The sequence below is a fragment of the Diabrotica virgifera genome, chromosome 8 (assembly GCF_917563875.1).
Source record: "Diabrotica virgifera virgifera chromosome 8, PGI_DIABVI_V3a".
Classification (NCBI taxonomy): Eukaryota; Metazoa; Arthropoda; class Insecta; order Coleoptera; family Chrysomelidae; genus Diabrotica; species Diabrotica virgifera.
In genome coordinates this window covers 139,398,295-139,660,257 of record NC_065450.1, presented here as the reverse complement: position 1 = coordinate 139,660,257, position 261,963 = coordinate 139,398,295, and the positions used below count along the sequence as shown (strand labels likewise).

Sequence of the window (261,963 nt, the reverse complement as noted above, 5' to 3'; positions counted from 1 at the left end):
TTAGAATGTACTACCTCACTTCTTTTCAGTATATACTAAGAAAATACTTTTTAGAACATTCCAAGGACGTGCTCTAAACCTTCTATTTAATACTTAGAACGTACTACGGGGTGAAAAATGCGTGTTAAAAACAAGCCCGGAAATGGATAAATTGACAGATTATAAGCAACTTTCGTTCTATAAAGTTTTTTACGTAAGTTAATACTTTTTGAGTTATTCGCGATTGAAAATATTGATTTTTCGACAAAAAAACTACGTTTTCAGACAGTTTTTCGCCAATAACTCAAAAAGTATTGACTAACATAAAAAACTCTATAGAACAAAAAATGCTTAAAATCAGTCAATTTATCCATTTCCGGTCTTATCTTGAACCTATGGTTTTTTACCCCCGAGAAGGGGTGACTGTCACCCCTCCAAGTAAAAGCAACCAACGGCACAATTTCAACTTTGAAGTGGAGGGTAAGTAGAACCTAAATCCAAATTTTTATGCAATTAGGAGTTGCCCCTGAAAATTACATGGTCTCGCCGTATTTCCCGTTCATTTACTGGGCTACTATACATACATATTATTTTTAAGATATTTTAAAAGTATCTACTTATAAGTATGTGTTAAGAATGTACTTATAAGTATGTGCTAAGAATATTCGATAAAGGTATATTCTAAGAATAGTATCTACCCAAGTAGCAATTTTTCGACGCATTGGTTATCAGTACAAACAAATGCACTGTCTACAACGTTGCCAGAGAGCATTTTCAGTTGTTTCGGCCAACGTCCCCTACCCCGATTGGCATTACGATGTTACCTGTAGTTATACGGGCAACTAATTTATTACCATTTTGACAACTACATATCACACTTCAGTTTTTTCAACAATCGCAACGACTTAAAAATGTTATAATGCTAAACTAATTATTATATATTTTATTTTTATAGAAATTTTCGATTTATTTAACAACCTGTTTATTTGTTTTTTTAATAGCTGGTTTCCATTCCATTGTTTTATCAGTAGATTTGAGATTTGATCTTTGTATCTGCTTTGGTAGACAGGGTTGACAGGTCAGTTTTAACTCTTTCAGTAGTTTTGTTTTCACAAAATTAGTAGATTCTTTTTAGGCCATGTAAATATACAGTAATACAGTGATATGCACATCCGTCCTAAATGTCCCAAGAGCAATTCCACAAAATTGGAAACCTAATTATTCCAAACCACCAACTGGTAATTATCATTTTTTAGCTAAAATCTACTAAATCAAAAACTAAAATATACTTAAGTATTTTTGGGATATATTTGGGATTTTTTATAATAAAAACAACAGCTAACTTAAGGGGATAGGCGCAAAATGTCGTCTGTTAAAATGTTCAATGTATTTTAAATGTTTTCGTTTTTTGCGAATCCTTAGAAAACTAATAAGTATTTTTGAAAAATTTAACGCACAAAGAACGATTACGTTATTACCGAGGACCGAAAGTCCCTGAAAACTTCTATAATGTTTACTTTAATACGTTACAGGGGTGAAAAAAAGAAAAAATTTAGTGAGTTTTAATTCCAAATATCTCGTTCAAAAGAAACGTTTTGGTTTTTCTAAATAATGCAGTCTTTCATTCTGCGTTTAAATTTTTCAAAAATACTTATTATAGTTTCCTCATGATTCGAAAAAAATGGATCAAATTCTGTTGAAATATACCAAAAATCTACTAAAAAATATTGCCTACTAGAATTTTTTAAAAAATATCAAAAATCTACCAAAAAAGTAGAAATCTACTAAATGTGGCAACGCTGTTAATGAGAAAGATACACTTTTGACACTGGTCACATGACCTCTGTCACCCAATAAGAGGGTGCGTTCTAAAATGGTTTTGATAGTCGGCGCTGCCGGGTTTGGTTGGCGATTGGACTTCTAAGTTGTCTTATCCGTCTAAGGTTGGTAATTAGGTATTTTTTTAGTAATATTGGTAATATTGTTTAATGCGCCATTTTGGTTTTACTTGAGATTTTTGGGATGTAAAGAAACTGAAAACACAGAATATAAAAAATGCAGGCATTTTCTGATAACTTTAAAAGCACCATCAATACATTAAATTTATACAGAACATCTTTAACATAAATTTTGACTTTTATATTAAAATTTGATTTTTTAAATTTGCATATTTTTTGTCAAAAATGTCATAAAAAAAGCAGCGCGTGTGTTTTTTAAAGGTGAAATATCCATATTTGACGGTTAGTCTAGGCGCCAGAGGGATCACCGTGTCATATTCAATTCTGATGGACAAACTCAACGGTTTCGTATGGATTTTTGGCTGCTGATTACGAATTTTGAGGGGGGATTTCGATCCGAGTGGTCAAAAAATTGTTATAAACAATTTAATTGTTTATAAATTGTTTATAAGGCTCTGGCTCATAAGCTAAAAGAGAAAAAAAATTGTTTCACATAAAATGTGTTCCTTGATAAAAAACGAAGAAAATACCGTTTACTAAACTTAAATCTAACAATTAGAACTCAAGATATTGTAAAATTAGTGCACAATGCAAATTGCAAAATAAGTATTTTTCGAAGCTTTATCGATCGTAACTCGGCTTCTACGCATGCAAATAAGTCTTAGAAGATGTCGTTTTAAAGCTTAATTAACAGGCTTAATTAACAAAGTTTGTTAAATTACTTCATCTTCATTTGTTTTAAAGTTATACCCGTTTGAATTACAATTTTCTTAAAAATATTGTACATTTATTTGTTTATAAGGGTTTCAAGCAAATTTGAGCTATAAACATTTATACTTTAATGAACAATAATGATAGAAAAATTCAAAAGGAACAATTTGAGGTTATGAAAATGTTCATAAGTTTATTTTTGGCCAAGATGTCGATATTTTAATGGCGCGCGCTATGAGGCGCAAGATCGGCTCACCGCGTAAAGGTTCACGCGCTAACTTCTCGATGCAAATTATAATTTCTATGTATACATACGTTATCTTCATTTTTCATTTTTGAAGATCCTAATGAAATTTTATCATATAATTCTTATAATTAAATCATCATACTTAACCTCGTATCACCTTTCATTATATTTACATTGTCTTCTATTTTTTGCACTAAATGAAAAAAAAACATTAAAAACTAATATTTCAGAAGTATAACTAAAAAGTAAGTTGATATTATTTATTAATACTATTTTTACAAACATTTTTTTTCATGCATCTGCAAATCTGCATAGAGATATACAGGGAATATCAGCTTTTTTACATCTGCATAAGTCCTTAGCGAAATTTTAACAGTTACATGGTGGTATTACAAGTCTGTTCTTGTAGGTAGTAAAACTAAAACTTTTTGAGTCTAGTTATCTATATGATATCCATATAAAGTGGATCTAGTTCTTTTGCAGCATCATCAAGGCCCGTCAATTGCGTGTATGCCGCCACATCATAAATGCTTGTTTTATATGCAATGATGATGCTGCAAAAGAACTCGATACATTTTTATATGGATATCACATATTGGCTCAGTTTCATGCGTAGAAGCCGAGTTACGATCGATAAAGCGTCGAAGAATACATATTTACTTGACTGTGAGCCAATCTTGCGCCTTATAGTGCGCCATTAAAATGTCGACATCTTAGCCAAAAATAAACTTACGAACATTTTCGTACGCTCAAATTGTTCCTTTTGAGTTGTTTTGTCATTATTGTTAATTAAAGTATAAATGTTTATAGCTTAAGTTTGCTTGAAACCTTTATAAACAAATTAATGTACAATTTTTTTAAGAAAATTATAACTTCAAACGGGTATAACTTCAAAACAATTGAATATCAAATAATTTAACGAACTTTGTTTGGAAACCTCTTAATTAAGCTTTAAAAGGACACCTTATAAGGCTCATTTGCATGCGCAGAAGCCGAGTTACGATCGGTAAAGCTTCGAAAGATACTTATTTTGCAATTTGCATTGTGCACTAATTTTACAATATCTTGAGTTCTAATTGTCGGATTTAAGTTTAGTAAACGGTTGTTTCCTCGTTTTTTATTAGGGAACAAATTTTGTTTGAAACATTTTTTTCATCTATTAGTTTATGAGCCAGAGATTTATAAACAATTTATAAACAATTAAATTGTTTATAACAATTTTTTGACCCCTCGGATCAAAATCCCCCCTCGATATTCGTAATCAGCAGCCCAAAATCTATAAGAAACCGTTGAGTTTGTCCATCAGAATTGAAAATGACACGGTGACTTCTATTTGGCGCCTAGACTAGGTAATCTGAGATGCGTTTATAAATTTCACGTCAGGTAATAAGTCCTTTATGTATTTATATCATATAAATTTAAATACCCAATACGATGTTAAAACAGTTTACTTTTTGGTTTTCGCATTCACCATACAGGTGTTAAAAATATAGGTAAAAAAACATAACTAGTCTGACTCCTTGAGCAACCATTGCACGCGCAGGTGCTTTTTATAGTCGCTTCAGTTGTCTTATGCAACGGTTACGAAACGATGTTGCTTAAACTGGAGGTTGCCTAGGCAACGTCAAGACAACTCAAAAATCGTCCATCAAATCAGTACAGAATAGGGTCGTCTTTTAGGCAATAACAACATTGTGAGAAAACGTTGCCACGCGGTAGACAACGTTGTCGCGTCGACAAATTGCTACTTGGGTACTTATAAGTATGTGTTAAGAATGTACTTGTAAGTATGTGCTAAGAATATTCGATAAAGGTATATTCTAAGAATAAACTTTTACGAATATTCCGAGTTACTACGTACACGAATGTACTCAGTATTTTCGGTACGAGAATATACTTTAAAGTATATGCAAAGAACATGAAATTTAGAATGTTTTTTAAGGTACATGCTATGCTTGTACTACGCATATACTAAAAAGAATATACTCCGACAAATGTTGGTAGTATATGCTTAGAACATGATACGAACATCATTGTTATGTGGGAACGGTGACGGATACATCACACCGAATTTACGTAAATCGTTACACGGGCATCGTTATCCCTGAGAGTTACCTTAACTTTAACTTACCTTAACTTTAACTCAAACGTTAAAGATAACTTCGGTCATCCATCACAGGGCTGAATATTTGCCGATGAAACCAAAATAAACTTGTTTGGATCCAATAGAAAAATATCAGTGTGGAGAAAGCCGAAGGAAGAACTAAAATTAAAAATATGAAAGCTACGGTAAAGCACGGTGGAGGTGGAGTGATGATGTGGGGATGTATGTTGTTTGCAGGAGTAGGTAACATGCATTTTATTGAGGGGAATATGAACCAATACTTGTATTTGGATATACTAAGGCAGCATCTCGCCGCTAGTGCTCAAAATTAGGTATCAATAACAATTACCGGTTTTATCAGGACAACGATCCAAAACACACGTCACATCTGAGGTTCGTACTTGGTTGCTTTATAATTGCCGAAATGTCATTAAAACACCAGCCCAGTCTAAAAAAAAATAAACAAACAAACAACTTATTACATTATGTTAATTCATAAATTGTAATAATAATTAAGGTCTAAATTTTTATATTATTTTGAATTTCTGCATTTTATAAAGAGTATATAAATGATAGTTTTTATATAAAATAGGGTTGTTGTTATCATTTTTATTATCCTTAAGGAATATAACCAACGACTTAACTCAACAATATGTATATTAAAGCAAGAATTGTAACCAAATTAAAAGATAACTGGGCACTATCGGAGGCAGCAAAACATTTTAACATAAGTAGAACCAGTTTTTCTATTAATAAAAAAAAATGGAGGGAACAAGAAACTCTCGAAAGAAAGCGAGGGTCTGGAAGACCAAAACTATACTAAATTTAGGTACCTATGTAAAAATAAAATTTATATTTTGTAAAATCTCCATCAGCAGTGATAACAGCTTGTAGTCTTCGGTCCATCTGCGTGAAAGGAACTATGAAATTGTCTTCTTCGGTGAGCTCTTCCCAAACCTTGCTTTCTTTTGAGAGTTTTTTGTTCTCTCCATCTTTTATTAATATTATAAACGGTTGTTCTGCTTACATTAAAATGGTTTGCTATGGCAGATAGTGACCAACCATCTTCTAATTTCGTTACAATTCTTAATTTTAGTTCTTTGCCAGCATGTGGAGCTAATTTTTGAAGTTGAACAGAATAAGTTATCTGATAAATTTTAAGATTTGGCAGTGACAGTTACAGTATGTAAATAATAAGTATTTATCCTTCAAAATACACTGCTCAATTTTCTACAAAATACGCTTTAAGAGTCGTATCAGTTTTTTTTGGAACCAGCTGTACTTCGCTTTTAGCAGCAAAGTAGGCGGATCCATATAGCCAATTTTAGGTCTCTGTTACATAATAATTTGGACATCCTTCTAAAAGCGGCTTTTATTCGGAGGGCTTTTATTAAATGTAGAAGGTGGTGATTTTATGACCTCATAACGCTAGGACAAATAATCCCGGACAAAAAATCCCCACAAATTATCCCTGGACAAAAAATCCCCAGACAAATATTCCTCGGACAAAAAATCCCCGGACAAATAATCTCCGGACAAAAAATCCCCACAAAAAATCCCGGGCAAATAATCTCCACTAATTATTTAGACAAAATATCCCCACAAAAAATTCCGGACAGAAAATCCTTAAGAAATATTTGCTGGCGATTAGTTCTCTAAAAGTTTTCCCGTGAATGCGATCGACTCAGATGCTTTCAGCCTCAGTATATAGAGTTATTTTGAATTCCAATTCCATATCAAAAATTTCAAAATTTTACGTAACAAAAAAGTGTGAGTTTTTTCAAAAATCGTGGAAGATATGGGGAATGAGGTAATATGCTGAGAGAATCATGTCCCAATATTATTTTCTTAAATCTTTTGCACACTCTGATTTGAATAACTATGTTCAAAAACATTGCCATTGTCCAAAAAAATTTGTGGAGATTATTGAACCCTCGCTAGGGCGTCTACAGAACGGCGCCGTATTTATTTTAATGCTTGCAAACGATATTAAAATATTAAATAACAATTTTATTCGCAAAAGAATAGCAACGAAAGCTCTAATAAGCCTCCAATAGGTTCACTCATAGGAGCTGTTTTTAGCTAAAAATAATTACTATAATACCACATATCAAACCAATACGAATCAGATGTTTCGCCCTTCCTTGGTCTCATCAACGTTGTACAGCCATATTAAGAAAACTTTAGATTACATACTACATGACAACAAACGGACAACTGATTCTGTTAATATTAATCAGTTGCCAAAATGAAATTATTGTACGCAAACAATATACCCATAAACACGTGATAATTTCATTTTAGAACCAATCTTATATTGTAAATGTATTGAATATAGGAAAATACAAACAAGCAAGTAAGCAAATTACTGTTACATTATTATAAGATTGATTTTTATGTTAAGTAAACTAAGGGTTAAACTTCGTTTTTTTGGTATTTTATTTTATGTTTTTTTATAAAAAGCTTGCTTATAAGAAAATAAATCATTATAAAAGAAAGCATGATTTCTAAATTTTTTTATTTATTTATTTAACTGGCATTGATAAATGCCACACAGCCAGTACCTATGACATTGATAAAATCTTCTAAACATAATCTAAACTTCTAAACTAATATAAAATTATATCTAAAACTACTTTACAAAACTACAATACAAGCGTCCATAGCAAATAAGGGAAGCAAGGTCAAGTAGTACCTAACTTCATAACTAAAAAAACACATGTTTGAAGCATGCCTCAAGGATGGATGAATTTCGTTCCCAGAATTGGTGGCACATTTTTCAAATTTTGCCGCTTTTACTGTCCGATTTTAAGAAATTGTAGTTTGCTAGACAAGGAGGTTTGAAGCAAGCCTCATCTGTAATGATTTGAGAAAGTTGGAATGAGATGCATGATGCATATAATACTGGCACGTGGAAGACGGATACAAAGATAAAGAGTCAGGGCTTTACCGATTTTAATTTTTTTCATAATAAAGTTATTTAGGAAATTTCAAAAAGCTAAATTATATTTAAAAAACTGATTATGAAATAACAAAATAACGTAAATAGTCGATTGATATACTGGTGAGGCGCTGCCTCACTTGCCTCATAGGACAAGCCGCCACTGCTATGAATACCAGGATTTGCCGAAAAACCGATATGGGGTGATAACTGACCCTCCAGCTCCAATTTACATCTTATTGGATTTGCTGTTACAACCATGCATTTTGTCTTTTTTGGGGAAATTAACATGTTAAATTTTCTGTTGGTTATGTTAAATTGGTGCAGCATACGTTGTAAATCATCTTCAGTTCGAGAGATTAGTATTGCATCGTCTGATTATCAGATTATTTTAAGTTGTTTTTCTCCCATTTGGTATCCTTTTTTAGTTCTTATTTTTTTTATTATTTCATCCATGATCAGGTTGAACAATAAGGGACTCAAGAAATCCCCCTGTCTTATCCCATTGCCAGCTTCAATTGGGTCAGTTAGTTCATCTTCTACCTTTACTTTTATTGTGTTGTTCTGGTAGATGTTTTCAATCGTTTTAATTATTCCTAGAGGTACCTCTCTTGAGTATAAAAAATGGATAACGTCCTTTAATTTGACCCTGTCAAATGCTTTCTTAAGGTACACGAAACATAAATATGTTGGTTTGTTGTATTCTAACGATTTCTCTTGAACTTGCCTCATAAATATAGCGTCAGTGTATGATCTTCTCGGCCTAAAACCTTGTTGTTCTTACGACATAGAGAGAAATACGATGTTATAGAGAAATATGACGAGAGAAAAAGAGAGCTACATTTAGACCTTGACAAGGCATACGACACAGCTCCTAGACAAGAGCTATGAAAATGTATGAAACAGAGACGGGTTTATGTAAAATACATAAGACTCGTGAAGAATATGTATGAGGGAGCGTAGGTACACTAAAGTAAGGAGTTGTATCGGATTTGGATTTTTTTCCAGTAAAGATTGGTTTTCATCAATAGGCCAAGAAATGAAGCATTTTGGCTCGCAATTTTTTCGTCCAGCATGGATTTACTTGAAATTTTCACAGAAGGTAGGGAATAGCTTAAGGATCATTTTCTATATCATGCCGCTCTACGCTAAAACCTTGGGGGTGGTTGCCACCCCATCTCGGGGGTGGGAATTTTTCGTTACATTTTAACCATGGAAATCAATGGAAAAGGTAATTCTAAGAAAGAAATGTTCTTTACTTTTTTTTCGTAAAACTAATATTCTTCGAGTTATTCGCGGTTGAAAGTAAGAGTTTTTCGACGAAAAAATCGACTTTTTTAAAGGGGTTTTTAGAGAATAACTCGAAAAATGTGCATTAAATCAGAAAACTGTAGATATTGAAATTGTATCTTTTAGAAACACAAACAAAATCCTTTTTTTACAATTTTTCTACGACCAACACAAACCGAGATACGACATGCTAAAGGTTAGCTTTTTTCGTCAAATGCATAATTTGAAATATTCAAAGCCAAATAACGGGAAACTTTGCATTTTTCGAAGAAAACTTAGACAATATTTTTCCAAGTATACAATTAGACGTTTAAAAAAACAGAAAAAAGCTTCTAGCGTAAAAATTAAACGTCTTATGATCGTCGGTACCTACTTTTTTCTATGAAAAAAATCAGTGAAAACAACCCCCTAACTATCCTCCTTATTAAAATTGATCTTCACCCTTCTGTAATTCTTTTTATATATTATCAATACACCCAAGAAGAGTGACCTATTTAAAAGGCCTAATTTTGGAAAAATTGGAGTTTAAAAATAAATTTATTTTTTGCAATTTCGTATTTTTTACTCTTTTCTTTAAAATATCTCCGAAAATACTGGAGATACGAAAAAAATTATAATGTATTAAATTGTAGCTTTTTTAATAACTAAAATTTCCCTGTACATGAATTTACTCTACGAAATACTCTACAGTAAACATTTAGCGTGGTATAGCTGTTTAAAACCTCTATTTGCGAGCAAACTTCCCCTTATTCGAGCACTTTAAACTCACCCCACTTAAAAACTAAGGGATCTTACGAAATGTAATTTACATAGTCTTATAGCTCTTTAAAAAACCCTACAAAATAATTTGTGGAAAACTTTTTAATCACCAAAAATGAAGGAGAGATATATGTTTATACAACGATTTTTTTTTCAAAAAATTCGAATAGCCCGAAAATTCGAAAGAAGACGAAGATGATACCGATGTCGATGAAGATGACTAAAAAACCATTTGTATTTGTATTTGTAAATTCGTATTTTTGTGTAAGTAAATGTTTTTGTTTATAGACGAACACGGCAACGAAAATGGACATTGAATATTGGTTTTTGGAATATACAAGGAATTAGAAATAAACAAAGAGAAATTCTTATGGAAGTAGAAAAAAGAAACTTGGACCTGATTATCCTCTCGGAAACAAAGAAATAGGGAAATGCCTGTGAAGATCTTAAGAATTATATATGTTACAGTTCAAGTTGATTCTCAGTTAGAGTTGACTCCAACTAGTTGGAGTCAACTCCAACTGAAACGAGCAGTAAAAGTTGATTTTAAAAATTTAAATCAACTTTTACTAGTTGGAGTTGACTCTTCCTGGATCGATTCAGTAAATGTTGATTATACGAGAATCTCAAGTGCATTTTTGATGAGTGTGCGTTTCTTTGTTTTGACCGTTTCAACTACTTAGTATAGTCTGTAACGTCGCCCCCGTTAGGTAAATTATTCTGATTCGATTTTTTACACAAACTTACTCAAAGAAATACATCCGTATAACAATCCTTATAACAAATACACAGGGTGTCTAGCGGTACCGCGGTCGAAAAGTTGTTTAACCAATTTTTGTTAACCAAATTCACAAAAATAATTTTTATCTACTCTATCTCATATTTTGTAAAGTATTGTAAAGGTTTTATTGTGTGAAAATTGTGAACATAGATAGCAGTACATGAAGGGTTTAAAGTGTGTCTGAAGTAACAATGTATTTTAAATCGGTTTTACTTTTTCGCACTGTTTTTAGCACACTTTCATATAATTAAACATCCTTAACTTTCGCCTTCGGGAGGAAATCAGACACGCTCTTGCAACGGCAACTGAAATGCTCACAAAACAGCGACCACGGAAGCAAAGATGGATGACAGAGGAAATATTGGATTTAATGGACGTCAACTAAAAAACAACAAATCTGTAGGAAAAGATGAAATACCAGCTGAGCTATTGAAGTTAATCAACGAGGAAAACTTAGACCTTCTTCTTGGACTATTTAATAATGTTTACAATACAGGGACTATCCCTAAAATATGGCTTGAATCAGTCTTCATACCACTGCCTAAAAAGAAGAATGCCAAATTATGCCAGGACTTCCGCCTTATAAGTCTATTAAATAACATTCTGAAGCTTTTCTTGCGTATAATACAGAACAGAATATATTATAAAAAATGTGATGAGGTCACCGGTCAAGAACAATTTGGCTTCAGGAAAGGTATGGGGACACGAGAAGCAATATTCTGTCTTCAAACTCTGGCACAAAGAGACAAAGATCAGCAAGCAGACCTTTTTATCTGTTTCATAGATTTTGAGAAAGCGTTCGATAGGGCGAAACACAAGACCTTGATAGAAAGATTGAACGACATCGGGGTCGACAAAAAAGATTCTAAAATTATAGAGGCTATTTATTGGAATCAGAGAGCAATCATAAAGACCAATGGTAATACGTCAAGGCCAATTGAAATACAACGAGGTGTTAGACAGGGTTGTGTGCTATCACTCATACTTTTAACGTCTACTCTGAGGTAATATTTGCGAACTCTTTATCGCACTCTTCTGAAGGAATTAGGATAAACGGGCAGAGAGTAAATAACATCCGGGATGCAGATGACACAGTATTAATGACTGATTCGGACCATAGTCTGAAGATACTGTTGGATAGGGGTACTCAGAGTTGTGAAAAAATGGGGATGAACAGTACCGGCGCTAGGGTATCAGGCGCCCGCCTGCAAAACTAGCATAGGCGCCCTTAAGTTTCTTTTAAATTAATATTTTGTATCACACCAGCACAGAAAAGCTCATTTTGGCGCCCGCCTGCAGTGCATCTCTTGCAGGCCCGTTATAGCCGGCCCTGGGGATGAAGATCAATACTGCGAAAATCAAAGTTATAAGAATATCAAGGAACAAAAATTTACCTCTTCCAATAAATATGTGAAACACCAACAGCTTGAATACGTAAGCCAGTACAAATATCTTGGTTGCTGGTTCAACAATCAACTTGATTATAAACAAGAAGTCAAGAGCGAGAATAGAGGTAGCCCGACAGGGGTTTATCAAAATGAAAAGCTTATTTTGTAACAGTAGCATTAATATCAGCCTTAGATGTCGTTTTCTGCATTGCTATGTGTGGTCAATACTTTTGTATGGAACGGAGGCCTGGACACAACACAACACTGATGAAGAAGTTGGACGCTTTTGAACTCTGGCTTTGTAGAAGAGACTTGAGAATATCTTGGACAACCCATACCACCAACGAATATGTTCTGAGGAGAATAGGTACAGATAGGGAACTGCTAAAAATCATTAAAGTCAGAAAAATTAGCTACCTGGGACACATAATGAGAAACAAAAAGTACCGCCTCACGCAACTGATAATCCAGGGTACGATTGAAGGAAAACGGGGTCCCGGTAGGCGCCAGACTTCATGGCTTACAAATATCAGAGACTGGACCGGCCTTGATTCAACATCTTTGTTTAGAGCCGCATTGGACAGAGACAGATTTGCCAGTGTAGTCGCTAACCTCCACTAAAGGAGAAATCACCACAAGAAGAAGAACTTTCGCCTTGTCATGGTGATGACATGTGAGCAATAAATTACAAAAAAAGTTTTGACAGTTTTGTGGTTTGACAGAAATTTGAATTTTTAAATGCCAAAATGGTGCAATGGTGCATCTCACTCGCACTCACATTGATAGCTACGTCAATACGCTCCTAGCACTCATTGTTAATAATTAAAAATAACCGCTTAGTAATAAAATAATAACAACAATTTCTTCAGTATCTTGTAGGGGGGTCGTTAAAACTCGTATGACAGTAATGACAGATGACTTTTGCATATTGTATACCTACCTAATTACTAAATCTGTAAAGTTTTGATTTATTTTGTATGAATATAATTGCGAAACACTACAGAATTTTACTTTTTGACATAAATTTTATTAGTAGTAAGATAAATTTTGTACAATATTTTTAATAATTAAAGTAAATAAATTTTAATTTCACTCAAATAAATAATCGATTGCTGCCATTGACCGCACTTACATTCAATCTCGGTTAATTTGATTAATAATCGCGGCAGATAAAGTAACATTCTTCTTTCAATACAATAAAGTGTTACTTTACTGCCGAAAATGAGGGCAAATGAGTACAATAATGGATGATTTTAGTGACGTTTGGCGATAAACAATGATTTTAAACAAATTCGCTAAAATAATTTTTTCACTTCGTACAATTTTTTTTAAATCCTTTGGGCCTTTTTCTCTAAAATTGACTGTTGTCGAGTTATTAGCGACTTAAATTTTGAAAAACGCCAAAATAACCATTTTTAAGGTTTAATAACTCGGTTAAAGATAATTATTGTGAAAGTCGAGCGAGCGGCCGTGGAGTAACGGCATAATTGCTGGCCTCATACGCCAGTATACGTGGGTTCGAGCCCTGCCAAAGACAAACCATTTTCATTTCCAATAATGGCACGAGCCGTCTCACCGTGCCTCGAAGAGCACGTTAAGCCGTCGGTCCCCCTGGGCTAGTGTACATCGACACTAGTTACTTACTTGAAACAGGGTTAAAGATGTAATTGGCGCCGGAACTGTCCGAAAGGCAAAAATGCCATACGATATTATATATTATGAAAGTCAGAAACTAAAAAAATCAAAGATTAAAGCTACCTCTATAAGATCCTGAAGAAATTTTTGTCATTATTTCATTAATAAGATATTATTTTTAATTATCAACAATGAGCGCTAAGCGTGTATTGAGGCGGCGAGTGAGATTCACCATTGGACGGCCGGAATGGTGCATATCTTTAGCACTCACCATTGACGGCTGCCTAATACGCACTTAGCGCTCATTGTTAATAATTAAAGATAAAGCTTAGTAATAAAATAGTGACAGAAATTTCTGCTGGATCTTGTAGAGGGGGCTATAAACTTTGGTTTGGTCACTTTCTGACTTTCATAATAATGGATTTTAACCGAGTTATTAAGCCTTCAAAATGGCTATTTTTAAATCGCGTATAACTCGACAACAATCAATTTGAGGGAAAAATCACAAAATACCTTTTTTTGCTCAGAATAACCCAAATGATCTAAAAAAATATTGTTCGAAGTGAAAAAATTATTTTTGTGAATTTGTCTAAACAAAATTGTTTAAACAATTTATCGATCAAGGTACTGCCTGGCACCCAGTAGATTTGTTATAAGGACCTCTTTTTGAGTAAGTTTGTGCAAAAAATTCGAATCGGAGTAATTTACCTAACGGGGGCGACGATACAGCTTAGACTAATTTGAACATTTTCAGTAACATTTAATTTCTAGAATCGGCTGTTTGTATGAATCAGAATCAACTTTTACTAAATGGCATTGGGAAGAGTATACTTTTCCTAGTTGGAGTCTACTTTTACTAGTAAATGTTGAATATAAATCTTCATTTTATATTTATAATCAACTTTTACTGAAACCAGCCGTTACAGTTGACTCTAACTAGTTGGAGTCAACTCCAACTGGATAATCAACTTGAACTCTGTAACATATACACTGCTACACGGGAGTATTAAAAAGTGAAAGAGCGAAAGCAGGGATATCAGTAATGATTAACAAACGATGGAAAAACCAAATACAATCATGGGAAGCTATAAACAAAAGAATAATAAAACTGACCCTCTCAATTAGAGGAAGAACGATTACAATCCAAGGCGTATATGCTCCCAATGACGATACCCAGATAGCAGTAAAAGCTAATTTTGAAGAAATATTAAAAGATCAAATAGAACAGGTTCCGAATACGCACGAATTGATTATAGCAGGAGATTTAAATGCCAGAGTAGGCAAACAAGACCACAGTAATGTAGTGGGAAAATATGAAGAAGAAAGAATTAACGACAATGGGATAAGGTTGATCAATCTATGCGAGGAGTATGAACTTAAAATATACAACACATTCTTTGAACATAAGGATATCCATAAATTTACTTGGTACCAACATACACGTGGACTTAAGTCAATCATTGACTATCTAATCTCGAGACAAAATGCAAAATTTATCATCCAGGATGTTAGAGCTTTCAGAGGGACTGATTGCGGATCAGACCACTGCTTAGTAATCGGTAAAATTTATGTTCCATTTATACGAAAACAAAATAACTCCGAAGAAAAAGAACACAAAAGGAATTCATATGATCCAGATATAGAAAAATATAATATTAACAGCTTACAATATGAAAGTACACAATATCTGTACCGTAACAGACTTGAACAGAAACTAAGTCAAGAACAAAGAACAACCGAAGAAGAATATAATCACATAAAACATGCATAAAACAAGCAGCACAAGAAGCACTAGGAAACTTAGAAAACGGAAAGAAACCAGAATGGTGGGATAAAGATATCGAGAAGAAAATAGAGAAGAAAAAACAACTTCACCTACAACGTCTACAAAATCAGGAAAACGTTGAGATTCAACAACAATACAAGGACCTAAATAGAGAAGTAAAAAGAGAAGTGATTAAAAGAAAAAACGCAACCTGGATCAAAAAATGTGAATACATAGATCAACAATTAGGAGGCACACAATTAAGAGTATATCTGATGCCGAGTGGGAACAACATTTTAAGGAATTATTGGTAGAAAAACGACCACAATACATAACAAGAATACAAGAAAAAGAGAATGATATACAGAGTGAACACGAAATAGAACTAGATAAAACCAAAGTGGAAGAAGCTATTAAAACTATGATATCCCGGAAAGCACCCGGAGCTGGAGGAATTAATCCTGAATTAATAAAATATGGACCACCCCAACTATGGGATATGCTTAAAAATCTTTTCGAAAGATACTTTTTTTTTGGATTGAGGTGGAACGCTCTTAGCAGACTAGGGAAGGTGTCCCTAGTACTGTTGGACTCGGACAGAAGAGGAGAACACGCTGGGCCCCACAGACCAGAGTATGGTTCATGCGCCCCGCGTGCCCCCATAACCAGCCGCCTACCAACTAAAACCACCCCCTCTTCCGACCCGGAACTTCGAAAGATACCTGAATGGAGAAAAAGTACCAGATGAATGGCTAACATCACATATTACTCCCATACATAAGAAGGGACCTAAAAATAACCCCAAAAACTATAGGGGAATCGCAGTCATCAGCACCATTGGAAGATTATACTCCAGGCTATTAAGAAATGAAATAGAACAAGAAATTCAAGGAAAGCAAGCTGAAGAACAAGCTGGCTTTCGTGCGGGACGTTCAACGGTAGACAATCTCTTCACTTTAAAAATAGCACTAGAAAAAACAATACAAAGAAATCAGGAAACCCACATCGCTCTTATCGACCTAGAAAAAGCCTATGATAGTGTCCCCATAATAGAACTATGGAATTCAATGAAAAACATCGGTATCGATGGAAAACTCATAAAAGCAACTAGAATGTTGTTTGAGACCACTAACACCAGAATCGAAAACATCAAAATTTCACTGAGGCATTTAATACTTCAAAAGGCCTCCGACAAGGATGTTGTCTATCTCCCACTCTCTTTAAAATATACCTTGACCAATCCTTACAGAGGTGGACAAAAGCAGTAAAACCGATGGAACTGAAAATGGGAGACGATTCCCTATTTACATTATACTTTGCGGACAACCAAGTTGTTATAGCCCAAGATCAAGATGACTTAAGCTATATGATACGGAAGCTAAATGAGCATTACCAACAGGCAGGATTAGTAATAAATATGGATAATAATCCGGTCAACTTAGACATCAAAATGCTTGGCAAATAACAAAAATTGCCGGAGAGCCAAATTTTGTTGGAGAGCTAGGGTATACCATAACAAATAAAGTTTAAAAAGTCCCCATCGATCCCATGTGTGCGTCAAAAGTTATTCGGGGTCAAAGGTCAAAATTTGAGATTTTTTGGATTTTTTTCGAAAACGGTAAGTTTTATCAAAAAAAAACCTCAAACCAAAGTTGTAGATCTTAACATTCTCTACAAAAATTGTCCTTACAATTTTTTTCCTAAGAGTTACCATTCCTGAGATATCGCGATTTTAAAAGTTACTTTATACATTATATGCACATATAAGCTACATATATACATATGTGGCCTTTAAGACAAGTATAAATGCCTATTTGTGTCTATTTTATATAGTATATTATACTATTCTGAAAATATTTCTTCAAAAGGTACCTAATCAGTCCCAAACTGAATTTCCTCTATCCACGTGGCCTTGAAAAACATTTGGCTATACCATTGTTTAAAAAAGAACAGATTGTCTATTATAGGCAATGGCTACAGTATTGTCCGTAGGTCTGGTTCATAATATTATCTGTTTCTTTTAGTGCTAAAGGCGGCTACAATGACTCGACAAAGAATATTAAAGCTGCAGAACAACGTCGTCGAACTACAAAAACATCATCGGGTTCCGAGATTATCTTTGATGAAAATATAACAGTTCCAGCGAATCAACAACAATTTTTCGCCAACATTAATAATAAATCTCGTTTCATTTCCATGTTAACTGACAAATTAACAGCTACGAATATTGAAGTGAAACAAGCTAAATATGACGCAGATGTCCTTATAATTGAGACAGCAACTGAAAAATTTAAGGCAACAAACACAACAATTGTAGTTGGTGAAGATGTTGATTTGTTGGTACTGATTACTGCAAGGACTCCAGTAGATAAAGTTATTTATTTTCTGAAACCTGGAAGGGCTCAACAGCGAACAGAGATATATTCTTCGAATAGTTTATCCGGCTTATCCCAAATGCTAAAAGTACATTTTCTTTTTACATGCGATAACCGGCTGCGACACTACGTCCGCAATGTACAGAAGGGGCAAAACTGCAAAACGTCAGTACTTAAATTATTCGAAAAAAAAAAAAGATTTGACTGACTGCTGTAAAGTTTTTACAGAACTTGATTCTACACCGCAAACAATAATTATGGAAGGAATTCGCTTTCTTCTTGCGGTTTATGGAGCTCCAAAAAAATTATTTGTCTTAATAAATACCGATACTTAACTTTTGTAAAAAATACGCGAAACAAGAAACAAGTACAACTATCATGTCTTCCTCCAACATCAGCATCTGCTTTTCAACATTTGTATCGAGTATATTATCAAGTTCAAACATGGCTAGACAATGAACTGAATCCAGAAGACTGGGGTTGGAAATTAATAGATAATACTCAAATACTCTGGAACCGATTAAAACTTTACTCCCACCTGCTCCAGAAACACTCCTTAACACTATTTTTTGCAATTGCAAAAAAGGTTGTAGTGCCAAATGTGGATGTAAAAAAGTCGGGTTGCTGTGTTTTCTAGTGTGTACCAACTGCCAAGGTCAGTCTTGCTCAAATGTCCAGTTTAGTACAACAGAGGAAGACTCCTGTGATTTTAATGAAGAGACCAATGACTCAGTCACATTTGAACAATTTTTGAACATCCAGCAAGAGGAAGAGGAAGAAGATGAAATCGAAGAAGACTTGACTGTTGAAGTAGACTTTCAAGAATATGAATCTGATTAAAATATCCAAAGAAATCAAAACAATAGTTAACCTAATAATCAATAGCAATATCAATAATCAATATCAATAATAAGGTAATATCTAGAACTTGACCGGTATTGTTTCCTTAAATTATCCTAAAATTGTCAAAACAGTTAGTGGAGTAGGCCTACAGGGGAAACCACGGTAAAAAAAACGCGCCGAGTACACTACCTCACAGGTGGTGTGGAAACGTGTGTTTTTGAATCGTGATATCTCAGGAATGGCAACTCTTAGGAAAAAAATAGTAAGGACTATTTTTGTAGAGAATTTTAAGATCTACAACTTTGGTTTAAGCTAAATTTTTGATAAAACTACCGTTTTCGAAAAAAATCCAAAAAAGCTCAAATTTTGACCTTTGACCCCGAATAACTTTTGACGCACACATGGGATCGATGGGGACTTTTTAAACTTTATTTGTTATGGTATACCCTAGCTCTCCACCAAAATTTGGCTCTCCGGTAATTTTTGTTATTTGAAATGTCTATATAGACCGGGTTATAAGTCAGAATACTTCATAGTGGGAAACGAAAACATTGAAAACCTACCATTGGAACAAGGACATATTGTTGGTGTGAAACAATGCAAATATTTGGGAGCTATATTTAACAAACGAAGAAATAGTGAAGATGAAATACAACACAGGATCAATAAAGGTAGAAGCATCACTAGATCCCTCAATTCAATTTTATGGGACAAAGATATCAGGAAGGAAACAAAGAGAAGAATATATGAAAGTATAATGAAGAGCGCTACAATCTACGGTGCAGAAGTTTGGGACATAAGTGCAAGAAATAAAAAGAAGCTACTTAGTACAGAAATGGAGTTTTTGAGGAGAAGTTGTCAGGTTTCGAGATTAGAACATGTAAGAAATGAAACAATTAGAGAACGTATGAAGGTGGAAAAAACTATAATAGACGATATTGAAAAGAGAGAGCTGACATGGTTCGGTCACGTTAAAAGAATGAATGAGACTCGCTGGTCAAGAAAAATATTAGAGTGGGTCCCACCGGAGAGAAGAAGAAGAGGACGACCACGGAGAAGCTGGAGGGACAATATTCAGGAGGCAATGGATTCGAGGCAATTAGATGAAGATATGTGTTACGATAGAAAAAATTGGAAGCTGGGTATGGAGAGGCGGCGACAGCCGTAGAAAATGCATTATATATATATATATATATATAGGGTGAGGCAGATAAAGGGCCTATTAGAAATATCTTGAGAACTAAAGGTAACTGAATTATGAAAATTGGAATAATGGGGTTTTGAAGACTGATCTATGTAATGAAAATATTTTCATCTACTTGGTACTTCCGGTTATACCGGAAGTTGCTTATAACTTCGTTTTTTTAAATGGGACACCCTGTATATTTTGACATTTTTGGTTTCTCCTCGATTTCTTCTTTCTTAAAATATAATGTTTTGTAACATTATACAGGGTAGGTTAAAAGATAATTACGTTTTCTTATTAATTTCGTAGCAATATTCACACCCTGTAGGATTGTAGTAGTTTGACATAATAAACTCTATTTATGTTCAAATGATTTTTAATATAGTCTAATATTGTTAACAATTATTAGTATAGCTAAATTTTTAATTTTAGTATACAGGGTGGGTCTAAACTCGAAATGAGCGTTTTCTGAGTTTTCTTAAATGGAACACCTTATATTTTAGTATTGTAAGGAAATGATATTTCATGGTACTGTTTTATTTCTTAAGCATTCCCTATACCTAAGTGCTTTAATTTGTGCTTAATTGTTAATCGCACCAACAATCTTAACTTCGATGGTATTTTGACAGTTCAACCATTATTGGCAATTTTAAGTATCAGTCTAGATTAATATGTATTTATTTCCAAAAAATTATTTGTGATTAAATATTTTCACGGCCAACCTAATACAATTTCACATATTTTGTGTTGCAATTAATGTTTTGCTTGAATCACCAATAACTCACAAATTAAAGCAGTTAGGTATAGGGAGTGCTTAAGTAATTAAAATGTACCATAAAACAACATTTCATTACAATACTAAAATACAGGGTGTTACATTTAAGAAAACTCAGAAAATACTGATTCCGAGTTTCGACCAACCCTGTATACTAAAACGAAAAATTTAACCATACCAATCATTCCTAACAATAGTAGACTATATTAAAAATCATTTGAACATAAATTGAGTTTATTATGTCAAACTACTACAAGCCTACAGGGTGTGAATATTGCTACGAAATTAATAAGAAAACGTAACTATCTTTTAACCTACCCTGTATAATATTGCAAAACCTTATATTTAAAGACCGAAGAAATCGAGGAGAATCCAAAAATGTAAAAATATACAGGGTGTCCCATTTAAAAAAACGAAGTTACAATCAACTTCCGGTATAACCGGAAGTAGCAAAGAGACCAAAATATTTTCATTAAATAGTTCACACCTCAAAACCCCTGTATAACAATTTTCATGATTTTCTTACCTTTAGTTCTCGAGATATTTCTAATAGGCCCTTTATCTGCCTCACCCTGTATATATAAATGTTTTTGTACGTAATTCTACGTTTTTCTGTATAGATCTATTAAATTATTTATAAAAATTGCAATGTTATTAAGGGTGGTTTTTAAGGGTTGAAATATTATGATATATCCTAAAGCATAAAACAATCATTTAACCAATCAAAACCAAATTTTACCCATACTAAGGTTTACAATGTTTTTATATAATTTTTGACAATAAGGGGTAGTTTACACCTCTAAAAATAATCAACGCCCTTAAGCATGATATAGAATATGAAGTACAGGGTGAAAGGATCCTAATCACAAGTTTTTATGCAAATCGATGCAAGTCGAAATCATTATTTTAGGATAGATAAATTCTTTATATATAGCTCCAACAAGGGTGGTTTTGAAGGTTGAAATATGATATTATATCCTAAATCATAAAACAATCATTATTTAACTAATAAAAACCAAAATGTTAACCATATTAAAGTTTAAAATGTTAAAATTAAATGTATACCATTTTTATTCAGTTGCAATGCGAAGGCAAAACAATCTTACTTTTCAATTAGAATACGGAGTGCAGTCCAGTCCCTTGAACCGCGATTTTCGGCTCTTATTGGAGCCTTTATCGGAAGGAACGTAGGCACTGTTCTCCATATGTTCTCCATAAATGTTACTTTATAATTTTTTACAATTAGGGGTAGTTTTCACCCTTAAAAAACCCAAAGAGTACAACGGATCAATATAGAAAATGAACTAGACGGTGAAATGAGCTTAATCCCAAATTTTTGTACAAATCGATGCTGGACGAAAAAATTGCGAGGTTTTGCCATTTTTTCAGCTTTATTTTCTGACTGATATCGTGTTGTAGAGGAGAGCAAATATATGTTGGAAGAAAAGATCTATTTTGCATAGTCTAGCAAGTATTGGCTGAATGTTTCCTAAATCTGGTTTCTTATTCAGGTTGTAAATAATAAAAAACAATCACATAAAAATGTTTTATATAAATAATTCTATATTTTACAAAAAGAAAAACATTAAACACCCTTATTAAATATTATTGTTATCACATCACTTAAAATTATCTTTTTTTTTACAATATTTTTTTTTGTGTTAAAGACTAAAGTTAAAATAATATTGTGCTTAAATTATTTCGAACAATTAATACAAAAATGCACAAGGCAACAAATTTGTATAGGTACAGGGGGCATTAGTGTGACAAAGTCCAATTACTCGTTTGTCGTAAGAGATACGAAAAAAATTATCTAGGATAAAAGTTAAGGCACGGATAGGACCATAATTTAAAAATATTTTAAAATATACAAGGCCACCCGTATTGACAGGGTGACACAAACTTATATTTTTTTAAATGGAATACCCTGTATAATTTTACATTTTTGGATTCTCCCCGATCTCTTCTTTCATAAAATATATGGTTTTGTAATATTGTACGAGGTAGTAGATAATTACGTTTTTTTTGTTAATTTCGTAGCAATATTCACACCCTGTAGAATTGTAGTGATTTAACATCAACATTTAGTCTACTATTGTTAAATATTATTAATATAGCGAAATGTTTAATTTTAGTATACAGTATTGGTCGAAACTCGGAATGAGTTTGAATTTTTTAAATGGAATACCCTGTATGTTAGTATCATTTAGTGAAATGATATTTTATGGTATTTTTATTTCTTAAGCATTCCCTATACCTAAGTGCTTTAATTTGTGAGTTATTCGTGATTCTTGAAGCCAAAAATTAATTGCAACAAAAATTACGTGAAATTTTATTAGGTGGCCGTGAAAATAATCTATCAAAAATAATTTTTCGAAAAAAAAATGCATATTAATCTAGACATGTAAAAATATACAGGGTAATCCATGTAAAAATATACAGGGTGTTCCATTTAAAAACATGCTTGTATCACCCTGTCAATACGAGTGGCCCTGTATATTTGAAAATATTTTTAAAATATGGTCCTATCTGTGTCCCAACCTTTACCTTTGTCACACTAATGCAACACCCTGTATTTATGGCAGAAGTTGATATTTCCGAATTTTGGAACATGAATGTTTTTACTGGATATACCATTTAGTGCCATTCTTTAAAGTTAGCAAAATTCTAGGTCAATTGATGATATAAAATCGTTAAAATAAATTTAATTTTGTTTTGAACTTTTCTTGATTATGTGGTACCTTTTATCTTTATTTAAAGTTTTCGTTCCAAAAACTTGCGCCAATGCATATCAACTTTTGCTATAAAACTACATAAATTAGGAATAGAGTGTATTTAATGAAAATATTGATCGTATATACATTCCTACCACGTTTACCATAAAAGTAAAATGTATTGTATCTTTCTTGTCCTTAATTATGTAAATATTTTTATGCCCTCTGTAGTTCAAAAGATATAACCAATCATCTTCAAGAAAAATATATTTTTATGTAGAAATCGTGGCATAAGCTCTAAAAAATCCTTTTGCAACAATTTTACATAAATATTATTAATTTAAAGATATTTCTTTCGTAGTTTCTTAAATAATACCTCTAGATCATATCGTTCTTTTTCAGAAGTTATTCTGAAGGCCATTCAACATAATAAACTCTCCAAGAAATTGTTTTTAATTAATATCATTTTTTGATGTATTTACGCAATACAAATAATTTATTAGTTGTACATAAAAGAAAATCATTAATAAACTCCATTAGAGATCTACCAAAACAACTTAAGTTACTCTTAGGTACTCTTCATTTATCTTCTTTTTCTCTTTTCCGCAATAAGTTCCTACTTGTTCCTACTTCAGCTACTTCAGTTGTCTCGGATGTAGAGATCCATGTGGTATCTATAGATTTTGAGAAGGCCTACGACACATATCCTAGGCAGTAGCTATGAAAATGTATGAGAGAGGAATGGGTTTCTGAGAAGTACGCAAGGCTGGTGAAGGATATGTATGAGGTAGTGTACACCAGTGGCGGTTCTAGCCCGGGGCAGGGGGCAGTCCCCCAATTTTTACAGGACTACATCCCCTCTCAATAATTGGGGTTTTTGAGAACCAAACGAAACCACCGGTCACTCAAAATCTATTGTGACTTGCCCTTCCCCCCAGTTTTTTTGGTCTAGAACCGCCACTGGCGTACACCAAAGTAAGGACATCTGTCTGATTGACTGAGAGTTTTCCAGTGACGATTGGCCTTCATCAAGGCTCTTCAGTGAGTTCCTACCTGTTTAATCTTGTAATGGATGTACTGGAGACGCCTTGATCAATGATCTTTGCTGATGAAAAGAAATGTTGGAGGATAAGTTAGAAGGTTGGAGAAGAGCATTTGAAGAGGGTGTACTTAAGATTAACAGATCGAAAATGAAGTACCTACATATAGAGGGTGTTTCATTAGTAATTGTCCATATAGTTACTTGAGAAACCTTATCACAAAATATGAAGATTTAACCTAAAACACTTAAATAAAATATTCTTCCTGGCCGAGATACAGAGTGTTTAATTACAAATATCCTAAAATGATTTTAGCCCATTGTTGTAACACCTTACAATATTTTTTGTTCAAACTTGACAAACGGTTTACACATGTTAGAATACTTTAACTAGTGTTAAAAGATAGTTTTCCGCTGTTACCAGAGGCGTGCTGTAGAGATATTACTTAATTTTGGCCCCTTTTCCCCCCTCACAATCTACTCCACTGTCGTAATAATCATTTCAGCATGTTTTTTTATTCTTTGTTACTTTTTACATAAATATCATCCTGTTGTCTCAATGCGGTAGAGTGAGTAGTTTTGAAGTTATTTGCGTTTAAAGGTAATGGATTCAATAAGATTATGTATTTTAAACATTAAATCAGATTATGTGTTTCCAAAAATGGGAAATCTCCAGGCCCTGACCAAGTACCATCAGACTGGCTCAAACTTCTGGATGACGACAATGTCTCACAACTAACAAACATTTATAACCATATATACGAGACTGGAATGATGCCACAGATATGGTTAGAGTCTACATTTATTCCACTCCCAAAAAAACCTAATACATCATCATGTAAAGACTTTAGACTAATTAGTCTCATGAGCCACTCTCTCAAGCTACTTCTTAAGATAATTCTTAATAGAATCAAGCAGAAATGTGAAGAGACAATGGGAAACAAACAATTCGGTTTCAGAGAAGGATTGGGAACAAGGGAAGCTTTGTCCTCAATGTTAACATTACTTCAACGATCATGGGAAGTACAGAAATCAATTTACGTCTTCTTTATAGATTTTGAGAAGGCGTTTGATAGAGTTCAACATGATAGGTTGTTTCAATATCTAGAAATGATTGGAATAGATGATAAAGATCTGAGACTTTTACAACATCTATATTGGAATCAAGAAGCTTCTATTCTGGTAGACGGCAAATAAACAGACAAAATTTGCATTCAAAGAGGTGTCAGACAGGGTTGTGTGTTATCCCCAACTTTGTTTAACGTATACTCAGAAATAATTTTTAATGAAGCCTTGGAAGGACAATGTGGAGTTCGAATCGGGGGTGAAACTATTAACAACATCAGATATGCAGACGACACCGCGATCATGGCTGAAAACATCGAAGTTCTTCAATTCCTTATAGATCGAGTCACTAGAGAATGCTCCAATAACGGACTTAACATAAATGCAACAAAGACAAAGTTACTTGTGGTTAGTAAACAAGACGTCGGCCCTATGCAACTAATTGTCAGTGATGAATCAATAACAAAAGTTAACCATTTTAAATACCTAGGATGTTGGATAAACGAGACACTAAATCCGGATGAAGAAATTAAAACTCGTATAGAAATTGCAAAAGGAGCATTTATGAAACTTAGATCTATTCTGAGCAACTCTCAGCTGAACTTACAACTAAGAATCAAGTTCCTAAAATGTTATGTGTATCCTGTATTACTATATGGATGTGAAACCTGGATCGTGAAGGTTAACATGATGAACAAATTAGAAGCCTTTGAGATGTGGTCATATCGTAGAATGCTCAGAATATCTTGGGTTCAACGCATTTCTAACAGAGAAGTCTTAAACAGAGTAGGTCAAGGCGAAGGTGACTTAATGAAGATGATAAAAAAGAGAAAACTTGAATATCTGGGGCATATAATGAGAGGTAGCAGATACAGGATGCTGCAGTTAATACTCAATGGAAAGATCGACGGAAAAAGAGGAATTGGTCGAAAGAAATATTCATGGCTCCGAAACCTTCGTCAATGGACTGGCTTGTCAGCAGATCAATTGTTACATGCCGCACAAGATCGAGAACGATATCGGCAAATTGTTATGGAAGCTACCCACGCCTAAAAATTTGGGCACGGTACTTAAAGAAGAAGAATGTGTTTAAAATACACACAATCTTATTGAATCCTTTACCTTTAAACGCAAATAACTTGAAAACTACTCACTCTATCGCATTGAGACAAGAAATCGCTGAAATGATTATTACGACATTGGCGTAGATTGTGAGGGGAAAAAGGGGCCAAAATTAAGTAATATCTCTACAGCACGCCTCTGGTAACAGCGGAAAACTATCTTTTAACACTAGTTAAAGTATTCTAACATGTGTAAACCGTTTGTCAAGTTTGAACAAAAAATATTGGAAGGTGTTAAAACAATGGGCTAAAATAATTTTAGGATGTTTGTAATAAAACACTCTGTATCTCGGTAACGAGGAATATTTTATTGGAGTGTTTTAGGTTAAATCTTCGTATTTTGTGCTAATGTTGAAATGAAACACCCTGTATACGGTTGACAAGAACAGGAATGGTTGGGTACATAGAATTGTTTGGAGAAAAACTAGGACGAGCAGGAGAATTTAAATACCTTGGCTCATATATAACGGAAAATGGGACACAAGATCGAGAAATTACCCACATGATACAGGCTGGGTTGTATAACTGTGCCCCAGGCAGGAAAGGAAATATATACAAGAGTGTGGTGATATAGTCGTTTCTCTAATCTGAGACACAACTGCCTAAACTAAAATCACAATAAAGATGCACTAGAAATAAACAAGCACGAGGAGCACTCGCAAATCATGATTTGGGAGTGCTCCTCGAACATTCAACGTGACTTGGTTTGTTTATTTCTATATGGTGCTTTTTTATTTTGATTGTAATGTAGACAGTTGTGTCTCAAGTGAAGTGTGGCCTATAAAGAAAATTTAGGAAAAGAAGAGAAGGTACCTAGCTGAAATGTAAATGTTACGGTGGGTGCTGAGTAAGACTAAAAGGGACAGGATCAGGAATGACTTGACTAGGGAAAGAGCTGGAAAAGCTGAGGAAGATGAAAATGCTCAAGCTATCGCTTGGGGGATTCCCGAGCTAATTTCTGATGTTACTTCATTCTTAGCTTTTATTCTGCTTTTGTTCTTTGTATTAATGTCTTTAATTATATTTATCATCTTATAGTCTAGTCTAGTTCCGTGGACACTTTTAGTTCCCCGCGATTTGATGGTGGTATCATAGGTTTTTTGGGTCGCTGAATCCACTGGAAGTGGTCTGGAAGCCCAAATGTGGTGCGTTTAATTGTTATTAACAAATTATGGTAAAATTAGGTGTTTTTCAGGAATTATTAGAAGCCCTGTAAATAAATTGATAGTGTTAAGGTCTTCTCTGGTGTATTTTTGGCCGCTGAATCGAATTCGACTAGTCGCAATTACTCAAAATGTGTTATCTTATCTTGTTAATAACAAAATAATTGTTTATTTGCCGAAAAGCTCGAAATGCGTTATCTACAGCAAGTTTGTAGTCTTTTTAATAGTATTTTTATACGCTAAATCGATTGTCACTAGTCGTGATAGCTTAAACCACTTTAAGAGCAAACAGTAGCGATTAACAGGTAGCAACAAACGCGTTACAAGATTGCGGCTCTAATTTTGAATATTTTGTCGAGATATTTGGCACACATATTCGTAATATAATAAAGAATGGCGGTACAGAGCCCAATTTCAGAAATATGTTAGTATGTGGAAATTACTCTATAACTAAATAAAATATTGAAAAAAGGAGCCTGTACCGCCATTAAGAAAGACAAAAAAATACACTTTTTTCAAATAAACTTTTTTATCCCGTGCCTAGATTTTGTGTCACATTGGAACTACTAAAAATCGATTTTTTTATAACAAGAAACTAACGTCACTGACTTGGCAACATTTCGCGCCTATGTGTACTTATAAAAATTATTGTTAGTTATAGTACGACAGTGTCGTTTATAGTATAAACGTCACTGTCAGTGTCGAATTACCGACGCACTGTTGCCTCACTTTTGAAAGTTCGCAGAACTTTCGCAATCTTGGACCGCGTTTGTTGCTACCTGTTGATCGCTACTGTGTGCTCTTAATAAATTATTGCAAAAATAACGGTTTATAGTGCGTTTACTCACGGTTTTTGCTCTAAATTAAAAAAAAACCACTTGGAATGACATGAAATTTAGCATTCACGTAGCTAATTGTCGAACAAAATAAGTGATATTGTGCCGATGTGTGCTTTTATCCTGGGGGTGAGTTTCTCCCCGTTTCGGGGGTGAAAGAAGAAACCTTTAAAATAAGTCCGGAATTGGATAAACTGATTATTTCTAAGTAACGTTTGTTTTATACAGTTTTTTCACTAAGTCAATACTTTTCGAGTTATTTGCGAGTGAATATGTTCATTTTCAACAAAAAAACCAAATAACTCGAAAAGTATTGACTTAGTGAAAAAACTGTATAGAACAAAAGTTGCTTAGAATTAATCAGTTTATCCACTTCCGGACTTATTTTAAAGGTTTCTTTTTTCACTCCCGAAAAGGGGTGACACTCACCCCCAAGGTAAAAGCAGACATCGGCACAATATCACTTGTTTTGTTTGACATGTTAGCTACGTGTATGGCAAATTTCATGTCAATCCAAGGGTTTTTAAAATGTAGAGCAAAAACCGTGAGTGAACGTACTATGAACCGTTATTTTTGCAATAATTTATTAATAACCAAGTCGGAACGTGGTTTAAGCTATCACGACTAACGGCGATCGATTTAGCGTTTAAACATACTATGAAAAAGACTACAAACTTGCTGTAGATAGCGCATTTCGAGCTTTTCGGCGAATAAACTATTATTTTGTTATTAACAAAATAAGAACAAATTTTGAGTAAACGCGACTAGTCGCATTCGATTCAGCGACCAAAAATACACTAGAGAAGACCTTAACACTATCAATTTATTTACAGGGCTTCTAATAATTCCTGAAAAACACCTAATTTTACCATAATTTGTTAATAACAATTAAACGCACTACATTTGGGCTTCCAGACCACTTCCATTTGATTCAGAGACCCAAAAAACCTATAATACCACCATCAAATCGCGGTGAACTAAAAGTGTCCACGGGACCCCCTATTTGCGACTAGACTATTATTGGGCTGATTTTTCCTTTAGTAATCCTAACAGTTCTTCTAATTTGACACAATGAAAGACTCTAGTCAAATCTATAAAGCACATATAGGCAGGTTCATTATATATAAATATTCCAATACTTTCTCGGCTATTTGTTTGGCTTGAATACGGCGTCTACAGATCTATTAAATAGAAATTTTAAATTTTTCATTCTGTAGGCCACCTTACATACAAGATTGTGCTTCTTTTCACAGTTTTAGGTTAAACTGCTTTATTATGTTAGGTGAAGTAAGGAAATAAAATACACTACATGGCATTAATTATTATTTACATTACTATTATTTAACATTTACTTTAAATCAAGAGGCGCCTTGCGTATATATCAATGACGCCAAATGTCATGTTAAACTTAAATTACACTATATAAATGCACTAAAAAAATATTATTTATTTCATAAATATGTCATGTAACCTAATTCTGTTAGAAATACCTTTCGATGTTTTATTAAAAAAAAAGTGATTTGTAATACATGCAAGTTGCTTTAGTTAAAATATTTCAAAAATGTACTTTTACATTTTTGTATAAGAAATTACATATTTTTGGTATTAAATGCTCCAAATTCTCGTCGTTATATTTTAAGAATTACATTTTACCCCCTTCTTTCCAACAATCAAATTTTCTTATTTTCCTGCTTATCACTGCAATCAAATAATATATATATACAATATGGCCTTAACCGCTTTATATTTTTTATAAAATGTGATAATTTTTTAACGTAGGTAATTTAAATATAATTTAAGGCCTGAATGTAGCATTTACAGGATGTAGCAAAAATGTAGGTCATAAATTAAATCACATCTTCTGGGACCAAAAATAGTTCGATTGAACCTAACTTACCCTAGTACAAAATGTGCACTTAAAAAAATTGTAGCCTTTTGAAGTTACAAAATAAAATTCGATTTTTTCCAATGTGTAGAAAAACAGATTTTATGTTGAAAATGGACATGTGGCCTTCTTATGGCAGGAACATCTTAAAACAAATTACATTGAAATTTGTACATCCCTTAAAAATTGTATGAAGATTTTGTTCCCTTAAACCCCCCAAATGTTTGTGTACGTTCCATTACCATTAGTTAAACGCAATGTTTTTAAAACTTTTACAGATATTCAAAATATCTCGATAAAAACTGGCTTATCGAAAAAGTACCTACTAAACGACAAAAAAGTTTTAAAAACATTGTGTTTAACTAATGGTACCAAAATAATAATTTAATTGGAACGCACACAAACATTTTGGAGGGTTTAAGGGAACAAAAATTTTTATGGGATGCACATATTTCACTGATATTTTTTTTAAAGATGTTCCTGACATAACAAATCCACGTGTTCATTTTAAATATAAATCCTCCAAAAGTGTTCAATATACTGGAAATATCGATTTTCATTTTATAACTTCAAAGGGTTCTAACTTTTTTTATGTGCACATTTGTACTAAGGTAAGTTAGATTCAATCGAACTACTTTTGGTCTCAGAATATGTGATTAATTGATGGCCAACCTCTTTGTACACCCTGTATACAATGTTTTTTATGTTGCGATTTTGCTTTATCGTTTGTAAGTTCCGAGATAGGCGCGACAATTGGGGCAGGTGTGTGAGACGTCTAAGCATTTATCTATGCAGCATGGGATCAGGCAGCAACCAAAGAAGCATCTGTAACAAAAAAATGTATTATAATTGGAAATAAAAAGATCGCATATTATGTAACTCATGTAAATATTTGTTGTTTTTTTGCGTGCGGATGTATATGGATCTTCAACCGTATGGATCTTCACTTCAACAAAACTCTGCATTAAATCTAGTTTTATTGTAAATTAAACAGTTTTTGGTATACCTTTTCGATAATATGAAGGAGGTGTCTTTTACTCGTCCAGTTTCCTAAAAGCGCTTTACAATTTTTTGTAACGTCGCCTTATAGATAGGAGAATGGTTTGAGAAAGTATCGTTGAACAAGTTATATACTTCACTATTAGATCTTTTTCTATCTCCAGGCCCCTCATCATTAAAACAATAATTCGCTCTTTTTCATTAAAAACCATCTTTATTGTAGAGCTTTTAAAAACACATAAAACAACTGACAGTTTTAGTTATTAATACAATTTATTTTTTCTACGAGCGTGCGAAAATGTCTACTTTCGCGCACGCGTTTTACTTTTCCGCAAGCGTTTTACTTTTCCGCACCCTTTTTACTTTTCCGCACGCGTGTAGATATTTTAATATGGCCTTAAAATAATTATAATACATAAACTAATATTTAGATATTATTTACTATTTTATTTCAAATGTACCTTATTGTGGTTCTGTTTTAATGAAATTAACGCGACAATTCGATGAAATAAAATTATTTTGACATAATATTCGAAAGTTAAATCGGTAGACAACAACAGTCGTTTTGAATCATCGTCATGGAAACCAAAATCGTCGTCATGCTAACTAATTATATTGAAAGTTTGGTTTTGACAACCTTGTCAAAGAATTAATTTGTGTATGTATTTTCAGTAGTAATTGCACAAGAGCTCTAAAATTATTGAATTTTTCCCGAGTGACACTTTGACAGTTTTAATTTCACGAGCCGAAGGCGAGTGAAATTATGTCTAAAGTGTCACGAGGGCAAAAATTCTATATTAATTTTAGAGATCGAGTGCAATTTGTTGCGATTATTTCATGAATAAAACTGTTCAAAACCAAAATTTTATTGTAATTTATTTATGTAAGTACAAATTAGTACAATTAAACAAACAGTTGTTATAAATATTAATTTGACGGTTGGAAGTCATCACTTTTATAATTTTTAAAACATTAATTGTCATTAATGTCACTGAATGTATTTTTTCATAGCAACGAAGGGCATCTGACGTAATATACTTGACGACGGGAAATTATCAAAAATTATCGATTTAATTTAGATTTCTGTAGCTTTCTATTGGTCAGAATCTCCTATGAATGAAATAATCATATTAATTAAATTAATTGATTAAGATTTGGTCAATTTTTAAAGACTCGTAGAAAAAATATTGTTCCTAACTCTTGCAGAAAGTCTCTTTTCCGCACTCGACTGCTTGCCAAACTCCCGCTTCGCGTCGTTCGGCAAACGTTGTTAGGAAAATAACTATTACAAAACTTTTTAATAAACGTCAAGCTATTGTTAGTTTTATGAATTAATGTCAAAATCACAGCATTCTATATTTACTGAATTACTTCAAAACTATTTGGCACTGAGACGTTTTGTTTATTTAATACCTTCGTAACTAGATTCTCCTAAACCTGTTGTCCGATTTTAGTGATTTTTTTTATATTTTATAGTCTTATTCTCTAAGAATATGGATGTAGTAATAGTGTTGCTGAACAGGTAAATGTCATTGTATACCGGGTGTAACAATAATACTGTGTTTTTTTCCTGAAAGTTCGTAACACCCTGTGAAATATTCTAGCATTTAAAAAATATTTAAATTAAAACTCAGTTGTAGCCCTAGCTTCTCTTAACATTCTGCTTTTTGACTCATTAACTTTTTGACTCAAAGTTAGGTACTTCGACAAGTAGCCATGTTCTTCATCAATATAGGGTGTTTCTAAATAAGTGCGACAAACTTTAAGGGGTAACTCTGCATGAAAAAATAATGACCGTTTGATTTATAAACATATGTCTGCAAATGCTTCGTTTCCGAGATACCGGGTGTTGAATTTTTTCTTACACACTGACGATTTATTTATTGCTCTAAAACCGGTTGAGATATGCAAATGAAATTTGGTGGGTTTTAAGAGGCAGTCATTGCGCATTTTTTGACGTACAACTATGTATTTTATATTCACCATTGGTGTGCATACGGGTCATATTACCTGTATGCACGCCAATGGCGAATATAAAATTTTTAAAATAAAAATGTATACCATTTTTATTCAGTTGCAATGCGAAGGCAAACAATCTTACTTTTCAATTAGAATACTAATTGAAACTACTTCGTCATAAAATTTTTAGTTGTATGTCAAAAAATGTGAAATAACTACCTCTTAAAACCTACCAAATTTCATTTGCATATCTCAACCGGTTTTAGAGCAATAAATAAATCGTCAGTTTGTAAGAAAAAATTCAACATCCCGTATCTCGGAAACGAAGCATTTGCGGACATATGTTTATAAAGCAAACTGTCATTATTTTTTCATGCAGAATTAACCCTTAAAGTTTGTCGCACTTATTTAGAAACACCCTGTATTGATGAAGAACATGGCTAGTTGTCAAAGTACCTAACTTTTTTATTATCCAACATAAGTGAATGAGTCAAAAAGCAGAATGGTAAGAAAGGCTAAGGCTATAATTGAGTTTTAATTTCAATATTTTTTAAATGCTAGAATATTCCACAGGGTGTTACGAACTTTCAGGAAAAAACACAGTATTATTGTTACACCCGGTATACATTGACATTTACATGTTCAGCAACACTATTACTACATCCATATTCTTAGAGAATAAGGCTATTAAAGAACATAATATTAAAAAAATCACTAAAATCGGACAACAGGTTTAGGAGATTCGAGACATCAAAAATGACCCATTTTTAAGGTGTCCCATTTTTTTTGGCTAGGAGTGTAATATACAGAGTGTTGTATTTGTTTTTAAAAAAACCAAAGTGACTAATAATATCAAAAAAATGTTACAGCTAAAAAACTACATTTTCGGAATTAAGCCTTTGTTTATAAAAAAATGAAAAACTAATAAAAATGAAAAAAATGTTTGTTAATCGAGACTTTCCTCTGGAGCTGAGGATAAGAGCCTTAAGACGCTACGTGTTCTCAACTTTGTTGTATAGAATGGAAAGCTGGACACTAAAAGTGGATAATATAGTAAAGTTGGAGGTATTTGAGATGTAGTGCTACAGAAGGATTTTGAAAATACCATGGATTCAACGAGTTACAAATGCAGAAGGGTTAAGAAGGAAAGGCCATAAAGAGCATCGAAACAAAGAAATCTGGAATATTATATTTAGTTTAACAGACAGCCTGTGGAGTTAAAGGAGACAGTAACAGCAATGGTTACCAGAATAACAAACGAGGAAGTGGCTCAAGCGCTTCAAAAAATAAAGAAAGGAAAAGCAGTCGGACCAGATGATATTCCTGGGGAAGTATGGAGAGCATTGAGAGAGACAGGAATAAGTTGGCTAGCAGGTCTATTTAATAGAATTATGGAAGTTAGACAAATGCCAGACGAATGGAGAAGCAGTATATTAGTCTCTCTCTCCTGTCGTTTCCCCATTACTGAGGATCGTGATTTCTTCCAATATTCCTAACAATGTTTCTCTATTGGTCTCTATCTTCAGTTGCTCTAAGAGCTTCGCAGAATGAGTTTCCAGCTGATTGCTTTATTTGGTCAGACCATCTAGTTGGTGATCGTCCTCTTGATCTTCTCCCCTGAACGTTTCCAGAAACAATTAATCTCTCCAAACTGTCGTCACCTCTGCGAACCACGTGACTAAAGAATTGCAGAATTCGTTGCAGACATATTGTGGACAGCCTTTTTTTTAATATTGAGTTGGTTTAAAATGAAAACGTTTGTCCTATGAGCTGTCCAAGGAGCAGCATTCTCCTCCAGCACTCCTCCATCTCAAAGGCATCAATTTTTTGGCGCTCGCATGCGCGAAGAGATCAAGTCTCTGCTCCGTATAGAAATATTGAGAATACAAGGGCATTCACCAGTCTCATCTTCATAGGCGTAACCAGGATGATCCTAAGGGGGGGTTATAACTACCTGAAAGGGGGGGTTACAACTACTGGAAGGTCTCTGAGGGCTATGGTGTTAAGCGTATAGAGCTCAAAGTACATCCCAATGGGGGGGGTTACAACCCCCAAAACCCCCCCTGGTTACGCCTATGCTCATCTTGATATTTTGAGAGGTAGATCTGTCTTTCCAAACTATAGTTAGGCGACTCATCGCATTTTTTGCCATACCAATACATCTCCGAACTTCTGCTTCACAGTTACCATCGTTAGTTATACTAGACCCGAGATAGACAAAGGTGTTTACTATCTGATATTCCTGTAATATGTTAGTCAGTTGAATAGTGTCAAATCTGTCGACCACCATTATTTTTGTCTTAGCTTTATTGATTTTCAGACCAACTCTATTGCTTTCGTACTCAACTCTTCGCAGAAGATCAAACATTTCTTGCTAATTTGTTGCTATAAGTGTAGTGTCATCAGCAAATCTTAAATGGAAATTTTCCTACTAGCTACTGTTACTCCACCGGCCCATCCTTCTAAAACCATCCTCATGACATGTTTACCATAAATGTTAAATAAGTCAGGTGACAACACGCATCCTTGTCTAACACCTCTCTCGGTCTTGAATTGGTTTGAAAACTTCTGATCTAGTCGTACTGTCGCTATATTAGACTGGTACAGATTTTTAATAAGTGTCACCAGGTGCATTGGTGCGCCCATTTCTATTAAAATTGACCACAGATTTATCCAGCTTAAGTAATCAAATGCCTTATGGTAGTCAACGAAGTATATTAGTACCTGTCTACAAAAACAATAGAGACATACAACAATGTACAAACTACAGGGCTATAAAACTACTTAGCCACACCATGAAAATATGGGAGAGAGTAATTGATAGACGGATACGTGAAGAAACCGAAATATCCGATAATTATTTTGGCTTTATGTAGGGCAGATCAACAACAGATGCCACTTTCGTTGTAAGGCAACTGATGGAAAAATACAGGAATAAAGAGACCAACGCTCATATGGTATTCATTGATCTTGAGAAAGCATATGATAGAGTTCCTCGAGAGATTCTGTGGTGGGCACTCAATAAGAAAGGAGTCCCTGGCGAATATGTAAAGATTGTGAGAGATATGTATGAGGGAGTAACGACTAGTGTTAGGACAGGTGTGGGAGAGACTGATAAATTTCAGGTGAAAGTAGGACTGCACCAAGGCTCGGTGCTTAGTCCTTATTTATTCTCATTAGTTTTGGACCAGATAACAGCGAAACTACAGGGTAGCATTCCATGGTGCCTAATGTATGCTGATGATGTAGTGTTAATAGGAAATAGTTAGAGACTTAGAACAAAAACTGGAACAGTGGAGACAAGCTCTGGAGGAAAAAGGTTTAAAACTTAGTAGGACAAAAACAGAGTAGGTATTTGGAATGTTCATTTAAAGATGGAGTTACGACAAATAAAATTGTGTCTTTGGATGGTGAAATGATTGTGAAAAGCAATAGTTTTAAGTACCTAGGATCGGTATTACAGAGTAATGGAGAAATATATGGAGATGCATGCAGTACAATTAGGGCTGGATGGATGAAGTGGAAAGAAGCGAGTGGTGTGTTGTGTGACAGAAAAATTCCAATGAAGCTGAAGGGAAAATTCTATAAAACAGCCATAAGACCGGCTATGATGTACGGAACTGAATGTTGGGCAGTGAAAAAGAAAGAGAAATAACGAATGCATGTGGCGGAAATGAGAATGCTTAGATGGATGAGTGGAGTGACAAAGAAGGATAAAATTAGAAATGGGTATATTAGGGGAAGTCTAGGTGTGGCACCAAATTGATGCCAAAATGAGAGAGCATAGGTTAAGATGGTTTGGTCATGTTCAACGTCGAAACATAGCTGAAGTGCAGATTCCTGGAAGGAGTAGGAGAGGAAGGCCAAAGAAGACCTGGGGGGGGAGACGATAAGGCAGGACATGTTGGTAAAGGGGATTAACAAATTAACATTGATATGACCCAAGATAGAATTGTGTGGAGAAATGCAAAGAGAATGATGATGATAACCAGAGGTGCGAAATATGAGATATTAAGGCTTATAATACAAGGTAAAATCAAGGGTAAAAGATCCATAAGAAGACGAAGAATTTCCTGGCTGAGAAATTTACGAGAGTGGTATAGTTGCAGCTAATTAGATCCTTTGAGAGCAGCCGCCAATAAGGTAGGGATAGCTGTGATTATAGCCAATCTCCGACAGAAGAAGGAACTACAAGAAGGAGAATAAAAAAAATAGAGCCGATTTGAGCATTTCGATAACTATTTCTCCTCCCCCCCTTTTTGAACTTACGACCATCAGATTCCTGTAATATTTTTTGTGTTTAAAACAAAATCTGCGTAAAAAAAAGTTTTATTAATTTGTTGTATCTCAAAAATTGGATCATTATTTACAAAAAACTTAAAATCAACATACTAAACCTAAATTCACATTCTAAAAATATACCCACACTTATTGATTCTCCGCTACCTGCCCACTGCGACAAGATAATCTTGGCACTGATGTCAAAATACGATATTACATCATTAGGTCATATGTATTTACACATTCAGAGTCTGTAGTCTCAGATTTATTTTCCATCGACAGGTATGGCTATACACCTATCTATTTCAATGTTTTGAAACCTACATTCAGCACTGTTTTATACACGGAGACTACCTACTGTTAATTTTTTAACAGGTGTTGTTTTGAACGTTATTAATCCGGAAAACAAAATCAGATTTTGTTTTTTATCAATGAAGAATTTTTTGTATTTTATAAAATTTGATGATTGAATAGAGATCGTAAACTTGTAGAATTTATTAAAAAACAGAAAACAACAACAGAACTATGTATTACAAAATAGTCTGGTCAATTGGCCATGGCCAGTGGCGGCTCGTGGCCTTAGAGACAGGGTCGGCAAGATTTTTTTGTCTCCTCATATAGGTATACCATCTAATTAAAAGGCTTAAATCATCATAGGAGAATTTATTGTTTTGTTTTTGTTTGGTTTACTTGACATTCTCTCTTGTGTCATAGTGTTTCGACAATACGTTTTGTTTATTTTGAGACAAGAGAAATCCCGTTTATTTGAGGCAGAAGTTAGTGGTAATAAGATAATTTATGAACAGTTTGTGGTAGTGAATTGCAGTACTTACTACATAAAATTATACATATTTGTAACTTATCCCACTTTCCGAAAATATTTGGATCAGCATAATTTTTAAGTAACTTGTAAATAAATATATTAGAAATTTTTTGGCAAAGGCAACTTTTAAATTTTGCATTATCAAAGAGGTCAAAAATTTGCAAATCTTCAAAATTCTAAAAACGAGTATCTATTTGCATAATAGCAGGTATCCAAAATTTCAAAATATACTCGTTTTTCGAGATATGTATCATGCCTTTGTCATTTTTGGGGTGGTTCAAAAATATCAACCGAATCCAAAACGTCACTGCGTATATATTGGAAACTTCTATCATTACGAAAATTTCTGAGATTTTGCACCAGCTTTCTTATTTTATTTTTGGAATAAATAATGATAATTGACTGATTTTGAACAACAATGAATATCAAATGGGTTTCGGCAAACACTTTCTTAAAAATATTTAAAAGAATATTAAAAGAGTAATCATTTAATAAAGTTTTCAAACCGATTGCTTCACGGATCGAGATATCACCGCTTTCAAAATCGTCGCTTTCGATAATAAAATAAAAAAACTTCCAAAAAGCTGTTCACGAAAATCTGCTACAGTGAAAACTAACCGAGATTTAAAATTTAATCGCGTCTGACAAACTGTTTGCATTTTTTTCGAAACAAAATGTTCTAAAACAGTAGTCCGTTTAGGCGAACTAAAATGGCAAGAAAAGACGATATTCTTTAATTTTTTTACACGTATCCTGCAAAACTATATTCATTATATGCGCATGACAGTGAGTAAATAAAGCTTGTGGTGCAATAGTTTTAACTTTTGCCTGGAGACCATTCAATTCACCGGACATCACGGCAGCGCCGTCGTAAATTTGCCTTACCAATTTATTTTTGATATCCAAAAATTTTAATCTGTCCTTTAAAACACCAAAAATAATATTTTGCCTTATTGCTTTTACTGACGTCTGTAAAACCTAAAAACCTCTCATAAATATTACCACGTAACGCCTATCGAACAACAATTGATAGTTGTGAATGACATGAGAATCAGAAGTTTCATCTACTTCTAGCGAAAAGCAAATGGTTTTCGGAATCTCAGATTCAATAACGTCATTAAAAATGTAACTAATTGATTATATTAGTTCATTCTGTACTGTTTTAGACACAGAAAACAGTCAGATGAATGGCTCGGATCATTCATTTTTTGAAAAGTCTCTTATGCGCAGGGATCACTTAACGCTCGGATTGAGCGAATCCTTTTACAAACCATGAATAAAATTCAGTTTGTATTATCTGACATATTTTTTTTTATTTCACAGATATAAATGACACCAACTCTGATTAAATTAAATATTAAAAAAAATCTATATCTATAAATGTGTGGGTCGGCACTGCCGACTCTGACCGGCCGCCACTGGCTATGGCTATTAAATACAAAAAAAAAACAACAGAACTAAATGATGGCAAAACAGCAGGCCCCGATAATGTACAAGCAGAACTACTCGGGTACCCGAACTACTCAAACTAATGTGCAACGAATCAATACCAATAATCACAAAGATACTAAATAATATGTTGCCACTCTGAAAAAATACCAAGAGAATGGCCGAAGTCTTAGTTTATTGCACTTCCAAAAACCAGGGGCCAAAAAAATACGAAGATTGCCGTACGATAAGCCTCATGAGTCATCTCTTGAAATTGTTCTTAAAGATAATCCATAAGAAAATTTACAAGCTGTGTGAAATTCAAATTTTCCCAGGCCACTTTGGTTTATAAATGCTGTTGGTACAAGAGAGGCGTTATTATCAATTCAAGTCTTATTCCAGAAATGCAGAGACGTCAATTGCGACGTAAAGTCTGTCTGGTTGTTACGAGAAAGCGTTTGATCGAGTACAACACGCTAAGATGACGCAAATAAATACTTAAATAAGCAGGAAACAGAGATCTGAAAATAATTAGAAACCTTTATTGGAAACAGACCTCAAATCTCAGAGTTAAAGATGACAGTGGCGTACTGAGCATGGTTCCGCGGAACCAGGGCCCGGGCCCCGCAGGGGCCCACTCTAACGCGCTGTTTGCTTCTTTTGTTTCTAATTTGTTTGGGACATTTTGAGCTTACCTTGTTTACCTTTGATGCTAGAAACTTAAAAAAAACATAAATTCAGCTTTTTTAAACGGTCTAAAAAAGGTATGATGAGTTAAAATATTCGATTTGGAATTTGACAAATAAGAACCTACTTTTCATTACCTACGACTTTGCTCCTACTGGGTCTACAGAGAACTTTTTGAGTTATTTCCGAAAAACCGTCTAGAAACGAAGTTTCTTTTTGTTGAAAAATGAACATTGCATTCCACATGTATTGACATAGTGCAAACAATATATGGAACTAAAGTTGCTTAGAATTAGTTAGTTTATCCAATTCCGGACTTATCTTGAACGTGTGTTTTTTCACCCCCGAGAAGGGGTGAAACTCACCGCCCGGACAAAATCACACATCGGCAAAATATCACTTTTATTCTTTGGCATGTTATCTATGTTTATGCCAAATTCCATATCAATCCAAACGGTTCTTTTAAACTTGGAGCAAAATCCGTGAGTAAAATGAGTAAATTAGCTTGAGTTTTTATAAAAAAATGTAGGATACATTTTATGATGTATGATGATTTATATTCAATGTTTATTAAAAACTTTTGATATACAATGTGTGGTTTTGTTGGGCAGGCGGGCCCGCATCCTAACTGGAACCAGGGCCCGCTGATATATCAGTACGCCACTGAAGATGAACACACCCAATATGCGAAGATCATGCGTGGAGTGAGGCTAAGCTGTATTTTGTCTCCTCATACTTCAATCTCTACTCTGAAAGAATATTTATCGAAGCTTTGCACGAAACTGAAAAAGGTATTTAGCCCAATAAATGACCGTTTTGGAGTGTAATTTCCAGGGGCAACTCCGAATTGCATGAAAATTTGGATTTAGGTTCTACTTACCCTCCACTTCAAAGTTGAATTTGTGCCGTTGGTTGCTTTGACTTGAGGGGTGACATTTACTCCTTCTCAGGGGTTGAAAAACGGGTCTTTAAAATAAGGCCGGAAATTGATAAATTGACTTATTTTAAGCACCTTTTGTTCTATAAAGTTTTTTACGTAAGTCAATACTTTTCGAGTTATTCGCGATTTAAAAAAATGTTGATTTTTCGACAAAAAAAACTACGTTTTTCCCAAATAACTCAAAAAGTAAATATTTTATCGAAAAAAATATGTTTAGCAAAAGTGTAGCCTATAAAAAAACTAAAAAAATTGTGTACCAGTAAAGTCTACAAATTAAGTAAAAGCAAAGTTGTAGCTCATAAAAAATACGTTCTTATTCGTCTAATTCCAAATCGAATAATTCAACGCAAAATCACCGAAGAAAGAGTTTTTCGGGAAAACCTTATTAACATTTTTAACGTATCGAAAATAAGCTTATTATTTGTTTTTTACAAAAGTTTACAGCATCAAAAATAGACGAGTTACACTGAAAAAAAAAGTTGGTCCCTTTTTTTTTGTAAAAAAAATCGTGAAAACCTCCACCTATTTAGCACCCTAAATGAAATTAATCGTTTGGCTTTACCATCTATTTTAACTGTATGTGTATTGTTTATATGATCTGTCAGTTTGATTGGTTTGAAGTGCTTATTTCTGAAAACATTTGGTTTTATAGTAAAAAAAAAATTTCTAAAAATTTTTGAAAAGTTTCATTTTTTCAAAATAACTTAAAAAGTGTTAGTGATAAGAAAAATCTTAAAGAGTAAAGAAATGTAGGTTTTGCTATTATAAATATGCTAGTTTCATTTTGGTTCTCCGTAAGACAAAAATTGGTTAAGATATGGCTGTTCAAAATTTGCATACACTCGTGATTAGTGACCCATTCAAGCTTTCTCAATTATAACCCTTTCAAAAATAAACACTTTAAACCGGTGAGACTGACAGATCACATAAAAAATACGAGTAGATAGGTAAGTAAATTGTTTGTAAAACGGTAGCGACTAATTTCATTTTGGGTAGCTAAACAAGGCGAGATTTTCATGATTTTTTACAAAAAAAAAAAGAGGGCCAACTTTATTTTGAGCGTAACTCACTTATTTTTAATGCTAAAACTTTTGTTAACAATTAAAACAAAGCTTTTTATAAACACTTTAAAAAAGTTTAAATGGGTTTTTCCGGGAAAATGCTTAATTTTTCGGTGATTTCACCTTGAAATATTCGATTTGGAATTAGACGAATAAGAACGTATTTTTCATGAGCTACAACTTTGTTTTTATTTGATTGATAGACTTTAATGATACACCATTTTTTTTGGGTTTTTTATAAGGTTCACTTTTGCTAAGGATATTTTTTTCGATAAAATATTTACTTTTTGAGTTATTTGCGAAAAACCGTCTGAAAACGTAGTTATTTTGCTGAAAAATCAACATTTTCAATGGCAAATAACTCGAAAAGTATTGACTTAGGTAAAAAACTGTATAGAACAAAAGTTGCTTAAAATCAATCAATTTATCTTAAACGTATGTTTTTTCACCCCCAAGAAGGGGTGACTGTCACCCCCCAAGTAAAAGCAACCAACGGCACAATTTCAAGTTTGAAGTGGAGGGTAAGTAGGAACTAAATCCAAATTTTCATGCAATTCGGAGTTGCCCCTGAAAATTACACGGTATCGCCGAATTTACCGTTCATTTACTGGGCTAATTCTACTAAATGGGTACCGGCCAAACAACATAAGATATGCAGACACCATAGTATTTGCCGACAATCCAGAAGACCTACAAGTCCTTATGAACAAAATCACGTATTGAAGTCAACAATATGGAGTCAACATAAAAAAAGGACAAGGTTTATGATCATTAGCAAAAAAATAACAGAATGTCAACTCTACGTCAACTAAATCCCTGTAGAAAAAGTGAAGCACTACAACTACCTCGGCACCATAATCAATGAAGAATGGGCCAACAACTAAAAGATAAGAGCGCGCATCGGAGGAAAAACTATTTAGATCCACCTGCAACCGGGACGGGGAGTTAAGAATGCTGCTATGCTACGTCTTCTCTGTCCTTTTTTATAGGGTTTAATCGTGGACCTTGAACGAACATATGTGCAGAAAATTGAGAGCATTTAAAATGTGGCTATATCAGAGATTACTTAAAATCCAGTAGACTGAACGAGTCACAAATAAGGAGGTCTACAGAAGGATAAAGAAAACCGAGAGGTACTGACCCCCATCAAATCTCGAAAGTTAAAATACTTCGGACACATTATGCGAAATGAATCCAGATTATAACCCTCCTACAAGCCATCCTGCAAGGAAAAATATTTGGACACCGGGGTTTACGAAGAAGAAGAACATCCTGGTTGAAGAACTTCAGAACCTGGATGAATAAAACATCTGTGCAACTTTTCCGCGCCGCTGCAGATAATATAAAGATTGACATGATAATCGCCAACATTCGTCTCGGATAGGCACATCAAGAAGAAGAAGAACTTTTTACAATTCGTTTATTTTTCTTTCTTCTTCTTGCAGTACCGTCTCCTATCGGAGGTTGGCTTCTATCACAGCAATCTTAACTTTGTTGGATGCAGCTCTGAACAGTTGTATTGAACTGCACCCGTACCACAGCTCCACACCACAGCTCCACAGCTCGAATGCCTCAATGTTTTTGATGCTTATTTTTTTAGTGTCCAAGCTTCCATGCCATACATCAGAACAGAGAAAACATAGCACCTTAACATTCTCGTTCTCAATTTCAGATTTATGTCTCGGCAGCATAGGAACTTTTTCTATTTGCCTCTTAATTTCTATTGTCTGGTCATTAGTATCAGTGAACCAAACCCCTAAATATTTGTAAGACGTAACTCTTTCAACTTGCTTATTATTTATGGTTAAATTCACATTGGTGTATAGTTTCTTTGTTACAATCATAAATTTAGTATTTTTGATGTTCAGTTTTAGATCATACTTGTTGGCATGAGTATTTATGTTTTCCTGCAAATACTGTAAAGCTAGGTTATCTGTGACTATTAGCGTGTCATCAGCGTATCATAATTAATTATCATAGTTAATTAATTCTCCGTTAAGGTTCATACCAATGTTTTGCTCTAGGAGCGCTTCCTGACATATTGTTTCGCTATATATATTGAATAGTAGTGGAGAAATTACACAAACCTGGAGCACACCTAGTCGAATCTTAATTTCTTCGGTTAACTCATGTTTTTGCTTCTTAGGATTTCATATAATTTTTTTGTCTGACTTTATAGAGGGCCTTCTCAAAATCTATGAAACCTACATAGAGGTCTTGGTTTACATCCAAACATCTCTGCATTAACACACTCAGACCAAACAAAGCTTTCCGTGTTCCCAATCTACTTCTGAATCCTAAACACTTATGTCCTCTTCGAATTTATTAAAAATATTCTTTTGTGAATTATTAAAAAAAAAAATACTTTCAATGTGTGGCTCATCAATGCTATAGTCCTGTGGTCTGAACACTCTCTGGCTTTATTCATCTTCGGGATTGTGACAAAAGTAGAGGAGAGCCATTTCTTTGGTATAATGCCTGTTCTATAAATTGTGTTAAAGAGGTTCACCATTATTTCAAGTGTGTCGTCTGTCGTCGTCTACAAGTTTCAATAATTCTACAGGAATTTCATCTGGTCCTGCAGTTTTACGCTCTTTAGTGTTCCTTATAGCATATTCTATCTCGCTTTTTAGGTTTTCAGGCCCTGTTGTGTCGTCTGTAATTCTCTTCAGTTTTTAATTTAAATCTGTAACTATTTTACCTTTTTTTGGTTTTACGATGGATGCTTGTTTCACTCTTACCTACCTGTTATTTCCTTGATTTTTTATGCATGTTAAAGCTATCGTACTTTATTTCATATTCTTCAATTTCCTTATAGTTTTTCAGAACCCACTTCTCTTTGGCTTATCTAATTTTTTTCTTTTCTAATTATTTCTCTTTACTCTGCGTTAATTTACGATGACAAACATAATTATATATTTTACTGCCACGAATGCCTTTAATTCTTAAGCAAAGGAATTAATTGAAAATTATTCGTACAGAAAATTATTTTTACAGAAAAAAGTTTAGCTACGACCACACACAAGCCACAAGCCTCCATAACACTATGTCATTTAATTTAACCTTCCATCAATCTTTATTAAAGTGTTAATTAACGCTTTTAGGGTTCTGTAACTTTTACAAATATTTACTAATTATCTCCTGTTTACAGTTGCTCGTTAGATGAGTTCATTATTTAATTAGTTTCCGTACTCTTACACTTCCCTCAACGTCGTATGTAATTGCCTGTTTTATTCATTAAAATATGTATGTGTGTTCAAACAATGCCATTGTTATTCAACAATAGGATTATGCATAAGAAGTTGTGAAATCATGCTTTTGCTTAATAACTGTTAAGTTTCGATCGTTTACAAAATGTTTAAAATTAGTCCACATGAGGAAAATAAAATTCCTGTAGCTGGCTGTATACCATAAATCACAAAATTACTAGATCCTTTGTAGAAAGTATATTTAAACGTCCCTAAATAAGGGTTACATTACATCGCAGAACGTTTTCGGATTAAAAAATACATCATCAGTGTTAAAAAAAACCAATAGTGCGCATGCCCGAGCCACCAAAATGTTTTAGGTAAAAACCCTATAAATGTTGAAAAATATTATAATTTACTACATATTGTAAATAAAATTTTGTGATGTTGCAAATATTCCTGGATATTACCCAGAGCAACACAGGTACTACCTAGGAATATTTGCAACATCACAAAATTATATTAACAATATAGTAAATTATAATATTTTTCAACATATAAAGGGTTTCATAAAGGTTTCAAAAATTTCAACCCAAAACATTTTGGTGACTTAGGCATGCACACTATTGTTTTTTTTTAACACTGATGATGGATTTTTAATTCGAAAACGTTCTGTGATGTAATGTAACCCTTATTTAGGGGCTTTTAAATATAAATTTTCATAGGGGTAATAGGGAAACATAGTTTGCATATAGACACAAATGAGAATGGTCAGTTTCTAATAGATTTCGCAGCTGGAAAGAATATGATTATCAGTTCGACATGCTTCCCACATCGGGACATACATAAGGGCACTTGGATATCACCTGACGGAAACACAATAAATCAAATATACCATATACTGACTGAAAAAAGAATGGCGACGAGTATATTAGATGTAAAAAGCAGACGTGGCGCAAGCTGTGACTCAGACCATCTACTAGTGCAGACACGGTTTAGATGCAAAATCAGTCGACAGGTAAAGGAAAAATATCCAAAACAAGAAAAACTAAACTTAGATAACCTAAAAGTCCTGAGGTACAAGAAAGATTTGAGAGAACAGTGGATGAAAAATTACTAGAAGAAAACAGAGCAGACTCCACAATAGAAAATCAATGGAACACCATAAGCAGTATCATACTAAACACAGCGAAAGAAGTCATAGGAACAAAGACACAACGGCGAGAAGAAACATGGTTCGATGAAGAATGCAAACAAGCTATACAGGAAAGAAATGAAGCACATAAGAATTACATACTCAGACGTACTAGAGAGAGAAAAACAGAATTTGAGAACAAAAGACGAAGAGCAGATAAACTGTGCAGGCAGAAAAAGAGAAAGTACGAAAACCAACGGATACTAAACATAGAGAGGGAGTTTAAGGAAAACGAAACACGTACTGCATACCAACTTATTAAACATTTAAGACAGGGATACAAACCGAAGACTAGCCTCTGCAAAAATAAGAAGGGTGAAATCATTAGCGATATGGACGAAATTAAGATAACCTGGATGACATATTTTAAGGAAGTATTAAACAAAGGGGCACAACCACCATTACAACAACAGAGGTAGCAGCAGGCACGGCAGGAGGTACAACAACAAGAGCTGGGGGAAGATGGAGAAGAAAATGAATTAACTAGACCCCCAACGCTAGAGGAGGTCCAAACGGCAATCCACATACAAAAAAGCCATAAAGCACCGGGAATAGATAAAATACCGGCAGAACTACTCAAGCAAGGAGGAAGGAATTTGACACAACAGATGTATCAGCTAATACGAGAGATATGGATAGAAGAAGAAATCCCCCAACAATGGAAGAAAAGTATAATCTGCCCTATTCATAAAAAAGGAGACAAACTGTTGTGTCACAATTATAGAGGCATCTCTTTACTTTGTTCGGGATACAAAATATTCACAAACATCCTTAATCGAAGACTTCAACCTCTCACGGAAAAAATCATCGGGGAATATCAAGCAGGGTTTAGGCAAAATAGATCTACCACTGACCAACTATTTACAGTTAAACAAATACTAGCCAAAGCATGGGAATATGACATGGACGTTTACAATCTCTTTGTAGATTTTAAACAAGCCTATGATTCAATAGATAGAACAATTCTACCTAATATATTGGAAGAATTTGGCATACCATCAAAATTAATACGACTAGTGCAAATGACAATGACAGAAACAGAAGCACAAGTATGTATTCAAGGACAGATCACTGATGCGTTTACGATAACGCAAGGACTGAAACAAGGCGACGGACTGGCTCCAACGCTTTTTAATCTTGTTCTTGAATATGTAATTAGACGGTTGACGGTAAGCGGAAATAACATACTTACAAACAAATCTACCCAATTAGCAGCATACGCGGATGATATAAACATAATGAGCAGAACAATGAATGCAGCGGAAGAAACCTACGTTGAGTTGAAACAGAGTGCAGAAGCAGTAGGGCTAGCAATAAACACAAATAAAACAAAACTACTCATACAAACCAGATCAAATAGACCGGCGTAACAACACTTTATTGACGATATAGAACATGTGAATAGATTCACGTACCTAGGAATGGATCTGGTTGCAAGCAATGAAGAAGAACCGGAAATAAATAGAAGGCTTGTGCTGGCAAATAAAGCCTATTTCGCGATGGGCCACATATTCAAATCGCGAGACGTACACCGGAAAACAAAACTCCGGGTATATAAAACAATAATCAGGCCCATAGTAAGTTATGGCTGCGAAACATGGGTGGTGATACAGAAATCTGCCAATGCATTAGATGTGTTTGAAAGAAAAGTATTACGTAGGATACTGGGCCCAATAAGTGAAAATAACAACTGGCGAATTAGGTATAATAGAGAAATATACGAGCAATATAACGAACCAACTCTAGCACAACACACTAAACTGCAGAGATTACGGTGGGCAGGGCACGTGGTCCGCATGCATGAGAATAGAATCCCCAGAAAATTGCTGAATGCAAGAATGCAGGGAACAAGACCTGTTGGAAGACCTAAAAAGAGATGGGAAGACGAAGTCGATGAGGATGCCAGGAACTTTCTGGGAACGCGTTCATGGAAAAGAACAGCGGTAAATCGAAATGATTGGAGAAGCTTATTGAAGGAGGCCAAGACTCGATTTGGGCTGTAGTGCCATTGGATGGATGGATGGAAATATAAATTTTACGAAAGATCTAGGGCCGGTTGTTCGAACGCTAATCAAGAAGTTGATTATAATCAAGTCCCCTTAACAACCATCAAATAACAAAATCCGTTGTTCGTACGCCAATCAGTTGATTGTAATCAATTATGTTAATTATCATTATGATCATTATCATTATGATAATTAACATAATTGATTGACTAATTAATTATTAATTATTAATTAACATAACCATTATTAACATAATTGATTAACTAATCAATTCATCTCAAAATTGAAATCAATTATGTTTTCAGCAACCCAATCAAAATTGACATTGACAGTTGGTGATAGTAATTAAATATTTGATAATGATCAGTTGATTCCATTTTTGATTAGCGTTCGAACAACCGGCCGCTAGTATTTTTTTTTAATTTTTCTTAATTAGATCAAAGGTGTAAAAACTAGTATGTACTGCATTAGTAAAAACTTTTTATGAATTTAATAAGTTCTTGTGCTATTTACACCACGATTCTTTTTTCGTGAATGTAATTTACATAATTCCCTGTCTCAATCCTAGGCCTGGATCCCGCGTACCAAAAAAATGTTTATTAATAGCAAGCTGAAAATTAGTTAATAGCTTAACAGTGTCTAATCGAACAAACTTTGATGTACGGGAACACTGGAACAGGGGAAGTTTTAATTGTAGAACAAGTTACAGGTTTCGAATCCGACGTTCTACTTGTCGGACTTTAAGTGTCGAGGATTAAAATGCTCAACATATCTGTCCAAACGGACAAACATTTTTTCATAAATATAAACTTACGTGCATACAAATCGGTCCACTTAAAACTTTGGTCATTTTTGATGTCTCATATTTCCTAAACCTGTTGGCCGATTTAAGTGATTTTTTGAACAGGTTATAGCCTGATTCTTTAACAATACTACCGTAATAATATTGTTGCTAAACAATTAAATTTTCATTGTATACCGGGTGTTCCAATCAAACTGTGTTTTTTTCTCAAAGTTCGCATCACCCTTTGGAATATTCTTTCATTTATAAAATACTGAAACTAGAACCCAACTATTAGTCCAGGGTCATAAGGTTTTTTCCATGACACTCGAGCAGCCAGGGTACTGAAGCGTTTTTTCGACAGGTAATACTAGTCCTGTCGCCAGGGGGGGTACAACGGCCTCGTTAATTCAGATGGACTTACCCAAGTTTTTTTTATGTATTTTGACCCGTAGAACACGAATTTTTTGGGTAACAGTTGATCCGGATGTCGATAAGATTGTTATAGACCAAGAACTTGAGGAATCAAATAACAGCGATTTTTGGCAAAACAAAACAATATTTTGTATTTTTTGGGTCATTTTAAGCAAAAAATATTTCTACAAGTTTTTTAGTAGGATGCACAGTTTTCGAGATAAACGCGGTTGAACTTTCAAAAAATCGAAAAACTGCAATTTTTAAACCCGAATAACTTTTGATTAAAAAATAAAATAGCAATTCTGCTTAGCGCCTTTGAAAGTTCAAGTCAAATTATGTCGGTTTTGATTATTTGCATTGCTAAAAATTTATTGTGTTATTGTTAAACAAAGCTACAAACAACTAGTGCGTGAGTGATGTTTCTATGATTTCTCATTTAAAATCGAACGAGTAGGTAGAATAGGTACTAGTGCAATCAAGACTATTTCTACGTTACATGCGGTAAAACGCATGTAAAAGCACGGGAAACCCTACGTGTTTATAGCTTTGTTAAACAATAAAAAAATAAATTTTTACCAATGCAAATAATCAAAACCGATATAATTTGACTTAAACTTTCAAATGCGGTAAGCAGACTTGCTATTTTATTTTTTAATCAAAAGTTATTCGGGTTCAGAAATTGCAATTTTTCGATTTTTTTAAAGTTCAACCGCGTTTATCTCGAAAACTGTGCATCCTACGAAAAAACTTGTAGAAATATTTTTTACTTAAAATGGCCCAAAAAATACAAAATATTGTTTTGTTTTGCCAAAAATCGCTGTTATTTGATTCCTCAAGTTCTTGGTCTATAACAATCTTATCGACATCCGGATCAACTGTTACCCAAAAAATTCGTGTTCTACGGGTCAAAATACATAAAAAAAACTTGAGTAAATCCATCTGAATTAACGAGGCCGTTGTACCCCCCCTGGCGACAGGACTATACCTGTAAGAGCAAATTGTAACTATTTCCTGCGTAGGATCTGGCGACCATTTTAATTTATAAACAATTAAGTGTCAAAAAATGGCATTTTCCTTTTGTTTTCAAATCAATGTAAAACAGTGAAACTTATGGTTTTTTTAGTACAAATATCTTTGAGATTATGGAAAAAGCTTTAAAATGACGTATTACAAAGTTTGATATACTCATTTATTGTTAATATAGTATAATTGCGAAAAAAGGTCAGAATTGCAAAAAAAAAATAATTTCGCAATATCTATTGTAAAAATTAGTGTACAACTTTGAAATTTTTGTCATATAAGGGTTATTTAGTGCTTAATATGTGATAAAAATTTCAAAGCGATTCATTCAATTGTTTAAATTTTATTCAAATTGTTTATCCCAGAGAGCATTTTTTTTGCAATAACATAAGTCAGAAAAAAATGACGTTAGAACCATTCCACAGGTGTCAAATGAAAGAGCATGAGCTATATTTTCAACTTGGTTTAAAAAAAGCGAATAAAAAATGCATTTATTAGTAATAAATAATTATGCAAAAGTATCGTAAATCTTTCCTTATAAACTTTTTATTTTGTTATATAAGAAATTATATATATTTATTACAATTTTTTATCAATTATGATATAAATAACATTACTTGGTAGTTGTGCACTTAAAACAGGGTAAAAAAGTTAATTTTTTTGGAAAAAGTTATTCACAAATTTTATAAGGAAAGATTTACGATACTTTTGCATAATTATTTATTATTAATAAATGTATTTTTTATTCGCTTTTTTTAAACCAAGTTGAAAACATAGCTCATGCTCTTCCATTTGACACCTGTGGAATGGTTTAATGTCATTTTTTTCTGACTTATGTTATTGCAAAAGAAATGCTCTCTGAGATAAACAATTCGAATGAAATTTAAACAATTGAATCAATCGCTTTGACATTTTTATCACATATTAAGCACCAAAGAACCCTCAATTCACAAAAATTTCAAATCAGTACACTAATTTTTACAACAGTTATTGCAAAAATAATTTGTTTGCAATTCCGACCTTTTTTCGCAATTATATTAACAATAAATTAGTATATCAAACTTTGTAATATGTCATTTTAAAGCTTTTTCCATAATCTCAAAGATATTTGTAATAAAAAAATCAGAAGTTTCACTGTTTTCCATTGATTTGAAAAAAAGGGAAAATGCCATTTTTTGACAGTTAATTGTTTATAAATAAAAATGGCCGCCAGATCCTACGTAGGAAATAGTTACAATTTGTTCCTATAGGTATTACTTGTCGAAGAAACGCCTCAGTACCCTGGCTGCTGAAGTGTCACGAACAGGGTATATTGTTGTCTTATTACCCTGGCCTAATAGCCTCAGGTTTTCTCAACATTCTGTTTTTTGAATCATTCGTTTATGTTGGATAATAAAAAAGTTAGGTACTTTAACTAGTAGAAAAAACCACAGAATATAATGTACCCTTACATATGGCATTTATTGACTTTCACAAGGCTTGCGATAGTATTGAAATCTGGTCCTTTTTGTCAGCCCTAAGGGATGCTCGAATAGACTCACGGTACACTACATTCATTAAAAACATTTATGAACAGGCCACATTCCACATCAAAATCAATGAAGACCAAAAAACCGAAAAAATACGCCTTGGTAAAGGTATTAAACAAGGTGATACTATTTCACCAAAACTTTTTACCTTAGCATTGGAAAATGTATTCAAACAGCTCGACTGGGAGGAAAAAGGTCTAAACATTGATGGTGTACGTTTAAGCCATTTGAGGTTTGCGGACGACATAGTATTATTCAGTGCAGATATCAAGGAACTGGAGCAAATGATGAAGGAACTAAACCAGCAGTCAAATAAAATAGGTCTCAAAATGAATCTTCAGAAAACAAAAATAATGAATAATGTACAAACTAATCTTGTTATTGACAACGTCAGTCTTGAAAATGTAGACCACTAATATATCTTGGACATACCATCAAAATCGGCAAAGAAAACCAAATAGCCGAAATAAAAAGACGCATACAATTGTCTTGGGTAGCTTTCGGCAAGTTAAGCTTTATCTTGAAGAATAAAGATATACCAATGTATCTAAAACGTAGAGTTTATGACAAATGTATCTTGCCTGTAACTACATATGGACTGGAGACCATGGCCTTTACAAAGAAAACTTTAAAGCAGCTCAGTACAACTCAAAGAGCGATGGAGAGGGCCATGCTAGGGATTAGTTTGAGAGACAAAATTCGAAATATCGACATTCGTGAAAGAACAAAGATTACTGATGTCGTAGAACGTATAGCAAGGCTCAAGTGGCAATGGGTCGGACATGTTGCCCGAGATAATCCCGAAAAATTGACACAGAGACTAACAAACTGGAGACCAAGAGAGAACAGGCGAGGAGTAGGCAGACCGCAGAAGAGGTGGGCAGATGATATCAAACAAGTCGCGGGCAAACAGTGGATGAGAATTGCCAAGAGTAGAAATCGATGAAGCAAATGGAAGAGGCCTATGTCCAGCAGTGGACGAACACAGGCCGAAGAAGAAGAAGAAGACTTTAACAACTAGACATGTTCTTCATCAATACACGGTGTTTCTAAATAAGGGATAATTCTGCATGAAAAAATAATGACAGTTGGCTTTATAAACGTATGTCCACAAATTTTTCGTTTCCGAGATACGGGATGTTGAATTTTTTCTTACAAACTGACGATTTATTTTATTGCTTTAAAACCGGTTGAGATATGCCAATGAAATTTGGTGGGTTTTAAGACGTAGTTATTGCACATTTTTTGACATACAATTAAGAATTTAATATTCACCATAAGTTCACCATAAGACCAAATTTTTAAGTGTGCCGATTTATATGCACGTAAGTTTATTATACATTATACAGTATGGTGCAAATGAAAGGAATAAATTCGTTATTTCGTAACCTGGCGACATTAGGGAAAAATCCCAAAACACGTCGATTTTTACTTTTAAATTCTGATATTTTGTCATATATGGCATAGTAGTGACGTCATCCATCTAGGCGTGATGACGTAATCGATGTCTTTTTGTGTCAATTAATTTAATATAAAAAAAATTGGACACCCTGTATAAATAATTATACTAATATTTATATTATTGAATAAAGAATTAAATTGCCTTTCAAATGAGCTAGCACACGACCCCTATTCTCCTTTAAAAAATCATCGACTACGTTCATCACGTCCAGACGGATGACGTCACTAGTATGATATATATGCCAAATATCATAAATTAAAATCAAAAGTCGACCTGTTTCGGTAATTTCTAATTATGTTGTTTATTTAGTTAATAATTAATTTATGCGATACTTTATGGACGCACTGTATACGAATAATTATATCTGTACCTATAAATAAATAAAAATAAAAAATATTTATTTCTTTTTTATTCAATGGCTTTTTTTATAATTTTTGTTTTATTTGTTTCTCGGGTTAGGGTAAAAAAACACATTCTTAAATATACTAGGTTTATTGCAGTTTAGACATTTCCATTAAAAATTTCGACATTTCTATAAAAAAAAAAATAAAAATAAAGCAACAAAATGTATCTATGTATCTATAAAAATAATATTGTAGTAGTTATGTTATGAAATAAGAAAATTACTATGAATCTGCAATCAATTACAAACAAGTCTGGCTAATTGGCTCTGCCAAAGATATTTTTCAGAAAAGAAAAGACATTTCTAATCCTGTTTTTCAAGCAATAAATTGAAATATAAATACGAACTGAGCCGAAAATCGCGATTCAAGGGACTGGACTGCACTCCGTATTCTAATTGAAAAGTAAGATTGCTTTGCCTTTGCATTGCAACTGAATAAAAATGGTATACATTTTTATTTTATAGTCGTATTACTCCGTAGAGTAACTAGGTGCATTTTTCCGTTGGAACTTTACCAGCTGCGGACGGGGGATGTGAGTTGCATAGTGTAGAATTCCTTCCCTCTCGTCTTCACTGCAACATCCATTTGACTTGCAAATTGTAGAAGTCTTGGAGGTGTCACCAGGAAAGTGTACCAATAAGTTTTCAATTTAAAAATCTTTTAGTAATATTTTTAATATTTTCAATATTAATAATTTACTATTAGGATTGGAAACTACTTCGTCTTTCAATGCCAGATGGCGCTAGCCACCTACTATCATCGCTTCAGTTGCAATGGGTGGGAAAACCTCTTGATGCGAATCAGTTAAAATATGGAGAACAGTGCCTACGTTCTTTCCGATGAAGGCTCCAATAAGAGCCGAAAATCGCGATTCAAGGGACTGGACTGCACTCCGTATTCTAATTGAAAAGTAAGACTGTTTTGCCTTCGCATTTCAACTGAATAAAAATGGTATACATTTTTATTTTATAGTCGTATTACTCCGTAGAGTAACTAGGTGCATTTTTCCGTTGGAACTTTACCAGCTGCGGACGGGGGATGTGAGTTGCATAGTGTAGAATTCCTTCCCTCTCGTCTTCACTGCAGCATCCATTTGACTTGCAAATTGTAGAAGTCTTGGATGTGTCACCAGGAAAGTGTACCAATAAGTTTTCAATTTAAAAATCTTTTAGTAATATTTTTAATATTTTCAATATTAATAATTTACTATTAGGATTGCAAACTACTTCGTCTTTCAATTCCAGATGGCGCTAGCCACCTACTATCATCGCTTCAGTTGCAATGGGTGGGAAAACCTCTCGATGCGAATCAGTTAAAATATGGAGAACAGTGCCTACGTTCTTTCCGATGAAGGCTCCAATAAGAGCCGAAAATCGCGATTCAAGGGACTGGACTGCACTCCGTATTCTAATTGAAAAGTAAGATTGTTTTGCCTTCGCATTGCAACTGAATAAAAATGGTATACATTTTTATTTGAAATATAAATATATACTTACAATAATATTAATTGCAATAAAAACTTAGACACCAAAATTTAATAGAAGTCTTATAATTTAATAGGTGCCGAAATCAATGACGGTTTGTAGCGTAATAGTGTATTTCAAAGGCTAACCGATTTCGGCACTCTGGTGCCGTAGTATAGGAGCATTTGTAAAAATATGCATCACGGTCATAGCCTACCATCATGACTAAAACTTATTCAAAATATCCAGTACCTCGCTTATTTTTCCAGATAGGTCCATCAAATTTAATATGGAAATGTTCGTTACAGAACGTTCTATTCAAATGTGTAACCATATACAGGGTGTTCCATTTAAATTAAAAAAGTTAACATCTGCGGCCATTTTGTTTGCACCTGCTTTGTTTTTCTACTATGATTTTCGAAAATTACATAAAAATCATGTAACTTTTGTATTCTACATTTTTTTCTAATTCTGTAAATAAATCAGTTTACAGGGGGGTAAAAATAGAGTGAATAACCCTGTACGTTGTAGAGCCAGTGATGATGATGAATTAAGTAGCAATTGTAATATGTATTTGTAATTAACACGTTGACGGACAGAACGTCTATAGACGTCTAATTTCCATTGATGGAATGTGACGCAACGTCTTTAGACGTTGCATTTTTCCCTGTTCTACTATGCAAAATACATATAGTGTCACAACACTTGCTTATACATTTGACACACTGTCCGTCAACGTGTTAAGTTGGTTAAACCACGTCGTGCTTCACCTAAACTCTGAACCCACAGAACAACATAACCATATAATTAATTTCCGTTTTATCTTTTTATTGTTATAATTAACAAATAATAAAATTAATATAACCTTGTTAATTTGTGAACACATTTCTACACCTTGTAGGTACCTATCCAATAAATTAACTAAACTGAGCTGTCCAATTCAATTAATTCCATAAAATAAAAAATGTAGAAATGCGATGAAGTGGATGGCATCAAAGAAGCCGCACAAAAAGCACTAGGTTTTTCATCTAAAGACGAAGTGTTGTGTTAAGTTATGGTAGAACGCAGAAACAGAAAACCTCATAAAAGAAAAAAAGAAAGCGTAGGTATGTCATATACCTAGGTAGGTAGTGAAAAAGTGAACACTACAGAGATAGAGATAAATATCTGGAGTTCAAAAGAAAAACAAGAACAACAAATTTATAAAAAAGATGTCATTTTTTAATTATTAATTAATTATAGTTAGAACAAGATAGTTAGAAAAAGATGTAATTGATAACATGCTAATGCTAAATTACATAATATCCAATAATTTTTAACCATTAAACAGATCGGTGCAAATCGACCGTATACCTATCGTATCTTAGACTACTTGGTATTTGTTGTTCTTGAATGTTAAGTGTGTGCGCATATTAATAAAATATTCGCATATTTAGCGCAAGGAGTCCTTGTAGTTTTGTATCATTGCTACATGTCAATTTTATAAAATATGAATGATGTATAACGCAAATATTTAATTTTTACGTCGATCATTTATGATTTTATCGTCTTTATTTAATGTCTCGGTTTTCAGATAGAAAAATTTGGACTATTTACTATTTGAAAATATTTGAACTTGCAGTGCAGGAATGTTTTATAAAGCAATAAAAACATGGAATTTAGGTCAGAACTTGACCTCCAGAAAATGGGAGAAAATATTCCAAGAATTTTAGATCAATATTAAAAGCCTCGTTCTTTTAGCTTTTATCGAATTAGACGCAACAACAAAACACAAACTTAAAACTTTAATTCAAGGTCGTAGAGATACCATGATTCAAATGCACTTTGGAATAATTTCTCTTTTTAAAATACCTACGCAGAGAGCCCTAATTAAAGAATTTTAATGGATAGCAAAACTCGATTTATAGTATCTAACCAAAATCCTACGTTGTAATAAGTAATAATAATTGAAGGAGAGAGTGAACCAATGTCTGAAAATGTCAGATATTTTTTAGGCAATAATCTGTAATATAATGAAGAAAATTCGTCAAGACCAATTCCAACCAAAACTCAAGTCTGCGCGTTCCACCTTCAGTCCCGACTGATCTAAAGGAAACTCAACATCACCTGGAATAACAGCTTGCTAGAGCACACCTAATGACCGATATACCTCGAAGTTACACTAGACCGCTCTTTAACATACAGGTTCCACTGTAAGAAACCCAAAAAAAGGTAGATGCGCGCATCAACTTTTTAAGGACACTTAGCAATAGTACATTGGGCGCCAAACCCACAGTATTAAGATCAACAGCGCAGGCGCTATGTTTCTCAACGGAGGAATACGAATGCCTGGTATGGAACAGATATATGCGCACGCGCAGAAAGTAAATGTCAGTCTGGGTCTGGATAACCCCTGTGGATAAACTGTATAAAGCTTCAGGCTTCTCGAACTGACTCCCTTTGAACGGCCCATGAGTTCACCGAAAGATTTAAAAAAACCTTCGACAACCACCACCTCCTTAACGAATCGTATCCTGGCAGACTGAAATCAAGAAAGCATTTTCTTAGCATCCTGCTAGTCTATATGAATCACCACACTATTATCCCCTAACAGAAACTCCACAAAGCGGGATTTAAAGCGACTGGTCAACGTGGCGCATGCTGAACCTTTTAGGAACCGGCGCAGCACTGACCAGAGACCAGACCAACTCAAACCTTATTAAATGGCAGAATGCTGTAGAGGACGAAAACGACGAACTCATAACGGGAAAAAGTCGAAGAAGATTTAGTTTTCATAGTGATAGAAGATATGCGACAAAATGTTATTGAATTTAAGCTGGTAAACCATGGACTATTGTACTTTAAAATATATAGCAAACCAAAAAATATATTAATAATTAATCTGTCTAATCCACCGAGTCTGATGATGACAAACTAAAAGTAAAGTAATTATTATTTTATGAAACACTGAAGGAAGATTTTAATGCACAAATTGAAAATCAGATAGCAGGATCACCCACAGTATACGAGGAAATAAATAAAAATGGTGACGAATTGGACATAAGTAGTAGCAGAAAAAAACATAAAAGTATATGGATGAAAATAAATATGAATGTGGACGAGGCGGCGCACAAGAAAATTGAATTCGGAACATCAAATCGGCGGAGCTCGAAAACATTTGTAATATCTCGGAGAAAAATAAATCAACTTCGATATATAAGTATTTTAAATCTGTGATATCACGAAAAAACAATAATAACTACGTGTGATGTTATCATATCATGATACCTATATATCTAAAAACAGTCTACCATGAGGGAAATACTGTAATCAAAGTATTCAGAGAAACAAAAAGGCTTAACCAAGACTGCTACTTATCACTCACATTGTTTAAAATATTTTTAAGCAAAAATTAGAACAATGGAAGAATAAATTCAGAAATATGAAGAATCAACTTAATCACTGCATCCTATATACCCAGTTTACAGACTACCAGGTAGTAACAGCACAGGATTATGGATAACCTGGAGTAGGAGAGAGTCGGCTAATTGTGCGCATCAATGTTTCTAATCTCCTATTTAATAAAATTGCAAAAACTATATTATCGGGCAATCTAGTAGCAACTGCCATATCTATCCGTTACAAACGAACGTCGGGAGATACTTTACCGGTTGGCAGTTATCGTTTACATGTTTTCGCTTGGTATGATATTGTTTGTGTGTCTGAGAAAATAAGCGATAACTTTTTTTCTTGACAGAAATATAGTTTAAATAGTACTTATATCCTTTATTTATTTACCATTTTACACACTGATACAGTTAGTTTTGCTCGATTCTTTTTTGTTTTTATCAAATTTTGTGTTATGTGGTGAAGTGTAACGTCGTCTAATGGTGCGCATTGCGCACCATTAGCCGGCAAGGTATATAAAGGCATTTTTTGCGTTTTGTAACTGCGCCATAAAACGTAAACAAGCCTTAAACAACCGTCAAAGTAGAGAAAGGGGCAAAGAGAAAACCACGAAATTGAAAAAAGGTACAAAATGGAAAATTTTTGAACACAACAGTTCCGATGTTATTTCAGAAAGTGAACTGTGCCATGATGACGAGTTGGACGATCTCCTGTCAGATCAAAATGACTTCTCTGTATTGCGGTGATGGTAGCAAAAAAGACGAGGTATGGTGCAAGTGTTCGATATATTGTCAATGGTCTGATGCCATGTGTATACGACAGGATAGTTCAGAAGGATATATTTGTGACTTCTACAATACTTCTACAATATTTGGTTTCTTATCGTTTTCCGTATATTTGTTTGTCCTATAGCGATACGCTTTAATTACTATTTCGCTAATTTTAATTTTAATATTTTTTCTCAAAAGCGAAACAACTTAGTCATTCGAAATTCACAGTAAATTAAATACAAAAATGCTAAGAGTGAAATGACTTTACTCTGTCAACATCTGTTTCCTCACCCACATAAATTAGTTATCATATCAGACCATTATGTCAACAAAGAATGCATCGAAATTGTTTTCTTAAGACTGCGAAAGTGTACGCCAGACCTAGTGATTTATTGACAGCTGGTCAAAGTAAAAGAAACACAAACATATTTATCGTTTGTGGTTTTTTTCTTTAGTCACTACACAGCATTCGAACGATTCACACACACACCGACTCGACCCTCTCCGAGAGACCTAAACGAAAACACATTTTCGTTACAACAATAAAATTACCGTTTGTTTTATTATATTCATTTTTAATTAAATTCCAGCAACTCACCCATCGGAATATTGGTGACCCCCGCGAGTATTTTAAACCGCCGCGAAAATTTTAAAAAAGTTAGTGTTAATAATATATTTTTGCCGGTTAATAATATACAGTGAACATCGAAAATGACGGACGGTAATACCAGTGCCAACACCAGTGCTTCAGTCGATCGGATTTCAGTTAAAATCCCACCTTTCTGGCCCAACGATCCTGAAATATGGTTCCTGCAAGTAGAAAACCAATTTACACTGGCAAATATAACAAGTTGTAACGATGAGTGATACTCATCGTCACTTTATAATATGCATTTCAAAATATTTATTAGGAAAAGCAACTCCCAATAAGTATGCAACCAAATATACGTCAACGTGTAGTAGGTATTGCCGAGATTTTTAATAAGTATTTGGATGATGTTGGTAACTTTTGGGGAATTCAGGGTCTATAAGTTGGTTCGCCTGGCGATGCCGACATCCGGCTGGCGTGTTTGTCATTTCGGCAACCGCAGCTGTTCGTCACTTAAATCTCGTCTTTTGTTGAGTCAACAAGTCTCCAGTGGCCATTGGAAGAATTTACCTTTTGGTTGAAATATTTTAGTAGAAGATTAGTTTATGTTGGAAGGAGTTATTTTGTTTTGGGTTTTGTGGAGTGTTTTGAGGAGAAGAGTTTTTGGTTTCCAATACTTTTTTGAAGAACAATGGGTATGTATTACAGAAATGTCTGGTAGCTATGTTTTTCCTTAAAAAATAGCCCTTTATTCATTTTCAATATCTTACATATATTATCTTTATATGAATTATTATTCTTCAATCATCATATTTGCAATACTTCAATACCGTCGCACTTATGTTTCTACAGAAAAAAAAATATTTCATTATATTTCCGGTTCAAAATAAGTTTGGAATCAATGATCATTTTCCTTTTCTCCTTTATATAACTCCATGTAGTAATCTTTGATTACAAGATCCACATTTACTTGTCCAAATACTTTCTTATATTCGTTTAAAAAGCTTTTTCCATTCAAGGATAATCAAGGTCATTGAACTTCAAGCATGTAGGTACATCAAACTTCATTTTTTACTTAGATTTTTTCTCTGTCAAGTTCTGATAAGGTGATACACCTTTTTTGTCGAGGCCCTATTTCTTGTATACTCAAGGACAATCAGCTGATCAAGGTTTTTTATTATTTTAGCCACTGGAGAAAAGAAGATTAAGTCACCTTTTTATTTTTTGGAAATGGAATAATCAATCATTTTGGGGTTTCTTTTGGTGGATCGGGATTATTTTCTGTTTGTTGTTTTGGAATCGACATTGATTTTTACCAGTACTTGTAAGCACCTCCTCGTCTGACATCCGCATTGTGGTCGAGTATCTCCCTAGGATTGGAAAACCGGAGGATACCTATCTGGCTCTCCCATCATCAACCTCTCCAGGAGTTTGGAGAAACCATAGTCCCTACTTTTGTAGAAGCGACAGGTTTTTTATAAAATTTACATTTTCAATTCTTTTAAATAATTTCTTGCAATTTTAATATTTTTTTTTCAGTAACTTATAATAACATTAATAATCATATAAATTCATTTTTCTAAAATCAACTAACTTTATAATATTCAATAATTTTTTTCCAACAAATTTTATCTTTTACTGTTCATATCATTCTTTTAAAATAGTCCGGGAGTTATAAGCTATATGTTAAGATGGTGTATACAATATCTAGGGTTATAATTCCTATTTAATAACCTTTATTTCAGTTAACAGGTATTGTACTCAGGTTTATCGCTTTAGGTCAGATACTGGATTGTCAGCCAATACTGTGATCAATATCAATATAATATTTTTGCTTAGGTAGATAACTTGTGATTCGAAATAACTGTCTTGGTATAATTAATTAAATTTTTGTTTTTATTCTTTTGTACTGTAAATCTAAGTGTCGATAAGAGCGTATCCTTCTAGTACGTCAGGAATTAGCTAGTTTGTATAAAATTGTATATAGGGGTTATAGGTATTTTTTTTCATTAAATTTGTTGGTTGTACATATATGTTTTATTATCCTACCATTTTAAGAGTATTAGTTAGGTACAGCAATATAGGTCACGTGGAGAAGAAAATATTCAATTCTTCCCTGGCGCCCTTATACGTTCTCAGTAATATCTTCTCGGTCAGTAGTTCCTTTTTTTTTCATTTCTTTCCTTATTTTAATTCAGTTTCTTAACACTCCAGTACTTCATTAGGTACCGTCTTATTTCGGGCGTGCAAATACGGCCTGATCCTCTCCTGAGTCCACTTGATACAGTCTCTTAAATATCCAGCTAGCCTAGTTTGAGGAAACTTCCATAAATAAGTAACTACCCTTTAAAGCTATATCTATTCTGCCACAACACAACCTCATTTTCGTTACAAAGTGACGCAACCAAATTCAACTATATAGTTGCCAATTTAGACACAGCCTACATATTAGAAGTTAGGGACATCATTGTTTCACCACCAGCCACAGAGAGGTATGCAAAATTAAAATCAGAATTAATTAAGAGACTTAGTGCATCACAGCAACAAAAGATTAAAAGACTACTCGAGCATGAAGAACTGGGCGATCGAAGACCTTCGCAGTTCTTACGACATTTACAGTCTTTAGCAGGCACAACGGTACCAGAAAATATTGTAAGGTCTCTGTGGTTAGGTAGACTGCCAGGGTCTACATAGGCTATTCTAGCTACTCAAGCTAAAGCTAGTTTGGACGCAGTTGCCGAGCTAGCTGACACAATATCTGAAGCGATAGCTCCTAGGGCCCAAATTTCAGAAGCTTCTAACGCTCTTGAAAGTACCATAGAAAAATTGACAGCCGAATTAGCTGAAATGAAAATCCAGCTATCCAGCTTGTCAAATGCTCAAGCACAAGCTAACACATACCCTCGAAACCGCAGCAACTCAAGACGAAGACCATATCCTAGAGACAGTAGCTACAGTAGGGAACATAATAGTGACATATTATGTTGGTATCACTACCGTTTTGGTGACCAAGCTCAAAAGTGCTCTCCTTCGTGCAAGCAGCAGGGAAACGTCGCGGGCAGTCGGTAAATGCGGCATCCGATCGAAGCCCAAAGTCTCGCCGCCTTTTCGTGACAGACTATGATACAAAAAAACAGTTTTTAATCGACACCGGAGCCGATCTGTGCGTTTTCCCGCGAAAATATGTACGGGGTGCACGCGAAAAGACTTCATACGAACTATACGCGGCCAATGACACTAAAATCGCGACGTACGGCTATGTGAACTTGACATTAAACATCGGACTACGGCGTGATTTTACGTGGCGATCCGTAGTGGCGGACATTTCAAAGCCCATTATCGGTGCTGATTTTCTTTCCCATTTCGCGCTCCTAGTGGACATTGCTAACCAGTGCTTAGTAGACAGTACGACAAGTCTTCGAACAAAGGGACTCGTTAAAGAGTGTTTCGACGGCAGCGTAAAGACTATCGCGGAAGCGTCGCGTTATCATGAACTGCTGCTACGATTTCCGGAAATCACGCGACCCGCCGGTATCGTGAAAGACATTCAACATCAAACCAAGCACCACATCGATACAACACCAGGTCCACCCGTTTTTTCGAAGCCTCGACGATTAGCACCTGACAAACTGCAATGGGCTAAAAAAGAGTTCGAAAATCTTCTACGACTAGGCATCATAAGACCATCGAAAAGTAACTGGTCTACTCCACTGCACATGGTCCCGAAGAAAGGTGAGGAATGGAGACCCTGCGGAGATTATCGACGTCTCAACCAAAAAACAGTTCCAGATCGATATCCAATTCCGCACATCGAAGATTTCGGTCAGGCGCTAGCTGGTAAGACAATTTTCTCTACAATAGATTTATTGAGAGCATACAACCAGATACCAGTAGCCACCGAAGACATACCAAAAACCGCCGTTACCACACCATTTGGGCTGTACGAATACTTATATATGCCTTTTGGTTTACGAAACGCAGGACAGACATTCCAGCGTTTCATAGACGAGATTTTACGTGGTCTAGATTTCGCCTACGCCTACATCGATGACATTCTCATTGCATCAGAATCCGAAGAGCAGCATATGTCGCATTTGGAAGAGATTTTCAAAAGGCTTAAGCAGTTTGGCGTTGTGATAAATCCAGCGAAGTGTCAATTCGGCAAAAACGAGATTACCTTTTTGGGATACACAGTATCAGATGGAGGACTCACACCTCCACAAGAAAAAGTAGCAGCTGTACAAAATTTCACTCAGCCAAAAACAGTGAAAGACCTACGCAGATTTTTCTAGGTATGTTAAACTTCTACCGAAGGTTCATACCCAATGCAGCTGAGCTACAAGCACCACTACATGATGCCCTAAAAGGTAATGTCAAAGGAAAAGCACCAATCGAATAAACACCACAGCGAATCCAAGCCTTTGACGACTGCAAAAACAGTTTAGCTAACGCTGCTTTACTGAGCCACCCTGTAAACGATGTTGATATCTCCATCACTTGTGACGCTTCTGATTTTTGTGCGGGAGCTGTACTACAACAAAAAACGGATACAGGTATGAAACCTTTAGCTTTCTTTTCTAAGAAATTCTTACCTAGCGAAAAGAAATATAGTGCATACGACAGAGAACTATTATTAGCTATATATCTAGCCATAAAACACTTCAGACATATGATCGAAGGCAAGGACATAACGATATACACAGACCAGAAACCAATCACCTTCGCCTTTACTCAGAAGCTAGATAAATGTAGTCCTAGACAGTTTAGATATTTAGACTATATAGGACAGTTTTGCACTAACATTCAGCACATTTCTGGTTTAACAAATATTGTGGCACACGCACTATCTAGAGTCGATAGCATCAAGAAAAATATCGACATCACTGACTTAGCTCTCGCACAAGAAACTGATCCAGAACTGCAAACTTTTTTAAGTGAGAAAACATCACTACAAATGAAGAAAATACGCTTTTCCGAACAAAACGTGAGTTTGTACTGTGACATATCAACATCTACAGCCAGACCATTTGTACCGAAACCACTTCGAATGGCAATTTTTCGCACCATGCATAACCTAGCACATCCCGGAATCAACAGTTCTGTGAAGATGATCACACAGCGATATGTTTGGCCATCCATTAAATCAGATGTGAGGAAATGGACTCGAGCGTGTCTACAGTGCCAAAAATCGAAAATATCGCGCCACATTGTTTCACCTACTGGAAGTTTTCTACCACCTTCCAGCCGATTCGAACATGTCCACATAGACATTATAGTGATGTCGGTTTCAGAAGGAAACAGATACTGTTTGACATGTGTCGATCGTTTCACACGTTGGCCAGAAGCCTTCCCGATGCCTAATCAAGAAGCAGACACAGTAGCCAGAACATTTTTTTCTGGTTGGATAGCTCGTGTCGGCTCTCCCAAGCGCATCACAACAGATCAAGGCCGACAATTCGAATCGCATCTCTTCAAATCAATATGCAAATTAACTGGAACTTCCCATTTAAGGACAACCGCCTATCATCCGCAAGCAAATGGTATGGTAGAAAGGTTTCATCGACAGTTAAAAGCAGCAATTCGATGTCATGAAAACATCCGATGGACCGAAAGCCTACCTTCAGTGTTACTGGGCATACGAGCAGCTTGGAGAGAAGATTTAGGTACTTCCGCCGCCGAACTCGTGTACGGAGAACCATTGTATTTGCCAGGTGAACTATTGTTTTCGTCACAAAGAAACACCGACGACAATGCTCACATTTATTTAAAAACGCTTCGAAACCATTTCGAAAACCTCCGTCCTACGCAACCGTCGCATCATGGATCCAAAAGTACCTTCATTTTCAAAGGCATAAAAAACACCTCTCACGTTTTCATCCGCCGTGATACAATCAAAAGCAGCTTAGAAAACCCATATCACGGGCCTTTTCCAGTTGTTAAGCGAGGTGACAAGACTTTTGTCGTCCGGGTAAATGGAAAACAATCAACAATTTCCATAGACAGATTGAAACCAGCGTACGAGCTTCACGACTCTATCCATCACGAAACAAAAGAAATGACAGTATTCAGCAAAATAGACAACAGACCGAGAAGAAGAGCCAGATTTACCGGAAACTACCAAGAGAGTGTCAGCTTACAGTGTATTAAGTGATTTTTCGTTCTCCTCGTATAAACTTTGCATTTTTTTTTCTATTTTCAATTTTCATTTTAATTTGTATATATTATGTATTATCTATCGTCTTAGTCTCTCGGAAGGGGGTGTATAGCGATACGCTTTAATTACTATTTCGCTAATTTTAATTTTAATATTTTTTCTCAAAAGCGAAACAACTTAGTCATTCGAAATTCACATTAAATTAAACACAAAAATGCTAAGAGTGAAATGGCTTTACTCTGTCAACATCTGTTTCCTCACCCACATAAATTAGTTATCATATCAGACCATTATGTCAACAAAGAATGCATCGAAACTGTTTTCTTAAAACTGCGAAAGTGTACGCCAGACCTAGTGATTTATTGACAGCTGGTCAAAGTAAAAGAAACACAAACATATTTATCTTTTGTGGTTTTTTCTTTAGTCACTACACAGCATTCGAACGATTCACACACACACCGACTCGACCCTCTCCGAGAGACCTAAACGAAAACACATTTTCGTTACAACAATAAAATTACCCTTTGTTTTATTATATTCATTTTTAATTAAATTCCAGCAACTCACCCATCGGAATAGTCCCTTTAATATTTATGTTCAATAAGCTACATTTTCGAAGGTCGTTTTTAAGTTATATTATTGCGCACAGTTATCCGACATATGCGCATCATATAGCCGAATAGGTCGGGTAATTGTGCGCAGTACACTAATTGGAAATTTCGCCTCTCACTCTTCTACTGTTCAATCATTCATTAAATGAGATCCCTACCAATATACCTAAGCCTTTGAAGTATATCTTCAAAAAATTTGGAAACTGAAATGTTACAAATTTGTGAAATATCCTGAATTAGCCTTAGGTGCGCACCAATAGCCGACTCTCCCCTATATGACAAACAAGATTGTAAAAAAATACAAAAAATGGAAGTTACAATTAAAAAGAGAGTATATGTGCATAGGAGGACATCAAAACAAGAAGGTAACCATAAACTAGATAATGTATGAAAATAATAAGTTGTAGAGAATATGAGTACCCGGAAATAAAACATACCTATAATGAAACACTATATGAAGCCGTTCATCATCATCATCAATGGGGTAAGTCAACTATTCGTGAGTCTTTGCCGAATTTACTATTGCCTTGCATGTTGGTCGGTCCTGTGCCACTATTTCCCATTGTCACACTCTCATCTTCTCCAGATCTTCTCTGACTGCATCTTTCACCTTTTTCTAAGCCGTCCTATAGATCTTCTCCCATCTGGCTTTTCTCAAAACTAATTGTTTATAAGGCGGTTGTCGTTACTACGTTTCACATGCCCTGCCCATCTGAGTCTATTGGCCTTTACATTTATTGGCCTTATCTGGATTTTTGCACCTCGTGAGAGAGGTTTTGACTTCATTAGATGTTACATTCCAAAGAAAGATCTGTTTCCTGCTATTATTCGAGTTTAAACTGCTCGATATATTTTGTTGACATTGGTGATTAATGGTCCTAGATATTTAAATTATTTAACCACTTCGAAGTTATGATCGTTTATAGTAATAGTTTGTCTTATTCGACGTCCTTCTTGTTTTGAGACGACATGTATTTTGTTTGGTCTTCATTTATTTTTAGACAGATATTTAATGCAGCTTCTTCAAAGCTCGAGAAAATATCCTTAACATGTATTGTGCTACTCCATCTACGTAATGGTAGGGGAGCCCAAGCGGGGACTTTTGCAGTTACTCGAGCGCGTCAGATTATCATATGGGGAGAAACTTGGTACCCTGCAGATGTACCTCTACCATATCGTCCCTGCCATTTCCAACTATCGAATGTGAAAAGTGGTACTTTTCAGGAGAGCAAAATAACTCTTTTTTAGAGACTCCCAAATCAGCGCATTGACAAATGGGAAAATTTTTATATTTTTTGTATGTAATGTTTAATCCTTGTTAGATTGATAACAAATTTGAACTGCTGCTTATCATTTTTTTCTTTCCAAAAAATCACATTCGTTATTTTGCTTTTTGTATTAATCAAATATTTGTCTCGGTCCGATGATTCAAAGTAGCGAATGTATAATAGCGAATAACTGTATAATCAAATAATGAAAATCCGTTAAAATAAAATCATAAACTGCCTCACAAGAATTTCTTGGAAGCGATACTGAAACAAAATTCGCACAAATTGTAAACACGTGCATTTTATTCTTCTCAGCAGTTTAGCATTTTCGATAGTTTACAGATTATAATTGAATAACTGTTGAACAAATTACAACACAAACTAACGAATGTGACACATTCGACATTTAGCGTTGTACAAATATACCTTTAGTTATATTTATAAAAAACAAAAGTATCGAATATGTATAACCATTTTCGTCAGTTTGCAGTCAACCAAATGAAAAAATGTTCATATTCGATGGTTTAAACAGCATATTTCCCTGGCTCCTAATCAAGCTACAATAACGAGAATTTGTCACAAGATGTATCACGTATAATGCAAGGGCAAGGTATCGAATCTGAAAAACCCGATTTTTCACATTCGATAGTTGGAAATAGTAGGGACGATATATTGGCTCTTAACACAGGGAATATCGTTAAAGGGGGCCCGAAAAAAAATCTATCATTAAAAATACTCGAAATTGTCAGATTAAGATAAGGTAAGTTAAGTACATGCAAAAGAGTGTATATTTAAAAAATCTGACGATTTGAGCGGGGTGTAAGAAAATGGGTGAGTCAAAAAGTTTCACAAAAAAAGCGAATATTTCGCGAAATGAACATCAGATTGAAAAACTAAAAAATACTTCTTCAATTTTTCAAAAATCTATCGAATGGTACTAAACATGACCCCCACGGAGAGGGATGGGGGGTAAATTTAAAATTTTAAAAACAAACCCCGCGATATTTTGCAAAATTAACGTCAGATCGAAAAACTCCAAAATAAACTTTCAAAATATTTTTAAAAAATCTATCGAATGGTACCAAACGCGACCCCCACGGTGGTGGGTTGGGGGTTACTTTAAAATCTTGAATGTGACCTCCACGATTGATAATGTGATTCTTTACGTAAAAATAAGTAACTTTTATTCGAGACATTTTTTCGAATTATGGATAGATTGCGCTATAATCGGAAAAAACGATTGTTGGAAAAGGAAAATTAAATTGAAAAATGGAAACACCCCACTAAAATGAAAACATTTAATTAACTTTTTTTGGCTTTAGGACCTAATAATCATAACCCAATAGGTCCCCATAACGCTCGAGTGACTGCAAATTTAGCATACTTTTGCTCCCCTACCATAATCGGCCAAGGCCAGTATCTACGATTTTTGTTCGCCGAGCAGCATTGATTAGTGAAAGTCCTCTAGTTCATACATGATTCCTTGTTTTCTTTCTTATGTTGGTACAATAATATCAAGCATTAAACAATAATCTGCACACTGCCACTGTTTTTGTGATTATGCCAAAGCTTTTGATTGTGTAAATCACGACATTTTGATAAAAAAAAACTAGATTTCTATGGAATTCGAGGTATTTCTTTGAACTGGTTTCAATCTTACTTGAATAATAGGAAACAACTGGTTAGAGCAAATGATACAGACTCTAGTCTCAAAAATGTTGTATGTGGGGTACCACAAGGTTCAGTATTGGGTCCTCTACTTTTCCTTATCTTTATTAATGACATCACTAGTTTAAAAATCGATGGAAAAGTTTTTCTTTTTGCTGACGATACCAGTATCACTTGGAGCAACTCAAATATCGCAACTCTTCATGCTACTATAACTTCTGATCTACTCACAATAAAATCCTGGTCCGATTCTAATTTACTCTCTTTTAACGTAGATAAAACAGTAGCATTATCCTACAAAGGAACTCTTCAACCCTTACCTCTTCATAACAGCCAGAGCAGTATCGTTGATTCTGTAAAGTTTCTTGGTATTTTTTTAGATAGCAACCTTAAATGGTCCTTTCATATCGATGTGTTAAGCAAGAAACTATCCTCAGCTTGCTTTGCAGATTTTATTCTGTTTCGATGGAAATGAATTTAGCCTCTTCCAAAATAACATATTTTTCTTTATTCGAGCCCCATCTTCGATATGGTCTTCCTTTTTGGGGTTCTGGTACAGCTACCCAATCCGATGTTATTTTTAAATTACAAAAAAGAGCAATAAGATATCTGTTTGGCCTCAGAAAAACAACATATTGCAGAAGCTACTTCAAAGATCACAGGATTCTAACACTACCTTCTTTATATATTTTAGAAACTGTTTGCTTAATTCGTAAACATCTACATGTCTTTCCAGCAAGACCAAGACATGACTATTCCACTAGAAATTCTACCTTTGACATCTATTTACCGATCCCGTCCAGTGAGTTAGTAAAGAAATCTACTTATATTATATTCTGCAAAAAAACTATACAACCACCTCCCTATACAACTTAAATCTGCAACATCTTTCCCCAAGTTCCGTAAAATGACAAAAGCCTATTTATCTGAAAGGCCATAGTATGCAATAGCAGAGTTTCTTAACCAATAACTAAGAAATTACAGTATTCTTATGTATAAGTAGAATCTTAATATATATTTGAGTGTCATATGCAGCAGCTTAACTTATTAAATTTCTTAAGGTAGATTACGCAATTTGCAATTTTTTTTGTTTGCAATAGATTGTTACTGATTTTTATTTCACTTTTTTATGTTTTATTTATATTGACGATTTTTATAATTTTAGTAAATTGTATTTGTTATTGTTTTTATTTATGATTCTTGTAAGCTTTGTCTATAAAATTGTTAAATTTTTCATGACAATAAAGCATATTTCTATTCTATTCTATTCTATACTACCACACCAATTTTTTCGACTTCGATATTATTTCTTGTTTCCAGTTATTTTGTATTAATATTGATAGATGAAGCCATTACATCAGTTAAATACCAGAAATGGACCTTTGAAGGAGAGCAATAGGCAGGTCATGGATGGAGAGGGCCAAAAAATACAAAAATCGGAGAGATTATGAAAGTAAGATACACAACAACCGATGAAATAAAACACAAACAATTAATCTGGTTTGGCCATGTATAAAGAATGTTCGTTAAAACACTTCCCAAACAAATTATGGTATGACAAGCAGGTGGAAGAAGAAAACGCGCGGAAGACCCCTATTGGACAAGTGGAGTAGACGAAGATCTGATAGATCAAGGCATAGAAGAATATGTCTAGAGGTGATTAGAAATCGGAAATCCGCAGATGTAAAACATTTCATACCGATGGTTATGTATAAATATTAATTTTTATCGTCAAGGATGAAAGAATTATTAAAGATGTAAATTAATACAACCCATTAATTGTTGCGATAAATTATCTACTAAACTATGTAATGGTAGGGGAGCCCAAGCGGGGATTTTTGCAGTTACTCGAGCGCGTCAGATTATCACATGGGGAGAAACCTTGTACCCTGTAAATGAACTTCTGCCATATATATTGACTCTTTATATACAGAGGAGTTCGTTAAGGGGGTCTGAAAAAAATATATCCTTAAAAAAACTCGAGATTGTCAGATTAAGATAAGGTAAATTAAGTACATGTAAAAGAGTGTATATTTCAAAAATCTGACGATTTGAGCGGAGCGTAAGGAAATGGGAGGGTCAAAAAGTTTCACAAAAAAAGCGAATATTTCGCGAAATGAACGTCATATCGAAAAACTAAAAAATATGTGTTTAATATTTTTCAAGAATCTATCAAATGATACCAAACACGACCCCCACACTCAAAAAAATTTAGTTCGTAATATTGATTAACAGTGATTATTGAATAGTATTTCGTTGTAAAAACAATTTAATTTTTTGTTTCAACGAACTTTTAGATACTGACGAATGTATTTGGTTATTGTCACCATGATTGAATAATAATTGTGAAAATAACTAGAGTACATTGATCAATAACACTCAATTTATTCAGCCAAATACTTAGTTTCGTATATTTAATAAATAATGTTAATTCTGGCAGCAACTCACTTTCTTGATTTCGTAGATGACAAGCAATTACCTTGGTTTATCGTGACAACGTACAGATTTCATTAAAACAATGTACAAATGTTATTAATATAGAGTAGTATATGATTATTGTATAGATGTAAACTGATTGTTGTGACAACGAATGCATTAATCAATCTACTACTGCGCTTAATAACCACAATCAAGGCATTCATGGTGAAAATAAACGTAGTTGTTGAGACAACAAATGTTTTCCTTGACCATTTGAAATGTAACGGCTTTTTCTTATCGTGCTACCCCTAGCTTCTCTGTGTTACCATTGTTTAAAAAAGAATTCTTTGATAAACAATGCTGTTACCTCTGCGGAAGTGCCGAATAATAATTTCATTTCGTTTCCAAGTGTAGTCCGTAGTAGAAGGAAGTTTTCGTGTGTCTATTATGTGAAATTTCGGTCGAATTCTTTTTAAATTTTTTTCGAATCCTGAGAAAACTAATTAGTATTTTTGAAAATTTAAACGCAGAATAAAATATTACAGTATTATCGAGGGTCTGAAGTCCCTGAGAACTTCTATAATGATTATTTTAATAAGTCACAGGGGTGAAAAGAGAAAATTTAGTATGCTTTTTAATTTCAAATATACCATTCAAAAGAAACTTTTTGTTTATTCTAAGGAACTTCGGTAATAATGTAATCTTTTATTCTGCGTTTAAATTTTTCAAAAATACTTATTAGTTTTCTCAGGATTAAAAAAAATGAATGCGTTTAAAAAGAATTCGATCGAAATTTTGCACTTGCGCTCTCAAAAAGGATTAAAGTGTTATACAATTTTGGAATCATTATTTCAAACGATTTTAAATGAGCTGTCACATGATGTACTTTCCCATTTAAAAAAATCAAAGTTATGCCTGTCACCTGAAGAGGGATCGTGTAAAGTTCGAAACATTGATGTTATAATATACTTTGATTACTGTCCGAGCTATCCGAGCGTTTTGCTTATGTGCTAAAAATAAATAAGTTAATAAAGGGGGGAGGATGTAACACTTATTCCAGCGCACTGTATAAGTGAAATCATCATACATCATATTATGAGAAATCACACAGTGTAAAGTCCATTAGGTTTAGGACAAAAAAGGGGGATTTAAAAAATTATTATTAATCAATATCATACATTGGGCTAATGCATTCAGTAATTATTAATATAAAATACGTTCATAGTAGGAATGAACGAAACTGATTGTAAGAATCAATAGAATTGCTTGTAAGAATAACCGTATTTATTGTGGGAATGAACGGAATTAATTGTAACAATAAACGGAAATAATTGTAGAAATAAACGAAATACGTTAGCAGAAATAACACTGTTATTGACACAACGAATAGTCTTCGTCGGTCAATTAAGGACGTTGTTGTTTCAATGAATAGTATTCGTTGACTCAATGAACAGAGTTCGTAATATCAATAAAGTGATATTATGGTATACATAATGAATGTTCATCCATTCAATAAACGTAATACATTGGCTCAACTAACGAAAATAATGAATTGATGAACATCGCTTTGTTGTTCCAATAAAACCAAGAATTGGACAACTTTTAAGTATTGCGTTTGTTGTCTGAATTAACATTTTTATTGATATTACGTACCTTTTTCGTTGAGTGCACGGAGAAAGGTGGGGGCAAATTTAAAATTTAAAATACGAATCCCTCGATATTTCGCGAAATGAACATCAGATCTAAAAACTGAAAAATACACGTATTTAATATTTTTGAAAAACCTATCGAATGGCATTAAACACGACCTCCCACGGAGGTGGGGCAAATCGGGAAAAACGATTGTTGGAAATTGAAAATTAAATTAAAAAATTGAAAGTCCCCCATTTTATGGAAAACTTTACTTAACTTGTTTTGGCTTTAGGCCCTAATCTTCACAACCCAATAGCTCCCCATAACGCTCGAGCAATAACTGCTAATTTAGCATACTTTCCTCCCCTACTATAAGCTTTAAAAAATAACAAGTCACATACGGTATACAAATCTATTTCAATCCCTATCAATAAACAGCTTTAGAATTTATGCAAGGAAGTCTGAATTTAGCTGCAAATAGTTAAGTAGTTATGTCAGACTCCTGTAATATTTACTACACAACACCTACGTAACACGGAATGGCATTTTTATTGTTGTAATGAGATTGTTATAAACAATGAGTTTATTGTTAATTGACGCAACATCGAAAGTTATTGAGGATCGACATAGATACAGGGAGACACAAATATAATTGGGCATTATCACTTAATATTTCAACGTATTTAATATATATAATAAAATTTATTTAAATTTAAGGAAATACTTAAGAGGCAACAGTAGCGCGCGGAAAACGCGTTCCAAGATTGCGGATTTAATTTTGAAGATTTTGTCGAGCTATTTAGCTTGGCACATTTATTTATAATGGGTCTACCCCAAAATCCCGACAGCCAAAATCCCGACAGCCACAATCCCGACGGCCAAAATCCCGACACGCCAGAATCCCGACAGGCCAAAATCCCGACAGGCCAGAAACCCGACAGGTTTGATAAGTTTCTTTTTAACGTATAATTACATTTATTTCTTGTTTTTTGTTTATGGCCATCTGCTTTTTATTTTTGTTACTAAACAAAAGTATTTTGTATTGAAAGTATTAAATAAACGTGAAAATTTTTACTTATGCGAGGATTGTTGCATGTCGGGATTTTGGCCTGTCGGGATTTTGGTGTGTCGGGATTCTGGCGGGTCGGTGTTTTGGCCGTCGGGATTTTGGCTGTCGGGATTTTGGGCGGCACCGATTCATAATATAATAAAGAATGGCGGTACAGAGCCCAATTTGAGAAATATGTTAGTATGTGGAAATCACTCTATAATTAAATAAATATATAATTCAAAATCACAAAAACGAGCCTGTACCGCCATTAACAAGAACAAAAAAAATTGAAGGCACTCGTGGGAGTGCCGACAGAAGTGAAAACTTCTTATAGTATATAAATTACGAGCTCAATGCTTTTTCCCCATCCAAAAAGAAGTGCTATACCTATATCATATACGAGATGCGTAAGTCCTATGCTATTTATGTATACAAACACATAATTTATATACGTACAAAATTTATTTCAGCGAAGTGATGACGGTCGCAAATTCAATACTTTTTCCCCATCCAAGAAGTGCACAACGTCCCTAAAGAAATTTTCAATTTAAAAATTTATTTCGTCGAAGCGATGACTGTCGCTAATTTAATACGTTTTCACCATCCAAAAAGTGCACAACGTCCCTCAAGAAGTTTTCACTTCAAATATTTATTTCGTCGAAGCGATGATGGTCGTGATGACGGTCGCTAATTTAATACCTTCTCCCATCCAAAAAGTGCACAACATCCTTAATGAAGTTTTCACTTCAAAAATTGATTTCGTCGAAGCGATGACGGTCGCGATGACGGTCGCGATGACGGTCCCTAATTCAATACTTTTACCCCATCCAAAAAGTGCACAACGTCCCTAAAGAAATTTTCACTTCAAAAATGTATTTCGTTGAAGCGATGACGGTCGCTAATTTAATATTTTTCCCCATCCAAAAAGTGCACAACGTTCCTCAAGAAGTTTTCACTTCAAATATTTATTTCGTCGAAGCGATGACGGTCGCTAATTTAATACTTTTTCCCATCCAAAAAATGCACATCGTCCCTAAAGAAGTTTTTACTTTAAAAATTCATTTCGTCGAAGCGATGACGGTCCCTAATTCAATACTTTTCCTCTATCCAAAAAGTGCACAATGTCCCTAAAGAAATTTTCACTTCAAAAATTTATTTCGTCGAAGCGATGACGGTCGCTAATTTAATACTTTTTCCCATCCAAAAAGTGCACAACGACCCTCAAGAAGTTTTCACTTCAAAAATTTATTTCTTCGAAGCAATGACGGTCGCGATGACTGTCACTAATTTAATACTTTTTCCCATCCAAAAAGTGCACAACGTCCCTAAAGAAGTTTTCACCTAAATACATATACGTACAAAATTTATTTCGCCGAAGAGATGACGGTCGAGATGACGGTTGCGAAATAAATCCTTTTTCCCCATCCAAAAATAGGTTTCACATTTATTTTAAATTTAAATAATTCTATACAATTTATATATAGATACACATAATATAGATACGTACAAAATTTATTTCGCCTAAGAGATGAGGGTCGCGAAATAAATCCTTTTCCCCATGTTAAAATAGGGTTTACATTTATTTTAAATTTAAATACTTTTATATAAATACAATTTATATATACATATACATACAAATAATATATAGCATAATGCATAAGCGATGACAGTCGAAATGATGGTCGCGAATTCAATGCTTTTTCCCCTATCCAAAAATCGCACAACGTCCCTAAAGAAGTTTTCACTTCAAAAATACACTTTCTTCAAATTAATTTTTTTATCCCATGCGTATATTTTGTGTCACATTGGAGTGACTAAAAGTCGACTGCCTAGGTATAGCAAGAAATCGAAGTTGACTAACTTGGCAACGTTTAGCGAGCCTAATATTAGGTTTGTTCTAGCATCAGTTTCAAACGGTTTGAAACCATCAGCGAATAATCGACCAGCGCGAGTAGAGGGGATAGCACTTTTGACTGTATTAAGTTCTCTCACTGACCAACTGTTTGCTGACGGTTTCTGACTAGTTTGACTGTTTGCTAGAACAAACCTAATAATTATTGTTATAGTTGTTCCATTTTATCTTTTCCCATGCGTCATGATTCATTTTCAAATAAGTTAAATCAAAGCTTAAAGTGAAACGTTAGGCTATTGATTATATATTTTAGAAAGGAACTACAACGTTAACGGTCTTTTATTGTTTCATATAGTCAATGGACCTCTTAGTATGAAAAAACCGCGGAGTGCTACCATTTAAAGGGGTGCGTTTTTAAGAAAAAGGGTGAATTAGTCCCTAGGCACATGGCGAATTAGGGTGAATTCTATGCACATTTGGTGCAAACCAGGGCGCGATGATATATATCACGATATATATCGTGATATATATCATGATATTTATATTATATATATCGTGATATATATCAGTACTTTATTTCGTACTAATTTTTACATAAAGAAGGTTAAAACCAACGACAATTGTTGTCGCCGTAGAAATTTGGATTCAACTGGAAAAAGATCTGAGTGATCAACCAATTCAAATTAAGAACTTTTATTACAAAAGGAGGAATATGGCTCTAGGTTTGCCTCTTTTTTTGTCAAACTTACTGGACCGTCGCCGTCAAACAGGCTTATGAATATTTTAATTCAACCAACACAGATTTTGTTCCGTTTGTAATGGCTCTAACTTCGAAGTCTAAACCTTTTCCGTCTTTCATGTATGGTCCAAATTTCAAAAACACATCTTCATTATTATGGCGGAAGTCTGTTCCAATCGCTGAATGTGCTTGGCCTGATAAAAACATATTTATCGAATGAATTAACCATTTACTTACAGCAGTAGCCTCAACGGCAGGCATTGAAAGGTGCTTTTCAAGCTTTGGACTTGTGCATTCCAAATTACGAAATAATTTAGGAACCGAAAAGGCTGCTAAACTTGTATTCATGTTTAAATATTTAAACAGTTCTTCATACCAAAAAACAATGACAATCTGGAGTGGATTTGGCCTGAACAAGAAACTGAAAGAAGGGAAAATGAAGAGGCAGAATTAAGTCTTGGGTGCTTTACTGGTTTTGATTCAGACACTTCCGATATTAAACCATCATTTTAATTAATTTTCTAAATTTTGATTTGATTTTTTAAATGTTCAGAATTTTAAGTTATTTTGGAAAAATAGAAATACCTATATGTTTAAATTAATGTTTTCAATATTTTTACTTAATTTAGTTGTTACTTGAATAGGTACTCGTATCATTTTGTTTTCCGTTTATGTAACATACTATTACCATACGTATGTTTATATTTTTGTATTTTTTATTTAAGTAAAAATATATCTTTTAAAAAAATTGGTAAAAATCCTTTGTAAAATTTTTACAAAGGATTTTTTCCAATTTTTGTGATTGATGGTATACAGCCAACTACAGAAAAAACATTTTCTTTTTCTTGTGGAGAGTCTTATTTTGGTTAATTTAGTTTCTCTATTGAAATGTTTTCCAAAATATCATAAATATCACATTTTAGATATATATCGGATATATATCATATATATCCGATATTTTGATATTTATATAAATATCATGGATATTTTGTGCCCTGGTGCAAACATTTGGAAGTTTTTTTCTGTGAAGAAATGCCTATACCTATATCTCCATTGAAAACAGTTTTGGGATAAAAATCAAAATTGCTATCTTTCGTGTTTTGAAGTGAAAACTTCTTTAGGGACGTTGTGCGATTTTTGGATAGGGGAAAAAGCATTGAATTCGCGACCGTCATTGCGACCGTCATCACGACCGTCATTGCGACCGTCATCGCTTATGCTATTTATATTATGTGTATGTATATATAAATTGTATAGAAGTATTTAAGTTTAAAATAAATGTAAAACCTATTTTAGGATGGGGAAAAAAAGATTTATTTCGCGACCGTCATAGCGACCGTCATCTCTTCGACGAAATAAATTTTGTACGTATCTATATTATGTCTATCTATACATAAATTGTATAGAAGTATTTAAATTTAAAATAAATGTAAAACCTATTTTTCGATAGGGAAAAAGGATTTATTTCGCGACCGTCATCTCTTCGGCGAAATAAATTTTGTACGTACATGTATTGAAGTGAAAACTTCTTTAGGGACGTTGTGCACTTTTTGGATGGGAAACAGTATTAAATTGGCGACCGTCATTGCGACCGTCATCGCTTCGAAGAAATAAATTTTTGAAGTGAAAACTTCTTGAGGGTCGTTGTGCACTTTTTGGATGGGGAAAAAGTATTAAATTAGCGACCGTCATCGTTTCGACGAAATACATTTTTGAAGTGAAAATTTCTTTAGGGACGTTGTGCACTTTTTAGATAGGGAAAAAGTATTGAATTAGCGAACGTCATCGTGACCGTTATCGCTTCGGCAAAATAAATTTTTAAAGTGAAAACTTCTTTTGGGGACGTTGTGCACTTTTTAGATGGGGAAGAAGTATTGAATTAGCGACCGTCATCGCTTCGGCGAAATAAATTTTTGAAGTGAAAGAAAACGTCTTTAGGGACGTTGTGCACTTTTTGGATGGGGAAAAATTATTATATTTGGATGGGGAGAAAGTAATACATAAGCGACCGTCATCGCTTCGACGAAATAAACATTTGAAGTAAAAACTTCTTTAGGGACGTTGTGCTCTTTTTGGATCGAAAAAAGTATTAAATTATCGACCGTCATCGCTTCGATGAAATAAATTCGTGAAGTGAAAACTTCTTGAGGGACGTTGTGCACTTTTTGGATGGGGAAAAATATAAATTAACGACCTTTATCGCTTCGACGAAATAAATTTTTGAAGTGAAAACTTCTTTAGGGGCGTTGTGCACTTTTTGGATGGGGAAAAATTATTAAATTAGCGACCGTCATCGCTTCGGCCAAATACATTTTTGAAGTGAAAACTTCGTTAGGAACGTTGTGCACTTTTTGGATGGGGGAAAAGTATTGAATTAGGGACCGTCATCGCTTCGACGAAATAAATATTTGAAGTGAAACTTATTATTTATGGACGTTGTGCACTTTTTCGATGTAAAAAAGTATTAAATTAGCGACCGTCATCGCTTCGATGAAATCAATTTTTGAAGTGGAAACTTCTTGAGGGACGTTGTGCACTTTTTGGATGGCGAAAATATTATATTAGCGAAACTTCATCGCTTCGACGAAATAGATTTTTGAAGAAAAAATTTCTTAAGGGACCTTGTGCACTTTTTGGATAAGAAAAAATTATTAAGTTAGCGACCGTAATCGCTTCGACGAAATAAATATTTGAAGTGAGACTTATTTAGGGACGTTGTGCACTTTTTCGATGTAAAAAAGTATTAAATTAGCGACCATCATCGCTTCGACGAAATAAATATTTGAAGTGAAAACTTCTTGAGGGACGTTGTGCACTTTTTGGATCGGGAAAAAGTAGTAAATTAGCGACCGTTATCGTTTCGACGAAATAAATTTTTGAATTGAAAATTTCTTTAGGGACATTGTGCACTTATTGGATGGGGAAAAAGTATTGAATTAGCGACCGTCATCACTTCGCTGAAATAAATTTTGTACATATATAAATTATTATGTGTATGTATACATAAATAGCATAGGGCATACGCATCGCGTATATCGTATATGATATAAGTATAGCACTTCTTTTAGGATGGGGTAAAAGCATTGAGCTCGTAATTTATATACTATAAGAAGTTTTCACTTCTGTCGGCACTCCCACGAGTGTCTTTAATTTTTTTTTCTTGCTTTTCTTTTGAATATATTTTTGTAAAAAAAATATTTTTGACTTTAAAATGTGATATTTCTATAGTAAATTTAACCTGAAACAATTTTCCTGTAGACGTGTTTGTACTAAATGTGCATAGAACTCACCCTGTGCCTAGGGACTAATTCACCCCTTTCTCAAAAACGCACCCATTTAAATGGTAGCACTCCGCGGTTTTTTTTAATTTAGAGGTCCATTGACCATAAATATGAGATAATAAAATCCCATTAACGTTGTAGTTCCTTTTAGCTATCTTATTTTGAACATAATCAATAGCCTACGATATCAATACCAATCAATAAATTCAAATACATATAATAGGGCTTTTCATTCACAGTCACTTGTTTCGAGCTTCTGTCATATGTCGTATACTCCGTGTATGTTAATATTATACACAGATTATACAACATATGACAGAAGCTCGAAACAAATGACAATCGATGAAAAGCCCTATAACCAACACATGCATTAATGACACTGTCACTTAAAATCACAAACGTCAAAAGTCATCTACAAAGTACAAAGTAAAACGAAAAGTGATATCAGAGACATGCCATGTTGTTTATCCTTGTTTAACTTATTGTGGTTTCTATGGACAAGCGGCTTAATTTTGCGACACTAGTTTCTCTGACTAAAAAGGGACCAAAAGTAATTCGTGAATAATTTCGCGCATAGGAAAAGTTATAGTGAAAGTACTATATCACAATATTGTGCCTCGGTTTTTGATAGTATTGTCCTTTTCATGATAATTTTTCAGTGCGTAACAAATGATAGGAAAATGGGTAAGTCCGTGATAATATACATTTATGACATTTATTCTAACATGACATTTTAGTTAAACCTGACAGTTGTCACATTTTATTTTCAATTTGGAATAAAAACAAATCAAATGTGTTTCTTGCATTTATAAAATGGTATTTTCTTTGATTTGTATAGTCTTATAAATTATACAGATTATATTTGTAATATTATTATCTAATAAAAAAATATTTTTTTATTATGGCGCCATCTATCGACAACTAGAATAACTAGAATAAATGTTATAACAATGTCACCGACGAAATGTAATCACCGAAGTGCCTTTTTTTCTGTCACATACAATTTAATGCGTTAGAAAGAAATCGAAAAACTGTGACGCACTGAAAGATGATCATGAGAAATACTGTATATAGTGTATGTATGTATAGTGCTACTGTTACTGTCTTACCTCCGATATACTGTTGCTGCACTGTTGAAAGCTCGCAGAACTTTGGAAAAAAATATTGATGACGAGCTGATGTAGCCTCTTAACCCTCAGAGCATCAAGCTTTTTTCTCGACGTTGTTAATTAAGCGGAATCCCAAAGGGACCCCAGTTTGTTTATCGACGTTTTTGTTTTTTTTTTTTACTTTAAGCCCTAAATAACATGTGCAAAATTCAATGTTAAAAGTTTTTATTTTCTTGTAAAAAAATAGTTTAAATGAGAAACTGAAGATTTCACTCAAAATAAACATGTGTGTTTTAAATTTGTGTTATTATTTATTTTATTTATAGATAATATATTTTACAACTGTCTTCTTCTCTTTGTGTTGACCACAAACAAATGAACTTGCTTTTTTGTCTTTAAAAGTAGAAAAACGTTTATTTTTTTCTTGCGTAATCTTTATTGTCCTAATTATTTTAACTGTACTAATATCCATCGACTAATTTACAATGATTAATGCGATGATAAAATATTTTATCTTTAAGCCGCTTCTGCAATTTCTTAAACATATTGAATTTCATATACCAAACATTGATATCGACACTTTGTTGCGCATCCTGACGAATTTCGGTTTCGACTATACTTCGACCGGAGTTAAATATCAGAGACAAAGTGTCAATGAAACCAGATAGGACTATTTACTACAAATTCTAAAGCCGAAGTTGAAAAAAAGAAAAGACAAAAGATTTGAAGTCGATAGAGTCATTAGAGCACTAAATTTATGTCTAACGTTAAACGCCAAGCGGGGTCCCAAAGAGACCCCAGCGCATATTTTATTGAATTAATAAATATAAAACAAATATTTTCGAAAAGTGTTATATTGATATTAAAAAAGGTTAAAATTATACATATTAAAAATATATGATACGACATGAACAATTAATGCATGTCCTGGAATCAAAGAAGCTGGACTACAATGACCTCAGGATTATATCGAATTTATTTTATAAGCAACGAGAAAAAGTACGTGTTAACGACCAGCTGTCAAAGGAAATTGATGAAATCAAACGTGGAGTGAGACAGGGATGCGTGTTGTCGCCAATTCTTTTTAATGCCTACTCGGAAGAGATCTTGAAAAAAGCTCTTGAGGGTGAAACAGCTGGAATAAAGGTAAATGGAGTTCCCATTAACAACATTAGATATCCGGATGACACTGTTATCTTAGCTGAAAATATTGGGGATCTTCAGAGGCTGGTGACCAGAATAGCAGAGTTTGGACAAGAATACGGGCTAAGAATGAAGGTCAAGAAGACAAAGTTTATGAGAATATCGAAAACTCAAAGAAATAACGAAAATCTCTTCATAAACGGATCCAATATCGAACGAGTCGACCAATAGGCATACCTTGGAACAATGATCAACTCCACAGGAGATTACTCACAAGAAATCAAAATCAGAATAGAAAAGGCTAGAACAAATTTTAACAAAATGAGAAAAGTGCTCTGCACAAGAGATTTGAAGTTGGAGCTAAGAGTTAGGTTGGCTAGGTGCTACGTTTTCTCGACTTTGTTTTATGGAATGGAAGCTTGGACCCTTGAATGCTGCATCAATGAAAAAACTAGAATCATTCGAGCTGTGGGTGTACAGAAGAATTCTGAAAATATCGTGGACAGAACACGTCACAAACAAAGAGGTTCTGAGAAAGATGAATAAAGAATTGGAAATCCTAAATACCATCAAAACAAAAAAATTGGAATATCTCGGACATATTACACGTGGAGAGAGATACAGCTTGCTCCAATTGATTATGCAGGGAAAGATTCAAGGAAAGAGAAGCATAGGGAGACGCAGAATATCGTGGCTGCGCAACCTGAGAGAGTGGTACGGATGTACATCAAATGAATTTTTCAGAGCAGCCGTCTCTAAAATACGAATAGCTATGATGATTGCCGACCTCCGCCGCGGAGATCGCACTTAAAGACGAAGAAATAAATATGATTAGTTAATTTTATATTTTGTTTCTTCCAAGTTTCATTGTTCACTTTTTCAACTAAGATAAGACGAACTTCACCTGAGTGACTGAGCTGGACGAAGCCTTAACAATCGGATTTTGTGCAGGCAAAAACAGAAGAGGAAGACCAAGAGCTTTGTGAACAGAGATTTAGTATGGGAAGAAGTACGAAATAAATACAAAACAAAAAACGTGGGGACAAATAAACATTAATAAACCACCTTGTAACTTTGTGCTACAAATAAGGCAAGCAATAATACGACACTTTTAAGGCGGGCCTTCCTATAAAAGGTAGAGCTTTCCGTTTTGGATATAAAGGTTAAAGAAATCATCAACGCTTACTATATTTATAGTTCGACCTAATTTGTTTTCTATGACGCAGTCTTGCAGATTGCATTCAGCCAAATCTAAGTAGTTAGGGCAGAAATCGGAAATCAATCTTATTTGTTGCCTTGAAAAATGGGAGTGTAGGTCAAAACTACGTCAGATTAGATAAATTGTATTCGGACTTTGGATTGACACATTTTTTTGTTACTTATTGTTTTTCTCATATTTATTTTTATCTATCCAAGTGTTTTATTTGTTCTTGATACTAGATTTTCGGTTTGGTTTTCCCCTGTTCATGATTGCGTTTTTTGTTTGTTCTTGTCCTTGATTACATTTTTTATTTGGAGCCGCAGAGAAAGTTCTGTTAAAACTTTAAAAAGGGTAAACCCTGTAGTTGCTGTATACCTTCGATAAGACAACGTAAAATGGAGTAAACACTGCTGTTGTATGTAGGTATATGAATTTATTAAAAAATTCCTTAAAATTTATCCACAAGTTAGTGAAAAATTACAATGCACAAAACGTTTTCCGTCAAAACTGACCATCATCAGTGTGAACCTGGAAATAAGTAAACCACTTAAATTTTAAAACAAAAGGGTGAAATTTTGACAATTGAAAAAATAGAAATTGTGGTTACTTACGTCCACTGTACAAGTATTTGAAACTAGCCACTTCATTAGGTGTAAAAACCTCTAAATTCTTCTCTCTTTTTTAAGTGCCGTGTCTGTATTCAGACGTTGGCCGTCATCATCTTTACAATTTTCTAAAACCTCTCTCTATCGGCTGCTGCGACAAATAATTATTCTACTGTCCAGCCACACTATTGTCTACTATTACGCAGCCATGAAAGTTTCTTTCGACCAATCCTCAATCCATCTCTTTCCCTTTACTTTTCCTTGTATTATAAGGCTCTAAATAACATTATTGATATATTTAACATTGTAAAGTAGTCGACATTAAGTCGATATATTAAGATTAATGGAATACGATGTGTCTAGCTGTATTCAGAGCCACATTTTTACCAAATAGTTACATTTTTTTAACTGTAAATTAGTTGTGTAAATTGAAGTAGATTTTTAAAAACTTTAATTTTATTTCATTTAATGTGGTTTTAGACTAAGCAAAACTTTTTTCCTCTTGAGCATCCCTCACCCCATCTGTGGATGTAGGTACCCATTTAAGTTTTCCAAAATTTTTCTTTCAGTTTTTTCACTACTTTTATTTTTTGCTTTTATTTTTTACCCTTTTTATTATATTTGCTTATATGCTTATCTTAATGCTTCAGCATATATTGAATCTTTATACTTTGACTTTTCTGTAACTTGTTATTTCCTTTTACACAATACGTACATAATTATTGTTGACGCTAATAATAATAAGAAAGTACGTCAAAGTTGGTATATTTTTTCCATAAAATCATAAATATTTATGAAAAATATGAATCGTCAATCTTTTTTACTGTAAATAGTCACATAAATCAAGAATTGTTATAAGATTAGAATTTACATAAATATAAATCACTAAATTATTAAAGCAAATTATTATTTAAGTATGACACATTGCCTTAATTACTGAAATGTTAAACAAAGTAGACAAATATGATTTTTTTACTTGTAGTTTTCTGTTAAGAGCATGGGCTCAAAATTTGCTTGCAAGGCTTTTTAAATGCATTCATTTTTTTCGAATCCTGAAAAAACTAATAAATATCTCTAAAAAGCTTAAACGCAGATTGAACGATTACATTATTACCAAGGGCCGAAAGTCCCTCAGAATAAACAAAAGGTTTCTTTTGAATAAGATATTTGAAATTCAAAGTTACACTCAATTTTTAAAAAGTACTAATTAGTTTTCTCAGGATTCGAAACAAATGAATGCATTTAAAAAGCATTGCAAGCAAATTTTGCGCCTACCCGCTTAACACACCTGTAACTACCAATATTCTGGTATAATGTATGCTGCTTTCACTTATAACTTTATTCACAGCACCTTATTAGGAATAGGTCTAAGTTTTGTCACTAGTTAGTAAAGACACTTCTCTTATCTTTTTATTTAATTTTTACCACCCGCTTACTTTTGCTTGTACCAAATTATATGTTTTTTATGAAACATCATTCTGAATATAGTTTTTAATTTTTAAAATACAGGAAACAGATCTGGAATATATTGTGACCAGCTTTTAACAGGCCGTGAACAGTTATTCATCTCCAAGACCTATTCAAAAACTGATCAGAGGCTGTTCAAATGGTCACCGTTACTGCTGTGAGTCAGAGGTCAAAGTATCCTCAAATGGCTACCGATCTATTATTGTCGATTATCCAGTCCATGTATAATCGACAATAAGTCCCTAGTAACAAATGTAGAAAAAAAAAATAATGTGTGTGTACTTTGTACGCACGTAAGAAGTTATAAGTACTTCTATTATATGATTTCTTAAAAATAAATATACTTTAAACAGTTTATTTTAATTTTTTTAAACACCAAACTAATTTTGTGCTTACCGCTTTCAAAAAAATAAAAAAAAGTATAGTATTGCTCCGGACTCGAACTCAAGACCTCTCGATCTCTGGCCGAATGCTATACCAAATACGCTACGAGGACTGTGTCTGTATCGGTTCGGACGTACCTAATGACAATTCATGGTAACAAACAGACTGGAAGGTGAACCATAATAAATATACAATAAAATGTTTTAATAATACTCATCTTACTCCTGAGGAAGACAAATCCAAAGACACAAAAATTATAATAAATATATTTACTAAAAACACTAATATATTCTTTTTATACCTTTTCTTGCACTGATATATTTATACATAACTTGAAAGATTCAGCAACTAAACGCCATACTGTCTGTAACTTACACTTAAAAAATGAAAAAATAATATTCCATTAAAATGTTACATTTAGGGTTGCATTTTTTAAAGGACCCAATTTTATTTTTTTTTATTTGTAGGGGGGCCAGTAGAAGCTTAAGTTCAAGTTTGTGGGGTCGCCACCCTTGTAGCCGTGCCCGTGACCCGTCAAAATGGCCCGGTCAAAACAGCCCCCTCAAAAAAGCCCCGTCAAGATAGCCCGGATACAAAATAGCCTCGACAAAATAGCCCCGACAAAATAGATTGCACCCAAAATATCCGCGGTCAAGACAGCCCCGGCTAAAACAGCCCCGGCGAAAACACCCCCAATAAAAAGTTTTACCTTTTAACGGAGTACCATTTATTTTAAATCACTATTCTAATTGGGAAATAAGCCACAATTTAACTTAAAAAAAAGATTTTATTAACGTTTCGACTCCACTTCGGACGTCGCGGTCAAAGACAAAATAATAAATTAAACAAAAATGTTGTTGCTTAGTAAAAAAAATTCTTCTAATAATTTCATTTAATCTAACTCATTCATATCGGCAATTCAGACATATATTTTACATTTTAAAGTAGAAGGCTTTAAAATAATATTGCCGATATTTATGAGTTGCGTTCCTGGGACGACTTTATTGAAAGATAGTTCATTCGATTGTGACAGTAAAATTCTCGTGTTAGTGAATCACGATAACAGCAAGATAAAGGGTTCGAGTTCTCTGAAAAGACCATTTTTATTTAATGTGGTTAAGATAAACATCTGAATAGAGGATAATTACCATTTCCGAAAAAATATATTTTTAAGGGATTATTTTTCATGATGAATTCTGAAGGGAGCTTTTTTGTCGGGACTATTTTGTCGGAGCTATTTTGTGAGAGACCTATTGTTCCGCGGCCATTTTGTCTGCAGGCTATTTTGTCGGAGCTTTTTCGACGGGACTATTTTGACGGGGTACCAGCCCTGCCGCCACCTTGGAAAAAGGCTTGCAAAGGGTTTTCGCGCTATATCTCGTAAACTAGCAACCCTACAGAAAATTTAGGGAAATTAGGCCTACTGTGGAAGCTGGGGATACCACACAAAAAAACGCTCAACCAGATTCTACCTCATAGGTGGCGGGGAAAAGGGTTAATAATATCATAGGAATGTTTAGACCATAATAAATTGTTTGAATAAAAAAATATATAGATAGAAAAGTAAGCCTAATGTTTTGTTTTTATTGTATTCCTGAGTATTCGGTATTCGAGAATCTGGTCAAGTTTGGAATGCTGTAAAACCTAGCTAAATAAATAAAATTAAACAACTTTATAGTGAAAAATGTTCGTTGAGAAATCCTCTACAAAATTGCTGTAATGTCATTTTATTGTAAAATGATCTAAAAAAAAGTTATAACCTCCAAAAGGAAACTTGTTACAAAATTTTCTCTTATATTTATGTTTATAACTTTTTTGTTGGTACTTGACGATAAACAGTTAATAGATATAAAATTGTAGAAAATTTAATTTGCTACATTTTATGTTTGATTAAATTTTCTGTAGGGTTTCTAGTTTACGAGATAAAGCGCTAAAACCCTTTACACCCCTTTTTTTAATATGGCGGCCGGTGGACCAGGGTGGCGACCCCACAAACTTGAACTTAAGCTTCTACTGACACCCACATATTAAAAAAATAAAATTGCGTTCTCTAACAAATTCAAGCTAAGGCCTAAAAAATGTAAAATTTTAATGGACTACAATCTTAATAAATCAAGCTGTTGGAATACTTCCAACACATATTTTCTTTTTATGTTACATTATTCTTTACTTGTTATAAATTATCGCCACGTTATTAAAACACGCATCTTTGCACGTTACCATGTTAATATTATTTAAAAAACAATTCTGACAATTCTAAAAAATTAACTTCACTTTATAGTCCATGTGGTGAGACCGCTCCCGTCTGAAAAAAATTTCTGATTCGGTTTCTTTGTGGATTCCTATTCAAAAATGTCCTCTTTAAACAAATCTGAAGGGTGCCGGGCGGAATTTTTGGGCAGAAATTTTTTTAAACAAATACAAAAGATTAAATTTTTTTGCCCTGGAACATGTATCTTTAGGTTTTTTGGGTCATTCTAAACAAGAAAGGTATCTTGTAATTTTTCTTAAAAATTGATAGTTTTCGAGTTATAGGCGATTTAAAATCTCAAAAATGCGAAAATACGCATTTTCGAGGCTTAAAAACTCATATTTAAATTAGTATTTTTGAGGTTGCCAGATACTTAAATTGAAGATTAAACATTCCGCTTCAAGATTCTGAAGAGTGATCGCGTTTAATCTCAATTTATATCGTTGTTTTTTAATTGTTAAATATGCGTGTTTATCCGATTTTTTTGCCGGTGCGGCGCGATGTATTTCAAAAATTTTCCTTCGAAATTTTCCTTCGAAAAATATTTTTCTAGATTCTTTGGGATATTCTAAAAAAAATAAGTTTCTTGACATTTTTCTCAAAAGTTAATAGTTTTAAAGTTATCAGCGATTTAAAATCCGAAAAATGCCAAAAAACGCATTTTCGGATTTTCGCATTTCAAAAAATGTGTAAAAAACAATTTCTGCCCAAAAATTCCGCCCGGCACCCTTCAGATTTGTTTAAAGGGGACATTTTTGAATAGGAATCCACAAAGAAACCGAATCAGAAATTTTTCCAGACGGGAGCGGTCTCACCACATGGACTAAAAACATAAAAAAATTACTCTCGATAAAAATATAATTTAGCGCTTGTTCAAGATTAAAAAAGAATATAAATATTGGTGTATTATATTTCAATACATATTTTCCAACTAACAGAACCACGAAATCGAAGGAAAAATTTGTACGTATTAGGAAATTATAATAAAGATTTAAATAAGACTCCCGTTACTTTAAACTAGCTACATCCCCATAGTAAGGAAGACGGTAGTAAGTATCCATCCCTTTACACAAGCTAATCAAAATACTTCATAATTTTTGAAAATCCGAAAAAGAATATAATTTTAAAATTCAATTTTTATCTTTGTACTAAAAGTAGATAAAGTTTCTATTTTTAATGACAATTCTTTTGTCACGTAGGTACAGTAGATTCATCTAATGGGGAATATTCCTCTGTGCAAAAGGAAAATTGTTGGTATTGTGCAATAATTTGTAGTTTATAACGGCTATTTCGGGAGGAAAATATAATATGTAGTTCTGTTAATGTAGCAATTTCCGGTCGGAAATCACAGAATTGGAACATACGCATTATTCATTTTTTTGTAACCTATCCATTTGACAGTTGATTAATCATTTATTTGTAGAACTACAAAAATAGAACATTTTCGTTAACGAATAGTATTCGTTATTTTTCTCTCTCTAAGTGATTCTGATGCTGCGTTAATTATGCTATCTTTGAGTTTTTGCCAGCTTTACTAGATGTTATCGTTTTCTAATATTTCATTCTCAGCCATCTTCTATGATATTCTTTATCTATTCCGTGGATTCCGTATTTAGTCCTTTGACTCTGATTTTTGTTTGATTTGATGCTGCTCTTTTGGGTGTGAAGTATTTCATTATGATTCCCATTTTACACAATACTAAGCTAATGCTATGGTCGCTATCTAGGTATGTACATCTGCCAGTTGAGGCATCTGACGACGATTATTTTTGATAGATGTACCTATTGTATATCTGTGTTGTTTACAACATAATCTATAATTTGTGTTGGTCTTTGTGGTCAAAAATGTGTTGTTTATTCCAAGTTCGTTATTCGTGCAGAACTTTATCATCAGTTTCCCATTTTCGTTTTTAACATTCTCATTATATTTTTGCTTAATTCCAGGTATTACTTGGTTGCCTATTCGAACGTTAAAATTCTACCAGAATTATCATATTACCTCTAACTTTATCTACTAGGTACTTGTTGCAATTCGTCATAAAAGATTTTCCATGTTGTTTGAGGCATATTTTTTGGGACGTATAATCCGATGATGTTCAGGTCTTCCTTCTCCATTGTAATTTTTGCTGTTATAATTCTATTTGATACATATTGACCCTCTTTCATGAAATTTTTGTATTTTTAGTGTACCTATTAGTAAGGCTACACCTTCTTTGACCCTGTTTTCTTTAGCTACTCCACTTTAGATTAGTATAATATATTCACCTAATTCTGATTGTCTTTTTCCTTCGTTTTTTGTTTCCTGTAGAGCACATTATATCTATTTGTTTCTCTTTCAATACTTGGATGAGTGTTGAGCGGTTGAGTGAAATAAGACAGAATTTACAACACAGTCATCAGACCAATAATGACAAACACGGCAGAAACACAGAGAGGACAGAAATATTGCTAGAGAGCAGAGATGAAAACTCACCGAAAAATCGATGGTAAGGCACAGAGATAGAAGTACAGATATACGACGGGGATGCAAGGTGGATAACATTAATAACTCGGTAAGAAACAGAATAGTAGAATGGAATGACCAGATAAGCTGAATGACAACAAAAAGAGTATAGTAAGGACGGCGAGAGACGGTTCCCCAATAGAAAGACGATCAGTGGGAAGACGACGAAGACGAAGGAACGACAACTTACTAGAAGCACATTGAAAAAACAGATAGGCATTCTATACAAAAAAACGAAGGAGAAGAACAAATCAAAGTAGACATTAAAATAGCAAGCAGGGAATTAAAATCAAATTTATCTGAATGGAGAAATATATCTGCAGGAGATCATTGGTCTTTTTCTTCCACCATATATTTCGTAAATTGTCTAATCTTCTTAACACGTTGACGGACAGAACGTCTATAGACGTCTAATTCCCATTGATGTAATGTGACAACGTCTATAGACGTTGGATTTTTCCCTATTCTACTTTTAGTATGATACAATTGATCCAAAAGATGGCATAACCCAGACATCCAAAGTGAAAGTTATCCTCCAACACCCAATTGTTATATAATATGGTCCACATAATGTTCAGAAAAAAGTCACACCATTTTGAGCGTCGGGTTTTGGGGGGGAGAGGGGGAGAAATCAGTAAATTCGTAGTTTTTTACGTTTTTCGTCAATACTTCTAAAACTATGCGATTTAACATGAACAACCTTCTATACAAAAATGTTCTACATTGAATTTTAAATAAAAAAAATCCTTCTAAAATGAACGGTTCCAAAGTTACGGAGGTAGTATAGTATAATTGGTCCAAAAAAGGCCTAACCCAGACATCCAAAGTAAAAATTTTCTTCCAACACCAAATTGTTCTATATGGTCCACATATTGTTCAGTAAAAAGTTACACCATTTTGAGCGTCCGGTTTGGGGGGAGATGGGGAAAAGTGGGTAAATTAGTAGTTTTTTTACGTTTTTCGTCAGTATTTCTAAAACTATGCTTTAGCGTAAATGTTCTATACAAAAATGTTCTACGTGAAATTTAAAACAAAAAAAGTCCTATACACAATTGTTATAAAATCAACGGTTCCAGAGTTACGGAGGGTGAAAAGTGGAGGTTTTCGATACTTTTTATATTTTATGGGCAATTGATGATGATTTTGGGTGGTGAGGTTGACGTTTCTTCAATGGCTTATCACTAACATACCATCGGCTACTGAAATAGCAAACTTTATTTACAAAACACAATCCTATTAAAGAAAATTTATTTCATCAGTAATATTATAAATTGCCCAATAAATATAAAAAGTATCGAAAACGTCCACTTTTCACCCTCCGTAACTCTGGAACCGTTGATTTTATAACAAGAACCTTTCTTGTTTTAAATTTTATCTAGAACATTTTTGTATAGAACATTGTTTACGCTAAAGCATAGTTTTAGAATTATTGACGAAAAAACGTAAAAAAAAACTACTAATTTACCGATTTCTCCCCCATCTCCCCCCCCCCCAAACCGGACGCTCAAAATGGTGTAACTTTTTACTGAACAATATGTGGATTATATAGAACAATTTGGTGTTGGAGGAAAACTTTTACTTTGGATGTCTGGGTTAGGCCTTTTTTTGGACCAATTATAACTATACTACATCCGTGACTTTGGAGCCGTTCATTTTATAAGGATTATGCATAGGGCCTTTCTTATTTTAAATTTAATGTAGAACATTTTTGTATAGAAGGTTGTTCATGCTAAACCGCATAGTTTTAGAAATATTGACGAAAAACGTAAAAAACTATGAATTTACCGATTTCTCCCCCCAAACCCGACGCTCAAAATGGTGTGACGTTTTTCTGAACATTATGTGGACCATATAGGACAATTTGGTGTTGTAGGATAACTTTCACTTTGGATGTCTGGGTTTGGGTCTAAGTTATACCATACTATTTGCAAAATACATACCTATAGTGTCACAACACTTCCCTATACATTTCAAGCACTGTCCGTCAACGTGTTAACTGATATTAACTGTGTATATAGATAGATATAGCGGACGTCCAATTCGTCCAATCCTTGTACAACCAATTGATTTTTTTTATTTTGTCTCAGTAACCTTCTTCTTCTTATTATTTTTCTTTTTCTTCTTCTTCTTCTTCTTCTTCTTCTTCTTCTTCTTCTTATATCCATTTGCCCTCTCAGGCGTCGGATTGGGATTCAGGTTCTTCCTTAGCCCATTTTTTCTATGCATTTCTGTTTTAGCCATCGTCTTTAATTCTTCAATACTTTTCTCTTTATTCCTTCCCATTTCTTTGATCTGATCTATCCATTACCTTCTGGGTCTTCCCCTTCTCATTTTCCATCCACTTCCGCATTCTAATATTTGCCTTGCAATTATTTCTGGTTTCATTTTATTATTCAGAATTCAGAACAGCTGCTTTTGTTTAATGTACTCAGTAACAGGTTTCTGCTTTGTCATTTGTTTGATATATTCATTTCTTATACTGTTCCATTTTATTTCCTGCACATTTTTCGCAAATGTTTTATTTTGATTGCGTTGATTATTTATTCATGTTTTTTATGAATTGGGGAACATCCATATACTACGTCGTTGAAAAGGGGGAGGGGGTCTTTGCTTATTACGACGATATACGACAGTGGGGAGGGGGCCATGAGTGCACATCCGACGTCGTTTGACGTTCACGAATATAAAAAATAATATACCCTATTGTAGGATTAAAAAGAATTAGTAGGTATAGGTATTACTTTTATCGCATACTTTTCATTTCGTTTTTATCACTCACAGCCTTAATAATATTGCTAGCAGTTTAATGCAGTTTAATAATATTGCTACAGAATAACAAACAATAAAACATTGTTCTATGTATTTAAACAAACGCTTCTATACAGAACAACGTCTGGAACAGTGGCGGCTCGTCAGAGGAGGCAAGGGAGGCTCAGCCTCCCCATAAATTTTTTACACACTCTATCTACACTGTTTTGTTTATCATGAATCGCGAAAACAATAAGCACTCTCACTATTATACAACGTGTAAATTCCATATTATCACTAATTATCCATACGTACGGAGCATTAGCATTAGAACGCATGATCGCGTCTCAGTTTTATTAAATATTATTGTAGGCTGGACCCTGGGTTATCCCGAGATGCATGGACGTAGCCGAGAAGCCCAGCAGTCTCCGTTGCTAATGCTCCGTGCAGCACAGCAGGCGTTTAAGGAGACCCGGTCTCCTAACAGTGGCATCTACGGCGCCATCACACGCTGCCCGGAGATATACCAAGGGAGGCAGAGTAGATTCTCGGCTCCGTTGCGTGGTTGCGTGCGTCTCGGGACAACGAATTTTAGGGTCCTGACTAAAAATAATGAAAAATCTAAAAGTGCGAATTTTGTTATGAAATTTGGTATGTGGGGTTATAATAATATTTGGAACAACTTGCTCAAATAACTTTTTCCGATAGCTCTAACTCAAAGCAAAATATCGGTAATTTATCGTGTTTTTGAATTCGCAGTAGGCCGCGTTTAGAATTAAAAAAATTCAGTTGAGTATCTTAAAAAATTTGAAGCTTCATTATGTATGGACTGCAAAACTTCAAATCTGTATTTATTTTGATATGCATAGGTATACAAATAGATGGAATTGTTAACAAATAAACGACATAAACTTTGGTATTAAACTTTTACAATTAGACTAACTATTTTTAAAATGATATGATATCATGAAATTATGAACTAGGATCATATTATGAAATGTAAATAAAAAATGGTCAAAAAATGGAGCATTAAATTATATTTTTTGGCGCATTTTTTTGCTAGTGCAAATTTGTCTAGATATTTTACAGTTAGGTATAGCCTCCTCTATTGTAAAAATCACGAGCCGCCACTGGTCTGGAAGCAATAAATATTAAACTGTTCATTTATTTACTGAATACTCTGTGTGAAACAATTATTCTACAAGAATGAATAGAAATAAAATATTCTATTTTATTTAGTTAGTACATTGTAATCATACTTAAAAGAAATGGTATTGAAATCAAAACAAAATAAGTATCAATATTTATATGATGCAGTTAAGAAAGCATAGGAACTCCGATAAAAGTATTGTCTTAAAGCTAATTAGTTGTACAGTGAATTGGGAGAAAAAAGTACGCGGATATTAATAAGCTACATAGTAATACTGATTTGGACACATTCGTCAATAAATTTTGATAGCTAACTTTAAAAAATCCAGAAATAACATGGCATTTAAAAAAAATCACTAAAAGGGGGGGGGATATGAGTTGCAATTGCGACGTCGATATGAGGCGGGGGGTCAACTGTAAACGACGCTTTACGGCGGAAGGGGAGGGGGGAGGGTATTAAAAAGTCCAAGATTTTTACGACGTAGTTTATGGATGTCCCCTTGGCACTGTCATCGTATTGTAAATTTTTCTCTTGACTTATTTATTTACATATTTGTGTCCTAGTATTAATTATTGTGCAGTATATGTAATCACGTAGGTTTATTTCCTTTATATGTTATTTCTGCATCTGTTTTTCCATCATTAGTCTCAATACTGCTCAGATATTTGCACGTTGTTATTTTGTCTAATATTGTTCCACTACATTTTAATCGCATTATTGTTTTGGTCTTGCTTTTGATTAACTCTCATCGTTTTTGTTTTATTTATATTTGCCTTCATTTACATTTTTAGTATTTCTTTAGTCCACGAATTCACAAGCGCAATAGTTTTTAGTGTTTTCATTTTATAACATTCTAACAAAGGGAAAAGTACCTATGCACTATATGTATGTACCTATGCACTATAATAGTCTAAGAGCTAGTGAACCCTCCGACTAACGGTCGTCCTGTAAGGCTAAAAATTTTTCTAGTGGTAATTCATAGCACACCAAGGCTAAAAACCATGACCTAGCAGGCCTCAGCGGTGCACGTGTATCTACCAGGTGAATCGAAAAGTGCAAATTTAGGGGGTAAAATAAACTTTCTCCTGAAAGGTTTAAATTTAAGTATGTGTTTGAGTAAGTTATTTAGAAGAAATGTGTACAATGACAGGCGATTCTGAAGAGCATAAGACCTTGCCAGGCGAGGGGAAAGATTAGGGGTTTTTCCTAAAAGTATTCTTTTTGCATCGAACAATTTTTTTTAGGTTTTTTGAATCATTTCAAATAGAAAACATCGTTAGTGATTTTTCTCTTAAGTTAATAGTTTTTGTTATATGAGCGATTGAAAATTTTGAAAATTGAGAAATCGGCGATTTTTAACCTTAAATCGGGCATTTATCTAAAAATTTCAATGTTGCCAAGGTACGTAGATATTCTTTAAACATTGATTGATGAAATCCCGAAGAGTTTTTTTCAATAAAATATCTAAAACCCCTTTGTTTTTTTAATTGCTAATCAAGCGTGTACGACACTGTAGTATAAGTGAGGACGTTTAGTCCGTTCTTTAACGGTAAAATATTGCAAAACCTCTAAATTTTAAAGAACCGCTTGGATTGACATGAAATTTGGCATACACATAGCTAATAAGTCAAAGAAAAAAAGTGATATTGTGCCGATATGTGCTTTTGCCCTGAGGGTGGTTTTCACCCCCTCTTGGGGGTGAAAAAATATTCGTCCAACGAAAGTCAGGAAATGGATAAACTGGCTAATTTTAAGTAACTTTTGTTCTATAGAGTTTTTTCACTAAGTCAATACCTTTTTGAGTTATTTGGCAATGAATATGTTCATTTTTTCAACAAAATAACCACGCTTTTAGACGGTTTTTCGCAAATAACTCAAATAGTAAGTATTTTGTCGAAAAAACATTCTTAGCAAAAATATAGCCTGTAAAAAATTTAAAAAAAATGGTGTATATATCACGTCTCTACACCTAGTAGAAGCAGAGTTATGGAAAAATAGGTTCATATTCGTCAAATTCCAAATGGAATACTTTAACGTGAAATAACCGAAAATGAAGCACATTTCGGGGAAAACTCATTAAAACTTATTTAAAGTGTTTAAAAAAAGCTTTATTTTTGTTTTATAAAAAAAAATTCTAGCATCAAAATTAAACAAGTTACGCTCAAAATAATGTTAGTCCCTTTTGGGTTTGGTAAAAAAATCGAGAAAATCACCCCATAATTAGTATCTTAAATGAACTTAATCGTTACGACTTCACAAGTTTCTTGACTCGTGTATATATTATTTATATGATCTGTAAGTTTCATCGGTTCAAAGTCCTTATGATTGAAAGGGCTGTAGTTAAAAGGGGTTGAACGAGTCACTGATCACGAATGTATGCAAATTTAGAAACACCAAATCCTAATCAATTTTTGTCTAACAGAAAAACAAAAAAATACATGGTATTCAGAAAAGCAAATCTGACTTTTTTTGTTTTTCGAGATTTTTGGCATCTCTAACAATTTTTAAGTTATTTTGAAAAAAAGCATATTTTTAAAAATTTTACTTTGAAACCAAATTTTTTCAAAAATAAGCACTTTGAATCGATGAAACTTACAGATCATATAAACACAACATAAGTAAAATAATTTGTGGAGCGGTAACGATTAATTTCATTTAAGTTGTTAATTGGGGGGGGGGGTCTTCCCGATTTTTTTTTGCAAAAAGAAAAGGGACCAACTTTATTTTGAGCGTAACTTGCTTAAATTTAATGCTAGAAACTTTTTGTAAAAACATAAATAAAGCTTTTTTAAACACTTTAAAAAAGTTATAATGGGGTTTCCCCAAAAAGTGCTTAATTTTGTGGATATTTCACGTCGAAATATTCTATTTGAAATTTGGTGAATCTGAATATATTTTTCATTGGCTATAACTCTGGTTCTACGAGATCCAGAGACGTAACGCGTACACCAATTTCTTTACTATTTTATAGGCTATATTTTTACTAAGAACGTTTTTTCGACAAAATACTTACTTTTTGAGTTATTTGCGAAAAACCCTCTAAAAATGTGGTTATTTTGTTGAAAAATGAACATATTCACTCGCAAATAACTCGAAAAGTGTTGACTTGGCGAAAAAGCTCTATAGAACAAAAGTTACTTAAAATTAGTCAGTTTATTCCGGACTTATTTTGGACATATATTTTTTCACCCCCAAAAGGTGGTGAAAGTCACCCCCAGGGCAAAAGCACACATCGGCACAATATCACTTTTTTTCTTTGACATGTAAGCTATACGTATGCTAAATTTTATGTCAATTCAAGCGGTTCTTTAAAATTTAGAGCAAAAACCGTCGAAGAATGGACTAGTTTGAGTTTGCATAAATTCATTATCTCGAGAATGGGCAAATTTCAAGAGAAATCCTCAAATAGGTCGATTTATATTTTTGAATTAGGACTTTTTGGCATATATATAATACTAGTGACATCATCCATCTGGGCGTGATGACGTAATCGATGACTTTTTTAAATAAGAGTAGGGGTTGTGTGATAGCTCATTTGAAAGGTTATTTAATTCTCTATTCAGTAATATAAACATTAACATAATTATTTATACAGGGTGTACAAAAAAATTTTTTTTTCTATTTGTCAAATTTAATCAAAGTTAATTTATTAAAAAAAATTTTTGTACACCCTGTATAAATAATTATGTTAATGTTTATATTATTGAATAGAAAATTCAAGAACCTTTCAAATGAGCTATCACACAACCCCTACTCTCATTTAAAAAAATCATCGAATACGTCATCACGCTCAGATGGATGACGTCACTGTATTATATATATATATATATATATATATATATATATATATATTTAAAAACATGAGATGTAGATCCTTGAAACACACTCAGTGATCAAAAGATCCAAGGTTAATGGTTTGACGACCACTCGTTCGTATATCCCAAGAAGTCCTAATTTAAAAATAAAAATCGACCTGTCTGAGGATTTCTCTTGAAATTTACCCATTCTCGAGATAATGAATTTATGCAAACTCAAACGTCCTCACTTAAACTACAGTGTCACACCTGCTTGATTAGCAATTAAAAAAACAAAGGGGTTTTCGATATTTTATTGCAAAAAACTCTTCGGGATTTCATCAATCAATGTTTAAAGAATATCTACGTACCTTGGCAACATTGAAATTTTTAGATAAATGTCCGATTTAGGGTTAAAAATGGCCGATTTCGCAATTTTCAAAATTTTCAATCGCTTATATAACAAAAACTATTAACTTAAGAGAAAAATCACTAAAGACGTTTTCTGTTTGGAATGATTCAAAAAACCTAAAAAAAAAATTGTTCGATGCAAAAATAATAATTTTAGGAAAAACCCCTAATCTTTCCCCTCGCCTGGCAAGGTCTTATGCTCTTCAGAATCGCCTGTCATTGTACACATTTCTTCTGAATGACTTACTCAAACACATACTTAAATTTAAACCTTACAGGAAGTTTATTTTACCCCCTAAATTTGCACTTTTCGATTCACCTGGTAGATACACGTGCACCACTGAGGCCTGCCAGGTCATGATTTTTAGCCTTGGTGTGCTATGAATTATCACTAGAAAAATTTCTAGCCTTACAGGACGACAGTTAGTCGGAGGGTTCACTAGCTCTTAGACTATAAGGCTCTACACTATTCTAACAGTTTTCACAAAGCGCTCTCACAGTTATACTCGAATCATTTATATTTGTCGGTAGATAAAAAAACAACCAAATAAGGACAAAGTCGTAGACATATCTCATTTTGATCTAACAACTTTCTCTTCGCGTGCTCTCAGTAATTCTCTCGGTAAAATTATCTCTTGATGTTATATCAGTAAGTACATTGCTGTTAATCAAATAATAACGGGATTCTAACAGTGTGTATACATAGAAAAACTCTGAGGAATTCTTTTCTTAAGAATTAAGAAAATAAGAAGAAAATATGTTTTTAAAACTATGAAAGTACCTACAAATCTCTTAGAAAAAGTGTTATATTTTTTAGATTAATTTTATTTAAATACCAATATATAGGGTGGAAGGCACTTATGGAATAAAATTATTTCTGTCCTTTTTTTAAATACAAAAAACGCTGAGACCCGTCCATTTTCATATACAGGGTGTCCAGAAACTACCGACAAACGAAGACAGGAGATTCCTCAGATAATTTTAAGACAATTTAACCAAATTCACCTAGTACGAAAATGCTTCCTAAAAAGGGAGCTAGAGCTTTTTGAAGATGACGTCATGTAATTAGTTTTTCTTAAATACCTCCAGAATGCTTCTATAGAAAAACGAAAATTGGTATGCTTATTTATATTCCAGAGATATACTGATTCAATCTATTGCGAATTTCTAATACCGGCCATAGGCGTTCGTTTTCGGTAGGGCAACGGATATTTTATCGCAAAACTTTTTTGTATTTAAGTTTTAAGCATTTTTTCTCTGGGTTATTGAATTGTGAGGTATTCTAGTACTAAAAGCTACTCTTGTTTGAAGTCGGTAGGATACACCGTTTTCTAGAAAAATCGATTTGAAAATTTTTCGTTTTTTGTATTTGAAAAAAAATTGAAAAAATTGAAAAAAACCGTTGTATTTTACCAACTTAAAGCAAGAATAACTTTTAGTACTAAAATACCTCATAATTTAATAATCTAGTGTCAAAAATGCTTAAAAATTAAATACAAAAAATTATGCGATAAAATAACCGTTGACCTACCCAAAACGGACGCCTATGACCGGTACTAGAAATTCGCAATTAATGAAATCGATTCATCTCTGAAATTATAAATAAACGTACCAGTTTTCGTTTTTCTAAACAGTTCTTTTTAATTTTTCTTTGAAATTCAAAAAACGAAAATTTTTCAAATCAACTTTTCTCTAAAACGGTGTATCCTATCGACTTAAGCCAAGAGGACCTTTTAGTACTAGAATACCTCATAATTTATTAATACAAAGTCAAAAATGCTTAATAATTCAAGACAAAAAGTTATGCAATAAAATAACCGTTGCCCTACCCAAAACGGACGCCTATGACCAGTACTAGAAACTCGCAATGAATGGAGTCGATTTACCTCTGGAAGATAAATAAGCGTAGTAATTTTCGTCTTTAATAAATTAAAGTGTTTCGGAGGTATTTAAGGAAAACTAATTACCAGAGACGCCATCTTCAAATAGCTCTAGCTCCCTTAAGAAGCATTTCCGGGCTAGGTATATTGGGTTAAATTATCTTGAAATTATCTGAGGAATCTTCTGTCTTCATTTGTCGGTAGAGTTTCTGGACACCTTGTATAAATGTGAGGATTTTAACCCTTAAATGCCCAATCGGGGTCACTATGGGACCCCAGACATACATTTTTGGTTATAATATCTTTATTTGAAACATTTGGCAACCGCGCAATCAGGTATTTGTGTGGACGTGTCTCCTCTACGTTTTCTGTTAGTATACCACGAACATTCGTGAGGTGCAGTGGTCTGTAAGAGAGATTTAGATAAGTGGGGTCTCGCTGTGACCCCGATTGGGCATTTAGAGGCACCAGAATATTTTTATTATTTTTAACATTTTTCGTCAGTTTACATTGAAAAATGGACCGTAAGAGAATGAAAATGACAATAAGCGACCAAGAACATGAAAAAATTATCCGAAATATAGAAGAAGGGATATCAGACTCCGATTTCGACTATGAGATTACCGACGAATCAGATAGCGAAGAGCAAGATGTTTTTGAGGAAAATGTTTCGGAAACTGAGGACAATTTAGAAGTCAACAGTGACGAGGAATCAGATGCAGAACCTACCGAAGTGGACGATAATATTAGTGAGGTTAGTGGTCCAACATATACATCCAAATCTGGAATGCAGTGGAATAGCCTACCTTTCGTGAGATCCAAGAGGCAACAAAAAAATATTATAAATGTACATCCAGGCTTAACAAACTATAGTAAAAATTCCAACACGTTTTTAGACTATTTCAATTTATTTTTGAACGCGAGATCGCCCAACTGGTTTGACAGAAGAACGAACCGAAATGGAAAACAACTTTGTGGCTATCTTGAGAAGAAAGAAAATACATATGCAATCGGACCAGTTGAACCAACACATTTCCAAGCAGAAATACCAACACACTTGGACATAGCAATTCTACATAATATTGGACAACAATATGAAATAACATCAGTAAACGAGGGCAATAGTAGTCACAATCCAATTATCCTGACCCTAGGTGCAATAGAACTTAATCACACACAACCTTACAAGAAAAAAAGGACAAACTGGCCTAACTTTAAAAGAGTCATCAGTGAGAACATCGGCGATATTCCGATCATCAATAATATAACGGATTTAGATGAAAGCGTGATTAAGTTAGAACAGACAATACAGAATGCTATTAAAGTCAGCACTAAAGAAGAAACAACAACAATTAAAAGAGGTAGGTTCAAAGATATATCAGAAGAACTAAAAGAATTAATCAGAGAAAAGAATAAAAGAAGGAGAAGAGCCTACAGAACAAGGGATCAGGAAGACAAAAGAATTGCAAATGAATTGGACAGAGAAGTCAAAAAACAACTGGAAGAACATAGAAATGAAAACTGGGACAAATATATCCAAGAACTAGATCCGAATAAATCTGGGTTCTGGAAAGTATCTAAAATATTAAGAAACGAAAGAAAACCAATACCAGCCCTACACGGAGCAAATGGAATAGTATACACAGAAAAAGAAAAGGCAGAAGTCATGAAAGATACCCTAGAACTGGGAAGCACAAAGAACTTTCATCAGGAAGAAGACCTAGACTTCACAATAGAAGTAGAAAACAACGCTAGAAGGTTAAGAAGAAGAAAGGGAAGAATAGCTCTAGAACACACGTCTCCTGAAGAAATTAAAGAACTACTAAAAATGGCAAACGCAAAAAAAGCGCCAGGGCCTGACAATATAACAAACAGGGCATTAAAAAACCTGCCAACAAAAATAATAGTTTACATCACGAACATTGTAAACAGTATACTAAGACTAAGATACTTCCCGGATAGATGGAAAGAGGCAAATGTTATTATGATAGGAAAACCGGGGAAAAATGGGAGCTTTCCACAAAATTACAGGCCAATAAGCTTACTACCAGCAATAAGCAAAATAGTGGAGAGAATAATTCTTAAAAGACTAAAACAAGAATCAGAAGCTCTAGGAATCATCCCAGAATCGCAGTTTGGTTTTAGATCAAGGCACTCATGTGAGCTACAAGTACTAAGACTAACGGAGTACATAACAAAAGGGTTCAATGAAAAGATGTACACAGCAACAGCCTTCCTCGACGTAAGTAAGGCCTTTGACAAAGTATGGCACGAAGGTCTGCTGCATAAAATGCATGAGAATGGATACAGCGAAGCGATGACATGCCTCCTTGCGTCATACCTTACAAACCGAAGGTTTAGAGTTCGAATAGGGGCCACCCTGTCCGAAGTCGGAACATTGGAAGCGGGAGTGCCTCAAGGAGCGGTACTATCTCCTTATCTGTACACCATCTTTACGGCAGACACACCTACAGATCCACGAACCCTACTAAGCCTATATGCGGATGATACGGCAATAGCAGCAAGTAGTAGAGACCCTAACCTAGCCAGAAATCACCTACAAAGAGCCCTAAACCAACTGCAGGAATGGTGCATACAATGGAAAATAGCACTAAACCTCGAGAAAACACAGGCTGTAGTGTTCCAACACAGATATGGTAGACCAGAAAGAGAACTAAGAATGGAAAACACAAACATAGAATGGAGTAGACAAGCGAAATACCTAGGGGTTACGCTTGACAAAAGGCTCACGTACACAGAACACGTGAAACAAACGGTCCACAAAGCCAAAGCCTTAAGAAGTCAACTCTCCTCGCTGATAGGGAAGAGAAGCAAATTAAGATTCAAAACAAAAATTAGAATGGCTAATAGTATAATCATACCAACTCTCACATATGCATCTGCGGCATGGGGACAAACATGCAAAACTAACAGAAAGAAAATCCAGGTAATCCAGAATAACATAATAAGAGATGCCCTAAATGTACCCAAATACGTACCAGTCAGATACCTGTATAACAAAGGCACGAAGCAGAAAAAGATCCTTAGAATGATGGATGAAAAAGCATATGAAATTTTTAATAACATAAGAGACCATCCAAACAGTAAACTGAGAGAGTTGACAGACTATGATGAAAACATACGTACTACACACAGAAGGCCTAAACATCAAATAACAGGATATAGGGAAGTCCCAGAATAATGACCTCAAGAAATTAAAGACAGTCGCACAGTCGTAGGAACATGCAAAGTAGTTGTGAAAAAAAAATAAATAAAAAAAAAAAACCGAGAAACTGCGTTGCTCTACGGAGTAGCGAAGTTGATTACTAAAAACAAGATACATGAAACCATCAGCTCAATAAATTTAGTACTGGTAAAATCAAGGTGTAAGTATGAAATGCAATAAAGACCCCTCTGGTCCTTTATACACAGCCACTTAAGCTGAAGGCCTTTCAGGCAGGTCAATGAGAGACCATAGCGCGTACCTGAGCATCGAGACCGTGTCCGGCAAGCACGAGCTTGATGGCCAGACCTTGCGGCTGCTCGGCTGACGAGGAGAGCAATACGCAAGTATTGTCAAATCGGCAGCTGAGTGACCGACACACACCAAAGTCCGAGCGGAGGGACACCAATCCAGGTTGGTGTCTCTCCGTTCGGAACACACATTTAGGGACTTCAGTCCAAAATCATGAAAAACATAAATAAACTCAGTAAAGTAATTAGGGAGAAAAGCTAAACAGCTACCCCTACAGATAGGTGGCCTAACCACAACCATGACAAGACGGAGGGTGTTACATTACCCAAATCACCCAAAGTAAAAGTTCAAAGCCTCCCCTTCGTATGTCACACGTTGGGGAGGGGTGGAGGAAAAAACCTGGGGGTCAGATAGGTACCGCTCCGGAATGATATTCTTCGGGAGCGAGACCGGTTTGATCTTCGGACATGTGGGTCCCGCTGACTAGCAGTGGTACACACATGTTCCTAGAGGTTGGGTTGAACGAGTGTGTGTGTGTGTGTATTTATTTTTGACCGAAGAGATGAAGAATGTCATATGCCTTCATACTAATGAAGAAGCTGTTAGGCGTTATCAAGAGTGGAACGAAAAACATCCGAATAACAAAAAAGAGTGGACGGTACTTACCAACAATGAACTGGATAGCTTTTTAGGAGCACTTATCAAAGCTGGTGCTTTAAGGTGTGGGAAAGAATCGACACGAGAGATATGGTCTACAGACACCTCAATACGCCGGTCATTTTTTACAGCCGCATTAGCTAGGAACCGATTTGAAGAATTATCGAGTTTCTTGAGGTTTGATGACAAAGTGACCAGGGTGGAGCGGAAGGAACAGGATAAGTTAGCGGCGATACGAGTAATTTGGGACATGTTCGTCTCTAACTGTGACAAAGCCTTTGAACCATACGAACATATAACCGTTGACGAACAGTTAGTGAGTTTTAGAGGAAAGTGTCCTTTTAGACAATATATAAAATCAAAACCTTGCCGCTATGGGATAAAAATTTGGGCTGCCGCGGATGTTAAAACATCTTATTTATCAAAACTTCAGGTGTACCTTGGAAAACTACCAGGTGGTACAATAGAGAAAAATCAGGGATTTCGTGTTGTGAAAGATCTGGTGGAACCATATCATGGCAGTTGGAGAGGAATTACAACTGACAACTTTTTTACCAGTGTTCCTCTTGCTCAATATCTTTTATCTAAAAACCTTACTTTACTTGGGACCGTCCGCAAAAATAAACCTGATACACCACCACAACTAAGTTTGACAAAAAGACCTGCGGAGTCGTCAATATTTGCTTTTACTAAAGAATTAGCTATGGTTTCGTACATACCTAAAATACACAGGATGGTACATCTTCTTTCAAGTCAACACGATAGTGATATAATTTGTCAAGACTCTCAAAACAAACCCTTGATGATTTTAGACTATAATAATACCAAGGGTGGTGTTGATAGTGCCGACAAACTGATTAGGGAATATTCCTGTAAAAGAAGAACTGCTCGTTGGCCATTCAGGCTCTTTATGAATATTATAGACATATGTGCACTAAATGCCTATATTTTATACATTGAAAAAAATCCTGATTGGAAGAAAAATAATTTTTCACGAAGACGTATTTTCCTGTTACAATTAGGGGCTGAGCTTGCTCGAAACAACATGGAAAAAAGAGCGAAATATATAAAACATAAAGCCTATGTAAAATCTGCTCTAAAAGATTGTGGCATACCAATGGTAAACCCAACTACCGAAGTTGCAACTCAATCCGTCCATTCAGCTAAGAAACGTGCTCGTTGTTACCAGTGTCCGCGAAACTGTGACAGAAAAGTGAATACCGTTTGCTCTTTTTGCAAAAAATTTATATGCCAGGTGCACAGAAAAGAAGAAAAAACTATTGTATGTAAAAATTGCAACTAAAAGTTATATGCTTATATTATTATTTAATTTTAATTTTGTTCGAATTGAAAATAATTTGTTTCTAGAAAAGCCGTTAATTTTGTATGAAAAATAAATAAAAATTATTCAAATATGCTTAAAATTATTTTTAACCGTGTTTTCCTTTTAGTCAGTGCTAAATGACGTTACTAAATTGAAAATTTTAGTGGGGTCCCTAGGAGACCCCACATGGGCATTTATGGTTATTTTCATATCACGGGCATTTAAGGGTTAAGCATATATTTAAATGTACAGGGTGACTCACGCAAGCCTAGCAGAATTCATAAGCTTTATTTTTAATGGAACACCCTGTATATTTTTATATTTTTAAAAGCTACTTAACAACCTGATTTCAACGAACTATATAATGTATGGGGCATTATGAATAATACAGGGTGAAAATTTGAAATTTTGATGTATGGAAACCAGTTATGGAATAAAATTGTTTGTGTCCTTATTTTAGAAAATTACAAAAAACGCTAGGATACGTGAACTTTTAAATTCAAATATGCACTGTCTAAGCACAAATTTAAATATACAAGGTGATTCACGCGAGTCTAGCATTCATGGTCCATGATCTTTATTTTTAATGAAATACCCTGTGTAAGTATTTTTATGTTTTTATTAAAAGCTACTTAACAAACTCATCTCAAAAAATTGTACAGTCGAACGCGCTTATTAGAATACCGATTAACCCTTTCGCTGCGTAAAGCGCACATGCGCGCCCTCCTATTTCTTTGTAAAATGCGTATGGCGCACATGAGCGGCCTATGTATATGGTGATTTCCATATACATTTAAAATTGACTCAGTTTCAGGAGATCAAGGAAACTTTGTCAGCATTTTATTAAAGGTCACTTCTATTCATAGGTGGCGTCGCGGCTCGGTGAATCATGTAGTTAGGTTTGCAGAGCTATTCATAGGTGGCGTCGCAGATCAGTTACTCACATAGTTAGGTTTTCAAAGGTGTTGTCGTTTCAAACGGTTTAGTGTGATTATAAGTTTAATTATTTGTATAATAATGGCTGATTTAAATAAAGCTGGACCTTCAGGCGTAAAAAGACGTAAGACCGTGAAAGTGAGAAATGAAAAAAATCTGAGTGTTGAGGAATTGATGCAGTTTTTATATAATTCAGACTCAGATGAAGATTATGAAGACTCTGATGTAGATAACTGTAAGTAAATAAATGTAATAATAAACTTGTGGTCTGAAATTAATATTTTTAGTTGAAATTGAAAATGTTTCGGAAGACTCTTCTGGAAGTGATACTGAGGATGATGTACTACAGAACGAGTTAAATAATACCGTTGCAGATAATCCTGACGTACAGATTACAGACAATGAATGGACCGAAACAACTAGCGGTATGAAACAAATTCCATTTACAAAAAGAAGTGGATTGTTAGTCGATAGTCCTGGTGATAGTGCGTACGATTGGTTTAGGCTGTTGTTTGACGATGAACTTTTAAATATGATTGTCTTACAAACTAACAGTTATGCAGTTGAAGTTCTTTCTACCAGCAAAGGATGTGACCGTTCAAGGATTTCCCTATGGAAGGAATTAACAATATCGGAATTGCTAATATTTATTGGATTAACCTTCCATACAGGAACAATCCAATTGCCTAGCATACAAGACTACTGGAAGAAAAATAGATTATTTTCGACTTGTTTTTCTTCATACATGAGTAGAGACCGCTATTTGCTTATAATGCGATGCCTTCATTTTGCCGAAAATGTAAAAGAAAATGAACCAGTTCCAGTAGATCGACTATATAAGGTAAGACCCTTGCTAGATCATTTTAATAACAAAATGAAGACGGTATACTATCCAGGAAAGTATTTATCTCTAGACGAATCTATGATCTTGTGGAAAGGAAAACTGGTATTCAAGCAATATCTCCCTAAGAAATGACATAAGTATGGAGTAAAGCTTTATATGCTGACAGAAGCCGATTCAACAATTTTGGATATCCATATATATGCTGGTGCAGGTGATGCAACTGCTGGTAAGTCTCATACAGAAAGAGTGGTGCTACACCTAATGCGTAATTTTTTCGACCATGGACATTCGCTTCATATGGACAACTATTACAATAGTTATAACTTGGCCAAATTACTACTGGATAAAAATAGTTTTTGTACAGGCACTCTGAGAAAAGATAGGAAAGGCTGTCCAAAAAACGTCATAGACGCAAAGTTCAAAAAAAGGCCAGACCAAAAGTATGTACCTCAACAACGTAATGGTTGGAAAATGGCGAGACAAAAGAGATATCATTTACATTTTAACTGAATATAAAAATGAGATGGTAACCGTAAGAAATAGACGAGGGGATGAGAAAATTAAACCACTGCCAATCATTCAATATAATAAATATATGGGCGGAGTAGATCTTCAAGACCAAATGTCTTCTTATTATCCGCCGACACGCAAAACTTTACGTTGGTACAAAAAAATTGGCATACATCTGTTTCAGCTATATTTGCAAAATGCTCATAGATTGTATAATAAGTACCACGGAAATAACAAAATGTCATATTATAAGTTTCGATTGTCAATACTTGAAAAGTTATTACCAGAAAAATGTCAAGGAACAGCAGTTGTAACGGCAGAAGTAGCAGTTACTTCGGGTGTAAACCACACACCTTCAAAAATTGAGTTACATAATGAACGTGGTAAAACTCTTAGAAAAAAATGTCGGACATGCAATAAAAATAAGATACGTAAGGATACTATTTATCATTGTCAAGAATGTCCCGATAAACCTGGCCTCTGCTTAGGCAAATGTTTCAGAGAATATCATGTATCAATATAGAAAGACATTAGGAAAAAATTAATATTTTGTATACTTTTATTTTACATTATATGTTATTTGTTTATTTTACATCCTGTTTGAATGAATAAAATTTTAGTTTAGATCAAAAAAGTCGATTTAATTTACTAAATACAAAAATTTGTATCAAGCGCACAAGTGCGTCCTCCGCATTTTTAAAAGAAATTCCTTGAAAACTGCGTACAGCGCACATGTGCGTCTTGCAAAAATTCAGAAGAAAAATTATAATAATCCGTTTTAACATATGTACAAAAAACAATTGTTGAAAAAATATCGCATTTAGTGTTAAAAAACTACTGCCGCACTGGTCAGCGATATGTATTTATTTGACGCAGCGAAAGGGTTAAACGAATATCCCGGTTTAAGGAATAGAAATTTGAGGTCCCAAAACGTTTTTACTAGGCTTATATGATCGGTTATTAGAATATCCCTGTTATAGGAATACTTTTTCTTGGCACGACGGCTATTCCAATAAGTGGGTTCGACTGTATTATGTTGGGTCTATTATGAATACTACAAGGTGAAATTTATATATACGAGTATGTATAATTTTCGTTAAGATATTAAATAAATAAAATTTTGAAATTCAAAGTTTTTCACACTTTAAATAAGGGTATTTTTTTAAATAAGCTTAAAACGGACATCAATTTCTAAACTTATCAGTATGTTGGGTTTTGTATTTAATATCTTGACGAAATTTAAAAAAAAATTTGAAATTTGACTTTGTATTATTCATAATAGACCCCACATAATAGGTACACTTTTTTGAGATCAGGTTGTTAAGCAGCTTCTAAGAACATAAAAATATACAGTATGATTCATTAAAACTCAAGATCATCGACTATGATAGACTTGCCTGAATCACCCTGTATATTTAAATTTATGTTTATAAAGCGCCCATTTGAATTTAAAAGTTTATGTGTTCCAGCATTTTTATAATTTTCCAAAAGTGGACAAACAATTTTTTGCAAGTGACTATATAATTTCAAAAATTCACAATGTATTATTCACAATACACCCTGCATGACATAGTTCTTGGAAATCAGGTTGTTAAGCAGCTTTTAAAAATATAAAAATATACAGGGTGTTCCATTAAAAATAAAGCTTATGGATCCTGTCAGGCTTACGTTAATCACCCTGTACATTTAAATGTATGTTTAAAATGTGCATATTTATATATAAAAATCTATGGGTCTCAGCGTTTTTATAATTTTTTGAAACAAGCACAGAAATAATTTTATTCCATAAGTGCCTTCCACACTGTATAATTTGTCAGTTTAATAAAGATCCAATAGACGAAGACGAAATACATCCAATCAGTGTGGACGAAATAAGTGGAGCCTTAAAGAAAATGAAAAACGGGAATCCACAAAACCTGGAAACATCCCTATTGAATTAATAAAACTCGGATCGTCAATACTAATAGAGTTGATTGTCTAAGATCCTTAATAAATGTCTAATAAAACAAGAAAATATTCCAGAAGATTGGAGTTTGGCGTGTATAAGCTCTATCCACAAAATAATAAGAATAAAATTTCAGACTCATTTAAGTCACAAAAGGCTTAAGACAAGGATGTTCTTTGTCCCCAACTCTATTCAAAATCTATTTAGGAAAAACAACTGGACTTAACAATGTTTTCCACCTACCTCTACCGAAAGTATACTTTTCCGGACCTGATTGTAGGGAGCAAAGTTGTACTTTTCCTCCCTAGGGAGGAAAAGTAAAAGTGACATCATGGTATTTCATTCATGAAATATAACTTATTGACGCCCTGTACAATATCTATTTTCTATCACGTAAGTATCTATACATTTTAACGTTTATTTAAATACACTCTGTATTTTGCAGAATGGTAAAAAACAGTAAATTGTTATTCTGATTTAACAATCTTTACATTAATAATTTGACTTATATTTGACAGTTGACAGTTATATTGTAGTACATACTTGTTAGTTTTAGTTCTAATAAATTTTGTTGGTTAGTTACATAAATAAATTAAGTAAATATGGAAAAATGACCTGTTATTTGTTGTTTGTTTGGGTTTATATGACTGCGGACACTAAATCCATTCGCCAATTTTACTATTTTTTATTTTATTAGTCATTTTTTCGTATCTTATCCTAAAACTAATACTAATATAATAAACAATTCTACTAATAAATAATTATTTTTGTATTTTTTTTTAATAATTTTTTATATAGGTATATATATTTTTATTAATTTTTTTCCAAATGATGTTCTCAGAGTTCCACAGTAAAAACTGCAACATTCTTCTTTAGCCCTCTACTTCATTCGAAAGCTATTTTACTATGGACTGTCCAAGTTCGTCATTCATTTTTATCTACATATTTTTTTTATATTTTTTTAATTATTATATTTTTTTTTCTATTTTTTTTTATAATATCTTTTTTTATATTTTTTCTTTCTTTTTTTTATTATTTTTTTATTTTTTTTTTTTAATTTTTATTTTATTATTTTTTTTTATATATTTCTTTTCTTTTTTTTTTCTTTTCTTTTCTTTTCTTTTTCTTTTAACATATAACAATTTACAAAAAATACTTACTCTATATTTTACAATTACAATTTAAGCTTAATATCTAAAATATGTTTATACAATAGTCGGTATACCAACTCATTATTTTCTAATGTTAATAAATAATTTAAATTAATGGGATGGTGGACATCAGTCAAAGAATACAGTGAATTTAAAAACATATTAACTTTATTAGAGATAAGAGAACAGGTCAAAATTTTGTGTTGTAGATTGCCCAACTGTCCACAAATACATTGTGGACTATCAGCTATATTAATTTTAAATAAATATGATGGAGTAAGACAGTGGTCAAATCTCATTCTGCATATGGTTCTTATCATATCTTTTGTCGACTCCATTTTAGAAAACCAAGGTTTATCCGTTATATAGTTTCTGATTGATCTGTAGTGGTTTCCTGTATTTACGTTTTCATCAATATACCTTTCTTTCCATTCTTTCTTAACCTCTTTGAATAAATTTGATTCAATATCTTTTGGCGTACAAAGATAATGGGTTAATACTCCTTGTGTCACCGCGTTTTTAGCCAATTCATCTACCATTTCATTTCCAGTTATTCCACAGTGGCTTTTAACCCATGCCAACTTAACAGACTTTCCTTGTTGCTGAAGTTCTTTAATTTTATTTATGATATATAAGTCAATGTAGTTCACTTTTGATTTAGGATTTATAGCACTAATTTTACTAAGAGAACTTTTACTGTCACTAAAAATTATAAACTTTGAATGATTTATATTAGATAAATATTTTAGTGCTTCCATTATCGCTATTAATTCAGCTGTATATATACTCATAATAGAATTTAGTTTAAACATTTTACTAATTTTATTACTGCTATCCCAATAGGCACATCCCACACCTTCAATATTTTTTGATGCATCTGTATATAGCATACAATAATCTTTGAACATTTGTGAACTGTCGGAGATAAACACTAATTTTCTTAAAGATATAGGCAACTTGCTATAGTCCCTTAAAAAGTATACCTGAACTTGTTCCATACTATTAAAGTCAATATTATAATTTGGGTTTATGTCATATTTATAAAGTTGTTTATCATATATTGTCATTTTTGAATATAAATCTACCATATTTAGAGTTTTCTTTTTTATCCAATATTTTTCTGTCAAGTCTGCTAAAAACAGTTGATGTATTTTGGAAATTAAACTTGCCTTTTTTTCATACAATCTAACTAAAAGGTTGATGCCAAGTTTTTTTCGTCTTATATCCATCGGCATTTCACAGCATTCAACTTGTAGATTATTTATCGGTGTACTTCTTAGGGCTCCTATACACAATCTAAGGGATTTATTAATGATTTTGTCTATTTTATTTAAATGACACTGTGATGCGTCACTGTATAATATTGATCCGTAGTCGAATATAGCTCTTATATTATTTTTAAATAACAACAAAGAAATATTTGGATCTGCTCCCCAACGTAAGTGTGATACGAATCGAAGAAGGTTTATTCCTTTTTCTGTTTTTTTAACTATATGGTCTATATGTTCTTTCCAGAGAAGCTGTCTATCCAGAGTAATACCCAAATATTTAACATAACTTTGTACAGGATAGGATATATTGTTTATTAAGATGTGATTGGGTATTTCTTTTCGTTTTCTTGTAAAAATACATAATTTGGTTTTGGAATCAGATATATTTAGTCCATGTAATTCACTCCATATTTTAATATGTTTGTCTCCTTCTTCAATGGATTTGACTGCATTTTCTATTTTAATGTTTTCTTGATAAATAACTATATCATCTGCAAATTGTAAAATTTTTGTTGAGTTTAAATTTTTTTCTATATCAGAAGTGTAAATTAAATATAACAAAGGGCTTAATATTCCTCCTTGAGGTAAACCACCCATCGCTAGTCTTGGACCAAATGTGTTATTATTTACCGATATATAAATTTTTCTACAGTCATACAATTTTATTATTTTTTGACAGAAGCATTCTGGCAGACCTATTTGTATCATTTTGTTATATAGTATATTTAAATTAACGTTGTCGTATGCTGCTTCAACATCTAATAAAAGAGCGATTACTGAAGAATTTTTCGTAAACGCTAAATTTATATCTGTTACCAAATGACTCACAGCTTCCACAGTAGAATGATTTTTTCGAAATCCAAATTGTGTTTGTGATAATTTATTGTTTTTTTCTAGCCAACTTTCGAGCCTAAGTTTTATCATTCTTTCCAGTGTTTTTGTTATGCAGGAGCTCAATGAAATACCTCTATAAGATTCTGCTGAATCAGGATTCCGATTTGTTTTGAGAATAGGAATCACCCGGTACTCTCTCCAGTTATCTGGAATATCTTCTGATAACCATATTTGATTAAAAAAATTTAATAGTGTTTCTTTCCCTTTTTGATGTAAATTGGCCAACATAATATAATGTACATTATCTATACCTGGAGAAGTATTTTTCTTATTCTTAAGGCTTATTTCTAATTCACAGAAACTAAATGGAATTGAAAGTGGATGCATAGAGTTTTTTCTTTCCATTACATTAATTTTTGAAAATATATTATCTGGACATAATTTTCTTAAAAACTCCTCAACCCATTCTCCTTCAGTCACTGGATTTACTTGTGGTTTAAAAATGTTTTGTAATCGTTTGGCTTGATTCCACATATCTTTAATTGGTGTATTTTTGTTTAAAGTTTTACAAAAATTTCTCCATGCATTACGCTTACTCTCTAATACAACTTTTTTGGTTTTCGCTACACATTTATTATAATTTATATAATTTTGTATATTAGACTGTAGTTTAAACTTGCGTAAAGCTAGTTTTTGTTCTTCTATTACCTTTTTACAATTGTCATTCCACCAAGTTTTTCTAAATCGTGGATTAGTCCCTGTTCTCTTCTCCGGTATACATATCTTACAATATTCGTTTAATTTATTTATAAATTGTTGGTAATTTAAATTATTATCTATTTCCATGAAATTATTAGTGATAGAAGAGAAAAGAGACCAATCCGCTTTATTTATGTTCCATTGGAATTTTGTATTTACACATTCCGCTTTATTAACATTAATATTTGACTTAATAATAATAGCAAAATGATTTGATCCTAATGTCTCGTCCACAACATCCCAATCGAAAAAATGACTAATATTTGCTGAGCATATTGTAAGATCTATTGCAGATTTATTATTGCTATTCGGTCTACGCATCAAAGTTTCTTTACCATTATTTAAAATTACAAGATTACAGTCCTCAATAGCTTCTAACAGATTTTTTCCTATAGTATCTACAGTACTACAACCCCAAACATAATTGTGGCTATTAAAATCACCACCAATTATAAAAGGCTTCTCTAGACTATTAAAAAACTTTTTCCATTCATTTAGAGTGATTTTAAGATTTGGTTTTACGTATATTGAATAAATGTTTAACTTTTTTCCGGATTGAATTTTAATTGATATGCTATTGCACATTATGTCATTAATTTGGTAAAAAGTAGGACTGTTGTAAAATTTTATTAATTTTTTCAAAAGGATGGCTACTCCACCATATCCATCATCTCTATCATTCCTAAAGACATTATAACCAGTAAAGTTAATAAAATTACTTTTTTTTTAACCAAGTTTCTGATATTAATCCTATATCTATTTTATTGTCATACAAGAATTTTTCTAAATAACCCTTATTTGTTTTAATTGATCTCGCATTCCATTGAAGAAATGAAACGTTAGCCATCACGAGGTAATAATAATTGTGAAATATTGTTTTTTAATAATTCCAACGTTTTTTGATCTAAATTGTGATTAATTTGATTTAATGTTGCTGAAATAAAGTTTACTATTATTTCTCCTATATTATTTTGATTATCGTTTTGTGTTTGTGTTGTGTTAGAATAAATGGGATTATTAAAATTATAACAAGGCTGACTTTGTATTCTTGGTGTTTGCAAAATTTTTCTGCGTGCTTCCATTGTTTCTTTATCTACACTACTAGAATCAATACTACTTGATCTTTTTCGTTTAGATATTGTATATTTATTTGAAGTATTTTCTTGGTCTTTACTTACTGTTGAATAACATTTTTTATATTTATTATTAGCTTCATAATATGTTATATTTTCATTATTCATAACTTTTTTAATATATTCCTGTTTTTGTCTTTCTGTACAATCTGCTCCCTTGTCAGTAGCGCTGTGTTTTCCTTTGCACAATACACAAAGTAAATTATTCGGATTGGAACAATTAGATTTGTTGTGTTCTTCGCCACATCTTTCACACCTATCTTTCCTCTACATTGGGCACTTATATGCCCAAATCTCAAACACTTTAAACATTGGATTATTCTGGGTGTATAATTTTCCACCTCGTATATCATTTTTTCTATTATTACATTTTTTGGTATAGACTGACCTTTAAAAGTGACAATTACGGTTCCTGTTTTTACATAATTAGTATTACCATTATCTTGAATCACTTTCCGCATAATTCTTTTTACATGTAATACTTCGAATTTAATTCCAAATCTAGGTTTAATTAATGATAATAAATCATTATCTTCTATCTCTTTATCTACCAATTTTATAACACCTTTCTTTTGAGTAAAAAACGTTGGAATATATGCCTCATACTCTTTGCTTTTAAGAATTTGAGAATCAATTAATTTATTAGCACTAGCAAAATTATTTAGTTCTACCTTGATTTTATTTCTACCAACTACTGTAATTTGTGTGATATTATTTTCAATTTCAGGTACTGCACTTAAAATCAAACGGGCCGTGCCGATCCTGTGTAATCGACCAATGTTACCGTTTTTATTTTCTATGTGTACTATATAAGGTGCATTATCTCCAAATTGATATCTATGTTTTAATCTTAAATTTATTACTTTATTTAAATTTTGCTTACCTGACTTATCTGTTTGATTTAAATTTGTCAAAGTTTCATCGTTATTGCAACTAAATTTGTTACTTACCTCAATAGTACTACTTGTTTGGTTTTGTTTGTTTGTTACCTTATTATTTACTCTATTGTTATTTTTATTTAATTCCTCATATTCCATCATCCCATCTCCTTCCATTTCTACATAAAATTTACCTTTATCTGGAGGTTCGGGTGGTATACCTTCCATATTATTTGTTTCCTGAAATTTAACTTCTAGGCGCTAAATTTCACACTTTCTTACAGATCACTGGTTTAGTACTTCTTTATACTACTCGTAATACTCAAAAAGTTAAGAAAAAACCTTAAAAATTAATAATTTTTAGGAGAACTTCTAAATAAACTGCCTTTCAATTTGACGTTTATTTGACATTGAAAGACCTGTTATTTGAGGAAGGTTGAAAAACCATATGTATAACATGGGAGTAAAGTGCCTTTTCCTCCCTTGAATGATTACTGCACCCTTCACCCTTGTTATACAAATAGCTATTTCTTCGCAGACGATCAAGTGATTATGGCAAACGATGAGAAGGAATGCATGGATAATAAATAATGCAAAAAATTTAAATACCTAGTCCGTCCTACCTTGATTTTACGGTATAGGGAACATAGGTAATGCAGTCCTAATGAGAGTTTTTAACGCGGTGATGCCGATTTTATCAAAAAGAATTTGTAATCGAACATTAGGGAGATTAAATTAAAACTGTTTTAGAAAGACAATCTACAATTTTAGGATTCGTATGCGTTTAAGTTTATTTGATATACTATAGTTATTACGCATATGAATCCTAAAATTGTAGATTGCCTTTCTAAAACAGTGTTAATTTAATCTCTCCAGTTCGATTACAAATTCTTTTTGATAAAATCGGCATCACCTCTCTAAAAACTCTCATAAGGACTGCATTGCCTATGTTCCCTATACTGTAAAGTCAAAGTGGGACGGACTAGGAACAGTGATAGCAAAGAAAGGAACATCAAAACGGGACATCCCACAGAAATTACAACAGGGCCGAGGGCCAAACTAATGAGTTTAGGCCAAACTAAACTCATTAGTTTGGCCTCCTAAAATTAGTTTAAGGTGATACAGTAGCGATCAACAGGTAGCTAAAACGCGTTCCAAGATTGCGGTTGTAATTTTGAATAATTTTTCGAGATATTTGGCACACGTATTCGTAATATAATAAAGAATGGCGGTAGAGAGACCAATTGGAAAAATATATTAATATGTAGAAATTACTCTGTAATTAAATACAATATTAAAAAAACGAGCCTGTACCGCCATTAAGAAGAACAAAAAAATACACTTTCTTCAAACAAACTTTTTTATCCGATGCCTAGATTTTGTGTCATTTTGGAAATACTAATGAAATAAAAAAATTTAGTAGTTCCAAAATGACACGAAATCTAGGAATTGGATAAAAAAGTTTATTTGAAGAAAGTGTATTTTTTGTTCTTCTTAATGGCGGTACAGACTCATTTTTTTAATATTGTATTTAATTGCAGAGTAATTTCCACATATTAATATATTTTTTAAATTGGGCTCTGTACCGTCATTCTTTATTTTATTAGGAATACGTGTGCCAAATATCTCAAAAAAATATTCAAAATTACAGCCGCAATCTTGGAACGCGTTTTCGCTACCTGTTGATCGCTACTGTTTCCTCTTAAGAATAAAAATGGCAATCTATAAGTCGGTTGTAGAACCAATTATGACGTACTGATCTGAATGATGGCAAATAACGATGAAAATGAAGAAAAAACTTGAAGTGATAGAAATGGATTATTTAAGAAGAGCGTGTCGGATATTCAGACTTGATCATAAACCAAATGAAGAAATAAGAAGAAGAACAGGAAGGATCTACAATACCGTAGATACAATAGAATTCATCTTTTATACAAGAATAACTTTTATGGTACGAGCATAGGAGCATGTAATGCGAATGAAAGATGAACGATGACCAAAACTATGTTCTATGGAACAGAAGAAGGAGAGGAAGGCCAGCATTAGAATGGAGAGAAGTAATCAGAGGAATAATAAGAGATAGAGTCATAAATGAGGAGGAAAAAGGTGGAGATCGAAATTCGGGATGCGACAGAGGCTGTAGGAACCCGGTAGATATATAAAGATCCGATAATATAATACTTCGGTAATGAGCTTCTACTCTTATTCACTTGCCATGATCCAATTTATCTTCAAACGTTTATATCTTGAGTGCTTCCTTCCCAATTATTTCATATGATCATCTCTTTGGTGGTATATCTTGTCTTCTTTTATCTTTTATGAGCCTATCTCATACGTTGTTGTCCAAACTTTTGCTGTACTTATCATTAAAATATCGTGTCATCATTGTTTTTGCTTATGTCTTTTCCTGTATTGTATATATTCTATTTATATTTTCATCGTTTTCTCTGTCACTATTATCTTAATTGCTGACCCTTGTGTTACGGTTAATATCTAATCAACATTTGTTAGATACTGTTTGTAGGTTTTTTAGATGTTTACTTTTTAGAAATAATATCGGAAGTTGTCTACCTACTCGTATTTGCGATTACCAATATGCTTTTAGATTTTGTACATATTTCCTTTTCCTATTCATATCTCAAGGCCCAGATATTTGTATTTGTAGAGTTGTTTGACCCCTTTCATCTATTATCGTGTCTTTATTTGGAATTATATTTGTAACACACTAAACTGATAACTTTTGTTTGGTATATTATTGGGCATATATTTTCATTTTTGTAAGTTTTGAGTAGGGAATTTCTTCTTCTTTCTTATATGTAAGCTTTAAAGCCTGTTTCTTCTTCAATATTAGCCTCCTAAATTGTTTAAATTATCGCACCATCTTTTTCTTGGTCTGCCAATACTTCTTAGTCCGTTTGGTGACTTATATCTCGTGCTATTCGTACTATCCTATCCTATGCCATTCTACTAATGTGTTTGTTCCACTTCTGTTTCCTTTTTGTCACCCATCCATTTATGTCTTTTACATTGCATGCTCTTCTTATCTTTTCGCTTCGCTCCCTATCTAACAGACTTTTACCTGATATTCGTCGAAGTATTTTCATCTCTATTGTTTCTAGTAGTCGTCTCGTTTTAGATGTGTCAGGTCTTGTCTCCGCCGTGTATGTCAATATAGGTCTAATTGCTGCTTTATAGATTCTTGCTTTTGTGTCTTTTCTAAGGTGTTTGTTCTTCCAGATTGTGTCATTAAGAGATCCCACCGCTTTACTTGCTTTTAAGCTTTGGCTTTGGAGATCGTTTTCTGTCTCGGCGATTAATGCGGCGTCGTCTGCATAACATAATATTTGGATTTATTTGTTCCCCATTCTGTAACCATGACCTTTACGTACTGCTTGTATTATTTCGTCCATTATTATATTGAAGAGCAGTGGGCTTAACAAGTCACCTTGTCTGACTCCGCTTTGTACTGGTATAAACTGTGTTAGTTTTCCATTTATCTTTGCCTGTATTCGATTATGGAAGTAGATATTTTCGATGGTTTGTAGGTATAATATTGATTGGTATGATTTTTCTATACAGTAGGCGTAAGACGTCTTCGACTTGGATGCGATCGAAAGCCTTTGTCAGGTCTATAAAACATAGATATGCTGGTTTATTGTACTCGATGGCCTTTTTGTATTGTAAATATACAAAAAGAGCAAAGAATACCACACAAAACGAGAACGAAAATAGCTTAAGATATCAATAGATAAACCTAAATAAGGGAGCCTAAGAGATAAATTTAAATAACCGAGCTTAAGAGATAAATCTACCCAATTCCTCTACAAGATAAGACTGGCTGCAAAGCTAGAAATTTTAGATGAAGTAGAAATAGGAGAAGAGAAGAGAAGAACCAGTTAGTAAAAGAAAGCATACACTAGGCAACAAGTGAGGCTTTGGCTTTTTTGGACAAAAGCAGAAAAGGAAGTCATTGGATCGTGGATGAGATAAAAGAAACAGCAAATCGAAAGAAAAAGGCATATATGACTTGGTTAAGAACAAACGATCCAGAAGATAGAAAAACATATGCATCACTCAACCGTGAAATCAAACGAATGTTGTTACAAAAGAAAAAATAAATTCTGGAGCGAGAATATGAAATTATAGAGATCTCCAGGAACCAGTAGAGTAACTCACGCCTGGAAATTTATTAAAAATGTACCAAATCAATAAACAGGTTACATGTTTCCTTTCTTCCTATATAATAAAAATAAAACATCTATCGCACATTTGGGGAAACATTGATCTTCTTTTTCTTCTTCTTTTTGTATAGACATGACTCTGTCTGTTTTTTCAATGTGTCTCTAGTAAGTTGTTTTTCCATTGTTTTCGTGGTCTTCCCACTGATCGTCTTCCTATTGGGGAACCGCGTGACCCGTCAAAATAGCCCGGTCAAAACAGCCCCGTCAAAAAAGCCCCGTCAAAATAGCCTCAACACAAAATAGCCTCGACAAAATAGCCCGCACACAAAATAGCCCCGACAAAATAGCCCGCACACAAAATAGCCCCGGTCAAAACAGCCCCGGCTAAAATAGCCCCGGCTAAAACAGCCTCTTATAAACAATTACATAATTATTTATACAAGGTGTCCAAAAACTTTTTTTTACTTTAAATTATTTGACAAAAAGGAAGAATGTATTTAATTTATTTAATTTAAAATGCATTTTACTGTTGCCCGAAAACAGAAAAAAATGTTTATATCATAAATTAACATTGATTTTTGCTTAACTTATTGTTCAAACTTCCAAGAGGCAGGAAAGACAGGACTCGAGTTCTCTGAAAAGACAATTTTTATTTAATGTGGTTAAGATAAACATCTGAATAGAGGATAATTACCATTTCCGAAAAAATGTATTTTTAAGGAATTATTTCATGAAGAATTCTGAAGGGAGCTTTTTTTTCGGGGCTATTTTGTCGGGGCTATTTTGTCGGGGCTATTTTGTCGGCGGGCTATTATTCCGCGGCGATTTTGTCTGCAGGCTATTTTGTCGGAGCTATTTTGTGTGCGGGATATTATGTCGGGGCTATTTTGTCGGAGCTTTTTTGACGGGGCTATTTTGACGGGGTACCGGGGAACCGTCTCTCGCTGTCCTGACTACCCTATATTCTTCTGTTTTTTACCCAGTTATTAATGTTATCCACCTTACATCTCCGTCGTATATCTGTACTTCTAGCTCTGTCCCATAGAGTCTTAACATCGATTTTTCGAAGGGTTTTCATCTCCGCTGTTTCGAGCAATCTTTTTGTTCTCTCTGTGTCGGGTCGTGTTTCTGCCGCGTATGTCATTATTGGTCTGATGACTGTTTTGTAAATTCTGCCTTTCATTTCTTATCCGATACTTTTATTTCTCCATATTGCGTCATTCAGGCAACCTGCGGCTCTGTTTGCTCTATTCACTTGATCTTCCACTTTTATTTAAACTCCATCACTTGTTCTATTAGCTGACCTTCCAGCTCCAATTTAAATCTTATTGGATCTGCTGTTGTAACCATGCATTTTGTCTTTTGTGAGGAAATTAACATGTTAAATTTTCTGGCGGTTATGTTAAATTGGTGCAGAATACATTGTAAATCATCTTCACTTTGAGATATTAGTATTGCATCGTCTGCATATTTTAAGTTCTTTTTCTCCCATTTGGTATACTTTTTTAGTTCTTACTTTTTTTATTATTTCGTCCATGATCAGATTGAACAATAAAGGACTAAGGACTCAAGGAAAAGGAAATGACTCAAAAGGGAAAACACTGATGTAAGTGCAAATTTGTTAATTGTTGAAAAAACGCATTTAAAGTTTTGAAAGTTAGTTAAGGCCAAACATGAGATGCAAATTACAAGAGAAAGTAGAAATTTATTGTCAACGGTTTTAATTATTACCGTATACTATAGGTACATAATATAATATAAAGGTTTTTTTAAGATTTTCTTAAACATCTCCTCTTAAAGCCGCCTAAAAGGGGAAAAATTAGCGAGTATGTCATTATTTCTCCAAAAAATGTCATAATTTAATCATTGCATACTAATGTTGTATCACGCACAACTGACAATCTGACTTTGTTGCATTGGTAGGGGAGCAAAGTATGCTAAATGTGCAGTCACTCGAGCGCTTTGGGGACCTATTAGGTTGTGAAGAGTAGGCACTAAAAGTTAAGTAAAGTTTTTCATTATAGTGTGGACTTTCTATTTTTAATTTAATTTTCCATTTCCAACAATCGTTTTTTTAGATTATACCGCCATCTATACATAATTCGCAAAAATGTCTCGAATAAAAGTTACTTATTTTTACGTAAGGAATCCAAATCTGCAATAAAGAATGGGGGCTCCCATTTAAGATTTTAAAGTAACCCCCACCCACCTCCGTGGGGGGTCGTGCTTGGTGCAATTCGATAGATTTTTCAAAAATATTGAATAAGTGTATTTTTCAGTTTTTCGATCTGATGTTCATTTCGGGAAATATTGCGGGATTCGTATTTAAAATATTAAATTTACCCCCACCAATCTCCGTGGGAAGCCGTGTTTGGTATCATTCGATAGATTTTTGAACAATATTGAGTACCTACGTATTTTTTAGTTTTTCGATCTGTCATTCATTTCGCGAAATATTCGCTTTTTTCTTGTGAAACTTTGGGACTCACCCATTTCCTTACGCTCCGCTGAAATCGTTAGATTTTTGAAATATACACTGTTCTGCATGTACTTAATTTACCTTATCTTACTCTGACGATTTCGAGTTTTTCTAATAATAGATTTTTTTTCGGACCCCCCTTAACGAACTCCCCTGTACTAAGATCCAATATATGGTAGGGGTACATTTACAGGGTACAAGGTTTCTCCCCATGTAATAATCTGACGCGCTCGAGTAACTGCAAAAATCCCCGCTTGGGCTCCCCTACCACATCAAGAGAGCATGTAAAAACGAAAATTCAACAACGACATACACGTCATCTAGCAAAATAGGGAAGAGTTACAATAATTCTGACTTTGTTTCGCCAGACAAATATGAGTATTAGGAATATCGTAGTGTTGATAACTCAATTTGTAAAAAATTTGCACTTGTGTCACTGTTTCTCCAAAGGTGCGATATGATCTGTGAACTGGATAAAAAAATGAAGATATAAGACTATGCCAATATACCAGATTTCCGCCATTTTGCTAAATGTTGATTTCTGTATCTTTTACCTTGCTATAATTATTTTTTTACCGTAAAATATACCGTTTGTTTATATAAATAATATGTTCAAGATATTTTTGGTCATTTTATACACAGATTCTTGTATAAGGTTCGTTCACATCTGTCTCTGAGCACAAACAAGTTTTTTTAGATGTAATTGTACAAATTTTAATTATTAGAAGTTAACGACCAATATATCCTGCTTGAGATATTCGAAGAAAACGTTACAAGAGCTACAGATACCGTTTGAGTGTTAATTGCGTAAATTGTTATTTCAAAACAGAGTAAAAAACATTTGACAAATATGGAATAAATTTAAAACAAATTAAGGAATTAGGGGAGTGCATATAGATTTTCACTTCGGAAAAAATCAAACAAGATAGAACTTTGTGTAATTTCATTAAGAAATGTTTAATAAACAACATATCAAAAAGTTCTACTCGAGAAGTGGGTGCTTCATTTTTTATTAAACAAATGAACTACGAAGTTTGATGTTTTTTTTAAATAACTCCAAAAATATAAATTTTAGAACAAAACTGACTTTTAGAACAAAATTCAGAAAATTTTACAAAAAAAAACCTTATATAAAGAATTTTCTAAAATTAAATCTGGATCTTCTATAATGTTTTATTTATAACGCTAAAGTCACCCTTCTCACAAACATTGGCGCACTGTAAACTAGCGTACGGCGAAGTGCACGGTTAAATTATTTTAATGTAATTCTTTAATTAATGGATCAGTTGAAATTTTACAAATTAAAACTAAAAGAAGAATAATTTAGCTAGCTTATGGTTATAATAAAAAGAAATAAAATGTTTGGACATAAGTACGGTGGGGGCGAAATGTGAGCCTTACATGAATTTTGTTTAAAAATGATTTAAAAATGTGTAACTAATACAATTTTTCTTATAAAACCCTCAATTTTGCACAACTTACCTTTCAAGCATCGTACTAAATTATGTTTCATTAAAAAAAATCTCAAAAATTTAATTCAAATGATATGACGTCTTAAAAAATGTAATTTTTGAAATCTTCGTAGTTTTATAGAATTACATACCACCACTTTAAGACGGTATTACTTATTACTCAAGTTTGAACAGATCTATTACAGTTTTATAAACGCTTTTTTAAAGCTTAGGATGTAATCTTTAAAATGCACTAAATTATTTTACTTTACAGATGAAATAGACTATTTCTTTTTGAGAAAATTAAAAAAGATAACAAAAATGTAATACAAAAACCGAAAATTACCAGCTAAAAAAATGTTTATATAAAGTGATCAAAACTTTTTTCTGTAAAAATTACCTAAAATACATTTAATAATAAACTTTAACAATAATAAATGTTCAGCAAAAAAATTTTTTTTAGCTCTTATACAGTATGTCTGCGTAACTTGGAACCTATTGATACCTAACGTATATAATCTAAGATGCAATCATTAAATATCAAATTTTAATGAATTTTATACGAGGTATGTCAAAAAATATGAATTTCACTCAAGAGTAAAGTATCGTTAAATTTCACAATATCGAAAATTGTTATTAAGAAAAGTTGTTTGGAATTAAAAAATTTGTTTTATTGTTCAATTACATCCTTCTAATTAAAATATTGTGAATAATAAAGGCACTTAACTCTTAAAGAAAATTCATATTTTTTACATACCTCGTATAAAATTAAAAAAGTTTAATATCTGATGGTTGTATCTTAGATTTTAGACCAGGGAGAGCATTTTATGAAGAATAACTTTTTTTCGTAAAAGTGATAATAAAATAGTTATCATAATTGTAATAACGTGATGATAAATATCCGTAATTTGAGAAAAAATTGAAAAAAAAAAATTTCGATTAAAATAATGAAATTGTATATTTAAACATAGTTTTTAATTTCAAATAACTTTTCATAATAGCATTTTTTGATATTCTGAAATATAAAGGTATTTTACTCTATAAAGAAATTCATATTTTTGACATAACTCGTATAAAATTGATAAAATTTGATATCTGTTGGTTGAGTTTTAGATTTTTGACTATCCAGAGCATTTTATGAAGAATAACTTTTTTCGTAAAATTGATAATAAAAAAGTTTTCCATGTGGTTCCTAGCTACGCAGACATACTGTATAAGAGCTTCTGTATAAGAATTTTCAAATTGCAATGCCATATTCGGATTCAGTATAATCAAAAACAAAATAGAAACATATTTGATCAAAGTAAAATGATGAATTTAACGATATTTTTAAAATCATTAATACAAAACAATTGTTATTTTAAACAATTAATAAACAATTAGCGGCCAAATCCGCGAATAGAACTTTTTACTTTAACATGTATATAAACTAACAAAAAAATTTTTAGAAAAATATGTATAAGCTTGTTTGAATTTTTCCGAAACAATGCATGTTTTCGTTCTAATTGCACTCCCCTAAATGCGGCAATGCTTTTGCCATCTTACAACATGAGAAGTATTTATACGAAATGGAAATGGAAAGAAGTGATACTCGAATAATAGGGAACTTGCATAAATTTTTAAATTTGAAAAAAATGTTATAAATCACTACAGAATATAATTTAAATCATGTATCAAAGATAAAAAAGTTTTGTAGGTCTTTCGTTTGGCCCCCAAAGGCGATAAAAAATTCAAATTAAAACAGGTGGTCTAAAACACGTCGTGACGTCACTCCGTTGTACATTTACATTTTTTCAACAAAGTAAACAGAATTTTAAATTAGACGTTATAAACGTCAGTAGAAAATACATTTATTTGACGTTACAAGTGTTTTGATCGTTTGAACTATTCATAGAAAACTGTACTTTTACAAAATGGTTTTATTTTCCGTAGTAAACCTTCTGTCCTTTCCTTCAATAACTATATCAAACTCCAATGTCAACAAACTGGTATATATTATTACAATGACATACGATAAATGTTAATAGAATATAAATATTTTTCCTTTATTCCGCGACGAGGTATACCAAAATAGGTGGAGGCCAATAAACTAAAAAAGAAGAAGAAGAATATACCTAATTATAACCATAAACGGAACCATATAGTTAAACTGAGTGACGTTACGGGCCGTTTGACCTATTTTCAGATACCGAAGACTTTAAAGTAGTGATTTGTAGTTAAACTTTATTATGAGTTTTTGAAGCGTGAAATTTTGGAAATCTAATTTTTATACAAAACTGAACATTATTATGCAATAAAAAAAATGTGCAAGTTTCCTATTGTATATTTGTGTCTAGACCAGGTTCTAAATATCTAAATATCTAGAGATATTCCGAAAATGATGAAATTACCTTTCCATCTTCTAAGTTAAGGGAAGTTTTCAACTCCTGCTATCCACTTGTATTTCGTTTTTTTTTTTTAATTAACATTTAGACCCCAATACAACCAATAACAACTGAAATACGAAAGGCCAAAGAAAATTGGTTAAAATCACAGCGTGAAGAGATAGAGTTGTTAGAACAAAAACGTTTAACATGCATAAAAAGGTGAAACAAGCAGCTGGTCTTCAGAAATTCAACACAGCTAGCTAATTGCGAGACCAACAGGGGAATATCATCACAGACAGAAATCAAGAAATCTGCATATGGACAAAATATATACAGAAACTCTTTGATGATAATAGATCCGAACAACCTCCATCCTACATATGTGATGACCACTTACCAATCACATCAGATGAAGTGGAAAGAGCAATATCACAACTAAAAGATGGCAAAGCTCCTGGACCTGACAAGGCATTATGCTGACTTAACGCCTAACCAAAATATTGACATATATTTAAGCGGAGTAATACGTAATACAAAGAACATGGCCGAATTCGACGTTTATTGCTCTCCCAATGAAAACAAAATCAGTATCCTGCAGTGATTTCCGAACCACCAGCTTAATGAGACATATTTTAAAATTATTTCTAAAACTTTACATCAAAGAATAATATAGACTGTGCGAAGAAAAAATCAGCCGTACACATTTGGTTTTCGGAATGCAATGGGTACAAGAGCAATAGCACTATTTAGTATACAAGTGCTATTTCAACGATGTGGATACGTAAATTGCGATATTTATGCATGTTTCATTGATTGCCATAAAGCGTTCAATACAGTAAAGCACGAAGAGCTGATGAAGATATTAACCAATATTGGAATAAACACCTATGGTTTAAGGATTATCAGCAATCTGTACTGGGGTATATCAAAATCAAACGTGGGCCCCGTCAGGTATGTATACTATAAACACTGCTGTTCAACATCTACTCTGAGGAAATCTTTCAAGAAGCAGTGGATGATGTTAAAGCCAGAATTCGAATATTAGCGGAGAATATATCAATAACATAAGACATGCAGACGACACGGTGATATTCACTGACAGTTCTGAGGCCCTCTAGGAGTTAATGAACAGAATCGCAAAAGCCAGTCAGAGATATGGACTTTCACTAAACACTAAGAAAACAAAATGTATGATGATCTCTAAGAAGGAACAGCAATTTGGACCAATCAGTGTGAACGGTCAACAAACAGAAAGAGTAAAAACATACACCTACCTTGGTACGAACGTCAATGAAAATTGGGACCATTCCATAGAAATTAAATGTAGGATAGAGAAAGCAAGATCTGCATGTCAAAAAATGGCTAAGTTATTCAAATGTCATGATTTGTCCATACCCATAAAAATCAGGTTACTACGATGTATATCTTTACTGTTACTGTACTGTACTGTTGTACGGAGTTGAGTTGTGGACTCTCACAGACACCATCTGCAAGAAAATTTAGGCTTTTGAAATGTGGCTTTATTGTTGAATCCTGAAGATATCTTATACCGACCACATTACTAATCAGGATGTTTTGCTGAGAATGCAAAAGGAAAAAGAGCTGTTAATCACAATAAAAATAGAAAAAATCGAATACCTCGGTCACATTATGAGGAACAGTGAAAGATATGGTCTGCAGCAACTAATCTTACAAGGAAAAGCAGAAGGAAAGCGAGGACCAGGAAGGCGAAGGATTTCCTGGCTGAAAAATCTACGTAAGTGGTTCAACACAACAACCACAAATCTTTTTAGAGCAGCAGCGTGCAAAGTACAGATTGCCATGATGGTCGCCAACATCCGAAACGATAGGCACTACAAGAAGAAGAAGACCCCAATCAAGAAAAGGGAGAGTGATTTACTTTGAAAAGAGATACAGATAGTTTTGAGTTTTGTTTTCTATTAATTTGATGAACTAATAAAATTTTCTTTTACTTAAGTAATCATTGACCTAATTTTACAATAAATATTGCATATCTAAATAATTTTTTAATTAAGTACGTAAATGTAATAACCAATTAACAAAGCCGACTTAAAATAAAGAAGATTTCTCTACAAATATTACAAGTGTTTCCTATTTCATAATAATATACAATATTTGAATTCGATAAACTCGTAATTGTGTCTAAAGTAATAAAAAGGTTTCAAAAAAATATGAACTATGAAGTTTATTTAAAATTATGAACTATGAAATTTAAATATACCCAGCAGATTCCTAGTTCAAATAGTAATTCTGTAAGGTATTTACAAGATTTATATATATTATATAATATGTATACAGAGAGGGGCAAAATTATGCAATAAATTTATTTTCTCCAAAATGGACGACTTTCGAGATAAATCCCGAAACAGGTCGATTTTTATTTTTAAATTATAATTTTCTGGCATCATCTGTGACGTCATTCATCTGGGCGTGATGACGTACCTAATCGACGATTTTTTTAAATGGGAATAGGGGTCGTGTAGTAGCTGAAAGGTTGTTCAATTCTCTATTCAGTAATATAAAAAATTTTTATTTGGCAAATAAACATTGCTTTTTGTTTAAATTAAATGTTCAAACTGTCAAGAGGCAGGTGGAAGGCTGTTTCGCATGCGAAAAACAATGTTTATTTGTGAAATAAACAATTTTGTCTATTTTCTGACAGCAGTAAAATGTATTTTGAGGTCAATAAATTACATACAATCTTATTTTTGCGTCAATTAATTTAATCAAAAAATTATTTTTTTGGGCAGCCTATATAAATAATGGTGTTTTATACATATTTCTGAATAGAGAATTGCACAACCTTTCAAATGAGCTATTACACGACCCCTATTCCCATTAAAAAAATCATCGATTACGTCATCACTAAATTTGATATAAGATGGCTGTTCGAGTGGTTCGAGCGAAAGGGCGGAAGTAAATTCCTCACCAACCATTAAAAACATATAATCCGACAGGTATTTTCCTCACCAAATTTAAAGGTTCCTATTAATCCGGTAGGTATTTTCCTCACCAACTCACTCAGGTAATAAAATAAAAATATAGGTTTAATTTAAGAATGTCTATTATGAAAGCATCCGAAATCCGAATACAAGACATTAATTTCCTTACATTATAATAATAGTGTATAATATAGATAATATGCAACACGTATAAATTATTATTTAATATTTACTATAATAATACAGACACTTACTAACTTTACAAAATCCATTCTAGTCATTTGATTAGACTGATATCATTAATAAATTTACTACATTTTTCAATTTCAGTTTAACTTGTTTATCTTTGATAGGTTTTGCAATATGCAAACTTTAAATTTTACCATACGTATCTAGCTGAAATTCTTTAATTTTTTCAAAGAAAATATATATGGATGAATGCGTATTACAAAACGATAAATTAAAATGCGAATGAAAAGATTCGCAAGCATTCGTAATACGAATAACAGAAGAATTTGCCTCTGTCCACAAATATATGGAGAATATGGCACTTTCGTCTATATAAGTTTCAACTAAATAATCAACATATCTATCTTAAATTTCATTTCCTGGTTTGCATGACATTAAATCAAACACAAAACAATCTGATACGTCTTCTGGTTTTATATGTAAGGCCAAAAGTATGTTTGAGCCACTTGCCTCTTTCAGAATCATTTTTATATTCTGATATTAAATCAAGATACCAAGACATTTCTATACCAAGCTTAGTGTAGGTGAAATTTACAACCATGTATTTCAGTGTTCGGACATATTTCAATGATTGCATTCCTTTTCAAAATCTTCAAAAATTTTACCAGCATTAAACTCAATTTTGAGAGCTTTAAAAATTTCTGATTTTAACAAATAAAAAATATTGTTGTAAATTTATGTTTTTTTGTTTTTCAGTAAACAGTATAATAAAGAAATATAATGCACATTAATTAGCCCATGAATAATGAATAATTGCAATGTGCCATCCATATAAAAAAATTCAATGTGGCTAAAAGTCTTATATTTGTTTCACAACTAAATACAATTATCCTACTTTTGACACAGTTTATAAAAAGAAAATTTTCCCTCTTGGTTGTTTTTTGAGCACACCCCGTCACAAATTCTTGAACCTCATCAATATTGGAAGGAAGTCGACCAGTCATCATTTTTCGTCGATAATTATATATTTTTTCTTATGTAACTGACAACAATCGTAGTAGGTCTGGATCCCGCGTATAAAAAAAAAGTCGATTAATAGCAAGCTGAAAATGTGTTAATAGCTTAAGGGTGTCTAGTCGGACAAACTTTGATATATGGGAACACTGAAACAGGGAAAGTTTTAATTGCGGAACAGGTTAAAAATTTGGAACGGTCAGACCACGAAAACGGCACATTTATTTTGTCCGACAGAACAGACTTAAACTCTCCGAACAGAGATTAAACTCGCATGCAAAAATCAGACTGCTATTTATAACCAAATGAGCGTTTTAATGAGTGGAACATGTAGAATATGTCAAATGACAGGAATTATGACAGGTGATAAATAGCAGTCTGATTTTTGCATGAGAGTTTAATCTCTGTTCGGAGAGTTTAAGTCTATTATGTCAGACAAAATATAAATGTGCCGTTTTCGTGGTCTGACCGTTCCAAATTTTTAACCTGTTCCACAATTAAAACAGCCCCTGTTCCAGTGTTCCCATATATCAAAGTTTATCCGACTATACACCCTTAAGCTATTAACAAATTTTCAGCTTGCTATTAATCAACTTTTTTTTTTCATACGCGAGATCCAGACCTATAGTAATTGTTTCAGACAAATTAGCTGCAAGTGCTTGGAATATAATTTTTGCTTGTTTTTCAATTCTCTTCGGCTTTACGTTTACAATAGTTAGAAACAATTTTTCGATCTAACTTCTGACAATCTGGTTCATGATTATGTTGTCGGCTACTTCTAGATATTGTAGAAGTTGCACCAATAGTAAAAAATTTCGCACTACAAGTTGTTTTATCCTCCAGAACACTTCTTCACTTCTTAAAATTTTCACTTTATAAAAAATAAAATTTTCAAATACCAATACCGCGTAAGGTTTACCGCGATCACTTTCTATTATACATGCCATTTTTGTCAAAATTCCAATTGTGATTGTGACTAAAAATAAAATACTATAATTAAGGTGATACAGTAGCGATCAACAGGTAGCCAAAACGCGTTCCAAGATTACGGCTGTAATTTTGAATATTTTTTCGAGATATTTGGCACACGTATTCGTAATATAATAAAGAATGGCGGTACAGAGCCCAATTTGAAAAATATATTAATATGTGGAAATTACTCTGTAATTAAATACAATATTAAAAAAACGAGCCTGTACCGCCATTAAGGAGAATAAAAAAATACACTTTCTTCAAATAAACTTTTTTATCCGATGCCTAGATTTTGTGTCATTTTGGAACTACTAATGAAATAAAAAATTTTAGTAGTTCCAAAATGACACAAAATCTAGGCATCGGATAAAAAAGTTTATTTGAAGAAAATGTATTTTTTTTTGTTCTTCTTAATGGCGGTACAGGCTCGTTTTTTTAATATTGTATTTAATTACAGAGTAATTTCCACATATTAATATATTTTTCAAATTGGGCTCTGCACCGCCATTCTTTATTATATTACAAATACGTGTGCCAAATATCTCGAAAAAATATTCAAAATTACAGCCGTAATCTTGGAACGCGTTTTGGCTACCTGTTGATCGCTACTGTTTCCTCTTAATTAATGAATTATGATAATTATAGGTACCTACTGTAATTTAATAGTAGATAAATAATTCATTTGAATACCTTTTAGTAAAATCTACCTGAAATAACTGAAATAACCATTTTGGTCTTGGTGAGGAAAATACCTGTGGGATTAAGACATACCCTTATAAACGCAGGTAAAAAATTATTTTGGTGAGGAAATTACACCCGCCGGAGCGAAAACCCGATAACTAACAAAACCATTGTTTAGAGATAATCGCGATTTTAGGAAGTCTGAAGAAGATTTAAAATCGTCATAGGAAGTTTTATCAAATATTTGTTATAGCCAAATGGTAGAGATAATATTTAGTTAGAATAATTTATTTTAATTAATTTATAAAAACGCCTTTAAAAAAAATAAAACGTGTAATTTATCGGGTTTTACCTCGTTGAATGAGTATAACATTTGACTTTATTGGTTTTTATTATGAATTTTTTTAATTATAAAATAAAAGTTAATTGTATATTATTCCAACAAAAATAAATTAATCTGCATTCTTTTTAGAAAATTAAAAGGTAAAATGCGTCTTCTTCCGATTCTTCTGATATCATTACGTCTGGAGTTCGATCTACGATATAATTACCGGTTTTTAAATTTGTTATTCAAGCATGCACCTCTTCTGGAAAATATTCTCTTGGCACATCTTTACCAAATCGGTTTTCTTTGCTTCACTTATTGGAAAGGTACTTTTATACAACTTTGGTAAATTGCCCGGAGTTGGTAAGTCTATGGTTGCTTTATGGGATGAAATTTGTTTTAGCCTTTTAGGGCGTAGAGTGGGAGTTTTTTTAATTCAAACCAATATCTTCTGATATTTTTATTAACTGGTTACCGTTTTCCGCTATTGTCCTCTTTAGAATATCATCCAGTAGAATCACTGTTAGCTACAGCATTTATTATATCATTTGAGAATATACACAGCGTTTTTTAAAAAACTTTTGACACACTGGAATTCATTCATGGTAAGCTAGTGGAAAGAAACATTTCTTACTAAATGTTCGTTCCTTTCTTTGAGAAGTTTTAGGGACAAGTCTAGTCCTAATTACTTTAACAGTTATATTGTACAAAATAAAAAAATTTCTAGACTAAACTACTAAGTACTACTAGACTCCAGTAATTTCTACAGAGTTTTAATAGTCTTCAGACAACTTTTCAGTACACTTAAATTTAAATTTACTACAATTGATTTGCTGTAGTACCTTGGAAGCTCTGAGTTTGTTTTTTATTATAAATATAGCCCCATTCTAACCGCTTTTTTGTGTTCGTAATATTCACTTGTCAATTTACGCTATCTTTTACTGGGTTTTCGCAGGAAAAAAGTGTGCTGAAATTTAATAAACTATCATAGTCTAAAATTCTTTATCGGATTTTCGCATGAATATATTTTGTCAAAATGAACAATTTTGTAATCTTCATCTCCGATAAAATGAATTATTACTTTTTAACTTAGAAATATTTCTAATAAAATTAGTAACTTTACACAGGAAAAAGAAGATAAATGATTCTACCGGATTCTCATATTATAAATATGTTTACAACAAAGTATTTTTATCAGTAAAGTTATATATCAGGTTGGTGTTATTTGAAAATATGAGTTAACTGTTTTTACCATGTTTGGTTTTTATTAGTTATTGTGCTTAAAAATGTTAATATCAAATAATAACATTTACCAGTGGTAGGAGACGTGTTTTTACTACAGCAAAAATAAAAATACCGGATTTCATAATTTTGGTATTTATCGGGTTTTCGCTCGAACCCCTCGGTATATTAGATTTAAGACCATGCAGACCATTGTATAAAGAATAACTTTTATTCGTAAAATTAATAATAAAAGAGTTACCATACTTGAAATATCTGAAAATAATGTTGGTTATCCATAATTTAAGAACAATTTTCAAATTTTTTTTTTAATTAGAAGGATGTATCTGCATATTAGAATATAGTTCTTAACTCCAAACAACTCTTAAAATTACCGATTTGTATTTATTGCCCTCATGACAAGTTGACATAATTTGTTTCCTCCCTTTCGGGTAGAGAAATTAAAGCTGTCAAAGTGTCACTCGGGATACAAATCAGTAATTTTAGAGCTCTTATGGAATTATAAGTAATTACTTCATTCATAGAGATTTTGATCAATAGAAACTTACAAAAATCAAAATTTCAGCGATTATTTCATTCATAGGAGATTCTGAGCAATAGAAAGCTACAGAAATAAAAATTAAACTGATTATTTTTGATAATATCCCGTCGTCAAGTATATTACGTCAGATGCCCTTCGTTGCTATGAAAAAATACATTCAGTGACATTAATGACAATTAATGTTTTAAAAATTATAAAAGTGATGACTTTCAACCGTCAAATATTTATAATAAATGTGTGTTTAATTGTACTAATATTTGTACTTACATAAATAAATTACAATAAAATTTTGGTTTTGAACAGTTTTATTTATGAAATAATCGCAACAAATTGCACTCGATCCCTAAAATTAATATAGAATTTTAGAGCTCTTGTGCAATTACTACTGATAATAATTTTTAATAATTACCCGATTAATTACCCGATGATAAAATTTAAAATTAAATAAACAGTTAATGTTTTACCATTTTTCAAAGTGAACACCATGAGCATTGTGTGTTTAATTCTACTAATTTTTACATAAATAAATTACAATAAACATTTTGTTTTGAACAGTTTTTTTTTATGAAATAATCTTACCGAATTACACTAGTTATGCAAAATGTTTGAAAAGTAAGTTGTGCTTTGAGAGTTATACAGTGAGCACGTAAAGGTTGGAATAAATTCATTTTCTCAAGAATGGACTATTTTGGAAAAAAATCCCAAAATAGGTCAATTTTTATTTTAAAATTACGACTTATTGGCATATATATCATACTAGTGACGTCACCCATCTGGGCGTGATGACGTCATCGATGATTTTTTTAAATAAGAATTGGGGTCGTGTGATAGCTCATTTGAAAGGTAATTAAATTATCTATTCAGTAATATAAACATTAACATAATTATTTATACAGGGTGGACAAAAAAATTTAATTAAATTTATTGACATAAAAAGAAGAATGTGTGTAATTTATTTAATTCAAAATACATTTTACTGCTATCAGAAAACAGTAAAAAATGTTTATTTGGCAAATAAATAATGTGTTTTGCTTAAATTCAATATTAAAGCCGCCACCCACCAGCCTCACGACAGTTTGAACATTTAATTTAAGCGAAAAGCAATGATTATTTTTCAAAATAAACATTTTTTTCAGTTTTCTAAGAGCAGTAAAATGTATTTTAAACTAAATAAATTACATACATTCTTCTTTTTATGTCAATACATTTAATCCAAATTTTTTTTGGACACTCTGTATAAATAATTATGTTAATGTTTATATTACTGAATAGAGAATTGAATTACCTTTCAAATGAGCTGTCACACGATCCCTATTCTCATTTAAAAAAATCATCGATGACGTCATCACGCCCAGATGGGTGACGTCACTAGTATGATATATATGCCAAAAAGTCGTAATTTAAAAACAAAAATTGCATAGTTTCGGGATTTTTTTCCAAAATCATTCATTCTCGAGAAAATTAATTTATTCCAACCTTTACGTGCTCACTGTATAAGTAACACTGTATTAGTTACACATTTTTAAATCATTTTTAAACAAAATTCATGTAAGTCTCACTTTCCGCTCACGCCGTACTTATGCCCATACATTTTATTTCTTTTGATTATAACTATAATATAGCTTAAATGTTCTTCTTTCACGTCCAATTTGTAAAATTTCATTTGATCCATTATTTAAAGAATTATTTTAAATTAACTCAACCGTGCGCTTCGCCGAACGCTAGTATACAGTACAGTGCGTCAATGTTTGTGAGAAGGATAACTTTAGCTAGTGCGGCAGATTCGTGCAAATATTATAAGAATTGTGCATTTAATGATAGAAGCACATAATTTGGCCCACATATACTACACACATAAAGGTTCAAATTTGGATACGAGGCCATCTCAGATATTGCCTTTTACAAAAATGGCGGGCATTCAAAATGGCGGCGATACATATGTGACTAATAGCACAATAACTTTAAAACGAAAAGCCCGACATCAACCAAATTTGGTATATGGTTTTTTTTTATGTATAAGATCGAGCTCCTGAACCGGAAGAATCGGTTTACCAAAAGTTGTGTTGTTTTTTTTTTAAATCTTTCACCCTGTATATATAAATTTTTCAAAAAGGTAATACCGGCATTGAGAAGAGCGTAATAATATGTTTTAGGAAATATATTGAACTTTTTAGTTACGTTAATTACCATGTAATAAATGCATAACTTATCTTCACATGTACCTATGTGTGGCAGATTCGTGCAAATATTATAAAAATTATCGCGCTTTTAATGGTAGAAGCATATAATTTGGACCACATATACTACACATATAAACGTTCAAATTTAGATGCGAGGCCATCTCAGATTTTGCCTTTTACAAAAAAAGGGGCATTCAAAATGGCGACTATATATATGTGACTAATAGCACGATAACTTTTGAACAAAAAGTCCGATTTCAACCAAATTTGGGATACAGGTTCTTTTTTGATGTATAAGATCGAGCTCTTGATCCGGAAGAGTCGGTTTACCAGAAGTTGTGTTTTCCTGATTTTTTTGTAAAAATATGTTGTTTATTTTTTCAATTCTTTCACCCTGTATATATTAACTTTTCAAAAAAGTAATTTAAAATTTCAAAGAGCGTAAAAATATTTTTTAGGAAATGTTTTGAAATCTTTAGTTATATTAATTACCATTTAATAAAAATGCATAACGTATCTTCACATGTAGGTACCTATGTGGGGCAGATTCGTGCAAATAATAATATAAGAATTATTGTGCATTTAATGGTAGAAGCATATAATTTGGAACACATATACTACAGATACAAAGATTCAAATTTAGATATGAGTACATCTTAGATTTTGTCTTTTACAAAAATGGCGGCCATTAAAAATGAATCTGTCGCCCATAGGTACATGTAAACATACGTTATGCACTTATTAAATGGTAATTAACATAACTAAAAAGTTCCAAATTTTTCCTAAAAAATTTTTTTACACTCTTTTCAATGGCGGTAATATCTTTTTGAAAAATTTATGTATATACAAGGTGAAAGATTTGAAAAGGAAACAACATATTTTTACATAAAGAAAACAGTAAAAACAAAACTTCTGGTAAACTGATTCTTCCGATTTAAGACCTCGATCTTACTCATCAAAAAAAGAACTTATATACCAAATTTGGTTGAAATTGACGTCTCGTTCAAAAGTTATGGTGCTATTAGTCACATATGTATAGTCGCCATTTTGAATGCCCGCCATTTTTGTAAAAGAAACAAAAACTGAGATGGCCTCATATCTAGATTTGAACCTTTATACGTGTAGTATATGTGGTCCAAATTATATGCTGCTACCATTAAATGCACAATAATTTTTTATAATATTTGCACGAATCTGTCGCACATAGGTACAGCTGGTTCCTAAAAAAACTGATACGACTCTTAGTAAGATTTGATCATTTTGAGCAGTGTATAATTGGTCTGACATTATATTATATTTATTATGACAGACAAATAATAAAATAAACAAACAAACAGCCATTTTTTGAGGTTGAAGTTATCTGACAAATTTTAAGATTTGGCAGTGACAGTGACAGTATGTAAATAGTAACTATTTATCCTTCAAAATATAATAAATTAAATATAATTAAACTCATATTCATTATATCACACCTCATCAAAAGCTTTTTACAAGAACATAGTCAGCGATTTTGAGATGGCTTAGAGCCAGACTACATCAAGGTCCCCTATAAATCGTGCTGGTAATTGCCTTGCAGCGAGACCAAAAACAAAAAGAAGAAGAAGAAGAAAGTACACTGCTCAATTTTCTACAAAATACGCTTTAAGAGTCGTATCAGTTTTTTTTAGAACCAGCTGTACATGTGAAGATACGTTATGCATTTATTAAATGGTAATTAACATAACTAAAAAATTCACAATATTTCCTAAAAACTATTTTTATGCTCTTTTCGTAAGTCTCACTTTCTGCCCATATCGTACTTATGCCCATATATTTTATTTCGTTTTATTATAACTATAAGATAGCTTTATTGTTCTTCTTTCATTTCCAATTTGTAAAATTTAATTTGATTAATTAGTTAAATAATTATATTAAAATAACTAAACCGTGCGCTTAGCCGAACGTTACTATTCAGTGCGCCAATGTTTTATGAGAAGGGTGACTTTAGCGTTATAAATAAAAAATTATAGAAGCGATAGATTTAATTTTAGAAAAATCTTTATATAAGGTTTTTTGTGTAAAATTTTCTGAATTTTTCAATGGTAGAGTCAGTTTTTTTGTTAGATTTATTTTCATAGGTATTTAAAAAACAAGTAATTTCGCAGTTCATTTGTTTAATAAAAAATGAAGCACCCACTTCTGGAGTAGAACTTTTTGATATGTTGTTTATTAAACATTTTTTAATCAAATTACAAAAGGTTCTGTCTTGTTTGATTTTTTCCGTAAGCAAAAACTCTATTGACTCCCCTATATTCACTACAAATCAATTATTATTTACTTTATCCGAAAAAGAAGAAATTACGTCTCTTTCTAAAAATATTCCTAGACTTTTCCAATGTGTGTAGGTTTCCCCATTAGTTTTGCAAGCGGAAACCTTTACCTTAGCTCCGGGACTAATACCTTTATTGTGAAACAAAAATTTTATAGTAATAGTAAACATGATTCATCCACTTTCTATTTTGATACATTAGGTAAGCTATAGCTATAATTAATTTGAAATAACTGATATAAAAATAAAGTTATTCCAGGAAATTATCCCCGTATTGCCACCATATAGTTGTCTCTTTACCGGATATTTTAAAACTTAGTTTATTTTAATCACGTGGGTTTAGTTCTGTTCAAAACATATGCGACTACTCACAGCCTATTAACATTCAAATAAAATAACTCAAGGTTAACAACTAGAATAATAAAAATATCAATAAATTTGTTGGCAAATGCAAATAAATTATTTTTAGAGCGAAATATTGAAACCAGAATCTTTCTAATCTATATAATCACCCGACAGAGTTGAGAACCATTGATGTATCCTTATGTAAATTTGCTTGAAATTGCCTTATGTAAATTTGAAATAAAAAAAAATGATAATCAAAATCTATAATGAATACTGATATGAGGTTATTGAACAAAAATGGATGAGCCCCGTCTACCTGAAATTAAGATGAGTCAAAATATTTAGATGGTCGAATTGAAACAGGGGCTAGTGACGGAAATAATTATGAATGACCACTTTTTTCCTTTTTTTTTATCATTTGAAGTGTCTTTAACACCGTTATTCAGTATGAATTTTAGTTCTGTCCATATGCTATTGTATAGGCCAGGGCTGGCCAAATTGTGGCTCGCGAGTAGTGTTGCCAGGTCCGATTTGTTTTTAATCGGTATATAAGCCAAAACAAATCGGGATTTAGGGTTGTAGATCGGGACAACCCTAACTCGGGTTTTAGGTTCTACTTACTGTTTACTTCAAAGATGAACTTGTACCGTTGGTTGCTTTTACTTGGGGGGTGACAGTTACAGTTACCCCTTCTCGGGGGTGAAAAAAAGGGCGTTTAAGGTAAGTCCCAAAATGGATCAACTGACTAACTCTAAAAAACTTTTGTTCTATAAAATTTTTAAACTAAGTCAATACTTTTCGAATAATTTTATCGAAAAAATATTCTTAGCAAAAATGTAGCTTTTAAAAAAGCAAAAAAATTGTATGTTCAGAAAGTCTATAAAACCAGTAAAAGCAAAGTTGCAGCTCATCAAAAATACGTTCTTATTCGTCAAATTCCAAATCGAATTTTTCAACTTGAAATAACCAAAAAGTTAAGCAATTTTCGGGCAAAACATATTAAAAGTTTTTAAAGTGTTTAAAAAAAATCTTTAATTTTGTTTTATATAAAAGTCTCTAACATTAAAACTAAGCGAGTTACGCTCAAAATAAAGTTGGCTCCTTTTTTTAGTAAAAAAATGGTGAAAATCTCCCCCTATTTAGCACCCTAAATAAAATTAATCCTTACCGCTTTACCATTTACTTTATATGTTAATAATTTATACGATCTGTAAGGTTTGCCTCTTGGGAGTGCTTAGTTTTGAAAAAAATTGGTTTTATATTAAAAAAAGAAATTCTAAAATATTTGAAATGCCCTTTTTTCAAAAATTACTTAAAAAGTATTAGGGATACTAAAAATCTCAAGGAGTAAAAAGTAGGTAGGTTTTCAAAAATTGGTTCAAATAGGGATGTTCATATTTTGCATGCACTCGTGATTAGTGACTCGTTCAGGCCCTTTTAATCATGTCAAAAAATACATAGGAAAAGTAAATTGTTTGTAAAGCGGTAACGATTAATTTCATTTGGGGTGCTAAGTAGAGGGAGATTTTTACAACTTTTTTACCAAAAAAAGAGTCAACTTGATTTTTAGCATAACTCACTTAGTTTTGATGCTAGAAACTTTTTTAAAACAATAAAATAAAGCTTGATTAAAAAAGTTTTAATTGGTTTTTCCCGAAAAGTGCTTCATTTCTTGGTTATTTCACGTTGAAATATTTGATTTGGAATTTGACGAATGGGAACGTATTTTTCATTAGCTACAAATTTGCTTTTGCTGGGTCTATAGACTTTACAAATACATTTTTGCTAAAAAATAGTTTTTTCGATAAAATACTTACTTTTTGAGTTATTTGTGAAAATCGACTGAAAACGTGATTTTTTTGTCGAAAAATAAACATTTTCAATCGTAAATAACTCGAAAAGTATTAACTAAGTTAAAATTCTATAGAACTAAAATTGCTTAGAATTTAGTAAATTTATGCATCTCCGGACTTATTTTAAACGCGCGGTTTTTCACCCCCAGTAAGGGTGACTGTCACCCCCCGAGTAAAAGCAACCAACGGCACAAGCCGTCCAAATTTTCATACAATTCGGAGTTGATCCTGAAAATTACACGGTATCGCCGTATTTCCCGTTCATTTACTGGACTACAAGGTGTTTCTATAATCTGTATTTAATCCTACATAATAATAATAATCAGACGAAATTACAAAAAAAAAATCGTAGATTAAGTAAATTATTTATTTTTTATTAAAATTATATTTTTCATTCGATTTTACCGCTTTTAGGAGTGCCTTGTTTTTATAACATAGTTATAAAATTCACTGCAAGTCCTCCTGAAATTGGTTTTCGTGGGTGAAAATCGGGACATTTAGTGTCCCAATCAGGTACAAATCGGTACGCGTCCCCAGACCCCTGAAAATCGGGACGTCCCGCGCAAATCGGGACACCTGTTAACGCTACTCGCGAGGCACATGTGGCTCTTTGAAGGATTATTTGTGGCTCGCAATAAATGTACCTGATTTACTTTTAATTTTTTTTTTGTTGCAAAATGTCTTAAATTACTTACAACACATATAAAAGACTAAGTGTAAGATCAGGACAGACAAGGAGAACCCTTATGATTGTTCCCTATTCAATTTGGCCTCAGAATATGTAATAAGTCAAATACCATCTGAGCTGACAGGAGGATTTGCGAATCCAGGATCAAAACTATTGTTGGCCTTTGCTGATGATATAGGTGCAGTCGCTCATTCTACAAGAGACGTGAGAGAGGTGTGTTCACAACTCGAGGAAGAAACAGGTAGTCTGAGCTTTCGAATAAATGAAGAGAAGACGAAATACATGCTAGTAACCAAAAATCAAAGACCAAGAGTTAGGCAGAACATACCTATTAATGACCACAACTTCGAAGTAGTAAAAGAGTTTAAATATCTAGGGGCGGTAATCACAGATGACAAGCACATATAAAAAAGTCTCAGCAAGAATAGCTGCGTGGAATAGAGCATTGTATTCCCTATCGTCATTATTAAGACCTAAGCTGTTAAAAAGATAATCTAAATTACGACTGTACAGCCAATTATTCGCCCTATTTTACTCTACATCAGCGGGAAATAAATAAGTTGCTGGTATTTGAAAGCGAAGTTCTTAGAATGATATTTGGCCATCAAAGAGATGAATTGACAGAAGAGTAGAGAATGTGCCGCGCAGCTGAATTGGTGACTGTATGTGGTACTAAAAACATCGTCAGACATATACATAAACGCTAAACGCTAAGATCAAATGGGCAGGTCATGTGGTAGATCAGAGGAAGACAGAGTGTTAAAGACAGTGTTTTTGAGAGACGATAGAAGATCAGTAGGCCGTCCCAGAAAAAAATGGAAGGATAATGAAGAATCGAACTATCCCTATCCTGAATTAGTAAAGGCTGCTTGAAGAATTATTTGCATATTTGAAACAACGATGTGAACCATTTTATTTCACTTTAAAAATCGGGAAATCCAAACAGCAGCGAGAGAAAAATTTAATACCTTTTCTACACTTCTAGATAATTGTTTAATTGCGGCTTGCGAAAAATTTCAAATTTTAAAAATGGCTCGGACTATCAAGGAGCTTGGCCACCTCTGATATAGGCGATTGTTGTAATCTTTTAAATTGTTTGAGTTTGTACAATTTCGGTGTCACAGCTTTTATGAATACTTATGTCGTTGTTTTTCAAACGCTACTTAGTTCTGACTGACCTTTCTACAACTACAGTTACATTATCTAATAAATCATTATAGCCGTGAGCACGTATGTTTGAGGCATTTACGTATTTTTGTATAATTTGCAATCATAGTAATTAATAAACTGCTTTTTCTAGTAATTTCGTAATCCATTATGTAATAAATAATATTGGCAATATACATATAATACGCAACTGGTTAAAACCAAATTCGATCTCACGGAAAATAGACTCAATAAGGCTTTTCATTCACAGTCATTTGTTTCGAGCTTCTGTCATATCTCGTATAATCCGTGTATATTAATATTATACACAGATTGTATACAACGTATGACAGAAGCTGGAAACAAATGATAATCGATGAAAAGCCCTATAGAAACGAAACGGCGCGAAGTCGGTTTAAAAGTCTGCTACAAGACGTTGTTTTAGAATGACAGATATGTGCAATTTAAAAAATATTTGTTTTTTAATCTGTTAACAAATAGAAGAACCTCTACCGGTTTCGAAACTTGAGATGCTTGCTGCACTCTCTGATTGAACTAGAATATAGTGCGGCCGTAGTTTCGTGTTGCAACGAAATTGAAAATGGTTATTCATTTTTGATTTAGATGTTTACTCTGATTGGAGTACGAAGGGAATCATTCTCGTTGGAACATTACCGCGCTGAGCAGATGGGACGTTAATTATAAATTGTACCATTCCCTCATCTTCTTTAGTCTCAGCATCCGTTATCGCTTGCAAATTTTAGAAGCCTCGGAGGTGTAACCAGAGAAGGTTCCGATTGTTTTCAATCTGGTGGGATGTAGAGTAATATTTTTAATGGTATTTTATGTGCTATTAGATTGAAAACTTAGTCTTCTGCTGTAAGTTAACTTTAATGGGTAAAATTTAAAGGAGAAACTCCATTTTTTACACCTTGTTCCCAATTATTGCTACTTTTTAAACAATAAACATTAAATTTTCAAAATATATAAACATTTTCAATTTCTTTGCAACACGAAAATGCAGCAGCTGCATAATACTCTGGTTAAATCGGAGAGTGCAGGAAGAGTCTATACCGGTTTCTGAGGTTTTTTCCTCCTCATCAGTAGTCCCATATCCTCTTCTCTCCAATTTCTCCAGGTATAATACTTTGGGCCCTTCCGAATTGCAAAGAACGAAATGTCACGGATGTACTAGAGCCATCTACCGAAAACAAAGTAAGTTATCAATCGAAGAAGCACAGAAAACAACAATAAATATCGTTCCCATACCACCAGATTGACAACAGGTGGAATACTTTCTTTGGTTACAACCTCCTGAGATTTTCAAAAATTATAAATCATACAGGATGCCGAGGAAATTAAGATGAGAGAATTTTAAATTATTCACAACCCATCTGCTCAGCGTGGTAAAAGTTCCAACAAGAAAGATTCCTTAGTACTTAACAAAAGAGTAAATGAATTAAAATGTATAAATATTTTCAATTTCTTTGCAACACGAAAATGCAGCGGCTGCATAATACTCTGGTTAAATCTGAGAGTGCAGGAAGAGTCTATATCGGTTTCGGAGGTTTTTCCTCCTCATCGGTAGTCCCATATCCTTTTCTCTACGATTTCCCCAGGTAGCATACTTTGGGCCCTTCCGAATTGCAAAGAACGAAATGTCACGGATGTACTAGAGCCATCTATCAAAAAACAAAGTAAGTTATCAATCGAAGTAGCACAGAAAACGACAATAAATATCGTTCCCATACCACCAGATTGACAACAGGTGGAATACTTTCTTTGGTTACAACCTCCTGAGATTTTTAAAAATTATAAATCATACAGGATGCCGAGGAAATTGGGATGCGAGAATTTTAAATAATTCACAACCCATCTGCTTAGCATGGTAAAAGTTCCAACAAGAAAGATTTCTTAGTACTCGACAAAAGAGTAAATGAATTAAAATGTATAAACATTCTCAATTTCTTTGCAACACGAAAATGCAGCAGCTGCATAATACTCTGGTTAAATCGGAGAGTGCAGTAAGAGTCTATACCAGTTTCGGAGGTTTTTCCTCCTCATCAGTAGTCCCATATCCTCTTCTCTCCGATTTCCCCAGGTATCATACTTTGGGCCCTTCCGAATTGCAAAGAACGAAATGTCACGGATGTACTAGAGCCATCTATCGAAAAACAAAGTAAGTTATCAATCGAAGTAGCACAGAAAACGACAATAAATATCGTTCCCATACCACCAGATTGACAACAGGTGGAATACTTTCTTTGGTTACAACCTCCCAAGATTTTCAAAATTTATAAATCATACATGATGCCGAGGAAATTAAGATGAGAGAATTTTAAAATAATTCACAACCCATCTGCTCAGCGTGGTAAAAGTTCCAACAAGAAAGATTCCTTAGTACTCAACAAAAGTGTAAATGAATTAAAATGTATAAACATTCTCAATTTCTTTGCAACACGAAAATGCAGCAGCTGCATAATACTCTGGTTAAATCTGAGAGTGCAGGAAGAGTCTATATCGGTTTCGGAGGTTTTTCCTCCTCATCGGTAGTCCCATATCCTCTTCTCTACGATTTCCCCAGGTATCATACTTTGGGCCCTTCCGAATTGCAAAGAACGAAATGTCACGGATGTACTAGAGCCATTTACTGAAAAACAAAATAAGTTATCAATCGAAGTAGCACAGAAAACGACAATAAATATCGTTCCCATACCACCAGATTGACAACAGGTGAAATACTTTCTTTGGTTACAACCTCCTGAGATTTTTAAAAATTATAAATCATACAGGATGCCGAGGAAATTAGGATGCGAGAATTTTAAATAATTCACAACCCATCTGCTTAGCATGGTAAAAGTTCCAACAAGAAAGATTTCTTAGTACTCGACAAAAGAGTAAATGAATTAAAATGTATAAACATTCTCAATTTCTTTGCAACACGAAAATGCAGCCGCTGCATAATACTCTGGTTAAATCGGAGAGTGCAGTAAGAGTCTATACCGGTTTCGGAGGTTTTCCTCCTCATCAGTAGTCCCATATCCTCTTCTCTCCGATTTCCCCAGGTATCATACTTTGGGCCCTTCCGAATTGCAAAGAACGAAATGTCACGGATGTACTAGAGCCATCTATCGAAAAACAAAGTAAGTTATCAATCGAAGTAGCACAGAAGAGACAATAAATATCGTTCCCATACCACCAGATTGACAACAGGTGGAATACTTTCTTTGGTTACAACCTCCCAAGATTTTCAAAATTTATAAATCATACATGATGCCGAGGAAATTAAGATGAGAGAATTTTAAAATAATTCACAACCCATCTGCTCAGCGTGGTAAAAGTTTCAAAAAGAAAAATTCCTTAGTATTCAACAAAAGAGTAAATGAATTAAAATGTATAAACATTTTCAATTTCTTTCCAACACGAAAATGCAGCAGCTGCATAATACTCTCGTTAAATCGGAGAGAACAGGAAAAGTCTATACCGGTTTCGGAGGTTTTTTCTCCTCATCAGTAGTCCCATATCCTCTTCTCTCCGATTTCCCCAGGTATCATACTTTGGGCCCTTCCGAATTGCAAAGAATGAAATATCACGGATGTACTAGAGCCATCTATCAAAAAACAAAGTAAGTTATCAATCGAAGTAGCACAGAAAACGACAATAAATATCGTTCCCATAGCACGAGATTGACAACAGGTGGAATACTTTCTTTGGTTACAACCTCCCGAGATTTTCAAAAATTATAAATCATATATGATGCGGAGGAAATTAAGATGAGAAAATTTTAAAATAATTCACAACTCATCTGCTCAGCGTGGTAAAAGTTCCAACAAGTACCACGCTGAGCAGATGGGTTTTGTATTATTTAAAATTCTCTCATCTTAATTTCCTCGGCATCCTGTATGATCTATAATTTTTGAAAATCTCAGGAGGTGTAACCAAAGAAAGTATTCCACCTGTTGTCAATCTGGTGGTATGGGAACGATATTTATTGTCGTTTTCTGTGCTATTTCGATTGATAACTTACTTTATTAAATTTTCAATTTGTGGCTAATCAGATATTATGTAAAATTGAAAAACGAAATTTTTACCTTGTAATTTTTTTTTTTTGTAGGGGCCATAATATCTTTGGGTCGAAACGTACATCTATACGCATATCTATACGCGTATATATCTATACGCGAATATATCTATACGCGATATATCCATGCGGCATATATCTATACGCGAAAATATGGGCGCAAAAGGCAAACATTTTCGATTTTTTCAGATTTTGTTAAATAAAAAAAGCACAAGGATTGCGACTGGCGCATATCGTGATTATTAATACAAAGTACAGCCTGAAGTGATTTCAGCAAAAAAATTGACTCCTATGGAAATTGTCCATTTCAAAACAGATTCCGCCTGGACCATATTTCTTGTTTATTATTGCACGTATATAAATATTAAATGCTTACCCTATTAAACAAAGTACCGCACTAGAAATGTAGGCAATACATCCAGGCGATCGTTTAGTTGTAGTATCGATTTCAGCATGGCAATGAGGGCATATCATATGTGTCGGGTTTGGTCCCACAGGAACAACAGTTGTTACGATTTCTGGACCTTTTACGACTAGAACAAAAAACATACATTAACATGTGGATCAAATCTATGACGTCTTGTTGCATTTAATGGGCACTATCGGTGACATTTGCGTCATTAAGAACAATTTAAGTTATTTTTGTTATGCTATTTACGAGGAAGTTGTGAAAGCTATATTTAAAATAATTATTTTTAACCTAAATTAAAACATCAATTATATTTCAAATAACCATAATACATGCAATATACAGGGTGTAACAAAAATACAGGTCATAAATTAAACCACATATTCTGGGACCAAAAATAGTTCGAATGAACTTAACTTACCTTAGTACAAATATGCACACAAAAAAAGTTACAGCCCTTTGAAGTTACAAAACGAAAATCGATTTTTTCGAATATATCGAAAACTATTAGAGATTTTTTGTTGAAAATGGACATGTGGCATTCTTATGGCAAGAACATCTTAAAGAAAAATTATAGTGAAATTTGTGCACCCCATAAAAATTTTATGGGGGTTCTGTTCCTTTAAACCCCCCCAAACTTTTGTGTCCGTCTCAAATAAATTATTATTCTGGTGCCATTAGTTAAATTAAATATTTTTAAAACTTTTTTGCCTCTTAGTATTTTCTCGATAAGGCAGTTTTTATCGAGTTGCGGCTTCTTTTTTAATATGTTTACATAAAAATTTTATGAGGGTTTTGTTCCTTTAAACCCCCCAAATGTTTATGTACGTTCCAATTAAACTATTACTGCGGTACCATTAGTTAAACACAAAGTTTTTAAAACTTTTTTGCCTCTTTGTATTTTTTTGATAAAGCATCTTTTATCGAGATGTGGCTTCTTTTTTAATATGGTTCAAAATATACCTAAAAATGTAAATCATAAATAAATTTTCATATTATTACCAAGTCTCCATAATCGTTCTTTACCATATAGAAATATGTGGTGGATTTGACAAATATTCAAATATCTCGATAATAACTGACTTTTGGAAAAAGTACTAAGAGACAAAAAAGTTTTTAAAAACTTGTGTTTAGCTAATGGCGCTACAATAATAATTAAACTGAAACGTACACAAAAGTTTGGGGGGGTTTAAAGGAACCAAACCCCCATTAAATTTTTATGGGGTGTCCAAATTTCATTATAATTTTTTCTTAAAATACTACCGCCATAAAAATACCACATGTCCATTTTTAATAAAAAATCTCTAATAGTTTTCGATATATTGGAAAAAATCGATTTTCATTTTGTAATTTCAAAGGGCTGTAAGTATTTTTCCGTGCACATTTGTACTAAGGTAAGTTATGTTCAATCGAACTATTTTAGGTCCAAGAATACGGGATTAAATTTATGACCTGTATTTTTGTTACACCCTGTATAATTGATACTGAAAGATAATAAAAATTGAAATTATATAAAATACATTTTGTGTGGAAAAGTATATTACCTGACTATTGTAGAGATATAGAGATTGTAGAGATGTATGATTTAACAAAAGCCCAAAAATGGATGATAAAGACCGGAGTATAATACAAAATTTATACTGGAACCAATCAGGCACAATAAGAACAAATCTTGGAGAAGAACCAACGGAAGCGATCCAGATTCCACGGGGCGTTAGACAAGGATGTATACTTTCACCTATATTGTTTAACCTATATTCAGATAAAATATTTAGTGAAGCCTTGGAAAATTTCGAATATGAAATACTCCTAAATAGAGAACGCCTAAACAACATCCGCTATGCAGACGACACCGTTATTTTTGCAGATGTTTGAACAGTTTACAGCAACTAATAAACAAAGTAAATGAAGTATGTGAAAGATTTGGACTACAAGTAAATATATCAAAAACCAAATGTATGGTCATCAGCAAAAATAAAATTAGAGACGCCCATCTGCTTATCAAGAATACACCAGTGGACCGAGTAAAACAGTAGTATACAGTCGGAACAATGAAAGAATACCCATGAACGATCACATCAATCACTTATTTTGTATTTGCTGTCATTTTCTATAAATAACAAACGTTTGTTTTAGAAAAAGATAGCAAATACAAAATAAGTGATTGATGTGATCGTTCATGGGTATTCTTTAATTTTTCCGGCTGTACCTATCTTGGAACAATAGTAAACGAACAATGGGATCACTCACAAGAAACAAAATGTAGAATAGAGAAGGCTAGGAGTGAATTCAATAACATGGCCAAACTCTTTAAAAGTCATCCTTAATCTGGAGATAAAAGTAAGGCTGCCACGATGTTATATCTTCTTAATATTATATTATGGAGTTAAATCCTGGACACCCACTGAAGCGATGGAGAAAAAACTTGCAGCCTTCGAAATGTGGCTATACAGGCGAATCCTAAGGATATCATGGACGGACAAGATAACCAACGAGACCGTATTACGAAGAATGGGGAAAGAAAGAGAGGTGATGTATACCATTAAAAGGAATAGAAAGTTAGAATACACATAATGAGAAGCGGCACTAAATAAAGATTACTGAAGGTAATCCTTCAAGGAAAAGTATTCGGAAAGCGAGGAATTGGGAGAAGAAAAATATCATGGTTAAAGAACCTGAGAAAATGATTCTCCACAACAACAACAACTAATCTATTTAAAGCATCAGTTAATAAAATAATTATAGCCAGAATGATCGCCAATATTCGAAACGAATAGGCACCAAAAGAAGAAGAAGAAGTAGAGATAGAGTATATTATTAAAGGTACTACAATGAAAAATGGTTGGAAAACTTGAGATAAGAAATTTGAGAATATGTAGTTCTGGTAGTGATCTAAGGCTGTTGGGACACTAGAACCTAGTATATACACTAGATATAATACGTTGTTGTTGGTAACCATTTATAGTTTAGTTTTACGATTAGTATATTGCTTTGCTGAAGTTGTCAAATAAATTATAAGAAAAGTCACAATTCACGTTTCCCTCTCTGCATAAAATATTATAGTCTAAGAGCTAGTGCACCCTCCGAGTAACGGTCATTCTGTAAGGCTACAATACATAAACAATTTCGGGAATAATGGTTAATTGGATTATACCTTTGTAGCTTAATAACTTCTAAACGGCTTAACCGATTTTGATCACTAAACATGAGTTTGAAACGTATTGACAAGTAGTGTCTGATGCATCTAAGGTCAAGTATGATAACTGAAGGTATAGGGATTATTGAGTTTGAAAAACCGTTTTTTCCCATAGGAAATAGATTTGATCATACTTATCAAGCCTATAACTTAAAAATTCGATTTTTTCCGGATATAGAGTATACACCGTCAGATTCTTCTAGAGTCCTTCTACAAACGCTCAATTATTGGCGCAATTTGTAGGTTGAAAGTTTGAGTAATTGTCGAAAAACCAAAATTTTCAAAGTTTAGTTTTCCAGTTTTTCGGCTATACTGAGCCTTGTGTACGTCTGATTCTGACGGCTTAAACACCATTTGAAGGCTTATCTCAACACTATTGATTTGGTGTATTTGCGGTTCTCCTGTCTCTTCTTGAACCAAAGATATATACCCCAAAACAATATGCCGTTTTGTACTTACCAAGTGCTATAGCTGGCTTATGGGTGGTCAAAAGTCACAAACCACACCGGTTCTGAATCGGCCCTAACCCCCTCTTCAAACACAGAAAAAAATTCATGTGAAGGTAGGATTGCATCAGGACTCAGTGCTTAATCATTTTGTTGGTGAATAATGTACAAGAATAAAAAACCGTTAAACGCCGTAAAAATGAGTGGCGCATACAATATTCCAGCTACAAAAGATCTGATATGAATATTACGTGGCGCGAAAATGTATTTTTATTTTGAGGCAAAATAAAATTCTAGTTTTATTTAAAAAAAATTTCAATAATATTTGCTCAATTTGAAGTAAAACGCGCCACAAAAGAGTAATATGTACAGTTTGAATTTTGAAGCTCTTTTGTGGCGCGTTTACTTCAAATTTAGCAAATATTATACCAAAATCTTTTTAAATAAAACTAGAATTTTATTTTGCATCAAAATGAAAATACTTTTTCGGGCCACGTAATATTCACATCACATCTTTTGTAGCTGGACTATTTTATGCGCCACTCATTATTACGGCGTTTAGCGGTTTTTTTATTCTTGTATCAGGAGTTTTTCACAAAGTCATTTATAAATTAAATGTATGCAGTTGAGTGCAATGTTTCTCGATTTCACGTTAAACTTTATAATTGGTCGCCTTTGTCGCATTATCTCCCAAATGATCTAGTGTGCATCGAATGTACACTAGATTTTTTTCCATTCGAAATAGATTAAGAAAAATATTGGGATAGCCGGTAAATGAACTCGGAGTGCCCGTTGTCAGATCAAATTTAGCGTCGTAACCACTACAACTACATAAACCATTTCGGGAATAATGGTTAATTGGATTATACTTTGTAGCTTAATAACTTCTGAACGGCTTAACTGATTTTGGTCACTAAACATGAGTTTGAAACGTATTGACAAGTAGTATCTGATGCATCTAAGGTCAAGTATGATAACTGAAGGTATTACAGGAATCATTTAGCTTGAAAAACCGTTTTTTCCCATAGGAAATAGATTTGATCATACTTAATGAAGCCTATAACTTAAAAATTCGAATTTTACCGGATATGAGGTATGGACCGTTAGATTCTTCTAGAGTCCTTCTACAAACGCTCAGTTATTATCGCAATTCGTCGGTTGAAATTTTAAGTAATTGTCGAAAAACCAAAATTTTCAAAGTTTAGTTTTCCAGTTTTTCGGCTATACTGAGCCGTGTGCATGTCTGATCCTGACGGCTTAGACACCATGTGACAGCTTAACTCAACACTATTGATTTATTGTATTTGCGGTTCTCGTCTCTTCTTGAACCGAAGATATTATAGCCCAACACAATATGCCGTTTTGTACCTACCAAGTGCTATAGCTGGCTTATAGGTGGTCAAAAGTCACAAACTACACCGGTTCTGAATCGGCCCTGACCCCCTCTTCAAACACAGAAAAACAAATTCAGATTGGTTTAACTTTTCCACATACATACATACATACATACATACATACATACATACATACATACATACATACATACATACATACATACATACATACATACATACATACATACATACATACATACTACTATATTATACATATCCACAAACATTTACCCTTTTTTAAATATAAATTGAGTCATATTTCCGAGCTCGGTAACTTTTGAATGGTATAGCCGATTTTAAAAATTAGACATGCACTATCAGAAGCCGCAAAGGTCGGACTTAAATTTTCAAAATTTTTGGGAGTTTTGGGGACGAGAACGAAAAACAGACCCTAAATAGGAAGGGCCGTAAAATCCACACCCTTGTACCAAAATGGATGGTTGACATATGGATGGGTGAGTCTTTTCCTGAACTTTAAGATGGGAGTTGGCCCAATTTTCAATTCAGTCAGATTTAGAAAATCGAAAATTTCGTGTATATATTGTCATGTATATATATGCCGCGTGTAGGGGGGTTGTGCCCCACTGGCGAGAACTGTCGAAAAGCGAAAAAAATAATTTTTGAAGAGAAGCCTTTATACTTACTGTGTATTCATTTTCTGTGAAATAGGCGAAAGAGTCAATTTACTCAACAAGTGGAGTCCGTTATACAAATGCAAACATTTCATTTAATTATAAAACAAAACTATATATTTCTATTGACCTTTCATTTATATCATGTTAGTGCGGAATATTTCATATTTTTTATTAGAATACGAGTACCTACTGGATTATAATGAAAAAGTGGTTGATCTTCACCAAAATAATCAATTTTGCTAAATAATATTTTGCTGTCTTTATTATGGCATTTGCATTGAATTATGACAGCGTATGTGCGAGATTGCCAATTTTTGTCATGAGTTTCAAACATTTTAAATGATTTAATGTATGTACAACTTTCTCACAATGTGAAACAAAAATTTAAAATTTAAAATTTAATTAAAATTTAATATTTTGGAATTGTATGTATGTATCGGTTTTAGAACGTCTTTCGACGTTGTCCGATGCCTAACTTCCACGTCCTTCTATCATCCCATGTGCCATCTCTAAGATCCCTTGTACTCATTGCTTTGGTTACCCCTTCTTTTCATGTCTTTTGGGTCTTCCTCGTTTTTTGCGGTTTGGTGGTACCCACTGCATAATCTTTTTGGGCAATCTTGTGTCTTCCATTCTTTGAACATGACCACACCAAATCAACTGCTGCCTCTCAATGTCTGTTGTTAAGTAACCATCTATTCCAATTCGTCGTCTTACTTCCTCATTTCGAACTCTTTCCCTACGGGATATACCTAACGATCTTCTAAACACATCCATTTCTACAGCTTCTAATTTTTTCCTGTTGTTCTCGGTCATTCTCCAAGTTTCTGCTCCGTAAAGTAGGCTGCTTTTAATAAGTGTTTCATAGATATTGTATTTTCGCTGTATTCCTATTTCGGAGCTCCAAAGTATTCCATTTAGGCAGCCAATTGTTCTTCTAGCTTGTGTTACCCTTTTCTTTATTTCCTCATCGTCTTTTCCCGTTCTATCGAAGATTACTCCCAGGTACGTGTATTCACTACAGGATGTGATTTCTTCATTATCCTCTAGTTCGATATTGGATAACTCAGCTCCTATGGGTAGGTATAGTTTTTTTCCACATTAATTTCCAAGCCACACTGTTCATATTCCTCCTTTAGTTTTCTTGCCATATACTGTAGATCGTCTTTATTTGAGAACTGAGAACGATAAACAGATTGAAGAAACATTCATTTTCTATTCAGATGAAACTTGGCTAAATGAAAATCAAAGATACTGTTTCAAAAGTATGTACAAGTATTATACAAGTTCTTGACAAGCCTTTCTAGAAGGATATTATACTGGTTTAAATGCTGCCGCAGGAAAAGGTCAAAATTTATAATCACGCACATTGGTAGCGAACATGGTTTTGTGGAGAATGGTTTATTTGAGTTCATTTCAAAAGTCACTAAAGATTACCACGAAGAAATGAACTACAATGTTTTTGAGGATTACTTTTCTCAGGTATTGAATTTTCTACCAAATAATGCTGTCGTTGTTTTCGATAACGCCAACTATCACTCAAAATTAGTGGAAAAGCTACCGACGGTCTCATAAAAAAAATAAATATATTTGACTAACCAATGCAAAACAATACCACGTGATCAGACTATGCTTAAAATGGAATTATTAGAAATTGTAATAGTTTTTGCTGATTATCGGAGAATAGGCCATTTTTGGGAAAAGTTATTTACCAGCAATTTTGTTGCTGGAATCGAAGCTTATGATTATATATAATAATAATATAGGTATGCAAAGTCCGCAGATAGTGTGCTACTTTTTTATAAACAAAATGGCGCCCGAAAATCGTGTTTTTTCAATTATTGCTCTATAACTCCGAAGATTTTAACTTTACAACAAAAACACTCAAATAAAAATTCACCGCAATTAAATTCTGCATAGAGATATGTTTTTCCGATCTGCTTCGACGAAAATTTTCCTCGGAAAATCCGGGTTTTCGCAACAAAATCTTTAATTTTCAAATAAAATTTTAGATAAGTAATTATCTACCAATAAATAAATAATTTGGTGACTTAAAAGCCTTCTTGGTTTGAATTATAGTTCCAGAAGCTGGTGAAAGTTGAACGAATATTTTAGCAACAATTCAATTGTTAATTAATAATTTACGGTCGCAATAATAACCAAAATAATTATGATACACTGATCAAACTTTGAAATCTTATAAAGATGAGATGCCTATTTAACATTTTGTCGACAAAATATAGATTTTTTATTTTTTTGCATAATCTTTAAATGTTAAAAAAAATAGTTATAAACAAATTAACGTTTATCAGAAAGTTTTTATTATGTATATTCTAATTTTAAAAAAAAGTTAAAATGCGTATTTCAAATATCTTGAAAATGAATGTTTTAAAACTTTTTTACAGCCATTTGCAAAAAAGTTATGAAACAGCAAAGTAAACATACGATTACTGCGTTGTTTATTTTTTTAATTCTTTCAAAGCGTAAAAGTGAGTTTAAAGTACAAGCTAATTACTAACAAAAAATATCGGTTATTAGTTTAATGGTTATATTTTAATTAAAGATTATAAATATTTTTTTTGTAATTTACACGCGCGAAAGTGGACTACTACAGTATCGTAGCTGTATTATGTATTATACCCGTCCACATACACAACTCGCACGAGTTTAAAGCGTGTCAATCGCTTCGAGTGAACATCTCCGGCTCTGTATCAAGCCTACTTTCGCGCTAAAAATTACAAAAAAAAGTATTTTTAATCTTTGATTAAAATAGAACCATTAAACTAATATTTGATATTCTTTGTGAGTACAGTGGAACCCCGATAAGTCGGCCCCCGATAACCCGGAAGTCCGGCTAACCCGGACCGATTTTCATCAGATAAACATTTCGATTTTCAATATTTTGTATTTTTCAATTTAATTGTGGCTTATTTCCCATTAAAATAGTTAATTATCAGACAAACCTTTCAACAATAAAAATGTATGTAATATAATATTTGAGAGATAATGTGTAGATATGTGTGTAATTTGAACTATACGATATTAAAAATGACTCATAACACACGCCGCAGAAACAACAGCCACCTGTCTGTAGTACCTATTCCTTTTTATTTCAAAATGTCAGCATTGTTTAGGAAAGACTATTTAAAAAATTCTTTTATAAACAATGGTCTTTAGTTTTCACTGTTCTTAAATAACATTACATCGTTGTGACTGTATTGTGTGTCTTGTATTGTTCCCTTCCGTTTGCTTACGTTTGTGTTTGGTGTTTTTTTTAGTAATTTTAATGAGTAGGTACTGTGTATATTTATAAATATATTTCATGTTATTTCAATTCTAACGGAGTTTATCTGTAAGTATACCGTATTTTATTAATTTTTACCATATTCTCCGGCTATCTCGGATTTTCGATAACCCGGATCGGCCGCGGTCCCGATTAATCCGAGTTATCGAGGTTCCACTGTAATTAGATTGTACCACAGACTCACTTTTAAGCTTTGAAACAATTAAAACAAATTATAAACAACGGAGCAATCGTATATTTACCTTGCCGTTTCATAACTTTTTTGCAAATAGTTGGAAAAATTTTTTTGAAGCATTCATTTTCAAGACCTTTGAAATACGCATTTTAATTATTTTTTAAAATTAGAATATAATAAACAATTTCTGAGAAATGTTAATTTGTTTATAACTATTTTTTTAAACATTTAAAGATTGTGCAAAAAAATAAAAAATTTATATTTTGTCGACAAAATATTAAATAGGAATCACATCTTTATAATCTTTCTAAGTTTGATCAATGTCTCATGATTATTTTGGTTTTTATTGCGACTGTAAATTGTTAATTAACAATTGAATTGTTGCTGAAATATTCGTTTAATTTTCACCGGCTTCTGCAGTTATAATCTATACCAAGAAAGCTTTTATTGCACCAAGTTATTTAATTATTGATAATGATAAATAATTACTTGGCCAAAAAATTTATTTGAAAATTCGAGATTTTGTTGGGAAAACCCACATTTTCCGAGGAAAATTTTCGTCGGAGCAAATCAAGAAAAACGTGCCTATATCACAATGTAGAATTAAATTGGGGTGATTTTTTATTTGAGTGTTTTTGGTGTAAAGTTAAAATCTTCGGAGTTATAGACCAATAATTGAAAAAACACGATTTGGGGCCGCCATTTTGTTTATAAAAAAAGTAGCACACTATCTGCGGACTTTGCATACCTATATTATTAATATATAGGATCATAATATTCGATTCCAGCAATGAAATTGCTGGTAAATAACCTTTCTTTGTACTTTACTAATTAGACCAGCGTATTATAACTATTTTTTTTCAAAGTTTAATAATTATGCAAAAAGACGAGAAATTTATATTTTGTCGATAAAATATTAAATAAGCATCTCATCTTTATAATCTTGATAAGTTTGATCAATGTATCATGATTATTTTGGTTATTATTGCGATCGTAAATTGTTAATTAACAATTGAATTGTTGCTAAAATATTAGTTTAATTTTCACCGGCTTCTGGAATTACAATCTATACCAAGAAAGCTTTGATGTCACTAAGTTATTTCATCATCATATATCATACATCTCCAAGTGGAGCAAAGGGCACCTTGCGGTGTTTCAAGTAGCATGAGGAATGATGGTGAGGTTGCTAGTCCCACGCATCATCTGTTGAGTTCCGTCCAATTTTGTTTACTAGTTTTCTCCATTCTCTTCTGTTTTTTGCTATCTTTTTTGCATCGTTCCATGTTAAATTATTTTCTTTGAGTTCTTTCTCTATTGTTCTTTTCCACGTATAAGATGGTCTACCCATTCTTCTTTTGCCTTGAGCATTGTAATGTAGAGCTTGTCTAGCAATATTTGTTGCTGGTTTTCTTAAGGTGTGTCCTATCCACTTCCATTTCCGTTTTTTATTGTATGTTCTATCCTTTCTTCATTTGTTATTCTCCACAATTCGTCATTAGTAATTTTGTTTGGCCAAAATATTCTCAGTATAATACGTAGGCACCTGTTAATGAAGGATTGTATTTTCTGAAAGAATTTTTTATGGTGTTTCCATGTTTCTGCTCCATATAACAGGACAGACTTTACATTAGTTTCAAATAATCGTAACTTTGTTCTTCTGCTGATGTTTGTCGAGGCCCATATCTTGCGCAAAGAGTTGAAAGCGTTTTGTGCGAAGCTTATTCTTTGTGTTATGTCCTTTTCTGTGCCTCCTGTTGTGTTTAGCAGACTGCCCAAATAACAGAAATCTTTTACTTCTTCTATTTGTTTCCCTTCCAAATATATATTGTTTCCGTTCGTTTCCCCATTTGATAGTATTTTCGTTTTTTTCGGATTTATTTTTAAGCCGGTTGTTTTTGCTATGTTGTTCAATCTGGTGATTTTGTTTTGCATGTGTTGTCTGTTTGATGTTATGAGACATATGTCGTCAGCGAACTCTAGATCCTCCAGTTTTGTAAATGGTGACCATTGTATACCTGTTTTTTATCTTCATTTTGTTTCATTATCCAATCTATGACTATTATAAACAATGTCGGTGACAAGACACAGCCCTGTCTTACTCCTTTTTTTATGCTTATTTGTTGGGATAGTTCCCCTTCATGTTCAACTCTGGCAAAACATTCGTCATAGAAAAGCCTTATTACTCTTATATATTTGTCTGGTATTCCATAGAGTTTTAATATCCTCCACATCATATTACGATCTATTGAATCAAACGCTTTTTCGAAGTCTACAAAGTTGATATAAACTTCCTGATTCATTTCTGCTGATTGTTCCAGGATGATTCTTAGGGTATTTATATGGTCAATACAGGAACTGTTCGGTCTGAATCCTATTTGGTTAATTCTTAATTTTTCATTTATGGGATCTTTAATTCTCTCCAATATTATTCTGGCCATTATTTTGGTAGCTACAGTGAGAAGAGTGATTGGTCTCCAGTTTTCGCATAGTGTGAGATTTCCTTTCTTTGGTAGCTTTATTATAACTCCTTCACCCCAATCTTTTGGTATCTTTTCCTCGATCCAAATTTTTTTAAATAGTAAGTAGTACATATCCACTGAGAAGTTTAAGTGTGATTTTATCAGTTCTGCGGGAATTCCATCATCACCAGCCGATTTGTCGTTTTTTAAAAGGTTTATAGCATACCTTATTTCGTCCTTCGTAAATTCGTCGTTTCTTAAGATTAATGTTTCGTTTCTCTCAGTTTCTTCCATCTCTATTTGTGATTCAATTCCTTCTTCATAAAGTTCTGCGAAGAATTGTGTCCATCTTTGGGCAATTTCTTTTTGACTTGTGAGTGTTTCTCCTTCTTTCCCCATTAGTTTCGTTCTTTGCTGGCTCTTGCCCCCTTTAATTTCTTTGGTTATTGCGTAAAGTGTCCTTGTGTCATGCATTATCGCTGCTTCCTCTGCTTTTTCTGCCATTTGTTCCATATACAGCCTTTTATCTGTTCTGGCTTGTTTTTTAACTTCTTTATTTTTTTCTGTGTATTTTTCCTGCATTTCTTTTTGTTTTATCGGGTTTGTTGTTTTGATCAATTCAGTTTTGATTGCTCTTCTTTCCTTGATTTTTGTTTTAGTGTCCAGCGTTATCCATGGTCGATCAGCTTTCTCCTTGCACCCTAATATCTCTTTCCCTGCTTCCATGTACGCGTTTTTATATATTTCCCATATACCTTCAATGTTAGATTTTCCTACTTGTTCCAAGTTCCCCACATGCCTCTCCAACGTTTGTTGGTATTTGTTTGTTATGCTAGAGTCTCTTAATTTATTTGTATTGAATTTTCTATGTTTTTTGTTTGATTTATAATTTGCCTTGAGGCTAATTTTTATTTTTGCTCTCACTAATTCGTGGTCTGATGCACAGTCGGCTCCTCTCATTGCTCTCACATCTTGTAAGGAATTTTTCCACTTCTTTTCAATGAGAATGTGGTCAATTTGGTTTTTAAATTTTCCTCCTGGTGACGTCCATGTTGTTTTATGGATATCTTTATGTTGGAATAATGTTCCCCCAATCATCATATCGTTTATCGAGCAAAGTTCTATTAATCTCGTGCCATTGTCATTCCTTTCTCCCATGCCATGAATCCCCATTACATGTTCCTTTCCATTATTATTAGATCCTACTTTGGCATTCCAATCCCCCAAAACGATTTTTATATCCCGTTTATATGTTTTTTGTATTTTTGCTAGCAACATATACATCTGGTCGTAGAACTCTTCCTTTGTTTCATCTTCTTGTTGATTTGTTGGAGCATACACATTAATTATTATTAAGTTTCTAAATTTGCTTTGAAATCTTCCCCATATAATTCTCTCAGAGACATTCTCCCACTCCATTAATGCTTGGGCCGATGCTTTATTTAACATTAATGCCACCCCTTTTTCTTTGTCTGAGTTTATATCTTTGCCAGAATAGATGACAGTAGTTCCACACTGTAATTGGGTTCGTCCTGACCCATTCCATCTAGTTTCACTGATCCCTAGTATGCTTATGTTGTATCTACCCATTTCTGTTGCTATCTGATGTGCTTTACTTATTTCCGCCATTGTTCGTACATTCCAACAACCTATAAATATGTTTTCCCTTGTATCAATTTCTCCCTCTATTGATTTCCAAGTTTTGTTTCTATTTCTTTTTTTCTTGCTATTTACCCTATTTCTCCCCACCTTGTCTGTTTGCAAAACCATACTCATATCCATTTCGCGCGATGTTGTTTCCGTTTGTTGTTCTGGTTTTAATCTCAGTTTTTTGCTGGATGGGTTACTTTCATCATTTTTTCTCTTTGGTCATTTTCGCTGTGTGGAGATCTATCACTCATTGTTCTGGCTCTAGTTTTATCTATGGGAGTTTCTGCAATATTTTCCTTTCTTTGTTCATCCGTTGGCCATGTTTTGACTTCTTCTATTCCGTATTCATCTCCGTTTATTATTAGCTTGTCATATTTAATCTTCGCATTATATCCTTTTGTTCTTGCTTCTTTCATGTGCTTTAAAAGTATTTTTCTTTGTTCCAAGATGGTTTTTGGGTAATCCTCATTCACGAACCATTTTGTTCCTTTTAATTTCCCGCTTGCCTTTAGGATTTCCATTTTTTTACTTCCACTTGTTAGCTCAACAAGGACCGGTCTTTCCGAGTTGTTAGTTTTACCGCCTAATCTTCTAATTTCTGTTGTCTCTTGGTCTGCTCTGCAATGTACTTCCATTTTGTTCATGACTTCCTGCACTTTGTTTGACAACATTTGGGTATCTTCATTTTCTGTTTCTTCAAGACCGTATATAATTAAGTTTTTTCTCTTCATCTCTCTCTCGATTTTCTCCATTCTATTTCTCTGTTGGTTTATTTCTTGCTTTAGTAGCATATTTTCTTTTTTGAGCTCCTGGTTTTGATTTCTTAATTCTTTAAGCTCTTTTTGGATTCCATCCAATTTTTGCTCTATTCTCGTATCCCTTGCTTCCATTCTGTCCAATTTTTCTCGCAAATCCTTTATGAATTCTTCCATGTTGTTACTATTTGACTGTGGGTTTAGGGAGAATTTCCACAAAGTTTGCGTCTCCCGCACGGTTACCGCCGAAAACCTACTGCAATTCAGCCCTCAGCCCGTACGGGAGCTGGCTTGACTTGCTTCGTTCTCTCTTTTTCTTTTATTTTTTCGTATCCTCCTAGAACCGACTCTGGGTATTCAATCGTAGTCAATTAGATACTAAAGTATATTTCTACACAAATAATTTGGCTGTCTGCGGTAAGTGCAAAAAAAACCGAATCGACTTCGTGGAGATTTTTACCCTTCTTATACTGGCCTATTTAAAAAGGTATTTATTTCTTCTTTCCCTATTTCTCCGTGCTTTTTCAGATTTGGCAACACCGCCAAAAATTGTTCAGCGATTACCTTCTTATGGAATTAAATAATTAATTGTTTTGTTTATTTATAGCTAACCTTGTTTTTTGACTTGCACTTGCTCTGCAGGTTTTATTCACTTAAAAATGTTTGTTTCACTCCGAAATTTTGATGTACACTTCGCTGTTGTCTTTAGATACGACTTCGTATGGTCTTTACATTTTATTTTCACTTCCGTTTTAAGAATTTTCGCGATTTGTTCACAGTGATTTTCGAACTTATTTATCTAGCCAAACCAACGTTGCCACTAAGTTATTTAATTATTGAGTAATAATTACTTACCTAAAACTTTATTTGAAAATTAGAGTTTTTGTTGGGAAAACCCGCATTTTCCGAAAAAAATTTTCGTCGGAGCAAATCGGGAAAAACCTATCTCTATGCAGAATTTAATTGCGGTGAATTTTTATTTGGGTGTTTTTGTTGTAATATTAAAATCTTTGGAGTTATAGAGGAATAATTGAAAAAAATACGATTTGTCGGCGTCATTTTGTTTATAAAAAAAGTAGCACACTAACTGCGGACTTTGCATACCTATATTATTAATATATAGGATCTTATAATTCGATTCCAGCAATAAAATTGCTGGTAAATAACTTTTCCATGAATTTTGCTAATTAGCCCAGAGTATAAGCCAATATGTCATTGACGAATTGGCAAAAACAAAAGGAATAACGGTATTACGTTTGCCTCCTTATCATTGTTAACTAAATCCAATAGAGTTAATTATGGGCTAAAGTAAAAGGTGAATTGGCCAGACGAAATACAATTTTTAAACTGGGAATGTCAAACAACTTTTATTAAATTCCATAAGAACGTAACGAAATATAACTAGACCAATGCCGTAAACCACATAAAAAAAAGGAAGAAAAATTGTGGTCTGCTGATAATTCAATAAACATTTAAGAACTTTGACAATCTATAATCATTCCAATCGGCCCGGACAACGAATCTCGACACAGAATAAGAGGAAGATATGAAAATGCATAATGTATAAGTAAATCATTAAGTTTTAAATTTATGCACATTGCTAAATTTTTGTTAGATATCAATACGATGTACCTACCCGCTTTAGCATTAATTTTATTTAACATAATAAGTATTTTTGAAAAATTTAAATGCAGAATGAAAGATTACTTTATTACCGAGGGCCGAAAGTCACTTAGAATAAATAAAAAGTTTCTTTTGAATGAAATATTTGCAATTAAAAATCACACTAAATTTTCTCTTTTATTTTCACCTCTGTAACTTATTAGAATAAACAATATAGAAGTTTATAGAAATAAATACATTGAAAACACATTGAAAATTTTGACAGGCGACATTTTGCGCCTTTCCCTTTTAAGAGCATGAGAAAACCAAAACCAAACAGGTACATTGAAAAACGTGAAAGATGAGAATGGAACCATACTTACAGAAGAGCATGAGATTATTGAGAGGTGGAGAGAATATTTTGAAAAACTCCTGAAAGTTAAATAAGTAGAAGGAAATAAGATAGAACAAAACAAAAGTCAACACACCCCACAAGAACAACAGGAACAGATAGGAAATATAACACAAACATAATTAACAAATGCAGTCAACAAAATCAATATGGGAAAAGCACCAGGAGATGACGATATAACTGCATCAGAAATGGTCAAATGTATGAGTGAAGAAAGACAAAAAGTACAAGTACATACTACTAAAGGTCATGTCATGAACCAAGCTAAGAAAAAAAAAATTGAAGGCACTCGTGGGAGTGCCGACAGAAGTGAAAACTTCTTATAGTATATAAATTACGAGCTCAATGCTTTTTCCTTATCCAAAAAGAAGTGCTATACCTATATCATAATATATGCGATGAGTATGCCCTATGCCCTATGCTATTTATGTATACATAAACATAATTTTTATACGTACAAAATTTATATCAGCGAAGTGATGATGGTCGCAAATTCAATACTTTTTCCCTATCCAAGAAGTGCACAGTGCACAACGTTCCTAAAGAAATTTTCAATTCAAAAATTTATATCGTCGAAGCGATGACGGTCCCTAATTCAATACTTTTTCTCATCCAAAAAGTGCACAACGTCCCTCAAGAAGTTTTCACTTCAAATATTTATTTCGTCGAAGCGATGATAGTCGCAATGACGGTCGCTAATTTAATACTTTTTCCCATCCAAAAAGTGCAGAACGTCCCTAAAGAAATTTTCAATTCAAAAATGTATTTCGTCGAAACGATGACGGTTGCTAATTTAATACATTTTCCCATCCAAAAAGTGCACAACGTCCCTAAAGAAGTTTTCACTTCAAAAATTTATTTCGTCGAAGCGATGATGGTCGCAATGACGGTCGCTAATTTAATACTTTTTCCCATCCAAAAAGTGCAGAACGTCCCCAAAGAAATTTTCAATTCAAAAATTTATTTTGTCGAAACGATGACGGTCGCTAATTTAATACTTTTTCCGCATCCAAAAATGCACAACGTCCCTCAAGAAGTTTTCACTTCAAATATTTATTTCGTCGAAGCGATGATGGTCGCGATGACGGTCGCTAATTCAATACTTTTCCCCCATCCAAAAAGTGCACAACGTCCCTAAAGAAATTTTCATTTCAAAAATAACGTATTTCGTGGAAGCGATGAAAGTCGCTAATTTAATATTTTCCCCATCCAAAAAGTGCACAACGTCCCTCAAGAAGTTTTCACTTCAAATATTGATTTCGTCGAAGCGATGACGGTCCCTAATTAAATACTTTTCCCCCATCCAAAAAGTGCACAATGTCCCTAAAGAAATTTTCACTTAAAAAATTTATTTCGTCGAAGCGATGGCGGTCGCTAATTTAATAATTTTTCCCCATCCAAAAAGTGCACAACGTATTTCAAGAAGATTTCACTTCAAAAATTGATTTCATCGAAGTGATGACGGTCGCTACTTTAATACTTTTTTCCATCCAAAAAGAGCACAGCGTCTCTAAAGAAGTTTTCACTTCAAATGTTTATTTCGTCGAAGCGATGACGGTCGCTAATTCAATACTTTTTCCCGATTTAAAAAGTGCACAACGCAACGTCCCTAAAGAAATTTTCACTTCAAAAATTTATTTCGTCGAAGCGATGATGGTCGCGATAACGGTTGCTAATTTAATACTTTTTCCCCATCCAAAAAGTGCACAACGACCCTCAAGAAGTTTTCACTTCAAAAATGTATTTCTTCGAAGCGATGACGGTCGCAAATTTAATAATTTTTTCCATCCAAAAAGTGCACAACGTCCTAAAAGAAGTTTTCATTTCAATACATATACGTACAAAATTTATTTCGCAGAAGAGATGACGGTCGCCATGACGGTCGCGAAATAAATCCTTTTTCCCCATCCAAAAATAGGTTTTACATTTATTTTAAATTTAAATACTTAGATATAATTTATATAGGGTGAGGCAGATAAAAGGCCTATTAGAAATATCTCTAGAACTAAAATAAAGAAAATTATGAAAACTGGAATATAGGGGTTTTGAGGTGTGAACTATTTAATGAAAATATTTTGGTCTCTTTGCTACTTCCGGTTATACCGGAAGTTGATTGTAACTTCGTTTTTTTAAATGGGATACCCTATATATTTTTACGTTTTTGGATTCTCCTCGATTTCTTATTTCTTAAAATATATGGTTTTGTAATATTATACAGGGTAGATTAAAAGATAATTACGTTTTTTATTAATTTCGTACCAAAATTCACACCCTGTAGAATTGTAGTAGTTTTACATCAAAATCCCTTTATATGTTCAAATGATTTTTAATATGGTCTACTATTGTTACCAATTATTAGTATAGCTAAATTTTGAATTTTAGTATTCAGGGTGGGTCGAAACTCGGAATGTGTATTTTCTGAGTTTTCTTAAATGGAACACACTATATTTTAGTATTGTAATGAAATGGTATTTTATGGTACTTTTTAATTTCTTAAGCATTCCCTATACCCAACTGCTTTACTTAATTTGTGCTTAATTGTTAAACGCACCAACAATCTTAACTACGTATATATTTTGATAGCTCAACCATTATTGGCAATTTTAAGTATAAGTCTCGATTAGTATGTATTTATTTCCGAAAAATTATTTGTGATTGAATATTTTTACGGTCAACCTAATAAAATTTCAGGTATTTTGTGTTGCAATTAGTGTTTGGCTTGAATGACCAACAACTCACAAATTGAAGCAGTTAGGTATAGGGATTGCTTAAGAAATTAAAAAGTATCCTAAAATAACATTTCATTACAATACTAAAATACAGGGTGTTCTATTTAAGAAAACTCAGAAAATACTCATTCTGAGTTTCGACCAACCCTGTATACAATAAAGGAAAAATTTAACTATACCAATAATTCTTAACATAGTAGACTATATTAAAAATCATTTGAACATAAACAGAGTTTATTATGTCAAACTACTACAATCCTACAGGGTGTGAACTTTGCTACGAAATTAATAAAAAAAACGTAATTATCTTTTAACCTACCCTGTATAATATTACAAAAACTTATATTTAAGAAAGAAGAAATCAAGGAGAATCCAAAAATGTAAAAATATACAGGGTGTCCCATTTAAAAAAATGGAAGTTACAACCAACTTCCGGTATAACCGGAAGTAGTAAAGAGACCAAAATGTTTTCAATAAATAGTTCACACCTCAAAACCCCTGTATTCCGATTTTCATAATTTTCTTACCTTGAGTTCTCGAGATATTTCTAATAGGCCCTTTATCTGCCTCATACAAATAATATATAGCATAAGCGATGACGGTCGCGATGACGGTCGCAATGACGGTCGCGATGACGGTCGCGAATTCAATGCTTTTTCCCCTATCCAAAAATCGCACAACGTCCGTAAAGAAGTTTTCACTTCAAAAAAGAAAGTTCCTCTAGATTGGCAGATATACATTATAACACCATTGTATAAAAAAGGGGATAGCAAAGAATGCTCAAACTATAGAGGAATAACACTTGGAAGCACAGTAGGAAAACTGTATGCTAGTATACTGAAAAACAGGCTAAGAGAAAAACTAGAAAACACCAGGGGAGCCAGAGTGGTTTCAGAAAAGAAAGAGGGACGAACGATCAGATTTTCATAATGAAACAAATAGTAGAAGAGGCTCTTAAAACAGAAAAGGAAATACATGCATGTTTCATAGATACTGAAAAAGCTTTCGACAGAATTAAAAGGGAAGATATTTGGAAAATATCAGAGAAGAGAAAAATTTAACAAGATCTAATAGGATGCATCCAGACAGTACCGGCGCTAGGGTACAAGGTGCCCGCCTGCAAAAGTAGCATATGCGCCCTTTGATTTTCTTTTAATTAGTATTTTGTGTAATACCAGCCATAAAAAGGTCATTTTGGCGCCGGATATTGGAAGATGAGAATGATACAAATAAAAGAACTATGCTACGCAAACAACCTGGGGATCATTGGGGAGTCAGAAAAACAATTAAAAGAAAATATAAACATACTGTATGAAGAGCTAAAAATTCAGAAACATGAAAATAAACAAAGAAAAATAAAAAACAATGATAATTGGAAGACAAAAAGAAAGCCATAAAATAGAAGTAGATGGCAAGAAATTTGAACAGGTAGTCAGATATAAGTATTTGGGGGTAATCATAAGCCGGGATGAAAAATTAGAAGATAAGATAAATGAAAGAATTGAAAAGACTGGTAAACCGTACAATAATATCAAGAGTAACTTTTTAAATGAGAAAGAAATACCTAAGAATGTAAATACGGAAATAGTAAAAACAATTGTGAAACCCACTCTAACCTATACCTGTGAATCTTGGGCATTAACAAAAACACAAAAGAATAGACCAATAAGCACATAAATGAGATTTTTGAGAACAATAGAGGGAAAAGCAAGGAAAGATAAAATTAGAAATCAAACCTTTAGAGAAAATCTGAAAATACACCCAGTTACAACAACAATCGAACAAGGAGAACTTAGATGGCTCGGACATGTACTGAGAAGAGGAGAATAAAACATAGTAAGACAGATATATGAAGCGAAAGATATGGGCAGAAAGAAGAGAGGAAGGCCAAGAAAGACGAGGACAGAAGAAATGAGGGAAGCGGCCGACAAAAGAGGAATAAAATAGTATTGGTTTTAGGAGGAATAGGAGGAAACAAAAGTATTGGCAATTGATAGAAGGATATGGAACGAAATGTGGAAGAAAACGACGGAGAACCCAATCCCACAATAACCACACCGAAAGGTAGAAGATTCCCGGATTAAGTAAGTAAGTATGTATATAGATCCTGTTCTTTCTCCAACACTGACTCATGATTTTCATACCTCTAAGGTATATAATCCATGAGTTTGTATTGTTATTTTTATGTTAACATGGTGGAAATAATAATATCTAAAACGACAACAGTAGAGGATATTATTTTGAGTGATTTCAGTTTAACCGCTGTACCTGCTGTTTGCAGATTAGTGAAGATTTGCATGTGTAATGATCTGCCAGGTACAAACAAATAAAGTTTAAGTATACTTACAGGAATGATGAGGTACATAAGGACTGGAGGGCGGAACACCCCCGACAGCCTGTGCGTAGCTAGGAGGAGCCGCTTGCGGTGGTCCATAAGGAGGCGGCATCATATAATTATTTTTGCTCATTTTAATCCACAACAAAAGAACACTAGCACTAAATATATCGTTTATTTCATAAACACCTTACGAAACTCACGAGACTAAATTTAGCAACACTTAGGTCAACTGAAATTGGGTTATTCGAATTCGAGCGCGGTATACTAAACACTCTTTTAATTGAGGATCAGCGATGAGAAGGTCATCTCAAGAGACGGAGCGATAGCTAAGCGTCCAACTTCGGATTTCGAGTGCGACTCAGTCGTGGATCGCGGATAACGTGAATTTAAAAGCAATGATGTAAGCTTACTGCCACTTTCTATGAACCGAGTTAGTAGTCGGTATCTATTGTGTATATTTTTATTAGTACGGACGATTTCAATAATACTAACAAAGACGAGAAAAAGTTGCAGACATATAAAGATATCTCGTTCAATACATCAATCATTGTCAGAATTCTAAACAAGCATTTTTGAGCTTTGGGATAACTAAATCAATAATTATTTTTCTCTGATTTTCTAAATTTTCAAAACATTGTGTCTTAACCCTCCAACCACAATAGACCAGGGCATTTAGCACTAAAAACACGCGAATAAATAAATTTTTAAATACAACACCTAGAGACTTGCAGTTTTTGGCATTATGTTCAGGATGACGTCAGGAAAAAAGTCTACTATTCAAAAATGGGTGGAAATGTATAATTGCCCTGTAAAGTGCATAAAATGCATCCAAAATTGCATAATTATAAAAATAAAGTCAAAATCAGTATACTAAGGAACAAAATTTTTTTGGGGTCACTGAATACGATTACGCCATCAGAACTGATTCCCGGATCACCTGGTGCCCAAGGTCACGGCAAGAGACGTCATCTTCTGGAGTTTCGATGGTTTTCGACATTAAATCGATGCAAACGGATTACTCAGGGGTCGCTAAATACGAATATGATATTAGAATTGACCCCCGGAGCACCTGGTGCCCAGGGTCGCTACTAAGGCAAGTCATCTTCTGGAGTTTCGAGGGATTTCGGCACTAAATTGATGTAACTGGACTACTCGGGGGGTTTTTGAGGTGGTTAACGCGAAGATGCCATCAGGATAGACCTTAGGATCACCTGGTGCCCAAGGCCACTGTAAGGGACGTCGTCTTCTGGAATTTCGAGGGCTTTCGGTATCAAATTGATGCAAACGGATTACATACGGGTTTTTGAGGTCGCCAAACACGAATATGCCATCAACACCGACTCCCTGTGCACCTGGAGCTCAAGCTCACTGCAAGGGGCGTCCTCTTCTGGAGTTTGAGAGATTTCGGCAATAAATTGATAAATGGATTACTCGGGGTTTTTGTGTTGTTAAACACGAATATGCCATCAGAACAGACCTCTAGATCATCTGGTGCCCAAGGTCACTGCAAGGGACGCCATCTTCTGGAGTTTCGATGGTTTTCGGCATTAAATCGATGCAAACGGATTGCTCGGGGGTTTCAGGGGTCGCTAAATACGAATATGATATTAGAATTGACCTCCGGAGCACCTGTTGCCCAGGGTCGCTACTAAGGCAAGTCATCTTCTGGAGTTTCGAGGGATTTCGGCACTAAATTGATGTAACTGGACTACTCGGGGGATTTTTGAGGTGGTTAACGCGAAGATGCCATCAGGATAGACCTTAGGATCACTTGGTACCCAAGGCCACTGTAAGGGACGTCGTCTTCTGGAATTTAGAGGGCTTTCGGTATCAAATTGATGCAAACGGATTACATACGGGTTTTTGAGGTCGCTAAACACGAATATGCCATCAACACTGACTCCCTGTGCACCTGGAGCCCAAGCTCACTGCAAGGGGCGTCTTCTTCTGGAGTTTGAGAGATTTCGGCAATAAATTGATAAAAATGGATTACTCGGGGGATTTTTGTGTTGCTAAACACGAATATGCCATCAGAACAGACCTCTAGATCATCTGGTGCCCAAGGTCACTGCAAGGGACGCCATCTTCTGAATTTTCGAGGGCTTTCGGTATTAAATTGATGCAAACGGATTACTTACGTGTTTTTGGGGTTGCTAAACACGAATATGATATCAGAATTGAACTCAGGAGTATCTGGTGACCAGGATTGCTACTAGGGCACGTCATCTAGAGTTTCGATGGTTTTCGGCATAAAATGGATGCAAATGGATTACTCGGGAATTTTTGAGGTCGCTAAACACGAATATGCAATTAGAACAGACCCACCGAGCACCTGGTGCCCAGGGTCACTGCAAGGGACGTCATCTTCTGGAGTTTCGAGAAATTTCGGCATTAAATTGATACAAATGGATTACTGAGTGGTTCTTGAGGTCGCTAAATACGAATATGCTATCAGAATTGAATCCCGGAGAACCTGGTGCCCAAGGTTATTGCTAGGGCGTCATCTTCTGGAGCTTCGAGAGTCTTCGGTACTAAATTTATGCAAACGGATTACTCATAGGTTTTTGGGTTTGTTGAACGCGAATACGCCATCAGATCTCACCCTCGGAGCACCTGGTGTCCAATGCAGGTCATCTTCTGTAGTTCCGAGGATTTTCGGCATTCAATTGATGCAAACGGATTACTTACTAATCAGATTTTGGCGTTGTTGAACACGATTGCGTCATCAGAACAGACACCAGAGCACCTGGTACCTAGGGCACGTCATCTTCTGGAGTTTCGATGGTTTTCGGTACTTAATTGATGCAAATGTATTACTCATGGGTTTTTGAGGTTTCCGAACATAAATACGCCATCAGAACAGACACTCGAGCACCTGGTGCCTAAGGCACGTTAACTTCTGTAGTTTCGATAGTTTTGGTACTAAATTAGTGCAAACGGATTACTCTTGAGTTTTTGGGGTTGCTGAATATGAATATTATGCCATCAGACCCAACCCACGCAGCATCTGGTGCTTAAGGCAGTAAGACAGGTCGTCTTTTGGAGTTTCGAGAGTTTTCGGTACTAAATTGATGAAAAATGGATTATTTTTTGATTTTGGGGTTGTTGAACACGAATATGGCTTACCTGAGGAATTCTGGAGTATCTAGTGATTACGGTAATCACTAATAATGTCAACGCATAATAAAACTCATGTAAAAAAATTAAATAGATCAACATAGTAGAGTTCGTATTCCGTAAACCCAAAAACCCATGAGCAATTCGTTTACATCAATTTAGTACCAAAATTTTTCTAAACTCCATAAGATGATATACCTTAGGCACCAGGTGCTCCATTGTTTGTTCTAACGGCGTATTTGTCTTCAACAACCCCAAAAACCCACAAGTAATCCGTTTGAATCTATTCATTGCCGAAAACCCTCGAAACTCCAGAGGATAACGTGCCTTAGGCCCAGATGCTCCGGTGTCTCTTCTGATGGCGTATTTGTGTTTAGCAAACCCAAAAATCCGTGAGTAATCTGTTTGCATCAATTGAGTACCTAAAACTTTTGAAACTCCAGAAGATGACGTGCCTTGGGCACCAAGTCCTCCGATGTTTGTTCTGATTGGGTATTCGTGTTCAGCATCCCCAAAAACCTATAAGTAATCTGTTTGCATCAATGTATTACCGAAAACCTCGCCTAGCGGATGACGCCCCTTGCAGTGACCTTGGGCACCAGGTTCTACGATGGTCTGTTTTGATGGCATGTTAGTGTTTATCGACTTCAAAAACTCCCGAGTAATTTATTTTCATAAATTCGATGCCGAAATTCCTTAAACCTTCAGAAGATGACGTCCCTTGTAGTCACCTTGGGCATCAGGTGCACAGGTGTTGTTTGTGATGGCATATACGTGTTTAGCGACCTCAAAAACCCTCCAGTAATCCATTTGAATCAATTAAATGCCAAAAGCCCTCGAAATCCCAGAAGATGACGTGCCCAAGTAGCGACCCTGGGCACCAGGTATTCCAAAGTTCAATTATGATGGCATATTAATGTTTAGCGACACCAAAAACCCGTAATTAATCCGTTTGCATCAATTTAATATCGAAATCCCTCGAAACTTCAGAAGATGACATCCCTTGCAGTGACCTTGGGTACCAGGTGATCCAGTTGTCTGTTCTGATGGCATATTCGTGTCTAATACCACAAAAACCCCCGAGTAATCAATTTTTTTTCAATTTAATCCCAAAGTCCCTCAAAACTACAGAAGAGGGCGTCCCTTGCAGTGACCTTGGGCTACAGGTGCACAGGGGGTCAGTTCTGATGGCATATTCGTGTTTAGCGACTTCAAAAACCCTCCAGTAATCCATTTGCATCAATCAAATGCCGAAAACCCTCGAAACCCCAGAAGATGACTTGCCCTAGTAGCGACCCTGGGCACCAGGTACTCCTGAGTTCAGTTCTGATATCATATTCGTGTTTACCGACCCAAAAAAAACCGTGAGTAATCCGTTTACATCAATTTAATGCCGAAAACACTCGAAACTCCAGAAGATTACGTACCTTAGTAGCGATCATGAGCACCAGGTACTCCATAATACAATTCTGATGGCATATTCGTGTTTAGCGACCTAAAAAAACCCCCGAGTAATCCGTTTGCACCAATTTAATACCGAAAGCCCTCGAAAGTCTCGAAGATGACGTCCCTTCTAGTGACCTTGGGTACCAGGTGATCCAGAGGTCTGTTCTGATGACATATTCGTGTTTAACCACCTCAAAAACCCCCCGAATAGTCCAGTTGCATCAATTTAGTGCCGAAATCCCTCGAAACTCCAGAAGATGACGTGCCTTAGTAGCGACCCTGGGCACCAGGTACTCCGGAGGTCAATTCTGATGACATATTAGTACTTAGTGACCCCTAAAGCCCGTGAGTAATCCGTTTGCATCGATTTAATTCCGAAAACCATCAAAACTCCAGAAGATGACGTCTCTTGCACTGACCTTGGGCATCGGGTGATCCGGGGATCGCTTTGATTGCGTAATCGTATTCGGTGACCCCAAAAACCCCCAAATAATAAATTTGGTTCCTTAGTATACTGATTTTGACTTTATTTTTACATTGATGCAATTTTGGATGCATTTTATGCACTTTACAGTGCAATTATGCATTTCCACCCATTTTTGAATAGTAGACTTTTTTCCTGACGTCATCCTGAACATAATGCAAAAAACTGCAAGTCTCTATGTGCTGTATTTAAAAATTTATTTATTTTGTGCTAAATGCCCTCGTCTACAAAGTGAAATTTCTGGAACGATTTTCACAAGGCTTTCACAAAGACGTTTAAATGGTTTTTAAACTTGTATGTCAAAAAAAATTATTAAACGATTTGATTTCTAATCAGAAGGTGTGTTGTTGGATAACAATAAACAAAATTAATAGGTACAATATACAAAGCGAGTCAAAATATAAAAGTTCTTATTATAGGTGAGGAAATGAAGCACTAAACCTATAAATAAAAACTATGAGAATAATGGATTTTGCTCTATTAAAGGCAATGAAATGAATACAACATTTATATACGGGGCGTGTTAAAAGCAGTGGAACGGTCGAATATTTCGCGAGATTTATACTTCTTACTTACTTAGTCCTAAGCCTTTCTACCTTTAGGTGTAAGGCTGGTGGAGTTGAGTTTGGCATTGTAGTCTCCATGCTTTTCGATTTTGCGTTAGGTTTCTTGCACTTTCTAATGTCAATCCCTTCTTCTCGACTTCTTTCCTGATTTCATCTACCCACATAACTCTTGGTCTTCCTCTTTTGTTTTTCCCCTGCACTCTCGTTTCGAACACTCGTTTTGTTAGCCTCTCGTTCGATATTCTACACACGTGCCCGAACCATCTAAGTTGTCCCTCTACTATTTTTTCATTGATTGGTTCTAGTTTTAGGTTTTGTCTAATTGTTTCGTTTCGTATTTTGTCTGTCCTCTTTCTGTTTACTATTTTCCTCAGGAACCTCATTTCCATAGCATTGACTCTGGATTTTTGTCTCCCCGTCAATGTCCATGTCTCGCTGCTATATATAATCGTTGGTCTAACTAATGATTTAACGACTGCCGTTTTTACTTTCTCCGGTATCTCCTTTTTCCCCAAAAATGTTGTTTTCATAGTGTTAAATAAGCTTGCTGTTCGTCCCATTCTCTCGTTTATTTCTATGTCTTGTTTACCACATGTGATTATTACTACTAGATTCCACTTGCTCTAGTTGTTTCCCGTCTAATTCTATTGCGTGTATATTCCTTGTATTTGAAATTATCATTGTTTTTGTTTTCTCTGTATTAATGTTCATATTTATGTTTGATAGTTCTCCTTCTAGGATTTCAAGATTGTTCTGTAAGTCTTCTCTGTTTTCTGCTATCAATACCATGTCGTCTGCAAATAGTAGCTCTGATAGTTGAGTCCGTTTCATTTGCCACTATCCTAATGTTAGCTTTCTCATTCTTCTCTTGGCTTTCTTTATCGCTTCATCCAGTACCACTGAGAATAACAGTGGACTCAGCACGCATCCCTGTTTGACGCCTTGACTTGTAATACATTTTCTGGATTCCTCGTTATTAGTTCTTACTGTATTCATATTATTTTTGTACATATCCTTTATTACTTCTATTATGTGTCTGTCGACTCCCCTTTCTTTTAGTATCTTACATACGTCCTTTCTTCGGATTCTATCAAACACCTTTTCCAGGTCAATGCAGCACATATGTATCTCTTTATTCTTCTTGATTACCTTCTCACTTACTTGTCTTAATATGAATATTAGGTCTTGCGTGCTTCTGTCCTTCCTGAATCCACAGTGTGTGTCTTCCATAGTTGTTTCTATTTGGGTTTTTATTCTTGATATGGTGATATCTCGGTAATTATTACAGTTTCTCTTGTCTCCCTTTTTGTGTATTGGTAATATAATGTCTTTCTTCCAGTCCTTTGGTAATTCTGCTCTATTTATGATATCATTCATTAGTTCTTTCATGTTATCCATTCCCTCTGTCCCCTTGAATTTTATCATTTCCGGGGTGATATGATCCTTGCCTGGTGCTTTGCCCAATTTTACTCTTTCTATTACTTTCTCTAATTCCTCTCTTGTTATGGATTCCAATTATTGTTCCTCATTCCTTTCTTGTATCCCTATGTTGTCCATGTCTGCATGAGTTAGCTCTTTGAAATGTTCTCTCTATCTTTCCATTATTTTTTTTTCTTCTGTTAGTACGTTTCCATTCTTGTCTTTTATATTCGGCATCGTGTGCTCTTTCTTTTGTCTGAGTTGTTTTAATGCGCCGTAGAAGTTTTTGGTTTTCCCAATAATTTTTTGTCATTTTTTGTTAAAATCTCTCCCATGACCTTTCCTTTCCTGCTTTCACCGCTATTTTCACTTTCCCTTTTTCTTTATATTCCTCGTAATCTTCCGGGTGTTTTGTGCTTAGGTATCTCTTCCATTTGTCTTTTTTGTTCTTTATTTTCTCTCGTATCTCTTCCGTCCACCATTCCGTTCTCCTCATGTTAGTATTTGCTATTTTTGCTTTCCCGCAAGTTTCCTCAGCTGCTTTGATTATGCTGGTTTTTAGATATTCCCATTTTTCTTCTATATTAACTTTTATTTATAATATATAACTTTTTATTTTTTCGTTTACTACCTTTCTTCTCTTTTCTTCTTTTTCCTCTGTTGTTCTCATTCTCATTATTACTAGATGGTGGTCACTGCCAATCTCTGAGTCTCTTTTCACTTTCGTATCCTGTACTCTTTTCCCTTTGCTGCTGCTTACCAAAAAGTAATCTATGATTGATTTTTCGTTTCTGCTGTCTCTTCCTTTCTTGCATCTTAATTTACTCCGTAGGCTGATATTATTGTCCATATTTCTTCGTCCATCAGTTTCATTTTCACCGATAATATTCTCTGGTTAACATATGTTTCTTCTATAACGTGTTGTAGTCTATTCGGTGCAATTATTATCCCGACTCCTTCTTTTGCTCTGTCTTTTGTATCCGCCCCTACCCAAAGTAATCAATATCCTTTGTGTATTTTCTTAAGACCTTTTCCTTTCATCTTCGTTTTCGTTATTCCTAGTATTTCTATTTTTTGTCTTATCATTTCTTCTACCAGTTCTTCCTCTTTTCCATTGATGCTTCTCACATTCCATGTTCCCATTTTTATCTCTCCTTTTTTCTGCAATCTAGCTTTCCCCTTCTTCTTATTTTCATTCTTGTTTACCTTTGCATCATCTTGTTCCCTATCGCTTTTCCCATTCATTGCCTTGGTCGTCATTGTTGTGGGTCCGGTCTCATTATTTTCTATTACTTTTTTGTAGTGCCTTCCCCGATATTTCTGTGAATTTGTATAATTTTCTCATTATTATGGCCCCATTTCCACTCCTTCCGATTAATCTCCAGTTTCATATATCCTATCTTCGTAGTATTACCTTTGTCTTTTTCTTCTTTTGCCATTTTCCTAATTTTTGCTTGTATTTTCCTTTTCTTTCTTGTTAAATCTGATTCTACAGGGTGTCCCAGACTAATGTATCCACGCTTTATCTCTTAAACGAATAGAGATTTTCGAATGGAACAAAAACTGATCTATTACATTTGTAATACACTTTAATATGGCGTAGAAAAAAATATCCCCTAAATATTGATCCCTTAGTTACAACCCCTAACTTTATTTTTTTTAATAGCACCCTGTAAGTTAGGGATGAATATTTAGGGGATGAATTTTTTCTACGCCATATGAAAGCCCACAAATGGAATAGATCAGTTTTTGTGCCATTCGAAAATCTCTATTCGTTTAAGAAATATAGCCTGGATAAATTAGTCTGAGACACACAATTTAATAAAAATAAGCTGATAGTTTCTAGGTTATTTACGAACCGATTTTATTTTCAAAAAATGTGTTAAATAGACGATAAAAGACCACATCCAAAACTATAAAAAATATACAGGGTGCTATTAAAAAAAATTAAAGTTAGGGGTTGTAACTAAGGGATGATTATTTAGGGGATTTTTTGTACGCCATATTAAAGTGTATTACAAGTAGAATATATCACCTTTTGTTCCATTCGAAAATCTCTATTCGTTTAAGAGTTATAGCGTGGGTAAATTAGTCTGGGACACCCTGTATATACACCTTTTGTCCCTGTAGATTTTTCAGTTTTCCTTTGTTTTATAGTACACTTAGCTTATCCGTTAGGTTTTCCATTTCTGCTACAAAGATTTGGTCTCCGATCTTCACCGCTCCTCTCAGTTTGACCTGTAATTTCAGATTTCTTCCTATGAAGTGTTCTACTGACTTCTTTACTGGCTTTCCGTCGTTAGGATCCAGTGTTAGACCTTTTTATACTATATTATTTCTCCGTCTATCTTTTTCCAATTGTTCTATTCTTTTGTTTGCCATTTTTAAACCTTCCAATTTTTCGTTTTTTTCTTTGAGCTTCTTAATATATTCCATCGTTTCCTTTTGGTCTTTCCGTATGGTTCTTATTTCTGCCATCATTTCATCATTTTCCACATAACTTCCCGCATCATTTTTATTATCTATTGTCACCCGTGACCTCACCTTGACGTTTAAATATTGGTAGTGGATAGGTAGCCGGTACCGGTGACTTGTTCTGTAGCCGGTAGTTGCTTATTATTGGTCTAAATCAAGGTCTATTTGTTTAGTGTTTAGTTTAGGTTTATATTTGCTTCGTATGCTCCTGTGTTTGTTTTGTTTAAAGCATTGAATATCGAATTGAATTAAAGGTTGAAAGACCAGAAGGACAAGGATGTAACCGTAATGGGTTTACAAAAAAAAAGAAAATGAAAAGCCTATCCGATTAAGTTGAATTTAAAAAACAAATAGTTTCTAATCTCTTCTAATTTTGTTTCGGTAACAATTTTAAAACTATGGTAACTTGTGAAACATGGAAATCTACACAGGATATTGTTCATGCAGAAAAGCAGAGCTTTGCCTTCAGAACTGCATCAATCAGGAAAATTACAATAATAATCAAGGCTACAATAATAATTATAACTATTGTTACTTTTTAATTTTTTTAATAAAGTTTTACTTGATATTTGAGTTAATTACTGTGATCTGTTTTATTACTGTTTCATAAAAATGCACATTGCTTGAAAATAATTATTTAAAATAAAATGCACTTATTTCGCACAATCATTGAAAATGTATAGTGCAAATGCAGCTATTTTGTATAATTTTCGTAAGTAATACACATGGTAATACACGGTAATACATCATTTCCTAATGTATTATTTACCAGTACCGGCAACCAACTCATTGACCGGTAGTTCTGCCCACTTAATTGCTTAACCAATAAAAGCCAACTACCGGCTACGGAGGAAGTCACCGGTACCGGCTACCTATCCACTGCCTTAAATATTTTATAAACTTATATTTCAAAAAAAAATTAATGATTTGATTTCTAAGCAGAAAATGTGTTGGATAGGAATAATAATATAAACAAAACTAATATACAAAGCGAGTCAAAATATAAAAGTTCTTATTTCTTATTAGGCGAGCAAAATGAAGCACTAAACATTAAACCTACATACATAGTAAAACCATATAATATGAGAATATTGTATTTTGCTCTATAAAAGGCAATGAAATGAATAAAATATTTATATACAGGGTGTGTTAAAAGAAAAGGAACGGTCGAATATTTCGCGAAATTTAATCGGATCGTAAAACTGAAAAACACATGTTTAATATTTTTTTTTCTACAATCACTTGATAAAGAAGACTTTTTTTCTTGTTAATGACAACGAAAAGTTGACGTTAAAGTTTGATAAATGCGCGTCGTCCGTAGCAACCACACAATCATACAACACAAACAACTTGAACATTCAAACTCATAACATAAACGCGTGTCATCCGTAGCAACCGTACAACCATACAATACAAACAAATTGAGCATTCAAACTCATAAAGTTAATGATTTAAAAATATGCAATAATGTATCACTTTTCGCTCTTAATACACAAATAACTATTAAGTGAATACTTCTTATGTCTCGGTATGGGGTTTTGCACGGGCCTAAAATTAAAAGAAAGCCTTGCGGTATACCGTAATATATGTACATATCTATAGGTACATTTATTTTAACTTTCTTAATAAACTAAGTACAGATCCCAAATTTTCTATTGTTTGACTGGTTTCAGGTTGATTTTCAATTATAGATCCCGAATTTTAAAATATTGGCTCGGTTTGAGGTGGTTTCAGCCCTATAGGTAGATTTGTTTAAGTTTTTTTTTAATATAGTGCGGCACATGTTTTTATACTAAAACTAAATATAGATTCAAAATTTTCTATTCATGACTGGCTTCGTGGTGATTTCAACCCTATAGGGGTTGATTTGTTCAAGCGTGTTAAAAGCAGAGGGACGGTCGAATATTTTGCGAAGTTTATATCGGATCGAAAAACACGTGTTCAATATTTTTTAAGTCAGTACTTTTTATTGCTCTGTATGGTGTTTTGCATGGGCCTAAAATTCTATTTGGCGTACCTACCTCGAAAAATCGAAACGCGTGTAGTATACCGTAATAGGCGTAATATATGTGTATGTACCGGATTAACTAGGTTTATATGTCCAGGTCCAGGGTAATAAGGTTTTTTCCATGACACTCTAGCAGCCAGGGTACTGAAGGGTTTTTTCGACAGGTAATACCTATAAGAGCAAATTGTAATTATTTCCTGCGTAGGATCTGGCGACCATTTTTATTTATAAACAATTAAGTGTCAAAAATGGCATTTTTCCCTTTTTTTTCAAGTCAATAGAAAACAGTGAAACTTATGGTTTTCTTAGTACAAATATCTTTGAGATTATGGAAAAAGCTTTAAAATGACGAATTACAAAGTTTGATATACTCATTTATTGTTAATATAATTGCGAAAAAAAGGTCGGAATTGCAAAAAAAATCATTTAGCAATATCTATTGTAAAAATTAAAATTAGTGTACAGCTTTGAAATTTTTTTCATATAAGGGTTCTTTAGTGCTTAATATGTGATAAAAATTTCAAAGCGATGCATTCAATTGTTTAAATTTTATTCAAATTGTTTATCCCAGAGAGCATTTTTTTGCAATAACATAAGTCAGAAAAAAATGACGTAAGAACCATTCCACAGATGTCAAATGAAAGAGCATGAGCTATATTTTCAACTTGGTTTAAAAAAAGCTAATAAAAAAGGCATTTATTAGTAATAAATAATTATGCAAAAGTATCGTAAATCTTTCCTTATAAACTTTTTATTTTGTTATATAAGAAATAATATATATTTATTACATTTTTTCTTCAATTATGATATAAATAACATTACTTGGTAGTTGTGCACTTAAAACAGGGTAAAAAAGTTAATTTTTTTGGAAAAAGTTATTCAAAAAGTTTATAAGGAAAGATTTACGATACTTTTGCATAATTATTTATTACTAATAAATGCATTTTTATTCGCTTTCTTTAAACCAAGTTGAAAATATAGCTCATGCTCTTCCATTTGACACCTGTGGAATGGTTCTAACGCCATTTTTTTCTGTCTTATGTTATTGCAAAAAAAATGCTCTCTGAGATAAACAATTCGAATAAAATTTAAACAATTGAATGAATCGCTTTGAATTTTTTTAGCACATATTAAGCACCAAAGAACCCTCATTTGACAAAAATTTAAAACCTGTACACTAATTTTTACAACAGTTATTGCGAAAATAATTTTTTTAGTTATTGCGAATATGTGAGGAAATTGTACATCTGATGGGTCAAAACGTATTAAATGAAGTAGTTTCATGGATTAAGAAGTCAAAATATTATTCAGTTCATACAAATCAATTAACTGTGATATTTCGTAACATAAAAGGTTTCACTCCTGTTGAAAGGTTTACCATATTTTTGCCAAATCGCCGTCATAAAGTAGAAGATATATTTAATTATCTAATGACATTTTTGCAAGAACATGATATCGATCTGAAAAACTGCAGAAGACCATCCTACGTTAATGCGTCAGATATCAGTGGAAAATACAATTGTGTTCAGGCTGAAATTATATAACAAAAAGGTACATATCCATACGTGGCTGTTCCGTGCTCGGTGTAGCTGCTTAAATGGATACGGCATGCGCTCCCCTACATATAAACAGCAAACCGGTTAAATCACTGGTTGGCGATCACCAACGTATCCACTATGTGGAGCTGCTACACCGAGCACGGAGCACCCACGTATGGATACGTACCTTAATATCTTGGAGTTGTGGATATCTTGTGCCGCCCACTCTCTAAATTTAGTTTCAAAAGCTGCAACTGAGTGTTATCATGCATTAGCAGAGCACCGCATTCTTTAATTTCTTAGAAGAACTAGCTATATGTATTTTTCACTTCCTCTACATATAGATAACTTAACAGAATGTTTAGAAGCTGCGTCTTAAAGCGACAGCAATACAGACCGTGACAAAAATATTATTGTTCCTAAAAGAGCAAATACTACTAGATGGTCATGGAGGTAATGCCGCAAAAGGACTAGTTAAAGGTTATAATCAGATTAAATGAGCAATATCCAAAATTTCGGAAGACTATGAGCAACAATTTAAAAATCGTAGCATTGCAAATGGTTTGTTGTACCTATAATCGAATGTGTTTACTGGAAACAGAGAGGATATCAGGGAGAACAAACAGCACAAGTCGTATTCTTCAAGATCCAAATATTGACCTTAATTCAGGAGTGGCAGCACTTAGATCACTTATACAAATTTTACAGTCAAGACGTGACAATTGCGAAAGATATGAGAACATCGGGGAAGTTTAAAACTCAAAATTTTATCGCTATTATAGATCACTTCATTACGTCTAAGTCAGAGGCTTTCTGCATATATGAATCCATCAATTCCAATTTTGGATTTTTACATCTTTTGGAAAATTGTAAAAGTTAACTCTGAATGAAATTGAAGCTCACTCACTAAATCTTACCAACATTTATAGCAATGATTTAGATGAAAACTTATGTGTCCATCTAGTACAGTTTGTAAGATTATTCAATTCATTTAAAGAGGAAATCAGCTCATCAAATATAAGCAAAGAATTTCAAATGTACCAACTGCTAAAAAAAAGAATATGAATGATGCTTTTCCAAATGTTGAGGTGACACTTTGTTAATATTTAGTTCTGATGCTAACTTACTGCAGTGGTTAGTGATCATTTTCAAAATTTAAGTTAATTAAAAATCGACTTCGGTCTATGATGGGTCAAGAGTGTTTGACTCATCTCTCTACAATGAGCATTGGTCACGATGTCTAAATGCAACTTATGTCCCACATAATCAAGAAATTTTCAATTAAAATATCTCGAAAAGCTCCCGGACTTTAACCATACATCTTACTATTATTTTTAATATTTTACTGTAACAAGTTAAAGCGCTTGTACTTTTTATTATTTAAAATTATATTTATAAAAGTAGATCAATATTTTTTTAATGGTAGGAGGTAGGGCCCCCACAGGCTTAAATCCGGCTCTGAGTCTACATTGCCAATAATGCTACCCCGCTGAGCTGAATATTAATGACTCTCTTAGTTTCATTGCAGAGCTATAACTACTTATCTATACTTACATGTATTTTAACTTTCTTAATAAACTAAGTACAGATCCCGAATTTTCTATTAGGGGAGATTTGTTCAAGTTTTTCAAAAAATATATAAAAAAAAACGCTGGACGGAAGGGCCGCCCGAGAACTTTATCGTACCGATCTATTATCGTTATCGTACTAGATACTGGCATTCTATAAAAATAACAAAGTTACTCGTTATTTTGATATTTTAGAAACACCTTGTATACTTGAAAATATTTTATGGTTCTACGCATCATTAATTCCCGCATTTGAGAAAATGTTCGGGGACACACTATAGATTATTGCATAAATCAATAGAATATTAGTCATACTTTCATTTCAAATTAGTCCATTTTTCTGAGAAATTAATAGTTTACAATATTTGCATTTTACTGCATGGATTGTAATGAAATTTTGGGAGTAACCCAAAGCCCAATCTCCTAATTCAAAGTATATCCTATATACTATGGCGCTTTTATCATGGGGGCGGTTCTCACCACTTCTCGGGGATAGAACATTTTTATTTTCGAATTGCATGGAGCAAAAGGAAGAATTTTAAGAAAATTTTAAAATGCGCTCTATAATTTGATCTTATTTTTTTCACCCGTCCAACTTTTTGAAAGTAGAAATAACACTATATTAAGAGGTATTGCAAAAGAAAAACAATGCATTTAAATTCTGGTGAATGAGGGGTTAAATGTATGTACTTCTCATTTTTCCTTAAAGTACATTAGTCATATATTTTTTTGCACCATATCTCGCTTAGTTTGAATGTAACCGACATTTAACGGTGCTCGTTTTAAAGGCCATTTCAAACACTACAAAAGCATGAGCACTTTGAGCATGCACCAAAAAACAAACTCTTTTTACCTACCATATCTCTTTTTGTATTATAAATAGAAAATTTACCAAGGAACGAATCTCTTTGTTATTTATAATTAAAAAAAAATTTATATAGTGTTTTTAGTTTGATGCATAGTTTTTAAGGTATTCACAAAAAACCGTCCGAAAACGTGTCATTTTTAAATGAAAATGGCCAATTCTCAACTACGCATAACTCAAAAAGTATTGAGTTCTCAAAAAAAAGTATAGATCAGTTTTTGCTTAAAAATAGGTTCTCTAGCCACTTCCATGCTTATTTTGACCAATAAATTTTCCACCCCTTGAAGGGGTGGGAATTGCCCCAAGATAAAAGCGCCATAGTATATAGGGTAGATTTTGTTTCTTGAGCTATTCCCTACTTACTGTGAAAATATCAAGTACATCGATGTAGTAGGATGGAATTCGGAGCCAAATACCCTCATTGACTGCTCTATAATAATGCTCTGCTATGATCGCGCGAGAGGGGACACACACAAGATTCTAGCAAAATTTCAATTTTCTGTAACTTTTCGAGTTTTTGAGTTACAGCAACGAGTTTTATATCATTGGAAAGATAATTTTACATTCTTTCAAAATATGTAAAAATATACAGGGCGTATGTAAAAAATTAAGATTTTTTTTCATTTCCGGTTAAACCGGAAGCCATATTGTGGGTAAAATTTATTGTGCTAATAGATAACAAAGTACTATATATGTCTGCCAAATTTCAAATTTTAGTTTCTATTACAGAGGTAGTTACGGGAACTCGAATATTTTTTTATAAAAAATTCATAACTCCCCTCCTATGAGGAGTTAAGAAATATGACCAATGTTATTCAATTTACCCATAGGATATCAAAAACATATCAAAAAATAAACAAATTCCTTGGAGTCATTTTTGAGAAAATTTAGTTCAAATTTATGTCAAATTTTGACCCCTTAAATATAGGCAACCCATAACTTTTTCTGAAAAACGATAATATTCTTGTTATAGCCCCATCTTTAGGCTATATAAATGTTTTTTCAAATTAAATTTATCTTAAACAAGTTTTTAGATTGGTAGGGAAATGTATCGGGTGGGCGGTCGGCCATGCTGATGGTCGGATTTGGAAATGTCAAATTCCGTATTTCTATTTACCTATCGATGAGCTAACTTTAAGTTAAATTTCATTCGTTTCGGTAAAAATTTGCAAAAATGGGCCCCAAATAACCCCCCTATTTCGGCCCCCCTTTGAGAGGTTTTTTTCAAAAGCTTAGTTTCTCGACAAAATTCTCTTAAACTTACTCATACCGAATTTCATCGAAATCGGTCCAGTAGTTTTTGCTGGGCGGTGCTGGGCTGGTACCTTTTTAGACTCAGGGGGACTCAAAACGTCGAAAAAAAGTGAAATCTGAAAAAAAATTTTTTGCACGATCCTATAACTTTTTCTATTATACTCATACTGCGTATGTAGTACGATAAAGTAATATAGTGCGGCACATGTTCTATACTTAAACTAAATATAGATTCCAAATTTTCTATTCATTACTGGCTTCGGGATTATTTCAACCCTATAGGGGTTGATTTGTTTAATTTTTATGGTAAAACTCAATTATAGATTCCAAATTTTCTATTCATTACTGGCTTCGGGATTATTTCAACTCTATAGGGGTTGATTTGTTTAATTTTTATGTTAAAACTCAATTATAGATTCCAAAATTTTTCATGATTGGCTGACTTCGGGGTGGTCTCAATCCTATAGGGAGGATCTGGACAAGGTTAAATGCAGGTTAAGGACTTTTGTTTATTCTCTTTTTATAAACGGGAATAAAGGAGCTTATATGTCTTAGCTGTCTTCTTAATGTCCTCAATGAAAGCAAAAAACTTCTTTTCAAGTATCGCCAGTAAGATATAATCTACGATCGCAGGTACTGATGTAGAAGTTAAGAGAGGATAGACTGTACCAAAAAAATAGTGAAGGAAAACGAATAGAAATAAAAAATCACATACTTTCACTTCCACTATTATTAAAGTCACTAATAAGTAGGGCACCAGAAAGTAAAGTGGTGGAAGCTAAAAGATAAGGATTTGGCAAGAGCGTTTAAGAGTATACTGATGGAAGAGCTTGAGGAAGAAAATACGGTCAATGACTGGTGAGAAGCCTACAGCAAAGTTGTGGAACGAATGGAAGAGGAAGTGCTAGTAAAAACATCTGGTAAAGGGCTTCCTAGGAATAAATAAACTTGGTCATAGAATGATGCAATAGAAGGTTAGAGAGAAGAAAGAGGCTATAAAAAGGTATGACTTGTCTCAGACAGAGGAAGATAAGGAAATATACAAGGTAGCAAAGAGGAAAGCAAATCGCGTTGTAGCTACTGCTAAGGACAGATCGTCTGCCCAGCTGTATGAAGAGTTGGAAACACCCGTGGGAATTAAAAGGTTATAGAGCATTGCTAAAGCAACAGACAAGTCATGTACGGCAGATTAAAAGTGCGGATGTAAGAGTGTTAATAAGCAGTGACGTGCTGGAACTTTTCAAGCGGCCCGGTGATTTTATAGAAAAGCGGCCTCCCATCCTCATTTTACCTTATATTTTCAAGATTTTTAATCGTTATTTATAAAACAAAAATATAAATTATTTTTAAATCAAACATTAAACTTTAAATTCAATGAAATTGCTGTTTAAAATTTGTTGTTCTATTATTTAAGAATAAGCAATCGTACAAATAATAAATAGTATAAAACTCATACAGAAGTAAAAACTTCAACTTGTATTCTGGTATAAAATCGTTTATTTAAAAACTATCTAAAAAGTCATCCAAATGGATTGCAAAACGTTTTCGTTCTAATTTAGAACATCTTCAGTGCCTAGAATGAAGTATTTCCACGTTAGACTAAAGAAAAAGGTTAAAATAATTGTGACTGTTAGAATGAAAAAACTTGTGGGAATACTTACATTCTGAAGAGTAGTTTGAAAATAGCACACCATTCAAAGTGGTAACCCCAGTGAATAATATATGGTGAATATAAGTGAATAATATATGGTTTAAATATGTTATTTTAACAAAACATGGTGATTACAAGTCGATGTTATTAGATATAATAGAACACATGCTCAAAGGGTAACATGGTTCCCTGCTCGAAAATGCTAGGTACTTGCCAGTACAATGGGCACAGACCAACTGAGAAATTAGGAAATGGACATTCAATATGACAAGAGTGACATGACATGACAAGATAAAGCCAATTTTTGTTAAAGCTTACAAAGTGTAGTTTTCTTTTGGATTTTTAGTAAAATGTAAAAGTTGTTGTTAAATATCTGAAAATTCGATTTAAATTATTTAAATATTATAATCTATTGTGTAAAGTCTCAATTAGCAACTCTCTATTCATGAAAAACTTATGGATTTTATAGATTTAATCAGGCGCGGATCCAGGGGGGGCAATTTCCCCCCCCCCCCCCGAGAATCTGAGGACAAAAAAATTGTGTATTTATTTCTAAATTGAGGATAACGAGTGCCACTGACCACACAGAAAAGAGCTTTATATATTTAACGATTGTCCTATTCAAAGTTTGTTTCCGCGTGCAAATTTCCCGTGCTCTCTCGTCAAATAATATTCATTGAAACAGTTCCGTAAAGATTTTAATTTGCTTGCTGTAAAGCTTATAACCGTGCGCACGCTCTAGCGTTAGAAATTAGAAACGGAACTTCGGCCGCGGGGGCCTAGATTGCGCTCGACATAGTTCCTTATTCTGACGCTAGAACTCGCGCATGTACAACAACAAATAAGATGCCATTTTGATGTCGGTGCTTCGCTGTTTTACTTCAGTAGTTATTTGTGCTTTGTTGTTGTTGTGAGCTGATGTTATGAAACGAGCTGCCAAAATTACAACGTTCTTCAAAAAGTTGAAGACAACGTCAGGTAAGGTTACTCTATTTCATATGCCATAAGCCATAGTAATAAAAGCTAGTAGGTTAGTAGGTTTAATATTTTACCTGCACGTTGCAGTAGGCCTACAACCTTCTTTAGTGGCTCGTCCATGAGAGAACAAGAGTACGTGAACACTCTTTAAAAATAATTAATAAAGCTATGCTATACCATGAAAGCAAGACTTAATCACTAGTAATTTAAATATAACAGGTAATAAGCTGCAGCGACGAGTGCACGTCAAGTACAGTGTATAATTTAGTCACTTAGGCCATGGCGTGGCGCACTAGCCGATAGGGCCAGGAGATTACACTGGCGTCTAGCGGACCGACCTTCCGAGGAGGTGCGCGACTAGTGACAGCAGCGGCGTAGTGGGGAAGAGCAGTTGCCTTAGTTGTTGATACGGCGATTGTGGTTATTTTTTACACTTGTTACGTTTTTGTTTACTGTTTAGGCTATTATTTAGGACTCACTAAAAATTAGTTTAACTTTACTTTTATTTTTTATTTATATTTAACGTTTTTTTGTGTTTAATTAGTCTACCCTTTTAAAGTAAAATACATTTTTTAATGTAAGAAATCAGATAAAATCAAATTTAATTTATTAAATGTTAATTTTGTTTGATTTTCACTTTAAAATAATTTCAGGTAGCAGTAATGGTGAGACTGAGGGTGCAAAACGAGACGATGAAGATAAACCCGAATCACTTACAATAATTCGAGATGAAGTGGAAGTGGGACAACATGAGCAAAGCTCGCTTGCTGTGTCACAAAACCCAAACTTCGAAGCGAAAGTTTTCGGTAAGCTTTTTTTGTAATAGCGAGCAACAACATATAATCCTGCAAAAGGCACATATAGAGGATAAGAGCTTTAAAATGATACCCAATTTGCCTAGAAAAACAATTATTTAGGGGTTGATTTGTTGAGTACGAAAATCAAGTAAATTGTTTTAATAATGTGGATGATAACTTTTAATACAAGTTACATTTTAAATTAAACAAACTATTTCAAGTCTAATAGGTCTAGTCGATCAATTCTTTCAAGGTTGTGTTTTTTTAGGAGATCCTCTGGCCTTGGATTCACACTCAAAAAGCAGTGGACCTACCAACTCCTCAAGCGAATCCAGACCTACAATTAACTCTGAAGGTAAAGTGAAAGAGCTCTCTTCAAATCATATCATCAAAGATATAGGGCTATATGTAAATAACAAGCCTGATGATTACACAAAATATCTTCTTTTGGAAGAACATTGGAAGCCACCCTCAAGCTACGTGTATCCATATTCAGAAAACTCAAAGGGCGTTAAAAGGTATTTGTCTAAAACCCACCTAGAAAATCATCTATGGCTTGTACTTTCAGAGTCGAAGAAAGATTTGTTCTGTAAATACTGTGCAGTTTTCGCCCAAGAAAAGGCAGGTCACAATAAGGGCGTGAAGCTGGGGAGACTTGTAATTGAACCTTTGACACGGTTTAAAGACTTAACAGGAAAATATGGCGACTTGCAAACCCATGAAAGAAGTTTATACCATAAAACCTGTGTAGAACTGGGGAAAGACTTTTTGAAAACTTACAAATCACCTAATAAAGAAGTTATCAATCAGGTATGCTCTGAGCGGCTTCGTCAGGTTACAGAAAATCGTGAAAGGCTAAAGCCCATTATCAAAACCATTATTTTGCTCGGGTGTCAAAACATACCTTTTCGAGGTCACAGGGACGATGGTCCTATCAACCTAGACATTGAGACTTCAGCAGCAAATCAGGGCAATTTCAAAGCTCTCTTGCAGTTCTGAGTAGACGCGGGTGACAAAGCTCTCGAAAAACATCTTAATACATCATCTTCTCGAGCAACATATATTAGCAAAACAACGCAAAATGCTTTAATAGAGTGTTGTGGGGATGAAATTCTGAAAAGAATACTCGAGTCCAAATATTGGTCTATGATGTTTGACGAAACCAGTGATTTGTCTCATAAGGAACAGATTACATTAGTTGTCCGTTATCTTTGGAAAGATGCCGTAAGGGAGGACTTCATAACTTTTATTGATGCATACAATGCAGCAGCAGATGTAAATGGTAAAGAGTGTAAAGAGAACAAACTATCAGGGAAAACTCTAGGTGAAATAGTCTTAAGGAATGTAAAAGAACTTGGCTTAGACCTTAGTTACTGTGTAGGTATAGGTACAGATGGGGCTTCGGTAATGACATCTGAAGAATCAGGTAGTGTAACAAAGATCCAATCAGAGGCAGTTAGTGCAAAACGGCTTCCATTCTACAACCACGCCTTGAATAATTCTATTTCTAAATCTAATAAGATTCGATCCATAAATAATGCCGTTGGCATTATGAAAGAAGTCATTCACTTTTATAATCAGTCAGCAAAAAGGAATGCTGTTCTAAATGAACACGTAGGAGGGCAACTAGTGAGCCTCTGTGAAACTAGGTGGGTAGATAGACATGATGCAGTAATTTTATTTTTTTGCATTGCCAGAAATTGTCGATTCATTTACAGAGATAAGCGAATGGAAAGAGTCCGAGTCAGCCAAAAAGGCCGTGTTGTATATCAACTCAATAACAAGCACTGAATTCATTTTTTCTTGCGTTTGTCTGGTAGATATTCTGAAAAGGACCCTTCCCCTAAGCAAGTTATTGCAAAAACCAAACTTAGACTTGAACAAGGCTTCCAATGCAGTGACAGACACACTGACATGTCTGAAGGATAGGAGACGAAATTGTGATGATCATTTCACAGAGTTATACTTGGAAGCTCTAACTACCTCTGAAAAGCTGGGCGTGCAGCTCAAAATGCCCAGAGTAGTGAAAAGCCAAAGGCATAGAGAAAACTACGAAGCAGAGACAGTGATGGAATATTATAGGATGTCCATGTATATATCACTTCTCGACAATGGCATCACTGATCTACAAACCAGGTTCTCCGAAGAAAACCTATTGTGCTTTGACCTCAACCTTTTAATGCCTGCAAATATGTTGAACACCAATGTCAGCGAAAAATGCTTGGAGTTGAACGTGAGGCTGCAGAAAGTTTGCCAGAACTTTAAAACTCTTTTGCCCAGTGATTCTGAAGTTGTACTTGAAGGAGAGTTAAGCATTTGGAGAGCGAAGTGGTCAAGGGAGAAAGAAGAAGGAATGAAAATTCCAAACTGGGTATCATTGATGTCCATTTCCAGTTTTCTGTGTACTCCAGTATGTATAATTTTCAGGAATATTTTCAGTACATGGCTCTAAAATTACTGTTTACATCATTTTAATTCCCCTGCCACCGCTAAAGATTCGGTCTTGCGTAGCTCAACCGCTGTTTTGAATGTTTCTATCAATTGCCATACTTTATCTTCATTGTCAGAGATCATGATCGCCTAACATACGATTGTCAGGTGCCCAGATGATGTTCTTGTTCTGTAATTTTAGTTTCTTAAGCTCGGATAAGAACTAATCAGATAAGATAATTTTATAATTAAATTCTATTTATAACTTAGAGATAAGTTTTTTGCATAATCTTTTAATAAGTATAGTAAGCCTTTGTGCCACTAAAAAAATCTGAACACTCATTATCGGGTCCAGACAGCATACAAATATATAATAAATTTGTTCAGCAAGTTCTTTAAAATCAAAATCCACAAGGAAAAGAAAGAATTTTTTCCTGTAGCTGGCTGTACACCATCAATCACAAAAATCTTTAATGAAAAATCCTTTGTAAAAGATATAAATTTTTTTATTAAAATCCCTTTAAGGGCTACATCACAGAACGGTTTCGATTTAAAAAAAATCATCATCAATGTTAAAAAATAGGTTAAATGCAACCTGAGCCACCAAAGGAAATGCCAGGATGAGAACCCTTTTAAGTGGTATATAATTACAAGAATAAAAAACCGCTAAACGCCGTAAAAATGAGTGGCGCATACAATATTCCAGCTACAAAAGATCTGATATGAATATAACGTGGCACGAAAATGTATTTTCATTTTGATGCAAAATAAAATTCTAGATTTATTTTAAAAGATTTCTTCATAATATTTGCTAAATTTGAAGTAAACGCGCCACAAAAGAGCATCAAAATTCAAACTGTATCAAAGTTACTCTTTTCTGGCGCGTTTTACTTCGAATTTAGCAAATACTATGAAACATCTTTTAAAATAAAACTAGAATTTTATTTTGCATCAAAATGAAAATACATTTACGCGCCACGTAATATTCATATCAGATCTTTTGTAGCTGGAATATTGTATGCGCCACTCATTTTTACGGAGTTTAGCGGTTTTTTATTCTTGTACATACATCTGATATGAATATTATGTGGCACGAAAATGTATGTTGATTTTGATGCAAAATAAAATTTTAGTTTGATTTTAAAAGATTTTTCATAATATTTGTTAAATTCGAAGTAAAACGCGCCATAAAAGGGTAACTTTGATACAGTTTGAATTTTGAAACTCACTTTAGCAAATATTATGGAAAAATCTTTTAAAATTAAACTTAAATTTTATTTTGCATCAAAATCAAAATACATTTTCGCGCCACATAATATTCATATCAGATCTGTTGTAGCTGGAATATTGTATGCACCACTCATTTTTACGGCGTTTAGCGGTCTTTTATTCTTGTATCAGGAGTTTTTCAAAGTTTTTTTTATAAAATAAATGTATGAAGTTGAATGCAATTTTTTCCGATTACACGTTAAGCTTTAAGAATGGTCGCCTTTGTCGCATTATCTCCCAAATGATCTAGTGTCCATCGAATGTACACTAGATATTTTCTATTCGAAATAAATTGAAAAAAATTATTGGGATGGCCAGTTAATGAACTTGGATTGTCCGTTGCTAGATCAAATTTAGCGTCGTAACCACTACAACTACATAAACCATTTCGGGAATAATCGTTAATTTTATTATACTTTTGTAGCTTAATAACTTCTAAACTGCTTAACCGATTTTGATCACTAAACATGAGTTTGAAACGTATTGACAAGTAGTATCTGATACATCTAAGGTCAAGTATGATAACTAAAGCTCGGATTATAGGCAAAATGCCTTTTTTTGCCTATTTTGCCTATTATAATTGTTTTTTGCACTTTTTGCCTTTTTCGTAAATTCCGCCTATTTGTGCCTTTTTTAAAATTTAATGGTACTACCCATGATATTATTCTATTACTAAACTATTCTATAATAAAATTTTGGGTCAATAATAAAATATCAATGGTTCGTTTATACAGAGAGAATCTGTAAAGTGGAATAAATTCAATATCTCAAATACTAATTGTTTTTTTGGAAAATGCTCAGACCCGTCGATTAGTATTTCAAATTGTCCTTTTTGACATTCAATAATAATGTATACAGGGTGTCCCAATTTAGAGATATGACGTCATCGTCGATTTTCTTAAATGGCAACACTGTCATTTTGATAGCTAATTTGATAGGGTTTGTAAAGTTATACATAACTGCAAAATATCAAATTTTTATTCTCTACCATTTACAAGATAATAGAAAATAACAAAGTTATATCTGTAATTTGGAATATATTCAATAATTAAAATACTAACTGTTTTTTTGAAAAATGCTCAGACCCGTCGATTAGTATATCAAATTGTCCTTTTTGACATATAATAATAATGTATACAGGGTGTCCCAATTTAGAGATATGACGTCATCGTTGATTTTCTTAAATGGCAACACTGTCATTTTGATAGCTATTTTGATAGGGTGTGTAAAGTTATACACAACTGCAAAATTTCAAATTTGTATTCTCTACCATTTATATGATAATAAAAAATAACAAAGTTATGAAAAAGAAGTAATCAACTAATAATTGAATTTAATTATTTCAATAAATTAAGCAAAAACTCATAATGTTGCCCTCAATTATTGTCAAATTGTCAATGGGCAACGTTATGAGCATTTGCTTAATTGAAATAAATAAATTCAATTATTATTTGATTACTTCTTGTTCTTCATAACTTTGTTATTTTTTATTATCTTGTAAATGGTAGGGAATAAAATTTTGAAATTTTTCAGATGTGTATAACTTTACACACGCTATCAAAATAGCTATCAAAATGATAGTGTTGCCATTTAAGAAAATCAACGATGACGTCATATCTCTAAATTGGGACACCCTGTATACATTATTATTATATGTCAAAAATGACAATTTGATATACTAATCGACGGGTCTGAGCATTTTTCAAAAAAACAGTTAGTATTTTAATTATTGAATATATTCCAAATTACAGATATAACTTTGTTATTTTCTATTATCTTGTAAATGGTAGAGAGTAAAAATTTGATATTTTGCAGTTATGTATAACTTTACAAACCCTATCAAATTAGCTATCAAAATGACAGTGTTGCCATTTAAGAAAATCGACGATGACGTCATATCTCTAAATTGGGACACCCTGTATACATTTTTATTGAATGTCAAAAAGGACAATTTGAAATACTAATCGACGGGTCTGAGCATTTTCCAAAAAAACAATTAGTATTTAAGATATTGAATTTATTCCACTTTACAGACTCTCTCTGTATAACAGATTTCTAGGAAAATGTACCTGATCGAGACTTGAGGGTTAACTATTTGGAAATCCCTAAGCTTTATTAGTTTATTATCAGTTGTACAGTCGGTTACTGTGTCAGAGTTTAGTCACAAGTTGCTATATCCTAGTTTAGTTTTGTTGCGTATACCGAAAAGCAAAGAACACGTTTTAAAACGTTTTAGACATTTGTGTGAAAAGATGACATATAAATTAAGGCTATGGATCGCACCTTATTCGCAACTTTCTCTAGAAGGAGATGGAGCATTTTGTAAACCATGCGGCAAATCGGTAAGTTTTATTTTTTCTCTTTTTTTCTCGTCCCACAACATAACTAAATTCTAAAGCGGTTTTAGAATTCTAATTATTTTTTTTTTAAATTCTCAGATTTCAAGAAGAAAAAAGTACTTTATTGGCCAGCATTGTGGAACCCCACTTCATAAACGTAATTTGGAAAAATTAAATTCCTCTAAGTTAGCCCAAATATCTCTGCGGGATAGTTTAAGCAGTTCAAAAAAAAAGGAGGAAGACGCATTTAAATTTGATTTATGCCAGATGATGATTGCATCCAACATTCCTCTATATAAAGTTAATAACCCTAGTTTTAAATGCTTTTTCGAAAAATATCTTAATAAATCCTTACCGGACGAGAGTATATTGAGAAAACATACTGTGGAAAAATTTTATGTGGAATGTATTTCAAAAATTAAGCGGGAGTTAGAGGGCAATTTTTTTTATATTATCGTGGATGAAACGACAGATGTATGCGGCAGGTATATAGCTAATTTAATGATTGGAATTTTGAACGAAAACTTTGCGAGAAAACCTTATTTAGTTGCCGTTAAAGAATTGGAAAAAACAAACAATTTAACAATAAGTCGATTTATACAAGATAGTTTAACAAACCTCTTTTTACCCAACCCTATACCAGTGAATAAAATAGTTTTAATGATTTCAGATGCTGCGGCATATATGTTAAAAGCTGCTGTTAATTTAAAGATTTTTTATCCTAATTTAATTCATTGCACTTGTGTAGCCCACGGGGTAAATAGAATTGCTGATGAAATAAGAAATCTGTTACCGTTGGTAAATAATTTTATAAATTTTATGAAAAAAGTTTTTGTAAAGGCTCCGTTGAGGGTGCAAATATATAAAGAAAGACTTCCCGGTGTCCCTTTGCCACCTAATCCAGTAATTACAAGGTGGGGAACCTGGCTCGAAGCAGTTTTTTTTACTTTGAACACTGCAATGAAATAGAATTAGTTATGTCAGAATTTTTTCATGATATTTCCGAAGCCATTCGAGAAGCAAAAAAAATATTAAAAAATCCTAAATTGAAACAGGAACTCGCCTATGTATATCAATGACAATTATAAATTAATAGTTACCACAATTACCTTATTATTAAAATTAATAGATAATTTAAAGACGAAAATTAAATCGGGACCTGGAAGTAACGGTCAATTAATTTTTTAAAAAATGAAATATGTTTTCGACAAGAATGAAGGTTTTTCGTTTTTATCTAATGTTGCTAAAGTTTTGAATGGGACATTTTCCGAGGAATTACAAATTATGCCAGATTTATTATCCGCTCTGAAATATGCTCCAATTACATCTGTCGATGTCGAACGTTCGTTTTCAATGTACAAATTAATTTTAAGTGATCGAAGACATAGTTTTAAGACCGAAAATATTGAAAAACATTTGGTTGTTTCTATTAATGATAAAATTTTAAGTGGTTACAATGTTTAATTATTAATTAACAGTTATTTAGTTACCAGTTTATTTATACTAATGTTATGATTATGATGTGTAAATATACCTGCCTTAAGTTAATATTACGTTAATTCACTTTGTACAATAAATAATAAGTTATATTCCTTTATTGCCTATATTTTGCCTAAATGTTAATATTCCTGCCTTTTTTAATAAAAATCTTTGCCTATATAGGCGCCTTTTTCTTCAACTTTTGTTGCCTATAAATCCGAGCTTTAATGATAACTGAAGCTATTACAGGAATTATTGAGCTTGAAAAACCGTTTTCCCATAGGAAATAGATTTGATCATATTTATGAAGCCTATAACTTAAAAATTTGAATTTTTCCGGATATGGCGTATACACCGTCAGATTCGTCTAGAGTCATTCTACAAACGCTCAGTTATTGGCGCAATTAGTAGGTTGAAATTTTAAGTAATTGTCGAAAAACCAAAATTTTCAAAGTTTAGTTTTTCAGTTTTTCGGCGATACTGGGCCGTGTGTATGTCTGATCCTGACGGCTTAAACACCATTTGAAAGCTTAACTCAACATTATTGATTTGGTGTATTTGCGGTTCTACTGTCTCTTCTTGAACCGAAGATATATACCCCCAAAAAATATCCCGTTTGTACCTACCAAGTCCTATACTGGCTTATGGGTGGTCAAAAGTCACAAACCACACCGGTTCTGAATCGGCCCTGACCCCCTCTTCAAACACAGAAAAATTCAGATCGGTTTAACTTTTCCAGCCACATACATATCCACAAACATTTTCCCTTTTTTAAATAGAAATTGAGTCATATGTCTGAGCTCGGTAACTTTTGAATGGTATAACCGATTTTCAAAATTAGACATGCGTTGGAAAGGTAATGATCAGTACTATTAGAAGCCGCAAAGGTCGGACTTAAATTTTCGAAGTTTTTGGGAGTTTTGGGGACGAGAACGAAAAACAGGCCCTAAATAGGAAGGGCCGTCGAGGGGTGTGGCTGTGCGCCACTGGCGAGAACTGCCGTTCTCTGGTAATGTTATAATCGCACATTTGCTTGAAATTCCATAGAATGGATAATATTTATAAAGAATTATGCCCTTCGTCAAAGTATGACTTTCCCATCACGTGGGTTGCAAAGTGAATTGATGTGTCTACATGACGAGAGTTGAGAGTCTACAATTGCAGATTGTTTTTATGATGATAAAAAATCGAAAACGTTCTGTGACGTAGTCCTTAAAGGGATTTTAATAAAAAAAAATTATACCTTTTACAAAGGATTTTTCACAAAAATTTTAAATCATTTGTTTGCATAATACAACTACTGACAAGGGCGGATCCAGGACAGATTTTCGGGAGGCGCCATGAACTTTTTTGGGGAGGGGGACCGGGGGATCTAGGAGTAATTTTTAAAAATTATGGATACAAAGGTGAGTTTTAAGGCACTTTTCACAAACTTTTGAGTGCCATAAAGACATTCAAAATTCCTACACATTTCTTCGGATCCAAGTGCAGTTCTTTTAACAAGTTAGATACTTATTTTTCCCAATGCTTCTCCTGTCAGGCCTTGTTCTTCTCCTCTTTATTGAGTTTCACTAATTATTTTTATGTTCTAATAAGGGTCAGTCAACTTGACAAAGTCTTCACGAATGTTATTGTGTATGTATCTCAAATTTAAAGGAAACTGTTCCACGTGGAATACGTCGGTTGTTTTTTTTAAATATGACAGAGAAATAATTTGCACTTTGAACCTGATTCATTATTTGTTTAATTATTTCTTCACCACAACATGTTATCAATTGATTTTGACTGGTGCTACTAATTTATGTTGCTCGGGAAGATGCTGTGAATAGGTGTTGCTTAAAAGTCTTATCTTCTGATGCTACTCTAAACCTTGACAATTCCCCTCATTACTAGGTCCAGCATCTTCGTCCAGAAGCAGAAGGCCATCATCACTATGGCCTCTTAGAGGAATGATTTGTCGACCTAAAGAACACTACCTTATAGACTCTACTATTGGTCTTAGTCTTTCTTTATTTTCTTGTATCTGTTTAGACCTCTGAGGGTCTACCTGGTCAATGAATGACTTTTACGGGTTGCGACAACTTTGTAGAAAATCCAGCCCAACCTGAACGTAGAATGCTACTTCTTGTGATATGATGTTTTTTCATGAGTTTGTATGGCTCAGTCTTTGCCCATGAGTTTGACGAAAGATGTTAAAGGTTTCGTGACAAGGCTTTGGGCGATCATCCCTTTATTGTGACCATACTTTTCATTAGAAAAATAAAACGCAGCACTTGCAGGACAATCCCTTTTGAATGTGCGAAAGTACCAACCAACTCCTTTGTTTTTCTAAGGGCTCGCGACCCAAGTAACGCTACATTTCTTTTTTAATTCTTTGTGTGTACAGAATATGGAAATTGGTACGATTTTGATGGCTATTTTAGGTCGTTATAACATGTTGATTTACAAAACATAATATGTCTTTCTTGAGGTTTCCGTTACTGCTTTTGTTCAATTCTAGACCAGAAGACATAATATGTACTTATCCACTGTTTTGTGCATAATATACATGTATTTGAAATTATAAACATTTGAACTGCAAATATTTAAATTTATATCTATTTAAATTCTCGGATGGGCCATGGCCCCCTCCCTGGATCCGCCCTTGAACTACTGATTGTTTAATTTCAAATGGACCTCTTGGTTATTGATTAAAATATCAGCTGCAACAATATAATTTGCTATCAGTCTGACATAAGCAAAGTCTGACAAATGCAAAATCGAAAACAAATATGCAATTTGTGAACATTTTTCGAAGTTTTATTATCTAGTACTATTTAGCACAGATTATCTTTAATCTTAACAAGAGATGTGTTAAGATAGTAGATCAGTGGAACTAGGTTGAATAAGTCTGTTGAGAGGTGGTATTCCTATTTTAATCCCCTTATTGACGTTAAACTGATTTGAAAAACTTCCTCATCCGCTGTGAGCTCGTAGGTAGAGATGATACTTAAAAGTTCGTGAGCGCCAGTAGTGACAAATCAGTGAACTTCGGTTGGAAATTTGACATAACTATCAAAGTGATTCATTTAAAATATTGCATTTAAAAACATTAATATAGTGCAGCCGATATGTGAAATAATTGTGCATTTAATGATAGAAGTATATAATTTGGACCACATATACTGCACATATAAAGGTTCAAATTTAGATATGAGGCCATCTCAGATTTTGCCTTTTACAAAAATGGCGGGGATTCAAAATGGCGACTATACATTGTGACTAATAGCACAATAACTTTTGAACGAGACTTCAGATTTCAACCAAATTTGGTATATAAGTTCTTTTATTGATGTATAAGATCGCGGTCTTGAACCGGCAAAATCGGTTTACCAGAAGTTGTGTTTTTCCTGGTTTTTATGTAAAAATATGCTGTTTGTTTTCAATTTTTTCACCCTGTATGTATTAATTTTTCAAACAGCTAATACCACCATTGAAAAGAGCGTAAAAATATTTTTTAGGAAATATTTTTAACTTTTTATTTATGTTAATTACCATTTAATAAATGCAAAACGTATCTTCACATGTACCTATATGCGGCAGATTCATGCAAATATTATAAGAATTATTGTGCATTTAATGGTAGAAGCATATAATTTGGACCACATATATACTACACATATAAAGGTTCAAATTTAGATACGAGGCTATCTCAGTTTTTGTTCCTTTTACAAAAATGGCGGGCATTCAAAATGGCGACTATACATATGTGACTAATAGCACGATAACATTTGAACGAAACATCAGATTTCAACCAAATTTGGTATAGGTATAGGTTCTTTTTTGATGAATAATATCGAGGTCTTGAACTGGAAGAATCGGTTTACCAGAATCTGTGTTTTTACTGTTTTTTTATGTAATAATATGGTGTTTCTTTTTCAATTCTTTCACCCTGTATATATAAATTTTTCAAAAAGATAATAACGCCATTGAGAAGAGCGTAAATATATTTTTTAGGAAATATTTTGAACTTTTCAGTTGTGTTAATTACCATTTAATAAATGCATAACGTATATTCACATGTACCTATGGGCGGCAGATTCATTTTGAATGCCCGCCATTTTTGTAAAATACTAAATCTGAGATGGCCTCATATCTAAATTTTAATATTTATATGTGTAGTATGTGTGGTCCAAATTATATGCTTCTACCATTAAATGCACAATAATTCTTATAATATTTGCACAAATCTGCCGCATATAGGTACATGTGAAGATATACGTTTTGCATTTATTAAATGGTAATTAACCTAAATAAAAAGTTAAAAATATTTCCTGAAAAATATTTTTACGCTCTTTTCAAGGCCGGTATCACCTTTTTGAAAAATTAATATATACAGGGTGAAACAATTAAAAAAGAAACAACATATTTTTACATAAAAACCAGGAAAAACACAACTTCTGGTAAAAGGATTCTCCCTGTTGAAGAGCTCAATCTTATACATCAAAAAAAGAACCTATATACCAAATTTGGTTGAAATCTGAAGTCTCGTTCAAAAGTTATCGTGCTATTAGCCACATATGTATAGTCGCCATTTTGACTCCCCGCCATTTTTGTAAATGGCAAATTCTGAGATGGCCTCCTATCTAATTTTAAACCAGTGATATTTTTAAACCTTTATATGTGTAGTATAGGTGGTCCAAATTATATGCTTCTATCATTAAATGCACAATTCTTATAATATTTGCACGAATCTGCCGCACTAATAGGAAAAAAGGTTAGTTGGCCGGCCAAAGCTGTGGCATATATTTTTACCTTAAATATGTTTTAAATACTGAAATTTGGTTTTGTAACATTTTATATTATAATTAATATATTAATCTAAGCGCCATCTACACGATAATTGTGAAAATATCGGAAGTAGGAAAGAAGGAAACTAATATAACTTCAATTACTTTTAATGGGAAATAAGCCACAATTTTACCAAAAAAATGATTTTATTAACGCTTCGAAACGTTAATAAAATCATTTTTTTGTTAAAATTGTGGCTTATTTCTCATTAAAAGTAATTGATTATAAAAATGCCACAAGAAAATAGCTTCAGAACAACATTAATATAACTTCAAAATGATATCTAAGTAAAACATTAAAAAAATAATTACATATAATGGATCATAAATTTTGTACTTAATGATAATAACCATCGATTACAATCTAATTACTTCTTTGCATTGTAAATATTACACGATAAGAATTAAATAATAAGTTTGAAATTTCCAACCGAAGTTGCACCAGTAATCCGCCAGTTGGTGATACCAGCGAAGCTCACAGCGGATATCATGGTTTCCTATTTTTCTGGATTTTCCTAGTGATCTCATTGCTTCGTCTACTTCGTTTTGTGAGATGGGAGTCGTAGGCCTATTTAAAATCAATAAAGAACATATCATGCAACCCGAGATTTTGGTCATACCGGTTGTTTTTTATTATTATTTTATATACATGGTGTTTCATTAATAATTGTCCATATAGTCACTGGAGAAACCTTAGCACAAAATACGAAGATTTAACCTAAAATACTTAAATAAAATGTAGTTCCTTACTGAGTTACAGGGTGTTTTATCTAAAAATTTAAAAACTATTTTTGCTCGGCATTTTAAAACTATTCGACGTATCCTTTTCATACTTATCAAAAAGTGCGACTACTATATATCCTACTAAATTATTATTAACAAACGTTTCTAGCTACTACCAGAGGCGTACGACAGGGGATAATGAGTGGTTGGCCCTTCTCAAATTCTACGCCACTGGAGTAATTACTATTTTAGTGCCATTTTTATATTCTCCAATACTTTCTACGTAAATAATATAGTCTTCATTGGTAACGATAAAGTCATTAGTTTTCGAGATATTTGAAGTTAAATATGAAACGGCAAGTTATTTTGATTAATTTATGATATGATTCATATGATTAAAATTTAAAAATTATTTGTACCCAGTACTTTAAAACTATTTGGCGTATCCTTATCATACTTAGCAGAAAGTGTAGGTACTGTACACCCTACTAAATTAAGATAAATAAACGTTTCTAGCTACTACCTGAGGCGTACGACAGGGAATAGTGCCTGGTTGACCCTTCCCAAACTCTACGCCACTGACGAAATTGCTATTTTAGTGTAATTTTTTTATTTTCCAATACTTTTTATGTAAATAATATTCTCTTCATTCGTAACGATAAAATGATTAGTTTTCGAGATATTTGAAATTAAAAATGAAGTGGTACAATACATTAATCAAAATAACCGTATCGTTTAATTTTTAACTTCAAAGATCTCGAAAACTAATGACTTTATCGTTACGAATAAAGAGTATATTATTTTCATAGAAAGTATTGGAGAATCCAAAAATTGAACTAAATTAGCAATTCCGCCAGTGGCGTAGAATTTGGAAAGTGTCAACCATTCACTTTCCCCCGTCGTACGCCTCTGGTAATATCCACAAACGTTTGCTTAACATAATTTAGTAGTTTGTACAGTACCTACTTCCTGCCAATAGGGAACTTGCACATTTTTTTTATTAGATAATAATGTTCAGTTTTGTTTAAAAATGAGATTTCCACAATTTCACGCTTCAAAAACTCGTAATAACTTAGATGGCGTCAATCTCCGATGGCGTAGCTACTTTTGCTATAACTATCAACGCTTTGCTACTCTACCTACCTACATACAATTTGTATTATTTTATCAAAAACAAGCATTTACATACTCTGCAAATTGTATATTTTGCTTTTCGTTTTCATATGAAAAAACCGCGGTATTTATCTTGAACTTTTTTTGAACAAGGTGCAATACTTAGGTAATATTATTATTAATAAAACAAAGTATATTACAATACAATGTTAAAAACTTTAATAATATTAGCAATATTTAAAAACTTTAATATATTATATTATAGTATATACATATTATGAATCAGTAGTGACCTAGTAACGATTATATTTAAATTTGGTAAATTATAACTCCACTCGACCAGAGTACGACCACACAACTCAAAATACAAGTATGCAAATACGGTTGCGTGAAGCGTGGCTCGAAGCCGTGCAATTTACGAGACTCACTCGGTCTGTAGATCCTTGTCTGTAGCCATGTGTATGACGTATGACATGACATTGACGATGACAATTGACGTTGGCTGAAACAACAAACCAATTTTGAAGAAAAATATGACATGTACATGTTATTTCTAATAAACAAATTAAACTACAAATGCACTAATTGTAGGAAAAACTGCTTTGATAAGAATAATAAATAAAGTGCACTATCCACATCGTTGAACGCAAAAATGGTCAGAACCACATATCCACAACATCGATAAGATAACAACACTCCTTACAATATGTTCAAAACCGATAAAAAACCAAAATATAGAGTGGTAGATAACACGGATGAGCCGGAAACACTTGATTTGGAACCAATGAAACGAAAAATCTGTTCTCCAACATGTCTTTGGTCATCCCTTTTTACAGGGTGTCTAATTGGACTTTATTACATTCCTTCTGTTACTTTAACTTTTTATCAGAACTGGCTGTACAAGGTAAGAAATTTATAAGATACTCTATTCCGTGTGGTAGATAAGTTAAATGTATTTCAAAAAATAGGTTTTTGAAAGTTTGAAATACTTTTGAATCAAAATATTAATACAAGCAAAATAATATGGAGGGACATAATGGGGAACTCCAGAATCAAGAAAACTGACAGCACACCTACACACAATTGAAAAAGTGTTAACAGAAAAATCCGTAGTTGTGGCATTAGGCTCAAATTAGATTAAAAAATAAAATATACCAAATAAAACTTTGGAACTGATGTTTACAATAATTGAATGGGTCCGCTGAATAACCTTGCAAGCACCACATTGCTCATTTTTGAGAAGTTAAAGAAAACGTTTTAAAATTGTGATAATGGTGAGTTTATACAACGAAGGGTGAGTAATACAGTTTGTAATTGGTACTTACAAACTTTATTAATAACTCATAAAATTTTAAAACTTTTTTTTCGATTTCTTAAAAACAAGTGATGTGGCGCTTACAACATTATTCGGCGGACACATTCAGTTAATTAATTAAACTAAACTGCAGTTTATATGCACATTTTTTAACCAATGTTATTTTTGTCCCTTTTGTATGGATATTTACAATTCACTGATTCCTAAATCATATTTTGTAATGACTAAGTGAGTAACAAATGGGTATGATCTACATAGAAGAGAATGGAGTAGAAGCTCCAACCATAGAGGAAGTTTTCGAAGCCATTAAGGCCCAGAAAAACAATAAAGCTCCAGGAGTTGACGAAATACCAGCAGAACTATATAAGATAGGTGGCGACCACCTAGCAAGTCACATCCACGTGCTCATCAAAGACGTATGGCAAGAAGAGAAAATACCTGACGACTGGAAGAAAAGTGTAGTACAGTAAAACCTCCGTTAACCGAAATAATTGGGGGAGAGGCCGTTTCGGATAACAAGAATTTTGGTTAAATATAACATTGTTTTTTGTATTCTTCTTTTATCAAATTACATAGTATTGGAGAGATATAGCTGCAAAACATTAGCTTCGTCAAAGGAAAACACAAAAGAAAATAGAAGATTTCTTTAAAAAAAAACACTCTAAACATATTCATTTTCCTTAATTTTATTGTTTTTTTTTATTTACTTTTTATTGACGAAATTATTGAAACTGTCAGTAATTTCGGTTAAACGATGTTTCAGTTAAAAAGGGTTTGGTTAATGGAGGTTTTACTATATGCCCGATCTATAAAAAAGGAGACAAACTCCAGTGCAAAAACTACCGTGGAATCTCTCTACTATGTACAGCATATAAAGTCCTCATGTATATTATAAACCAGCGCCTCCAACCACTAGCAGAAAATATTATTGGAGAGTATCAGACGGGCTTCCGACGGGGAAGATCGACACTGGATCAAATATGTACAGTCAAACAGATCTTGAGCAAAGCATGGGAACACGATGTTGATGTTCACAACATGTTTGTAGACTTCAAACAGGCATACAACTCAGTCAAAAGGAACAAACTATACTATATATTGGCTGAATTGGCAATTACACACAAGCTAATAAGACTCATTAAAGCCACAATGGATGAAACACCGGACAAACTTTTTCAACATTTCGCACTGCCTAAAGCAGGGAGATGGGCTGGCCCCAACATTGTTTAACCTGGCACTGGAGTATGCGGTTAGGCAAATGCAAACTGGACGAGGAAATCTACTGACCAACCGAGTGGTTCAACTGGCCGCTTATGCTGATGATATTAATATTATGAGTAGAACATCAACAGCAGCACAGGAAACATATGCAGAGTTAAAAACACAAAACAAAAATGCTAGGTCTGGAAATTAACACAGAAAAAACAAAAATAATGACTCAGACGAGAAGAAATATAGTCCCAGAAAACATTATACATGAAGATGACATTGAAACAGTTGAAAAGTTTACATACCTGGGAGTAGAAATATATGCCGACGGATCAGAAGATGGAGAAATACGGAAGAGAATAACGCAGGCAAACAGAGCTTATTTTGCCCTCTCCCATATATTTTGGTCTAAAAGTGTCCACCGAAATAGAAAGATGAGAATCTATAAAACCTTAATTCAACCAATAACATGCTATGGCAGTGAAGCCTGGGTCCTGAAAGAAACATCCAAAAACAAACTCGACACATTCGAAAGGAAAGTACCTAGGAGAATACTAGGACCTGTGAGGGAAAACGGAATCTTCAGAAGTCGATACAACCCTGAGCTTTATCAACTTTATAAGGAAAGGCCCCTGTCAGACTTCATTAGAATACAAAGATTGCAATGGGCCGGACATGTGATAAGAATGGGAGAGGATAGGCTACCAAAACGAGCACTGAATGCTAGAATGCAAGGAAAGAGACTGGTTGGGAAGCCACGAAAGCGCTGGGAAGACACAGTAAACAGCGACGCACAAGCCCTTTTAGGAGTCCGTGTATGGAGAAGAGCAGCCACAGACAGGCAAGGGAGGAGGCAAAAAATAAAGGAAGCCAAGGCTCAATTTGGGCTGTAGTGCCGTAGAAGAAGAAGAAGTGAGTAACAAAAACCCTGAAAAAGAAGGGATTATATCCTTGTGGGATCAATACAGTATTCACCGGAGGGACCACAGATGTCGGATACAATTAGCATCTCTTTGTAAAGACAATGAAGTCGCCTTTTGAAAATAACAAGACATTTACTTAACACACACAATACACTAAATATCTGTTTGCAAAATCAACTGTACCATGCCAATGGCCATTAGTTGTCGAGGCATTAAGACAAATAAAAAGAAATTTAAAACATAATAGTGTTAGAGCTGCTAAATAAACTGATAAGAATAGCATGAAATGCAAAATATAAACCCATAATAGTTATTTATGTACCAAGGGCATTGAGTGTTTATGCCTGGGGTTAGAGGCCCTTGTGTTTGTAAGTCACCCGAGGGTATACACATCTATTAATGCCCACAGTGCATACAAACGTTTATGTCACTAGTCTGTGTTATCGTATTGTACAAATACGATATGTATTGGTAGTAAAAAGCTTGCTACCGAAGAAATCTAGAGAGCCATATCACAGAGAATATGACAAATTACTGAACTGGATGACAGAGAACTGTGTAGAACATATTAATGAAACTGTGTTGCTTGGATACTTTAGCGATCTCACTGAAATGTTTTCTCTGAGTTCCTTATTCTCCAAATATTCAGCCGCAAAGAAGACTTTAATGGTAAATAAGAATATTAACATTGTTAATTCCACAGTTAACACATTAACCGTTAACTTAATGTTTTTTTTTTTTGGAGTTCAGGCTCCATATTTAGAATGTTCATGATAAGTATATTATTATGGAATTATATTTAACTCACAGAATGTCTTGTCCAAACAGGGTGTGAGTTAAATATAACTCAGTGGCGTTTAATGTGTTGCACGAATATTTGAAGCAAGGGTCAAAAGGATACCAGCCAAAAAAGTCTAAAGTTCTGTCTAGAAAGGATGTTTTAAGATTAAAATTCATCCATGAAGCACCAAATGAGACATTTTTAATGAACAATGTTGCATTAATATTTGGTGGATGTTGACGCAGCAAGAATTTGTGAATATACTATAGTACGGGTCCTCTTCTCTTTGTTTTTTATGTAAATGATTTAGCTTTAGACATTACAGATAACAATCAGAATACTCTTATTGTAGAATTTGCAGATGATATTAACATTTTAACTATAGGGTCATCCTTGAATAATTTATTGAATATCACTAATAATACATTAGAGAAAGCACAGAGATGGCTCAATATGAATAAACTCATGCTGAACAGAGAAAAAACAAATTATATATGTTTCGTCACTAAAACAAATAATAGTACCTTACCAGAAACTGGCTCAATTCAACGGGAAATGGTTACTCTAAACCAAAGCACAAAATTTAGATTTTGGAGTACATATAAATGAGATCTGTAACAGGTTAGCATCTATCTGCTACTCTTTCAGAATAACAGCAAATTATTTGGACGAAAAATGTAAATGAGTTGTATATTTTTCAAATTTTCATTCTGTAATTCGATTTTGAAAAATTTTCTGGGGAGGAGAAGTAGAAACGCTGAACAGGTTTTTATATTACAAAAAAGAGCAATCAGAACTCTACTTAACTTGAAATACAGGGATTCATGTGGAGATAATTTCAAAAAGCTAAACATACTAACAATGGCTGGAACATACATAATATATGAATGCTTACTTTTCATTTTTAAAAATAGACATAAATTCTTGAAACACATAACACAACAAACCATAATACAAATACATGAAACAATCTCATAAACTATAATATACTAATACATAGACTAACTACATCTGAGAAAACCACAGAATATGCCTGTATTAAATTCTTTAATAAACTGCCTTACAGCATCAAAATAGAAACTGACATAAATAAATATAGAAAGTCTGTTCAACAGTTGTTCATACACGTAGAACCATACAAAGTGCAAGAATACCTTCAGGCTGACCTATAGGGAGACTGAGGGCTCTTATCTGAATCTAAATGTCACTGTTATTATTATTATATTTTAATATTACTTTTATGTTAAGTGTAGGTTGTTTCAGCAACCCTTATAAATTGTAATTGACACCATTCTCTCTATTGACAATTTATATTTGTAACTTGTGAATCCTGAGAATAAAGCTTTTTTCTATTCTATTCTAATCTATTCTATACTAATTACTCACATAGACTATAGAAAATCAGTTTTTGTGGTAAACCTACTAAGACAAAATCCAACAAAAGGTACATTTGTACCATTATTGACGAAGACAAAATGAATGTTTTGAAGCTAATAATAAGAGATTATATATCTTTCAACCTATAGACAAGGTCACTGCTTTACAACCAGGAAAAAATTTATTTGGAAAAATCCCTTATGAAAAATGCCACATAAAATGTTTTACTAAAACATTGAGAAAAAAGCTAGCTGAATTAAAATAGTTTTTATATAGAATCCTGTCCAGTATTGAAGAATGGCTTTTATGGCATGGCATTGAGATAATGAATTGAAGTCGTTACTTAAGGTACTAGTACACTTTAGAAGACCAAAAATAAGCAATTTTTCAAAATTCTTTTTCTCAGAACCTTTCTTAAAAATAAACATAAAACTTTTTACATGTTAATATCTAACTCTTAGAGAATATAAAAAATATATCTTTTTTCATTTATGCACGTACACTAATATTGTAGAGGGCGCCAAAATCGAGGCCTCGAAAAAAAGTAGTTCCCATGGCGGACAGTTAATCTCAGGATTGGGACCTCTGAAGCAAAAAGATTGTACATTTGAAAAAGGAAGGTTTCTTACGTTAAAATTTACGACCTTTAGTTTGAAAAAATTTTCCAAAATTTGAAAAAATTTTCCGTTTTTCTTCAGTTTTTCATTGTTAAAAAATATTTATTTTTTATTTTTTGGTCAAATTGTGGTAAATTATCACGTAAGAAACCTTTCTCTTTCAAATGCAGTACGATTTTTTTGTTTTAGATATCCCAATCCTGAAATTAACTGTCCGCCATCATTTTTCGAGGCCTCGACTTTTGAGCCCTCTACAATATTAGCGTACGTGCATCAATGAAAAAAGATATATTTTTTGTACTCTCTAAGAGTTAGATATTAATATGTAAAAAGTTTTATGTTCATTTTTAATAAAGGTTCTGAGAAAAAAATTCTTGAAAAAATTGATTATTTTTAGTCTTCTAAAGTGTACTAGTACCATAAGTAATGATATAGTTTTGGAAGAACATACATGTGCCATTGTGGAAGATCGACAGTACAGACATGGACAGCTTAAAGCAGTTGAGATCGGCTGCTTGAAGTAGCCACCGAGTGGTGAACTATAATCATACAGTATGGTGCAAATGAGAGGAATAAATTCGTTATTTCGTAAACCGGCGACTTTAAGGAAAATTCCCGAAACAGGTCGACTTTTATTTATAATTTAGGATATTTTGCCATACACATCGCATGAGTGACATCATCCATCTGGGCGTGATGACGTCATCAATAATTTTTTTTAATAAGAATATTGGTCGTGTGCTAGCTTATTTGAAATACTATTTAATTCTCTATTCAGTAATGTAAACATTAACATAATTAATTATACATTGTAAATATATTGACGATTTATGTAATTTTAGTAAATTGGATTGTTATTGTTTTGTTTTCTTGACTTTTTATAAGCTTTGTCGATAAAATTGTACAATTTTTCATGACAATAAAGCATATTTCTATTCTATTCTATTCTATACAGGGTACAGGGTGTCCAAAACAATTTTTTTTAATTAAATTGATTGACAAAAAGAAGAAGAATATATGTAATTTATTTAATTCAAAATACATTTTACTGTTGCCATAAAACAGAGAAGAATGATTATTTCATAAATAAACATTGCTTTTCGCTTAAATTCAATGTTCAAGCCAGCTCCCGCCGGCCACCTGCCTCTTAGAAGTTTGAACATTTAATTTAAGCGAAAAGCAATGTTTAGTTATGAAGTTAACATTTTTTTCTTATTTTTGACAGTAGTAAAATGTATCTTGAATTAAATAAATTACATTAAATTATTATTTTTTTGTCAATTAATTTAATTCAAGAAAAATTTGTTGGCCACCCTGGATAAATAATTATCATCATCATGGCATCTACACTCCTAGCGGAGTGATTGACGCCCTCTTTGGGCTCTTCCGTTTCGTTTGTCGCGGTGAGTCAATCCGCATTAACATTTTGGTTTTATAATTGGTTGTGTGACTTGGCATCTTCTACAATTTTCCTCCATTCGTTCCTGTTTTTGCTTCTGGTTACCCATTCTCTGACTCCCATCTTCTGACTCCCATCCACTATCTGGTTCTCCCATTTAGTTTTGGGTCTTCCTCGTGGTCTGCCTGATACAGGTCTCCATTTGGAAATTTTCTTGATAGCGGCTTCTGGATTCCTCCTTTCTATATGTCCCATCCATCTGGGTCTCTGTGCCTTGATAAATCTGACGATGTCTTCTTCTTTCAGAAGTTCTCTTACTTCGTGGTTCATGAGTTTTCTAAATTCATTATTACCTAAGTTTAGTGGTCCTGCTATCCTCCAAATTATTTTCCTTTCTAGGATCTTCAATCTTTCTTCCTCTTTCTGTGTCAGACACATTACTTCAGCACCATATGTGATTACTGGTCTAATTGCTGCTTTGTAAATTTTCAGTTTTGTATTCTGAGTATGCTTCTTATCTTTGAGGAAGACTGTATTTCCAGTAGGTTCGTTTCCTGCCTGGATTCTTTCATTAATTTCGATACTTCTTTCATTAGTTCCATTAACTGAGACTCCCAAGATATTTAAAATATTCTACCTTTTCAAATTCATATTCACCAATATTTAAGCTTATCATATTAACTGGGTTTTTTCTTGAGCATATTAGGTATTTTGTTTTGATTTGATTTATTTCTAAACCCCTTTTGGATGTTTCTTTGTATAACTTCATAAATTCTTCCTTTAAACTGTTTAGCTTTCTGCTAATTAATGCTAATAAATAATTATATTAATGTTTATATTACTGAATAGAGAATTAATTAACCTTTCAAATGAGCTAGCCACGACCCCTATTCTAATTTAAAAAAATCATTGATTACGTCATCACGCCTAGATGGATGATGTCACTAGTCAATAGTATGATATACAGGGTGTTAGTAAATAAGTACGAAACATTTTAAGGGCTAATTCTACATGAAAAATTAATACCAGTTTGTTCTATAAACATATGTCCGCAAATGCTTAGTTTCGGAGATACGGGGTGTTGAAATTTTTATTTCAAACTGCCAATTTATTTATTGCTCTAAGACCAGTTGAGCTATGAAAATGAAATTTAGTGAGTTTTAGGAGGTAGTTATTACTAATTTTTGGACATACAATTTAGAATTTTGTATTCATCATTGGCGCGCCTACGGGCAATGGTCTGAATTTTTTAAAGAAAAATATATTACGCCACTGAGATATTTCGAATTAAAAATTATTTTTAAATTCCACGTCTAATTTATGATAAAAAACCTTTCTTGCCTTTTTTTCATATGATGCACCGTTTTTATGCAGAAAAATAAAACATCTTGGCGCGTATTTCTCATTTCTTAATACATCATCAAGAACTATCCAATATAATAATACTAAACTAGAACAATAACAGAAAATATTACTAATAAGATTTCAACTAGGTGCAAAGCTGCAAGAAATGTGTAAAATGATCTCCTTTACAGATAACAGAAGAATTTTATATTCATCATGGGCGCGCGTACGGGTAATGGTCTGAATTTTTTGAAGAAAAAAATAGTACGCCACTGAGATATGTCAAACTAAAAATCATTTTTGAACTCCTCGTTCAATTTACGACAAATCTTTCTTTCCTTTTTTTCATACGAGGCGCCGTTTTTATACAAAAAAAATAAAACATCTTAACGCTTACCAAGTATTTGAGGTAGTTTCCATATGCATAGAAACTTAGTTCAAATACTTTGTAAACGTTAAGATGTTTAATTTTTTTGCATAAAAACGGCGCCGCATATGAAAAAAAGGCAAGAAAGATTTTTTGTCGTTAATTGAACGAGGAATTCAAAAATTATTTTTAGTTTGACGTATCTCAGTGGCGTAATATTTTTTCTTCAAAAAATTCAGACCATTACCCGTACGCGCGGTAATGATGAATATAAAATTCTTCTGTTACCTGTAAAGGAGATCATTTTAAACATTTCTTGCAGCTTTGCACCTAGTTGAAATGGTATTAGTAATATTTTCTGTTATTGTTCTAGTTTAGTATTATTATATTGGATAGTTCTTGTACTCCAGGGAAATAAGGTTTTTGTCGGGACACTTGAGCAGCCAGGTTGCAAATAGGTTTTTTGGGTACTATATACCTTATACATTATACATACAAAAATGCCCGTCACAGTTTGGACGAGAATTTTAGTTATTAACAAATAAGGGTCAAAAATGGCAGTTTTTTCGTTTAAATGGCTACAGGTAAAAATAGGATAATTAAATATCTTATTTGTAGTATTCTTCTTTTAGTAGATGAGCCAATGTTTAAAACGGAAGTTTTTTAATTTTGGTCCGATCATTTGTTGCTTCGAAAATTGCAAAATAAAACTAAAATTTCGAAAATAAAAAATTTGCTATAACTTTCGCGAAAGTGACGTTACGACTTTTATTTTTCACAAAAAGTTGAGTCAAAGAGTCCATATACTGCACAAAAAATTATAAGACGATTCGTCAATTAGTTTAAATTTTATTCAATTTGTTTATACCAAAGAGCTTTTTTTTTGTAATGTTATTGTTCAGAAAATAATAAATATATAGAAATTCTGTGAAAACCACATAAAAGAACAATAGTCTTGTTTTCAAATTATTGAAGAAAATCATTAAAAAGTAATTTTTGTCACTACGAAAACATTTTACTAAAGTAGAGTCATTTTTGGCTTGAAAACAATTTGAATAGCTTTGTTAATATTGACTGTAGAGTTTTACCTTGGAATTTCAAAAGCTGGTATTTTTACACAAATTTTCAAAAAAAAACTTTTCGTCTATGTTAATTACGGTCAAAGTTAGCCACTTTTATTATTTAATTCACAATTACTTCAATATACATAAAATTCTCCTGTAACAGTGTTAGTTACCATACTACTCCGAAACGGCTTGGCCGATTTTTATAAAATTTTACATGTGTATCCTATGGGACTGAGAATAGGTTTTAACCTATTTTTCATACCCATAAGTTATAAGGGGGGTTGCCCCCCTGACATTTTTTTTTATTTTTTTGGACAAAATTGTCTGTCTTAATTTTATATGATGTAGGAATAAAAAATACATACAACTCTTAATTTACACTTTTTCATCACCAGCCCCTATTTGTTAATACCCATCTATATATTTACATCTATAAAATTCTCCTGTCACAGTGTTAGTTGTCATACTCCTCCGAGACCGCTTGACCGATTTTTATGAAATTATATACGTATATTCGGTAGATCTTAGAATCGGTTTTAATCTATTTTTCATATCCCTGAGTGATAAGGGGAACTCCCCCTAACATTTTGAAATGTTAGGTGGGGATTTACGTACATAACGTACTCTACAAGACTACGAGTACATACAATTTAAAAAAATTATGATCAAAATCCATCAACAAGCTCTGGAGATATTAATCGCAGCATATTTTTGAAGAATCAGTTTCATTTTTTGAGTGCACGGATTTTAATAATTCATTTCCACCGACCACAAATCGATTTCGTTAGAACGTTATTTTTAAAGGTTTATTAACAACTCTGTTGAAGTTTAAAGTTTACTCAAACTTTTACACAAAAATTATATACCTTCAACTTCGAAATGGCGCTAGTTGGGTTGCTTAATTGTTATAAACAAAGTAGCTGTCAATTAAATAAAAAAGTGGCTAACTTTGACTGTAATTAAACTAGGCAAAAAGTGTTTTTTTGAAAATTCGTATAAAAATACCAGCTTTTCAAATCCCAAAGTAGTTTTAATCTACAGTCAATATTAATAAAGTTATTCAAATTGTTTATGAACTAAAAATGACCCTACTTTAGTAAAATGTTTTCGGAATGATAAAAATGACTTTTTAATGATTTTTTTTAAATACTTTGAAATCATGACTTTTCTTCTTTCATGTTGTTTTCACAGAATTGCTATTACATTACTATTTTCTGAACAATAATATTGCGAAAAAAAGCTTATTGGGATAAACAAATTGAATAAAATTTAAACTAATTGACGAATCGTCTTAAAATTTTTTGTGCTTTATACGAACTGTTTGTCTCAACTTTTCGTGCAATATGAAAGTCTTAAGGTCATTTTCACAAAAGATACAACTTTTTTTTTAGTTTCGAAATTTTAGTCTTATTTTGCAATTTCTGAAGCAACAAATGATCGAAATGAAATTCAAAAACTTCCATTTTAAACCTTGGCTCAGCTACTACGAGGGTAACAGTATAAATAAGATATTTAATTACCCTATTTTTACCCGTAGCGATTTAAACGAAAAAACTGCTATTTTTGACACTTATTTGTTAATAACTAAATTTCTCGTCCGAACTGTGACGGGCATTTTTGTGTGTATAATGTATTAGGTATATAGTACCCAAAAAACTCATTTGCAATCTGGCTGCTCAAGTGTCCCGAACATGGTATATTTTTGCCTTATTTCCCTGGAGTATTGATGATGTATTAAGAAATGAAAAATATGCGCCAAGATGTTTTATTTTTCTGCATAAAAACGGTGCATCATATGAAAAAAAGGCAAGAAAGGTTTTTTTATCATAAATTAGATGTGGAATTTAAAAATAATTTCTAATTCGAAATATCTCCGTGGCGTACTATTTTTTTCTTTAAAATAATTTAGACCATTGCCCGTAGGCGCGCCAATGATGAATACAAAATTCTTAATTGTATGTCATAAAATTCGTAATAACTACCTCCTAAAACTCACCAAATTTTATTTTCATAGCTCAACTGGTCTTAGAGCAATAAATAAATTGGCAGTTTTAAATAAAAATTTCAACACCCCGTATCTCCGAAACTAAGCATTTGCGGACATATGTTTATAGAGCAAACTGGTATTAATTTTTCATGTAGAATTGGCCCTTAAAATTTTTCATACTTATTTACTAACACCCTGTATACGCCAAAAAATCAAATATTTAAAAATAAAAATCGACCTGTTTCGGGATTTTTCCTTAAATTCTCCAGCTTACGAAATAAGGAATTTATTCCTTTCATTCGCACCATACTGTATATTCACCGCCATACACATGACAGTTCGAGCAGTCACAACCACTTTAAGCTTCAACTGCTGAAATTCCATCATGCTGTTGATAGCTCTAGAGCAACAAGGGACAACTCAACTAGTCAACAATTGACTCCTCCAGATGTCGACAACAACCGCTCGAGCTTGTATGTGTATGTCGCTCAGTGGTAAACTGCTAGAGTAGTACTCCAGGCTGTGGGTGAAAAATAGGTCGATTTCAGGATATAATTCAGGAATTTTTGAAACCTATCAGGTGTAAAGGACGATGCCAGGAATAACTTCTACTAAAATGTGACCAAAAATATTGTGAACTTTTTTTTATTGCGATTTTCATTTGTCAAATTTGCAATTTTTAAAGATTTTTAATTTTGCAGCATAGGATATTGATTCTAGAGAAAAACATTTTAATAGAAAGTTGTAGTCAATTAAAAACCTATAATTTGAGCTATGGTAAGTTTAATTTCGTTTATTGGTTATTGCAAAATAGCCTGCGAAAAGTCTAAAATGGCCGTTTTTAACAATTGCGTTATTTATTGTACAAATAATTTTTTTTATTTTTTAAAGCTTTAAAATGAAGATCTTTCAATTCCAAACATAAAAAAAAATTGTAAGGCCGGATTAACGAATTTGTTGCTTAGATATTATAAATTGTTTATCCCAAGAGGTCAAAAAATGTCGAAGGCTATAACCTTTTGAAAAAAAAATCGTAGAGAGTTGGTGAAATATCCAATCTCCTTATAAAATGTTATATTTTTATATTCTGATGTAAATAAATGCGTAAAACATTTTTAAATCTCTAATTTTTGGGTTTGAAAATAAGGGGGCAAATTTCGTTATAAACATTTAGAGCTGAAGCGGCCCTGTACATCCTATGAGTTTCTAACTTACAGATTATTGTTGCTGAAGTCGAAACGAAGATTTATAAAAAAAATAAAAATTTTCTACAACCAACTAAAGCCGAGATAATTGTTTCTTTTTTCTTAAATCGTAGTGCCTTTATTTATAACAATTAAGAATCTATTTTACAGTCATTGACTAAAGAAAGACTTATATTATCTTAAAATAAAAATTATTATAAAATATAGTTACATTTAATTATTAAAAATTATTTTTAAAATCGGTGCTTTTGCGAGCGGACGATATTTGCAAATCGCCCGGCTCGCTTCAAATCCGCGCACTCGGAAAATTTTTACGTAACTTGTATTAAATTTTGAACGAAAACAATTTAATAATATTACCATTATAATATACAGTCTATTTACCACTGTATTTGTTTGTCTTGATAAACTTTTATATGTGAAATCTCATTTCTGAAGAAATAATATTACAAAAATGATACATATATAAATGAAATATATAACTATATTTTTAATTTTTAGATTGTTATATAAATATAATAATAATAATTTTACTTCTAATTATACAATATAAAACTTTTTCTTCTTGTAGTGACTATCCGTTTTGGATGTTGGCGACCATCCTGGCAATCTGTACTTGCACACTAAATCGGTACTACTGCTCTAAAAAGATTTGTAGTTGTTGTGTTGAACGACGTACGTAAATTTTCTAGCAAGGTAATCCTTCGCCTTCCTGGTTCTCAGTTTCCAAATGGGGTTTGCCAAATTGCCACGATGGTCGCCAACATTCAAAACGGATAGTCACTACAAGAAGAAAAAGTTTTATATTGTATAATTAGAAGTAACATAATTATTATTATATTTATATAACAATGAAAAAATTAAAAATATAGTTATATATTTCATATATATATATATATATATATATATATATATATATATATATATATATATATATATATATATATATATTGTTGTGATCTTATTTATTTATATGTGATGATATTCTTATATGTAATTTAATTTAATTAATGCATTAATGATAATCTAATTAATCAACCAGATCACATATCAATATGTTTTCAATCTCAGGGCGAATTATAAATTACTTACTTACTTTCGTGACTTCTAAGATTTCTCAGTGGTTCCTAATCGGAATAGGAAAAATATAAAATAATACACACATATGGATTACAATTATAAATCAAAATTTTGTTTATTTTATATAAATGGCAATTACTGCTTAATATTTGTTAGATCTTATATTTATTTAATACAAACATTTAAAAATGGGAATCTTATTTCCTTTTGGTTTCCAATTTAAAATTTTTATTAATAATGAACTATTAGGATTTATTAGCAACAAATTGATTTAAGTTTGATGAAAATCTTCTGATATTAGCGATTATGTTCTTCAATTTTTAATGTGGTATTTAATACAAAAACCCATACATTCATGTCCTGACAAATGAGACTGACCTTTATCTGGTGAACTGCGAATGTCCTCACACAAAACCCGTTTCCTCCTACCCTTGGTTGCGATAAAAACTCGTCCTGGCCTCCAGTAATGTTCTCCTTTGAAAACAACCTCGTACAGCTCTACGTTCCTGCTTTTCTCGTGATGCAGTGTTCTACCTTTTTCGAACCACTTCAATCAGCCACCGGGACACTCTTTGCTCAAGGAGATTCTTTTCTCTCGACTCGGCCTACTTTTCGTTCCGATGGGTACTCAACACTCACGGAACTATACCGACGTTTTCACTCTTCGTACACTACCGTCCACCACTGGACTTCTCCTCTCGACCACTCAAAACATTCTCATCCTCATTCAATCCCCTACTTTCTCAATATCCCTTCCAGATTCAAAAATCAACATTCCACCACAAATTTTAATTCGCCGTATTCCTCAATACCAACTTTTAATCTTTCTAAATATGTTTAATGGATTTCAAGAAAAAATAATCATTTCCCAATTTAAACTTACTTTCTACTTTTTACAAAACTTAATGACCTATTATCTATTTCACTGAGTCTTATTTAGCGTAGGCTAATGATCGAATCTTCCGCGAAACACTATAATGGTCCGCGTCACTCAACTTGTTTATCTTAGGCGCATTGTTACCGACTTTCGTACACTTCTTCGAATCACTTTCTTAAAAACTAAATATAATAATTTGTTGTATACAGGTTGTTCTAAATTTACATGCCCGTGGTTGAGAAAATTGAAGATCTTTTATATTAATTTGAATTTTGCTTATAATTATAAAATTTTAATTCTCATATCAAATAGAAATATAACAAATCCCCGCCTTGTATTCGATAAAATTTATCTGCATTTTTAAATAAATTTTCTCGAGGCAAAACCAACTCCCTGTATATTTCCTTACTTTAATCTCTTGTCGATACTTGTATGGAATCGGGTAAGTCTTTGATCGAAAATTTCCCAAGTTTTTCACCTCAAATGAATGTTCGTATTTTTTCGCCCCTCTGTTTTCCTCATTGATCAAATTTTCGTAGTTTCTTAACATCAACCGCAATTCTTTTTCTTTTCCTTCTCCACATATCAATTTTCTGTCTTTTTCCTCAGACTCTTCACATATGTTTACCGTGCATTCTGCATCCTCGTTTGCATATACCTCCTCTTCAAATACCACTGTTTCAATCATATTCTTTTCACTTTCATTTGTTAGCTTTATTTCTTCTTCTCCTGAGCTCGTCTCTTCTTTTGAGGAATCCCAGGTTTCTTTTGCTTTTGATACTCTCAATTTTTCTTCTTCTGGGCTCAACTCTTCTTTTGAGGAGCCACAGGTTTCATTTTCTTTTATCTTTTTCTGACTTTTTCTCCTTTTTCTTCTTTGTCCTTGCTTCGTTGCCAAATTCATTTCCATTGTTTGTTCTTTCCCTGATTCGTCCGTATTTTGTTTCTCATGTTCCTTATCCTGTTCTTCTTCTTTTTCTTCTGTTAGTTTCATCGTATTATTTTTAAAATCTATCACTACATGTTTTTCTGCCAATTCGTCAACTCCTACTATCATGTCATGTGACATGTTTGGCATTATTACACATTGTAGTGCATACATCTTCTTACTTAGTCGTACCCTTACTCGTATGCCTTCATTTATAGTTGCCAATGTCCGTTTGTTTGCGCCCACTAAATTTACCCTAGGTATTTTGTAAATTAAATTTGTTAAATTAACTTCTTCTATTAGTTTTCTGTTGACCAATGTTATTTCAGATCCAGTATCTATCATAATTTTAATTGGTTTCTCGTTGATAAATCCATCCACAAATTTTAAATTAACTCCATTTTTCTTTTCGTTGTTTCCTGCCAATTTAATAAACTCCTTGGGGTGACAAAAGATTCCTGTTTGATTTTTTGTTTTTAGTGAGCGCCGTCGTGAAAAGACGGCCGGTTGCTCATCGTTGTTTATATTTTCGTCATAATTTCTCTCTCCGTCATATTCTTCTGTCTGGGTATTATTTACCTCTCTTCTATTTTCTCTTGGTCTGTCGGATCTGTTTCGGTTTTCTCGATATCCCTGTTCATTTTGTCTACCATTATTTCTGTTTTCTTGATTTGAGCGTGTGATGTTTCTACTCTGGTATTCTCGATTTCTGTCCTCATTCCATTGCCTATTTCTTTGTTCATAATTTCCTCTTCCGTTGTCTCTATTTTCGTTTTCCCTTCTGGGATTAAAATCTCGTCTTGTATAGTCTCTCCTATTTTGATTTCTCTCTCTGTAATCCTGTGTCTCTCGGAGCCTGTAATCTTCTCGCGACCTTCTTGATTTTCTTTCTCTTAAACGTGATTCTCTTATTCGTAAGAATTGGCATAGACTATCTATGTCTTTGTAGTTTTGCAATGTGATATGGTCTTCCAGCGTTTCTTCGAAATGTCTTGCAATCAGTTCGACTAATTGTTCCGATGAGTAATTATATTGTAAATGTTTTGCATTATTGTAAATTTGTAAAGCATATGTCCTTTCTGATACACCCATCCTATCATTGTATTTCCCATTTTGCAATTCCTTGTTAATTTCCAATTGTTGGACTTTTCCCCAGAAATAATTCAAAAATTTTTGTTCAGATTGTTGCCAATTGCCGAATTCTTCTTCTTTGCTATCGAACCATAGGCTTGCTTCATATTTGAGATGGTTTCTGATAGTTTCTTTTGCTGTTTCGAAATTTCCGATGTGCTGTATTTTCTTTTTCAGGCTATTTATGAACGGCACTGGGTGTAATCTTCTTACATCCCCGCCAAACCTTATCTTCACGTCATCTGTGCTATGTATAACCATTTCTCTTCTTTCTCCTACATTTTGTTGAATATTGATTTCCGCAATCTTTCTTTCCATTTCTTCTCTGTCTGCTTGAATAGCGTTTTCAAACTTGTTTTCCAAATTTTCTATTTCCTTTTTCTGGCAATTCGTTATCTCCTTTATTTTGTTTTGAATTTTCATTTCTTGTTCTTTCATGTGGTCCTTCATTCTAATTTCTTGTTCTTGCATGTGATCTTTAATTTTCATTTCTTGCTGTTCTATCTCGTTTTTCATTGTTGTCAAACATCCTTTTATTTCCTTTTCATACTTTTCTATGCGTTCCTCTATTTTCTTATTGTTCTCTTCTATTGCTTGTTTTGTTTCCTGTTGATTGTCATCCATTTTTTGATCCACTTTATCCATTTTCTTTGATGTTTCTTCCTGATTTTTATCCACTTTATCCATTTTTTGTGACTGGAGTTGCATTAGTTGTAATAATTTATCTATTCCTGATAATTCTTGCTGTTCTGATGCCATGATTGTCGTGTCTAAAATATCTTCTTGGTCTGAATGTTCTTTTTGTTTTTTGTTGTCTTTGCTTTGGCTTCTTGTCACAGACATTTGTTTTCAAGAAGTACTATCCCCGCCAAATGTGAAATTTTAATAGTATGTTACCCAAAACGACTTTTTCTCCCCCAAATATTATAAATTGTCAATAAATATATCAAATGTAAATATCGTAAAAATAAATTATTAAATCAGTTATGTAAAATTTGTACCTAAAGGGATCTAAATTTTTATGTTATCAACTGTAAGTCTCTCACTTTTTACCACAGGCATATAAATTTCCAACCACCGGCTTTTCTCTTTCTATCCTTCAAATTTGCCACTAGAAATACTTTTCAATGCTTTCCACGTTGGACGACATTTTTGTTGTGATCTTATTTATTTATATGTGATGATATTCTTATATGTAATTTAATTTAATTAATGCATTAATGATAATCTAATTAATCAACCAGATCACATATCAATATGTTTTCAATCTCAGGGCGAATTATAAATTACTTACTTACTTTCGTGACTTCTAAGTATTTCTCAGTGGTTCCTAATCGGGATAGGAAAAATATAAAATAATACACACATATGGATTACAATTATAAATCAAAATTTTGTTTATTTTATGTAAATGGCAATTACTGCTTAATATTTGTTAGATCTTATATTTATTTAATACAAACATTTAAAAATGGGAATCTTATTTCCTTTTGGTTTCCAATTTAAAATTTTTATTAATAATGAACTATTAGGATTTATTAGCAACAAATTGATTTAAGTTTGATGAAAATCTTCTGATATTAGCGATTATGTTCTTCAATTTTTAATGTGGTATTTAATACAAAAACCCATACATTCATGCCCTGACAAATGAGACTGACCTTTATCTGGTGAACTGCGAATGTCCTCACACAAAACCCGTTTCCTCCTACCCTTGGTTGCGATAAAAACTCGTCCTGGCCTCCAGTAATGTTCTCCTTTGAAAACAACCTCGTACAGCTCTACGTTCCTGCTTTTCTCGTGATGCAGTGTTCTACCTTTTTCGAACCACTTCAATCAGCCACCGGGACACTCTTTGCTCAAGGAGATTCTTTTCTCTCGACTCGGCCTACTTTTCGTTCCGATGGGTACTCAACACTCACGGAACTATACCGGCGTTTTCACTCTTCGTACACTACCGTCCACCACTGGACTTCTCCTCTCGACCACTCAAAACATTCTCATCCTCATTCAATCCCCTACTTTCTCAATATCCCTTCCAGATTCAAAAATCAACATTCCACCACAAATTTTAATTCGCCGTATTCCTCAATACCAACTTTTAATCTTTCTAAATATGTTTAATGGATTTCAAGAAAAAATAATCATTTCCCAATTTAAACTTACTTTCTACTTTTTACAAAACTTAATGACCTATTATCTATTTCACTGAGTCTTATTTAGCGTAGGCTAATGATCGAATCTTCCGCGAAACACTATAATGGTCCGCGTCACTCAACTTGTTTATCTTAGGCGCATTGTTACCGACTTTCGTACACTTCTTCGAATCACTTTCTTAAAAACTAAATATAATAATTTGTTGTATACAGGTTGTTCTAAATTTACATGCCCGTGGTTGAGAAAATTGAAGATCTTTTATATTAATTTGAATTTTGCTTATAATTATAAAATTTTAATTCTCATATCAAATAGAAATATAACAATATATATATATATATATATATATATATATATATATATATATATATATATATATATATATGTATCATTTTTGTAATATTATTTCTTCAGAAATGAGATTTCACATATAAAAGTTTATCAAGAAAAACAAATACAGTGGTAAATAGACTGTATATTATAATGGTAATATTATTAAATTGTTTTCGGTTAAAATTTAATACAAGTTACTTAAAATTTTCCGAGCGCGCGGATTTGAAGCGAGCCGGGCGATTTGCAAATATTGGCCGCTCGCAAAAGCACCGATTTTAAAAATAATTTTTAATAATTAAATGTCACTATATTTTATAATAATTTCTATTTTAAGATAATATGTCTTTCTTTAGTCAATGACTGTAAAATAATTTCTTAATTGTTATAAATAAAGGCACTACGATTTAAGAAAAAAGAAACAATTATCTCGGCTTCAGTTGGTCGTAGAAAATTTTTATTTTTTTATAAATCTTCTTTTCGTCTTCAGCAACAATAATCTGTAAGATAGAAACTCATAGGATGTACAGGGCCGCTTCACCTCTAAATGTTTATTACGAAATTTGCCCCCTTATTTTCAAACCCAACATTTAGCTCGGCTTCAGTTGGTCGTAAAAATTTTTTATTTTTTTATAAATATTCGTTTCGTTTTCAGCAGCAATAAACTGTAAGTTAAAAACTCATAGGATGTACAGGGCCGCTTCAGCTCTAAATGTTTATAACGAAATTTGCCCCCTTATTTTCAAACCCAAAAATTAGAGGTTTAAAAATGTTTTACGCATTTATTTACATCAGAATATGAAAATATAACTCTTTAGAGGGAGATTGGATGTTTCACCAACTCTCTACGATTTTTTTTTTCAAAAAGTTATAGCCTTCGACATTTGACTTCTTGGGATAAACAATTTATAATATCTAAGCAACAATTCGTTAATCCGGCCTTACAATTTTTTTATGTTTGGAATTGAAAGATCTTTATTTTAAAGCTTTAAAAAATAAAAAAAATTATTTGTTCAATTAATACCGCAATTGTAAAAAGCGGCCATTTTGGACCTTTCGCAGGCTGATTTGCAATAACCAATAAACGAAATTAAACTTACCATAGCTCAAATTGTAGGTTTTTTAATTTACTACAACTTTCTATAAAAAAGTTTTTCTCTAGAATCAATATCCTAAGCTGCAAAATTAAAAATCTTTAAAAATTGCAAATTTGGCAAATGAAAATCGCAATAAAAAAAAGCTCACAATATTTTTGGTAACATTTTAGTAGAAATTATTCCTGGCATCGTCCTTTACAACACCTGATAGGTTTCAAAAATTCCTGAATTATATCACGTTTTTTCACCCACAGCCTGGGGTATAGTTCATGTACGGCAGCCCTACAGTCAACTATTGCTATAGCTTTTTAGTTATATTATGTTAATATAAATATTTATGATTATATAAAAAATAATTTTATTTTTCAGAGCTTCAAGTTTCCATTAATTACAGTTATAATACATATGTGTGTAAAGTTCCTTTTAGCTGCATTCATCCGAGTAGTTTTCTTTAAAAAACAAAATAAACAGAATGTCAGTTATGGATGGAAGGAATACCTTCTGGCTGTGGGAACAACAGGAGTATTTAGTGGCATTGACATTAGTTTCTCCAATTGGGCTTTGGAATTAATCACTGTGTCTTTGTAAGTACTTTTTTAGTAAAAATTTATATTTATGTAAATTATATTAAATTATTAATTATTATTGATTAAAAGTATGAAGAAACTCACATTTTATGACAGACTATTAGTACTAACCTATCTAATAATTATTTTTTTTACAAATAACCTCACCTATTTAAATATATGTAATAAACAGCTACTGCTACATAATATAGTAGACTCCCTCTATAGCGAGAACTAAAATGGCTGACTAATTACCTCGTTATAAGCGGATCTCGTTATATCAGACAACAAAAATATTGAAATGTTTTGGTGCCTCTTACGTAGTTTATTAGGTGTCGATGGTCCGGATGGTCGACCTGAACAATGAGACTTCCATTGTAAGTTATAAATTTCCTACAATATTCAATATCAGTCGATAGATAAACAGAAAGAATTTTATGGCAGGTGGTGAAGATTATTACAGCACTGGCCTCGATAATAACACAGATGTTGGGCATTTCTATATACATGCAGTTGGAGTATTTATTTATAGTCATTACCGCGCTAAAAACAGATAAAGAAACATATTTTTCGATTTAATTTTTCCTCGTTATAACCAAATATGCCTCGTTATAGAGCTGTTATAGTTCAATAGGAATTTCATGGGACATAATATAGTGTACTCATTATAAACGAAATCTCATAATATCCGTGTTCGTTATAGAGAGAGTCCACTGTAATTACAAATTAGTCTGTTGTAGGTAAATGACAATTGAAATAAATGTTTATACAGTAGCAATAAAAGTATGTTATGTTCTTCTTCTTAAAGTGTCTATCCGTTTTTGGTTTTTGTAAGTATCCGTAAGTTTTTGGTTTAAGAAAGCCCTGAAATTAGTCTATCCACCACAACAGAAAGAACCCAGTACTTTCTGCTCTATCACATATACTGGCAAGATAACAACAAAAATAGCCAGATACATAGGTAAAAAGAAAGGAATAACACCACCTTTCATACTAACAACAACTTAAGCAAATATATTAAGAACAATAAGAGCCGAAAGAGAAAGCAACTACAGAGTGGTGTTTACAAACTAACTTGTGGTGACTGTTCGAAAACTTACATCGGTCAAACTGGCAGAATCTTTGACAAACGGATAGCAGAACACAAAAGGGCTTTCAACAATAGAAAAACAGACACTTCTACATACACACTTCACGTTCTAGATCATAATCATTCTTTTAATGAAGAGTTTCAAATCCTGCATATTCAAAATAAAGGCCTTAAGCTATCTTTATTAGAATCCATGGAATTAATAAATTGAAAAATACAGATATAATTCTGAATGACCAACTCGAGACAAACAGCTCCCCACTCATCAACCTGTTCAGTTAAAGACCAAAAATAATAGAAAAATTGACTTCACCCACTAGAAGAAAATGAGGCAGACTAAGACAGTCCTGTCGAAGGTAGAATGATTGCCAGAAATTAAAAAATTGAAGATTGCTTCCACAGAAAACTTTTGAATATGATATTTCAATAAATTAGCTGTTTCAATGAGTTTGTTAGTTTTTCTTATTGTATTGTATCCTTGTGTTAATAATATATAATTTTTAGGTACACAATGACCAAATCGACGACCATAGTATTTATTTTGATATTTGCCATTATTTTAAAATTAGAGAAAAAGGTTAGTATACCATAACAGTATTATTTAAAAGTGTTTGTTACTTTTTATTCATATATGTTAAAAGTAGTAACTAAAAGGGTAAATATTGATTGATTGTTTAAGAATAAGAATAGAACGCAAATAGGAATTTTCTATATAATTATGAAAAATTGTTACTGTGTAGTGTTGACACCTCATCATTCTCTTTGCCTTATCCCTATGCGGGGTCGGCTTCCCTAATTGCATTTCTCCATACAATTCTATCTTGAGTCATATCAATATTAATCCCCTTTACCAACATGTCCTGCCTAATCGTCTCCCCCACGTCTTCTTTGGTCTTCCTTTCCTACTCCTTCCAAGAATCTGCACTTTAGCAAATCTTCGTATTGGGTGATTAGCGTCTCGACGTTGAACATGACCAAACCATCTCAACCTATTCTCTCTCATTTTGGCATCAATTGGTGCCACACCTAAACTTCCCCTAATATACTCATTTTTAATTTTATCCTTTTTTTTTTGTCACTCCACCAATCCATCTAAGCATTCTCATTTCCGCCACATGCATTCGTTGTTCCTCTTTCTTTTTCACTGCCCAACATTCAGTTCCATACATCATAGCCGGTCTTATGGCTGTTTTATAGAATTTTCCCTTCAACTTCATTGGAATTTTCCTGTTACACAGCACACCACTCGCTTCCTTCCACTTCATCCATCCAGCCTAATTCTACTGCATGCATCTCCATCTATTTCTCCAGTACTCTGTAATATCGATCCCAGGTACTTAAAACTATTGCTTTTTACAATCAGTTCACCATCCAAAGATACCATGTTATTTGTAGTAACTTCATCTTTAAATGAACATTGCAAATACTCTGTCTTTGTCCTACTAAGTTTTAAACCTTTTTCCTCCAGAGCTTGTCTCCACTGTTCCAGTTTTTGTTCTAAGTCTCTTTCACTATTTCCTACTAACACGACATCATCAGCATACATTAAGCACCATGGAATGTTACCCTGTAGTTTCGCTGTTATCTGGTCCAAAACTAATGAGAATAAATACGGACTAAGCACCGAGCCCTGGTGTAATCCTACTTTCACATGAAAATTATCAGTCTCTCCCACACCTGCCCTAACACTAGTCGTTACTCCCTCATACATATCCCTCACAATCTTTACATATTCACCAGGGACTCCTTTCTTATTGAGTGCCCACCACAGAATCTCTCGAGGAACTCTATCATATGCTTTTTCAAGATCAATGAATACCATATGAGCGTTTGTTTCTTTACTCTTGTATTTTTCCATCAACTGCCTTATAATGAAAGTAGTGTTGACACCTGATCAGTATAAATTAGCAAGCTATTTTAATAGCCTTCTATAGCCTAACACCAATGTCAATGCCAAAAATAGCTTCAATGCAATATGTGGCTTCCATCCATAACCAGAATTATCAATAATTATTTCTCTTCCTAGTTCGGAGCTTCGGTATGTGGGTTCTTCTCAACGTTTCGCTATAACTGTACAGGACTGTTAACACCAAAAAAGGTATATACAAACGGGACCTTTCAACACCGCCCAAATTAATCCGCTCCTACTCGTAGCATCGGCAAGGTCATGTTAGGTACCCCTAACGTTGGTAGTTACATTGGCGAATTTTTCATAGTGTTCAGATATCCAAAATAAATGTTATGCACTGCGTATTCTTGTCCAATCCTAAATGTTCTTAATTCGCGATCCTTGTCTGGAACATGCCCTAGGTATTTTCTGTGAGTTTCGACGGTAGCGCTCTCTCGCGGTTTGAAACTTGTACTTTTCTGATAAAATTGGTGTATGTGAAATATAACAAAACGAGAAAAATATATCTAGAAAAACACAAATTATGAACTGAAATATTATTGTAACCTGATTACTGAACTAATACACAGAATTAGTAGTATGTAAAAGCATTGATTATAAATATTCCTCTAGATAGCTCACCTCTTGGTAACCGAAAGACGTATCAACAACTAGATGGCGCTACTCGAAAACCGTATCGAGGTTTCTCATTCCCTCTCTGACTTGCGAGGAGGTAGGAGTAGTGTCAGGGCCGAACTTACCCTATAGGTGTATTATCTGTGACAAGTGTTGTGACAAGTTATAGCAAAATTAAAAAAAAGGACTCACATTTTAGATAAAATGGACTCTGTAACGCATAAGTGTGTTTACGCGGGATGTTTTGAAAGAAACGATGGAACAAATAATAATATATCTTTCTTTAAATTTCCCCTGAAAGACGTATAGTAGTCCATTCTTTCACGGTTTTTGGTCTAAATTTTAAAGAACCGCTTGGATTGACATGAAATTTGGCATACGTATAGCTTACATGTCAAAGAGAAAAAGTGATATTGTGCCGATGTGTGCTTTTTCCCTGGGGGTGACTTTCACCCCCTCTTTTGGGTGAAAAAATATATGTCCAAAATAAGTCCGGAAATGGGTAAACTGACTAATTTTAAGTAACTTTTGTTCTATAGAGCTTTATTATTCTATTAGTTCTATTAGAGAATTATGACAGGTGATAAATAGCAGTCTGATTTTTGCATGAGAGTTTAATCTCTGTTCGGAGAGTTTAAGTCTATTCTGTCGGACAAAATAAATGTGCCGTTTTCGTGGTCTGACCGTTCCAAATTTTTAAGCTGTTCCACAATTAAAACTGCCCCTGTTCCAGTGTTCCCATATATCAAAGTTTGTCCAACTAGACATCCTTAAGCTATTAACAAATTTTCAGCTTGCTATTAATCAACTTTTTTTTTCATACGCGGGATCCAGACCTATAAGTATTTTGTCGAAAAAAACGTTCTTAGCAAAAATATAGCCTATAAAAAAGTAAAAAAAAATGTTGTACGCGTTAGGTCTCTGGATCTCGTAGAACCAGAGTTATAGCCAATGAAAAATAGATTCATATTCACCAAATTTCAAATAGAATATTTCGACGAGAAATATCCAAAAAATTAAGCACTTTTTGGGGAAAACCCATTATAACTTTTTTAAAGTGTTTAAAAAAAGCTTTATTTTTGTTTTTACAAAAAGTTTCTAACATTAAATTTATGCAAGTTACGCTCAAAATAAAGTTGGTCCCTTGTGTTATTGCAAAAAAAAATCGGGAGGACAACCCCCTAATTAGCAACTTAAATGAAATTAATCGTCACTGCTCCAAAAATTATTTTACTTATGTTGTGTTTATATGATCTGTAAAGTAAAATTTTTAAAAATTTAAATTTTGAAAAATATGCTTTTTTTTCAAAATAACTTAAAAATTGTTAGAGATACCAAAAATCTCGAAAAACAAAAATAGTCAGATTTGCTTTTCTGAATATCATGTATTTTTTTGTTTTTCTGTTAGACAAAAATTGATTAAGATTTGGTGTTTCTAAATTTGCATACATTCGTGATCAGTGACTCGTTCAACCCCTTTTAACTACAGCCCCTTCAATAATAAGGACTTTGAACCGATGAAACTTACAGATCATATAAACAATATATATACAAGTCAAGAAACTTGTGAAGTCGTAACGATTAAGTTCAATTAAGATGCTAATTAGGGGGTGATTTTCTCGATTTTTTTACCAAAACCAAAAGGGACTAACTTTATTTTGAGCGTAACTTGTTTAATTTTGATGCTAGAATTTTTTTTTTATAAAACAAAAATGAAGATTTTTAAACACTTTAAATAAGTTGTAATGAGTTTTCCCCGAAATGTGCTTCATTTTTGGTTATTTCACGTTAAAATATTCCATTTGGAATTTGACGAATATGAACCTATTTTTCATTAGCTATAACTCTGCTTCTACTAGGTGTAGAGACGTGATATATACACCATTTTTTAAAATTTTTTACAGGCTATATTTTTGCTAAGAATGTTTTTCGACAAAATACTTAATATTTGAGTTATTTGCGAAAAACCGTCTAAAAGCGTGGTTATTTTGTTGAAAAAATGAACATCGTCACTGCCAAATAACTCAAAAAGTATTGACTTAGTGAAAAAACTCTATAGAACAAAAGTTACTTAAAATTGGCCAGTTTATCCAGTTCCTGACTTTCTTTGGACGAATATTTTTTCACCCATAAGAGGGGGTGAAAACCACCCCCAGGGCAAAAGCACATATCGACACAATATCACTTTTTTTCTTTGACTTGTTAGCTATGTGTATGACAAATTTCATGTCAATCCAAGCGGTTCTTTAAAATTTAGAGGTTTTACAATATTTTAACGTTAAAGAACGGACTAGTAGAGCGCACAAAAATTTGGCAAAAAAACTGCGGAAATATTGATATTATATTGATGGATATCAGTGACCTAAAACAGAGGATAATTTGCCAGCATCATTATGCAGTGGAACATATTTACCAAAGTGGTCAAACAAAGTTATTAAGGAAAAATGCTGTTCGTCTAAAATTTGCACAGTTAGCAACTGATTTAGGTGAGTACTCAACTTTGGAAATATTTTTATGTTTGCCTAATGCTCTTTGTCAATGAGAATAATACTAATAAAATATATTTTATATAAAATCAGTTGATATTGAGTGATTTATATATTTTTTATACAATTAAATCAAAAGAGATTTTTTTTAAATATGAATGCGTTGTTAGTATCACTCCAGAAATAACGGAGACGCTTGTTTTGCTTTAATTAAAATTATTACACATACATTTCAATGATTACCTATTTTAGGTGATACCCCACCAGTATTATGCTCTACATACGTTTATTGCGGTACTAAACGTAAAAAATCTACAAGTGGCGATTGTATGGTTAGGTCAACTCCATCGCCCAAGAGATCAAGTAGTAGTCTCAGTGATATTTCCAGTTTTGATATTAATTTGCCCACAAAACTTGAAACTGAATTGACGGAGAAGGTAAAAAAATTGGAGTATCAAGTAAATGCTTTAAAGAAGAAGTGCCGTCAGAAGAACAGTCAGCGTTGTAGAAGAACAACAAAAAACAGAAAATCGGCAACCAAATTCATGATAGAGGTACTGTTAGAAAATAAAAGCATATACGTGCACACTTTTGTTAATATGCAGTTTTCACACAAAACTCGTTCACAATGGAGTCACAATGAAAAGGATTTAGCTCTGGCAATTTATTATAAGTCTCCTAGTTGTTAAAAATTTTTAATTAGATCCCTTAACTTTATCTTACCTTCAGTAAAAACAATTCAAACTTGGTTGCGTGTCATAAAATTAAGAACCGGTTTAAACATGAAGTAAAACGTAGAGACAATGGATGAGTGGGAAAAAATTTGTGTGTTAATGTTTGATGAAATTTCTTTGAAAAAATAATTGGAGTACAATAAATTAGATGACATTATAGAAGGGTTTCAAGATTTAGGTGCTTTAGGAAGAATAGAACAAACAAACTTGCCAACACAGGTCTGGTTTTCATGATGCGCAGCTTGCTACATAAGGCTACGCGGCTTGCTACAGGTGGTCCAATACATAGCGACAACTTAAAAAACATTATAGTTGAAGTTGTTTCAAAATTACAAAATATTGGGTATATACCAAAAGTGTTGTGTGATTAAGCATCTAGTAATAGAGCTTTATTTAAGCTGTTAGGCGCATGTAAGGATCAGCCTGCAATAGAAATAGGAAATCAGAGGATTTTCACTGTGTTCGATACACCCCACTTATTAAAAGTCTAAGAAATAATTTTCTTAACAAAAAGTTGACGTTTTTTGCCGATTCTAAACAAATATCGTGGCAAGATATTGAATACACATACAACATCGATAGAACCAGTGTGAGAGCACGATGCATGGTGAAAATAACAAACGTTCACATAAACCCTAATAATTTTCAAAAAATGCGTGTAAAATTAGCAGCACAAATTTTTTCCAACTCAATTGCCTCAGCAATATCAACAGCAATGTCTGTAGGGCAGTTACACACCAAAACGGCTTCTCTTACTGCCGAATTTTTGAAAATTATAAATAATATTTTTGATGGTCTTAACAGCAAATATTGTAGTGATAGTAATCCAAACAGAAAGCCAATGTCAACTTTAAGCAAGTCAATTGAAAACTTAAAAGCAGGTTTAGAATATTTTAAAAAAATTAAAATTTTTGAAAATCAAAAAGAGAGAAATAATATTCACTGTCTACACGGCTTTCAGTGGACCATTTTGTCAGTTTTATGTTTGTGGGAGGAACTTCAAAAATAATATAATGTGTCATATCTTTTAACATCTTTTCTGAACCAAAATCCTCTAGAAAATTTTTTCTCTATTGTGCGCAATAGAGTTAGTCTAGTGCGTTCATAAAAAAACATGTGTTTTTACTTAATAACAGGCGGTAGCTGGTTTGTCTTTAGTTTCATGCGTGGAAGAGAATGATGCTAGATCAAAAGTACATATGTGTTTTATCTCGTCAGGTATTAATGACGCACGGGTAAATAATCGTGGACTCAACTGAATGTTAAACTACACTATTAGCTTTAGTTTATATACACAGTAGATATTAACAAGTATTTTATAATATCAGGAAAACAATATCAGTATGTCTTAAAACCTTGGAATCATATGGAAACTTTTTTATTCAGTTTAGGGAAAAATGTATTATTGATAAAAACTTGCACGTCCTAAAACTCAAAATGAAAGAGTCAGATGTCAAATATTATGAGTCGTATACCAAGTTTGTTAAAAAATGTTAATTCTTCTCAAGAGTAATATATGTACCTTCATTTTTAAAGTACTTTCATATAAACATGAACGTGGTTTTTAATTCTTCTCGACTTTTAATAATAAAATGTTTCGATGTTGTCAATAATGAAAGTACTTCTTGAGAACAAGAAATAATAAATATCTTTTTTTCCTAAAATTTTAATTTTGCTATCTTAGTTTGAAAAGAATTAACATTCAAATATACTTATTTACTTTGTTTTGAAATATGATCTAATTAGTGATGTTTTAAACTTTCTAATCCTGTCCGTTTATCAGCTTTTACCTATTGTTCCTAGGCAGATGGCCCTCAACTATTTACATGTTGGAAATTCCCTGTAATTTTATCAAGATATATGTATACTACCAAATTTCATGCCAATCCAATGGATTCTTTAAAATTCGGAGGTTTTGAAATATTTTACCTGGGGTGAATGGGTTAGATCTGGAAAGAAATTCTGTATATCAACTTCAAATAGTTTATTTCGCGTTAGTTCTGAAAATATCATTCTTTTACAAATTGCAAAAAATAATTTACATGTGAATTATCACTGCTAATTTTATTATGTATTTTCTATTTTGTTGTTTTTTTTTTGTAGTGTATTAATAATTAAATAATTTTTAAGAAACCTCTTCACTATTTTTATTAATCAATTTTTAGCGTTTTATCTGAAGTAAAATCTGAATTCCAAAATAGAGATTACATTCGCGTTAAAATTATTTGTTAAAATGCTGAATACTACCCTTATATCGTTGTCTATTACGCCAGCCAAGCGACTCAAATTTATTTTTCAATCTTGGCAAAAATTTCAATAAATGTCGCCACCGTCCAGCCAGTTAGTACTTAGACTTGAGGGGCAAAGAGGTGTAAGTGGGCGGAGTTTAACACTGAATTCGGTTTTACCTAAAGGTGAGGTATCTATGTAATTATTAATCAATGGTAAAAGTATTTATGTTTTTTTATTTTATTCATTATAATTATTATAATATTTAATATATAAGTTCGTGCAAGTGGATGACTGCTTACTCAAAAGGCCATTGAGAAAAAGAAGAAGTTTATGTGAAATTTAGAGGTTACCTCTGCTTTTATTGGCTGTGAGTTTCGTCGGTAGCGCTCTCTCGCGGTTTAAAACTTATACTTGTAAAATTGTTCAAATTGAATGCACAAAAGTGCCACTAACAGCGCTGGCGAAAACTGTCAAATCACCTCTACTCATCGGCTCACAGCGAATAATATCTTTAGGATCTATATAAATTTAGATAATTTACGAACGTCATTTAAGTCATTCACCAGTACAGATCTCGGTGCCACATAACAACACGGACCAAATATGGTATTTGATCATACTTTGACGCAATTTTCTGTTTAAGTTGTTGTGTAATGTAGTATCACAGATATTTAAATTTGCTAACTTTCTCAATGTTTTGTTGATCTATCTGTAGGGAAGCATTGTCGTGAGGTTGACGATTAAATATAAATTTTGTCTTAATGATATTCATTTTTAGACACCCATTTCTTTTCCTGTCTTGTTTACGAAATCCAATAACTCTGGGATACTGTCGTAAAATATGCGAATGTCGTCAGCCTATCGAATAGTATTAATCAGCTCACCATTGATCTTCACTCCAAAATCTTTATCTTGCCTGAAAAAAATTAGCAAAGTTTAACTTCTAGCTGATCCTTGAATCGCTGCAGTAGCTGGTTGGACTTCTGTGTGTAATGAAACACCAATACCCAAATATACACGTTTATTTAACACCAAACTACAACCCGGGAGACTGCCAATCGATGTAAACAGTTACAAAGTATGAAGCTAATAATTTAATGAGACTACATCTTGTCTCTATGAGGTGATTCGAATGAATGACTATAATAAATGTTCTTTCTAATGGGAATATGATTTTTTGGGCCAGGCCTACACGCGTTATTACAAAATACACTGCGGTGCAAAAAAATCGATCCACTAAAAATTTTGGTCAGTTTTGATGTTTCGAATTTCCTAAACCTGTTGTCCGATTTAAGTGATTTTTTACCACGTTATAGCCTTATTCATTGACAATATCTCTGTAATAATATTGTTGCTAGACAGACAAACTATCATTGTATACCGGGTGTACGAATCAAACTGTGTTTTTTCTCAAAGTTCGCATCACCCTGTGGACTATTCTGGCATTTATAAAATACTGAAATTAAAACCCAACTATAGCCTCAGGTTTTCTTAACATTTTGTCTTTCGATTCATTCGCTTATGTTGGATAATAAAAAAGTTAGGTACTTTAACAACTGGCCATGTTCGTTATCAGTACAGGCTGTTTCTAAAATATTTGCGCAAAAACTTTAAGGGGTTATTGTACATGAGAAAATATTGACAATTTGCTTTATAATCATATGTCCGCAAACGCTTCGTTTCCGAGATACGGGATGTTCATTTTTTTTTACAAACTGATGATTTACTTATTGCTTTAAAACCAGTTGAGATGTGCAACTCAAATTCGGTGGGCTTTAAGACGTAGTTATTTGACATTTTTTGACATACAATTAAGAATTTAATATTCACCAGTGGCGCCCAAACGGGTATTATGACCGATAATATTACCTGTACGCACGCCAATGGTGAATATAAAATTCTTAATTGTATGTCAAAAAATGTGCAATAGCTACGTTTTAAAACCCACCGAATTTGATCTGCATATCTCAACTGGTTTTAAAGCAATAAATAAATCGTCAGTTTGTAAAAAAAATTGAACATCCCGTATCTCGGAAACGAAGCGTGTGCGGACATATGATTGTAAAGCAAATTGTCATTATTTTCTCATGTAAAATTACCCCTTAAAATTTGTCGCACTTATTTAGAAACACCCTGTACTGATGACGAACATGGCCAGTTGTTAAAGTACCTAACTTTTGTATTATTCAACATAAGCGAATGAATCGAAGGACAAAATGTTAAGAAAACCTGAGGCTATAGTTGGGTTTTAATTTCAGTATTTTATAAATGCTAGAATAGTCCACAGGGTGATGCTAACTTTGAGAAAAAAACACAGTTTGATTCGTACACCCGGTATACAATGACAGTTTAACTGTCTAGCAACAATATTATTACATCGATATTGTCAATGGATAAGGCTATACGCTCTGAGCTTCGCTGGTGTCGCTCCTGGCCAACTTTCACCGGTAATTTTTAAATTTACTATTTAATTGTTATCACTTAATATTTACAACGCAAAAAAGTAATTAAATTGTAATCGATTTTTTAAAGATTTTGCTAATCATTTTGACGTTCTATTGATAAAATATGAATTTCTTACTTCGGATACTTTCACAATTATCGTGTAGATGGCGCTAAGATTAATACATTAATTTATAATTACATATTACGGAACATTAAAAAAACTTAAATTCAGTATTTAAAACGTAAGTACAGTGAAACCTCGGTAACTCGGATTAATCGGGACCGCGGTCGATCCGGGTTATCGAAAATCCAGGTTAGCCGGAGAATATAGTAAAAATTAATAAAATACGGTATACTTACAAATAAACTCCGTTAGAATAGAAATAACATGAAATATATATATGCACAGTAGGTACCTACACATCTTAATTACTAAAAACACGCGCAAAGCAAACAGAAGCGAACAATACCACAATACTGTATTCATACAGTCACAATCCGAAGCATGTTTTGTTATTATGTATTAAGAACAGTAAACTAAAACCATTGATTAAAAAATAATTTTTTAAATAGTCTTTCTTAAACAATGCTAACACAGTTTGAAATAAAAAATAAAGGAATAATACAGACTGGTGCCTGTTGTTTCTGCCGGCTTGTGCTTATGAGTCATTTTTACTATCTATAGCTCAAATTACACAAATACACATTATCTCTCAAATATTATATTACATACATACATTTTTATTGTTGAAATGTTTATCTGATAATTAACTATTTTAATGGGAAATAAGCCACAATTAAATTGAAAGAATAATTTTATTAACATTTCGACGCCCAGAACGGGTGTCATTGTCAAAATACAAAATATGTACTGAAAATCAAAATGTTTATCTGATGAAAATCGGTCCGGGTTAGCCGGACTTCCGGGTTATCGGGGGCCGACTTATCGGGGTTCCACTGTATATTTAAGGTAAAAATATATAGGTACCACAGCTTTGACCAACTAATATTTTTTATAATTAATGTTTTTAATTTTAAATTAATCACTTTGACATTTATGTCAAATTTCCGGTAAAGGTTTACAGACTTGCCACTACTGGCGCTCGCGAATTTGTAAATATCCCCTCTACGTATGAGCTCACAGCGTATAACGTGGTAAAAAATCACTTAAATCGCACAACAGGTTTAGGAAATTCAAAACATCAAAAATGACCAAATTTTTAGTGGATCGATTTTTTTGCACCGCAGTGTATAAAAGAACAAAAGATTTGTTATAGTTTGATCGGCGATAATAATGCAATTATACAATAACAATTTAACTAAAATTAGGCTACACACGCCAGCTTGCGACAACATGATTTCGTTAGTTTCCTATACAGGTCGTTTAATATATTTAGTGGAGTCAATGAAGGTGGATATGAGTTATTACCTCAGATTTCATCATTTACATTTTTTTTTTATTTTCTAAACCTTATAGCAACCAAAAATCTAAAAATTAACAAGTCGAAAATCACGAGAACCTTATTCTTCTATATTTGTGAAAGTGTAGTCACTGAATGTTTTCACCCACGATTTCTTTGAACCTTCATCGATTTTCATGAAAATTGTTGAGTAGTTAGAGGATACCTCAAAAAACAAAAGTGATGTGGCACCAAGTTGCGCTTTCTGCATTTTAGGGGTGAAATCCACTTTTTTTTTTAATGATAAAAATGCAGATTTCAGCATTCTAGCTCAAGCAATCTTGTTTAATTAAGTAAAATAAATATTTTTTTACATGTATGTGCATGATTTATAATTTTTGTTAATTTTTCAAACCTTATTGCAACCAAAAATCAGAAAATTAGCAAATTGACAATCACGAAAAAAATTATTCTTTTATATTTCCAAAAAGGCAGTCACTGAAGGTTTTCACCCCTGATTTCGTTGCATCAATTTTCATGAAAATTAGTTAGTAGTTAAAGCATACCTCAAGAAACAAAAGTGATGTGGTATTAACTTGCGCTTTTATCCTGGGGGTGGATGTTACCCCTTCTCATGGGTGAACACTATTTTTTTTAAAATAACCCCATAATTAGATAGAGGAGTAAATTCTAAGCAAACTTTCTTTTATCAAGTTTATAAATTTTTTATTTAAATAATGTTTCATAATTTAATAAAATATTATTGGTACAGTAAAACCTGTCAATAAAGGCCACTAAAAATAAAAAAAAAATTGGCCGTTATAGAAATGTGGCCACTAATGCTAGGTTTCCTTTTCCACAAATACATAAAATATAATTGAAAATTTATTTATTTTAGTAATTAAAGCAAATCTAATTAAATATAATTCTACAAACAAACGGAACATACCTTTCATTAGATATCGCAAATCACTTTGGCTGATTTTGTCTGCATATATATTATGTTTGAGGAATCCCTTTTTTTTTAGACTGGATATAGGACATTTCTCAAGTATGAATTCACATTCATGGTATATCGTTGCTATACAGGGATAATAATCTGTGCAATGTTATGGTACAGGCTACGTTAAATATGAAGTAAATGTGGAAGATATACACTGGTTATTCATTTCAATTTAATTTGATTGTTTTTTAATCGTTTACAATATTTAAAATAATTAAAGATATAAAGTTAGGAATTTCAAAAATAAATTCAGTTCTCACTGGCAGGGTGGGAAATAATAAAGTGCCATACAGTAGCATTTCATTACAATGCTCATTACAGGCATTACAGGCTGCTCCGTTTGAGAAAACTCATACTCTCAAACTTTGAGAAAACACTCATTCAGTTTCGACCAACCCTGTATTACCTAAAATTAAACGTTTTGCTAGATTAATAATTTTTAACAATAATAGACTATATTAGAAATCACTTGAACATAAATTGATTTTCTGATGTCAAATCACTACAATTATACAGGGGGTGAATATTGCTATGAAATTTGAAAAAAAAAACGTAATTATCTTTTAAACTACTTCGTATAACATCACAAAACCTGATATTTTAAGGAATAAAACATAGAGGAGAATCCAAAAATGTAAAAATATACAGGCTGTTCCATTAAACAAAAGATAATTTTGTTTCACCCTGTCAATATGGGTGGCCCTGTATATTTGGAAATGTATTTGAATTCTGATATTATCTATGCCCCAATCTCACCTAAATAAACTGTTTTCATATCTCCTACAACAAACGACTAATTGGACTTCCCACAACCTGTATACATACAAAATCTCCGCTATAAAATTTTTTCAAAGAAAATGTTATTGGTTTTTTTTTAAATAACTCCGTTAATTTTTGAAATATGAGAATTATCCAAAAACCATTACAAAGCTAAGTAAAAGATCTATGACACTGTATTAAACATAATTTTGTAAATCCTTTATTTTTTTTTTTAAATACAAGGTGAAAGAGCCCCGGTTACATGGTTCTCGCAGTAAAATTTACGTTTTAAATGTTTCTATCTCGGTTATTTTTTGTCGCAAAAAAAAATTAAAAAAAGAAAAAGATTGAGTAAAGTTAAAACTAAAATTTTGTTCTCTACCATTTTTCAAGTATATCGAGTATTTTTGGAGTTATTATCGAAAGAAATGAACTTCACGAAAATTTTAAAAATTCTAATTTTTTTACTCGTATTTTTTTTTTCAAAAATATGCATTCTAAACCGGTCAAAATTGTCGAAGTTATTAATCATGTTAAAATAAATAAAGTTTTAAATGGGTTACTATAAATTTTAATTTTTGTGGAAATGACGTAGGTTTCATTTTCCATTCTTCCCTAAAAAATCTGAAAGGGTCCTCTTATTTCCATCATAACTTGCTTAATTTTGATGCTATCGACTTCTTATATAGCTCTTTGATAGTTACCTTTAAGTACTTTATTAAAATGTTTTGTATCTCTATTTAACAAAGTGCATCGTTTTCCTGTTATTTAAGCTTGAATACTAAGATTTGAGTACTCGCGGAAAAAAAATATACATTCAATTGCATATAACTCACTTTGTATATGTAATAAAGGATTTTTCGAATAAGGAGCTTATTTATTTTTATATTATCTTCGATTTTGGTAACAACAACTTTTTTGAAGAAACTTATAGTTTTTGAGTTATTTATGAAAAACTGCTTTAAAACATGGATTTTTTTCAGGAAAAATCAAAACATTTGATCTTTAATAACTCAAAAACTATTGATTTATTGAAATAACTTTATATAACAAATTTTACTTATAATTTATCCCTCTATCGATTAGTGGTATTATTTTTAATAAAATAATTTCCACCCCCGAGAAGGAGTGTCATCCACCCCCAGGGTAAAAGCGCAAGTTGGCACCATGTCAGCTTTGTTTCTTGAGGTATCCTCTACATAAGTACTAATTTTCATGAAAATTGATGGAGGTTCAACGAAATCGGAGGTGAAAACCTTCATTGACTCCACTAATTGTCTAATTCTCGGATATGAATTATGAATATTTGATATTAAATATGCCTGTTTGAATGTTATATCCAAGTAGATATTAAATAACAGCGGGATCTCTCTCTCGCCTCGTCGAACGTAACAGTCTTCGATTAGTCTTCCATCGACTTGAAACTGATTTCTGCTTTCAATATAAGTTTTCTATGATACGCAGATCTCTACCATCAATGCCCTCGATTCTTGATATGTTCAAAAGCGTTCCAAACCCGTACGTGCGTCCGTGTATACGTTTCGCTATCCTTGCGAGGCAGGGACATACTGTTGGTCATGGTAACTTAAATACCCAACTTACCCAGAGGCGAATACCAACAGTCCGGGAAAAGAAAAGTACTCTATTATTTTCGATACCTATTATTACGATTGTTGATTTTCTTTTAATTTGTGTACTATTTTAAAAATTTATATACCCGAAAATATTTTTAAAAATCTTTTTTTATTTGTAAATAATCACGTACAAAAATAATGACAATATTTTTGTGTTTCGCTTGTTAATATTTATCGGTATAGATATGTCCATAAAAATATGATAAGGCATGTTTAATTTTGATGACAAACAAACTGAACTTTTGTGTACCTATATTCACCACAAAACACACAAATATATAAACGTTGTGGGCATTTAAAAGATAACCAAAGTACAGTTTGTGTTTAAAATCAATAAAATAATGAAATGCAGTTATATTTCAAATTACTTAATTAACTGCGACGAATATGTTTGTATGTTACATTATTAAATGAAAATTTGCATTGTAAACAAATTCCTGAGAACCACGTTTTCTAAACATTTGATATTGAAAGTTACTACCTAATAAATCACTCTATTTTATTTCTTCTTCTTCTTGGTTCAGGTGAGACTCGTTAACCACTGGTCCTTAGTCGTAAGACCTTTGTACCATTACTGCATGCATCTCGAGGTTTCATCTTCTATCGAAGGTTGGATATCAACATGGCAATTCTTATTTTACTAATTCGATTTTTCGAATTACTCGAAATAGGATTTTGGCCTTCTACAAAACATTGTACCGAGCGATAACAAGTATTCACTTCAATTTTTTTTCTCTTTAGGGTGGAATTTATTTCTAAATTTTCGATCTTCGGTATTTCCAACAAGGCGTTGATCAAGAATTTCGAAAAAATAAATTATCAGTGAAAATTAGTTTCAGATTTTGAAAATAATCACTAAAATATTCCCATTTTCGAAAGTATTTTATATAGAGTCTTAAAGCGCACTAAAAAAAATATACAAAGATTTAGAAAGCTTAGGCCCTTAGAAAGGGCCTAGCCGGGTAAGATGATGAAAAATGCCCCCAACTCGATTCGAATTCTATATAGGTCACCGTTTAGAAAATATAGAGAAACTCACTTTCCGAAATTTTTAGCCCCCTAAGTGGTCACGTGACCCACCTAGAGCCTAATTAGGCTTTTTATTTTTTATCTCAGCCTCATCGAGAGCTAGTGAAAAACTTTAAATTAAAAAGTTGTAGGTTTCAAAAAGTTCTGTCCGAAAATTTTTTTTTTTAATTTTCGGCGGAAAATTTAAATTTTAGGACGATTTTAAAATTTTAAATGAGTATAGAAAATAACTAAACATTCGTTCTCACGAAAAATAGTTTTATACCGTGTATTTTTGCATAATGTATCATGAATTTTTTCAGATTTTTAAAATTGGTGAAACGTACTTTTAAAAATAAACAACTGCATTTTTTCGCTTTTGATACAATTTTATACAGGGTTTTTAAAAAAAAGGTAATACCGTTACTAGGGTAGGTAAAAACCTAAAAAACAATTGGGATTTGCTTAATAAAAAAAATTTGTAATGCCATCCATTTTCAAGATACAAGGCGTTGAAGAAAACAAAATTTTACACATTACGATTTTGCCGAAACTACTGCCAACATTGTAATCAAATTTGACAGGTTTTAAGAGGTAGTTATTGTGCACTTTTTGACATACGATTAAGCATTTTAAATTCATCATTAGCGCGCATATTGGTAATGGTCTGAACTTTTTAAAGAAAAAAAAAATAGTACGCCACTGACATATTTCAAATTAACAATCATTTTTTAATTTTTCGTTCCATTTGTGACAAAAAATCTATCTTCCCTTTTTTTCATACGACGCGCCGTTTTCATGCAAAAAATAAAATATCTTAATACTTCCAAAGTATTGGAATTACCTAAGTTTTTATATGGATGTAAGAGTTACGAGTATAATGTAGATGTATAGAAACTTAACATAGTAGTTCGAATACTTTGTAAAGGTTAAGATGTTTTATTTCTTGCATAAGAATGGCGCGTCGTATGAAAAAATGGGAAGATAGCTTGTCAGTGGCGTACTATCTTTTTTCTTTAAAAAGTTCAGACCATTACCCATTTGCGCGCCAATGATGAATATAAAATTCTTAGTTGTATGTCAAAACATGCACAATAACTACCTCTTAAAATCTGCCAAATTGTATTACTATATTGCCAGTAGTTTCGGCAAAATCGTAAGAAATGTGTAAAAGTTTGTTTTTTTCAACGCCCTGTGTCTTGAAAATGGATGGCATTACAAAATTTTTTTATTAAGCAAACCCCAATTTTTATTAAGGAGGGGGTATGGTTTGAAATCAACATATCAAGCACATTTTTGTGATTTTTTTTTCGAAACTATGGTAGAATTATTTTATTTTTAAATTAAATAAACACATTAAGTACAATTCAAAGAATATTTAAGAAAAAATTCAATCCAAAATATTGAAAAATAAGCCATTAGCGACAAATTTTGGCAGGCAGCTCAAAAAAAAATGGATTTTGCGGTGGACATCAGAACTCATCACTGGATTATACGAAACAAAAAATTCAAAAAGATTTTATTAGCTTACGAGTTTCACGAGGTAACAACGTCGAGTTTTTTTATTTTTAATGATTTTTGAATTTTTGGTATCACTCAAAAGTCAAAAATACGAAATTTTTGATAAAAATTTTGTGAAAACCAACAGATTTAATATTGTTGAACAAAAAATAAGCACAAAACGAAAAATATCTCGACGTTGTTACCTCACGAACTGTCTAAAGAAAATATGTGCAAAATATCAGGTAGATCGGCCGAGTAGTTTTTCAGTTACAATGTCCACCGCATTTGAAAAAGCAGTTTTGAGAAAAATGCGTTCAAAGTTTTGACAACTGCATCTTCTTATTTGTCTGCCAAATCGTAAAGTGATGAACATTGGAATATGTTTTTTAAATTGGGGAGTAATCTACAAAAGAGAAGGCGAACAGTTGTTTAACGTTTCTCACTACGCTCCGGCGTGCTGGCGCGAAGCCGCGGCAAAGCGAGTCGAAGGTAGGGATATTCAACACCCTGTATCTCTGGTAATTTTACTCCGATTATTTTGAAATTTTCAGAGAGTATTCTTGAAAGTATGCACTTTTATTTGAAATAATAAAAAAATTTAAATATTTCAAACCATACCCCCTCCTTAAGCAAACCCCAGTTTTTTAGTTTTTTACCTATCCTAGTGACGGTGTTATCGTTTTTTAAACACCATGTATAAAACTGTATCAAAAAGCGAAAAAAAAAAAATAAAAAAATGCGGTTTTTTATTTTTAAAAGTATGTTTCACCAATTTTAAAAATCTGAAAAAATTCAGGGTGAAACATTATGCAAACATACACGTTATAAATTTTTTTTCGTTAAGACAAATGTCTTAGTTATTTTTTTATGCTCATTTAAAATTTTAAAAACGTCCTTAAATTTAAATTTTCCGCCAAATTAAAAAAAAAATCGGACAGATCTCTTTGAAACTTACAACTTTTTTATTTAAAGTTTTTCGCTAGCTCTCGATACGGCTGAGATAAAAAATAAAAACATAAAAAGCCTAATTAGGCTCTAGGTGGATCACGTGACCACCTAGGGGCTAAAAATTTCAGAAATTGAATTTCTCTATATGTGCTAAACGGTGACCTCTATAGAATTCGAATCGAGTTGGGGGCATTTTTCATCATGTTACCGGGCTAGGCCCTTTTTTGAAGGAGTAGATTCTTCTGTAGAAGCAGTTGAAAAATTACTCACACTTTTAAAAAATGTATTGGAGCATCCAGGAAGTATAATGGAGCATAAGGGACAGTGGGAAACTCCTTGGCTGATATTAAAGGTTATGTGTTTAAATTAAAACTTAACTTAAATTCACAAATAATATCAATCTAATTCAAAGTTTTATTTCCGGAGAAATAAATCCTATAATGGGACGTCTGGTTACGCCTATTCGTAGTTTCTATTGTTTGCATACCAAACGAATGATGAGTGAAAGAAGACACGAGGAGGTCTAAAAGTTGCACCTCAGTACCTGTCTATTCAATGTAATGTGATTTAAAAAGCTTAGAAGAGGGGGGTTTTGCCTTCCATTTACAGTTAGAGTTGGAGGTTTTTTGAGCCAGTCTTGCCCTGGAGCACCCTATCGGTGGTTTATCTATCTCCTTACAGCGCGATCATACGCGTGTGCCTGGCAAAGATAGCTAGACCACTCGAAGAGAATATTGACGTTTACCTTTATTCACAGAGCCCATATTTTTCCTAGTCTATTCTTATTATGCCTATAATTGAAATACTGCAAACTATAATACTGTTGTATTGTATTATATTTGTGTTTTTATAGTAATTACGTGACAAGGATTTGTATAAAAGGATTTACTATAATTAAACGTTGAAAATAAATACATACCGAATTTTACTAAATTTCAATGTTTTTTATTTTTAGTCATGGAGTCTATGTTGTATAGTTTTGATGATAACGGTGGGATTAATATTATTTACCTACAAATCTACACAATTCAATATACTAGGATTTACGTTGCTGTTATTGGCGTCAGTAGCTAGCGGGATTCGATGGACGTGCGTACAACTTTTATTACAAAAGTCTAAAATGGGTATGAACAATCCTGTAGACATGATATATCATATGCAACCTTGGATGTTACTGTCTGTATTACCATTTGCGATATACATAGAAGGTAATGTAAACATATTTCCTTTTATATTTTATATACTCATGATGTTATATACTCGTGACATTAGAAGTGTTACACCGAGAAGATAATTTCTTTAATTTAGTTTTTTGGCAACAATATAACTTCAAGAATAAAACGATAACGTTGGCAAGCATGTTTATTAACATGTAATAAAAAAAAATAAATTTGGGCGACCCCGTAGCTGAATACACTCCTGTACACGTCGATGCATTGACAAAATGATATGATCGATGTCTGCTTGTAGCGCCTCGTTCCAAGCAACTTAAACTTCATGGATTAACTGTGCCAGAGTCTGTGGAGAATAGTGCAAACTGAACAGTCTCCTTCCCATAATATCCCACACATGTTCGATAGGATTTAAATCCGGCGAACGGGATGGCCACGGCAAAATATTAACACCAGCTTCTTGAAGAAAGTCCATAGTTTGACGAGCAATATGGGGACGCGTGTTGTCTTTTTGAAAAAAGGGGTGTCGACGGTCGTTTAGATAAGGCATTAAAGTGGTTTGTAAGATGTCATTAACATCAAGCGCAGCTGTCATACTGCCTCGAATAAATACTAGTGGTGATCGGCTACCATAGGCAATAGCCCCAAACCATTACTCCCAACTGTCATGTGTACATGCCTCTCAACAGCAAACCCGATATCTCGGCTCTCTTCACGATCCTACGACCATCGTGCATTCCTAAACACAATCGCGATTCATCGCTGGATGCTACAGTATGCTATTCTGAAACCCAATGCTGCCTTTCTCTGCACAAATTCAAACGTTGATGACAGTGGTCCGCAGTCATTAGGAAGCACTTTATAGTCATGGGCGGAATGAAAGCAGTCGAAAGCTCGAATGTGACAGTATATTTTACGCATAGTAACAAATCTACCTTCTACTCCAAACCATTGATCAGCGATTTGACGCGTAGTAGCAAAACGGCATCGCAGAGCCAGTAATCTAAAGCGCCTATCTTGACGCTCTGTGGTACGTCTCGGCTGATCAGTTGGTCTCCTTCGTGTTCTACCCTCGTTTGTCCACAGACGGCACACGAGCATAATCGTCATTGCCGTACAAGTAAGACGACGAATAATTTCGCGACACGACAAACCTATATCTCTTCTTCTTCTTCTTTTTGTATAGACATGACTCTGTCTGTTTTTTCAATGTGCCTCTAGTAAGTTGTCGTTCCATCGTTTTCGTGGTCTTCCCACTGATCGTCTTCCTATTGGGGAACCGTCTCCCGCTGTCCTGACTACCCTATTTGTTGTCATTCTGCTTATGTGGTTATTCCATTCTATTCTTCTGTTTCTTACCCAGTTATTAATGTTATCCACCTTGCATCTCCGTCGTATATCTGTACTTCTAGCTCTGTCCCATAGAGTCTTACCATCGATTTTTCGAAGGGTTTTCATCTCCGCTGTTTCGGGCCATCATTTTGTCCTCTCTGTGTCGGGTCGTGTTTCTGCCGCGTATGTCATTATTGGTCTGGAGTATGGAGTTTAAATATCTAGGCATTATACTATCTAGCTACGGAAGGCTCGAAACAGAAGTGGAAGATCAAGTGAATAGAGCAAACAGAGCCGCAGGTTGCCTGAATTACACAATATGGAGAAATAAAAATATCGGAAAAGAAATGAAAGGCAGAATTTACAAAACAGTCATCAGACCAATAATGACCTATATCTCTATAGGCAACAATTCTACCCCTATCAAAATTGCTAACATGGTGGTAATTTTGGTGTCTTCGAACTCGAGGCATTTTCTTACATTGAATACAATTAGACAGTGGTATAATAATTAAAAATTTCTGTACCAGTCAGTCTTCATCAATCGGTCTCTTCACAAAAAAAATTAAAGATGTGTGTGTGTGTGTGTGTGTGTGTGTGTGTGTTAAGATGTATGACCTTGGTTTGAACCAATTGGCCAGCTCAATTTTTTTATTATCTTATTAATAGACACAATTTCCTGATTTTAACTGATATACATACATTATATTTTAATAAATACACACATAATATATTAGTTGGTTTTTAATTCCTGGGTTTGCGGTCTGTTATAAATAAAACACTTGATTTTGCTTAGACGTTTCGGCTGTTTGCCATTTTCAATAAGCACTTTTAATTATTAAACATTACACTGTTAACAAACATATTTTATATACAATACACGTAATATTTTGAAAATTTAAAAAAATGCACATCGTGTTTCTCTAAGATGTTATGAGAGAATGCCAGGCATGGGCATTGGGCATATGGTAAAAGCACTTCACAACGGTTTTGGATGGTGGTCGTAAAACCAAAACGATAATATACAGGAGATCAAGTTACATAATATACGAAAGAAATAAATCTGACTAATGTTTAACTTTCAATAATGGGAGCAAGATTTTTTGTAGTTATGATCTGAGTATGTAACTCGAAATATGAATACTGAGGTGCGTATTTTTTTTGTATTTTATATGGAACAGAGGCTTGAACGCTAAAACAAGGATATTCGTTAATGATAGAACATTATAATACAACAGAGTATTTGAGATGTGGGCATATGGAAGATTTTTAAAAATCCGAAACGTCTAAGCAAAATCAAGTGTTTTATTTATAACAGACCGCAAACCCAGGAATTAAAAACCAACTATTTAAAAATTCACGGTCAGGAAATAAGCAACACATAATATATTACATACATTACATTAAAAATACATACTAATATTAAAGACTATTACTCAATACTTATACTAAACCACTAATGGATATTAAAATATTCTTTTTTCAGCGCTAAGACCTATACCCGGTTCAACACAGAGGTTTAGGCCTTCTTTGTGATTTTTTTTGTGTTTTTTCCGTTTTTTTTATTGTTTTTTTTTTCTTATATTTTTTTTATTTTTTTATATATTTTTTTTAAATATCAATTTTCATATTTTTTAAGTGGTTATAAACAATTTTATAGAAATTTATATTACGTGTACATAGAATGGAATTTAAATTGGTGGGGAGAGTAAATCCTACTGTTTGTAGATTCTTGTAAAACTGTTGATTCAGCATCTGGAAGTTTGCGCAATCGAAAATCACATGCTCTAATGTACCCAACTCCCCGCAAGTGCAGTTTTGAGTAGTGGCTAGCCACTTCATCAACTAGCCTATATTTGTCCACTGCTGAACGTAGGCCTCCCGTAAAAATTTCCACCTATTTCTATCTTGAGCTTCTTGCATCCAATTTGTGGTGATGCGCTTGATATCATCCGTCCATCTAGTCGGATGGCTAGCCACTTGGTTGGCTTTAAATAATAAAATTTTGTTTTTAAATGATAAAATTTAAAGATCAAACTTTATTTTTACAAAATGTATATTGCTATTGTTATCATAGCATGCTTTAAATATAGTTATTCTGTTGCCAAAAAATTAAGTTCAAGAAATTATTCCTTCTGCGTGTAACACTTGTGTCTCTGAGTATATTATGTTATATATTTTTTTATCATTTGATATCTTTTTTAATCTGACGTGCAGATTACCTTACGAACAGAAGCACATGCAAGTGCGCTACATATCGAGGAGGAAATACGACAAAAATAATGTAAAGGAACAAAAAAAAAACAAAGAAAAAGAATATTATCGTGTGAAGTATAATGACAGAATGGAGAGAAATGAAAATACAAATATCAAAGTTATTAGGAAAAACACAGGAATAAACTGGCGTCTGATCGGCCTATGGAGGAGCGGTACGGCAAGGGATAAGGGCTTGCGGCTTGGTGATACTCCTCCATATATCTCTACCGAAGGGCGTTGACGCCTAAGAACGGTGTATATATATATAAGATTATGGTATTCTTGACTGTAAATCCAAATATCAAGCAGTGTATATTTCAGGGTGTTCTGTTAATCACCATTAATTAGGGTGTTCTATTTAAAATTACTGAGAAAATAATGTACTTGCGTTGCGTTTTGACTCACCCTGTATTCGATATAAAGAAAGTTAGCAATATCAACCATTTTTATAAATTTTGACAATCAAAAAAAAAATATGGCACCAATAAACCATTGTTGTTGTGCTTATTTTTATTTATACATGGAGCTGAACTTATTACGATTTTCATAAAACATTGGTTATAACTTTGTAAATATCCTGTATAACATGACAAACCTTTATATTTTTGTGGTGGGGAATTTAAGATTTCGAATATAAAATAAAATATAGGGTGTTCCATTTAAAAAAAAAACAAAAGTTTGGTCTGCCACTATGTTATCGAACGCCCTGTAACATTCTAACTAATTTTGTAATGTAAGGCTCAAAGTTGGCTACAATTTTGTTATAAACTTTTATTGCTATCTATTACTATAATAGCGGATCTACTAAGCTTTATCACACTAATCAATCACCCTGATTTTGTATTTACCTGTACAGGCGTGCTGCGCAGTAATGAACGCAACCTGTATCAGCAGCCAGATGGCCGGTACGGTGTTCGAGGAAGCATAGGGAACAATATGTTAAAGAATCAGCTGTCTTAAAATACTTTCTCGAAAATGTTGCTAGCTCTTAGACCATATATGAAGATAATTATGATCAAAACGATCAAATATCTTTGTAATAATCTTTAACTTTACGTTATTTAAACGTTCTTAATCTTTTAGGTCCAAATGCAATAAAAAACTGTCATCTCTGGGGTTGCGACGACTCTGCAAATTTTATTAGACAATTTCTGAAGATCTTATTAGGCGCATTTATCGCATTTTTCATGGAATTTACTGAAGTCACAGTAGTAACTTATACTTCTAGTTTAACTTTAGCAATAGCAGGAATTTTTAAGGTAAGTTTAGTTGTTCTTCGCCACTCATTTTTGTCCATAGTGTCTTCTTCACCTAAACACAGTCCTTCCAACTTTCCCTCGATTTTCCTATACGGCTCTTTCCATCAACTTCTAAAAGCTCTATCCTTCGTTTCACATAGTTTTTATTTCTACGTCTAAAGTAACCAGTCCATTGCAATCTTTGCTCTAAATATTTTTTGAGACTGTAGTGTGACGGGTAGTGATGTAAGAAGAGAATATTCTCTTGACAGTTGCTGCGTCCTTAATCGTGCTAAGACGATACACAAAAAAGAAAAAGAAAAAATGGAAAATGTGGATACAGCTTTTCTATGTAAATGCGAAACAATGAGTAATTTAACTATGGAAATAATGCTAGACAATTGTTTCTTTAAGAATTTTAGAAGAATGTCAAAAAGTGATTTCGAACTATTAATAAATATGATATGGCCAAGAATAGAGAAGAAAGATCAAACCCCTTTTCCTCAGTTATCCGGAGTACCTCAAGGTTCAATTGTAGGGCCGCTACTGTTTGTGATATTCGTTAATGATATTGTTGATGACCTAGATGTTCATTCACTAATTTATGCGGACGATTTAAAATTATTTTTTGAAATTAAGTCACCCTCCGATTGCATTAGACTTCAAGAAAATTTAAATAAAATCAGTATATGGTGTGACACTAATTGTTTGCAGCTAAATGCGTCTAAATGTAATGTTATGTCTTTTTCTAGAAGCCCTTCTCCAACACACTACGATTATCATATACATAATACTTCCATTTGTCGCCCCAGCTCTGTTAAGGACCTGGGGGTCATATTTGACTGCAGACTATCATTTGTTCCACACATCACTAATATCGTTGCGGGTGCGTTTAGTACTCTAGGTTTCATTTTACGAAATGCGAAAGAACTTACCGATATTGACACTTGCAAATTTTTATATTCATCTCTTGTTCTCCCCAAACTCGATTATGCATCGATAGTTTGGTCTCCAATTTATCAAAATCACACAACTGTTTTGGAATCAGTACAGAGGCGGTTTTTAAAAAGTATGCACTTTAAATCCACTGGCATTTATCCTGCTAGGGGATTTTCTGAAGAGCTACTTCTCGATAAATTTAAGATGCAAAGTCTTCAGCGTCGTAGAATAACTCAATCTTTATGCTTTTTATTTAAAATTATTAACAATCAAGTAAATACTCCTGAGTTATTGCAACTTCTTAATCTCCACGTACCACGTGTTGCTTCTCGTACTTCACAAACGTTTTATGTTAACAGAGCCAGATCAAATATTTTGGTGCAGTCACCTCTAGTACAAATGCAAGCTCACTACAATGCGAACTCTGATCTCTTTGACATCTTCAATTCTAATTTACGCATCATTAAGAATACTGCTAACGATATTAGGTTGCAACCAGTCACTTTTTAGCATCTTGCTGTTATATTATATATTTATTCTGTATTTTTGTATTTAATTGTTTTACATACTATGTATTTTCTGTTTTTCTTTAATTACTTTATAAGTTTTTGTTCGTCGTTGTTCGTATGTGAGTGTGTTTTTCTCATTTTGAGTTTTTTCACACACTTACATATAAACGGCGTTTATGTAGTCTATGTATTTTATACTGTTTTGTTGTTATGTTTATGATCTGTAAACGGTAAATTTACTAATACGCTTAATACACTAACCCAGATTGTAATTGGTCCAGTACTGTTATTTGGGTACTAAATAAATAAATAAATAAATAAATATATAAACATGAGAAACGCAATACCAATTTCAACAAGATTAGCAATTGTTATTTATATACCTATACTAAAAGTTTTAGTTTAATGTATTTATTATACTACTCTTCCGTTTGTCTCATAGCTCCAGAAGTATGTCAAGTTCCACAACTCTGGATGTACTGTATTAATAAACCTTATTATAATTTCATTTGACCACGTATTCATCTTTTTTTTGTATGTTTTAACAAAAACAAATTAAATTTCAACAGAGTACAGAAAATAAAGAAGAAATACAGAGCAACATGCAAAATTTTCCACAGCAGTTCGACTTTATCGGCGACGCATCAGGCACTGCAATAGTGTTCAAATACCAGTAAGATTTCGGCAACATGGCTCAGCCAAATAGCGATATTTTCATTATATGGCTGTAATGTTGCCAGAAACATACCAAATATATATTTTCGGCAACATATTGCTTCAAAAACTAGCCCGTCTAAATGCCCCTTTAGACGTAGACCAATCCATGACTGAGCTGGCGACTCGTGAAAAACAAAATCCCACAACTTCTCATCAGTACATTGAAATGCAGAATTTAGATGACCAGGATGAACTAATGATAGAAATAGATTCTGAACCTGAGGCCTCATGTTTTTCTGATTAAATCACCACATCCATTACTTGCATTATGTGTTGTTAAGACGAAACTTTCATTTTTTTTATCAAATACATTTTGTGTTCTCTGTTGTTTTTGTATTTTGTTTATATATAAAGAACACTGTTGTTTAGTCTCATAATTTTGTATATAATTTTATTATTTTTAATACCCTATTTCATCTTCAACAATATCCCTAAGTGCGTCATAGGGTTCATTCTCAGAAAATTCTCCATAGCGAGAATATTCTCGAGAATATTCCCGAGAATATTCTCTGATTTTTCATTCTCGACAATTTTCCAACACTAGTGACGGGTAGCTCTTTCAGGACGACAGTAAACACAGGTTAAAAACAAAGTAAATATATTTCGGCGATTTGTATACAGAGTTAAAAAATAAACAAACAAAATAAAAGATGATTATATACTGCCCCGTTGCAGAGAAGTCCCCCTGCATAGATGTCTGCAAAAGAAAAAGAAAATTAATAACAAAATGAATTATCCTTACACCTCACTCCAGTGTAAGGCACAAACAGTCAAGCAATCAAAATATTAATAATCATACGGGAGCCATATGATGTTTATCGGAAATCACTCCACGGCTACCGTTTAATTACGAGTATGCGAATCACTTCCAGTACGATGCCTCGCTACTCAAGTCGGCCTGCCTGCTCACTCCGCTGGAGTTCAGTGCTGTCGCTACAAGACTGAAGACTCTAGGGAAAACCAAATACTTTGGCTTCGGACCTTCTAGACAATTGACAGTTATAGTTATTGGGGACTTAGAACTTTTACACCCGTATTTTGAATTTCTCTAATAGATGGTTTGTTTAAACCCTAAATTTTCCTTTCAAGGTTTTTTCTTATTAATTGAAAACAATCATTTTTGTTTAAGAATATTTTTATTATGTGAAATATTTATGTTTTTCTTTGGTAGTAGGTACCTCCTGTTTTTTGATGTGGTAATAATATAACTTTTATATGGTTACTTATTTAACTGTATTTTATAACTTTCCTATGGTTAATTATTTTATAGAGAAATTCAAAATACTGGTAAAATTGCTAAGTCCCCAATTAGTCCAGGGTAATAAGGATTTTCTCGGGACACTCAAAGATCCAGGTAGCTGATTACTTTTTTAGTTATTGTAGACCTACAGAAAGAAAACCTACCTGTTTTCTGCCTAGAGTTCGCGTCCGTTTTTTAATTATTAACAATTTAAAGCAAAAATCGCGATTTTTTCGATTTTTTGCACTCAAAAACATTCAAAAACTAAATAGTTGACATAAAATTACAAAATTCAGTTTTTTAGAACATTGAAAAACCTTCAAAGTGCCGATTTTTGAAAGTTAAAAAGTTAATTTGTTGCTACGCAAACTGCAAAATAAGTGAAAATCGTTATTTGTTAATAACTTTTACTAAAACTACCTTACAACTTTATTGTTTTCACCCAAAGTTGGATATTGGGGTACTTAACAAACCCTCGAAATTTGAGACTGATCCATTAATTAGTTTTACGAGTTATTCTATTTGTTTATCCCAGAGACCTTTATTTTGCAATAGGATAAGACAGAAAATAATGAAGATAGAGCAATTCTGAGTATGCCAAATGAAAGAAGAAGAGTGATAGTATCAAAATGTGTTAAAAAAAGATAAAAAATGATTAACATAGTCACAAATCCTAATGCCAAATTTTGTAGTTTATAAACATTTAGAATAATTTTAAAAATGTTGTTTGTAGAAACAATATTTTTATATATTCGAAAAGATAGTATTATAACACGAATTTTCAAATAAAAAAATTTAGCCTGGGCTCATTTGGGACAAAGTTGCCATATGTTTTTTTTAATTCACAGCTACTTTGTTTATAATAATTAAGGAATCTCATTAATGCCATTTTAAAGAAGGGGATTTGTATTTTTTCTTAAAAAATTTGCACAAACATTATACCTTCACAGCACCCTCTACGATTTTTCAAAAATGTAGTGCAAACGATTACTAGGGGGAACCTACAAATCCAGCGAGTTAAAATACCGAAAAAGCAATTTCAAACGAATATAATTTGCTGTATCTCCGGATCAAGTCAATGGATTTTGATCTTTCTTTTTTTAATTGATATGTAATTTTTACGTACATTACAAATATGCTATTTGTTTATAAATTTATTAATTAATAAACAGTCTAATTTGTTTAAACAATTCTTGAAAAAATATTTTTTTACAAAAATCTATTTTTTTAATGATAGGTATCATTATTGATCACAGAAAAAGTTAAGTATACTTTAATAAATAAATGATTTTTATTAGATAATTATTTATTGAAGATAATTTATATATTAAAGTATACCTTAACTTTTTCTGTGATTAATAGGGGAGTTTGATTAAAATCATGGATTTTTGGGAAAAAATTATTTTTTCAAAAATTGTTTAAACAAATTAGACTGTTTATTAATTAACAAATGTCTAGACAAATTACATATTTGTAATGTACAGAAAAATTACATACGAATTAAAAAAAGAATGATCAAAACATATTCAGTATATCCCGAGATATAGAAAATGATAGTAGTTTTGAGTTGCTTTTTTTAGTTTTTGAACTCGTGCATTTGTCGGCTCCCAGCTCCCCCTTCACTTACCACGACTAGTCACCAGTTAAACTACATTTTTAAAAATTCGTGTAAAATACCAGCTTTTGTAATATGTAAAATGACTTTTTTTACAGACAATATTTTTAAAGTTATTCTAAATGTTTTTAAACTACAAAATTTCACAAATTTGGCATTAGGATTTTTGACTATATTAGATAATCATTTTATCGTTTTTTAGTACATTTTGATAGTATCAGTTTTCTACTTTCATTTGGCATACTTACTCAGAATTGCCCTATCTTCATTATTTTCTGTCTTATGTTATTGCAAAATAAAGGTCTCTGGGATAAACAATTAGAATAACTCTTAAACTAATTAATGGATCGGCCTCAAATTTTGAGCGTGTGTTAAGTACCCCAATACCCAACTTTGGGTGAAACACTAAAATTCTAAGGTAGTTTTAGTAAAAATTATTAACAAATAACGATTTTCACTTATTTTGCAGTTTGCGTAGCAACAAATTAACTTTTTAACTTTTAAAAATCGGCATTTTGAAGGTTTTTTAATGTTCTAAAAAAATAAAAAAATTTGTAATTTTATGTCAACTATTTAGCTTTTGAAAGGAGTAAAAAAAATCGAAAAAATCGCGATTTTTGCACTAAATTGTTAATAATTAAAAAACGGACGCGAACTCTAGGCAGGAAACAGGTAGGTTTTCATCCTATAGGTATACAATAACTAAAAAAGTAGTCAGCTACCTGGATCTTTGAGTGTCCCGAACATGGTCTATTTCTAGCTTATTACCCTGGTCTAAATAGGTACCGAACTATAAGTAACGTATCCTATATATTTACATATTATTATAAGGTACATGACAAAGTTTTTTATTTAAAATATTGCTAATGTATATGTACTGTATAATTAGGTTAATAAGTATATTTTGAATTTTACAACAATTTTAAACCAGTATTTTTAATTTCTCTGTAAAATAATTAACCATAGGAAAGTTATAATTTCCACATTAAGGAAGGTAGAATCAAAGTTGTATTATTACCACCTACTACCAAATGAAAATAGAAATATTCCACAAGATATAAAGAAATAAAAGAAATAAAAATTGTCTTAAACAAAAGCGATTGTTTTCATTTAATAAGAAAAAATCTAAAAGGGACAATTAATGTTTAAACAAACCTTCTATTAGAGAAATTCAAAATATTGGTGTAAAATGCCAAGTCCCCAATAACTATAACCTATAAAATAGGTATCCTATAAGTATGTATATACATAACGATGTTTTTCTATTTAAAATATTGCCAATACTATATAATTAGGTTAATAAGTATATTTTCAATTTCATTTATATAGATAATCAACCAAGCTAAGTGAGATTTTTCATTTACTGTCTTAAACTCAATGATAAAGATAAAAAAGGGTTCAAGGCAGGTTTTGTTTATATTCGATTCAGAGTTGGACTACCATCTCCATATAGTAACTATTTCAGCATCCTTATGCATCATCAGTGAAGATTATGCAGTCACAACTCTGAAGGGAATACAAACATTCTGCCTCTTTTAAAGCAAACCATCGCGATGCGATGAACCCGCCTTTTGAGACGCAATACAGCGACATCTCTCGTATTACGAGGAAAACGAAAAGCCCTAGATACAAAGTTTACTACCTTTTAAACAATTAGAATAATTGAAATAAAAATATAATAAACAATATTTTAAATCCAAGACTTTTCGTTAATAAACTGCTTTCTGGCTGCATCCCATATCTCCGGATTTTACAATATATAATCACATAGAGACGACGAAATAGGAGAAAGCAAATAGAGGACACTTAGGCCACGCATTTACCTTCTCTTCGTCTAGGAAAAGGACCGAAAGACAGTTTCTAAATACTCACAAATTGAGTAAAAATGAAAAAGATAAAAAAGGGTTCAAGGCAGGTTTTGTTTATATTCGTTTGGTTTGTAATTATTCTAACTATTTTTATTTCAATTATTCTAATTGTTTAAAAGGTAGTAAACTTTGTATCTAGGGCTTTTCGTTTTCCTCGTAATACGAGAGATGTCGCTGTATTGCGTCTCAAAAGGCGGGTTCATCGCATCGCGATGGTTTGCTTTAAAAGAGGCAGAATGTTTGTATTCCCTTCAGAGTTGTGACTGCATAATCTTCACTGATTATGCATAAGGATGCTGAAATAGTTACTATATGGAGATGGTAGTCCAACTCTGAATCGAATATAAACAAAACCTGCCTTGAACCCTTTTTTATCTTTTTCATTTTTACTCAATTTGTGAGTATTTAGAAACTGTCTTTCGGTCCTTTTCCTAGACGAAGAGAAGGTAAATGCGTGGCCTAAGTGTCCTCTATTTGCTTTCTCCTATTTCGTCGTCTCTATGTGATTATATATTGTAAAATCCGGAGATATGGGATGCAGCCAGAAAGCAGTTTATTAACGAAAAGTCTTGGATTTAAAATATTGTTTATTATATTTTTATTTCAATTATTCTAATTGTTTAAAAGGTAGTAAACTTTGTATCTAGGGCTTTTCGTTTTCCTCGTAATACGAGAGATGTCGCTGTATTGCGTCTCAAAAGGCGGGTTCATCGCATCGCGATGGTTTGCTTTAAAAGAGGCAGAATGTTTGTATTCCCTTCAGAGTTGTGACTGCATAATCTTCACTGATGATGCATAAGGATGCTGAAATAGTTACTATATGGAGATGGTAGTCCAACTCTGAATCGAATATAAACAAAACCTGCCTTGAACCCTTTTTTATCTTTTTCATTTTTATTCAATTTGTGAGTATTTAGAAACTGTCTTTCGGTCCTTTTCCTAGACGAAGAGAAGGTAAATGCGTGGCCTAAGTGTCCTCTATTTGCTTTCTCCTATTTCGTCGTCTCTATGTGATTATATATTGTAAAATCCGGAGATATGGGATGCAGCCAGAAAGCAGTTTATTAACGAAAAGTCTTGGATTTAAAATATTGTTTATTATATTTTTATTTCAATTATTCTAATTGTTTAAAAGGTAGTAAACTTTGTATCTAGGGCTTTTCGTTTTCCTCGTAATCAATGATATGTATAAATACAAATACAATATATATGCTTTTCAAATTGCCCGCCAAATCCAGAGAACTGTCGATTGTCTAGAAGCTCCGAAGCAAAGTATTTGGTTTTCTCTAACCGCAAGTCTTCGTTCGTTGGCCTCCATAAGTACGCTCTCTGCCTGGACTGTTTTGGAGAAGTGGAAATGAGTGGGGTCTCATGTTGCGCGAACGGTGAAACGTCCACGGTTCGATCTGTCGACGTGCTGCTCGCGGCATATCATTACAGTAGTTACCCCGGCTCTTTCCCTAATCAAGTTATTCCTGATCCTGTCCCTTCTATAGTGTGTCCCACCTTGACTTTACAGTACAGGTTATTGACCAACAGTGATACCAAATTTTATCAGAAACAGGTTTTAAGCAAATATACTGTTTTTCTATAGGATCACTGTAAATAACTTGGGAATTAATATTATTGACATTTTGTGGCTGTCAGGGGTTCTAAAACATTTTTTTTTCGAAAAATACCTTTATGTGAATAAAATAAAAAATAATTTTGTTTAAAACATTTATAAAGGGTGATTCATTTAGAAGAGGTTCTCAATCTGTGGTACATGTACCACAGGTGGTACATATCATTATTGGCGGTGGTACACAAAACACAGAAAAAATTAAAATAGTAGTACTTAGTAAATATTGATAATATAATTTAAAAATATAGGTGGTACCAGAAATAATAAAAATAACTGTAGGTGGTACATCACTCAAAAAGGTTGATAACCACTGATTTAGAGGTACTTTTTTAAAAAGAAAAAACAAAGAAAAAAATGAGTTTTATTTGAAAATTTTTATTGTCATATAAAAGAACCATTCTTTACAATTACTTCTTAGAGATAATTTCTTTCAAATGTTGACCATGACTGCGGTTAAGATGGTCTATTCTAAAGTTCTAATTCTCGATGAGGCCTTCGAGCTTTTCGATTGGTATTTGACCAGTGACTCGTGTAATATTAGCCTCCAATGCTTCAATCGTAGCCGGTTTATTCATGTAGACTTTGGACTTTAGGTAGCCTCAAAGGAAAACGACTAGACCTGTGATGCCACAGGATATAGGCGACCAATTCACTGGTCCGAAGCGTGAAATAAATTGCTCACCGAACCGTTTTCGCAGTAAAGCCATGCTTTCACGCGATATATGGCATTAGGCGCCATATTTTTGGAGCCAAATGTCATTCAAACTACGAACTTCAATTTCTGTTACCAAATAGTCAGTTATCATGGCGCAATAATGGTCTCCATTCTGACCGGCCTCTGTTTTAAAGATATGGACCAACAATGCCACCGGCCCATAAACTACACTAAACAGTGGTTCTCTCTGAATGTAATGGCAACTCTTGAATCTCTTTGAGCTGCTCATCAACCCAAATGCGGTCATTTTGTCTATTCACGTCCTCATTAAGCCGAAAACAACTTCCTCCAACTTCCTTCTTTACTGTCCTCATTTTGGGCCTCATCGGAAAACAATTTTTTTGCTCTAAGCGCACGAAATACATTCCTCAT

General features: G+C 33.1%; 4 protein-coding genes and 1 long non-coding RNA gene across 6 annotated transcripts in view; 3 read left to right on the top strand and 2 right to left on the bottom strand.

Moving 5' to 3' along the window:
- Nucleotides 1-29,985: 29,985 nt before the first annotated feature.
- On the bottom strand, nt 29,986-170,898 carry LOC126889386 (LITAF domain-containing protein). Its single transcript, XM_050657645.1, has 3 exons — nt 170,505-170,898; nt 149,368-149,524; nt 29,986-31,385 (listed from the first exon to the last, which is right to left on the bottom strand). Exons 1-3 carry the CDS (start codon nt 170,623-170,625, stop codon nt 31,280-31,282), a joined length of 384 nt encoding a protein of 127 aa, XP_050513602.1. The 5' UTR covers nt 170,626-170,898; the 3' UTR covers nt 29,986-31,279.
- On the top strand, nt 61,341-62,976 carry LOC126889388 (uncharacterized). The gene is made up of 2 exons (XR_007700011.1): nt 61,341-61,644; nt 62,136-62,976. It is a non-coding gene; the product is annotated as an uncharacterized LOC126889388 (long non-coding RNA).
- On the top strand, nt 108,411-109,889 carry LOC126889383 (piggyBac transposable element-derived protein 4-like). The gene is made up of 2 exons (XM_050657643.1): nt 108,411-108,896; nt 108,949-109,889. Exons 1-2 carry the CDS (start codon nt 108,743-108,745, stop codon nt 109,635-109,637), a joined length of 843 nt encoding a protein of 280 aa, XP_050513600.1. The 5' UTR covers nt 108,411-108,742; the 3' UTR covers nt 109,638-109,889.
- A 34,424-nt stretch (nt 170,899-205,322) lies between the features above and the next one.
- The window catches only part of LOC126889382 (solute carrier family 35 member C2), a 62,286-nt gene continuing 5,645 nt past the window's right edge, over nt 205,323-261,963 (top strand). Inside the window, exons 1-6 of one of the 2 annotated variants that reach the window (XM_050657642.1) lie at nt 205,323-205,747; nt 226,404-226,618; nt 228,195-228,267; nt 247,322-247,574; nt 252,210-252,385; nt 254,382-254,789. In XM_050657642.1, the coding sequence (XP_050513599.1) occupies nt 205,550-205,747; nt 226,404-226,618; nt 228,195-228,267; nt 247,322-247,574; nt 252,210-252,385; nt 254,382-254,489 (1,023 nt within the window). In that variant the 5' untranslated portion in view covers nt 205,323-205,549 and the 3' untranslated portion in view covers nt 254,490-254,789. Of the gene's footprint in view, nt 205,748-226,403; nt 226,619-228,194; nt 228,268-247,321; nt 247,575-252,209; nt 252,386-254,381; nt 254,790-261,963 lie in introns of those variants that run through there. The other variant, XM_050657641.1, reaches the window with a different exon arrangement.
- The window catches only part of LOC126889377 (titin), a 251,639-nt gene continuing 244,787 nt past the window's right edge, over nt 255,112-261,963 (bottom strand). The window contains exon 15 of the mRNA XM_050657632.1: nt 255,112-255,226. The gene's annotated coding sequence lies outside the window, so the exon portion shown is untranslated. The remainder of the gene's footprint in view (nt 255,227-261,963) is intronic.

Coding starts and splice junctions, on each gene's coding strand:
- LOC126889383 (XM_050657643.1), top strand. CDS start 108,743: ATGGCTGATTTAAATAAAGCTGGACCTTCAGGCGTAAAAAGACGTAAG. Junction 108,897..108,948: donor AGACTCTGATGTAGATAACT/GTAAGTAAATAA, acceptor TAATATTTTTAG/TTGAAATTGAAAATGTTTCG.
- LOC126889386 (XM_050657645.1), bottom strand. CDS start 170,625: ATGAGCAAAAATAATTATATGATGCCGCCTCCTTATGGACCACCGCAA. Junction 149,525..170,504: donor TTATGTACCTCATCATTCCT/GTAAGTATACTT, acceptor TTTTTGTTCTAG/TCGTAAAAGGTCCAGAAATC. Junction 31,386..149,367: donor GCGGTACTTTGTTTAATAGG/GTAAGCATTTAA, acceptor TTTTTGTTACAG/ATGCTTCTTTGGTTGCTGCC.